The sequence below is a fragment of the Heloderma suspectum genome, chromosome 8, assembly GCF_057233095.1.
Source record: "Heloderma suspectum isolate Gila_16-S chromosome 8, 16-S_ref, whole genome shotgun sequence".
Classification (NCBI taxonomy): Eukaryota; Metazoa; Chordata; class Lepidosauria; order Squamata; family Helodermatidae; genus Heloderma; species Heloderma suspectum.
This window is the reverse complement of record NC_139465.1, coordinates 39,977,823-40,202,045: the sequence shown is the minus strand read 5'-3', so window position 1 is coordinate 40,202,045 and position 224,223 is coordinate 39,977,823. Positions and strand designations below refer to the sequence as shown.

The window sequence follows — 224,223 nt, the reverse complement described above, 5'->3', positions numbered from 1 at the left end:
TAACAAAATAACCAAACAAAAAATACAACAATAAAAGTATCACAATATTAAATCTTAAAAAATGTTAAGGACCCAGCAGTAACATTAATAATCGGAGCAACAAATTAAAGATTAAATGCTAGAAGAGGAAGGTCTTAGCCTGGCATCTAAATGAAGACGCCCAGTGGATCTCCCTGGGAAGAACATTCCACTGTGATGGGGGGCTACCACAGAGAAGGCCCTTTCCCCAATGGTCATCCGTTGCACCATTGTTGGCAGCAGCAGCACCCAGAGAAAAACCTCTGAAGACAATCTTCGCAATCGGGCAGGAACATATAGGAGAAGGCGCTCCTTCAGATAGACTGGTCCTAAGCTGTTTAGTGCTTTAAAGGTCAGCACTGACATTACGACTCGGACCTGGAAACTGACTGGCAACCAATGCCATTGACGCAGCACTGGAGTCATATTGTTCAAAACGGCCAGTCCCAGTAAGCACCCTCACTGCATGAACTGAAGTTCCCGGACCGTTTTCAGATGTAGCCCCACATAGAACACGTTGCAGTAATCCAGGCGAGAGGTTTCCAGTGCATGGACAACTAGCCAGGTTATTTCTGTCCAAGTGGGGTCATAGGTGGTATTTCAGCTGAAGCTGATAAAATGTACTTCATGCCACTGGGGCCTGAAGTGACAGAGTGCCCCCAGACCCCTTATCTGCGTTGAGAGGAAATTCCCCATTTGTGCTGCTATCTGCATTTTTAAGTGTGCGTGTTAAATGCAACGGTGCCGTTCGTGCAGGGCGGGGAAGCACTGGTGGGCTGCAGAGCTGCATGGGCTGTGGAATCCGCCGTGACCACACGCCCCCCTTCCGCCCTCCCGAGGGGCAATTCTGCAGGGAAGCAAGGCACGCACTCTCCATGCGCCTTGTGTCCCAGCGGGATCGCTGGGAATATGGTGACGGGCTGGCAGCAGGGGACTGGGGGGCAGCAACGGAAAGCCCCCCTGCGGGGTCATATTGCCCACCCCTGCTTGAACACCACATCTGGGTTGGCCCTTCCACCATCATCCGTCTTCTTCCTGCAATATGGAGATAATAATACGGACATACTTTGTAAAATAGGTTTAAGGACTGTTGAGGGCCAACCTGCAGCGCTGATGCCGCAGCCGACTCAGGCACGGCAAGGTTCACAGAGTTCCCGGACAGGAGGCGGACGAGCCACAGACCTGACTATGGTACAGGGCCAGCTCCACATTTCGGAGGGCCCTGGGTGAGACACCGTCAGTGGTCTCCTCCTTCAGCCCATCTGCCTTCTCGCCGCCATTGTCTCCAGCTGCTCTCGCATCCTCCTCTTTCTGTTCCTTGCTTCCATGTGCTTCCTTGACAAGCAGAGTGCCAGGGAGGAAGTAGGTTGCGGCATCTTCTGCTCTTCCTTCTCTCCACCACCGTTGTCTGGGCCAGAAAGAGGCAGGTGAACAAGCAGGTTCCAGTGGGGAATAAGAGGAGCAACTCCAGGGGGCTCTTGTCAGTGGGCCCCTTCTGGGGCGTGGGCCCTTGGCAAGTCCACAACCATGCCTGCCCTTGAGGCCAGCGCTGAAGTCACGTCAATATATATCTGCCTGCCTCTGATGCCAGCCTGCTCCGGGGCTTGGTAGACCACAGCCAAAACCATTCCAAGGCATAGGGGGTGGGGTGTTACATATATCCTGTAATGAACACCCTATGGAATGATCCTCATACTTGGGTGACGTCATGTTAAAGATGGGCCAGCACTAGTGAAAGTGAAGGTCTTTCAAAGCTCAAAAGTCCTGTATAAACCCAACCAACTTTGATGGCATTTCAGTGGCCACTAAAAACTCATCTGTTTGCCCAGACATTTGCCAATTTTAATACCTAGTTAAACAGAGGTTTTGTTTTTATTGTGGCTTTGTATTTTTTTTTACTTTTAATCGTTGTTTTAATGAACTTTGCACACCACCCTGTGATTTGGTCATGAAGGGTGGCCTGTAAATATTTTAAAGCTAGCAAGCAAAATCGTAAGTACTATTATAATGAAGAGGAACTTCCACGTATATGTGCCTGCCAGGATAACTTCCCAAAGTCAACCCATGAGTGCAAAATATCGCATGGGGCCATACATGAGTGCAAAATATTGCCTGCCATCATTTCTCCTGCTAGGATGGGAGTTGTTGTTGTTGTTGTTGTTGTTCAGTCGTTCAGTCGTGTCCGACTCTTCGTGACCCCATGGACCATAGCACGCCAAGCCTTCCTGTCCTGCGCTCTTTCCCGGAGCGTGCTCAAGTTCATATTCATTGCATCCGTGATGCTATCTAGCCATCTCATCCTCTGCCGTCCCCTTCTCCTTTTGCCTTCAGTCTTTCCCAGCATCAGGGTCTTTTCCAGGGAGTTTTCTCTTCGCATTAGGTGGCCAAAATATTGGAGCTTCAGCTTCATTATCTGTCCTTCCAATGAGCACTCAGGGTTGATTTCCTTTAGGATGGACTGATTTGACCTCCTTGCAGTCCAGGGGACTCGTAAGAGTCTTCTCCAGCACCACAGTTCAAAAGCATCAATTCTTCGGCGCTCAGCCTTCCTTATAGTCCAGCTCTCACAGCCATACATTACTACTGGGAAAACCATAGCTTTGATTAGGTGGACCTTTGTCGGCAAGGTGATGTCTCTGCTTCTTACTATGCTGTCTAGGTTTGCCATAGCTTTCCTAGGATGGGAGTAGCATGTGTTTAAATTAGCCTTATAGGTATGTTTGTACACATTGCTTGTGGTATTGTTGCAGTTATCACTTCATAATGTGGTTGTGTGAAGCCATTATCAGTTACCAGGATTCATTACTTGTTAATCTCCTTAGGCCAGCCTCACCCAACCTGGTGTCCTCCAGATGTGTTAGACTATAACACCCAGCATCCCCCATCCAGCTGAGACTTGTAGTCCAACACCTCTGGAGGGCCCAGGTTGGGGAAGGCTGCCTTAGACAATTATCCAATAATGGGAGTGAAGCTTGGGGAAGAATTAAGCCTCTTGTGTTCATCTATCACTTGGTGACCCATCCTTGGGACATTGTCTGCATGGGAAGGTAATTGCAGGTCATGCTTTGACAGTCATTGAAAATCAAAGCAGAATAAACAGTCCTTGCAGACATCCACTCGATGTGCAATGGGACAGTAATTCTGCCCCCGGAACCATCCCTGCCTGCAGTGCAGACCTGCAGCTGAGAACAGCGGATGGCAGCACTGTGTGTCCCAGAGCAGAAAATAATGTTAGAATGAACTGAAAATATCGTGAGATGACAAAAATCAGAGTTTGACTTTAAACACACACACACACACACACACACACACACTTACTTTTGCATTTTAAAACCTTTTTCAGATTCTGTGTTTGAAATGCAGTGTTTCGAAAACTCAAATCCTCACTCCCTGATGGTAAATTTTAAGGCAGTGGTGTTGTATCAGTGTGCTAAGTTCAATGCTTTTACACCTCTGTGTGTGTGTGTGTGTGTGTTCTAAGTTCCCTGCATCAAATGTGACAGAGAATGTTGAAATATTTGTTGTTTTAATTGAAAACTTTGGAAACAAAGCTCAGCGAGGTAAATTTGCTTGAGGATATCCCCCCCCAATTTGCTTCAGTTCTAACACATGCCTGAGCCCTTCCTGTAAAAAAACAATAACAACCCTGTGTCAGTGCATCCCAATTCTCCTTCTCCACCATGATTCCCTCTCCTGACTCTGGGTGGGTTCCGTCGTTGCTCCATTCACAGAAAAAAGAAGCCCTTCCATTCACAGAAGAACTGCACTCATGGAAAGACTCGTTCTGTGAGGCACGGCTGGCCCTACCATTAGACAGAGGGAGACAGCTGTCTCAGGCGGCAGATGATAGAGATGGCAGCAGCCCCCCCTTCTCCAAGTTAATCTGCCCTGCACTCCCTAATCAGCCCTCAAGTGGGGGATGTTGTCTCATCTCCAGTGTTGGAGGAAGATTCACCTGCTAGCCCAGTCAGATTCCGTATGTGGAACATGGGGGTGGGGTGGGGTGGGGTAGGGTGGCGGGAGCTATTTTGGCCTTTGCCTTGGCAGCAAGATGTCCTGGGGCCAGCCCTGCCATGAGGGCAACTCTCCTGCTGTGAACAGACCAGCTACATTGGGTCCTAGCCCATATATTGTCTACGCAGAACTGCAGTCCATAGCGCTAGTTCAGACAAGCCTGCCCATCACTTCATATTCCTGCTTGAAAACTATTGTGTCTTAGTTGACGCTGGGTGGTGTGTAAGCTCTATCTGTAGTGTTCGATCCGCGTGCTTCCCATGCCCACGTGACTCGAGTCATCGCTGAACAGCTGCACGTGTGTCGTAGGCTTCGTAACCTTTCGTGGCCCCTTTTGTGATCATTTTCCACTGAAAGGCCTTCTTCACTTGCTTCTTTTGGGTGCACAGAAGCCGTGAACTGTGCAGCAAGTTCCACATTAGCCAGATTTCAGCTACCTTCAGGCTGTGGACTACCATGAGGTCTTTGTAAAAACAGGGATCGAAAGTCTGCAAGTTTGGCGCGGCAGAGGGCTTGGTTATTCCAAAAGTCTTGAACCCTTCGTGCAAAACAGGCTTCAGGTTGATCCTTTGCAAGCACATGCCTAGGAAAACATCATCAATAGGGAAGAGTTCCACCTGAGCGCAGGCCTGGGAGAGTTTCTTCAGGGTACTGCTGGATAATAAGAATCCACCACCTCCAGCGTAGGTCGGATACGTGCCTAGCCCGTACATCGTCTCAGGGATGTAGTATTTGCTCTTGCGGGTTCGGATTGGATGCGCATTGTAGATGATATCCCCAACAAAGAGGTCCTCTGAGGGGTCGCGACTATCAAGGAAGTTGATGATGTTTTCCACGTTGACGAAAACATCGGCATCACCTTTGAATATGAACTTGGTACTGGAACAAAATTTGTCAGCCCAGCTTAGGAAATGTATCTCTTTCAAGGTCAGGTTGAAGAAAGTATCAAGGAAGTCCCACAACAGGATGTCCCGATACATCTGGCTTTCCTGACGAACAAGGGCCTCCCACATGGGCAATGCTGTCTTGTTCTTTGGGATTCCCAGGAGGAAAACTCTTTGCACCTGCGCCCCATTGACTGCTCCTTCTCTTCCCCAAGTTTTCCGTACTATCTCTCTACGGTCAAAGTCTTCCACCAGCGATTTGATGGCGATGAGCAAGAAGGGCCCCCCAGGGGTTCTCTTGCACTTCTTTGGCTGATTAATGAGAAGGTCAAACTTCCTGTTGTCTTTGTTTCTAAGGTAATGTCTGAAGTCAAAAGTGGAAGACATCAAGGGAGGAGGAGTGGAGAGCGGCTCCTCCGGACTTGCCTCCTCGACATGTCTCACAGCAGGAATCATTCTGGGCTCTGTGGCCACCGCCCGGGCATTCAACTGTTTCTGGAGGACAACGGGAACATGGAAGAGCCCACGAGTGGCTGCCGATGGCTTCTTCCGGCCTTCCACCTTTTCTTCTCTGTGGGACATGTGGCCCAGCTGGGAATAGAGCATGGTAAAAAGAGCTACCCCCAGGAAGAGTGTGCAGATGGCATCGCCCTTGAGTTGAACTCTCATTGTTTCTGCAAATTTCTAGGAAACATCCAATCTTGTATTAGGGGAATTGTCTCCTGGCTGTTTCCATCTGCAAACAAAGAAATGGTAGGTCAGGGTAGAGTTTGTAGCACCACTTGCACAGTCTATAAATGGCTCTCCATTAAATACATTTTAAAGGCTATGTAGATGTTAACAGCTGTGACTTGTGCTGAAAGTTACTGCCTTTTTTTTCTTCATTCACACTTTTGTTCAGTTTTTAGCCACACAGTTCCTCCATTTTCACTACATACCCACATACTCCACAATAGCTGTAACATGGATGGAGACAACAAAGAAGTATATGCAACTTATCTTCACCCTCTAGCATCTGTTTGGCCACTGTGCAAAGCAGGATGTTGTTCTAGATGCATTGCCTGGGTTGCATCTGCCTGATTTTGGGGGATCCCCCCTTCCCCCCAGCTCACCCCATTCTGCAGGGTCTCCTGACTTTCTGTGTTGAATTTTCAGGGGGCTGGAGGGGCTGCCATGGGAAGGGGGGGCGGGGAAGTCCACTTCCATCAGCAGAGTTGATCCAGTGTAAATCTGGATCCAATCCTTAGTTTACAGGGCCAGTCGAAGACATTTTGCTGCTTGAGGTGAAGGATAAAAGGACACCCTCCACCAGTCCACACACAGAAGTCGACCAGAATGACAGTTGAATCTCACTTCAACAGTGGTTGCGGGAGAATGACCTCCACCACCATAACAAGCAACAGCAAGCCAGTGTAGGGGTGCAGGGCAGGCTGCATGCGCACACGCACGCACACGCACGCACACGCGCACACAGCATCTTCTCCATCACCCAAGAGCTTCTCTCGCTTTGGCTACAAGGTGAGTTAACTCTGTGCCACAGAAACTCTGAATGGGAGAATGTTGAACACAGTTGAACAATTGTTGATTATTAGTCCTTCCTTTAGGCTCAGGTTTTAATGTTATGGTGTAGACTGGTTTCCCTGGCACAGATTTTGGGGCTGGCCCCTTTGGAGCAGTACTTCCTCCATTGGGGAATGACAATAGCTCAGTGGTAGAGCACCTGTGTTGCATGCAGAAGGTCCCAGGTTGCATCCCCAGCATCCCCTGGTAGAGCTGGGAAAACACCTCCCTGAAACCCTGGAAAGCCGCTGCCAGTCAGAGTCAATACTGGGCTAGACAGATCCAAGGATCTGACTCAGTATAAGGCAGCTTCTGATGTTTATAACAGATCTCTTGGGCTGTTGCTCAGTGCAAGAGCCCCTGCTTTGTACGCAGAAGGTTTCAGGTTCCATCCCTGGCATTTCCAGTGAAAAGGGCCAGGTAGCAAGTGCTGTGGAAACTTCTTCCTGAGATGTTAAAGAACTACTGCCAGTCAGTGCAGACAATGCTGAGTTAGATGGAACAATGGTCTTGCTCCACATATGGCAGCTTCTTATCAGATGTGTTGGGCCGACGCTCAGTGGTGCTTTCTATGTCCAAAAGGTCCCAGGTTCACTCTCTGGGATCTCCAGGTAGGGAAAGGGTCCCACCTGAAACCTGGACAGCCACTGCCAGTCAGTGCAGACCTGGAGTGCAGAACCCCCAGCCCATGGGTCTAATCCAGCCCGCTGGGCTCCCCAGTCCAGCCTGTGGAGCTTTTGAGGAATCCTGCCCCTCTGGGGAGGGAATTTCCAGTGTTATCTCCAGTGGAGTCTGGTGGCTCTGAAGTCAGATGGGTGGTGAATCCGCTCCAGGTTTCAATCAGAACTAGTCAGAACTCTAAAGGAGCTATCCAAGGTGCTCTGCGCTTATCCCCACTGACATCGGAGCCACCAGTCTTCACTGGTTATCTCTGATCTCAGATTGGAGATAACACTGGAAATGCAGGTGGCGGGGAACTCAGCTGCTCTTCCTGGTGGCCAAGTCATCTTGCACGGTGCCCCATGAAGCTAGGGACTCGACCACTGCTGGGAAGAGCCATCACTGACCAAGTCCCTTTCTCCATGCTGAGAAAGGCATAGAAGTCTGTGCCTCTCTCAGCATAGACAAATCCTTAAAGGGGGGGATGAGGTCATTGGGCAAGGCCACGCCCCCAACACCATCCAGCCTGTGAAGGGTAATCTGGCCGTTCACCTTCAAACTGTTCTGGTGAAGGACCAATAGCGGAAGGGCCAGTTTTCTCACTCAGCAGAAGGCAGCTTCCTCTGTGCTATTACTGCCTGTATGTCTCTGCTATAGTTGAGTCTTGTGTGCATGTATGTGGTGCCTGTAGTAGCAGTAGGTGGGATGGAATAAACAGGTTTTTAGGGCCAGAAACCAAAAGAGTTTGTTGTATCTGAGCAATTTGCCATTATACAGAGTTACGGGGTGGGGTATCATTATACAATTTAAAGCTGTACTAATAGACCCTCAAAAATTGAATGATTTCCTTCACAGTCTTCAAACTTTGCAACGTGCATCTGTGAAATGTTGTCAAGAAATTTAGATGTGCTGAAGGATACATATTTGTCAGCATTAGACAATAGAAAGCAAACCTTGATAAAAGATGACCTTCCCTTCAACAATTTTATCAGCGGATGAGTCTGTTTGGCTCTGAGATCATTATAGATGGAGCATTCTAGAAGGACATGAATAATACCTTCAGTTGATACAGAACTGCAGCCACAGATCTGTCCTTCTTAGGAACCCCTTTATGCCCACCCACCCAATCTGCCAATGGGAGAACATTTAATCTTGCCCAAGTAAAGAATCTTAGAATAGTATAGTAGAGTTGGAAGGGGCCTACAAGACCAACCCCCAGTTGGGGGTTACTCTCCCAAAGGCTACTCTCATTTTAACATTTGGCAGATCTACCAAGTATTTTGGGAGTGTTAGGTATGAAGGAATAAAGGAGGCATAAAAGTGGTTAGCTTGACAAGCCTTAATCCCAGAAATCACCATGTTGTGCCATTGACCTTCATGAGTGGCAGGCAACAAGAAGCCTTCGGACTGGCCAGGCCTGGTATAGATACTAGGAGCCTGTTTTTTGTAGTTATTATTTAACTAGCATAAACTGCATTCTAAGCTTGGGATGAAACAAGACAGATTGGGGAGGCTAGGTTTAGATCGACACTAGTCCTTTTTATCGGTATTGAAGAGCACTGATTACTGTTGGGGCACAGTACGCATTCCATATACTGCTTTTCTAGCGTTCCTTCCCATTTTTTATTCCATATCACCCACAATATTGCAACACATGTCACTGTGTGCACTACGTATAAATGCGCAAGAGGGAGATAGCATCACCATGACGGGATCATATTGATATGACATGAGGTGTCTATCTGACACAGGGGCGAGTTGCGAATACTGGCTACCTTTCAGTGAGATGTAAGAACTCTGCGTATCCAGTCAGAAAGATTCTTTCCACCCAGAGAAAAACATCCAAACAATGCAAAGCATGAGACTAGTTTTCTCGGACTTGACACAACCTTGTGAAAGTGACTCCTGGCCTCAGCAGTGTTGAGCGCTACCTCCAACTAAAGGCTGACTTTCTTTCATGAAGATTTGATCTGATTTTATTTCAGATGCAAGTGGCCGGATCTGCCTTCCCCAGTGTGATGTGTTGGTCTGCAATTCCCCTTGTTCCCAGACATGCATTAGAGGATAATGTGACATCCTTGGACAGTATTTATGTCCTTGGACTGCAATTGACCTTGGACTGCAATTGACCTTGAATTAATTGACTGCATTTCACCTTGATTGACTGCAATTGTCCTTGGACTGCAATTCCCATCATTCCCATCCATGCATTAGAAGCTAATGTGATGTCCCTGGAGAGTACTTCTGGCCCCTTTTCGTTGTTTAGTTTTAGAGGCGCGGGCCTCAGAATATAAACTTTGCGCAAGATGGAAATCCACATTTTCCAAGATTTACAGGCTTAGCCTGCCAATATCTCGGAGATGGTGGGAAAGCCAACGGAATCCTGGAACCACCAATGCTTGGGTCAGAGCCCAGATGCTCTTTTGTGGCAGGGAAGAAGGCCTACGAAGTATCATGCAACAGATCAAAAGTAAAGGGGGAAAAGCCAAACTAGGAATGTATAGTTGGCAACGTTCAGTAGAAATAGCAAATTCTATGTAAAATTATAGATACATTAAGGCTGCAATTCTGTGCACACTTTCCTGAGAAGAAGCCCCAATGGTCGCAGTGGGACTTCTGAGTAAATATGGAAAGGTTTGTTCTGTAATCTTCATTTCTTCTTGTAATGCTCTCCTTCACACCTTTCCTCCCATGTTAGTTCTTTTAGGTTTTGTTGTTGTTGCTGCAAGTGTGTTCACACAACCACTCTGTTTGTGGTCCAGCTGCCACCTACATTTATATCCAAGTTCAAGGTGATGCTCATGGTTCTCTCCACCGCACCCCACCCCACCCCATTTTATCTCACAACACCCCTAAGAGCTGCTTAGTCTGAGAGTTGGTGGCTTTATGGCCACCAGCAAGCTGGGTTTATGGCCAAGTGAAGACTTGAACATGGGTCTTTCCAGTGCTAGTCTGACATCCTTTCTCCCTCCCTCCAGGATGGTTTCAACATGAATGGGAGATGTTGCAGAAGGCACATAGCCCTGTAGGGCTTCCCATGGCTTAGGATCGCATGTAAAGAGTTCTTAATCTATGCAATGGCCTCTGTGCATGCAACATATGCACACTGGTGCATCTTCCTTCCTGATAATAGATCCTGGGCATATTTCCATGCATAGCAGTCAGCATTAAGATTAAGAACAGAGATGGCCTGGCCTCAGCTATCTTTGTTCTGGTAACCTTGAAGTTAGACTACTGCATTGCTCTCTCCATGGGACTGCTCTTGAAGATTGTTTGGAAACTACAGTGGGTGCAGAATCGAGCGGTTAGATTGGTAACTAGGACCAGGCATTATGCTCATATTACGCTTCATCAACTGCACTGGCTCATGGTCTGTTTCTGGGCTCCGTTCAAAGTGCTAGTTTTGACTCCTAAAGACCTTCATGGTTTGGGACCAGGGTATTGAAAAGATTGCCAATTTCCACATGTGCCAGCCCAGACCCTAAGATCTTCATCAGAGGCTCTTCTCTTGAGTGCCTCTGGTATCCAAGATGTGGCAGACAGTTACCGGTAAAAGGGCTTTTTTGGTGATGGTGTCCCAGTTACAGAACACTTTTCCCAGAGAGGCTTGCCTGGCATCTGCCTTAATGTCATGTTGGTAACAGGCAAATACCTTTTTATTTTCCTGAGCCTTTAAATGTTTTAAATCTTGTACTTCAGTTTGATCTGCTGTTTTCCCATTGAGTTATCTTATGTGCCTTTGATACGTTGTAGTTCATGTGCTTTCTGTTAAATTGTTCATTGTGCTTGGGCTATATAAGTCGCCCTGGGAATGAGTCGGAAGGGTGGGGTATAAATAAAATAAAATAGTGGGCCACAACAATTGTTGTCTCCTACCAATTGGCTCTGATTCCACAGCCTGGCTGAGAGATTATAACAAATGATATAAAACTGGAGCAAGATTGTGGATGTGGCTCCATGACAAACCCAAAAGAGAACTCCAGAGATTAAAGGCAAGCCAAGCAGAGGATCAAGCGTCGTTCTTGCCTCCGCCTGTGACTTGTCTTCACGTGCATCCCCCAGTTAACACAATTCCCCTCACACAGCAAAACAGGCCTTTGCAAAGACAAAGATGCAAGGCGACCGTTTCGGTTCTCCTGCGTGCAGCACGAAAAGCAAAAAAAAGCAGAAGAGAATTAAACGAAGCAGACGAACAAACAGTCTTCTCTGGAGCCAGATGTCCGGCTCTGCCATGACTCTGCATATCTGGCTCAGCGCAGAAGTGTAGCTTGGGGACCTGCCCAGATGTGGGAAGGGGGGCGAAGGGAGATCAGAAAACAACGGTGACTGTGAATTCCATGGTTTAAGAGAGGTTCTGGGGTGAGTCCCCATGGATGCCTGCTTCGTGCACTTGGGTTGGGCCTTTTGCCTCCTTCCGCTTTGAGATTCGCGTCGAAAGCTCCAGGCCTTAAGCCTCAAGCACACTTTTTTCCCTTTCTCTCTGCTAGTTTGGCTTGATGGAGCAGCAAATTCCTTCTGATGTGCCTCTTGAGTGGACACCAGGTTCTGTGAAATACGCATGCACAGGATGTGCCCTTGCGAGAGCAGGCCCCAGGGCAAAGTTCTCGTAGAAGTTCTCATAGAAAAGCTCTCTTGGTAATGCAAAAGAAAGAAGAAAAGAACGCCATCTTCTAGCATCTCCCTGCCCTTTTCTGACTGCCAAGCCAGAACTAAAAATAAGCCACATTGGAGAAGTACCTGGCTGTATATAGGAGTGTGAATATCCTGTTTCTCTTTCCACCTTTTCCTGGCACGGCCGCAGGAGCTGTTAGCGGCTGTATGGCAGGGATTAACCAGTGCAACACCTCCATATTATCACAGCCCCAGCAGGCTGGGTGGTGGGGGAAGCTTGCCTGTTTAAATCCTGCATGACAGGCAGATGTAGAGGGCACAAGAACCCTGCCAGAAAAAAAGTTGAGATAAACCCACACCCCACACCCCACCTCAGGGATTCCTTTCCCTATCTGAGGTCAGAAATCCCAAAGTTAGTGTGTGGGCTTATTCAGTGAGCACTCTGCACACACTCAGAGGGATAGCCTTATTGATTTTTGAACATGCTCCAGAGCCAAGCACAAGAAGTGAACATAGGTTCAAGGGCTGAGCACTGGCACAAATTAAACAGCTCGGGACCAGGCTACCTGAGAGAGCACCTTCTCCCTTTTCAACCTGCCCAATCACTGAGGTCATCGGAGGGCATGCTCCTGGTGGTTCCGCATGGACCCATGACCCAACTGGAGTCCACCCAGGAAAAGCCTTCAGTGCGGTGGCCCCCTTTCTGTGGAATTCCCTGCCCCTGGAGGTCAGGCAGGTGCCAACACTGTGGTGCTTCCAGTGCCTCCTAAAAACATATCTATTTCAGGAAGCCTTCCTTGACTGACCAGCCACAGTTTTTATTGGAATTCTGTTCTGTTTGTTTTTTACATGATTTTTAACATGGAGTTTTATTCTTTTATCTTATCGTTGTATCTTTTAATGTTTGTTGCTCCAGAATCTGTCTAGACGTGGAGTGGTATGTAACTGTTGTAAATAAATAATAAAATAAATGAGTGCTGCCAAATGCAGCAGTGACTCATCGTTCTATGGAACATTACAGCTCGACAAGGTGCCGTCAGCAAGGGGCACAACTCATGTGGGGTGGGGGGGTGGGGCAGGGGGAGAGAATACATCAGAGAGCTCTGACCTAGAGTGACTGTGGGAGTTTAAATGCTGCATGGGTCTAAAAAACGTTGGGTCTATTAAAGCTCTATATATCCACTTGCTAAATCAAAACCGGCTTTGGATAGTTCACTTTCCAGGCCATTTTCTGTGTGAATTTGCACATGCAGTGCTAATTTACCATCCCGATCATCAGATAAATTTGAGGGGGGCGGGGGGAGAACTGAAATGTAGACTGCAGTCTTTTGGAATCCACATAGCTGTTGGCTGTGAGAGCTCTGACTTCACTTGATGGAAATGAACCTTCCCAAGGCATTGGCTCAAATGCAGCGGCCTTATGGAATACCTGCAAACATCCCAACCATTCAGAAGTTCTCACCTGTATGTTTGCAATTTATATTGTTTTTATGTGTTTTTTTATTTTGCCCTTCCTCCAAGGTGCTCAAAATGGCCTGCATGGTTTTCTTCCCCCACCCCACCCTGCTCCATTTTATGTTCAGGATGTCCCTGTGAATTAGATTAGGCTGAGAGATCGTGACAGGCCCAAAGCCACACAGCAAACGCCAAAGCTGAGCAGGGATCTGAACCCAAGACTCCCTGGTCTTAGTCCAATGGTCTAACCACTCCCATCTGCTCCACGGGTTTTGGGGGACTGTGTGTGCTCAGTCCTTAGTCAACTTTTACACTGTGTGGACATGTATATGAATGATGTGCGCGGGTAGTGTGAATAGGAAGAACCAGGAAGTGGGTAGGAGGAATTGTGTGGAAGGACCCCAAAGGAAGCTGGAGGAAGCTGACCTATGCCAAGCCATGCCAAGCCAAGCCAAGCCCCATCTTAGCTCAGTGTCATCTACACTGGTTGGAAGCACCTCTCCAAGGTATCAGAGAAGAATTTTGCCCCATCCTACCTGGAGATGCCAGACTGAATTTTGCATACAAAACATATGCTCTACTGCTGAGCTATGGCTTTTCTCTTCCCGAGAGAGAAGGTGGTGGTGTGAGGGATGATGCCAGAGATGCTGTTTCACACACAAAACCCAAATCTGCACTTTTTCACACACAAAACCCAAATCTGCACTTTTTCACCACTCTCCTCTTGTATATGTTAATCAGAAGATGTGCAACATGTCGCGCACATGAGTCTCCAATGGAAGCTCTGATCCAGCAGGGCTCTGCTTATGTTCTTATCTCATGGGCTGAAATTACACCGAATATGTCGGGATCTCAGCCCAATCTAGATTGCACCCTCCCTAGGTCCAATCTGCCTAGGTTTTAGGCAGAACCTAGGTTCTGCATGTTTGGGTTTGGGGCATGTGTTTATTTTTAGGGTGTGTGAGTGTTGTGCATGCTGGCCTTCTCATGATTTGGAAGCGCTCCACAAATACACTGCCGTTCCTTTGCCCTGCTGGAAGGCCAGCTGATCCTTGCCACAGGGAAAGGACAACTCCTCAAGGGGGTGAGCAAGCGGTGCAAAGAGAGGCAGGGAGAAGGCAAGCATTAGCGTGTTCGCAAGTGGGTCGGCTGCTTGTTAGTGGCAGTGAGGCGAGCCGAAAGCGTGCAGAAAAATAGCACTTAGGGGAGACTTCCCCAACCTGGTGCCCTCCAGATGTACTGGATTACACCCCCCAGCCGGGGATGTAGTCCAACACATCTGGAGGGTGCCAGGTTGGGGAATGCTGGCATAGGGTAAAGCTGGCGTCAAGGCAGCCTCCTTCTTGCAACTGCATCCATATATAGCACAGTTCGCGATCAAGGAGAACGGCTTGGTACTTACATCCAATGCAATCGTGTCAGCACTGCATCCCTTCGGTAACGTTTAGACGAAAGATTGCCAAGTAGGCACATCTGGAGCCAGTTAGTTCTGGCATTCTGCAGCCCTTGAACATATAGCCCAGGAAATCCAAGCTGAGTCGAGCAATGCCGGCTCGCCTTCCTTTGAGTTAATTTTCATAAGGAGCGAGCGACCCTTCCGTGCAGAGGACCACATACGAACATAGCTTAGTCCTTCTTCTCCCCACCCACCCCCTGCGTGTCTTCTCTCCAAAATCTGCCTTTTTGTGTGTGCTGGTAAAAGAACTCCTCTACCCTGTGTTAAGCCAAGGAGCTGAGCTCTCCTCCAAGTCCTCGTCACATGACCCGAGCAGATGTTTCAGTCCAAGAGAGCTGGGAGAGCCGTGGAGCATTCCCGAAGCAGATGCTTGCCAGGAGCAGCAGCTCCTTTTTTTAAAAAGGAGCTGGCTGCGCAAGCACGCACATGTGACGGTCAGGATATGCGCATACATGCAACACTAGGTGGCCTAGTGGAATCTGGACAGATCACCATGCCATGTTTGGTTCCAAAAAAAAAGCAATAAAGTTAGCGCCTTGTAAAAGAGGAAATGGCGAGCGCGCTACAATTTAGCTCCAATAAAATGATTTCCTTTTAACAGATTAGCATAGCTTTAGGGAATGGTGGTTAGTCTGTTGTTCACAGACACATTTGCCACTTTTTGAAAATATATATCCATATTTTGAAAATATATATCCATATATTTTGTATTAATATATTATATTAATAATATATCCATTTATTTTAAATGACATGGACGTATAATTATAGTTTCGCTGAAGTGTCTGTCTCACTAAACCAGAGGTGCAGAACCTCAGATCCCAATTTGCGCCTCCGGCATTCCTGAGATGGCTCTGCCCCTTTCCCCTAGCCCTGACTCCTTTCCCCTAACCACCAGTTGCTTAGTGGTTTACTGGCTTTTGTGCAATCCCCCCCCCCATTCTAAGTGGCTGAAATGTCTCTCCTAAGGCTTAGTAATTGTGGCAGTAAGAGCTGTAAGCGAAAATAGGCCAGTTTTTGGCCCTGCCTCTTTTGCCTTCAGCCTACACTGAAATGCCCCCAGAGCTTCTCCAAAATGGCATTTGTCCCTCAGGCTGAAAGAGGTTCGCCACCCCTGCTCTATCTATCTATCTATCTATCTATCTATCTATCTATCTATCTATCTATCTATCTCATTTATATCCCACCTTTCTTCCTCCTTAAGGAACCCAAGGCGGCATACATACTCTTCCTCCATAGTCGTCGTCGTCCTCCTCCTCCTCACAACAACAACCCTGTGAGGTAGGCTGGGCTGAGAGTCTGTGACTGGCCCAAAGTCACCCAGTGAGCTTCCATGGCCGAGTGGGGACTAGAACCCGGATCTCCCGGCTCCCAGTCCAGCACTCTCGCCACTACACCACACTGGCTCGCACTAAACATTTTATGCTGGGGCTAGGTAGTCAATTATTTTTTAAAGTATTATTTATTACATTATACCTCACCTTCTTTCCATGGAACTCAAGGCAGCATACATGCCATATATATTACTTGAGGTTCCAGGTGATCTCCCATACTGGCACTGACCAGACCCAGGTCTACGTGGTTTCATAAGAGCCATGCTGGATCAAACCAAAAGCCCATCTGGTCCAGAAACCTGTTTCTTGCAGTGGTCAGCCAGGTGCTCCTGAGAAGACCACTAAAGGCCCGGCCCTACCATTAGGCAGGGCGAGGCAGTCACCTCAGGCGACTGATGCTGGGAGGCAGCAGCAGCAAGGTGTTGGTGGAGAGAGCACCTGCCATGCCCTTCTACCCCTAGCTTGCTGCCTTCAGGTGTGGTGGAGGAGGGTGCCCCATCATCAATGTTAAAAACAGATTCAACTGTCAGCCCAGTCAGCTTTTGTACACAGAACGGGAAGGGGGCCATCTTGCTCTTCACCTCAGATGTCTTGGGATGTCCAAGACCCACAAACAGGACTCGAAGGCAAAAGCCCTCTCTTGCTGTTGTTCAGAGACAGCCTGTCTCTGAACCTGCACTTACCCACTGACAGCCTTATTCTCCAGTAATTTATCTAATCCCCTTTTAAAGCCAAGGGCCTCATGTGGCACAGAGTGGTAGGTGGCAGTATTGCAACCGAAACTCTCCCCACTACCTGAGTTTGATCCCAGCGGAAGCTGGGTCTCAGGTAGCCGGCTCAGGTCGACTCAGCCCTCCATCCTTCCGAGGTCGGTAAAATGAGCACCCAGCTTGCTGGGGGAAAGGTAATCACAACTGGGGAAGGCAATGGCAAACCACCCCGCTACAGTCTGCCATGAAAATGCCTGCAGGCATTTTAAAATGCAGGCATTTTAAAGCCAGCCAGGTTGGTGGTCATCACCACAGTTTGTGGCAGCTTCAAAAATGCTGTACTACAACTCCCATCATCCATCACCATTGGCCATGCTGGCTGGGGCTGATGGTAGTTGGAATCCAATAACTTCTGGAGGGCGACACATTCCCCGCTCGCTTGGGACTGTAATCCTAAACAGGTCTATTCAGAAATAAGTCCTGTTCAGGTCTTAGGGACTTAAAGCCCTAATAGGTGCGTTTAAGATTGCAGCCTAACTGATGTATCATAAGCCAAGCTTCTGTCAGCAAGAGCTGCAAGTCTTAAACGGGGCCCCACAGAAAACTGGTGATCTGTGGAATTCATCCCTCAGGCTGAAAGAGGTTCACCACCCCTTGTATGTAACCACAATGAAAATAAGAGTGCCTTCCCAGGGCCAAAAATGTAGACAGCACATCAAAATCTTTCTCCTGCACATGTACCAATTCTGCAGGTTGAAGCATTATTCTGAGGTTCATAAAGGGAAAGCTTTGCAAGGTTCACACGTACACCACATGCCTGAAACATGTCAGTCAAGACACTAATTGCAGCTTGACAACCCCCTCCTGCCCTGTTTAGCTCAGCTCAGCTTTTCCACAGGAGCCAATCTGAAGCAGTTGCACTTACTAGAAAGGAAAGGAAAGGTCAAGTTCGGTCATGCAGGAGGGCCAGGCTTCTCAGGACCCTGGACAGATCTATGCTGGCCAGAACTCACTCAGGAAGAGCTGTTGTTTCAGCAACATGTAGAGGCCTTCTGAGGCTTTATGAAGGCTGTCTGACCTGGGCCTGCTGTTAAGCCAACCCTCTCTGAGGAGCTGTCTGGCTCTTAAAGGGCCATTGCCTGATTCTGCAGCATTCCTCCAGCATTGGGATGGTGAGGATTTCATGGAGGGGGGGGGCACTCTGAGTCCAGTAAAACCACATCCTCTGGCATGGAAGATCCCAGGGTAACAGGTGATGGCTCACTGGATGATGCCTTCTCCACCTCAGAATCCTTCAAGGGGGATCAAGGCCAGAGAAGATGTCTCCTCCCACCCACCAATCCAAGAAGGCTGCCTGTGGACACACATAAGGATTCTTATGGGCATAGTAAATCTCCATTGGATACTGTAACTTGCTGTAACTAGAGGACAGGCAACCTGAGGTTTTCTGACTATGGTCAAGGTGGACTAACATTAAAAATTAAAAACTCCATGCCAGTAAATCCTTTAGCTCAGTTTTGCTATAACAAATACCTTGGTTACAGCTTGGATTAATGTCTTCTTCCCATGGCCAACCCAAGACTGAGAACATTCTAAGCTTTGAATCCTGCTAAAACTATTAAAAACACAAAACAAAACTCCTCTGACAAACTCCTGAGAGGTATCTGCAGTACACACAGAATTCATTTCTTTTAAACATTGAGCATGTTTATTTGATTTTTGCCTTGTCTGGCGCATGTTTAAAAATGACAGCCTAATGAACCTTGAAAAAGGAAAAAAAGAGACGCAAATCAGTTCTAAGACTGCCGGTAAGTATGTTATGGTAAGTGTTATCATATAAAGCAAAACAATCAAAGGATGCAAATTATGGTATTAACAAATTAGTGCCTATTAGAAGGAAAGATCATGTAGTAATATATTGCTATTTCCATCAATATGGCACCTTAGAGAACATGTACAATGTAAACTCCCCAAACGCATATCACCGAATGGCTTTATCCAGCAGTTTGCAAAGTGTTTTCGTTTTGTTTTTAAAGAGGGCCTTTCCTAACTGCTGCATCCTCACCAGTTCTGGCAGAATCTGGCAGAATCTGGCAGAATCTTGGCTAGTTCTAAGCACTCCTGAGAAATTCTATTCTAAACTTCTCGGTCATTAGTAACTCAAATCCCATTGATTTCAACGGGCCTATTTGAAGCATGACTTATGTCTGGTTCCAACCCAGCATTAGTGATTATGCATAGTAAAATGGGGGCTGGATTCTGAATGAATGAACCCTGAGTACAAGGGTAGGATATTGTGTATGGCATGAAGGATGGAAAGCTGATCGAATGTTCATCCTTCCAGCCCCTAAGAAACTGTTGCAGGTTCTGAGGGAAACAGCTGTCATCAGGAAACCTGGACAGCTCCTTACCCAGCCATGCCACATTTTCTGAGGGAAAGAAAATGGGACACTGCCTTAGGGCTGAGGGCGAAGGGTGATCTAAGAGGGAACCATACTCGTGAGGAAACACTGCAGTAAAGGTCTCTGGTGCTGCCCCCAGACAGGTGGCTGCTAGCGGGGACGTACAGATTGCATAAAATCCATTCTGTCTGGGTTTCTTGGATTGTCAGGAGCCTTTCATTCCCTCCTCCACCCAGCTCCGGAATCAGATTTTTTTTGTTACCGAATTTGTGCAATTTCGCACATGCGGAAATGCACGAATTCCCCCCAAATTCGCTTTTTCATGCTTTAGCCGATGGGGGAAATGTGCATTTTTGGCCGTTTTTAAAAAAAAAAAACTACATTTTTTTTTACAACGAAATTTGCACAAAATTTGGGGAAGTTAGGAAACGAGTCTGCAAGTCCGTGGAATACACCCAACAGGAGAAAAGCCTGTCTGCTGGGGAATCCTCAGGTTGGAGTCATGAAGATCCGAACTCATTTGGTTCTGTTCCAGATTTCTCCGACACTCGTAGCTGCTAGAACTAGAAAATCACTGCTCTCCCATTGTAAGCTACAAGGAGGATTGCAACTTTTTTTCACACTACAGGGGATATTGCACTTTTCTTATATGTTTGTCCTACCACATTCCATCCATACCAGTGATGTGACACAGAAGCTAGAGGCAGGGAAGGAGAAGGTCCAGTTCACCTGAGTTGCCATTTGAAGCTCACCATACATTCACTTTGCAGTGCACGCCATTTTATCCCCCTTTTTTAAAACAAAAACCAATCAATTAGTGTAAAACAGTTCTCTGCCTATATTTTTAATTAATGTTTTAAAAATATAAAAACATTAGTGAAATACAACTTAAATGAGTATTATAGCACTTTAACACTCCAGATAAATAACAGTAATGATTTTAAACATGATTAAAACACTCTTTCCATTCATTGCCATTTTAGCAGTGACCAGAAAGTGGGTTGTTGTTGTTTTGTCCTAGCATTTAAAAACACACACAACTAGAACAAATTAAAGGTCAGATTGAGAGCACTATAATGCTCTAATGTGAATTGTTTTTTTTAAAGGTGGGGGCAAAAGGGGGTTGAAATCATGTAAAAATTATGGTCTCGCAGTATAGTGTTATAGCACTGTAACACTCATTTCACTAATGTTTAGGGCTAATTAAAAATGGATTAAATATCAGTTTAAAAACTCAGAGTGATCAAATGCTGCCACTACAAAGGTTGAATCTGGATTCACTTGTACTCTGAGGAGAGCCACTGAACTCAATGGGAGTTAAATTAGTCACAAGTAACACAAGTCCCACTGATCTCAATGGCTCTACGTTGAGGGTGTTGAACCTCTTTTGGCCAGAGGGCTGAATTAAGTTTTGAAGAAGCCCTAGGGAGCCTTCTACTAGTGTTGAGTGGTGGGGCAGGGGGGTGGGCAGATGCAAAAAGGACAAGGCCAAAACCCCAGCATATTTTAGTTTAAAGGTTCTTGCTTCCAGAAACTTAGAAACTCCTAATCCTTAGGAGATGCATTTCAACCATCTAGAATGAGAAAAAAGAGCCAGAGGGATGGATTTGTTTCTGCACGCTGGACCTCCCCTAATTATGGCTAAATCTAGATCCAGCCCATACGTACATGTGCTGAACTGTGATAGGTTTACCTTCAACAATACATCACTGCCCAAATCACACACCACCCTTTAAACAGAGATCGAAGCACACCTAAGAGCATACTAAGAGCACCTACAACAGCAGTACTTTTCTTTCTTCTGAAAAATTCGGATTTTCTGCGGTCTCAGAAAAGACAGAAGCATCACAGGGTGACAACGAGTGGGTGACCGAACCATATGAATGCCCCGTAAAAAGTGAATGGATGGATGGCAATTCCAGAATAAACGCCTAGCATGGAAGCACTCTGGAGTGCAGAAACAATATCACAAATCTCCTTTCTGCAAGGAGATGTGAGTGACATATTCCTTTAAGTAACCAGCACGTAAATGAAGATTAGGTATGACACTCCTGAATATCCCCATGAGAGGTGCAAAATGCCAATGCAGTCTGTTCATATGAATGCCACCTAGGGCTGGTAGACACATACGTTTTCAATTCTGATATCACAGCATCAGGTAAGGACTTGCAGGTAGGAATGAGCCATTGCAGATATAATATTATCCTCCACAAAATTCTTCCCAGCACCTCAAACATGACCTTTTCCAGTGGAGCCAGTTCACCCATTCAGCTGCAAGTCAGTTTAGGACATGCCGATCATTCAGTGACTCGCAACTGAATGTGTGAACTGGCTCCACTGGAAAGCGTTGTGTTTGAGGCTGAGTTAGTTGACACTGGATTATAGCCCTATGCAGCCATTACAAAACAGAAAACGTGGAGAGAACATGTGTGAGGGCACAGAGGACAGAAAAAGGCGACCGAAATGATCGAGGGGCTGGAGCAATTCCCCTATGTGGAAAAGTTACAATATCTGGGGCTATTTAGCTTAAAAAAAAAAAAAGGTGAGAAGGGGAACACACCTGACAGAGGTGTACAAAATTATACAATGATGAGGAGAAAGTAGAGAGCTAGAGATTTTTCTCCCCCTCTCATAATACTAGAACCAATGGGGTGATCCCATGAAGCTGACTGCTGGGAGATTCAGGACAGATAAAAGGAATTTTTCACGCAGTGCAGCGTTAACTATGGAATTCGCTATGTAGTGATGGCCACCAACTTAGATGGCTTTCAAAAGGGGTTAGACAAGTTCCTGGAGGAGAAGGCTATCAGTGGCTACTAGTCCTGATGGCTATATGCTACTTCCAGTATCAGAGGCAGTATGCCTACGTACACCAGTTGCTGGGGAACATGACTGGGAGGGTGCCACTGCACTGAAGTCCTACTTGTGGGTCTCCCACAGGGAGCTGTGCGAGCAGAATGCTGAACTAGGTAGACACTTGGTCTGATCCAGCATGGCTCCTCTTACGTTCTTGTGACTGTAAATTTGTTCAACCAAATGTGGTCACAGGCTCTTCAGACCTTCCTGGTCAAGATGGGGAAGTCTGAGTGGAGGGGTGAGTCCTGCGTGTGCGTCCCCACAAAACTGAAAATGCGTTCAATTTTGTAATGCCTGCGTAAGGCTAATATGAATGTCATCTAGGTGATTAATCCAAGGATGCCTCATTCCCACCCACATTATTAGTTGATGCGGCAGACAACGAGTGAAGAGAATGTATGTGTGAACAGGCCTTCATTAAGCAAGACTACCTTTACTTTATTGTCCACTCAGTTACTTGGATTATCCTGCAAATTCTGACATCAGCCTGTTCTTATACCCGCCATTTTGAGGGGCGGGGGGGGATTATGTTGCATTCTGAAACTGCTGTAGTCTGATTGGGCCATCTTCATCATGATCTTATTGGAAGATGAGGGATGCTTGAGAGCATCCACATTTCAGCACTGAAGTAGGATACAGTCTTTCGGTCCGCTTCTGCCATGGGTTCTTCTTGGGTGCCTGCCGCTGGTGAGGAAACATCGTTGATCTGGTCTGGAATTACGAAGGTGCAGCCAAGAGATGTGTAAGTGCATGGGAGCGCTCGATGGCATGTCCATGCAGCCAGTAGTCTCAGGTGAGGACTCCTTTGGTTGTCCCCTACAACTTGTTGTCACTTTGCTGGAGCCCCAGCAGTTCCTCAGCTAAGCTTATGAGGCCATTCTCCTCCAAGGCAGCGACGAGTCTCTGTATGGTAGCTCTCTTGCCCTCGGAGTCGATAAACCTGCGAAGCAGCTGGTACGCTTGCTCATAGAGGCCCTCCCGTTCATACTCGAGGGCCAAGTTGTCGATGACGGGATCTTTGAGGGCCCGGCAATTTGCCTGCAGGGACCGGCCCACCTGCTTCCATTTCTTCGAGACGAGTTTGGCAAACTTCTGATGGTCGTCCGGTGTGATCTTTCGGTTGGCTTGAAAAAGGTAAAGAGAAAACAAATCTAACTAATCGGGGCACCTTGTGCATTCATTTTATATGAATCAGAGGCGGCTCTATATTTGGGGAGAATGGGGCGGTGACCCTCCGTCTCCCCCCCACCCACTTGTGGCAGAGAAATCCCCACATGACAAGGTACATTTGCTCCAGTGCAATGCACACAGCTGCCAATTGCCACACATGATCTTCCCCTGCCCTCCTCCAACAATCTCGATAGAATGTTGAGTATCTGGCCTGCCCTTCGCCCCTCCAGTGCTAATGAGCACCAGCCGCCACTGATATGAGTATATCTTTGGGCTGCCATCTTATATACCAGCCTTCCCCTACGCGGTGTCCTCCAGATGTGTGGGACTGCAACTCCCATCATTCCTAGCAAGTATGGCCATGAGCCTTCCCTCCCACCTCCTATTCCCCACCACCAACAACTTGCTTTTGGTAACAACTTGCCTGATGAAGAGATATCATAGAATCATAGGGTTGGAAGGGGCCTACAAGACCATCGAGTCCAACCCCCTGCTCAGCGCAGGAAGCCTGATTCCCAGGCAGTCTCCCATCCAAGTACTAACCAGGGCTGACCCTGCTTAGCAGACGAGAACAGGCACATCCAGCCCTTTGCTGATATGGAGAGCTCAAAAGCTTGCACATTTTTTGGTGATCTTTGAGAGCCTAATAAAGGTATTATACTATATAGACTTCAGAATATTCAGTTGATGTGTCTCATTGGGATCCAAGATGTCCCAGGAAGGCATAGGTGATGGACTGAGATGGCCCATCCTTATTCCCTCCCACCCTCACTCTAGACAAGGGGAAGGGATGAGTCAGGTCTGTGTGCAAGCAGGAAATCCAGGAACAAGCCTCCAGTTTCTGGAGTGGGACTAGAAGAGACACACAGGATGTGAGTTGCTCTCTGCAAGAATCCTATGGCCCTGATGGTCCCCTGAGAAATCTGACAGGGGAACAGTATCCATTGGGGTGTCAATGCGGTGAACTCCCACCTTTGCTCAATCTCTATATTCATAAATAAATGCATATATTGCAAGCCTCCTGGGACCTCATTCAAAACCCAAGAGTAAGCACTGGATCCCTGAAATCTCATCACTCAGAGAATTGGGGTGAACGTAACTTTATATTATTATTATCAGCATCATTAGGAACTGATAGGGCAACAGCTCCCAAGCTAGCAAGATAATCATGTGAAAGTTGCTTCACATGTGTGTTTCCTAGTGCACACACTGAAACAGTGATGTGGGACATACACGTGCTGATTTTGGACATTGTGAACACGGATAGAAAAGGCGTGCAACTGATTGGCGCGCCTTCCTGTTTGTACGTATCATCTTTGTAAAACCTGTATTAATTCCCATAAACAATTTCATCTTTTTAAACTTTAATATATACTGCCCAACAGCTGAGCCTCCCTGGGCAGTTCACAACAATGAAAACCATGAAATACAACATGATTAAACATAATATAAAAGTTTAAAGTTTAAAAGTAGCATGTAAAACCAAAATAAAACCCAACAGCAGTTACAGCCCAGGGAAAGCCTGGGTGAGAAGGTGTGTTTTTAGGAGGCGTTTGAAAGATGCCACATTTTCTGCCTCCCGAACTGCATGAGGGAGGGTTTTCCAGAGGGTGGGTACCACTACAGAGAAGACCCGCCATTGAGGTTCTTCATGGTGACACTTCTTTCATTTTGGAATAACCAGCAAGGCCTCCTCTGATGATCTGAGATGTCACTGGGTATATATAAGGGAAGGCGGTCTGCTAGGTATCCTGATCCCAAGTTGTTTAGGGCTTTCTGTGATCATAGCATAACCTTGTATGTGGCTCGGTAGCCAATAGGCAGCCAGTGCAGTTCTTTTCACACAGGTGTTATGTGAACCTAGCTAGGTGTCCCAGAGAGGACCCTAGCTGCTGCATTCTGTGCAAGCTGCAGCTTCTGAACCACCACCACGGTAGCCCCTCATAGAACGCATTGCAGTAGTCTAATCGTGAGGTTTCCAGTGCATGGATCACCATGGCTAGGTTATCCCTATCCAGGAATGGGCATAGTTGGCATACCAACTGGAGTTGGTACTGGGTGCTCCAGGCCACTGAGGCCACTTGGGTCTCCAGTGACAAAGATGGATCCAGGAGCACCCCTAAACTATGGACCTGCTCCTTCAGAGGGAGTACAACCCCATCCAGAACAGGCAAACACCCCAATTCCCAGACCTAGGAACTGCCAACCCATAGTGTCTCTGTCTTATCAGGATTCAGCTTTAGTTTATTGGCCCTCATCCAGGCCATAACTGCATCCAGGCACCAGTTCAGAACATGCACAGCCTCTCCTGATTCAGATGTCACAGAGAAACAGAGCTGGGTGTCGTCAGCATGCTGGTGACACCCTGCCCCAAATCTCCTGATGACTGCTCCCAACGGCTTCATGTAAATATTAAATAACATTGGGGACAAGATGGTGCCCTGTGGTATGCCACAGTTCAGCTGCCATGGGGCTGATGTGCAGTCTCCCAATGCTATTCTCTGGAACTGAGCCCGCAAGTACAAGTTAAACCACTGTAGAACAGTGCTTCCAGCTCCCAGCACATGGAGGTGGTCCAGGAAGATACCTTGGTCAACAGTACCAAAAGCTGTTGAGAGATCAAGGAGAAGCAACCGGGTCGCACTCCCTGTCCCTCTCCTGAAGAAGGTGACCAAGGCCGATTCTGTCCCCAAACCAGGCCTGAACCCAGATGGGAATGGATCCAGATAATCAGTTTCATTCAAGGGCGTCTACAGCTGAGATGCCACCACTCTCTCGAGCACCTTACTCAAGAATGGGGTGTTTGTGACCGGACAATACTTAGCATAGATCTCTGGATCCAGGGAGGTTTTTTTCAGGAGAGGCCACACCACTGCCTCCTTCAAGGCAGTAGGGACCACCCCACCATGTAATGATGTGTTCCCCACTCCCCTGATTCATTTGGTCAGCCCTCCGCAGCTAGCTCGAATAAGCCATGATGGCATGTGGCGGGTCGAACAGATGCGAGCATCTTGTCCACATCCTCAGGCTTCAAAAACTGAAACTGATCCCACGAAACAGGTTAAGGCAATGCACTGGCACCTCGACAGACACTGCATCAATAGTGGTGTTCAAGTCATCATGAAGGTGAGCAATTTTATCCTCGAAGCATCTTGCAAACTCATCACAGCGGGCCTCCGAGAGTTCCAGTGCTGGATTCACTGGGTTTGATGTAAGCAACCCCCGAGCCACGCGGAAAAGCTCAGCTGGACAGCTACCTAAGGATGCAATGGAGGTGGCAACGTAAGCCTTCTTTGCTGCCTTCACCGCCACGCGGTAGGCGTGATTATACACCCTTACGTATTCAATCACCTTCATGACGAGTCTTATGCCACTTATGCTATAGCCGTCTTCTGACCTGCTTCATTTTCCAGAGCTCTCCAGTAAACCAGGGAGCCTTCCGAGCTCCACAAAGCCATTGTGTCAGTGGCCCTCCGCACTTCACCATTCCATAGTATGACAAGGGCCTCGAAAAATCCCCCACAGCATTCAGGAATCGCTTGGATTCCATAAGTCTCTGGAGGTGGATGATCTTAATGGTCCCCCACCCCTGCAGGGAGGGGCTGGCACCGTGAAGCCAAATTTCACCAGGAGGTGGCCTGACCATGACAAGGGGGTAATTTCCACCCCTCCACCCCAATATGCAGACCACCCCCTCAGACCTAGAGCAATGACCAAGTCAAGGGTATGCCCTGCCCTATGCGCTGGGCCGGTGACAACCTGAGACAGCCCCATGGTTGTCACGGAGGACACGACGTCCTAAGCTGGTCCTATTAAGGCAGCCTCAGCATGGAAGCTGAAATGTCCCAGGACCAAAGTCTAGAGTTTTCCAACATCACATCCAAGACCGCCTCAGCCAGCTTGGTTGGGGAATCCATCGGGTAGCAGGGTGGGAGGTACACCAACAGTATCCCCTATCTGTCTCTTTGGCCCAACACAAGGTACAGGCCCTCACAGCCTATCCCAACATGGAGGAGTTTCCTGGTGAGTGAGACTGAATTGTTATGGATCACAGAGACTCCCCCCAACCCCAGCCCTCCAGTCTGGGTTGGTGCTGCACCATGTAACCAGGTGGGCAAAGTTAGGTCATGTCTACACTGCCCAGCTCACCCACCCAGGACTCCATGACGCAAGCCAGGTCAGCTCCCTCATCCACAATCATATCATGGAAGAGTGAGGTCTTGTGGCAGACCAACCTGGCATTCACCAACACCACAACCAGGCCAGAGAATACAGTAGCCAGTCCACCAGGAACCTGCAGAATGGGGAGGGGATCAGAGAGGGGAATGGCTTGTGGCCATCTGAGTTCCCCATGACCTTGGTGACATTTCCCCCCCATTATACCATACCTTCCCCTGACAACAGTAATGGGGGCACCCTCTACCTCCATGTCACCCTCCCTTCCACCTTGGCACATCCTGGCTTGTAATCATTCCTTTCTTGCAAAATTAGCAAGCAGACAGAAAAGGAGAGAAAAGGAAGGGGGAAATGTTGTTGAGTTAGGGCAGAGAAATAAGACTGCATGGGTGGTTACATCCCACTCCCAGTTGGATGGAGTTTGTAACCTCTGTTATCTTTCTCCTCCCCTGACTCTCCGGGGGTGGGGGAATCCCAAATGCCACAACCTCCCCCACCCAGGCTCTCATCCTAGGTCAGGGTCACAGGCTTGTCTCTTGCACAAGAACCCGGCAACCCTCCTACTCCCAAACCAGCAGGGGGGAAGCCCCCACCCACAAGGCTCCCCCAAGTGGCAACCCAAAAGGGCAGCCTCCTTTGGTGTCAACCCTTTGAAGTCAAGCCCGCCTTGGTCAGCCCCACCACCCACAGCAGGGCTGGTTCTTTATGAGCCTCTTCCCAGTTCTGGTCCAATCACAGGTGAGGCTCTGGCCCAATCCAGCCACAACACAGTCCCCAGCTGCAAACACTTACTAGCAAGCTGCAGAGTAAAACAGCCCAGCAATGCCAGCAGGCAGAGCTTGGAAGGAAAGCAAGACGGCACTTGTAGTAGATGAGGCAGGGGGCGAGGTGCCTCTAGCGGCCCAGCCAGCCCCACTCTGGCAGCTGTTCCTCTGTGCTTATTATTTTATGTTGTTATACTCTGTAGTATATATGCATTTTAGTGTGAACTGCTTAGAGATTTCATTATATTAAATGGTATAGCAGTTTTCTAAATTAAATACAACAATAAGAATACATCGGGAGGATTATTGTAGGGCAAGGCATTTCTAGAACTTTGCCAAGTTGGCTTTATGTTTAAGCAAAAAATGCTTCCAGAGTGCCCCCTCGAGGTAACCTAGACAAATGCATTTGCCTAGCTATCTTCTTTTAGCACAGACAGATACCAGTAACACACACACACACACACACACACACACACACACACACACACACAGATTTTTGTCTTGCACCCAGTCCTCTTTTATCATAGAATCATAGAAGAGTAGGGTTGGAAGGGGCCTACAAGGCCATTGACTCCAACTCCCTGCTCAATGCAGGAATCCAAGTCAGAGCATCCCTGACAGATGGCTGCCCAGCCTCGCCTTGAATGCCTCCAGTGGGGGAGAGCCCACCACCTCCCTAGGTAAATGATAAAAAAGGTAAAGGTGTCCCTAGCCAGTCGTGTCCGACTCTAGGGGGTGGTGCTCATCTCCATTTCTAAGTCAAAGAGCCAGTGCTGTCCAAAGACGCTTCCGTGGCCATGTGGCCGGCATGACTGAACACCGAGGTGCATGGAACGCTGTTACCTTTGCCGCCAAAGCGGTACCTATTTATCTACTTGCAATTTCTTGCTTTCGGACTGCTAGGTTGGCAGGAGCTGGGACTGAAGACGGGAGCTCACTCCATCACCGGCACTCGGGTCTCGAACTGCTGTCCTGCCAACCTTCTGGTCTGCAGTTCAGCGTCTTAACCACTAAGCCACCGCGGTCCCTAGGTAAATGATGCCAACCCAAAATGATACCTATAGGATTCTTCCAGATCCTTCCTTGAAATACTCACCAAATTGCTGGTCTTGGAACGTGAACGTGTCTCCCTGTGGCAAAGACCTTGAAATCTCCAAAGAGCTGTAAGATGGAGGCGAAGAACCCAAAGACGGAGGCAAAGAGTCCAGAGATGAGTACCTGTTGCCAGTGTTGCTCTCTTGACGACAATACAGCCTCGCGAGAGATTCCTCCAGCTCTGCAATCTCTTCATCCCTGAGACGGTTAGGCTGGAATAATAATTTGAAAAGATACAAACCATCTTCTTCCAGTCTAATTTCCCCCTAAACTAGCTCTTTTCCTTTTCTGGTTCTCAGGGCCAAATTAAATGTTCTGCTAATTGGATTGGGACCATGGCAATTCGGGGGGGGGGGGGTTAAGCTTCCCCCACTTCTCTTTTTGTCCTGAAATTCAACCCCATCCTCTGGGGTGGGGATGTTAAAAAGAAAGAAAAATGTCTCCATTGGAATCCAATGCCTTCATCAACCAAATAATATCCAAAGGAGACATTTTTTCTAGTGGTGGGCATGGCTGAAGGCAAAAGGGGCAGGGCCAAAAATACCAGCATATTGTAGCTTAAAGCTCTTCCTGCCCGTAACTAAGTTTTAGAAGAGGCATTTCAACCTTTTACAATGGGGGAAAACTACACAAAAACAACTGATGATGAGTCCAGGAGGACCAGATTTGGTTTTGCATCTCAGTTTTAGATCATTTAAAAAAACAAAACAAAAAACCCTGTTGTTGTTCAGTCGTTCAGTCATGTTTGACTCTTCGTGACCCCATGGACCATAGCACGCCAGGCCTTCCTGTCCTGCGCTCTCTCCCGGAGCATGCTCAAGTCCATATTCATTGCATCGGTGATGCTATCTAGCCATCTCATCCTCTGCCGTCCCCTTCTCCTTTTGCCTTCAGTCTTTCCCAGCATCAGGGTCTTTTCCAGGGAGTTTTCTCTTCGCATTAGGTGGCCAAGATATTTGAGCTTCAGCTTCAGTATCTGTCCTTCCAATGAGCACTCAGGGTGGATTTCCTTTAGGATGGACTGATTTGACCTCCTTGCAGTCCAGGGGACTCGTAAGAGTCTTCTCCAGTACCACAGTTCGAAAGCATCAATTCTTCGGCGCTCAGCCTTCCTTATAGTCCAGCTCTCACAGCCATACGTTGCTACTGGGAAAACCATAGCTTTGATTAGACCGACCTTTGTCGGCAAGGTGATGTCTCTGCTTCTTACTATGCTGTCTAGGTTGGCCATAGCTTTCCTCCCAAGGAGCAAGCGTCTTTTAATTTCATGGCTACAGTCACCGTCTGCGGTGATCTTGGAGCCCAAGAAAGTAAAATCTGTCACTGCTTCCATTTCTTCCCCTTCTATATGCCAGTAAGTGATGAGGCCAGATGCCATGATCTTAGTTTTTTAATGCTGAGTTTCAAACCAGCTTTTGCACTCTCCACTTTCACCCTCAGCAAGAGGCTCTTGAGATCCTCTTCGCTTTCAGCCATTAGGGTGGTATTGTCTGCGTATCTGAGGTTGTTGATAATTCTCCTGGCAATCTTAATTCCGACCTGTGATTCATCCAACCCGGCGTTTCTCATGATGTACTCTGCATATAAATTAAATAAGCAGGGCGACAATATGCAGCCTTGTCGTACTCCTTTCCCAATTTTGAACCAATCGGTTGTTCCGTGTCTGGTTCTTACTGTTGCTTCTTGACCCTCAGACAGGTTTCTCAGGAGATAGGTAAGGTGGTCTGGTACTCCCATCTCTTTCAGAATTTGCCACAGTTTGTTGTGATCCACACAATCAAAGGCTTTAGCGAAGTCAATGAAGCAGAAATAAACGTTTTTCTGGAATTCTCTTGCTTTCTCCATGATCCAGCGAATGTTGGCGATTTCATCTCTAGTTCCTCTGCCTCTTCGAAACCCAGCTTGTACTTCAGTAGTTCTCGGTTCACATACTGCTGAAGCCTAGCTTGTAGGATTTTGAGCATAACCTTGCTGGCATGTGAAATGAGCGCAATTGTACGGTAGTTTGAACACTCTTTGGCGTTGCCCTTCTTTGGAATTGGAATGTAAACTGACCTTTTCCAGTCTTGTGGCCACTGTTGAGTGTTCCAAATTTGTTGGCATATTGAGTGCAGCACTTTAACAGCATCATCTTTTAGGATCTTAAATAGCTCAGCTGGAATACTGTAATCTCCGCTAGCTTTGTTGTTAGGAATGCTTCCTAAGGCCCACTTGACTTCACTCTCGAGGATGTCCGGCTCAAGTTCAGTGACTGCACTATCATGGCTATCAGGGACATTCAGTTCTTTCCTGTATAGTTCTTCTGTGTATTCTTGCCACCTCTTCTTAATCTCATCTGCTTCCGTTAGGTCCCTGCCTTCTTTGTCCTTTATCATGCCCGTCTTTGCACAAAACGTTCCCTTGAGATCTCCAATTTTCTTGAAGAGATCTCTAGTCTTTCCCATTCTATTGTTTTCCTTGATTTCTTTGCATTGTTCATTTAAGAAGGCCTTCTTGTCTCTCCTTGCTGTTCTCTGGAACTCTGCATTCAGTTGGATATATCTTCCCCTTTCTCCCTTGCTTTTCACTTCCCTTCTTTCCTCAGCTATTTGTAAAGCCTCATCAGCCAGCTACTTTGCTTTCTTGCCTTTCTTTTTCTTTGGGATGGATGTTGTTGCTGCCTCTTGAACAATGTGACGGACCTCCGTCCATAGTTCCTCAGGCACTCTGTCTGTCAGGTCTAATCCCTTAAACCTATTCATCACCTCCACTGTATATTCATAAGGGATATGATTTAGGTCCTACCTGAATGGTTTAGTGGTTTTCCCTAAGTTCTTCAATTTAAGCTGAAATTTTATGACAAGAAGGTCATGATCTGAGCCACAGTCAGCTCCAGGTCTTGTTTTTACTGACTGTATAGAGCTTCTCCATCTTTGGCTGCAAAGGACATAATCAATCTGATTTGTGTTTGCTATGATCAGCATGTTCTCTTGGCAAAACTCTATTAGCCTTTGTCCTGCTTCATTTTGTACACCAAGGCCATGCTTGCCTGTTATCCCGGTGATTTCTTGACTTCCTACTTTAGCATTCCAATCCCCTATGATGAAGAGGACATCTTTTTTTGGTGTTACTTCTAGAAGGTGTTGTAGGTCTTCATAGAACCGATCAACCTCAGCTTCTTAGGCATCAGTGGTTGGGGCGTAGACTTGAATTACTGTGATGTTGAATGGTTTGCCTTGGATTCGTACCGAGATCATTCTGTCATTTTTGAGATTGTACCCCAGTACTGCTTTTCCCACCCTTTTGTTGACTATGAGTGCTACTCCATTTCTTCTAAGGGATTCTTGCCCACAGTAGTAGATGTATCGGTCACCTGAATTAAATTCGCCCATGCTTGTCCATTTTAGTTCGCTGATTCCCAAGATGTCGATGTTCAATCTTGCCATCGCATGTTTGACCACCTCCAGCTTACATTTGATCTTACATTCCAGGTTCCTAAACAATATTGTTCTTTACAGCATCGGATGTTCTTTTCACCACCAGACACATCCACAGCTGAGTGTCCTTTCGGCTTTGGCCCAGCCGCTTCACTCTTTCTGGCGCTACTTGGAAATTCCCTCTGCTCTTCCCCAGTAGTATATTGGATACCTTCCGACCTGAGGGGCCCATCTTCTGGTGTCATATGTTTTAGCCTCGTGATACGTTCCATGGGGTTTTCTTGGCAAGAATACTGGAGTGGGTTGCCATTTCCTTCTCCAGTGGACCACATTTTGTCAGAACTCTCCGCCATGACCTGTCCATCTTGGGTGGCCCTGCATGGCATAGCTTATGGCTTCACTGAGTTACGCAAGCCCCTTCGCCTCAACAAGGCAGTCATCAAATACTTACAAATCCATGGCTAGCAGGCACCTTCTCAGAAGAGACATTCTTCCTTCCCTCTCACGCACAGCAGGGAATTCCTCGCACACAAGGGAGGGAATACCTCTTCTGAGATGGTGCATGAACCATTCAAAAACAAAGCGCTTTTTGTTAGGAATTTACTTTAATCATATGCAAATTTATGCAGATTTGATAGAAAAAACACATACAATTCATCAACTAAGATCTCTTTGTTCCTGTATAGAGAAGGAAAATGACTTCCAATGAAAATGTCAGCAAGCTTCTAGTCCTTATCATTGTAAAAACAGGCTTGGATGTTATGTGTGCTGAATATTAAGAAGGGTGCCTTCTTAGATTTCAGCGCTCCACATAGTTCCCTGAGAATGCAGTTTCAGTACTCAATGTAGTTCCCTGCCCTTCCCTAGAATGATGCAGAACCAGAACCAAGCAAAACACTAAAAGGCACAGAACAAATTATGCAAATTTTCTCTCAAGTTGCAGAATCCAGCTTTTCTGAATGGAGAAGTTGGATTGCATCAAATTTTAATGTTAATTCCCAAACTGGACTGTGTCCTGGATGCAAGAGTATCCCATCCCTCCCAAGTTTGGGTAGTTACCTTTTCATGGTAGATGCAGTCCAGGCACCGTTCTTCTTCCCGGATCATGGAGTCCAGCTTCTCAGCACCAGCTTTCAGCTCCATCTCGACAGGGACAGTGCTGCCCATGGAGACTTTGAGATGTCTCTGAAGAGAGTCCCGGAGCGCTCCTTCGCGGTAACTTTGCAGAAACTTCCTGCAGTTTTCTTCCTTGCAGAATTTGAGCTGGATGATCAAGTGAGGGTCGCTGCAGTGCACTTTCAGCATGTCCACCCCGTTTAGGCTCCCAGTGGAATCTGGGGAAAGAATGTGGAGAGAAACGGGGAGAGAGAAATCAGTGGCGATTAAGGCATGATTGTGAGGAAGTAGAACATTAGTTGGCTGGTTTCCAGCTGGATCACATTCTGACTCCTTGGCTGCTGATTCACGGGCAGGAGCGCAGTGGTGAAGTGCGGATCTCTGGTTCAATTCCCCAAACCTCCAGTTCAAATAAGCACAGGCAGAAGCACTGGGGAACACCTCGTTCAGCTTTAGGCCCTGTAGAGGAGCTGCCAGTCAAAGCAGACGATATCAGACTAGATGGACTGACTCCATATGAGACCACCACTGAGGGAGAGGCCATAACCCAGTGGTAAGGCATAGGCAGAAGGTCCTATCTTCAAGCCCTCTTGAGAGCCAGCGCGGTGCAGCGCTTAGAGCAACTCTTCCTGTCAGGAGGCGCCCTGGCGGCCTCTTTCAGTAGACTCCAATAGCCAACTCAAGACACAGACAGAAGGATTCTTTTCAAAGCTTTAATCCTTTTACAACTTAATGACTCTTTCAGATGCTAATCACCAGCGACTAAGCAAGGAACAGCAGAGTGGCCTATGCTCCGGGTAGGCAGTTGGTCCCCATTTGAAGGAGAGTCACTTGAAGACCCTGAACTTATGGGCTAGGGAGAGATCCTCCCTCTTTCCCTTGGGTCCATGGGAGGCAGCCGTTGCTTGCACGCCAAACGGACACTACACCCCCTTTCCGCGCCCTCCATCGCTCGTCGCTCCCTGCGTCTGCGCCGAGCGTCCAGCAAGCCCCCCTCCCACACTTGCTCACTGCCAGGGTCACTATCTATCTCAGGAATGCCAGCAGGTGGAATCTCTGCCAGCTGCTGTGCCTGTCAGGGATGAGCTGACTCCTCTCCCACGGATTGCTGTTCCTCCTCAGAATCAGAACTGCTCTGGGGTTCCATCGGCTCAGTTTCCACCCTGACATTTCCCATCCTAGTGCCTTCCAGATGTGCCAGCTCGCTCGGGCTGATGGCAATTGTAGTCCGACACAACTGGAGAGCACCAGGCTGCTGTATAATGTTAAGACGCACGCACGCACGCACGCACACACACAGTTAACAAATATAAACAATGAGAAAACACAAACAAGTCTGATTCCAAAGCACTTTTGATTATGTAAAAACTGGGGTCCATTATCAGCCACTAGTTGGATTGTGGTCAGGCAGTCCCTGCCATAAAAAGTCCCGCCCCCACTTCTTGTTTCCCGCGTCCACCCTGCCTCTTATATTTAACTGTGTTTAAATGCTACCTTTCTGCTAAAGTACTCAAGGCAGCTTACGATCTAAGAGACATGATGCTAAAGACAAAAGGAAAATGGGAGGAAAGAGGAGGGGGAAAGTAAATTCGGGTCCCTACCCTTTCGTACTGATTCATACTGACTAAAAGCAGCTTTCCAGAGTTTCAGGCAGGAGTCTTGCATGGCCCTACCTTGAGATGCCGGCTGTCAGAGTGGACACTAAGCCCATAGAATCCTAGAGTAGTTCTGATTCTGAGGAAGAGCAGCTGCTCCTGGGAGAGGAGCACGCTCTTCCTTCCCAGGGCCAAGAGCTGGCAGGGATTCCTCCCACTGGCATTCCTAGCATAGATAGCAGTCCCGGGAGTGAGAGAGCGCAAGAAGCAGACTTGCTGGACGCGCGACGCCGACGCAGGGAGCAGCGCCAAATGGAGGGCGCGGAAAGGAGGCGTAGTGCCTGTTTGGCGTGCAAACAACGGTTGCGCCCAGAGGATCCAAGGGAAAAGGGGAGGGACTCTCCCTAGCCCTTAAGTCTGCCAGTGATTCCCTTTCAAACGGGGACCAACTGTTCCAACTTAGGGCATAGGTACTCTGCTGCTCATATCTAGTTGCTAACGGTAGAGTTGTTAAGTTGTAAAAGAGGAATAAAGCTTTGAAAAGAATCCCTTTGTCTATGTCTGGACTTGGCTACTGGATTAGATTGAGAGAGGCCTCCAAGGAGCCCTTAACATCGGCAACTGAACCTGTGACTTTCCGTGTGCAAAACGTGTGCTTAACCACTGAACGGTGTCCTTTTCCCCATACCATGTAACATGAGGCACACAATGACCTGGTGAAATGGCCATCACGACAGAGGAGGAGCCAAATAGCCATCAGTCTCGGCTGAGTTTATGGAGGGGGCACTGCTGTCTCAAGTTGGCTTGGGACTGGACTACCTGAAAGACTGCCTTCCGTTATACGAGCCTGCCCGGTTCTTAAAACCTTCAGGAGAGGCCCTTCTTTTGAGAGCACCACCTTCAGAGGAACATTTAGTGGCAACACGAAAAAGGGCCTTCTTGGTGGCTTCTCCCTGGCTATTGAACTCCCTGCCAAAAAATCCCAACTTCAAATATAATCTGATGGGATCTGGGTGACTGACCAAGGAAGAGATCTTGGGGTTTGTGGTGGGCAGCTCAGTGAAAATGTCAACCCAGTGTGCAGCTGCTGGGGAAAAAAAAAGGCAAACTCCATGTTAGGCATAATTAGGAAAGGAATTAAGAATAAAATTGCCAATATCACGTTGCCCTTATACAAATCTATGGTGCAGCCACACTTGGAATACTGTGTACGGTTCTGGTCAATGCACCTTAAAAAAGATATTGTAGAGCTGGAAAAAATGCAGTAAAGGGCAACTAAAATGCTCAAGGGGCCGCTATGAGGGAAGATTGTAACGGCTGGGATTGTTTAGCTTGGAAAAAAGGCGAGTAAGGGGAGACATGACAGAGGTGTACAAAATTAATTATGCATGGTGTAGAGAATGTGGATAGGGAGACATTTTTCTCCCTCTCTCATAGTACTAGAATGCAGTGGAGTCATCCCATGAAGCTGACTGGGGGGAGATTCAGGACAGATAAAAGGAAGGACTTCTTCACCTAGCGCATAGTTAAACTCTGGAATTCGCTACCACAAGAACTAGTGATGGGCATCAATTTGGATGGCTTTAAAAGGGCATTAAGCAAATTCCTAGAGGAGAGGGCTACTAGTCCTGATGGCTGTACATTACCTTCAGTATCAGAGGGAGTATGCCTATGTACACCAGTTGCTGGGGAACATGGGTGGGAGGGTGCTCTTGCACTCGTGTCCTGCTTGTGGGTTTCAGATGGGCAGCTGGTTGGCCACTGTGTGAACAGAATGCTGGACTAGATGGACCCTTGGTCTGATCCAGCAGGGCTCTTCAGGGTTCTTATGCAGAGGAAGGTTAGATTCGCTCCCTGCTGTCCTGCTGCTGGCAGGCAAAGGCCACTTTATTCAAGCGGACCTTTGGTGTGTAAGTGGGACTCTTGAGCTGGATGCTGTTTTTACTCTGTTGCTGGTGTGCTTTTAATTGTTTTTAATTGTGTTTTAATGTATTTGCTTATTGTGTTTGTCAGTCATTATAAGCTGCCTTCAGTGCCATTTTGGGTAGAAAGGCGGGGTCCAAATAAAATCAAATAAATAAATAAACAAACAAACTCTCTCTGCTCCAGTCAGGTGCAATGGCCATGCCACTGACTGAAACAGTTCCAGGAGGGGAGGTCTTGTTTATCCATTTCCTTTTCTCCCATCATCAGTAGTCTCCTCATCAACTTTTCCCTACTTACATTGTCTCCCTTCATTTCCCCCCCAACAGCATTTGATGGCTCCCTCTTTGCTCACCCTGCATTCCAATATGTCCTGTTAACAGTGAAGCGATAGCATACTTTACCAAGAGCTCTTGACTGGTGCAGGAGAGGGCGGTTTTTGAACAGAGTTATCGTGTCAGTTCCATAAGGAGTTATAAAGTTAGGGATATCTGCTCTATGGGGAAAGAGCATTGCCGACAGCTTATTATCAACTGTGAAGGAAAAAGTGAATGTTTTGAAAGGATGTGGGATTGGCAGGGGGGTTCTTTTGCGAGGGAAGGGATGTAGTATTGGGAAAAGGGGTGCTTATTTGGTCACCCCTTAAGGAAGCAAAGATGGCGATTCAAGCTGTCAGGTAATGTCATAACCTCGACTATGAGAAAGTGACTATGACATCATGGGAGAGGCCAGATTAACTCTCCTGCAAGGAAAGGTTACAATGGGGGGGGGGGGAATTAGTTTAGAAAAAAGTTGAGTAAGCAGGGACTTGATAGAGGTGTACAAAATGATGCATGGTATGGAGAAGGGGCAGAATTGCATCTTGAGATCGATAGTCATATGGTCAAGGAACACCTAATTACTTTGAATGAGTTCAAATCTCCAGGGCCAGATGAACTGCATCCTAGAGTAATAAAGGAACTGGCAGAAGAACTCTCAGAACCGCTGTCTATTCTCTTTGAGAAATCATGGAGGACGGGGGAAGTGCCAGATGACTGGAGGAGGGCTAATGTTGTCCCTATCTTCAAAAAGGGGGAAAAGGAGGAACTTGGGAACTACAGACCAGTCAGTCTGACATCAATCCCTGGGAAAATTCTGGAGCAGATGATAAAGCAATCCATCTGGAAGCACCTTGAAAACAATGCAGTGATTACTCGAAGCCAACATGGATTTGTCAAGAACAAATCCTGCCAGATGAATCTGATCTCATTTTTTGATCAAGTAACCTCCCTTGTGGACTGTGGGAATGCTGTAGACATCATATACCTCGACTTCAGCAAAGCTTTCGACAAAGTGCCCCATGATCTCCTGATGAGCAAACTAGCTCAAAGTGGGCTAGATGAAACAACGATCCGATGGATCCACAGTTGGCTACAGAATCGGACTCAAAGAGTGCTTATCAATGGGGCCTTCTCAAGCTGGGGAGAGGGAACGAGCGGGGTACGGCAGGGCTCAGTCCTGGGCCCAGTGCTCTTCAACATTTGTATTAATGACTTGGAGGAGGAGGTGCAGGGAATGCTGATCAAATTTGCAGATGACACCAAATTGGGCGGGATAGCTAATACTTTGGAAGACAGAAACAAAATTCAAAGGGGTCTTGATAGAGTGGAGCACTGGGCAGAAAACCACAGAATGACGTTTAATAGGGATAAATGCCAAGTTCTGCACCTAGGAAAAAGAAACCAAATGCACAGTTACAAGATGGGGGATACGTGGCTCAACAACACTACAAGCGAGAAGGATCTTGGAATCGTTGTTGATCACAAGCTGAATATGAGCCAACAATATGATGTGGCTGCAAAAAAGGCCAATGCCATTTGGGGCTGCATTAATAGAAGCATAGCTTCCAAATCCCAGGAAGTACTAGTTCCCCTCTACTCAGCACTGGTTAGGCCTCCTCTGGAGTACTGTGTCCAGTTCTGTGCACCACACTTTAAGAAGGATGCAGACAAACTGGAGAGGGTTCAGAGGAGGGCAACAGAGATGATCAGGGGACTGGAAACAAAGCCCTATGAAGAGAGACTGAAAGAACTGGGCATGTTTAGCCTTGAGAAGAGAAGACTGAGGGGAGATATGATAGCGCTCTTCCAGTACTTGAAAGGTTGTCACAGAGAGGAAGGCCAGGATCTCTTCTCGATCATGCCAGAGCGCAGGACACAGAATAATGGGCTCAAGTGACAGGAAGCCAGATTCCGGCTGAACATCAGGAGAAACTTCCTGACTGTTAGAGCAATACGACAATGGAACCCATGACCTAGGGAGGTGGTGGGCTCTCCCATACTGGAGGCATTCAAAACAAGGCTGGACAGCCACCTGTCAGGGATGCTTTGACTTGGACTCCTGCACTGAGCAGGGGGTTGGACTCGATGGCCTTGTAGGCCCCTTCCAACCCTACTATTCTATGATAAGTGCATAGGGAAATGTTTTTCTCCCTCTCTCATAATACTAGAACCCAATGGGGCCATCCCATGAAGCTGAATGGTGGGCAATTCAGGACCGACAAAAGGAAGGACTCGTTTACACAGTGCATAAACTGTGGAATTCACATCCACAAGGTGTGTTGATGGTGACCAACTCGGACAGCTTTAAAACGGGGTTAGAAATATTCATGGGGGATACAGCTGTCAGTGGCTCTGTATTACCTCCAGGATCCACACCAGCATGCCTCCGGATATCAGGGGTAAGGGATTCATAAATGGGAGAGAGCTCTTGCCCTCATCTCCTGCTTGTGGGCTTCTGTATTGGATTTGGTTTTGGAAGAAAGGTGAGGAGTCAGGTGTGAACTAACACAGTGTCCTGTATGCTGTTTGTAGTGCACAGAGACCTGTTTGTAGTGCACAGAGACCTGTATAGCCCTGTATATTGGGCATTTTACTGTGGGCATGCTAGAAGTAGGTTTCTTCTTGCACACAGCATAGATTATGGCGGCAGGAAGAGAGTGAGATCTCACAGCTGCATGATCTCATTTTCGGAGATAAGGATGTTGTTTCACTCTCCTGTGAGAAACTGGAGCTGAGCCCCCCCCCGGCTTCTGAGGGAAGCTGTTTCCCAGGGCTTCTTCACAGGGAGCTTTTATCCTGCTATTGAGATTGCTCACTCACGGAAGTTTGTGGGCCCTTTAGATGACGCCGTGAACCTCCTGCATTAAATGCCCTTTATTCCATTTTTAAATAGATCAGAGATAATGAGGTATCAAATTACCCCACAAAATGACCTTTATTCCATTTTTAAATAGATGGGAGATAATGAGGTATCAAATCACCCCGCTTGTGTTCCGCTTGAGTTCCCTCCGTGAAAAAGGAAAAGCTGCAAGAACAGGAGCGAGATCAGTGAAACATACGGAAGACTCAGATAAGGGGGAGAAGGAGGGGGAAAGGGGAGAGGCGAAAGGAAGCATGTGTAAAGGGAGTCCGTCAGGATCCTGCATTTAAAACGGAAGCAGAAAGCCCCATTTAAAATGCGGGATTTTAGGCTGGTGATGCAATGAATATGAACTTGAGCACACTCTGGGAGAGAGTGGAGGAGAGGAAGGCCTGGTATGCTATGGTCCATGGGGTCACGAAGAGTCAGACACGACTTACCGACTGGACAACAGCAAGAGATGCTCCCAGCCTGTGTTTCTCATGACAGGCTGTGGAACTTAGGAGAGATAGCTATAAAATCCAGCCGCCTGGTTTGCTCTTTATTCTCGCTTTGGGAGGCAGAAGGGTGCCCACCTGCCCAGAGACTGTAGGCCCTTGGAACGCCAGAGTGTTGCATCCAGGGAACCGATGCAACACCCATTAAGGGGACTGTGATCTCCCATGGAGGGGCGTGCATAAGCTTTCTGTTGCATGTGTTGTTTATATTTTCATCCATATTACAACCGTTGTATTCCATAAACTGTATGTCATTCTTTTACACAAGCGGTCTTCTTTCATCTTGGTAACCCCAGAATCTGTTTTGACTGGGCCCTGAGTGGATCAGGCCTCCAGACTGATACAGCTTCCCATTTGGACATGGAAAACAGGATGCTAGACTAGAACAGAATGTTGGTCTGATCCTGCAGGGCTCTTCTTATGAGCCAGCTGGGTTGGAAGGGAGAGCAGCACAAGCTGCTGGACCTGCACCCGCCCCCCCCGAGTTGGAGCCCAGACCCAACAGCCAGGGGGTCCTCTCAAGCCAGAGTCCCTGAGCCAGGAGCCCAGAGACAGCCAGCTTGGGAACCCTGGAGCAAGATTTCCATGAGGGATTAGAAGCGTTGACACCAAGAGCCCCACAGATTCCGGTGGCCACTCGCCACTGGTGCAGGTAGACCCTGGACTTAATGGTCCTATGTGGTGTGTGTGTGTGTGTGTACGCTTTAGATGGCGGTGTGTATTATTTCCGTCATAGAGCACACAACTAACATTTCTCTGCTCTGCCCTGCCCTGCCCCATTGCCATTCCATGCTTTACCACTGCTTCTACATTCCTGAGAAGTTAGACGGGGGTCGGGGGGATGGGATAGAAAAAGAAAAACTCTTTTAAGTATTTAAATAGGAGAGCTTATAAACATAATTAACGTTTATTAAATGTTAATTAAAGCTTATAAACCCTGATGAAAAAGAAATACCCTGAGCGCGTGCACTTTAAACCCTTTTGCAGCGTGGCGTCGTAATGACTACAAAACTGACATGGTGTTTGCGTCCGTCGCCCTGATGCTAAATGCATTTACTCAGGAGTAAGCGCTGTTTTGCTGTTGAGAGAGATAATATATTTTTAAAGTGAAAATAATAAAATGAGCATGTGTGACCATGTACGTGCCCCAATCAGCTGCCCCATTTTCTGCTGTCCCTATCACCTGCAGCTCTCTGGTTCATCATGGGGAGGGGGGTGGATTATGGCCTAGAGGCCCTTGCTGCGCCACTGTGACACCAAAACAAGCAATGCACCTGGTGGGAATTAACAGAGAGGAGAGAGAGAGAGAGAGAGAGAGAACGCAAGCAAGCAAGCAAGCAAGCTCCAGCCGACCTCTTGGAAGCTCTTCACTCCTCAGGAAGGCAGCAGAACTAGGAAGGGGTAGCCAGGCCCAGGGAATATAAGGCAATTTCCTTCCTCCCTAAATGGCACCTCGGCCCTCCCAGCTCCCACAAGCTCCCTTCTGCTACGTACTGCTGGTTCAGGACATAAGAAGAGCCCTGCTGGACCAGACCAGGGGTCCATCTAGTCCAGCATTCTGTTGCACGCAGTGACACAGTGGCCAACCAGCTGTCGACCAGGAACCCACAAGCAGGGCATGAGCGCAACAGCACCCTCCCACCCACGTTCCCCAGCAACTAGTGTACATAGGCTCACCGCCTCTGACCCTGCAGGTAGAATATAGCCATCAGGATTAGTAGCTGTTGACAGCCTACTCCACCAGGAATTTGTCTAACCCCCTTTAAAAGCCATCCAAATTGGTGGCCATAATTACGCCTTGTGCTAGTGAATTCCATATTTTAACTATGTGCTGTGTGAAGAAGTACTTCCTTTTATCTGTCCTGAATTTCTCACCAATCAGCTTCATGGGATGACCCTCCCCTTGGGTTCTAGTATTTTGAGAGAGGGTGAAAAATGTCTCCCTATCCACATTCTCCACATGGTGCATAATTTTGTTGACCTCTATCATGTCTCCCCTTACCCTCTTTTTTCCAAGCTAAACAATCCCAGCTGTTGTAACCTCCTCTCACAGGGGAGATGCTCCAGCCCCTTGATCATTTTAGTTGCCCTTTTCTGCACCTTTTCCAGCTCTACAATATCTTTGTTTAGGTGTGGTGACCGGAACTGTACACAGTATTCCAAGGGTGGTCGCACCATAGGCAGTATCATATTGGCAGTTTTATTCTCAGTTCCTTTCCTGATTATACCTAACATGGAATTTGCCTTTTTCACAGCAGCCACACATTGGGTTGGCATTTTCACTGAATTGTCCACCACAACCCCAAGAACTCTTTCTGGGTCAGTGTGGGGAAACAGCCAGTTCCAAAAAGACTCAACGACTGACTTGAGCCAGAAAGCGTGATACAAATAAAGCCTTTTATGAGTCACCTACCACTGTCTTTATAATTATGGCACAGGAACGGACTTTGAGCTTATCAGTCTATAAATTCTCTGGAGAAAAGTTAAAGGAAACTGGTTCTGTGGGTTTAAGGCCTTTTCATGCAACAGAGAAACTGGCCCCACCCACACACGCATGAGCGGAGGCTTCCTGGCAAATGGTGGGGGAGATGAATGGCTACGTTTTAAACCTGCAGGGCGGTGGGAAGCATTTTGGGCTTGGAAGAAGCTGAAATTCCCAGGGCAGCTCTGTCATAACTTTGCTGAGTGACGACTGACAAGTGGTGGTGCATTTGCGGAGTTGCGCTAGGCAAGCTAACACCAGGTGCTCCCCGACACAGAATACGTACCCGCGAATGCCAACTTGAACGCCTTGAACACACTCTGCTTATTCTGGGGGTTTCCATAGAGCGCGGGCAGAAGGACCTTTTCCGATGTTGACTGCACAAACAGGTAGGCGCTCCCCACCCAGACGTTAGAGCTGTCTCCCATCATTCTGCGAGCCAAACAGAGAACAAAGAAAGAGAAAACAGACCAGACTTTTTAAAAACATACCCTACATTTACGTTGCCCCTAGCCATGTGGGAGCTATGTCTCAGTGAACGGCACCCTGCAACGGGCTGGGGCTGCTGTCATTTCTACTTTGGCCCTGACTCTTCTACTACTATCGCCTTCCTCTCCCTCCCGCATGTCCAGTGTGCATATCTGGGATCCAGCAATTACGCTCGCCATGGCGAGTGGGGCGCTGGCTTCTGGTGAGCATGATGAGCGCCCAGCCATCCTCCCAACTTAGACGCTGCAGAGGTGAGTGGAGATTGTCCTGGGTGTTGTGCAGCAACTGGTATCCCCTCACCAGGTCCAAGGCTGGGGGGAAGGTGGAGGGTGTGGAGAAAGTGGATAGGGAGAAAAGTGGATAGGGAGACATTTTTTCTCCCAGTACTAGAACCCAGTGGGGTCATCCCATGAAGCTGATTGGTCGGAGATTCAAAACAGATCAAAGGAAGTCCTTCTTTGCACAGTGCATAATGAAATTATGGAATTAGCTACTGTAAGATTTAAGGATGGCCACCAATTCGGATGGTTTTGAAAGGAGATTGGAGAAATTCATGGAGAATAAGGCTACAAATGGCCCCTAGTTCTGATGGCTATATTCCACCTCCAGCTGGAGAACATGAGCGGGAGTGTGCTATTACACTCATGTCCAAGTTGCGTGTTTCCCACAGGCAGCTGGTTGGCCACTGTGTCAACAGAATGCTGGAGGAGAGGGACCTTTGGTGGGATCCAGCAGGGCTCTTCTTATGTTCTCAGCTTTGCAGGGCCAAACTGGCAAAACAAACAAAAAAACTCCTTGCTGGTCTTTCCTGCTCTGGAGCAAAAGAGGCAGGCAGGGGAGAGCTGGACAGCTCTGCAAGAAGGTCCTGGGAAGGCCTCCCAGCTGCGGCACCCTCAGGAAAGGCCAGGAGGAGGGCTTTGGACACCGCGGTGCAAAGGCACCAGGGGCACCTTCAAGCAACCATGGTCCCTTTGTGTGGGGGAGGGGATCATCAGGAGAGAAGGGGATGGGCAAGGATGCTGATTGAAATTTTTGGCTTGGCCAGCAAGGCTGGACAAAAAATTGTAGGGTCCTTTGCGTAACATTCTTTCCATGTCACCCGAGGGCCAAAACAGACATTACTTTAAATCTGTGTCTCGAAGCAATGTCTTTTCTTCTTCTTCTTCATTTTTACTTTAGAGTAGGTTCAGGAGGCCCAAACCACCCCATCATGGGGGATGGGGCGGGGCTTTTAAGATCCAGATTGGGGGGCCTTGTGCCTACTCTAGAGTAAAAATGGGGTAGGGAGGAAGATGTAGCTGTTAGACGCAGATTTAAAGTAATGTCAGTTTTGGCCCTAACTCTCTCCTTATATATTGCAATAAGATTTACAACATGTTATATATATATGTATGTATGTACATATGTATGTATATGTGTGTGCGTGTGCATTTTCTTTCCTTATTCAAGGTGATTTCCCAGGGTTGATTCGATTTAAATAAAATTTATTTAAATCATGATTTAAATGGCTTTTCTGAAGGACTCAATTTTAATGATTTAAATCACAGTTTAAATCACTAGTGAGGAAGATGTTATTTAATCATCAAGTTTTGGTAGTAGTACATTATTGTTTAATTAATATAACCTTAATACATATTCAGAGATGTGGGTTTCATTAGAACGCAGGTATGCAGTGGATACATGCAGCAGACATTTCCTCAGGAGCCAGGACTGCATGAAAATGTTCGTTGCACATTTGGTTTCACTTTCTATTCCCCCTGTCCCGCATTGATATCCAAACTCCTCCTCCTCATTCAGATCTACGCCCTCTCCCCAAATTCTCTGTTCATGGACCTTCTCCCTCTTTGCACTTAGAGAGAGGCGAGGCCTTGAGAGAGTGAGAGAGCTGCACGTCCGTACCCCACGTGCAGTGCAGAAGAGAACTCATTAGGTTACCTCCCATCTCCATAAACTGCTGTTAACATATTCACAGAATATAATCAGATCTTGTAAAATTAGTATTCATGACGATATCTTTGCCCTAGGTTCTTTTTTAACTAATTATTTTAAGAAAACGTCAAAATCTGATTTAAATTTTAAAAATCCTATTTAAATTTTTAAAAATCTGATTTTGGGTTATTGTTTTTCTAAAAAAATCATTGATCAACCGTGTGATGTATTGCCACTACAACTACTGCTAGATTTCTACCCCACCTTTCCTGCACAGAGTTCAGGATGGCATACATGGTTCTCCTATTGCTTTTATCCTCACAACAGCAGGAAGGGCAGTGGAGGCTGGTGGGGCAGTGAATCCGCTCTGGGTTTCCGTCCGAACCAGTCAGAACTCTAAAGGAGCACCTTGGATAGCTCCTTTAGAGTTCTGACTGGCTTTTACTGAAACCCAGAGTGGATTCACTGCCCCACTGACTTAGGAGCCACCAGCCTCCACCAAGGAAGGGTTCCACTCAGAGAGAGAGAGAGAGGGGGGTGGGCATCCGGGCTCAGTGGCCATTCGAAGCAGAGTCTCCCTCATGCTAGCCCAACTTAGTCCTCTCCGGACGTGTTGGACTACATCTTCCATTATCCCCAACTACCATCATGCTAGCTGGGTTTATGGGAGTCGTAGTCCCATACACCTGGAAGGTGCCGCGTTAGGCCATGCTGACTGGGGATGATGGACACTGTAGTCCAATATAACTGGGGGGGGCGCCAGGTGGGAGGAAGGCTCTAAGCATTACGCTACACCGGCTCATGCACAGAATATTAAGAACATTAAAAAAGCCCCAATGCAGTACATTTTAACATTTTAAACTGGACGGGTTGTTTAAACAAGGGCGAAGGATTCAGCACACAGTTGTGTTTCACTGAAATCGATGACTTCCAGCATGACTCTGCTGGATTGTGGCCTACATGCAAAGAACTCTCCTGTAGCAAAGGCTGGTATGGCTGTGTTCCAGAACAGCAGAGTTTTTCCATGAGATGGAAAGGGAGTGTCCATGCTTTGGCTGGGACAGTCAAAAATATTTATTTGCCACAAAGAAATACCGTACATGGTCTATTGCACAATTTTATCATAAAAAGCAACTCATGCACCCAATTCTTTCTTAAAGCATTCTTAAAACTCAATGTGTTTGAGAGCAGGTAATGGACTGACTTTTAATAGGTTATAAGTGAAAACTTTAAAACTTTAGTTTGTATTACATTCAGATTTCATTTTAAACTTAGCTGGTTTTAGAAAGAGTGCAGTGCAATTGATTCCTAATAATCCTTCACTCCCCCGCCTCCACAAATGATTTCTAGAAATTATGGAATAAGAAGACTTTTATAGAAAGACTAGAGATGTAAAATGTCTGGAAATAATGAAGCCATGGGGGAAATTTTTTTTCATCCTCATGGCCTCCAGATGTGTTGGATATCAGGGTTGGCGCCACGGTTGGACACCTGCTGAGGACCCATATCCCAGCTGGGTCCCCCTGACAGGAGCCGAGTGGACCTGATCCTCCTCTTTACCATTGTAACCTGCTTGTTCACCTGCCTCTTGCTCTGGCCCAGACAGTGGTGGTGGTGAGAAGAAGCAGCAGCAGAAGATGCCACCGTCTGTCTACTTGCTCACTAGATCTCTGAAAGGAAGTGGGAGCAGTGAGCAGGAAGAGGAGCAGAAGTGGCTGGTGACAATGGTGGTGAGTAGGAGACTACAGAACCAACTACCTAGGGAGGTGGCAGGCTTTCTCACCCTGGAGGCATTCCAGACAAGGCTGGACAGCCACCTGTCAGGGATGCTCTGACTTGGATTCCTGCACTGAGCAGGGGGTTGGACTCGGTGGTGTTATAGGCCCCTTCCAACCGTACTACTTGTCAGGGATGTTTCTGAGTGCAGGGAGCGGGACAGCAGTTCAGATTCTGAAGGAGAACCGCCAGACATGGGGGCGGTGTTTTCCCAGGCTAGTCCAGACATAACTGGGCCGGCTTCTCAGGTTACAAACGCCCAGCTGGCTGAGGATGAGGGTCCCTCTTCACACACCCCTGTGAGAAACAGCGAACAGAAGGAGGTGGGGTTTGGGGAGTATGACCTAATAGATGCCAGGCGCAGGCGCAGAGCAAAGAGAGGGAAGGCAGGGGCGGAACTTAGACAGTCTACCCATTTGGCCTTGCATAATAAGCTGAGCTCAGAAGCCTCATGAGAGAGGGACCTCCCCCCCCTTAAGTTAGGCTAGTGAGACCGCCGCCCTCTTCAAATGGTGGGCAACTCTCTTAACTTCCTTTTGAATTCCCCTGAAGGCATTCCTTTGTAGACTGAGAGTCACTGAGAATTTGCATCTGTATGACCCTGTGAAGTAATGGAGTAAAAGCTGTAGGCTGAACCCTCTCCTCAGTGTTAGTTTTCAGTGTTGAAATAAAGTGGGAGCTAAAGGAATCCTGACACTATTCTATGATTCTATGAGTCACTGAAAGAGGGGGCCCATGGAGGAATCTTGTCAAAGGGCTCTCAGAAACCTGGAGCTGTGGGATTATAACTCCCAGATGACGGGAGCTGTAGTCCAACACATCTGGAGGGCACAAGGTTGGGGAAAGGCTACCATACGTTTACTCATAAATCAGTTCAACGGGACTTACTCTAAGGAAGTGTGTACAAGACTGCAGCCTTAATATATGTTTTCTAAAACTCATTTTTTCTTGAAAAACGACACATTTGCTTTAAGCACAACAACACATTTCTCTCCTTTTCATTCTCCTTCTTTTCCAGCAGCATGTACACTGCCATTACGTGACCTTCGGGATGAGGCTGCTATAGCAATGCTGCTCCCCTATGGCTGGTTCTCTGCCACACCTTTAACAGTGTCTTGTGAGTAGGCCGGATCATGTGCATTCTCCCCATCTACAGCTCTGATGGAGGGGAAACGCTGTGATCGGCAGCACGCCCCCCGTGTCCAAATGTCCACATCAGACCGCTGGCCATGCGGGAATAGATCTGTGGCAGCAAAGGGCCGCAAAGGTAACGAATCGATGGCTCTCCCAGTGTCTGCTGGCAGGGCCGGCCCTACCAATAGGGCAGCTGCGTATTTTAGCATTACCTTAGTAACCATAGGCAAGATGGGACTGCATACAAGTGAGTGAGTGGTGTGGTGAAAGAGGAGAGACTGGGATGTCCCTCACTCCTTCTTCCTCCTCCTATTATTATCAACATTTATATCCCACCTTTTTCATCTTGCAAGAAACCCAAGGTGGCTCACCTGGTCCTCTTCCTCTCCATTTTATCCTCACAACAACCTTGTGATGTAGGTTAGGTTGAGAGTCAGTGACTGGCTCAAGGTCACCCTGTGAGCTTCATGGCCGAGTGGGGACTAGAATCCAAGTCTCAGTCAAACACTCTAACCACTACACCATACCTGCTCAGACACAGAAATGCAGTGGGCTATTGGAGGAGGGACAGAACTCTGTCTTGCTTCTGAGCTTTCTGCCAGCCCCAAGAAGGCGGCACGTAAAAATGTGTGCGGGCCAGTAACTGCTGTGGATCCATTTTACACTGCTGCACAAGGCAGAGTGAGGCAACCACATCCGTTGTGATGAAAAGGGGGCAAACTGATAGTTATTTATTTATTGCATTTATACCCTGCCTTTTTTCCTCTTACAAGGAACCCAAGGCAGCTTACATTATCCCCCTCCTCTCCATTTTACCCTCACAACAACAACCCTGTGAGGTAGGTGGGGCTAAGAGTCTGTGACTGGTCCAAAGTCTCCCAGTGAGCTTCCATGGCCAAGTGGGGACTAGAACCCAGATCTCCAGGCTCCCAGTCCAATTTTCTGCCTCAGGTGCCAGTCTATACACTTTAACTTAGGGGGTCAGAGAGGAGCCCCATTTGCAGCTTTGCCTCAGGCAGCAAAATATCTTGGATTGGCTCTGGTCTGACAAATACAAAGGGGAGGGTCCCTCCAAAAGCAAGACAACCACAGAACAAGTCAAAAGAATCTGTAGGACATGAGCAAAGTGGTTATTATTAATAGAATATGACAGCATGTATTGCAGTGATACATTTAAAAACACGTGTTAAAATAGCACATGCTGTAGGCAGGAGATTTTGGGCCTATAGCTCCAGATTTTGGGGCCTACATTTTGGGCCTGATGTGGGTGCATCAGGTAGCGTGGAATTGGAAGGGTGGCAAATTGTGCTGCTGTCCCCACCCAAAGGGCCCGCCCCCACCTGCCTGGCCCCAAACTATGGGGTGCACTTCCTTAAGGAGGACGATTGGCCCCCTCTTGATTTTAGAAAGTGGGTGAAGATGCATCTTTTCAATTTAGGGCTCCGTCCTATGCATGTTTAGACAGAAAAAAGGCCAACAACTCCCAGTATTCCCCAGTCTGCATGGCTGGCTGGGGATGCTGGGTGTTGTAGGAGTTTTGTCTGTCTAAACACACATAGGATTGTGCTCTTGGCCTTTTAAAACGTGTAGTTTAATGTTATACCATTTTTAATGTTCTTGTTTTTATTGTTTTACAGTGTTATCGTTTTAAATTGTGGTATGCCGCCTTGATCGCTTTTTGGCAGATAAGGCAGAATATAAATACTAATAATAAATAATACAAGTGCAGTACGTAATTTTCAGCTTCAGCATGGTGTTATTTTACATGTGTGGGTTTTTAAAAATGTATCATAGAAGAATCATAGAATCATAGAATAGTAGGGTTGGAAGGGGCCTATAAGACTTTCAAGTCCAACCCCCTGCTCAAGGCAGGAATCTAGGTCAGACCATCCCTGACAGATGGCTGTCCAGCCTCATCTTGAATGCCTCCAGTGTGGGAGAGCCCACCACCTCCCTAGGTCATGGGTTCCATTGTTGTATTGCTGTAACAGTCAGGAAGTTTTTCCTGATGTTCAGTAGGCCTGATGGCTTCCTGTAACTTGAGCATATCTCCTCTCAGTCTTCTCTTCTCAAGGCTAAACATGCCCAGTTCTTTCAGTCTCTCTTCACAGGGCTTTATTTCCAGTCCCCTGATCATCTTTGTTGCCCTCCTCGGAACCCTCTCCAGTTTGTCTGCATCCTTCTTAAAATGTGGTGCCCAGAACTGGACACAGTACTCAAGATGAGGCTGAGTAGAGGGGAACTAGTACTTCCTGGGATTTGGTCCATTAAGGGGATGCTTCTATTAATGCAGCCCCAAAGAGCATTTGCCTTTTTTGCAGCCACAACACATTGTTGGCTCATATTCAGCTTGTGATCGACAAAAATTCCAAGATCCTTCTCGCTTGTAGTGTGGTTGAGCCACATATCCCCCATCTTGTAACTGTGCATTTGGTTTCTTTTTCCTAGGTGCAGAACTTGGCATTTATCCCTATTAAATGTCATTCTGTTGTTTTCTGCCCAGCGCTCCCGTCTATCAAGATCCCTCTGAATTTTGTTCCTGTCTTCCAAGTATTAGCTATCCCGCCCAATTTTGTGTCATCTGCAAATTTGATCAGCATTCCCTGCACCTCCTCATCCAAGTTATTAATTAAAATGTTGAAGAGCACTGGGCCCAGGACTGAGCCCTGAGGTACCCTGCTTGTCACCTCTCCCATTTGAGAAGATGCCATTGATATGCACTCTTTGAGTTCGATTCTGTAGCCAACTGTTGATCCACCTGATAGTTGTGTCATCTAGCCCACTTTTAGATAGTTTGCTAATCAGGATATCATGGGACATACCTCGTATTGTCATTTTCTAATAGGATGGAATAACTTTATTTGCTTGCTATAGGTTTCATCGATGTGGTTTTCTTACTGGCTACTAGTCCACATGACAGCATCAAGGCAGCATGGTTCACTGTTTACAAATGTGACACCAGGGAAGTAGAGGCCAACCGATCCATAAGTAGCTGCTCCACTACTAACTTCAACCCCTGTTCTCTCCATTCATCTAATGCAGATGTCAACTTTACACCAACCATTCAGGGATTTTTGTGCTTAAAACAGCCTTCCAGATGTTTTGACCTAAAACTCCCTTTATTCCTTACCCTGCTGCTTGGGGCTGATGGGAGCTGAAGTGCAACAACAACTGGAGGGCCACGAGTTCCTGACCACTGTTCTATATAAACACTAAATATTGTTTTGGAATAGTGACATTACTTTTTTCCCCCCTTTAGAAAGCTAAACACACAACCCGCTCCAGTTTCCCAGGTGTTGTTGTTTTCAATGACAGGAGACAAGCCTGCTCTGTTTCAGAGGATGCTTTTATTCCGGAGTGGAATACAATCCTGGCCATTTGCCCCGGATTTGTACACAGGCAGTCACCAACAGGGCTTAGAGTCCTCGCCGAATTAAGAAAATGTGCGCTGAAAGCACGGGGGTGCTCCCTAGTTTTACCACTCGTGAATACGCCCCCCTCCCAAAAAGCCCCACTCTGTGGCAAAAGCGTGGTTAAAGCGAGGTAAGGGTGCGCGCGCTTCCGCACGAGCCTTTTTCTCACGTCCGATCTTTCGCGCATCGCCACGGCAGCCGCGAAACAGACTTTCCCACATCTTCAAGATGGAGCAGCGACCGCCGCCGCTTCCCGGAACGCGCCGAGGCGGAACTTTTTCTCCCTCGCCTTGTTCATCAAAGCGGAGCCAGCGCAGCTTCCCCGCCGCCCCTTCCGATCTGGGTGTGGGGGGGGGAGATCTGTGCCCCCCCCCTAAAACAAATAAAACCCACCCCCTTCACGTCTGGTGCGAACTCCTTCCCACGGCGCTGGCGCTGCCTTTCGCCTCGCTCCGGTGCCAGCTTCCAAGGCCGGGGAGCGCGGACACGCTGCGCTCTGGGCCAACGCGGGGATCGGGATCTCTCTCCCCGCACCTCGGATTTCGCTCCCCCGCGCAAAAGCCTGCGCTCGCCCCCCGCCCGCCCCCCGCTCCTCCGGAAAGCAGAGCTCGCCCCTTACCTCCCTTCGCCGGGCTCTCTCCGGCCTTCACGCGCTTCCAGAGCGAGCACCGGAGGCGCCTTCCGCCTTTGCGCATTAGCAGCGGCGCGGGCCGCGGGGGCGTGGGGGGGACGCGCGCGCGGAGGCAGGCGCTGCACTTTCTCGCTCGTGCCAGTGCAGGCTGGTGGCTCCGATTTCGGTGGGGCTGAGACGCACTCTGGGTTTCAGTCCGAATCAGCCAGGACGCAAAGGGTTGGGGAACATATCCCCAAACTAGGTTCAGCACCGTAGAATCATAGAATAGTAGGGCTGGAAGGGGCCTTCAAGACCATCGAGTCCAACCCCTGCTCAATGCAGGAATCCAAGGCAGAGCATCCCTGCCAGGTGGCTGCCCAGCCTCGTCTTGGACGCCTCCAGTGTGGGAGAGCCCGCCACCGCCCCAGGTCATGGGTTCCATTGTCGTATTGCTCTAGCAGTCGGGAAGTTTTCCCTGGTGTTCAGCCGGAATCCGGCTTCCTGTCACTTGAGCCCATGATACCGTGTCCTGCACTCCGGGACGATCGAGAAGAGATCCTGGCCTTCCTCTCTGGGACAACCTTTCAGGTACTTGGATAGCTCCTTTAGAATTCTGGCTGGTTCCGACTGAAACCTGGAGTAGAGTCACTGCCCCGCCGAAATCGGAGCCACCAGCCTCCACTGGATCATGTGTCTGTTAGAGGAAGGTGGCCCGATCCACCAGGATCTGCCAGTCCCGGCTCCTCTCTGCCATGACTTTCAAGGTTGGGAAGGATTCACAGGGCTTGTTTTTTCCCCTCCCCATTAATGCCTCAAAATTGCTGGGGTCTACGTTTGTGTTATTCTGCTCCCCCCCCCCCCGCAAGACGAAATGGAATCTCCCGTCCATTCATAGTTTGCACGGGTAAATGATTACTGGCCGCGGGATCTGTCGATCCGATTGAAGCTCCTCGCTCCATTGGGTTGCTTCTTAGGACGGTGAGAAAATGGTCCCGCCCCGTTGAGGCAGCCAACCAGAGGAGGCCCAGAAACGTCCGCCTGGACCGGGGGAGAAGGGTGCGCGAGGTGTCTCCGATGTTCAGGTCTCAGGTAAGGGGGAGGGAGGTCGCGTGTCGGACAGCGCAGGTGTGGCTTGGCTCGCGCTCGGGGGTCCGGCTAATTCAAGCTTGACTTTTGGAAGGGGGAGAATAGGGAAGAGAGGAGGCCTTCTGAGCGCGAGCAGAGCGCCTGGCCGAGGGGTCCCGCTCCGGGGGCGACCAGAAGGCGAGACCTGCAGGCGAGCACGCCTGTCTTTGGACGACTGGCGCTCCGGTGGGAGAGGATGGCGAGTTTGTCGGCTGAAACGCGCCGCAAGAGCGGGGGGGGGGGGGAGACGCGACCGCCCTGTGACCCCCCCCTTCTCAGCACTCGATATGCACAGACACAGATGGGCTGGGGGTGCACCATCACGGAGGGGGCAAATAAGCCACCGTGGCTTATTTCGCCTGCCACACATACCGGTCGTTCGCCTGCGGTGAGCGGGTGGGTGGGATTTGCGTAATTACCTTTGTTGGCCTGGCTTACCGTGTTGTGCAAACCCGGCAAGGGGGCCTTGTTGCTGTGGTTAAGCCACCCAGAACCATGGATCTCAGCTGAGCACAGATGGCTGGAAAGGAGCCACACCTAGGAACACAGGCAGCTGCCTTATATTGACCAGGTTGGCACAGTCATCGCCGCCCATCGTGGCTTACTTAAGCCACAGTGGGTTGTGGTGCAGGCCGGGCAACTTCTGAGTATTCAAGCCACGACTGTGGCTTGCCGTGTCATCCGAAACCAGCAAGGGCGGGTTGTTGGGATGGTTAACAAACCAGCCAGAACCCATGGGTTGATTTAGGGGCGTGGGTGCTTTTTTTAACGGTTCCAGCAACCCATCCTCACCGGGTTCGGGCGACGCGACAAGCTGTGGTCGCAGCTTGAATATTCAAAATGGCCACCTGTGTTGGTTGCTTGATCGTGCGACCCGGGGCCCACTGAGTCAGACCTTAGGCCCACCTAGCCCAGTATCATTGACACTGCAGGGCTTCAGTGGCAATCCAGAGTTTGAGGCCGGAGTTTTTCCTGCCCTGTCTGGAGATGCCGGGGATCGAATCTGGGACCTTGTACATGCAAAGCAGGGGCTCTGCCACTGCTCTACCAGGGGCTCCATGTACCGAACAGTTGCGCTGACTCAGACTGATGAAAGCAAACAGAACGAAGAGGCCGGTGGCACCTTAAAAACTGCACAGCCTTCCCCAAGCTGGCACCGCCCAGATGCATTGGACTACAGTCCCCATCACCCCCAGCCAACATGGTCCAGTGAGGCTGATGGGGGTTGTAGTTCAGCACATCTAGAGGTGTGGACTATTCTGCTGGTTTTGCTGCAGCAGAGTAATATGGCTACCGCTACACCCATCCCACACTCTCACCAGCCACGCCATGCCCACTTGTGGCAGGCTGTGGGGGAGCAGTTTGGGTCATCATCAACTCCATTTTTCTCTTGAAAGCACAGCTGGGAAGCCTCAAGGCTGGCACAAGACTTGTTGCCATCTCAAACAGCTGCAGCGTGCAATCCGAGACCCCTGGCAACTATACAACAGATGCTGCAGCACCTCAACAGATCACACCTGTGGTCTGAGGCAGAGCATCTTCCGTCCTGTTGTAAGGGAGCTTGGAGCACAACTCTGGGGTCACCTGCTGCTTCTTGGTGGATAACAAAGGAGTCCTGTAGCATCTTACGAGACATCCTCTATCTTCTTTTTTATGCAACAGAGCTTTCCATGGGCATCTGGTTGGCCGCTGTAGAAACAGACTGCAGGACCAAGTAGGTCTTTGGTCTGGCCAGCATGGCTCTACTTATATTCTTAGTTAATCCTGCCCCTGGCCATGTACCATGGCCTCTGCCTGACAGAGAACCCCAGCAGCTGCTACTTCCAGTTGGTAAATGGCTGTTTCATGTTCCATGTAGTTTGGTTCTCAGTAATCCTCAAGAGGACGGGGTCAGCACGTGAACAGAAGTGCCTTTTATCAGCTTAGATTGATCTGCCAGCTGCAATGCTGTCTGGACAGAGATAGCCTGATTGCATCCACACTGTGAGAACCTCCCGGTTGGATTACTGCAATGCATTGTACGTGGGGTTACCCTTGAAGACTGCTCAGAAACTTCACGTAAGTTCAAAACAGAGCTACTTGGCTACTGACTGGGACTGGTTGATAGGATCATGTGATGCCAGCTGCACTGGCATCCATTCAAAGTGTTCGTGTTGACCATTAAAACCCTAAATGGCTTGGGACCAGATTAAGTAAAGGAACATCGCCCCCTGTATGTCCATGCTTGGAGCTCTTCATCTTAGGTCATATCCTTTAGGTCAGCTTCAGAGGCCCTCCTCTGGGTACTAAAGGATGTTAGGCGGGTAGCTACAAGAGAAAGGGTCTTCTCAGTTGTGGCACCCTGTTAACGGAATGCCTCCTAAAAGAGATCACCTGGTACCAAAGTGTCATCTTTTTGGTGCCACGTGTATGCCTTACCTTTCTCCCAGGAATTTCAGAATTTCATTTTTAATGTCTATTGCTGTCTTTAGATCTCTTATATGTATTTGCATGCTGTTTTTTTTTAAAATTGTTATTCTTTTAGCTTTTATGGCTTCATATTGTATTTTATAATTTTAGTTTTTGTAATCTGACCAGAGAACATCTGTTTTAAAAAGAAAGAAAGAAAGAAAGAAAGAAAGAAAATAAGACTCTTGCACTCTTCAAGAGTCACCATGAATTTTCTACCTTTCATGGTTGGGAAGGAAAAAACATCCCCCCCCCCTTCTTACTCTTATTCTAAGATTCTACCTTTCTGTTGGGAAGAAAAAACTTGCGGAGTCACTAACGTGGCTGAAATAGGCAATACAGTAATTTTAACCAATAATGTTAACAAGCTAAACAATAACCTTACAGGGGTAGTAGAGGGGAAGCCAAACTGCTCATATCTCAACAGTAGCATAATAAACCATCTGGGGATGTGGTGGGTGGGCGGGGAAAACAACGTAAATGTGTACTGAAAATTTCTGACTCATCTGTGTGTTTTTGGACAGGTTTTTTTCCCCCCCAGACTGGGCCATCTTGAATCCAGCTGAAGGCAGATCTATTTCTTTTCATATGCAAAGCATTCTATCTGCTTTTCGTTTTTAATTAACATCTCCTAACCCACCCACCCCCGCCCTCTGATGTTTTGAAGATGGGGAGCTAATTCAGCTTTCCATCCGGTGGATGTGTAATTGCCACTGCTGATGGGTACAGGACCTAGACTTGACAGTCTGATGATTTCAGACATGACCATTACTTACTACTCTAGACAGACGAACATAGGAAGCTGCCTTACATTGAGGCAGACCAGTGGTCCATCTAGCTCAGTGTTATCCTCAACTCTGCACTGTTTGGCAGTGGCTCTCCAGCGTTTCAGAGAGGGAGGTTTCCCAGCTTTACCCGGAGAGGGTAGGGATTGAACCTGGGACTTTCTGGATGTACCACCTGCTCTGCTCCTGAGTGATGGCCCTTCATCAGGCACATGATGCTCTGAAATTAACAGGGGTCTTCTGCCACAGTGCTTACTTTGGGGAACGGATGCTCTTGTGAATTCAGTTTGATCCCAGCCATTCACACATACTGGGGGACCTGCACTCACCACCCCGGGTGACATGGCAGAGCTGTCACTGTCTGTGTCTGGCACTGATAAGTGACCCGTCATTCTGACTGGCTGCTACATCGAGTTGGGTGAGCGTTCAAATTATACAGCCTCTGTATTAGGCGCCCTGCATTAGGCAGCCAGGAAGGTTTCTTGCCATGTGTTAAGAAGCTGTAGAGTGCACCAACATCCTTTTATAGGAGAGCTAAATGTCTTTTTCATGCCTCCTAAACAGCTTTCTTCATGCTTTAGCGATCTTTTTTGATTGCTGTCCAGCCTGAGGCAGAGTTCTGTGTAACTGAAAAATACAGCACATTGGCTGGTCCTTCTGGAATCACAAGTGGAACCTAACCTGCAATAAAATGTTGCATTGTGGAGTGCTGCTGTTCATGGTTCCAGCCCCCTGTGCCCTTTTCGAGGGTACTCCATTCCATCTCCCCTCCTTTCTCCCCGGTTTTCCGTCGTGCCCCGCAACAAACACTCAGCATTCTGTGACCACTGAGCATGCTCGGCCCTCATTGGGCTGTTCTGCTTCCCCTACGGTTTCCTTTTTGTACTTCTGCAAACCTTGGGGTTCCCCCAAGCCTGCTGATATCTCCCTTGCGTGTGTGGATGGGGCTGTTCTGACTACATAAGCCTGGGGATCTCCGGCATGGTGCCTGTGGGCAGTGAAGGCTGGTGGCTCCGATGTCAGTGGGGTGGTAAATTCGCTCCGGGTTTCAGTCACAACTCTAAAGGAACAATCCAGGGTGTGGAGCACCTTGGGTAGCTCCTTTAGAGTTCTGACCGGTTCCGATTGAAACCTGGAGCGGATTCACCACCCTACTGATACCACTGTGCCCACGAACATCTCTTGGTACCCGCCAGATGCCTGCCCCCCCCCCCCGATTTTTATTTGGTTTCTTACGATTTTTTTTAATGGGAAGCTGGCATGCTGCAAAGCGAAAGGCTGAGCTCCAGCACCATCGTTATTTGGATTTAAAACTGGCTTTGTGTCAGACCCCCACCTGCCCCTTGTCCTTAGGTTCTTTGGCAATTTAGGGCACAATGCTAGGTATGTTGAGACAGAAAAACGTCCTACAACTCCCACCATTCTTCCAGCATTCCCTATGCTGGTTGGGGAATGCTGGGAGTTGTAGGACTTTTCTCTATGTCAACATACCTAGGGTTGTGCCCTTACTTTTCTTTTTGCCTTACCAGTTTGCCTTCTGGGAAAGGAGTGTTTCATGACTGGCTGTGCCCACCATGGCAGCCATGTTATGAACAGGCAAGCCCCACTCCCACAGCAGCCATTTTGTGAGAGTGCCCACAGCACTCTCAAAATTCCAGATGTGCCCACCAACCCCCCAAAAGGTGCGGGACTGCTGATATAAGGACTGGCGCTTGGAGAATGAGTTTGCTGTTAGTATATAGGACAGAATCCTAGAATTGGAGGGGGTCTGGTAGGCCATCTAGTCCAGCCCTCTGCTCAATTCAGGATATCCAGAGCAACTGCATCCCCAACAGGTGGCAGTCAATCCTCTGCCTGAAGACCTCCAATGAAGGAGAACCCCGCACCCCCACATAATCTTCGGTTCCATTGCCGAACAGCTTTTACCATCAAGACGTTTCTCCTAATTTTCAGCCGAAATCTACCCTGTGGTGCACCTAGGTAATTTTAGACCCTGGACTTCATGGTCTTATAAGGGCCCCCTTCAGACTGCCATGTGTTCAGTGGCAATGCACATACCTAACGTTTCTTTTCTCCCTCTCACTAACTGCCCTTTCATTGTTTACAACTGCTTCTGCATTCCTGATATGTTAGAATGTGCATCACCATAGCAGTGTGGTGTAAGCAGTTAGAGTGCTGTGTGGTGGTTAGAGTATTGGACTGGGATTTGGGAGATCTGGGTTCTAGTCCCTACTCGGCCATGAAGCTCACTGGGCAACTGTGGGCCAGTCACTGATTCTCAGCCTAACCTACCTCACTGGGTTGTTGCGAGGATAAAATGGAGAGGAGGAGAATCATGCAAGCCGTCTTCAGTTCCTTTCAAGGATAAAAGGCAGGATATAAATGTAAAGATAAATGAATTTAAATTTAAAATTTGGGAGCAGGTGGTTTCTGAGGTAACCGAATCCAGGGCCATTTCATGTACCTGCTCCATTTCTTCCCCATCTCCATTTAGCTCACTTTTTTATTAGCCAGGCTTTTTTACTAGCCAGCCGCCATTATGTGACTGGCCAGATCCTCCATGGTAGCCATTTTGTGGTGGTGCCCACAGCTGTCTCTCAAATTCCCAGCTGTGCCCATGGGTCCAAAAAGGTTGGGGATGCCTGGTGTAATGGTTATCATCTTGGACTGAGACTCAGGAGATCTAGTCCCAACTCAGCCATGAAGCTCACTGGGTGACTTTGGGCCAGTCACTGACTCTCAGCCTCACCTACCTCACAGGGCTGTTGCGAGGATAAAATGGAGAGGAGGAGGAGCAGAGGAGCCACCTTCGGTTCATTGCAAGAGGGGAAAAGGCAGGATATAAATGTAATAATGAATAACTTATAAAAATAAAAAACGATATTAATAATAATACTCTGAGCATGTGCAATTTTGCGTTTTAAGCTCACTTAAATCACAGCACCATCATGAATACAGGGAGAAAATAGAGTTTGCTTCTGCTGCCCTGATGCCCTCCACCTCTCCTGCTCTTTGGGTGATCATTTCAGCCCTCCTCCCCTCCCCCGGTCTTTAACTGATCAGTTGGATCTAGCCCCGCTCTCTGTGGCAGCAGAGAGCAAGTCTTTGCCCTCTTGGACCCCTTGTGCAATCAGGTTGCACTTGCTGATAGTGACACAGAACACATCCTGCCTGAGTCAATATGTGTGTGTGTGTGTGTGTGTGTATATATATATATATGTATGTTTAATGATCTGAGGAGTGGCAAGAACAGTGGGTCAGGGCAAACAAAGCCGCTATTACTTCCTTTTGCGTAAGGCTTCTTTAAAAGACAAAGCAAAAACACACACCTAGTAGTAGCAAGTCCCAGGGAAGCATAGTTTTTGGAAAGCACACAGCAGTCACCAAGCCCTCCTGGCTACTGCAGTGTGATGGGAGAGGGGCTGCTCTCTCTGGGCCCCAGAGGAGATAAGAGCTGGTGGCTTAATAAGCAGAAGAGGAAGGATCCTGGGAGGTAGGATACAACATACCCTTACAGAGGGGTGCATCTGGTTAGAGAGGGACGGAGCTTCTATCCCCGAGGCAGCTAAAAATAACATTGGCACGCAGCGATGCTCTGTCTATGGCATTAGCTCGCTTTTCCGTTCTGCTAAGCAGGGCCAGGCAGTGAGAGGAACACAGGAAACTTGTCTTATGCAGAGTCAGACCATCGGCCCATCTAGCGCCGTACCGTCTCCATGGGCTGACAGGGGCTTTTCCAGGGGTCTTTCGCAGCCCTACCTGAAGGTGCCGGGGATTGAACCTGTGACCTTCTGCATGCAAAGCTGTATCACCAGGCTACAGATCAGATCTCCCCTGATCTGAGACGTGTCCCCTCACATCTCTTGCAGTGTCACAGAAGTTGCTGGGGTGTAGTTCTTGGATTGCACACTGCTTCAGCTTGTGTTGCTTGCACAGCCTTGGCAAAAACGTTCCGTGTGGCTCAAAAGCTTGCATATTTTTTATGCCAGCCAGCTCTGATCCAAAGAAGGACCCGGCCTTACCCGTGTGGTGTCTTTTTTGTCAGTTAGGAGCAGGGAAATGCTTGTATCCGTCGACAAAGCTTCCGCACTTTCTCTGTGTAACCTGACTAGTTGAGGCTGACAGGGTGGAAGAGATTCAAAGGGGTTCTTTTTGGTGATCTGTCCGCGTTTATGTCAGGCAAGCCTGATCAAACCTTCATTCAGAAATGTCAGCCCTGGGCTTGTGTGGGGGTAATCCCTAAGTAGGGATTTTACCTTAAATGCAAGAATGTTACCAGCTGTTTGCTTTGCACTGGAGGGCAGGAAATGGTTCTTAATCAGGGTGAGGCAGAATGGGTAAAGCTGCATGGATTTAGGAAGGATCCCCCAAACTGATTAGTTTTCTTATATCTGCTCTTTATATTTGCAATACATGCTTTCCCTGTTAGTATGGGCAGTGGGATTGTGTAATGACAGAATCTGTCTTTAACTAGCTGGATAACCTCCTTGTTCTTAGCAGTTTGGTGGAAAGAGGGCAGCTCAGAAGCCAGGGAAGGAAAATTACCACCTCCAAGTTTTGTTTTATCTTTACAAACAAGAGCAAATACAGCATACCATCCAGCGTTATCTAGTCAGTACACTTACAGTGCAATCCTATACATGTCTACTCAAAAGTAAGCCCCATTGAGTTTAAGGGGACCTACTCCCAAGAAACTGGGTATAGGATTGCAGCCTTACAGTGCAATCGTATTCGTGTTGACCTGGAATTAAGCCCTGCCAGGTAAGTGTGTATAGGATTTGCAGTTTAAAGCACAAGCCTGTGCATGTCTACTCAGAAGTAAGTACCACTGGACTGAATAGGATTTACTCCCAGGTAAGTGTATATAGACCCAGTTACCTGGAAGTAAGAGCCATTGAAGTCAACAGGACTTACTCCTGCATGCGAAGCTTCTCCTCCGCCAATGAGCTGTGCCCCATCTCTTGGAGCGTGCTCTTCGGTGTTTGAATGTTTATGTTTCTAATCTGGGAATTCAGTAGTTCTTCAGAATCTCATTTTGCCTCAATTTAGGACAGCGGCAGGTAAATCCCACAACAAAGAAAAACCCATTGGTGGTTTCCTTTTAAGGCGGCCTTCTGCAACCTGGTAACCTCCAATGTGTTGGGCTACAACTCCCATATCCCCCGGCCCGCATGGCAGGCTGGGGGATACTGGGAGTTGTAGTTCAACACATCTGGAGGGTGCCAGGTTGGAGAAGGCTTCTTTAAGATTCGGCAGGGACAGGAGAATTAAATATGGAACATGCACGTTCATATAGCTTCCCCCCCACTGTGACTTTTTCTTAATATCCATTGATGACCGCCTCCAAGGCTCAGTTCCCACAACTGTTTTGGAGACTGAAGAGGCCACGCCATGTTCCCTGCCTCAATATTCACAGGATAAAGTGGTCTTGTGAAAGGGTCCTCTCATGGTAATTTCGCAAGTTACCATGCTAGCATTTTTCGGGATGTGACAACTTGTGATTTTTTCGGCGGGTGTCCCCTTTACCCAAGGCTGCTTTGTCATGTGACTGTTTGCATGTGCGAATTGGCCATGTGGCCATCTCGGGAATGGCCATGTGCCGCATCCTTTGGAAGTTGATCTCTGGAGGTTTATTCTGGGCTTGGTTTGGTTATTTCATAGGCTGACATTTCATTTTGGGGAGCAAATTGTTTTTCAGGGAGGAAACGCTGCCCCAAGAAGATGCCTATGCCAACCGCAGATGTCTGGAACTACATCCCTGAAGAAATTCTGGCCCACATATTTTACTACTTGTCCCTGAAAGACAGGCACGTTGCCTACTGCGTCTGTCGGCACTGGGCTGCGGCAGTTTCTTCCAGTACCGTCTGGGGCTATACAGAGATCAGGTAAGGAGAGACAAAGGCTATCAATGGCTACCAGTCTTGATGGCTGTGCGCGATCTCCAGTATCAGAGACAGTGAGCCTATGCATACCAGTTGCTGGGGAACATGGGTGGGAGGGTGCTGTTGCGCTCATGCCCTGCTTGTGGGTTCCTGGTCGACAGCTGGTTGGGCCACTGTGTGAACAGAATGCTGGACTAGATGGACCCTTAGTCTCATCCAGCATGGCTCTTCTTATGTTCTTAAATTACGGAGTCAAACAGGTGTTATTAGTCCTTGAAAGGGACTTGCAGCCTACCCAGAAAGCTGAAGCTGACATGAGTGTACCACAAGACACCTTGGGCTGGTTCGGACATAATGTTAAACCATAGATTAGTGCAGGGGTGCAGAACTTCTTTCAGCCCGAGAGCCAAACCCCATTTTGGAGAAGCTGTCAGGGGCCACATTCCAGTGGTGGGCAGGGCCAAATGCCCCCAAATATCAGCTTATTGTATTTTAAAGCGATTCTTGCCAATGACTAAGCCTTAGGAAAGGCATTTCAGCCTTTTAGAATGGGGAAAAACTTCAGAAAAAGCCAGGAAACAACCAAACGATCAGTGGTTGGGGGGAAGGGGGTGCGGCCAGTGGAAGGGGTGTGGCCTTCTGGAGAACCCTGGTGGGCTGGATTGAGACCTCAGAGGGCCCTACGTGTGAGGTTCTGCGGCCAAGACCAAGCCTGGCCTCCCTGCAGCTGGGGGGAAGAGCTTGGAAGCTTGTCCTTTTGATTAACCACAGCTTGCTGCATCATCCAAACCCAGCCAAACTGTGGTTAATCTTAACTATGGTTAGTGAAAAAAAGCTAAGGTCAAACCACAGTTTATGAACCATAATGAAAATTAACCACAATTTGTCCCAGTTCAGACAACACAGAGCCCTATGGTTAATGTCAAATGAAAGTGGAACCTTCCTATCTCTTTGTGGGCAGGCCGGGGTAGCGGGGAGCATGCAAGCCCAGTGGGAGGATTGGGTCATTCCTGTAATGTTAAACAATGGTTTAGCCTGTGGAGGCCGGTGGCTCTGATATGAGTGGAGCTGTGGATCCACTTTGGGTTTCAGTCAGAACCAGTAAGAAGTCTAAAGGAGCTATCCAAGGTGTGAAGCACCTTGGATTGCTCCTTTAGAGTTCCAACTGAAACCCGGAGTGGATTCACCGCCTCACTGACATCAGAGCCACCAGCTTCCACTGTTCACGGGCACCATGTTGGAGAGTCCCCAATGGGTTTAGCATTATGCCTGAATGTAGCCACTGGCTACTAGTAAAGGGAGACATTTGTATGTCTTCCTAGAAAGGGTGGGGGCCAAGCATTATGCCCCCTAGACCACCCAAGCCACATATGGGGATGTTGGGTTGCGGGTCTTTCGTTGCCCCATCACACACTTGAGGCAGCCTTGATTTTGCAGGAGTGGGAGGGAACTTCAGAAGCAGCGAGGAACCCTATTTGCAGGATTCAATCTTAATTTGCTCATTTATAGGAGACATCTCCAGTTCAGTGCCCTCCATATGTTTTGGACTTCAACTCCCATCATCTCCAGCCAGCATAGCCAATGGTCAAGAATGCTGGGACTTGTGATCCAAAATATCTGAAGGGTGCCCAGTTGGAGAAGGCTGAAATGTAGAATTGCCATGTCAAAAATGCTTGCTGTCATCCTAGAACAGCTTTCCCCAACCCAGTGTCCTCCAGATTGGAGGCATGTGCTGGCTTGGAATTCTGGGAGTTGTAGTCCAACACATCTGGAGGGCACCAGGTTGGGGAAGGTTGTCCTAGAAAGACTGAAGACTGGTCCTTGCAGGTATGTTCATTAGCTCGAAGACTGTGAGCTCAAGTGATGACTTGCATGCATGAAATGGGCCATCGCTAATATGACATCCAGAACAGATTTAATTGCAGCAGACTGACCTGTTTCCAGTTTTATGTTGGTTGAACTAAAATCCTGGCAGAGAGTTGCCCTTGTCAAATTCCTTTCATAAATCTTTTAAGACAGGGGTTGGGGGAACGCTTTGCAATACCCGTGTGCTTCATTTAATCTTTTTTGGGAATATCAGCAGCACAAGTCTCCAATCTAATCACCATGCTGTAGAAGACACCAATAGATGTATGAGTCACTAGAGGGTGATGTTTCACTCTCTATGTTACAGGCTTCATCATGCTGGCTGATATTTTACCATTCATCCAAACAGCAAAATGCAACTAAAGCCAATTGCAAGCTAAAATACATCTTTAAAAGTTGACAGTAGGAGGTTTAGATTACAAGATGTCCCCCCCGCCCCCACCAGAGAGAACATTTTAACCATCTCTTGCAGTATTGCTCTACCTAGTGGGGAATCATTACAAGCTGCAATTTTATACACACCTACGTGGGAGTAACTGTCATTGAAGTCAATGGGACGTAGTTCCAACAAATAAGCTTGCGTAGGATCAAGTTGCATGAGGTTTTAAAAACATCTGTACATTTTTGTTGTTAGCAAGCCAAACTTGTTAGTACTAGAGTTTGTAATGGAACCTTTCTGCCAACATACAGTGTATAGGAAATACACGATTATGGAAGCATATAATAGGAAAATAGAAAGCCATCTTTTACTGAGTCGGATCATTGGTCTATCTACCCAGTACTGCCTTCCCCTGCCTGGTGCCCTCCAATTGAAGCTGCCACATGATGTGGTAATGGCCACCAACATGGTTGACTTTAAAGGGGATTAGACCAGTATAGGCCGGTGGCTCCAATTTCAGTGGGGCCATGCATCCATTCTGGGTTTCAGTCAGAACCAGCCAGAACTCTAAAATATATATCCATGGTGCTGAACCTTTATAGGGAATGGGGGTGAGCACCTTGGATAGCTCCTTTAGAGGTCTGGCTGGTTCTGAAATCCAAAGTGGATTCACAACCCCACCAAAATTGGAGCTACCAGTGTCCACTGGATTAGACAAGTTCACAGAGGTTAAGGTACTCAGTGGCTACTAGTCCTGATGGCTAAGTGCTACCTCCAATATCAGAGGCAGGACACCTACATACACCAGTGGCTGGGGAACATGGGTGGGAGGGTGCTGTCGCACTCATGTCCTACTTGGGGGTTTCCCATAGGAAGCTGGTTGGCCACTGTGTGAACAGAATGCTGGACTAGATGGACCTTGGTCTGATCCGGCATGGCTGTTCCCATGTTCTTCTATTCGTTTGCTGCAACTTTGGCAGTGCTACAGTGGTGATTTTTTTCTCCCCCTCCACGCTCTCCCAGTTGCGATGCTGAGGACGGTACATTGCAGAGTTTGCACCAGTTTCTGCATCACATCAAGCACCTGAAGATTGCGTTCGATCAGTCCGAGGAGGCCATTCGAAGGAAGGTCACCCAGATCTTGGACTTGCTGGCCAAGCAGAACCACAAGCTGCAGGCGCTGTGCATCGAATGCCGAGGAGAAAACCCTCTCTTCTATTCTGGCCAAGATATCCTGCAGAGCATCCAGAGAATCTGCCGGAGCGAGAACAAGATTGACCTCCAGCGCATCGATTTCCGGAAGATGCCTTTCACTCTGGATGACAGCATTGTCCGACTGGTCGCATCCAGCTCCCCCAACTTGCACACCTTGTTCATCAACAACGGCACCCTGGTTTGCAACGTCAAACCCGAGACGATTGTGGAGGTTCTGAGAGCTTGCCCTAAACTCTCTACCTTGGGTGTTTATTATGCCAGCCTGTCCGAGGATGTGTTTCAGGAGGTGGTGAAGCCAAACAGAGGGCCCTTCAAGTGCCTGCACATTTTCTGTGAGCGCTTGGACAAGTACATCCCTGTCATCCCTGAAGAGCTTTGGGCGGCGGTGAGTGAGAAATATCCACAGCTCCATGTCGAACTAGAGTTTGACCACACGGTCCCTGCGTGGAAGATCCCGCGGATCCTAAAGCCAAACATCCCTGTCACCACTTTGCAGCTTAATACATTTACATACATGGTGAACCAGATTAGGTTTGTCAGCAGCAACTATAGCAGGACTTTGGAGATACTGGTCCTTAACACCACTTCGTCTGATGACCTCAACTCCTCACTAATAGATCTGGCCAAAACCTGTGTGCGTTTGAAAGAGATCCATTGTTACTGTGTGGTTAGCCCAGCTGTGGTAGAGGCCTTCCTTTTACACTGCACAGATCTGAAACGTTACACTCTAAAGACCACTAAAGCACGCAGCCCTTGGCAAGCAATGACTATCCAGTGATGTGCAATGTGGTCGTTTATTTACCCTCAAACAGCAGGACTTCACTCCAGTAGTAACCCTGGCAGAATTCAGTTCTTACTATCTGTGCTACCAACTCAGTTTACTCCCCACTGAGCTGGCAGCGTTGTCATGGCTCGGCATGGTTGGGCACCTGCTGAGGGCCCAAACTCCAGCAGGGGCCCACTGACAAGAACCCCCTGGATTTGCTTCTCCTCTTCACCTTTGCAACTTACTTCTTCACTTGCCTCTCACTCTGGCCCAGGCAATGGTGGTGGTGAGAAGGAGGAGTAGGAGATGCCACGGCCTACTTGCTTACTGGCTCTCTGCCTGCCAAGCAGGCAGGTGGTAACAATGGTGATGAGGAGGAACAGCAACAGAAATTATCAACAATGCTGGAAGGAAAGTAATCCAAAGGTTACTGAGGAAGGGGGACTTGCTGAAGTTGTCTTGCCCAAGGGCCCTCCAAAACCTGGAACCGCATGACTAAGGGTGCAATCCTAACTAGATAGGTGGCCACCTTTGACCTTGGAGGCGACCGCCTATCCAAAGCAAGGCAGAAGAGGCACAGGGGGATCGTGCCCTCTGCACCTCTCCTGCCTTGCTATTTTTTGCTAGACAGCCATTTTCGGCTGTCTAGCAGCAGGGGGGCCAACCAGGAGAGGAAGCTGCCGTATGACACGTTGGATGTGTCATACGCGCAGCTCCGCTCTCCCCGCCCCGGAATGCCCCCAGCCCCGCCCCTTTACAGTTGCTCCGCGTTCCTCTTGCGAGCGCGGAGGATGGGCCTTCTCCGCACTGCCTCGGAGGCAGCGTGGATGAGGGGGGCAGTTCGTTTTCTGGGAACTGACCTCGGAGGAACTGACCGATCTGTGAGGTCGGTTCCCAGAAATAAGCATATCCTACGGCCCACTAGATGGTGTCTAGAGGGCCATAGGATTGCTCTCTAAAGTACTTTACTGTTCAGTGTTTTGCTGGAGTAAGCAACTGGTGTTTTGGAACATGCTAAAATCAGGGGTGGAATCAGATGTGTAGATAGGTTCTAGACACACAGTCCAAACCATGTTAAGCACACTTAATCCCATTATTTCACAACATTATTTCTCTCCCTCTTTGCTGTGGATACGGATTATTAAAAATATATAGTTAGACCTGCAGGTTTCTATTTTTTTTCCAAGTCTTGTACAATCATAGAAGTTCATAAATTGGTTCATAAATCATACTTTATGATCAGTCATGATTCACAATAAACATTTGTAGGTAAAAATACAATATTATGCATATGGGAGTAAAAATATATAGATTGCAATGGATATACTCAACTGTGGTGGTGAAGACAAAACATCAGAACCAACACTCAAACCACCCCACTTGTACTTCCAAAGATGTCTTCTTGTAGTTAATACTAGTGAGAAAAAAAATTCTCACCAACAATTAAGACTTAATTAAATTCCTAAAGGCAGGAATTATGTAGACATTTAGATTTCCCAGGCACTGACATATTTCCCTAAAAGCCTCAGGGTAAAATCCAAATAAGTCCTACTTAGAGTAGACCCATTGGAATGAAGGGGACTAACTTAAATCCCATTTATTTTAATTGATCTCCCCTAAGTAGGACTAAGTTGGGTTTTACCTCCTGAGTTGTCTGACTCCTTTTTCTATTCCTTTCTGTGGCATCCAGGGCAAGAATAGTAAACAGTGATCTCTGTGGTTCAGAATTGTTGTGTGGGATAGAAAGCAGAGCATCAGAAGCCCATCTTAAAAAGACAGGCAGGTTCCACTTCTCCCCTCTCCCCACCCACAATTCCTTTTTACTTTTGTGTTGTGAATCTGCGGGCAGGAACCCTCTTACAATTTAATATCTATACAGTGCTTAGAAAAATACAGGCATATTATAAGTGATTAATCATAATAATTATTATTGTGATGGACTGGTATAGTGCTTAGAGTTTTGGACTAGGACTCAGGAGATCTGGGTTCTAGTCCCCACTTGCCCATGAAGCTTGCTGGGTGACTTTGGGCCAGTCACTGACTCTTAGCCTCACCTACCTCACAGGGTTGTTGTGAGGATAAAATGGCGAGGAGAAGGACCATGTATGCTACCTTGGGTTCCTTTGAGTGGGAAAAGGTGGGATATAAATGTAAAAATAAAATAAAATAAAATTTAAAATTTGGGGGCAGATGGTTTCTGAGGTAATACAATCCAAGGCCGTTTTATGTACCTGGTTTCCTTTGTCTTATAATTCAATGGTGTAGGGTTTTTTTCCTCTTAAAAAGACAGAATATCTTATTTAAATAACCTTGCAATCCTATTCTCACTTACCTGGTATAGTAAGTCCCACTGGATTCAATCGGACCTACTTCTGAATAGACTTGTATAGAATTGCAGCTAGTAGTAAGTCCTATGCAGCGTAAATGGGACTTACATCTGAGTGAACCTATACGGGTCCCTGACCTTTTTGGACCCATGGGCACATTTGGGCATTTGAGAAACTGCTGTGGGCACAACCACAAAATGGATCCCACAGGGGATGTGGCTAGTCACATAATGGGTGCTGTGGGGGTCTGGCTGGTTAAAAGACAAGTAATTTATCTAAGTAACTGAGTAGAAATGAACTTGAGCGCGCTCTGGGAGAGAGCGGAGGACAGGAAGGCCTGGCGTGCTATGGTCCATGGGGTCACGAAGAGTCGGACATGACTGAATGAACAACAACAACTGAGTAGAAGCAGGGGAACGCCAAAGCTAATCCACATATTTGACCCCACAGAAGCACAACAAAATACTCATTTGAGGTTGCAGTCTCATGCAACCTTAAATGGGTATGAAACAAAATGAGAATTACTTCTGAGTAGACCTACATAAGACTGTTCTTCTCATTTTATCCACACACACACACACCTTTCTCCAGCTCCAAAGGAAAGGAAAATGCCCTCGGCACCAAAAGGAAACAAAAAGGTTTCCCAACCTCAAACCTAAGCTCACTTCATTCCCCATCTGATGCTCCCACTTCCTCCTCTGCCACCTAGCCTCCACCCTGGAAGATGCTGTGTGTGTGTGTGTGTGTACACACACATGAGAAGGGGCTGGGAAAGGAGAGAAAAAGAGCAAGGCTACAGGCTGGGAGGAACAAGAAACAGTGAGATAAAAGGGGTGAGGGAGAAAGAGCAAGGCTAGGGACTAAGGGGTTCATCACACGGAGCTTTTATCCTGCTATTGAGATGGCTCTCTCTTGGAAGTTTGCGGGCTCTTTAGATGACGCCGTTACCCTCCAAGGGTGTCTCCCGCTATTTCCCCCAGCCTATCTCGTGTTTTCCCCAAACACAAAAAAGGTGGTATTTTTTCCAGCCCACGGAACAGGACCACCGTGACCTCCCTGTGAAATTCTCCAATAGCGGAAGAAACCACTGTGTCTGCCTGCTGTGGGTGTTTGTTTTCAGTTGTTGGGGGCGCAGTCAGGATGAGATTTGACCAGCGCAAGGGCAAGAATCATCTGTGGTTTGCAACTCCTGCCTCTGCATTTCTCCACTGGAGAGAGAAGAGGGTAAAATGCCTCCCTGCAATGAAGGGAGACACATCTGATCCCCCACCCCACCAAGCTCAGAAGCAACGTCCTCTGTTGTTTCTAAGTATCCTATTAAGTTCAATGGGGCTTACTCCCAAGTAAGTGTGCCAAGGGCTGCAGACTTGCAGGGTGATCTTATGTCCACTCAGCAGTAAGTCCCATTGAGTTCAATGTGGCTTACTCCCATATAAGTGTGCCGGGGTTGCAGGCTTACAGCACAATCTTACATTTTATGTCTACTCAGAAGTCAGTCAGAGGTTTCCTGGGGCTGCGAGAAAACAATACAGCAGAAGTTAAGCCACGAAAACAAGACTCCCTCCCGCCCGCCATTTGTACACATACCAGGGAAGGAGGAAGGTGTGGAAAGAATCCTTTAACCCTCACCCCTAATGTGTTATGTGTACCCCAGGATGGCAACGCAGTTATAAGAGTGCCGTGACATCTGCTTAAGGTGTCCAACAGATGCGTGTGCTTGTGCTTAGTGTGAACCAGAGTTGCTCCATGTTTGTACGCTAGCCCACGTTGTTTTGGCAGCGCAGTTCGTGAGAAGCAGATTGCAGCCTGTCAGCAGTCTGTCCTGGGAATTGCTGGGGAGTGAAGACTCCTCCCCAGAGTTGCAGCTCACACACTGTGCTGCGGGCTGATAACATTGTACTTTGTGCAGTAACTGAGTGTCAGTAGTTGGCAAGCGTCCACTATGTCCAGGGAAAGAACATTCAGCCCCTTTTCAGATAACAGACTGTGAATGCCTCTAAGTAATGCGGCTGCTAGAGCACTTTCCTATATGTGACGTATTTCGCTGTATAAAAGCCCGCCCCACTGAACATTCAGGGCTCTCTTCCCCTTTGCTGACAGAGTGCCTGTGAGCCTCACAATAAACAGCTGTTCTGATCCAGAAGCCTTACCTGTGTCTAGTGTGATCCATTGTCCAGCTAGAAAACGAACATGCGAGCGTGTTCCGCTCTTACAACAAAGGCACTCGCTCAATTCAAACCACGTGGCTGCCGTGTAAAGGAGCCCTCCCTAATCCCACAAAGAAACCGAAAGCAGGAAGCTCTGGAAAGGATGTGGGTTTTTGCGGGTTTTTTGCTTAATGTAGAGACACCCTATAAGGGAAACAGAGAAACAGCAAGGCTAGGAGTGGGGAGAAACTGCAAGGTAAAGAGGTGGGGAGAGAGAAATAGTGAGGCAAAGTGGTAGAGGGGAGAGAAATGGCAAGGTGAGATGCTGGGAGTGGAAAAAGGAGGCGACTATCAGTGGCTACTAGTCCTGATGGCTATATGTTACCCCTCCAGTATCAGAGGCAGTATGCCTATGGACACCAGTTGCTGGGGAACATAGGCAGGAGGGTGCTGTTGCAGTCATGTCCTGCTTGTTGTTTTCCCGTGGGCAGCTGGTTAGGCACTGTGTGAACAGAATGCTGGACTAGGCGGACCCTTGGCCTGCCCCACCATGGCTCTTCTTAGGATCTAAAGAGCACAAGGGAATGGTCTGTGTGGATGGAAGACGTTTGGGCAAGACCAGGAAGCAACTCTTTCCTTCTCTTCCTGCCTGCCTCACTGTGATCAGCAGCAGGTTCAATAACAGGAAGCAGAACACCGTTTTTAATGTTGATAACTGAAAAAGGTGAGGACAAAGCATTAAACAAAGCCAGTAATAATTTCCAAAATCCATGTTGCTGTAATATCTTTATTAGGCCAAGCAAAAGATCACAAAAAATATGTGCAAGCTTTTGAGATCCGCAGATCTCTTCATCAGACAAGATATTGTAAAAGGCGGTGGGGGGAGTAATGGGGAGCAGGGGAAAGGTGTCTAGACAGTGAAGTCACATCCAGGGGTGTTGCTAGGCTCTTAGGAGCTCAAGCCTATGCATGTTTAGACATAAAAAAGCCCTACAACCCCCAGCAAGCTGTGCTGGCTGAGGCATGCTGGACTTTTTTTCTGTCTATGCATGCATAGGGTTGCGCCCCCAAAGATTGGGGGCCTAGCCAATCTGCATAAAAGCCAATCTGCATAAAAATGTGCATATGTCGATTCAGACCTATACATGCAAACGCAGAAGCAATTACTGGGATGTATTTATTTATATTTCATGGGCGGCGAAGCCAGCGAATTACTTTCCCATCCCAATACTCTCAGATCCATTGAGGGCGCAATCCTATGCATGTTTAGACGGAGAACAGGCTTACAACTCCCAGCAGCCCCCAGAGTGGGCTTCTCCGTCTAAGCATGCATAGGATCGCGCCCTAGACTGTCCCAATTAATTTGCGCCCTGACTCAGATCACCCCAATGGATTCCTCCCCTCCCCCCGAGCTTAATTGCCGTGCAGAGGGAGGTGGTGGTGGTGGTGGTGGTGATGAGGAGGGGGGTATTTGTTGCAGCCTGTGGAGAGGGGAGAGTTGCCCTGGAAATCCGCCTCGAAGGATGCTCCTTCTTCCTCCCCCTCGGGGCACAGAACTAATCACGTCGATCCGGCCGGAGCATTCCGTGCGCTCCCTTTCTCCTCTCCTTTTCCTGGACCCTCAAAGGTCCCCCGGGCGTGAAAGAGTTAACTCTCTCTTTTCCTCCCCCCCCCGGGGGGGGGCAGCAACGCAGCGCTTCCCCGGGCTCACGCCTGCGCAGCTCCGGCTGCCTGCGGAGCCGTCCGCGGCTCGCGGTTAATGGCAGGCAGCTGCCGCCCGAAAGCCACGTGGAGCGCGGGCGGAAAAGGAGCGCGGGGAGGCGCCGCTGGCGAGGCGCGTTTGCAGCGGAGGCGGCTGCCCCTGCCCTGCCCTGCCCTGCCCTGCCCTGCCGGCGCGGAGACCTGCCTGCGCCTCGCCGCGCGCGCCTGAGCCACAGAAGGGGCGCGCGCTGCAGCGGAGCGGTCCTGCTCCGGCGCCCTGCTTGCTTGGTTCCCGCTGGGGCCGCCAGCGGATCGCGGGGCGCGCTGCTCCTGTGCCTGCAGCGGAAGTCGGCCCCGCAGGGGTTAACAGGTGAAGGTGCTCGGGGCTGGTCTTTCCAGGAAGCTGGCCTCACCCGACTGGATGCCCTCGGGAGGCGTTGGCTTGCAGTTCCCAGCGTCCCCTGGGGGACGCTGGGAACTGCAGTCCCAACGCCTCCGGAGGGCACCAGTTTGGGGAAGGCTGTGGTTTAGGCAGGCGCAGGTGGCCGCCTCAGGGAACGGACTTTTAAGCGTCCGGAAAGGGAGAGTCATTGTTGATTAATTTGGTGCTGTCCAAGTGCGCCTGGCGCCCCTGCTTGCTTGGTTCCTGCTGGGGCTGCCAACGGATCGCGGGGCGCGCTGCTCCTGTGCCTGCAGCAGAAGTCGGCCCCGCAGGGGTTAACCGGTGAAGGTGCTCAGGGCTGGTCTTTCCATGAAGCTGCCCCCCCCCCCCCGGCCGACTGGATGCCCCCGAGAGGTGTTGGCCTATAGTTCCCAGCCTCCACTGGGGGATGCTGGGAACTGCAGTCCCAGTGCCTCTGGGGGGCACCAGTTTGGGGAAGGCCGTGATTAGGCAGGCGGCGATGGCTGCCGCAGGGAAGGAAAGGGTGAGTAATTGTGAATTAATTGGTTGTGACTGTGTTTTTGTTGCCTGCGTTCTTCTCGGCCCCCTTCCCATCCTCACCTTCTGCTTGGTTGTTTCCAAAGTCCTGCCTTCTGTGCGGAGTTCGTACTTCTACCTTTTCTTACACTTGTAGCCAGAGGGTTTACTTTAGGCCCGCAAGCGACAAGTGTGGACGGACCTCAGGTCTGCGGGATCTGCTTCTCTTTCTGTTTAAAATAATTAATATATCCTGCTTCACTCCCCCCCCCCCCCAGGCTCTCAAACTGGCTTGCAAAAGATTCTCAAGGGAACATCGCACTTAACTCTAGTACAGCGGGGGTGGACGGAAAGTAGATCTCTGGGTGATCTTCTGTAGCTTGCCAAGAGTTTCCAACTTCCAATTGTTTAACAATAGCAACAAATGAAAAATGGTTCCTCCACCCCAAATTAAGCCACTGAAATGAAAAATGCTTGTGGGGGGAAACCAGGAGCAAGTTTGTGGCTGAAAAAAAACGAGTGTTCAGTTCTGTGGCTGAAAACAAATTCCTGGGCTGAGCACGTGCCCGTAGGTTGCCTGTTCCTTAATTCTAGTTGCATGTCTAGCTCCTGAATCACTGTTTTTCAATTAGAGCTGGTTGGTAGATATTATTACTACTACATTTATATCCCGTCTTTTTTCCTCTTGCAATAAACCCAAAGCAGCTCACCTGGTCCCCCCCTCTCCATTTTATCCTCGCAGCAACAACCCTGTGAGGTAGGTCAGGCTGATAGTGACTGTCCCAAAGTCACCCAGTGAGCTTCATGGCTGAGTCAGGACTAGAACTTGGATCTTCTGAGTCCCAGTCCAACACGCTAACCATTACACCAGGGGTTCCCAACCTTTTTGGACCCATAGGCACATTTAAGAATTTGAGAAACTGCTGTGGGCACCAGTGCAAAATGGCTACCACAGAGTATGTGGCTATTCACATAATGGCTGCTGTTGGGGCCTGGCTAGTAAAAAGTGAGCTAAAGAGAGATGGGGAGAAACAGTGAGGGTAGAGGCTGGGAAGGGGAGAAACAGTGAGCTAAAGATTGGGTGGGGGGAAAGAAATTGTGAGGCTAGAGGCAGGGAGGGACGAACAGCAAGGTGGGGAGAGAAAGAGCAAGTCTAGGAGGGGGGAAACAGTGAGCTAAAGATGGGAGAGAAATAGCAAGGCTGGAGGGAGGGGAAAAGAGCAAGCTAAAGGAGAAAGAAAGAGCAAGGCTAGAGACAGGGAAGGGGGAGAAAGAAGTAGGCTAGAGACAGGGAAGAAAGAGCAAGGGAAGGGGTTGAGGGGGAGAAATAGTGAGGTTAGAGACAAAATGGGAAGAGAGCAAAGGTTTGTGTAGGTAGGAGACTGGGTGGGGCTAGGAAGCAACTCCTTCCTTCTCCGCCTGCCTGCCGACAACTGATCTGTGGCAAGTCCAGGACCAGGAAGGGGAAAACCATTTTTCAAGGTTTTGATGAAAACAATTTTTTTGAAGGGGGCAGGGAGTGGAGAGCTTTGTGGGTGCCACTTTGGCGACCCCTGCACTACACCATACTGGGTCTCAGGGTTTTAGCAAAAGCCAAATTTGATCTTTTAAGCCTGAATGGAGCCCACCCCTATAAACCAGGAACAGAAATTACATGGTGCCTGTATGGAACCAGGATTGTTCAGGAAGTACTTGCTGCCGGTGTTCTTTTACAAGAAACCTGAAGTCCACCAACCAGAGCTTGGGCGAATGAGTGGCTTGGAGGTGGGGCTACTCCAGAACAGTGGCTTGGGGCGTGTTGACCCACCTGTTGAACCCCATAAGCCACATACTGACATGTTGGCATTCACAGTTACAAATCTACTTCTGAGTTACTGTAGATCAAGGATTTTAACAGTATAATGTAATGAGTCTTCAAACAAATAAAAGCTGCCTTATAGGCCATAAGTAAAATTCAAAAATCCATATAGTTTAATACCTGGAGGGAGCAGTCCTATGACCGCTAGTAAGCGGCTTGACGGCCATAGGATATCTCGTTTTCCGGGAACTGACCTCGGAACCTGCGCTCTGAGGTCGGTTCCCTGACAATTGACCCCCCCCCTTCCATGCGGCATCCGCACTTGCAAGAGGAGCACGGAGCGGCTGAAAAGGGGCATGTCTGGGGGTGTTCCGGGATGGGCAGGGCAGAAATGCCTGTATGACACATCCAATACGTCATACAGCAGCCTCCTCCCCCGCTTGCCCCCCCCCCACGGCTAGACAGCCGAAATCAGCTGTCTAGCAGAAAAGGCAGGGCAGGAGGAGCGCGGAGGGAACGATCCCCCTGTGCCTCTCCGAGTTTGGAGGCGGCCACCTATCTGAATAGGATTGCGCCCTTATTAGGCCAACTCAAAGATATTCCCCAAATGTGCAAGCTTTTAAAACTTTGCACATTTTTTTCATCGTCTTCGAGCTGGCCTAACAAAGATACTATGCTATGTGAATGGTGGAGTCTTCTTGTCCTTGCTAGTATTAAAACCTTTGGGAGCCGGAAAACCATTGCTGATGTACTACAAATCGGCAATTGACCCGTAGGTCCCAGTCTACCTTCCTGACACTTGGGGATACTGGAGCGGGTGTGCAGGAATCAATACGGAATGGCCAGAACCTAAATCGAGGTGGTACCCTAAAATGCATGAAACGATTCAGTTATAATGGAATTAAAAAATATATTGCTTATGGGCCAGTGTTTTTGCATGGACTGGCCAGACACAGGCTGGCAGGTGGGAGCAGGTTTGTGACTGACTGAGAAAGCCTGTCTGCTCAGTTTTTCCTTTGGCTCCTTCAAGTAAATGGACTAGAAACTTCCTTGGATACAAGTTGAACACCCGAGAGGGGCCTGGAATATCCTCGAGGGAGGCCCAGACCTCTTGCAGTCATGTACTTGGGTGAAAGCCCATTTCTTCACTCAATGCAGTACCTGTATTTGAGTTCTGTGTAGAAATGTCACTGTACTTCTTCCATTTAGGTTTCATATTATTTCATTTATTACATTTCTGTACTGCCCAATAGCTAAAGTGCTCTCAGCGGTTCATGGTACGATAAAACATAATATACAAACTTTAACACTCAAACATTTGTTGACTGGGAGTTGGGAGATCTGGGTTCTAGTCTCCGCTCGGTCATGTTGAAAACAACAGAATGGCATTTAATAGGGACAAATGCCAAGTTCTGCACCTAGGAAAAAGAAACCAAATGCACAGTTACAAGATGGGGGATACGTGGCTCAACCACACTACGAGCGAGAAGGATCTTGGAATTGTTGTCGATCACAAGCTGAATATGAGCCAACAATGTGATGTGGCTGCAAAAAAGGCAAATGCTATTTTGGGCTGCATTCATAGAAGCATCGCTTCCAAATCCCAGGAAGTACTAGTTCCCCTCTACTCAGCACTGGTTAGGCCTCCTCTGGAGTACTGTGTCCAGTTCTGGGCACCACACTTTAAGAAGGATGCAGACAAACTGGAGAGGGTTCAGAGGAGGGCAACAAAGATGATCAGGGGACTGGAAACAAAGCCCTATGAAGAGAGACTGAAAGAACTGGGCATGTTTAGCCTTGAGAAGAGAAGACTGAGGGGAGATATGATAGCACTCTTCAAGTACTTGAATGGTTGTCACAGAGAAGAAGGCCAGGATCTCTTCTCGATCATGCCAGAGTGCAGGACACGGAATAATGGGCTCAAGTTACAGGAAGCCAGATTCTGGCTGAACATCAGGAAAAACTTCCTGAGTGTCAGAGCAATACGACAATGGAACCAATTACCTGGGGAGGTGGTGGGCTCTCCCATACTGGAGGCCTTCAAGACGAGGCTGGACAGCCCTTTGTCAGGGATGCTCTGACTTGGATTCCTGCATTGAGCAGGGGGTTGGACTCGATGGCCTTGTAGGCCCCTTCCAACTCTACTATTCTGTGATTCTATGATTCTATAATTCTATGTACACCGCCTTGGGTTCCTTGAGTAGGAAAATAGGCAGGATATAAATGTAATAAATGAATAAATATTTAGAGCAGTTTTAAAAAGCCAAAAAAATTAAAAGTAGAACTACCAGGATCTGATAAAAACTAAAACACCCCATGTACTGTGAAATGCTTGTGAGAAGAGGAAAGTCTGAGCCTGGCGCAGAGAAGATGACAATGTTGGTGCCAGGCAGACCTCACTGGGAAGAGCATTCCACTATTGGGGGCCAACACTAAGAAGGTCCTCTCTCTTGCTGCCATCCTCCAAATGTCCCTCAGAGAGCACCTAGAAGAGCGCCTCAGGTGTTGGTTGTAGCGTATGGGTAGGTTTGGTGGGTTTTTTTGCTATAACCATGTCTGGGCATCTCCTAGGAAGAGGCTAGCACCTCAGTCATCTGATGACATGGGCTCTGATCCTCTGTGCCACAGTAAATCTGTTCTAGTGTTTAAGGGGCCACACTGTGTGTGTGTGTGTGTGTGTGTGTGTGTCTGTGTCTTAACTGGTCCATCAGTGCCTCTTCCTCATTACGAAGCAGCCATTTAGATCCTGTCCCCTAAAATGTCTTTCTCCGGTGTTGAACCTCTTTTAGCCCGAAGTCCGCATTCAGTTTCAGAGATGCTCTGGGGGGCGGGGGGGGGGGGCAGTGGCATTCCGGTTGTGCACAGGGCCAAAGCGGTGGACCAAAAGTACCCACATATTTCAATGTGAAGCTCTTATCGCCAATCACTAAGCCTTAGGAGAGGCATTTCAACATTTTAGAATAGGGGAGAAAACCCACGTAAAAGCCAGGAAACCACCAAATGATTGTGGGTGAAAGGCTGAACTGGTACTTCATTCAGGTGGGTCAGGTTTGGCCTGAGGCTCAGCACCGGTCTATTTCATGGGCCTGCCCTCACTCCACCCACAGTACTACTGTCTACTCCTCTGTCCTGCAAATTCTCTCTTCTTGCACCTTTCAGCTGTTCCTTCTCCCCTCTCTGTGCCCTTCTTTGCACTGCAACCAGAAGACCTAGAAAACAGACCTCCAGCCTTTGAGCTGGAAACTCAGAACATCAGGAGGTGTTAAACTCAGATACTTCCTCTCCTCATCACATGATAAAAGTGGTCTTGGGAAATTGTCTCCTTGTGGTAAACTCACATTTCCTCATTCCTGTGTGTCAAGACGTTTGACTTGCCCTCTGTGTGGTCCCTTACCAGCGGTGGCCCAAGACATTTTGCTGCCTGAGGTGAAGGGCAAGATGGCGCCCCTCCCATTCCAAGTACAAGAGCCTATTGGCCTGGCAGCTGAATCTTGCTTCAGCACCGACAATCGGACAGCATCTTCCACTGCACCTTAAGGCAGCAGGCTTGCTTAGGGTGCATAGAGCAGGGCGCATGTCACTCAGGTCTCTCCAGGACCTTGCTGCCATCTCCCAGCATCTGTCACCTGAGGCTGTCACTGCTTCACTCTGCCTAATGGTAGGGCTGGCCCGGTCCTTTACAGGAGACCACTTCAACTATTGAGAGAATTTCCTGCTTTTTGCTGTTGGAATGTGATCTTTGGCATTTATTTCATAGGCTGACGGTCTTTCATCTCTGATTGCAATGTTTCAGTGAGGAGAGAGTTGCAGCTGATCACCCCGGAAGATGCCTAACCCTACCGGGGGCATTTGGAACTATATCCCAGAAGAAATCCTGGCTCACATATTTTCTTTCCTGCCTGTCAGAGACCGGCAAACCATCTCACATGTGTGCAAGAACTGGGCTGCTGTGGTTTCTACTGGTTCTGTCTGGAATTTTACAGAGATCAGGTAAGGAGAGGCAGCTTCTTGGGCTGGCTGGTTGTGGAGTTGAACAGGAACTTGTCAATCATTCACTTAGCTTGCTAACTATCCCCTTTATGTTGTGTGTCCCTGTTTCCATGCCTTATGCCTGTAGTCTCCAATGTAGCGGCTGTGGACACCTCCCTTGGTGCACACCAGACTTCCTACCCTTCCTGGTTTTTATTTTGTTAAGATTTTAAAAAATACTAGAACTGGTAGGTTGATATGCTTCAAAGTGAAGTGCTCCCCTCTAGGGCCACCAGTATTTGGGTTCGAAAGAGTGGGTTTGTGTTTTGGAGCTCACACCCCATCTTTGTCTTGTAACTAGGTTCTTGGGCAAGTTACTTCCCTTTTAGTCTCACCAGTTTGCCTTTGGGGAATGGAGAGTTTGGCAGCCATTTTGTGAGCGGACCCACAACATTCTCTCAAAATTCCAAATTTGCCAACCAACCCAAATGCGCCAACCAACCCAAAAGGGCTGGGAGCCCTTGCCTTATGCTATGTCTGGAATAACCTCTCCTTTCAGTCACAGAGGGAGCAATCCTACCAGGATAGACAGCCGCCTCTGAACTTGGAGGTGACCGCCTATCCAATGCAGGGCAGGAGAAGCGCAGGGGGGATCGTCCCCTCCGTGCTTCCGCCACCCTGCATTTGCAGCTATTCGGCTGTCTAACTGTGGGAGGTCAGAGCATGGGAAGTGGCAGCCGGACAACATGTTGGATGTGTCATGCTGGATTTCTGACTTCCCTGCCCCAGCACACCCCCAGGTATGCCCCATTTTCGCCGCTCCATACTCCTCTTCCAAGGAACACGGGGGCTGTTCCGCACTGGAACAGCTCGGGGCTGTTCCGCACTGCCTACAAGGCAGTGCAGGAAGGGGTGAAGGTCGGTTCACTGGGAACTGACCTATCCTATGGCTGTCTAGCCGCTGACTAGCGGCCATAGGATTGCGCCCTAAGTTGCTTCTCTCTGTCTAGTCTCGCTTCTAGATCCAATTTTGGAGTACGAACCACACCTCTAGGATCCTGTTGGCCTGGTTTTGACCATATTTTATATAAATTAACCAGAGTTCCTTGTGTCTGAACTTGGGAAATTAGGGTTAGTATAAACTCTGGTTTCAGAACAAGCCAAGATCTTAAACCATGGTTTGATCCTGGTTTAAGTCATTGTTACATTAATCAAGAGTTCCCCTGTGCGCGAATATAACAAAGAATCATGGTTAGTTTAAAAGCAGAAGGGAACGGAGGCGTGCCGTTCCTGGTGCAGGCAATGGTAAAAAAAAAAAAAAATGGTTTTAGTGTTGTGAATGGAAAGGTTTATTACTTACCATCTCTAGGGTCCTCTGACTTTCTCAGCCTCACTTCCCAATGGCCTTATTCTCACCTTCAAATCTACATTGACTGAAGATGGGGAGCAGGAAGCCAGACTGCACAAGCTGGCCCTCACCCCAAATCTTGATGTATCTGGTCGGCGTGAGGCCTCTGCAGTGGTTATTGCATTGTCTCTTCCTTCAGGACCCACACATGATCGGTGTTCTTAAGTCTATGCACTGAGCGCTGAACCAAAGTGCTTAAGGGTGCAATCTTATGCATGTTTTTTAGATTGGTGCAATCCTATGCATGTGCTGTCTAAACATGCACAGGAATGCACCCTTAAGGGCTCAGTCTTATAGATTGTGCCCTTGCTGCTTGGAAGCCTCCGAACTCGGAGGCTTCCAAGATTCCTGTGCCCTGCCAGGCTGAAGACAACAGGGCAGAAGGAGCAGTGGAGGTGATTTTTGCCTCCCCATCTTCCGCCTTTGGTGATTTTCCCTAGACTGCCTTTTTGATGGCTGTGAGGATGCAGTCTGACTCCCCTTTTGAAGGTCAGAGCGCTGTCTCCGACCTTGGAAGGTTTTTCTGAGCAAGCCTGGGATGCTTTCCCAGGGACCATAGGATTGTATCCTAATGTTTTGTTCTTGTTTCCCGCTGCATGTGCCAAGGCAGAGCCCACAGATGTGTACTTTACACGTCTCCTCACATTCACTTTAAGGGTGGACTGAAAGGTGAGAATGGGGTGATTATCATGCACACCCTTCCTTCTTTGTTCGGTTGTTTGCTATTACTGTATTAGACGGGCAACAGAAACTAGGAAATAGTTAATAACGTATGAGTGTAATACATCTGAACAGCTTGGTTACGGAGGTTAATTCTAGAACCCTGAAATTTAACATTGGCTAAAGGTTTGCCTGAAAAGAGTAAAAATTGGATGGATTTTTAAAAATTTATTTGTTATTACAGTTATATCGTGCCTTTTTTCCTGCTGCAAACCCGGATGGTGTATATGGTTCTCCTCTCCCTTTTATCCTCACAAAAACCCTGTGAGGTAGGCTAGGCTCAGAGTCAGTGACTGGCCCAAAGTCACCCAGTGAGATTCATGGCAGAGTAGGGACTTGAACCCCGATCTCCCGAATACCAGTCCAGCACGGTAACCACTACACCACAGGGGCACTTGCATTTAACAGGCATAACCTGGTGCATGAAGTTTGGCTTATAATAGAAAGCCCCTCATGCTTTATTTCTGAGCAGACACCCCCCCTTTAAAAAAAGCGGCCATATTTCCTGTTTGGGGGTTGGGGAAGGCTTACAGGTGCTCTGCATGTGTGAAACGGGCCACAAATGGCAGCAGGTCAGGCGGAAGTATTTTTTTTTAGCTTTTCCCTCATTGCTCTTTGCCTTGGAAGAAAGGCTTCCCTTGGCAGCTTTTGCACAATTCAAATACTAGGGTCTCAATCCAGTTTAGGACAGCTTTGAGAGGAGGGGCAAATGGTTAAAGCCCCTGGCTAGCGTCCCAACCTGGATTGGCATCCCAATCCCCACTATTTTTTAAGCTTATTTTTAAAGCAGTTTGCTTGGTTGCTGATCCTGTGGATGGGAAGTCACCTTGTCTAGTTTGGCCCTTTCTGTTATTGAAGAGAAGCAATGAGTCTTTGGATGCTCTTGGCCTCCCTGTCTTCTTTGGGTTCTGGAAAGATTGAAGATTGCTGCAATCTTGCCTTTTGGGGGACCTTTTGTGAAGCACATCCATATGTCTGCCTTGTACAATCCATGATGGCTGTGTTCTTTGAGTCAGTGATGCTCTTCCTGCTAGTTATGAGAACCAACGTTGTGTAGTGGTTAGAGTGTTGGATTGGGACTTGGGAGACCCGGGTTCCAGTCCCCGCTCGGCCATGAAGCCCATTGGGTGACTTTGGGCCAGTCGCTGACTCTCAGCCTGACCTATCTCACTAGGTTTTTGTGATAAAATGGAAAGGAGGGGGATCATGTATGCCATCTTGCACTCCTTGGAAGAAGGGCAGGAAAGAAATGCAATAAATAAATAGTTCTACCAACTTTATTTTAGAGATTGGACCATTGTGATGGGGTTGGTCTGTTCCAGCTTCAGACCGTGGATCTGAAAATGCAAAAGTTGGCCGTCCCTGGTCAAAATACTGGCCATGGATATAGGCCCGGAAATGTTACAATTGCCATAAGCGGCAGCAAAGCTTGGTTTTGTTTGCATCACCTCAAAGGGGCGCCTCCCACTCAGGCAAAGTTGACATCAGGGCTGCAGAACCTCAGTCTTGGAGGACCCCAGATGCCAGGCCCCTTCTCCTGCCTCCCCTCCCTTTTCCCCGGATCACCGGTCATTTGGTGGTTTCCCAGCGATTGCACAGTTTTTTCCTACGTTGTCAAAGGTTGAGCTGTCTGTCCTGACACTTCGGTAGTGGCGGTAAGAGCCTTGAGCTAAAATAGGGTGGTATGTTTGGCATTTTTGATCCCACCCCTTTTGCCCCGCCCACCACTGGAACGCAACCCCCAAGAGTTCTCCAAAATGGAGCTCAGCCCTCGGGCTGAAAGAAGTACAAGGCGCCTCATCTGCATGAATGGAGATGGCCCAGCTGCGGGGTCTTCTGGTTCACGTTTGTTTCCAGAATGAGTGAGTTGTAGCATCGCAGGGGACATGTTGAAAGCTTTCATTTGCTGAAACTCTATCAGTGCTGTAGTCATGACTTCTCCCCCCCCATCCCCTCCCTATCCTCTTTCAGTTGTGATGCTGAGGATGGCGAAGAGGACCACGACAGCATGTTGCTAAGGTTGCAGCCGTTCCTGGGCCACATCAAGCACCTGAAGGTTGTACTTGATCAGTCCCTGGAGTTAAACCGGAGATACATCACCAACATCCTAGATATGATGGCTTGGAAGAGCTGCAAACTGCGGGCTCTGAGTATTGTGTGCTTTGGGAAAAGTCCTTTTTTCTATTCAGGCCAAGATATCCTGCAGAGTGTGTGGAGGCTCTGCCAGGGCACGGACAGGATCGACCTTCAGTATATTGACTTCCGGCAAATGCCGTTTACTCTTGACAACAGGCTTGTTGCCATGATAGCACGCAGTAGCCCGAACCTGTGCACCTTGTTCATCAACAACCGCGCGCCCGGGGTCATCATCCTCAGGCCAGAGACAATTGTTGAGGTACTGAGGGCCTGTCCAAAGCTCTCTACCTTGGGGATATATCATGCCAGCCTGTCCAAGGGTATGTTTCAGGAACTGGGGAAACCAAACAGGGGACCCTTCAAGCGCCTGGACATCTTCTACGAAGGCCTGGACAATGACATCCCGGAAGAGCTTTGGGCCGGGCTCAGCAAGAGACATCCGCAGCTTCGTGTAGAGCTGGAGTTTGCTCCTACGGTCACTACGAGAAAGATGCCAGAGATCCTAAAGCCCAGCATCCCCATCCTTGCTCTGCAGTTTAACACCTTTACGCACACGGGAGATCTGGTGAGGCTCGTTAGCAACATCTACAGCCGGAGCTTAGAGAAGTTGGTCCTTTACACGGCCCCGTCTGCTGAGCTCAACTCTTCACTAATAGAAATGGCCAAAACGTGTGTGCGTCTGAAGGAGATCCACTGTAGCTGTGTGGTCAGCCAAGACGTGATCGACGCTTTCCTCCTGCACTGCCCGGGCTTAAAAAGGTATGCCCTGTCATCCATGATGTACTTCTGTGATGCGCCGATGACAGAGGTCATGTGACTTGACCTCTCAATGTGGGTGCCTTCCGTCATTTTGGAGCCCAAGTGCAAAGCGTTCTTTGGAGTAAGTGGCCTAGAAGTACTCTACTGCTATTTACTCCTTACTGAGTATAAGGAAGTAAAGGAAATTTATCTACAGATGGGGTAATTTACTACTGCTGGAAGAGGCACTACTGTTTTGGAGCTGTGCTACAGACATATCTTAAAATAGCCAGGGCAGGGGGCAGCGGTAATGGCCGACTAAATTCTAAATCCATAATCCCACATGGTGAGGGCACAGGCCTATTACTTGAAATCAGTGTCTTTCCCCCCCCCGGATGCTGGTTGTTTTAAAACATTTTATATGCTGCAGATGTTAATATTCTCCAGCTTTTATATAGTTATCATAATTCAGAGATCATGGTAACTTATCACAATAAAGATTTGCATGTAATATACAAATTATGTCGCAGTTTTGCTGATTATGGAGGTAAAAAGCTTATACAAAGAAACCCCCAAACTTACTTTGCAACATATTCTCAACTGTAGTAGCAAGTCAAAGTTGCGGGGAGAAGAGGCTGAAGGTTTGTTTCTAATCACTGTTGATGCCAGCTTATTTGTAAGTTCCCCTTTTAGAGTTTTTGCAGCCCCACCAGCCTAAAGCTATTGTACTTTTAAAGCTCTTGCCAAGAAGGAAACTTTCTGTACTCCCAATTTGGTGCTACAGCAGGTACATTAGGATATGACAGAAGTTGGCAGGGAAAGATTGCTTTTTTTCTTTGCCTTGGTCATTGGGTAGTTTCCTGACTTTTATGCACTCCCCCCACCCCCATTCTGCAAAGCTGAAATGCCTCTGCTAAGGCTTAGTTACTGGCAGTGAGAGCTTTAAGTTAAAATAGGCTGGTATTTTTGCCCTCCCGCTTTTGCCTTTGGCCCCACCCACAACTGGAAGGCGGCCCCTGAGAGTTTCTCTGAAATGGAATTCAAACCCTTGGACCGAAAGAGGTTCAACACCCCTGTTCTATATGTTCAGACCTAGTAGTCTACTGACTGGAGCTGACGCATATAGCCACCATCCAGAGACGATATTCAGTGCGTGGATGTCAGCTGCTTTGAGGGGCGGGGAAGGAGACACAATTGTGGCATTCCCCTCCCTTTTGCCTATAATTAGGATGTCTACTTGGAGAAAGTGGACCGGGAGACATTTTTCTCCCTCTCTCAAACTACTAGAACTCGGGGTCATCCCGTGAAGCTGGTTGGCGGGAGATTCAAGACAGATAAAAGGAAGGACTTCTTGACACAGTGCATGAACTATGGAATTTGCTACCACAGGATGTAGTGATGGCCACCAATTTGGATGGATTTAAAAGGGGGCTGGACAAAGTCCTGGAGGAAAAAGCTGTCAGTGTCCTGATGGTTATGTGCTACTGCCAGTACCAGAGGCAGCAAGCCTATGCACACCAGTTGTTGGGGAGCATGGGTGGGAGGGTGCTGTTGTGCTCATGCCCTGCTTATCATAGAAATCATAGAATCATAGGGTTGGAAGGCGCCTACAAGACCATCGAGTCCAATCCCCTGCTCATTGCAGGAAGCCTGATTCCCAGGCAGTCTCCCATCCACATACTAACCAGGGCTGACCCTGCTTAGCAGACGAGATCAGGTGCATCCAGCCCTTTGCTCGATTCCTGGCCAACAGCTAGTTGTCCACTGGATGAACAGAATGCTGGACAAGATGGACCTTTGGTCTGATCCAGCAGGGCTCGTCGTGTGTTCTTACTTTATAAGCAATCTTGCTGTTGCAGTCATCAGCTAGTTAACGGCTGGCTGGTGAGGAACTGTTGTAGCCTCTAGGCAGGGCCACTGGAGGGAGAGGGTGCCCTCTGAGGTATGCACAAGTCCTGGGATGATGCTTGCTGCCCTTGCACAGCACCACTAGGCAACAGATGGCACACTTTTAACTCTGCTGCTGGGTATTATATCTATTGTAATGCTTATTTTTAATGGCTTGAATTCTTCATGCTGCATTGCTTCTGCTGGAAACCACCCTGATCTGGGTGAAAGGCATCCCAGAAGCTGAATGAATGAACCAACTGGAGACTGAAGGGCTTGGAGCAGATGTGCTTCTCTCCACTTCCTTCAGGTTGTGTATGCAGAAGACAAGTTAACAGGTGCCCCCCCACTTGCCTCTTTCCAGTGGTTTGCTGACCTCCCGGCCTACCGTGTTTGTGCAAGCAAGTGTATTCTCTTTGCATGATGCTGCATCTTTATTCAAGGCATTGTGTGATCAAATACGGTGTGCTTTCACTCTGTGCATTGTCCCCTGTGGTTGCCCATGCCTGCACATTGTGCTGAGCTTGGAAAGGAGCCAACGGCGCTGCTGATGTGACTTGTTGGGGGAAGTGGGAGGATGTTTTCTCAGCTCTGCCCAGACCACTGAATGGCTCTTTTTCCCTCTGACACATGCAGAGAGAGAAAGAGAGAGGATTGTTATGGCAAAGTTATGGTACTAGTGTATTTGGCACATTGCAAAAACTATGCAGGATTCGTCCACTTCCCTGGCTATAGATGGCTACTCCAGTAATGTACCAGCGTTTCTCACCAAGCTGTGGACACTGGTAGAAGATCCTGACACCAACCATCTTATCTGCTGGAGTATTGTGAGTACAGCTAATGTTAGCTGCTGTTTTGAAGTTGAAAAGGATGACAAAATTAACTCGAAGGCACATAGGAGGGCATTGGGTATCGTGACGTCCATTGTCAAAGCAACTTTCAAGGGCTATGTTAGAAATCGAACTTCAGTCTTTTAGGATAGTGAGAGAGAATGGTTTTACAGATACATACTAGACTAATGCTGTGCATGTTTACTTAGAAGAACTAAGTTCCACCACATTCCACGGGGCTTACTCCCTGGTAAGATGCCATCTACAGATTATGGAGTGAGATGTTGAAATTCTGGACGGCGCCCTTCGGAGCGCAGGTGTGTGAGGGCTCATCTGTTCAGTCTGGAGAAGAGAGCATGAAAAGGCAAAAAGATACCTACCTTCAAATATATGAAGATCTCTTACGTAGATGATGGAGCTAATTTGTTTCCTGTTGCTCCACGTAGTAGCGGCCACACCATTTGGTTCAAATTATAAGAAAGGGATTTTCTTCTAAACCTTAGGAAGAACCCCCAGTGGTATGAGCTATTTAACCGTGGAACAGGCTGCCCTGAAAGGTGGTGAACGCTCCATTGGAGGTTTTTATGCAGAGGCTGGATTGTTGGGGATGGTTAAGAATTTCGTTTTGGTTCAGGTTTGATGAGAATTTACCAAAATTTGGAAAGTTCTCCACAGTTGGGATGAAAACATCTTGAGATTTTAGAAAAAACCAATTGTCCAAAAAACCTGACTTGATAGATTTGTCCATCAAGGCCCAGGGCTTTGAGTGCTTTGCCCTGGCTTTGAATCCCTATGTATTCAACCATGTTAGTGCTTAATGGGGGTTTCCATCTCTCTTTTTTCTGACTGGCTACTCATGTTTAACACCTACATGGCAGGCAGGTTCATTATGGTCCTCTCCCTGCTGGGAATAGCTGTACCTATTGAATTTGACTGGTGCAGATGGGAGGGAACTTGGGTTTTTTTTTTTTTTTAGAAAACTTAGGAAGATTCACAAAGTTCTTCATATTCAGGAGAAAAAAGAACTTGAGATTTAAAATATTCAAATGCCGGAAAAAGCAAAACTGGCAAATTCTCCCATCCCTGTGGATGGCCAGCCATAAAAGATGCTGTACCTATGGCTTTCACTGCAGTGGCAGGAGGTTGGACAATGCTTGAGCCCCTTCCAACGCTCATGATTCTATAAAAAGCTTGCTGTATGTAGTTGAATAGTACACTGCGGAGGGAGGATCTTGCTAAACCATTGGGGGAAGAGGGCTGTGCTAAATCTAATGTAGTAAACTAGCACATGTGGGGAACTTTTTATGTTGGGGAGTACATGGCAGTGTAACTTCTGCAGTCCACAGTTGAGGCTCCCACCACTTATTGCATATTACTGTTATTAATTTATATCCCACCTTTTTCCACTTGCAAGAAACCCAAGAGAGCTCACATGGCCCTCCTCCTCTTCATTTTATCGTCACAACAACCCTTTGAGGTAGGTTAAGCTCAGAGTCAGTGACTGGCCCAAAGTCATCCAGTGAGCCTCATGGCCTGAGTTAGGACTAGAACCCAGATCCCCTGAGTCCAACACTCTAACCACTACACCATACTGGCTCTCATAATGTTTCAGTTGGTTTTCATGCGTAGAGAATTGCAGCTTTATTTTCCTAAAGAATTGCTCCTGGAGTTGTTTGACCCATGCAGTTATCTCAAGAAAATCTTTACATAGCCACCTTCTTGAGAGAAGGAAATCCACTGCCCCGCCCTACCCCTTCCCTCTGTAGACTCTACAGGAAACACGGACCCAAAACACAAACATGATTTTTTCTTCTATATTGATTTAATTACAGATCATAGGATGCTTTCAGTTGCCTGCTGTATCCTTTTAGATAGCCTATGAACTGCTTCTTGATGGCTTTGCAAATTAGTATTTGGTTTAAACCATAAATTAACTACTTCAGAAGAAACAGATACAACTGGGCATTGTTATATCTACCTGGTAGCGTACAAATTGTAGTACCTGTTTCATCACAGGAGAATTGATTTGTGGGTGTTAAGCACACCATGGACATCTGGAGAAAATATCTGTGAATGCTTCAGAGTTTGCTGTTAGAAGCAGAAATCAATAAGATGCGATTCTTTTTAGCTGTCTTCTGGGTTTATTTTTTATTTAATGCATTCCTTAGCTGCCTTTCAAGAGTCCTTCCAAGGCTTTCCAATATAAAACATTTTAAAACCTCATTTACTTTATTTGGCTTTCAACCAGAAGTTTTTTATTTAAGTTTTTGGGTTTGGCTTGTTTTGATTGGTTCATTCTTAAATTCATTTAAAATAGATTTGTGATTATATAAATCTATTTTAAATGAATGTAAGAATGAACCAGCTAAAATGAGACAAATCTAAAGACGTAACTAAAGCCGTTTTAGTGAAAAGTCAAATAAAAGTTTTAAAAAGTTTTAAAATGTATTGTTTTGTACATTGCTTAGAGATTCATTTTAATGTAAGTGGTTCATAAACATTTAGCATTGAAATTGTGATGCCAGAGAAACTGAACTCTCAGAATTTTCTCCTATATTTCTCATTTTCTCACACGAGTGTAAGAATGGACTTCATGAGTTACTGCCATGTTTGGCCTTCATACATGCTATGGCATAGTTCACTGTTAGCTCTTTTCTGCTCACCCACATCCACCAACCCATCTACCTAACAAAAGTTTATTCCAGGAGCTAAGCCCACTTTCCCGCGGGCTTAGTTTGTTCTAGGCTTCATCGTGCGTTTACCCATTGAGACTCTGTGCACATGCACGTCTGTACGCGCATGTGTGTACATGGACACGTCTTCGCAGACAATTTCCCCTGACAAGTATCAAGGCAGTCTTTGTGAATGGAAGACAGATGCAGCCTCTCATAGATCACTAGCTACAGCTGGAAGTAATATAAGCAGTATGCAGATACAGCATTAAAAAGATAAAATTCAATTCATAAAAAAACAAGAAGGCAATGTATGAATAAAAACTGTATGCCAAGTTTCCTGCTTACTGGAACAAAAAAATATTATTTGCATGGTTGGCTCAGGTAGGTCTCCTTTGACAAGGTGTTCCAAAGTAGGAGGGGCTGTCCTACCAACCAGACTCCCAAACCTTTCTGGGGAAAGGCCCTATTTAAGAGGTTTTCTGCTAACCACGGTGAGTGGGAGAGCTCCTTTTGGTTCCCTTACATCAGGGGTGGGCAACTTGTGTTTCGGCCTACAACTCCTGTCAGCCTTAGCCAGCATACCCAGTGGGTAAGACATGATGGGAGTTGTAGGCCAAAACATCTGGCAGGCCACAAGTTGCCCACCCCTGCCTTACATGAATCTGCCTAGTTACTGAGACTGAGCATGGAAACCCTTGTTTGATGGTGACCTATCTGACGACCTGACTAGATGCTCTCCATAGGTACGTTGCCTGGCACCACTTTTCATCCTCCATTCTCCCAGATATTTTAGATGCGGAGTTCTTACATAATGTGCTAATCTGCCTCATCTTTCGTCTGTTTTTATGGATGCATTCAAAGAGCAGTGTAGGCATCTCGTGAAATATGTATAAAAATGAAATATATGCATTTTAATAAGCTGCTTTTCAAGGTGCCTGCTAAAATCATCAATGGAGAAGGGCCGTAGCTTAGTGGTATTGCATATGCTTTGTGAGCAGAGCATCCCAGGTTCAATCCTGAGCATCTCCAGGTAGGGCTGGGAATGACTTCTGCCGGAAACCCTGAAGACTTGCTGCTCGTCAGTGTAGGTAATACAGAACTAGACGGACCAATGGTTTGACTTTGTATAAGGCAGCTTCCTATATACCTGAGTATATCACTCAGATCCTAGCAAAACAGGAAGCTCTTTTACAATGTCCTTTTCTCCATCATGGAATAAATATGGCATTTTCCCCCTCTAGAAGCAACATGGAACAACTTCCATAGCTAGGTTTGCCATGTTTCAGGCTATGAGCTGCCTTCTCCAGGTTTCCAAGTCAAGGAGTAAAATATCAGGGTAAGAAGCGGGAAGCCAAAGTTGCAGGCTTGTTTCCCTCATCCTTTATCCTAAAGTTTTAAAATAACTTTTCTTCCAGGATGTTCTTCTAGTTTTGGTATCCTCTCTTTGTGGGAGAGAGCAATCATTTACCAAAGGAGTATTAATAAATACATTTTGTAAACATATGGAGGAGTAATACTGTACTGGAGAGCAGCTGGAAGGAACATCTCTTAAATATTGCTCCCACGATGAGCAGCTTTCACCCTCTGCCTCTCAAGGTCTGAATCTCAGGAGATCCATAATTATACCTGTGGCAATCTCCAGTATATATGATGGTGCTGGAAAAGGGTGTGCGTCTGTAATCAACTGAATTTGGAGATACTGTTTTTTTAAAAATCCGGAATACTCCCCATGCAGTGCAAACACTGGTTCCTCTTATAATTGAGCAGTCCAAAGCGGAAACATGCAAAGGCCAGGCAAGAACTGTAATCCAATATGTAGCAAATCTAAACTGCTGCTCATCTTTGCCTTGTAATAGGTAGCTCCACTCAGGGCATTTGAACCCAGGACTTCCTTGTGTAAGTCCATCACACTGCTCACTGCAACACACACATCTTGTTTGATTTAAATTTTGCTTAAGGCCATTTGGTCAACAGTGGGCCACCATTTTCCCAAGCGCTGACGAACCACGCCTTAATGTTGTGTTTGGTAACACCATGTTCTTCTCCCACTACTGGATTATGAATAGCAGCAATTTACTGGTAGACTGCCAGCTTCTGCCTGGTGCCCTTATCTGAGGCCATGTGAACATAGGGACCTGCCTTATACAGAGGCAGACCCTTGGTCCATCTAGCCCAGTATTGCTGACACTGACTGGCAGCAGGTTGCTGTGGTTTCAGGTAGCAGTTCTTCCAGCCCTATCTGATTACTCTGGGAAGTGAACCTGAGACTTCTACATGCAGAGCAGGTGCTCTACCACTGAACTATGTTCCATCCATCCATCCATCCATCCATCACTATGGGGGCTGTAGTTGCTGCTGAATGGATCCAGTGCCTGGTGTGATCATGACATTAGGGGCCTGCTCTGGGCACCGCTATCCCCTTAGCAGCCGTGCATATGCATTGTGCTGAAGAAGTCGCAACCCTGCTGCTTCTCCTTGGGCCTCCTCTCTCGAGCAAGAGTGCCTGGTTCCTCTTCAGTGAAGCTGGTAGTTCTCCAGTAAACAGACCCTACATAAGCTGCGGCTGGCTCTGAAACTCCAATAAGCGTTTGTTATTATTTGCCTTATTCGATTTGGTTCCACCTATAATCGACCCAGTTTTGTCAATATTCTGTTCTTGATTTTCCCCAGCTTGTACATCAGCCCCTGCAGCTTCTGCTTATGTTGGCTCCACTGCCCAAGTGGCAATTTTTTTTTTTACACCAACAAAAGCTGGCAACTATTCACTGGTGAAAGATTTCACTAATAGCCCAGCCTCGATGTCATTCCTTCCCATTGTCTCATAGCAGTCTTACACAATCTGATGCCCTCCTGATGTGCTGGGCTACAACTCCCAGGATTCCCCAGCCAGCTGTCCTGACTGAGGGATTCTGGGAGGAGTTGCCCAACACATCTGGAGATTGCATGGTTGGGGGAGGTTGTCTGGGGCTGATGGGAGTTGAAGTCCAAAACATGTGGAGGGTCACCAGGTTGGGGAAGGGTGGTGTAAACTTTCAAGATGGGGGCAAGTCTAAGAATTATGTTATGGCTGGGTGTGTGTGTGCGGGGGGAGAGAGAGAGTGTCCATGTTGAAAGTCTCTTGAGTTGTTGCCTAGCAGCAGGAGAGATAGGCCTGCCTAGCTCTCTTCTAGGAGTGAGTGATGGGAGGTCTGGGGGAGGCAGCTGAATTTCCCCCCAGAGTGTGTGGGAGAGAGTGTGTCTCCTGGGGTGCTGGTGTCCGGGCAACGTCCCAGGAGCGCTGTCAAGATACCACCTGCATGAAGGACTTTGACCATAACGTCTCCAAAATGAAGTACAGACTGAAACATAAAAGTATAATGAAAAAAGCAACACAAATATTCTGCTATGACTCAAAAGAGGCCACGAAACAAGGGTCCGCATTAATGTAACAAAGTTAATAACGCAAAATGCCACTAAAGGCTGGGGGGGGGGCAGGTGGTGGAAGCAAAGTTTTAACCTGACACCTAGACATGAATAGTGCTGGCACCTAACAAAATCTTCTAGGGAGGAGGTCTGGCAGCCAGAAGAGACAGGCCACTGCCAGAGGTAGGACTATTTCACCTCACTTCTCAAGATATTGGTATCCTGACAGTACCCAACACTTAGCATGGCCTCATAGGCATCACCTGAAAAGAGGAAATGCACCACCAAAAAAGAGGGGACCAATTTGCATATGCAAATTTATAGGTATGGGCACAAATTTAGAAATAACTATAATTTAAATAGAAATGCAATACGTCTCACCATAGTGGAGAAGAGAGCCTAGGTGATCTATGTGCCTGCTTGGCGTACTATTCAGGTGCAGGCTCTTGACAGGCAACTTTGAGGCCCTTGCAGGCGGTGTGGGTGTGTCACTATAAACCACACTTGGACTGGACAGCCCATCAAATAAAGGACACCTTCAAATAGGGGACTGTCCCCTGCTAGCTCTAAAACAGAGAATTCCCCTCTGTAAAGTAAGAGACCTGGCCACCCTACAGCACCTGGCTGAAAACACCATTGCCAGGAAAAGTGACTGGCAATTAAGAGAAAGGCCTAGATCCACAGTTGCCCTTTGAGACATTTTCTGCTCAGCGTGCCCTCTCAAAGAGTAAGTGTCCTGGTGGAATGGCTAGTAGGACCTAGTGACGCATCCCCTCCTGCACACATGCGTGCGCACGCACACGCTTTGACTCTAGGAAGGGCTTTGGACTCTTAGTCTAGCCTTTAACCCTCTGCATCGCTATGAGCCAGTTTGCACATCATGCGGCATGGTGCTTTCTTTAGCATGGTGTGAATGAGCTGTAATGAGTCTCAGGCTCGTGTGCTTCCTTCCTCCTGCGTGGCTGCTTCTGGATTTGATTAACTAAAGCTTGCTGTATTGTCTGGACCCAGAACTGGTTAACCTTAACTATGGTTTAAACAAGCCAGCTTCAGATACCATGGCTTGAAGTTGGGTTGTTTGAAACTAACCATAGTTAACACTAGCCACAGTTTGCCAGTCTGGGCGACACAACAAACTGCAGTTAAGCAAAAGTGGAAGCGAAAGCTTCCAAATGTCCTTTCCTGCCCTTGTGGGAGGATGGGTTAGCGTGATATGCAAAAACTCCCTATTTCCCTCCTAATATCAGCTGTTGAAATCCAAGCAATTACTTTTCCCACTTTTAAATAGAAGCACTGTTTGGAAACCGCAGTTCAGGGTTGTGGGTGGGAAAAGCAAGTACTTTGTCACCACCAAGAGACAACAAAACCTGCCCTTTTTTTCCTGTCACAGGTCAAGCAAAAAGGCTAAGGTTACAAATAGAAATAATTTCATCAGCAACCATGTCCGTTCATCCATTTTTCTCCCTGATAACCCAAAGCTTTAAAAACTTGTTAGAAATATTTTTTTATTGTTAAATTTCAACAAAACAAAAAAGGGGAAAAGAGAAAGAAGTGCAGCTACATATATTTTAAGATATCAGTTTCAATGCACGCATATGAAGTGTATGTGTGTATATGTAAGAAAGATCAAAAGACTTAACAGATAATTAAAAATATATATTAAGCTAAATGTTTTGGCTTCCGCCCTCATCAGTAGCTGTGCTGTTAACTGGGTACCCAGAGTGGCAGTTTGGAAAGTTTAGCTTAGAATATATTTTAATACTCTGTTTTTAGTCTTCCTATCTTTCTTATACATTTTACCTTAAAACTGATTGCATCCACAGTGGATCTAGGGCCTCCTCGTTCTTTTGCTGTTGTGCTGCTTTACACCAACTTCTATAGATCACAGATATAGATGAAAATACAGCTTTCTAAGAATTATACATAAGCTTCGACAAAAGCAGACCAAATATCCCTATAAGTATCCATTCACAAATGGTGGCTATATACCGCCCGGTCAACTGCTGAAAGCATCGTCAGGTCTTAAATCCATTGCATTATAGGAGCAGAGTGTTTATCCTTCCAATGTTGTCGTAGTTATTTATTTATTTACAATATTTGTATACCGCTCCATATCTGGAACAGATTTCGGAGTGGTGAACACAAGAGATAAACTAGTAAAAGGATAAAAAGAGTAAAACACCAGATTAAAATTATGCTATTTTAAAAATCAGAACACTAATAAGAACCATGACTGGTCAAATAAGGAATGCCTCCTGGAACAGTGCTGTTTTTTTCAGAAGGCTCCAGAAACAGCACAGTGTTCGTGCCTGCCTGACTTCCAGAGGCAGGGAGTTCCAAAGAAAGGGGGCCACCACACTGAAGGCTCTTCTCCTGGTGGACTCCACCAGGAGCATAATATCAGTCTTTTAGTTGTCAAAAGAGTGTGGTAAATCCATTTGCACTGACCTTGCACTAACCCCCAGAAAGCAGGGAGATAATTGAAAAGGACATGTACATCAGTAAGTATTAAAGAGTGTTCCAATGCAAGGAATTTTGCGAGATCTTGGGTGGATTTCAGTTTCTGATTAATTGTATGTGGCAGTAATAAACCTGTGTACCCATTTCAGACAGTAGTTTGTTTGAAAAAAACAGTTTGTAATTACTCTGGTTTCATATTTTGGAAGAATCTCAGTGTAGCTGTAGAGTCTTGTAATAATGTGCAGGAAGAGGTAACCTAATCCTGTTCAACTCCTTTTCTTTTAGAATGGCACCAGCTTCCATGTTTTTGATCAGGGTCGATTTGCAAAGGAGGTACTACCCAAGTATTTCAAACACAACAATATGGCCAGTTTTGTCCGGCAGTTGAATATGTGTAAGTAACTCTCCAGATGTAGGGGTGGAGAACCTCTGCCCACTGGATGATGTTGGATTAGAACTCCCATTATCTCTGACCACTGGCTATGCTGGCTGGGACTGATGGGAGTTGGACTCCAACAATATCTGGGCAGGTGCCCCATTCTTTATGTAGACTGGGGGGAAGAGGACAAGAATGTCTGAGAAAATGATGTTTGTGTGCGCAAAAACTGCGGGTACGGTGGCATCGTTTATGATGGTAGCCGGATTATGCACAGCCCTGAAGATAGGTCTGTTAGTGTCTCTCAGTCATGATAGCTGGAGAAGCACAGCGTCTGTGTGCCCAGATAATGGAAATTAACCACAACAGATTTCATTAGAACGTAAATGAATATTTGCAAATATTTGAGGAACTTAACAAATTTTCCCATGTCTCCTTTCAAATGCCGAACGTGACATTCGGAACTATTGCTTGATGTTATGTGTATGAGGCTTGAGCTCGTTGCTTTGCCTCCCCGTCTTCTTCTTTAGCGTGGCCATGAAGAAGAGATTGGATGCTTCACTTCAATTTTCATTTAACGACAGTTTAGTATTACATCCAAAACCCTAAACTGTGCTTAGTCTTAACTATGGTTTATCGAAACAAGCCACCTTCAGAAACCACAGTTTGAAGTTGGGTTGTTTCAGTAAACCATAGTTAAGACTCACCACAGTACGTCAAAGTTTGGACATTATCGCAAACTGTGGTTAGTTAAGAACATCAGCAAAAGCTTCTAATCTCTTCCTCACGGCTCCATCAGAAGAGAAAGAAGGGGGAAGCCTCATTCATGCAACGCTAAACCATAGTTCAGTGTTGCATTTGAATGCAGTCATTATCTATGAAATGCAGTCTAATACTGAATATGACTGCAAATTGACTGTCAGATAAAAATGCAATTACTAAATTATGAAATACCATCAAATATTAAATACTGTTGCATGCTAACCATCAAATATTGTCAACTGTGTTATATTAGTGGTTTTTCCTGGTGAACCCTGAGGTTTTGTGTGTGTGTGTGTGTGTTTCTGGAAGCTTAGCAGATGTTTCTTAGTGAGAAGAGCTGCTAAAAGACATCTTGGCCACACCTATTGTTTTTCCCTTGCAATATGCAGCCACAAAGAAATGTTAGGATTATTTCAAGGCACAGTCTTTGTTCACGATGGGTGATTGCGAGGCCCAGCAGTGCCCTGCATGAACTGAGTATATGCCCTACAACATGCGTCCTCAACCTGGTGCCTTCCAGATGTGTTGTGCTACAACTTCCATCATCCCCAGCCAGCATGGCAGAGTATAGGAAATATTTGAATGTTGGCCTACATCCAAGGTCACACGAGCAGGCTGGAGGATCCCCCTAACCCTGTGGAGCAGATTTGTGGGGTGCATGGGGCTTCACGGGGGACGGGGCAATGAATTTCGCCAGCAAATGGACACTATTGGATGCAGTCCATTATCAGGAGAATACACAACATCAACCTGCAAAAGAAGTGTTTGAGAGGACAGACCTGCTTCGGCTCTTGATTTTATTATACCCCGATCATGCCCTCTTCATCATCTCCGTCTCTGAAGTATCTGAGGGCCCGTTTAAACGATCAATGGGATCAGTAAATAAATCTTTTCCCAGACTGTTCCCAGAATGTACCCCACCCTTTGGGCCGTGCAGCCTGAAGAAGTATAGTCCAAGACAAAGCTTACATCTTGATTTTGCTGATTCTATAAACTGGTTCCGATTCACCATTGTTGGTGAAGAGATTGTTGAGCTAGATGGATTCTTAGGGGTTCGTCACATGGAGCTTTTATCTTGCTGTTGAGGAGGCTCTGTCACGGATGTTTACGGGCTCTTTAGATGATGGCGTTACCCTCCAGGGTGTCTCCCACATTTCCCTCCAGCCTGTCCCGTGTTTTCCCCAAACGCAATAAATGTAGTATTTTTTCCAGCCCACGGAACAGGAGCGCCATGATCTCCCCGTGAAATTCTCCAATAGCGGGATAGGAGCCGGGCGTGCAGAAGCGGATTTGACAGGCACAAGGGCAAGAATCGCCTGCCAATTGCAATTCTTGCCTCCGCTCAAGTCTTGCTGAGGAAGGACTTTCCTCGATCCCCAGGTGTCTGCCATGTAAATGCTTGAACACATTTCTCAGTTGGAGGGAGAAGAGGGTAAAATGCCTCCCTGCAACAAAGGGAGACAGATCTTATCCCCCACCCCACCAAGCTCAGAAGCAACCTCCTCTGTTGTTACAGAGCACCCTATTAAGTTCAGTGGGGCTTACTCCCAAGTAAGTGTGCTGAGGGTTGCAGACTTACAGGGCGGTCGTATGTCTACTCAGAAGTAAGTCCCATTGAGTTCAGTGGGGTTTAGTCCCACGTAAGTATGCCAAGGGTTGCAGTTTTACGGCACAATCTTATATTGAGAGAAGGTTACAACAGCTGCGATTGTTTAGCTTGGAAAAAAGGAGGTTCAGGGGAGACATGATAGAGGTCTACAAAATTATGCATGGTGTGGAGAACGTGGATAGGGAGACATTTTTTTCCCTCTCTCAAACTACTAGAACCCGGGATCATCCTATGAAGCTGATTGGTGGGAGATTCAGGAAGGACTTCTTCACACAGCGCATAAACTATGGAACTCACTACTGCAGGATGTAGTGATGGCCACCAATTTGGGTGGCTTTAAAAGGGGGTTAGGCAAATTCCTGGAGGAGAAGGCTATCAATGGCTACTAGTCCTATGTGCTACCTCCAGTACCAGAGGCAGTAAGCGTATGTACACCAGTTGCTGGGGAACATGGGCAGCAGGATGTCCTGCTTGTGGGTTCCTGGTCGACAGCTGTTTGGCCACTGTGTGAACAGAATGCTGGACTAGATGGACCCTTGGTCTGATCCAGCAGGGCTCTTCTTATGTTCTTAAGCAAAGTGGGAATAATGATGAGGTTGAAGAGGTAGAACAACTGCTCGTCTTGGGTCCTGGCAAATGCCTGGCCTTACTGCCTTCAAGAGCTGGCCCTGGTTTGCCAACGCATGTTTGTCACATTCACACATTTCACATGCTTAGGTGTATAGCTAATGTGTGAATTGGCCCCCAGTTTTCTCACCAGTTTTCTGTTTGTCCATTTAGATGGCTTTAGGAAAGTGGTGAATATTGAGCAAGGCGGCCTTGTCAAGCCTGAACGTGATGACACGGAGTTCCAGCATCTTTATTTCCTACAAGGCCATGAACACCTCTTGGAACACATCAAGAGGAAGGTAGGAAATGCAAGTAATTGAAATCACGAGCTGCTGGGAAATCTACATATGGATGAACACACACACACACACATACAGCTGCCCTTATACTGACAGATCACTTGTTCATTAGTTCATCTACTGAGATCTTGCTGCTGCCAGTCAGATTTCAGAAGTGTTTCCCAAACGTGCTCACTGAGACCCCTTTTTAAACAGAGGTGCTGGGAACTGAACTTGCAACCTTCTGCATACAAGCCGATGCTCTACAAAGCCTATATTTCAGGCTCCCCATTTCCCTGTGCAGTGGCATGTGTATTGCCCCGGCCGTGGGCTTCAGACTCTTAGGTTAGAGGTGCCAAGATAGTGATAAATCAGTCCCAGGTTTACTTACAAGGAGATACTTTATTCAGTACTATCAGCACGCAGGCGTACCCAATGGTTGGATCAGACAGCTTCTCTGAATCCAGAGCCATGGGGTACAATGGGTTTTATACCATACATGTCAGCAGTGAGGCAGCATGACAGAAGCAAGCGCCATCTAGCATTCATTCCCAGCATAGACTAGCAGCACTTGGTTCTCAGCACAGCCACCTGTAAACAAACTTCGCTTCCCAGGCAGAGTGCTTGATAACACTCTCACTCATTAGTATGGAATGTGCTGGGCCCTTTGACCCATCTTCACATGCTCAGAGGCTTACTAGCAAGGGAATTGCACTAATAACTTAAGCAAGGCATTAAGGATCTCTAGGCCCTCTAACACTACAGGTGACTTGGTTATGCTCCTGGGGCCAATACAGCATGTTACTCAAACATGAACTACAAAGCTTTACAAGTTTGGTTTCCTTGTAAGGAATATACCTTGAACAACAGTTTTTGGCTAAACATTAGGAGAAACTTCCCAATAGTGAGAGCTCTGCCCCTTCCACTGCGTATATCATCCTTCTCTTTCAGCTTCTTTCTTCCGTTGTTTCTTTCAGGTATCAGTTGTGAAAAGCGAAGAAACCAAGATGCGCCAGGAAGACCTTAGCAGGTTATTGTATGAGATCCAGGTCCTCAGGAGCCAGCAAGAGACAATGGAATGTCAAATGCAGGACATGAAACAGTAAGTGAATCATACGTCACGTTTCTTGGGGAAATCTCGTATACCTGCAACAGGGGTGTTGCTTTGGGCTTGTTTGGATGAGACTCCTTTCCATAGAAGGCAATGCCCGAACCAGAAGATCCTGTAGCTACCTGATCATCCATGCTCCATGCTTTATCGCCCGTACTCTGCATATCAGACCTGTGATTTCAGTGTCCAGGCTAAAGGAGATTGGGCATTCAAATAATTGTAGGCTCTCCCCTGTTTGGGTGTTAAATTCTACACTCATTGAGGGAGGACAGAAGCATATGGGCTCTAGGCCTGTTCCCAATCTTACTGTGTGTTAGAGGTAGTGGCAGTCCATATGTCCAAACGGCCTAGAGAGTTTTGGCTATTGGGTGGCATAGAAATGTAATAAATAATAATAATAATAATAATAATAATAATAATAATAATAATAATAATAATAATAGAAGGAAGACATGCAACAACATTTTTACTTAAGGTGCAATCTTACACATGTTTAGACAGAAAACAGTCCTACAACTCTCAGCATTCCCCAGCCAGCATGGCTGGCTGAGGAATGCTGGGAGTTGTAGGACTTTTTTCTGTCTAAACAAATGCATAGAATTGCATCCTTAAGCTGTGATTGGTTATGCAACCTCATGGAAATACTTCTGTATTGCCAATACTTCTCGAAGTCCCAAGTACTATAAAAGGGTAATGAGTCCAACTTTTCCTGTACTTCACTGGGTAATTCCACCTCTTTGCCAAAGTTACTGGCTCTTATGATTTTTGAATGGTCAGTGCAATCCTATAAATCAGGGGTATGGAACCTTTGGCCTATGGGCAAGGTGTAGACCATGGGGCTTCTCTGTCTGGCCCATAGCCTCCCCTCAACTGAGGAGAGGAGGCAGCTTGGGAGAGAAGGGGGGAAGAGAGAAAGAGTGGGTAGGAGAGAGCGAGAAAGAATGGAACACACAGGAAGGGGTGGGGTAAAATGGAACACACTGTGTGTGTGTCTGCGTATGGGAGGGAGGGACGGAGGGAGGGAGGGTGAGTGTATGGGGTGGTTCTGCCCAGTTTAAGTACTGGTCCCACCCACTTTTGCCTCTGGCCCTGCCCACCAGGGGCACGTGGAACCCAGAAGGTCTCCCATGAGGGAATGCAGCCCTCTGTTACAAATGTTAACTCAGAAATAAGGCTCACTATGCCCTATGGGGCTTACTGCCTAGTTCAGGGGCGGGCAACTTGTGGCCCTCCAAATGTTTTGACCTACAACTTCCGTGATCCCTTCCCATGGGCTATGCTGGCTAGGGCTGGTGGGAGTTGTAGGCCAACACATCTGGAGGGCCGCAAGTTGCCCACCCCCTGCCCTAGTAAGTGTGTTTAGGTCAGATTGCAGTCCGTATTGCTGAAGCCCACAAGTGCGTAAGTCGGTGCTTCTTGGGAATCGTTAAAAGATGGTGCACTCAGCACGGGGTTCTTCATTCCTTTCAGGCAGAACGAAGTTTTGTGGAGGGAAGTTGTGTGTCTCAGGCAGAATCATTCACAACACCAGAAAGTGATCAATAAGGTAATGTGTAATTATTGGTGCCAACGAAGAAATCTGAGGGAGCCTTTGCTGCTTTGGCTGTCCTCTATTGGATGGAGATGGTGTTATGTGGGATAGTCTGCTGCAGTTGTCACACTAAAGAGTTTCACTGTCAAGGTCATCTCAAGGAACTCTGGAAAATGCAGTTCTGTGCCAGGGTGAGGGGTGGGAATAATTTAAAATGTTTTCATATGTGAAGTTAAATGGCCCACAAACCCCTCTTGTGCTACTCATGTGAATGTCTGATTGCGGTGAATGCAGAAAAGAAAGCAAAAGACAGGCACTTATTTCATGCCTGTTTCTTTTTCATTTTTCAAGAATTTTGTCTATACAAAAAGCTTTTGTAAGATGAATGAGCGTTCTGGACCATGAGCTGCTTTAAGCTTAATGTCTGAATGTTCCCAGAGTTTCAGCACCCTCACAAAACCACAGTTTGTAAAGTTCGTCTGGGAAAAGCCATAATGCTTAAAATAGCTGTTGTTGATTCCTATAGCTGGGTTCTAGAATCCAGACTCACCTCAGACCAAGCATAAGTGCTCCAGCAGCCATGAAGTGCCATTATGCAGTTGCCAGGATGGCAACTAGGGATGTGTGAGATATTAGCTCTGTTGAATGGTGGTTATTTTTTTTTTTACAGATTTACCAAATTTGCAGCTCCAGAATCCAAATATGGACCAAAATGCAATTTGTGGTCAGAAATCCATGCATTTCCAACTTTGTGATGTATTCTGCAAAATCCAGGAGCTGCAAATTGAGTAAAAAAATTTTTTGACAACATACGCACATTTCCAAAATGCATGCAAACACTCTATAGTCAATGGGTGCGTACGTACAAGTATGTACGTACAAAAACGCGTACATGAGTGCTCAAATTGCAGAATATTCATTCGAAAGTTCATATAGATTTTTTAAAGAACTCGCACGCTTGTGTGGAAACAGATCAAAATGGGACTGACCTCAGTAAACCAATAATTTCAGCAAGACAGAGATTGACAGATCTGTCCATCCATACCTGAAACCTTGAAGAGCTGCTGCCCAATTGTGTAGACCAACCTTCCCCAATCTGGCATGCTCCGGGTGTATTGGAATACAAGCCCCATCATCTCCAGCCAACTCCATGCTGGGTGGGGATCATGTGAGATGTAGTCCAACACACCTGGACATTACCATTTTGGGGCAGGTTGGTGTACACAGCTCTGGGCTAGAAGGACCAAACGACGGACTCGGTTTAAGGCAGCTTCATTCACACTGAGGGAGAGAGCATGACTCAGTGGCAGAGCGCATGTTTGGAATACAGAGAGGTTCCAAGGCTCAGTCCCTGGTATCTCTGTGAAAAGGATCTCAGAGCTGAGAAAGATGTCCCTGTGTCTGTCTGTCTATCTGTCTGTCTATGTGCTTGCGTGCACACATGCACACACGGGATAGATGAAACTGTCCATTTCAATTTTTCTTAGTTTCTCATTTTTCCAATCTTCTGTTCAGTTTGTCTCAAACACTGAGAACTTTTCCAGTCTTAATTTCAGTTCATCCCCAACTTTGAGATTTTTTAAAAGTTCACAAGACAATTCACAAGCACTTTTGTGCACATCTCTCCTACTACGTACATTTGTGTCTGAATTGTTGCCTAATATACGCATTTTTGCAAGCGATTTCCCTAACACATTTTTGAACATCATTTTTATGCATTTTTGACTGGAGAACGCCATTGCAAAATTCAGAGAAGTGCAAATTTTGAAGGATAACTGAGTTTCAGTTCACATAGTGGTTCGAAAGTATGAAAATAGGTATGTTCATATTAAAATGCAAATTAAAATGAGAACTGAACAGATTTCTCCCCCATCCCTAACATGCACATTCTATGCATTTGTATGAGAGAGAGAGAGAGGGAGAGAGAACATGCTTTTGGTGTGAGCTTATGTTCATGTTCAGAAAGATGGTCTTCCCCCATCCTCTCCTCCCACTGCCACTGGGGAAAGCTCAGTGGTAGAGCAGCTGCTTTGCATGAAGAAGATCCCAGCTTCAGTTCCCAGTTTCTCCTGGTAGGGCTGGAAAAATTCCTGCTTGAAACCATGGAGAAGCATTGCGGCCAGTCAGTGTCGACAATACTGGGCTAGATAAACCAATGTTCTCAGTATAAGGCAGCTTCCTATGTTCCTGTGTTCTACTTTGTCAAAATGGGAGCTCCTTGCGTGAACAGAAAGGGGAGAGTGGATTGCTGAATCACTGTGCTGACTGACACATGGCCCTCCTTGATTTCCCCTAACAGCTGATTGAGTTTCTGTTCGGCCAGTTCCAGTCAAGCCCCAGCACTGCTGGAATCAAGAGAAAACTGTGAGTGACCTCATGTGATGCACGCGTGGGTGAGGAGGGCATTGGGGCTCACTCGCCCTTCATTGAAAAATGCCAGAGCTGGGCTCCAAGTGGCGTGGTGGATCACCGGACCTGGGTACCATGGTGATAGTAAAATGAATGGGGATGAACTGATGAGTCAGAGCTGCTGACATGGCCCGTTTAGTGGCCTTGGAGAACCACCCTGTCAGCTTGCTGGGACCTTTGTTTTAGTAGCATACAGGGGATTGAAAGAAGAAAATCTGAAGAGAAAGGGGATGTGAGAGGGAGGCTCCCTCATGACAACCACAGAGGGATCATGGGGTGGGGGGCGTGGAAGGTGTTGTGAACAGGGACTGCGCTACTCTAACAGAAGTCCTAAGCGTCATAGTTGAAAATGGCTTGCGTTTGGTCATTTTCTTCATCAAGTTTTCTTCCACAGGACTACATTTCCATTTCTTGAACAGCGTTTCTCTCAGATAATTTGAACAGGGATAAAAATGGGCACAATGACAGCCAACACAACTCTTGCTGCAGCTCAGCAACTAAGCACATATGCTTGGCCCTCCAGTAGAAATCTCAGTCGGAGGTGATGAGTACACAGGAATGAAGTATGTATGTGTGAGAGAGTGTAACAATATTCAAACAGGTATACATAATCAAACATTTGATTTGATTTGTAAGAGAGAGAGAGAGAGTGTGTGTGTGTGTGTGTGAGAGGGTGAGGTGGGGAGAGAGAAGGGAAGGAGAATACATTGGATGGCCTTTGCTCAAATTTTGGAGCCACTACATTGTAGTCATTAATGAGAGAAACAAGAAGAGGAAGTTCGGCTGTTCTAAAATGGGCAAAACTGCTTGCTTGGCAAAAATCTCTTCTCATTAAAATCCCCTACACCAAATAACATTTTCCTCCGTCTGGGAATGTGTATGCCCTGGCCATGGGCTTCCAAGATTTAGAGATGCTGAGAAAGTGATAAGTCAGATCCAGGTTTGCTTACAAGGAGATTTTTATTGAGTACTTACAGCGCACAGGCATACCCAATGGTTGGATCAGACAATACTCTGAACAAAGAGCTGTGCTGCAAGATGACTTTTATATCATACATGTTATTCAGGCATACCAGTGAGGTAATATGACAGGTGGAAACATTAGAGTTCATCTACAACTTTCCCAGCATAGCTTAGCAGCTCTTGGTAACATATTTGGCAGAAGCAAGACTATCGGAATTTTCTCAGCATAGACACTAGTGGCTTAGCTTTGCTCTCAGGCACATCCTAGGCTCTGATAAGATAAACGGTACCAGAGCTCGTTAACTCTGGAATGTGCTGAGGGGGCGCTACACCGGCCTTTGACTCATCTTATGAGCTGAGAGGTCCAGCTGCAAGGAATTGCAACTAATAACGAAACAAAGCAGAGAGCATTATGGATCGCTAAACGTCTCTAGAACTACTGTAAATTTGCTTACAGGCCCGAGGGCCTACATTATGTTAACTTGGCCTTCTGGTTTCTCTCTCACTCTTGGCTGCTTCCGCTCCCTAGTGGCAACCTCTTGTCCTCTCTTCCCTGTTTAAAAAAATTAGAAATATAGCCCATGCAGATAATGGGAAACTCTGCATGGCAAAGTGCCACTTGGGGTCTCCACGACCTGGAACAATAGTTAGATTACTCCAACTTGTGTTTTTGACCATTTGTGCTTCCTGCAGCCTTGGCAAACCGCCAACGTTGAGCTGAGCACAGGTTTTCTCATCCTTGTCAGAATGCCACCTGCCATTGGATGGCCTTGTGGGCCCCTTCCAACCCTACTATTCTATGATTCTACTATTCTGTTCTATGATTTTGAGACTGATCTCAGTCCTGCTGCTTTCAGATCTGTTCTCCAGACTCTGCTTTTGTTCTGGGCTGCTTGTGTCCTGCTTGTGGCTTTCCCGCGGGCGGTTGGCTGGCACGGTGTGAACAGAATGCTGGACTAGATGGACCGTGGTCTGATGTAGCATGGCACTAAAACACTTTGCTGGCTATATTTTGAAAATAAAGTATTAAAATAGTAGTGCTATAGTGCTCTACCCCTGTAATATTATAATGCAATATATATAGTTTTAAAATGTCTGTACGGGGTGAGGGGACCCTTTTCATTCACCGCCATTTTAGCAAGATAGCGTCATATCATTTTCTTTTTTAAAAAATAGCAATATGCTGTTATGCTATAATGCTACTGTAAAGAAAAGTTATTATAGAATGATAGGGCTATAGCATCATACTCCTATAACGCAAATGTAAAAACATTAAAAAAAAACTTCTGCATTTATGCTGGCTGAATATATTTGACGTATGTTTTTAACTTTGTTTATTGTGTTGTATTGCATTGTGATTTTCATGCTTAGGTTTGTAAGCTGCCTTGGGAGGACTTTGTCTACAGTAGCCTGCTGCAACCCCAAAGGCCATGCTTGGCTGGGGGATGATGGGAGTTGTAGTCAAACTTATCAGTAGGAAGCCAGGCTGTCCTACAGGATATAAATACCTTAATATATAGTGTGAGATGAAAGAATCACACAGGCTACAAAGCTTGCTCTGTTAACACCCACCCTGCTTGCTCAGCTCAGCTGAGCCTGGGTTATTGGCTTTGAGGAAACGTGTGCACGCATTCTGCAGTAATATGTGAGTAGGGAGCTGAGGCTGAGCTCAACAACCTGGTTTTTTAGTGCACATGTACGACTTACCAAGTTCAAGCACAGGCATGAGTCTTTTATTTTCACAAAATGCACGAAAAGACTCCAGTTGCACCTTTAAGATGATGTGGAATGATTTACGTGATTTTAATTCAAGTCTGTACATTAAATTAGGGGTGGGCAGAAGTTGATAAAGAACTACTCATCGATCTCTGGGTGCTTTACAGTAGATCAGCAAGGAGTTCTGACTCCCAATAGCTGAACAATAAGGGGGAGAAGAAGCCTTTTTCCTCTCCTAAGTTAGGCTCCCAAGATCAAGAAACCTTAGGGGGAAATAGGAGGAGATTTGTGTCAAAGCTCCAGTTCTGGTGCTAAAAGCAATTTCCTGGGCTGAGCATATGCTCAGAGGCACTCTTATTCCACAGTTCTATGTCTGCCCTTCTGAACCACTGTTTTTCACCTGACTGTAGTTGGTGGGCCTTGGGGGTCTAGTGAAAGACAAAGTAGATCCCCAAGCCTAAAGTCTGCTTATCCTTAAATAAAAATTATAATGCTGACATCTACTTAAAAAATCTGGTAATACGTTCAAAATTCTGGGAGCTGTCCAATCGATCAAAACACAAGCAGGGCCCGTTCTTTTTTCCCCCTCCTTCCCTGGTTGGCAACCATGCTCCAGAAAGATTCACAGAAACATTGGGCTGGTAATAATAATGTTCTTGTGACTCCTGCGGCAGAATGATTGGGATGAAGTATTTTATCTTCCTTCCCTCAACAGACCTCTCATGCTGGGTGATGGGAACTCTGCTCCACAAATGTCTAAGTTCAGGAGGCATTTGTCTCTGGATCCTCTTCATGATTCCTATTTCATTCAGTCAGTAAGTTTGGATTCGAATTGGCAATCTTATTTATTCTTCCAGCTTGCTCTGAGTAGGGATGTGTGAGAATTTCATTTCAGTTCACAAATCACTCAAAAATGCCCTGTTTGCAACCCCGAACGTGAGCTCATGTTCTCAGAAAATGTTTGCAAATTCCTGAACTTGAAGTCATGTTTGAAAAATGTGCACTTTAAAAAATATGCACTTTAAAGATGTGCACTTTTTTAAAAGTGCACTTTCACACTTTAGTGAATGGAGGAAAAGTACACACTTGTGAAAATTGTGCACAGAAATGCACGCTTTTCCATTCGAAATGCGTACCTTCCCCATTCAACCGAACAACCTGCCCCCCAAAACCAGGTCACAAATGAGAAAGGGAATGAGCTGAACTGAGCTTTGAAATGATGTTTGGAGAATTGCAGCGAGCTCAATTGAGCATCCGTGGTTCCCCCATCACGAGCTCTAAGCTGCTGCAGAAAAGTGAAAGTTTAGCATTTCCATAGGGCTGCAAAATTTAGTAGGTTAAAAACATTTTGATCAATATAAAAGCTGCCACCAATTAATTACAATTTTTCAAAATATATTTTTTTAATATGCATATGAAGCTTCCTTATACTGAGTCACTGTTTGGCAATGGCTCCCAGGATTTCAAAACAGAAGAGAAAATATTCTCAGGTACCTGAAAAAACCTGATGCCCAATGCGTTTCAGTAAGGACTTTCCTTCCTCAGGGGCCACTTATCTTTTTCTAAATGTGTCACAAAGAATCCTTCCAGTGCTGCTTCTGTCTTAAAAAAAACTTTTTTGAGGAGCATTTTAAGGCACCTGAGAATATTTTCTCTTCTCTTTTGGGACACATACGTGCCTTCCCCCCTTCCTGTTCCCCAGGGCTTCAGACAGGAGTCTTTTCCTAGCTCAGTCTGGAGACGGGGCGGGCCCTACCATTAGGCAGAGTGAGGCAGCTGCCTCAGGCAGCAGATTTTGAGTGACATGAAAAGGCAGCAAATTGTTAATGACTTAATTTATTATTATTGCGTTCTTACTCCTAGGGAGAGGCACTTATGGGATTTTCAGCCTCAGGTACCAAAATAACTTGGCCAGACCTGGATACTAAACACCTTGACTTGGGGAGGGGGGCACCACTTCCTGCTTTGCCTCAGGCAGCAAAATATCTTGGACCGGCCCCACCTGGACATGCCAGGGATTGAACTAGGGGTGGGAAGATCTGTCAAGTCCGTTTCCACCAGTGTCCTCCTTTTCCCACCTCCAAGTCTATTCCTTAGGCAGCAGGAGTTAGCTGTCACGAAAAGGCAGCAGAGTGTTTGTTACTTAAGGACACAATCCTTTCGCATCCGCGCTTTATACTTGTAGGCCTCCAAACTCGTATCCAGTGCAGAGAAGGAGGCCTCCTGCTCTGCGTGTGAGCTAAAGGGACGTTTTCACCCATCTAGCTGAGGCGCCAGGGAAGGAAGGAGGCTGGGGAGTCTCATACAGCGGCCTCTCTAGTCTCCTCCCCTCCCCGCCCATGGAACACCCCTTTCCTTTCCCCCCAAGGTTGCTTTTGCGACCTCAGATTGGCAGCTGGCGGGGCTCTCTCCACAGCAGCTGTGCAGGGGAGGGGGCAGGAAGGTCGGACTCCTGGGTCTGAGGTTGGTACACTAACTCCAGCCTTGGATCTAGGAATCCGAGCTATTCTATGGCCCCCCATACGCTGTCTAGGGCTCATGGGATTGCTCTCTAAGTTGTTCTTGTTGTTGTATGTTTACTGCCAGGCAGGGACAAGCGTGCTTGTGGGATTTCTGCCTTGTGTGAAAAGAATAACCTGCCTGGCCTTGTTTACTTCATACCTTGATGTGCGTGGGTGGGGCTGGATTTGCTCCTCCCCCTTGGGCCAGCCCTGTGCTGCACATGCTTGTCCCCACTTAGGCTGTTTCCACCATTTGGGGTTATTTCATGGCTTGAAGCCTGGTGTCAGGGTGGGGGGAGTTTAAAATGGCTAGAGGGAGCAGGGGAAGTGTTAGGCACTCTTTCCTACCTACTGATTCTCCCTTCCAAATGTCCCGGCATTAGCGTTACGAGGCGATCCCGTGGTTGGGAACTTGCCACATGTCAGGGTCCTGGCTGACCCAAGCCCAGGGAAGACCTCAGAGGAGGAGGATTGGGATTCCCCAGCAAGCCCCAATCCCACAGCAGGCATGGGGCAGCCTGAGGAGTTCTGTCAGTGGGATGCCTTGCCTGAAGTCCCAAAGAACTCCTTGACTCCATGCTGAGCCAATTTTCCTCTCTCCTCCCATCCAGAGCACTAGTGGGTGACTCAGAGTTGTTGCCAGAGGGCCTTCCTGATCACCAGAAGACTCTTTCACCCAGGGTCTGCTTAGGAGTAAGGGCCTACCAATGAGGTGGGGAAGGCACAGCTGCAGACAATGAGAAAGCAGACCCATCTGCAGCTGCTGGGCCAAGAAGCACAGCATCTAAGCCCTCAGTCTCCTCTCAGACCTTTGCTGGGTTAACGGCTTCCTTTGAGCCATTGCTCCGTGTTCGGGACACCACATGATGTGCAAACCCACCTGAAGTAGGACTTCCTTCCAAGACAACATCTATAGCAGGCTTTCCCAAGCCGGTGCCCTCTAGCCATGCTGGCTAGGGATGATGGGAGTTGTCGTCCAACACCTCCAGAGGGTGCTGGCTTGGGAAGGTTAGATGCCTAGATTTAAGGGGGCGGTGGTATTAACATGATAACAATATGTCTCTTCCCCCACCTTTGCCTCTAGTCATCTGCAGAACCTGCCTCATGCTTAAGCAACAGCCCTGCTGTCGCCGGAGGGCCGATCATATCGGATGTCACTGAAGCATTGCAGTCTAATGCCGTGGCGATGCAGCCTTCTCCCAGTGGTGGCAGGTAAACGAACAAACAAGCAAACATTGTGTTTGGAAGTATGGATGGATGCAGAAGCCGGAGAGAAAGAAATACCGTAGAAGACTGAGGTACTGGGGCTGGCCCTGCTGGAGCATCTTGAAGAGCTCCTTTAGAGTTCTGACTGGTTCTGACTGAAATCTGGAGCAGACTCATCAGGCCACTGACGTTGGAGCCACCAGCCTCCACTGCTTCATGTTGCACCCTCCCTTGACACGTTTTTGATGTTTGCTGGGAGAGGGGAAAGCAGGGGAGAAGCGGTGGCAGAAGGAAGGGTCAAGCCCGCCTCTTACCCAGTTCTTCTTGTCTCCACGTAGCTCCTCTCCCTGCCATGTTTCAGATGTCCCATGGAGGCTTGACTGTCAGGAGGCCCTAGCCGGCCTCTTTCAGTCTACTCCAGTAGCCAACTCCAGATACAGACAAAGGATTCTTTTCAAGGCTTTATTCCTTTTACAACTTAATAACTCTGTCACCAGCGACTAAGCTATGAACAGCAGAGTAATCTATGCCCCAGGTTGGAAACAGTTGGTCCCCGTTTGAACGAGTATCACTTGCAGACCCTGAACTTATGGGCTAGGGAGAGTCCCTCCCCTTTTCCCTTGGGTCCTCTGGACACGACCGTTGCTTGTGCGCCAAACGGGTGCTACGCCTCCTTTCCGCGCCCTCCATCACTCGTCGCTCTCTGCGTCGAGCATCCAGCAAGCCCTCCTCCCGCGCTCTTTCACTCCTAGGACTGCTATCTATGTCTGGAATGCCGGCAGGAGGAATCTCTGCCAGCTGCAGGGCCTGGGAGGGAAGAGCGCGCTCCTCTCCCACGGATGGCTGTTCCTCCTCAGAATCAGACCTGCTCTGAGGTTCTATGGGCTCAGTGTCCACCCTGACATTGACTTCCTGGATGTGGGTCTCCACTCTGTGCCTAGTTTTGGCCCCAAAGCGAGCTGAAAGTCGAGAAAAAAGAGGCAGTGTGGTGCTGAAACTTTTCTTTGGTCCAGGGAGACATGCCTCCTGCGGATCAAGGATGAACCGATTAGCCCCAGGATGAAAGTCGTCCCCACCGATCCGGCTGTCCCCTGGATTGGCAGTACTGCCTGTTCAGACCCTCCCGTGCTTCCCGTTGCCATGGTGCAGTCTGTGTTAGACGGCAGAGGGAGCTGCGAGGAGCCACAGCCTGCCACGTCACAGCCCCAGGAACGAAGAAGCGGAAGGGCAGCTCTAGACAGGTGAGGGGAGGAGTGCCACTATGCGCCCCAGCATCGTCCTGCTCCCTGTCTGGCGGATGGAGCATGTTGCAAAAAGACCTTAGCAGCTGTAGCTGTGCAAGTAACGGCTGGTGCTTTGGGGGGCTCCAACTAGCAAAAGGTTGATTAGGACGTGCTTGTCAAATGGGAGGTCTGTGGCTTTTGTGCGGTGGTCTGGAGAAGGTCATGGAGTGGATTCTTCTGCTGTTGCGATAGTCAGATTTGGGACTTATTCTAGTCCATAGCAGCAACAGCTGGGAAGAAGCTGGGTTTTCCACCATAATCTCTGGGCTGTGTGGAGTCATTGGTGAAGGCGAGAGCTGCTCAAGCGTGCTCAGGAGGAGTTTATTCATTTGCAGACAGAGAGAGATGGATTCCTTCTTCAGTTGCTGGACTTTGTATTGCTAGCTGAGGTGTAGCCAACACCTTCCTCACCTCCTGCCCCCATGGCCATGGCTGAAAGATGATACTGAGGTTGAAGATCAAAGGCTTCAGTACCGTCCCCCAGTCTTCCTAGAAATCTGCAAGAATACAAGCTCACGGAGGTCTGGTTCTCTCACTGAGGTGGTAAACCTTAGTCAGGGCTGTACCACTTCAGACTGAAGGTGGGAGCTCATACAACTGAATGCAAACACCCCCCCCCCCGACACACACACAAAATCACGTGGCAGCTAGAAAGCCAGGATGCTAGGGAGAAGGCTCCAGGATGCGCTACATTTGTGACTTTAAAAAAGAAAATCTGTGTGCAATCCATCAGAGTTTGGGGGACTGACAGATGTGGGAACTGTGCACATCAGTACAGGGAATGGATTTAGTATACAAGAGTTTGTCTCAATCAAAGCAACTCATGGTCAGATTATGAATGGTCAGTGTCATGTGATAATGTGGAACATCTGACGTTTTGCAAGTAAATCATGAATATCAAAACAGTAAGGGAAAATCCAAAGGACATAACAGGGAATATTGCAGCAGTATTAGAAGATCACGAAGCATTTTTTAGAAACTCGGTTTATGAGTTTTGATCTGCAATACATTTAATGAAACCAAGAAGAATTTAGAAAGTTAATAACAATATTTAAAAACATCCATTAGACTTTGAGGAGACTGAAGAAATATTGGCCCAACACTTTACATTGTTAGCATTTTAGAAGAAGATCAAGAAGTATTGAATATTGAATAAGTAAGATCTTCTATAAAGTAATCAGAAGCCTCTAATATAAGAAGTTAAATTAAGGGCGCAGTCCTATGCATGTTTAGACAAAGTTTAGACTTCTCTCTGTCTAAGCATGTATAGGATTGCTCCCTAAAGTTCAGACTCTTGAACATAAGATGAAGAGTATCAGGGCCAACCTTACCTTTAGGCAAAGCAAGGTGGCTGATTTTGAGCTACTCCCAGGGGGAGGCACTTGTGGGATTTTCTGTCTCGGGTGTCAAAATAACTTGGCCAGTCTTGCTACAATGCATCCTGACTTGGTGGCTGTCAGGATTTATTCTGAGCGCGGGGGGATAGGTAGCAGCTCAGATTCAGAAGAGGAACAGCCAGAACCGGGGGATGCATTTTCCCAAGCCAGTTCAGATGTGGGTAGGCGTCCTTCTCAGGTTACTAACTCTCAGATAGCTGGGCCTGAAGCCCCCCCTTGCCCCCCTTTGCGAGAAGCCAGGAGGAAGACGAGGAGGAGGAGAGTAGGGGCTGTGACCTAAGAGATGCTAGACTGCGGCGCAGAGCTAAGAGGGAAACGTCAGGGGCGGAGCGCAGACGGCCGGCTGTCAAGGGCTCCTTGGAGGGCTCTCTCAGTCTAACCCAGTAGCCAAGTCCAGACACAGACAAAGGGATTCTTTTCAAATCTTTATTCTTCTTTTACAACTTAACAGCTCTACCGGTAGCAACTAGATCTGAGCAGCAGCATCCCTATGCCCTAAGTTAGAACAGTTGGTCCCCGTTTGAAAGGCAATTACTGGCAGACCCCTGAATATATGGACTAGGGAGAATCCCTCCCCTTTTCCCTTTGATCCTCTGGGCGTAACTGTTCTTTGAGCGCCAACCGGGCGCTACGCCTCCTTTCCGCGCTCTCCATTTGGCGCCGCTCTCTGCGTCTGCACCATGCATCCACCAAGTCTGCTATCCCTGCTCGGTCACTCCCTGGACTGCTTTCAAGTCTAGGAATGCTGGTGGGAGGAATCTCCGCCAGCTGTGGGCCCTGGGAAAGCGGAGCGCGCTCCTCTCCCAGGAGTGACTGCACTTCCTCAGAATCAGAACTACTCTGGGATTCTATGGGCTCAGCGTCCACCCTGACACCAACCCGGTTAGCGATGCGTGAGAGGCGACGTAGGGAAGCATCCTTGGAAGGGCAGGACGTCCCTCCCTAAGTTAGCCTAGCCAGAAAGCCTCCCTTTCAAACTGCGGGCAACTTTCGGTGATCCCCTTTGAATGCCCTGGAGGCACTCCTTTGTAGCCTGAGAGCCTTCGAGGATTTGCATCTGTAATGAACCTGTTGATAAGGAATTAAAGGCCTGAGACTGAAGCCTCTCTGCATGTGTGTGTGTGTGTGTGTGTGAGTGTGTGTGAGTGTGTGAGAGAGTGCATCGGGAAAGAGGGGGCCCAAGGGAAACGTGACAGTGGCAGGGGATGGGGGGAGAACATTCGCTGCTCTGCCCCAGGCAGCAAAACGTCTTGGGCCGGCCCTGGTCACCCTGGCTGCAGAACTGAAACGTCTCTGGAAGGAAGGCGGGCCTTCATCTGCATAGCCCCATCTTGGGATTTGGGTCTTTGGCCGCTTCCACACTAGGTGTTTAGTGTCCGGGGCTCCATGCCCTCCCGCTGAGTAGTGAGGCAACAGAGACTGGCTGTGCAATCCACAAACTCTCTTATTCAGTTAATGGCACCTCTTCGTACTTGGAGCAGCTACAAAGGCTGGCAGCTGTCCTCGGGGCCAAATTAGCTTCATAGCACTTTTGTTAAGAGAGCTGCTGAAAACAGGGCAGTGGCCTTCCTGCCATGTCTGGCAGGCTCTTTCTGGGCTCCTCCCTTCAGGGAGTAGCCTCCGACCCAACTTCCGACGGGCAGCTAATCTGGTGGGACGCCTCCCACCTCCTCTCGGCTCCGCCCGCTTAACCCGGCGGCGAGCTCTGGCATTTGTTAGTTCCGCTGCTCCCTCCCCCTCCGACAGAGGCCAGGTTCCCACGGGAGCAGGGAAGAGGGTCTCTGAGCCTGGCCCTCCTGCTTGATAAGCCCCTGGGAAGGTTCTTCGTTGGCTCCTGAGGAGTCTTGGGGTATTTCCTCCCCTGCTCCCTGTCTCAGATGGGCTTCTTCTAGCTCTGTTTCCGAATCTGAATCAGAGTCAGAAACCAAACTGGGGAGCTTGGGCCCAGTCCTGACATTTAGCATGAAATGATGATGCTTTGCTCACTCACACGTGACATCCATTTGTAATCCTCCTGGGTTTTCCCAGTGCTGCTTCAGTCTTTCTTTTAAAGACTTTTTTTGAGAAGGAATGAAGAGTAGCTCAGTCTTCACAGATGCTCCTTAGTGCCACTCTTTGTCTTGTCTTTTTTAAGACATGAGGTTCCCTGTTTGGTGTGAGCAGTGGCACAGCTAGGTGATTTATGACCATGAACTTAATAATCCGGGGGGTGGGGGGTAGATGGCCATGTGTATTGCTTCAGTTGTGAAATGCACAACAAGCGTTTCTCCCACCCACCCACACCTCCTGACTGCCTTTCCATGCTTTACAACTACTTCTATATGTTAGAATGTTAGAATAATAAAAATATTATTTTTAGAATTAAAAAATAATAATCTGAGCATGTCCATCAGTTGAAGACTGATGATGTAATGGACAGAATGCAGGACTTAAGTGACGGGTTCAAATATTGGCCCAGCCATGAAGCAGATTCATGATTGTCTTCCCTCAGCCTAGCCTACCTCACAGGGTCATTGTGAGGATAAAATGAGGGGTTGGGCAAAACACGATGTACTTGCCTTTTGCTTCTTGGAGAACTGATGGGAGAGAGAGAGTTGATCCACATACTGTCTCTATGAACTTGTATACTGAATCCTTGTGGGCAACTGTTTCCCTTGTATTTTCTCAGAGCAGAAATGTCTGATCCTCTGGATGGTGCTGATTTGAATCTGGAAGGCCTTCAGATCCTGCTGAGAAACCAGCAGTACAATCTGGAAGCTGGCAACGCTCTGGATGTAAGGGTTTTTTTTTTTAAAAATCTATGTTTACCCATCACCATTCTTATTCCTAAACCTTGTGAAGGCCACTGTCAGAGCAGAGTTCATTCTTTGAGTTCATCAGCTCGCATATCTTTAATTAAAAGATCTGTGAAGTGGAAACTTCAAAAGACAAGCTTTGAGAATCTCAAGTTGTGCTGGAAAAAATCACGAGTCCTGGCTGATTTGGCGTTCAGCAGCCACCTTACCCTAACTTGGGGCAGTATCCAATGGCGTCATTCTGTTAGCGCAAATGATATTGCACTAGCAGAAACTATGTTCTGAACTGGGCGCAAAAGAAGAATCCAAATAAAGTTACATTTGTGTAAGCACAGCTGTGCAATTGGTTGTGCATTATGCTGGTGCAACCCGTTGCACATAATTCTTGCGCAACCCGTTGCGCAACCGCTTGCCCAAGCCGTTGCACAAACATAATGGGCAGCTGCTTGCGCAGTGGAAAGATTCAGTGGCGCTCTGCTAGTGCTGTTTGAGTTTGCAGGATTACACCGTTGGATGCGGCTCATCGTGTTTGCTTTCCTATTTATTTGGCTGCTTTCATTGCCGCAAAGAAAACTCGAGATTTTTTTTTAAAAAAAGAATGGCTAAAAACGGTTTCCTGCAGTCTGATTAACAGAAACCACAATGGCTGGGATCCTACTGTAGAATTTTAAAATAATTTTTGGTTGAGAATCGGGCAAAACCTACCATCTCGCTTGTTTGTTAGCTGCTGTTCATTTTCTAAGAAAGTCTGCCTTGTTTCGGTCAGGTCTTCAACCCTGCTATAGCTGCAAGTGAATGGAATTTGAATGACGTGGAGGCCAATTTGTCCTCGGTAAGAGATCTGTGTGCAGGATGGGAAGGGGACACATCTAAACACACATGCACTCATCTGCTGCGTTGACCTGGGAGGAAATGGCTGGACCCTGACCAAACTAGGGTTGCTTCCACACTGTTTTATGCATTTATTACATTTCTAATCTGCCCAATAACTAATGTTCTCTAGCCATTTCCTGCCACAATTAGCATGCTTAACAGCACAATCCTATATGTGTCTACACAGACGTAAGCCCTCCCTATTGAACTCAATAGGTGTAGGCAAGTGGATATAAAACTGCACCCTAATTCATTCAGGGTGCAATCTTATGCTTGCTTAGATAGAAAACAAGCTCTACAATTCTATGTAGAGTTGTACATATGCATGGCTGGCTGGGGAATGCGGGGAGATGTAGGACTTTTTTCTGTAAATGTGCATAGGATTGCACACGCAATTACGGTAAATCCAAATGTTACTGCCAAAGCCATTTCTTGGCAACTCTTGGCCATAGTTGGCCCTTTAATTAGCTGTCTGCTATTTACAGTAAATCCCTCTGCTTGTTAATTATTTTATTTTTTCATCATCACAATTGTGCAAATGATAGTGGGGAAAAGGAGACCTTTACTGAATGGAACTTACTTCTGAGTAAACTTGTATCAGGATTTTGTCTGTGGGCATGTCCCTTGCTGGGATTATTATGGGGGAATGCTGCACTATATTTAAACGCCTTGTGGAACCACCATTTCAGTTATGCTTCCAGCTGACTGAGGAAGACAAATGCCTCCGCAGCAAAGTCACCTTAGGAGATACGCTGGGAAGGGCGAGGGCAGGATCAGCTTGTACAGCAGCCTACTCCAATCTGACACCATCAGATGTGTTGGCCCAGGAATGCAGATGATGGTAGCTGTAATCCAATGCATCTGGCAGGCATGAGGTTGGGGAAGGCTGCTGAATGGAATGCAGTCAGAACATATGTAAGTATTACGGGTGAAATCCAATATAAGGCCTACTTAGAGTAGACGCATTGAAATGAAAGGTTTGCATTGGTCATTTAAGTCCTATTTATTTCAGTAAGTCTACTCTAAAGATGGCATATGTTGGATTTTACCCTATGATACCCCCCAGAGGAATAATTGTACCTTCTCTGACAACTTGATAGGGAAATCCCACCACATGGTTTGTGCATAACTGGCTCAAGCCAGATGCAGAAATCAAAATCCGCTGCATAGGCTGATAGTTCTGGAAGGCAAAAACAGGCCGTTTAGTCTCACCCTTTGCCAGCTCCTGAGCAACGATATGCAGATAGAGCAGAGAGCAACTGCATGGCACAATGCGGCACGGTGTGATCATAGCCTGTCCTTTTTTCTTCCATGCGTGACCCATTGTACTATCACTGCTGCTATTATTGTTGCTGTTCTTGTTATTTCTTGTTATTATTTTTAACCTAGGTAGTACAGTGGCTAACATACTGTGGTTGGTGAAGCAGAAAGGCCTGGCGTCAATGACGAACGTGAACCAGACCTGGAGGAAAATGTTTAAAAGCAGCAAGGAGTGTAGCAAGGAAGGACAGGGGAGACATTTCCTTTCCTCGGTGCTTTCCTTTTTGTGTAAAAAGCAGAACCCTTAAACCAGGGGTGGGGAACCTCAGCCCGGGGTGCCAAATCTGCGCCAAGGTCAAGGGTAGGCCTGGTCGGGCGCCAGGCGAGGAGGGCCCGCAGCTTAGCAGGGGCCCTCTTCACCGTTGCAACACGCTTGTTCACCTTCCTCTCGCTCTGATCCAGACAACGGCGGCGATGGTGGTGGTGAGGAAGAGGAGTAGATGCCCCTGCCTCCTTGCGCAGCGGCTCCCTGCAGCGGGTGGTGGTGAGGAGGAGGAGGAGCAGCGGGTGACAGTGGCAGTGAGAAGAGGGAGGGGGCCCATGGAGGGTGTCTTGCCCAAGGGCACTCAAAAACCTGGAGCAAACCCTGCCTCCTGGGGTCCCACTCCAGCCCTCTGGGGTTCACCAGATGGCCACGACCCCCTCCCGGGCCCCTTTCCCCCGACCACCAATCATTTGATGGTTTCCTGGGGGCTGACTCCACGGGCGATTTGCTGCGAGCTGGCTGCGTTTGGAGGTTGTCTGGGGCACTTGCGGGCTGCCATCCCACAGCCACCCCAGAGCTTTTCACAGAAAAACCGGATTTCCTGAGACTTCTTAAAGTCCGATTCTTTTCCTCAAGTCAGGTTCTCCGCACTATAGTTGCCGTGTGCCCCAACCCCCGCATTTACCTCAGGTACGCTAGCCCTGCCCAGGGGTGTGCCTTTCACCATGACCCAGGTCAAGGGGTGTTTCCTGTCCCTGTCTTTCCCAGCACAAATATATGTCTGTCTACTCAGAAGTAACTCCCCTTGTGGTCAGTGTTCCCAAAATGCACACTCCCAGAGTTACCGAGATTCCCATGAATCGAAATAACGCATTTAGGAGGCTTAAAGCTGTGTCAAAGCTGCGAGTCTTTGATGTTCGCTTCCTTGCTTTTTGGAAGTAATTAATTCGCAGCTTTGCTCCTTCGCAGCATTGGGAGCTTCAGGAGAAAGGGGATTAGAAAGGGTGCTGGTTGGAGCCACGGTGCTACAAGTATTCAGAGGGTTAACTCTCCGAAAGGCTGTGAAGTGCTATGTCAAAGCTGCGAGCCTTTGATGTCTGTTTCCTCACTTCTCGGAAGTAATTAATTTGCAGCTTCGCTCCTTCACGGTATCGGGAGCTCCAAGGGAGGGAGAAGGCTGCAGCTGTGTTTTCCTAACATTTGCTTAGCTGTAAGGAAGGACAGGGCACGGGGAAGCCTCTTGCATTGGTTGATTGGCCCCTGGCAGTCCGATGACATTCACTCCAAACCCCCCACTCCACCCAAAAGTATGCTACTGTGAAGCAACTTAGAATGGTACGGTGCACTTGTTCGTGGAGCCTTGCACGATTCCCTGAAAAATCCGGGTAATCCTCCATTCACTTCTCCTCCCATTGTTGTAGAGATCCCCCTCTGGTGTTTGTGCAGTTCTTTTGCCATTCTAAAAGGTTGAAATGCCTCCCCAGAGGCTGAGTTACTGGCAGTAAGAACTTAGGCTGGTATTTTTGGCTCTGCCCCTTTTGCCCTTGGCCATGCCCCTTTTGACTTCAGCCCTGCCCACCACTGGAATGCGGCCCCTGAAAGCTTCTCTGAAACTGTATCCAGCTCTCGGGCTGAAAGAGGTTCAACACCCCCGCTGTACACATGATTGGACAGGCACATACATAAAATACACATGGGAGCTAACTCATGTCTCGTTTGACCCTTAGAGAAGCCACTTTTGCCTCAGTCCCCATCTCCCATCTACATTTGGTGAAAATAGTGATCTGCTTTGCAGGGTCGTTGCCAGCATAACTGAGGTCATGTTAATGCTTGACCAGTATTCTAACCATTACCACCCCTCCTATTTCTCTCTGTCTTTGTATAATCATGCCTTGTTTGTATTTTGTAGTTTGTATTTTTGCATCAAGAAGCAGAAGCTCACTGTGGATCTGGTGAAGATTGCAAATAAGATGTCCTTCTGAGTGTTATCCTCAGTTTAATGCCTCTTGCCCAGGTACAGCCTGAAGCTGACTTTTCACACATAGAAAATATGGATTATGAAGTGACTGTTTACCATTCAGAGGCTGGTTTTGCTGACACAAGTGTCCCTAGAAGTATATGGCATGGGTCTCCTCTAATGGCACCTACAAAGCTCTTCACTCCCTATCCCCTTAAAAAAAAGTTTTTAATTTTAAAAAATGGAAAAACCTTAGAGCTCCAGGTTCTCTTTCCCATTCCTTAACCTGCCGCTGATCTGCAAGGCCAAGGGGTAAAAGGAGAGAGAAAGCACAAGGCAAAGGGCTAGAGGAGAGAGAAAGTGCAAGGCTAGAAGCTAGGAGGGGGAAGAAACAGTAAGGTAAATAGGTTAGGGGAGAGAGATAGTGAAGGTAGAGGCTGGGAGTGGAGAGAAACAGTAAGACAAAGTTGTGAGTGGGAGAAAAGGAGCAAGGCTAGGGGCAAGGAGTGGGAGATACTGATCTGAAGATGGTAGAAAAATAGTGAGGCTAGAGGCTGGGTGGGAAGAAGAAATAGCAAGGTAGAGGGGAGAGAAAGAGGAAGCCTAGGGGCTAGGAAGGGAGAGAAAGACAGGTAGGGATGGAAGGAAAAGAAAGAGTGAGGAAAGAGATTTGGGGAGAGAAATAGTGAGGCTAGAGGCTGGGAGTGGGCGGGGAGAGAGAGCGAGAGAAAGAGAGCAAAGAGAAAAGGTCTGTGTGGCAGAAGAAGATTGGGCAGGCCAGGAAGCAACACTTTCCATTTCCCCCTCCCAACCTCTAGCCTCACTATTTCTCTCCCCCACGACCACTTCTTGACTAGCCAGGGCCCCACAGCAGCCATTGTGTGACTAGCCACATCCCCCGTGGGAGCCATTTTGTGGTGGTGCCTGCAGCAGTTTCTGAAATTCCCAAATGTGCCCAGAGGTCCAAAAATGTTGGGGACTCCGATGTATGTATCCCAGAGATCAGTACGCCAATTTCATGAAGAACTTAGATACTTTTCCTTTTTACCTTTTGTCTCCTGTGCTCTGCAGTCTCTGTGACTGTGTGTTGGGATGGATGGTAGAGTATAGTGGTCTTGAATACTATGCGTCCAGTGATTCTATCTGCAGTTCCCTACAGCAGGGTTGGGTAAGGTGTAGCCCATGTGGCCCTCACCACTGCCATCCCACTGAAATCCATGGTGGCAACAGCCAAAACATCGGCAGTTTGCCAAATGCTACGAAAGGCTAAAATGGACAAATTTGCCTTGATAGTAAACTAAACCATTTAGCCTTCTGAAGCCAGAATTGTTCAGGCACAATCTTCCTTCGCCAGGACAAAATGATTGATGGAAGGCTCAAACCAAATCAGCTCTTGGCTTTGAGACAATTTAGGGCATGTCACATGCCTACAGAGGAAACTCTCATATTGTGCTGTGACCACCTCGTGGGAATTTCTAAGAGTTATGGCTTGAGAGGGCTAATGGTGAATTCTCTGGTCCTGCCCAGCTAAGTTCTCTGGATTTTCTGGTGGGCAGCCATGACAGACCACCTTCTGTTCTTAATGTAGATTTTTAGAGACCTAGTTCTAGATTATTATGGCTATTTTATCCATTCCTGGGCTGTTTATTGTTTTGCTTTATATTGTATTTTATTCTTTTAAATATATTGTATTTTATGTATTTTTAATTGTCATGTGGCATTTTAGTTTTCTAACTGATTGTAATCTGCCTGGTGAATATAGTTACTGAGTGGATTAGAAATATACTATATTAATATAATCAGGGCTGCGGTGGCTTAGTGGTTAAGACGCTGAACTGCAGACTGGAAGGTCGGCAGGTCAGCAGTTCGAGACCCGAGTGCTGCGTGACGGAGTGAGCTCCCGTCTTCAGTCCCAGCTTCTGCCAACCTAGCAGTTCGAAAGCAAGAAATTGCAAGTAGATAAATAGGTACCGCCTTGGCGGGGAAGGTAACAGCATTCCGTGCACCTCGGTGTTCAGTCATGCTGGCCACATGACCACGGAAGCATCTTCGGACAGCGCTGGCTCTTCGGCTTAGAAACGGGGATGAGCACCGCACCCTAGAGTCGGACACGACTGGTTGGGGACACCTTTACCTTAAATTAATATTATAACAACAACGACGACCAGCCTTTCCCAACCTGGTGCCCTCCAGATGTTTGGATGTCAAGTCATATCAGTCCCAGTCAGCATGACCAATGGTCAGGAATGCTGGAAGTTGTGGTCCAAAACATCTGGAGGACACCAGGTTGGGAAAGCTGCTATAGATGTATCTTTAGTGCTGTTGACAGTGAAATGGTTAAATTTGGTTAAATCTCAAACACTGGTTACTGTACCCAGAGGTTGTTTGGGAGATACAAAGGGAGACTGGCTGATTGCCAGTCTGTTATTTCCATCCCACAGTCCTCCCTGTGACAAAATGGTCACATGTGGTGACATGAGAGGGATGTGTCAGAGAGCTGTGTGGAGGACGTGGGAGCCTGAGTGGAGCTCCAAATAGCAAATCAAGGGTAACAAATAGCCATGTCTTTGTAATTTGTCAGTTCTGTTTTTGGCCTGGAATTATTTATTTACAGGAGGGGAAAGTCAAATGCTTGAGGTGAGAGGCTGTAAAAATGCTCCAGAGCCCCTGGGTAATGCTCATGGACCCCAAGGATTCCACAGAAACCTGGATGAAAAACACTGCGTTAAGAATCTATTATTATTATTATTATTATTATTATTATTATTATTATTATTATATATTGTAGCAACTTTTTAGGATTGGGTAGTCTAAAAGGACAAAAATAAATACATTGGCTGATTTGCTTGGTATCGGATGCCCACCAAAATGGACCACTCCCTTATTTTATGAAACCAAAATTCCACTTCTCCTGTGAGGGAGTTGATGATAATCCACATTTTATTTGGAACCCTGACAATTCATGTTAGCATCTTCGTCCAGCCCGTGTGCTCATAGAAACGCCCTTCACTTTCTGTGTTCCTAGGGAGAGATGTCATTCTGGAAAGCATCTGTCAGCACCTCGTCAGCCACCAAAACCTTTGGGGAGCAACCTTATGAATGTACCTGAAAGTTCAACTCTTTACACTCAGTCTGGAACTGCAGCTTCCTTCTTGTCCCTTGTGTTCTTAAAAAGCCACAATCTTGCGGTATTAAACCTGACATCTCCACATGCGAATGACGAGTGATCTTTTGCTTGGCCTGATGAGACTATATGTGCCACCTTGTTTCTCCTGTGGGAACATCTCCCTGTCTGAATGTAAAAAAGTGGAGTCAGTCACTCACAACTGATGCACAAATGTGTATTGTTGTTTCTCTGTCAAAAGTCATCACAATTAGCCACCATCCTTGTTTTCACTGCCCAACTTCTCCAGTGATAAAAGGGGATTACCTGGTTTTCTGGAATTCCCACCATATTACAAAGGAGACATCTTTTTCCCCCTCTCCCTCTCTTTTTCCCTCCTGCTACTGACAATGTGAGGAGACGGCGCAATCATTAAAGAGATTCAAAACTTCCCATGATGGATCTGGAGAGGTATCCCACACTGCCCTTATTCCTGTCCATTATCCTATACCTCCTGCCTCATTATCAGAACTCAAAAGAGCATCTCTTACATGGGCCAGATGTTCCATCATTATATAAGTTCTGTTTTGACACTGTGCCAAAACGTGACATTAGCCAGATCAGCTTGGCAAATAAATCAAGCTTGGAGATGGCTGAGTGTATTACTTGTTCACGCAAAACAATTGTGCTAGATCCAAAATGAATGGGGGGGGGGGAATCTAACACAAACTTGGTTATGCTTTGCAAATATTTTAATGTATATTCTTTGAATTATAGTATTATTTCAGAGCTAAAAAAATGTATAGATCATTGATGTCTATATCCTGCAACGTTGAACTTCAAAACGCAAAATTTGAAAATTTGCCAAATTTTGAATGTAAGTGAATTTTTTGTTTCAACTCCAATTTGCACCAATCTTTGAAGACCTGGGGTCTGGAGTGACTTTTAGGGAGTTATCACATGCCTTTAAATTGCAGTATGAGAAGCAACCTGCAGAAATCTGTAGGCTTTGTGTATTGCAGATGCAACACTGGCTTCCTGTATACTACACACAACACCCTCCTTCTCCCCGTTTCCTTCTCCCCCCCCCTTTCCCTTATCACCTTTCCCTGAGCCATTAACTACTAGGTTACCCCAAGATAACACACTCCCCTTACTCTCTCCTTCCCTTGTTGGTCTGCACTGACACCATGGTTAATGCTAATAACAGTTCCCTTCAACTAACATTTGAAACCAGGGTTCATCATTAGTTTGCAACTTCTGATGTAAAGGGATTCTGGTCAGTATTAACCTTGTTTAATGTTGGTGTAGAAGATATGTGCTGAACCCTGGTTAAGGCAAACAAAGGGAGGGAGGGATGTATTTGCATCAGAAAGGAGAGGTGGGGAGTGAGCACATGTTGCTAAGGTTCCTGATTTCCAAACCATGGTTTGCTGGTCCTAGCTTTTATTTTTATAGTCATAGTCTAATTGTACTCTGTAGAGTGTTCCAAACTATATCTGTTTAGGGATATTTACATACAAGGTTACCCCAACCGAGGGCCACTGGGGGGCTGCACCTCCTGCCTCCCAGGATGAACATCATCACACGGGGGGAGACCAAGCTGGTCCTATACATCCATCATTGGTGTATTTGCTTTCCTTCCCCTCCTTCCTCCCACTCCCTTTTCCTTTTGTGTTGTGTCTTTTAGATTGTAGGCCCAAGGGCAGGGACTTTCTTAACATTCATCTTTGTAAGCCACTTTTGAGAGCCTTTTTTGGCTGAAGAGTAGGGTAAAAACACCCTAAATAAATAAATAAACATGTTGGTTGATTGACCCAATGTAACATGATCATGGTAGATTCAAGGGTGAGGATTTTTCCAGACAGCAGCTCCCCTGATAGGGGGTTACACTGACCGAGCACTGAAACAAAAGCACAGGAATTAGCAACTGCCAAGAAGTGGTATGAAAATTCCTGGACAATCTTTGCATTGGACTGTCATCCATTCAGTCCTCGCTGGTTCCTTTGTGTGCCATTTGGACCACTCGTGGCTATCAGCACAGTTCCTGGTTGGCATGGAAGGATTTGGGCCACTATCTGAAAAGATCTTCCTGGTCCCAGAAGCACCCATAAATGGGGTTCTGCTACTTCAGGGACAGTGTGTTCCTATAAAATGCTCCTACTGAGGCAGCTGTGGAGTAGACGTAATTCCAGAATTACTCTAGTAACGAGATTGGTGCATACGCCATTTCCACACAAAGTCCCTCTGGGGAATTTCAAATTGCATGTAAATGAAGTTCTAGGAAAAAAAGGTAACGGGTGTTTCAGATCCTGCAGAATGAGAATGTATTACTTGGCTTTCTTAGTATTTACAAAATTTGGCAGAGTCATGTTTTTATTTACTGCGATACTTCGACATCAAAACTATATCAGGCTTTATACCAATTTGTCATGGCTTCTGGGACTTGTAGTTTGGTGAATGTACTAAGAATTCTCATTTAAGAGATCTCTTAACGCCACCCTCCCAGGTGGAGCAGGAATGACTGTTAAAGTAGTTCAGGTCAGTAGCGTGTTAAATCTATAGGGACAGAGAAAGCAAGGACTTGGGAAAGGGTTAATTTGAGACAAGGTCCATCAATGCTAAATCCTGAAATACTGTATTCAATGCAAGGGCTTGGACCTAGAACATGGTACCTCATAACAGTACCTCTGAGCATCTGCAGAGTGCCTTCATTACTGAATAAGCACACCAGCAGACCCCTGCCACATGTGTATTATGAAGGCATAGACTTCTGAGGAGACTTTACTCCTGGCAACTCGTTTAGAAATTAAGCACAGTTTAAATGGTTGTGGTAATACATGTGTGGAAGGCGGTGGGGGAAAAGGGTTGTTTGAGTGCTTTGCTTTTGTTACAATGTTCCTGCATCTGAAATAATTATCTGGAGTTTATGATGCCTCTGCCATCTTTTCTTGTGGCAGAAGGTTGAATTTCTTAGCAAAGTAGAGCTTTGCTTGCAATAAGGGTAGTTCTTATAGCTGCGATCCTATCCATACTTACTAGGGAATATGTTCCATTGGACACAGTGTTAATCAGGGATATTATTCTATAGGATTATAGGCTAGTTGTTTATTAGCTCTATCAGTATTTTGTAAATCACTGTTGTGTATTGAAACTACTGACCTATCCATCCATAGTTACAAAAGGAAGGGGCAGAACAATAAAAATGGTGACTGTAAAGGGTATATGACTAGTTTTATTGTAGTTCACGCCCTGACTAATAATATGTATTTTTCTTTTAATCTTACACATTTTTCTAGATTGGGTAGACGTTGCTTCCAATGATACAGTTGCACAATTTTCTTTTTACAATATAGATTAAGAAAAAGTTAGCTTTGTGATTATGAAAGTCATTTACTAGAAAACACACTCCTATTTCTGTAGTTTTATTTGAAAAAGTAGAAATCAAGGGGAAGTGAAAAGCCTCTGGTTCAATGCATTTTTCTTGAAAGGCAGTGCATGATTGTATTTCTTGGCTGTTTTATGCTTTGATACTTGATGTTGATGTGAGCCTGCAATTTTGCACGTTGTACATTTGTAAAGTTTTACAAGGTATGCTAATTAAAAGGTTTTATTCTGTCCTAATTTAGTTTTGCTTCAGCAAGCTGTTATTTTCCTTTGATTTATTTCTCTCTGTGTAAATATTAATGATACCCAGTGTCAGAGAAATAGGCTTATCTATCTGTTCACACTGTAATCCTGCCTTTCCTCTAAGGAGGTTGGCGTGGGTTGCTGGTGGTATATACAGCCAGGGCCAGAAATATTGGAACAAGGATAACTGTTTTGGCAGTTGGCCTCTACACCACCACATTGAAGTTGAAAGGAAACACACCCAGATGGGAGCGAAGTCAGGATTTGCAGCTGTAATTCAAGGGGTTTGACAAAAGTGGGGCACTAACCATTCAGGAAGGACAGCCAGTGGCATACACACACACCCATCGTTGGTGCCTCATAAGTAATGGAACAAACCAACATCATGTCAAACTTAAGGATCGCCTTTAATACCTGGAGGAAAATCCTTTGCAGTCAATGACTGCCTGAAGTCTGGAACCCATGGGCATGACCCAATGCTGACTTTCCTCCCTCGAGATGCTTTGCCAGGCCTTTACTGCAGCTGCCTTCACCTGCTGCTTGTTTGTGGGTCTTTCTGCCTTCAGTCTTGTCTTCAGTAAGTGAAAAACATGCTCTATTAGGTTGAGATCAGGTGACTGACTTGGCCATTGAAGAACATCCCACTTCTTTGCCTTGAGAAACTCTTGGGTAGCTTTTGCTGTATGTTTTGGGTCATTATCCATCTGCAATATGAAGCGGCATCCTATCAGTTTGGCAGCATTCAGCTGAATCTGAGCAGAAAGTATGGCCCTATACACTTCAGAATTCATCCTGCTGCTTTTGTCAGCAGTCAGGTCATCAATAAACACCAGTGACCCGGTTCCATTGGCAGCCATACATGCCCATGCCATAACACTGCCTCCACCATGTTTGACAGAGGATGTGGTATGCTTTGGATCATGAGCTGTTCCTTTCTCCATACTTTTCCCATCATTCGGGTACAAGTTAATCTTGGTTTCATCAGTCCAAAGAATCTTATTCCAGAACTGGGCAGGCCTCTTTAGGTGTTTGCTGGCAAAGGCTATTCTGGCCTTTCTGTTCTTGAGCGTTACCAGTCGTTTGCACCTTGTGAAGCCTCTTTATTTACATTCCTAAAGCCGTCTCTTGACTATAGATGTTGACAATGCCATGCCGACCTCCGCAAGAGCGTTCTTGACCTGGCTAGATGCTGTGAAAGGGTTCCTCTTCATCATGAGCAGAATTCTGCAGTCATCCACTTTAGTTGTCTTCCGTGGTCTGCCAGGCCTTTTGCTGTTGCTGAGCTTGCCAGTTAATGCTTTCTTTTTCAGGATGTTCCAAACTGTTGTATTGGCCACTCTCACTGTTTTTGCTATCTCTCTGATGGGTTTGTTTCCTTAGCCTAATGATGGCCTCCTTCACTCGCATGGACACCTCTTTGGGCCTCACGTTGGGAGTTCCAGTGAACAGCTGCCAAATGCAAATGTAACACGCAGAACCACCTCCAGGCCTTTTATCTGCTTGATTGGTCATGGGGCACCCAGGAAACAGGCCACACCTGGCCATGCAGCTGCTTGTCAGCCATTCATTCCATTCCTTATGAGCCACCAACGATGGGTGTGTGTGTGTATGCCACTGGCTGTCCTTCCTGAATGGTTAGTGCCCCACTTTTGTCAAACCCCTTGAATTACAGCTGGAAGTCCTGACTTCGCTCCCATCTGGGTGTGTTTCCTTTCAAATTCAGTGTGGTGGTGTACAGAGGCCAACAGCCAAAACAGTTATCCTTGTTCCAATATTTCTGGCCCTGACTGTATTATCCACTTTCATCTTAAGAACCCTTTGAGGTAGTTTACACCATTTTGATAGGAGCTAGGCCACCGAGGTTGGGGATGGCGGGCTGACATTATTCCATTCCCCATCAACATTGTCCCTAAAAGTGTAGCACTTTAGACATTCACTTGTATGGATGTGTGCGTGCGTGCTTCACCTGCCTTGTGCAAGAAGCCATTCTAGCAGCATCCAGGCCATCACTTTGCATGCTTTTGCAATTATATACACCTGTAAGATCAGGGTGGTGGTGGACACCCTTCTAGAAATAATACTTTTTCTAGAAATAATATTTTTGGGGTCTGCAAAGATGCACACTGCAGAAACAACTGAGATATAAAGTCTTCCATTAAGCATTTGCCAAATTATAGTTTACAGGCAATGTGCAGCCAGATAGTTCCCTGCCCTGTTTTCATGTAACATAGCTGGCCTATGGCCCAAAATACCTCCTTGCAACACATCCCATCTTCAAGATAATACATTGGGAATGGTATTGTGGCCTGAGCAGGGCCAGGAGCCCCAGAATGCAGATATGATTACTTGTGGGGTAATCAGTCGTTGGCAACCTGGCCATGAGGCTGCAGCTTCCTAGCTGCTTTCCTGGGCTGGGGCTTTGGGCAGTCCATATAAAAGCATTTGAAGAGCTGGGTAAAGAGAAAAGTGGACTCTGCCCAAAGGCTCTGCAAGGCTGTTGCATGGTAGCTGTAAAAGGACCAGATGAAAGCCTCTGCTCCTGCTCTATGAAGCCATTTCCCTGCTGGTCTTGCAGAGCAAATGAGGCTGGAGGGGGACCAGTAATTCTCATGCCACCCTGGAGAATGAAAGGCTGAAATAGTGGACGTCTCTACCTAGCTGATGATGGATGAGGATTCAATATGCCCCATAACAAGCAAAATAACAAACAGATGATGCAAGAAGCTGAGAACAAAAAAAACTTTACTTGGGCTGAATTACAAATTAAAACAAACATGTAATAAGCAAAGTAAATGCAGTGACTTGCTACAGACCTTGGGCACGATCCAGCAAAATTGAAGCACGTTTGATTTTAGTGGGCGAAAGTTAAGCACATGGTCAATTCTCTCACTGAAAACAAAGACTCAAATATGCTTCACTTTGGATGGATTATGCTAAAATTAACTATATTTCTGCAAAGATGCAAGAAACTGACATATTTTAAGGGTTGGTCACCTGGCTTCACAGTAATGTGCCTTCATACCTGCATGTCATGTGAGAATTTTTTATGCTTAGTACTTGCAGAAATGAAATGTTTACACCATGGGACTACCTGTTCGGCTCTTGGTCACAGTAACCTTCTAAAGGAAATGCACAGCTGCTGGAAACTGAACTGCTTCACTAGCAGAGCTGGTTGACATGCAAGTCCCATTTGAGAGAGCATTTGCAACTAATTTTTCAAATAACATTACTGTGGAGATAGCATTACAAAATCACACTGAGCTCAATCGATTGCAGGTATCTTGGTCTGTGCTTTATTCATTCCTCAGCCCAATTTATACTTGTTCTCTTCACTTCTTTTCTGGCACATGCTGCTCTGTATCTGCCTTAGAGCTATTACCTGTTAAGAGGTGAAATTTCAGTTAGTTACCATTTGAAAGAGAAGCTACTGTCTCCAAATACCTGTGTGAGTAAGAGGACCAGTTACCAGGCCAGAACTTGCTCCAAAGGCAGGAAGGGTGGTTGAGATTGTTCAGTCTTAACTGGACTGTCTACCACCCGTGGCAGTTTGTTCCCTGAGTGGTTCTCAGGGGAGAAGGCAAGGGCACAGGCTTTTCAGCAGTACCAGGTTTCATGTCACTGCACTGAGCCTTTAATTTCCCTGTATCTTTGGTTAAGGGGAAGGGCTTTGGCAGTTGTGGGGCCTGCTGGGATACAAGGGCTCTGTTAAGCTTTAGAATCAGTTAACGCTCTCAGAGCTTCAGTAGGTCTTGAAGAGCAAGGGTGGGCAACTTGTGGCCCACCAGATGTTGTGCCCTACAACTCTCATGGATCCTTAGCCATTGGCAGTGCTGGCTTAGGGATGATGGCAGTTGTAGGCCAAAACATTTGAAAGGCCACAAGTTGTCTCCCCTGCTGTAGAGCCTGAATTTGGCCATTTCTTATCCCCAGAATCTGGAATCCACTACTGAGTCTCCAGTGCAGATGGGGAATTGTGTCCCCCATCTATCCACTGGACATGCCTGTTCCCTTTTCAGACCCACCAATACCCACCCACTGGCCTTAATGTTGTATGGGGCCTATACAGTACATGACTTTGTGGCCATTGTGTGATTTTATGTGGATAAGCATTATGAGGTTCTGGCCTAGATACACTGGACTCTACGTGCCTAGGTCCTATGTAATGGCTAGGTACACATATGGATGTCTGACTGGCTCTTAGCAGGGAAAGTTGCACCAAGCAGGTGGGCGCAGTCCCGCTCCCCCACCTCAACACACAAGCTTATCTAAACTGGGTCCTCACTGGAAGTGCACACATGACATGAAGTACGTGCCGCTGAAATCAGTGAGACTTACTTCCAAAATGAAGATGGTTAGGCTTCAGATTTTCATATACTGTGATTATGAGTCAGCCACATTTCAATGTGTAGTCCTGGAAAGAGGTGAAGCTACTACAACTGACTTCTTTTAATAATATTTGGATTGCAACAGGGTTGTGAAGATGTAGTGCCCACAAACTGACGAGGCTATGCCCTTATGTTGTTAAAAAACCAAACAGGTGGATCCCGTATCAGGTCTTTGCCTTCTATGTGTGAATTTACCTAGGCAAGGAGAAACACTATCTCAATTTCCCACAACATCAAGGTTTAGTTCATCTGCCTCATTGTGTGGTGATGACTTCAGCAATGAATCCAAAGGTTCTAGAGTAATCTCTTCGATCAAGGGTCTCGGAGGTTTTGCTGGGTGTACTTTGGTTTCCAAGACTTCCTCTTCTTGGGCTAGAAGATCTGCCACAATGGGTCTTAGGGCTTCCTTTGTACCAACTTCAGGTGCCTTACACCCATTTGAGAAGATGGAGGTTGGGATATCTTCTGTTACTATGTTCCCAGAAGTGGCTGTGTTTCCCCCAACTACGTAGTCTCCATCATCACTTACTTCAGCAATCACTTCAATCTTTGGAGGAGACATTTGCTATAAAGGCAAAATAAACAGCTTGAAAGTGTTTTCATCAGTGTAGCCTTGATGCTCTGCCCTCGCATCATTCAAAGGCATTTTGCTTCCCGAAGTACACACACAGTTTAACTACAGTAACCAGGATGTTTGGATTTGCCTAGCACAGAATACCTACAATTCAAACTTGTATTATGCTGATAGCAGTTTAACTGCCAAGGCTTTCCCAAAATAATCCTGGGGAGTGTAGTTTGGTGATGGTGCTCAGATCACCTTACTAGAGATTCCACCCCTCCTAGAACTCCAGTACCCTGTAGAGAGGGAACGACTGTTAAGTCAGTTTGTATGCAGTGTAGATATTCTCCTGCCCCCACAAAATTAGGTTGTTGGTGTGTTTTTTTTAAAGTTTCAGATCTTGCAATCTAGCCTTCTATGAAAATCCTGTGTGTGTGAATCCTATGCACACTTATGCTGGAGCAGGTCCCACTGAATTCAACACCACTTACTCCTGAACAGACATGCAGAGGATTATGCTGTAAGCCAGGAAAAATCAGGATTGTTCAATTTTGCCTGTTCTGCAGCTGTTAATAGGCACAGGAAGAAACTGTTACTGTTGAAAATGGTGTGCAGAAAATGGAGAGGACCTTTTTTCACATTCTTCTCCTGTTTGGCTTAAGGGAAAATATTTATATTTCAGTGCTTGTTGTGGCATATCAAAAGTAAGTTGCATGTATCTACTCCCATGCACAAGGTGTAGCTTAGAACAGACTGCAAGCCAATATGCTCAAGCTTCTCCAGCCTTTGTCCTGAAAGCATCACATGTGCGGTGGCTGTATGAACACTCTTGTACATACAGGGTATATCAGGCACATATACGCATAGGCATGCACAGTCAGCCAATTCAAACGTGCCAATAAAGCACGTGGTAAAATCTTTTCAAGACTGTACCACCAGAATGTAGGTGGGGAATGCAGGGAGTAGACTTCAAGCCTAATTGCACGTTCCTGCCTATCACTGACCTGGTTTGCATGACACATTGGGCGCACCTAGGCTTGTTTAACACCCAATGAACTGCGGTGTGTGCCAGGCACCATTCTGAATACGCAGCCCCTTATCAGGGCGTTGCTGTGTGTCGTCTGAACCTAGCCACCGTGGGTTATTCAAGAATGAAACAACCCTTGCATAACCCACAGTTTGTAGTAGGATTATGTGAGGGTTTAACCCTCAAATAAACCATGGTGGCCAGGTTCAGACGACACGGCAACCCCCTGATCGGGGGTTGTATATTCAAAATGATGCTTGGCATGCAACTCACAGGGAGCCTGGCATATCGTGTGAATCAGGCCACTTTGTCAGAATTGGCCACCCTCCCCTTCTCTAGGATACAACAGACAGGAACAAAGGAAAAACTTTTATTTTTCTGTCCAGAGTGATGGAGGTACACAACCAGCTATAGGCTGGCAACCAACATGAATGGCTTTTCTTATGCCTATTAGATGCCCAGATTCTCATGTACACAATCCTTCTAAAAGCAGGTGTAAATGTGTATGGTAGATATTGAGGGAGGGCAGGGGGGAATATCTGCAAAGCATATGTGGAACATATGCAACTTTAGTGTGACCTGCAGGCCAATATCAAAATGTCTCAAGAGGCTCCTGACATAAACAAATAAAATAAAATAAGATTTTAAAATCCATTGTCCTGTTAGGAACATACCCAAGTTCACTATATAAACCTAGGACCAGGAAAGCAACCTTTTGTGAAAATAACTTTAAAAAAATCACCTTTCTGCTGAAGATCTCCTCCCCTAGTGAGTCTTCGCTGATATCTACATCTTCCAAATCAGGCAGTTCCTAAAAATGGAAGTTATTCTGGGGTTAACTGAAGAAAGTGGTTTTCAAAAACTAAGAGAGTTTGTGGAAATGTGATATAACCTAATGCTGGTATTCTTCACCCAAGCCACATCCCAGCCTCTCTCCCTCCTCAGCCAATACATACATCAAGGAAAAGCTTCTCTGGTATATCCAGCTTAATTTGTTCCATATCTGTTGGGTCAGCAGGTTCAGTAAGCAGTGGCCCCGGTGTAGCCATCTTATCTACTGGCATCTCTAAAGAAAGAAACAAACTGCTTAGTAGCTCCAGATTCAATTACATGAGAGGCCTATACTGTATGATATTCTTGGTCTTGACACCTCTTGGGTCATCAAGTATCACTCTGTTTTGCTGCACTGCTATATTCAACTATGTAGAAGGGAGTCTGCAAACATGTGGAATGCTACCAAATGGAAGCTTGTTTGCACCCTGCCACAAGCGTGGATGTATTGTTAGGAATGTACTGTTAGGCTCACGAATACACCATGCCCACCCATTCTCCCATACAAATGCTGCTCCTAAGTTTCCTTGGCAAACTTGCGTTTGTTGAGTTAACTTGTAGTTTGCCATCACTTCTAGCAAAACCAGGATTATGTTTGGCAAAGAATCACCACTGCTCTTCCGTTTGTCTGCAGATGCCATTACCTTCTTCAATAAGACTCAAGTTTGAACACATGTCAAAGCCTGTTTCTTGTGCTCCCTGTTGGCGATTATCTGGATGACTACTCTCTGGTCTATCCAACAGATCTCCTGAGCTTCCTGTTGCAGACAGAACCTCCTCATGGGCATTCATGGTTTCCTTCACAAATTTCTCAATCTTTTGCTTTGTTTCCAATTCTTCCAAAGTATTAAAAGCCTGTACTGTATTGTCTGTCACAATGTTGTTGCTTGAAGATGGGATTTCCCCTAGAACAGGCCAATGACCAATAAAAGCCAATTACCTGCAAGTAGCTTTAATTCCTCTGTTTATGTTGAGCACCATTTCATCGAAAAGTACACAAAATGGGAAAGCGTCACCTCTCCTGATCCATGCTTTGAGGTTAGGGAAGCTCTTAAAGACTGTCTCCTGGCTTCCCCAACCTGAGCAAGAAGGTGGAACAATCTCTCATTCCAAATCTGCAAACAAACTGAGCCCAGACTTCTGCTTTTAAAGTCACTCCAAGGTGATCTTCCCCTTTATTTCCTATAGTAAGTTGGGCTACTATGGCACAATATACAGTTAATGCAAAGCAGAGGTTAAAATATTCCTCAAAGCAAGCTGGAAACAGACAACAGTTTTTCAAAAAGAAGCAAAGGTGGCCATGCTGGCCGTAAGAAGTCCAACATTCGTATTTGTGTAATACCTTTATTATGCCTACTGAAAGGAAACAAATGGTGTGCTAAAAACTGGGCAGTTCTCCAGATCTCTTAATCAGGCAAGGTGTTACAAAAAGCAGGTTGGAGGAGAGGGAGGGAAAAGAGCCGACTTATTGTTGAAGTCACTGTGTCTGCATGATCACAGTCTTGAGATGGAATTGGGGAGGAAGGATCTGCGGACATTCAAGTGAGGCTCTTGCAGGTGATGCAATGGTTTTGGTTTGCACCTGGAGCTGCCCCTAGGACTGCTAAAAGCAAGGAAGCTGGAAAATGTTGACCTCCCCCTTTTAAGTATAAAATCCAGCTGTTGCTCATTCCATCTCAAGACTGTGATCATGTACACACCATGACTTCAACATCAAGTCAGAGTTTTTTTTCTCCTTGCCTCTGTTTTTTCTAACATCTTGTCTTATGAAGAGACTTGGAGATCTTGAAAATTTGCACACATTTTTGTATCCCAGAGTGTCTGTCCCAAATATGCTTCCTTGCACTTCTAGGGATGCCCTATTCTGCAGGCCATCACTTTTGGAGCTTAGGTTGGCAGCTACAAAGATGTGGTGTCCCAGCTGTGGAACTCCCTCCCCCTGGAGGTTTATTTGATCTAATAATTAGTTTCTTTCCAAAAGGTTGTGATGATTTTCCTTTTTTGGAAGGTATTTAGAATGTTCTCATTTTTAGTTTTACACTGTTCTGTTTTATTGTGATTATTAAGAAATTTATATCCTGCTTTTCTCCTCCAAAAATGGAGTTGCTCAAAGCAGCGTACAGAATATAAAAAGCATAAAAACAATAATCAGTCATTAAAACATGATTATAACAAACTAAGAGCAGCAGAAGACAAAAACACAAAGAACCCAAACTAGCAACAACACTATAGTAATGTATGATTGCATTATTGGTACTGTTTTTGGTTTATTAACTGATAACTTGCTAGATGTTAGAACAAGGTAGACAAGAAATGTTAATAACTTTTTTTAAAACTTAAATCACCAAAGCTTTACTTAGTTACGTTCTGAATTGGCATTGTGGCACAGTACTATTGCTCAAATGCTTAACCACAAACCTTCTTGTTGGCCAGTTAATGTTCCAGCTCTTCCTTCCATTTCCCACTGTCTTCTCTTTTCTTCAGCTCTTTGCCGGACTGCAGCAAGAGCATCAAAACTTTCTTGAATCTTCTTTCTTTCTTTGGAGTCCCATGTTTCCCTTTCATTTTTTTCAGCTTCACGGCCACCTGTAGCCCAGGCTTCTGCACAGGCTCTGATGAGAACAGGAAACATTTCCATCAGACGCTTGGAACCATGTTCCCCTGATTTTTGTGGAACTTATTTCCACATAGTGGGCTGGTTCATACATTTGACTGCTTTCATATCTGAGAGCATGCAGAGCTGCTGTTGGGCTTGCCATCTGGCTAGACTTGCAGGGAAGTGCTATTGGCGTGAACAGTGCCTCCATGTGGGTGGGTAAAAATGCTACAAGATTTCAGGATAAGCTACCTCAGTGGATGTAAACAGTGCCTCTATGGAAGTCTAACCATAAGCTCACTCTCCTGAGGTGATTGCTTGGGGGCTGTCACATGTATAAACTGGCCCTATTTGTTTAGGATCAGCGTTTTAGTGCTTTGCAGACCATTCTGTTTTTTTATCTTTGTTTTAATCGTGTAACAATTCCACCAGGTTAGTTGTCAATATTCCCATTTTACAGATAAATTAGCCAGAAATGATGAGATTATTAATATTCTATTAGACTGGCCAAGAAAGGACAGCTCTTTCCCCTCTCTATCCCTATTTTACCTGTCCTTTGGAAAAACTGGCCTGTCATCCAAATATGTCAGATGTTTCAATCGGATGGTAAGTGTCCTCCTATAGTTAGCAATTTTCTTAATTACTTCATTTCCCATTAAGTTCAATACACGCTGCAAACAAAAGAGCAAAATAATTTTGATGTAAAACGAAGATAGTAGGAATCATGTTTGTATGTTATGTGAATCCAAGGTAAAACTAAAGGTAAATACATTAATAAAATCTTATTTTCAGAGGAAACAGTGGAGTAATGTCAATCCTTTAATCCCCAATACCTTACTGTATGGAAAATAATTGGCCATGCTCCCCCTCCTTACCTCTGCCTCTGTTGGCTCCTTTGTGAGATTTTCCAGACTGTAAGCCCCATGAGACAGGGACTTGTTTTCTCATTTTTTGAAAAGTGCCACATACATAGATGGTGATATTATACATAAATAATAATAGTAGTAATATCCAAAGAAAGAAAGTTTCTAGAAACATAAGATTGTTAGCTCCTTGGAGGAGGAACCTGATTTCTTTTGCTTATGTTACTCTATGATATGCCACATACGTTGATGGCTCAAGTCTTTTTGAGGAACCTGATGGAGGGCAAGAATTTCTACACTTTGAGATAAATTACAATTTAAAAAACAAGTTAAAGGAAAGATCATCTCTTTTTCATCTGCTGTCCAGAATAGTGATTTCCCTTCAAATGTCTAACCGTGTTGGTTGTTCTCAGCCCCATTCATCAGGCAGATGCTAAATTTCACTCTCTGATTAGTGAATGAGGGGTGAAATCCTATGCATATTCAGACAGAATATTTAGACATTTATAGATAATATGAATTACCATATAATCAGTAGATTAAATATTTAGGGCGCAATCCTATGCACGTTTAAACAGAAAAAAGTCCTACAACTCCTAGCATTCCCCATATAAACCCCATATAAAGTCCTACAACTCCTAGTGTTCCCTATGTAATTCCCTGTGTCTGTAAATGCTAACAATAAGCATTGTCAATAACTATTGACAATAATTCAGATACTACAAGAGCAAGTCAAATTACACTATGTGCTCCTGTCCTATGACTGATAGCTCAGTCACAGAATGTGAGTTTTCTCCATGGGAGCGGATGAAAGGCAGGACTGGATTGACCACTACAGAGATTTACTATTTATATACAAGCAAAATGAATATCACTATGTTGTGTGTCCTGTTCAGCAGGATGGGTATGTTTGTGGAGGGAGAGCTTTTACATTGCAAATGCAGGGGAAGAATCCTCTCTGTCCCTTCATTGAAACCTACCTAATGTTCACACAGAGAAAATTCTGAGGCAAAAGCAGGTTTCTTGGATACATGAACCCGTTATCTATTTTTCTTTTTTGCTGTGGTTTGCAGCATCATTCCCCCCTCCCCCTTCTGTTCAGGTGTCACTTTTCTCTCTGGGCTTCTTCACTGAATGATCCTCACCAATCAGGAATCACCCAAGGAATGCAATGATATCACAGCATTATTTCACCAATTAGATCTGGCTATGTGATAACATCACTAAGGACAAACAAGGTCTACATTTTGGCCTTAGTTTGAATCTTCTCAGATTACATTTTTGCACACTTTTGAGCTGCCACTTAACTGCCAAAAGGTGAGGCAGGGGATGCAAAGATATTTACACACACACACCTCAGATATATTTCTGTTCACTCTACATATAAAGATTTGCTGCATCCCACTAAAGGATCCCTGTAAATGAGCATTCCTGTAAGTGACACATAGTCTACCATGTGTCAGAGAGAGAGAGGACAAGGTTTGCTGTTGCTGTTAAAGGGCAGTTTTCCCCACAGACATGGATGGCATCCATTCCCTCATATGGAAGCAAGTGAAAGGGTGCACTCAGGCTCTGAGCAAGGATCTAAATCTAGGCAAGGATCTAAATCTACTATCTGCCCTGTGTGGCCCCATTAAGTCTGTTTGATTCACCCCACAAATGTGCTCATATCTGCATAAGCCCCATCTGGGATTCTGTTCTTTGATCATGCTAGAGTGTTGTAGTACTTTCTTTCCCTGAGGTACCAGATACAGCGCAAGTCCTCCCCCTGTGCAATAAGTTAAGAATGGAAGAGGGTCACTGTATGCCTAAGGAATAGTGGATCAGATGATATAACCTCAGAGCTATATTCTGCTTACCAAATCAGGCATGGTCTCCAGGACATCTAAAATATTTGGATCATCTAGCCTGTTGTGAGAGAGATCAAGAACACTAATACTTGGGCATTCCTGTAAGTGCTGTATGTCTTCGACTGTTTGTAACATATTGTGAGCAATCTGCAGAGTGTGCAGATCTTTCAAACAAGCTGTTGAAGAATAATGATAGTTAGAGAAAATAAATTCAGACAATCTTCTTTGCAAAATCATCAAATGGCAACTCTCACTGGGCTCTAACAGGTCCTAATATTATAGTCCTATGGTCCTTGTGACACACTGCAATCCTACATTTCTTCAGGACTTCCACTCATGTCATAGCAGGACAATAAGATTATACTATGAGGACCAGTGAGAGCCAAGTCAGGGTTGCCAATTTCAGGCATGTGAGCAAGGTTCTCAACAAATTTAGGATTCTGATTGTGGATATTCAAGATTAAAATGCAAAAAAGAAAATATTGCAGCTTAAGAATATCTGTGTGGCTATCTTCACATTTTAATACTTGATAGTGATTACAGCAGCAAAGACATTTCTCTTTAAATGCAGGCTGCATGACTATAAAGCTGAAATATGAAACACTTGTTAGAAATGCAAGTATAGAGGTTATGCCTGTTAACAACAGTGCAAGAGACAATGGGTTTAAATTTCAGGAAGGGGAATATAGATTAGGTGTCAGTGAAACAGAATAGTTTGCATAAAGAAAGGTTCTCCAGCATTGCTTTTCTTGGACACTTAAAAGCATATGGCTGTAGAGATTAGCTCAGCCTTAGTGCTGGTGAGGAGACTAAATTATCCTCTCTGATCCTTGTAGACCAAATTATCCGTCCAATATCGATTCAGAAGGCCTACAGAGGCCATCCAGAAATTGCGATGGAAATGTCTTGCTCTGTATTGTAACACAGAGGCGCCGCTACACATGGCTGACAATAACAACATGAAATCATGAAGCATTTAGATGAAAGATCGTATTTCAGTGAGGGTGGAGATTCTTACAGAGGTTTTCAATGGTCTTGACGTAGTTGTTGCTGAGGTTGAGAGAGTCTAGCTTTTTCAAAGGTTCAAGGTTCTCAATTTTATGAATCAAATTGAGCTGCAGATAAAGGCAACGCAAGTCTGTCTGTGCAGTCAGGTTCTCAATCTTTGTCAGGCCATTGCATTCCAGCCACAGGCATTTCAATCCTGTGTATTCTTCCAGGTTCTCCAGTCGATCAAATCCTACAGGGAGAAAAATTGAGGAGTGGATTCAGAGAGGGGCCCTCAGTAAACATAATGGAAGCATGACCCATATCTTAGAATGGGGTTGTGTTGTACTGTAAAATGAGAGTGGGGTGTGATTTTAAAATGGAGGACTGGTAGACATGAGGGTGCTGAACCCCTTCTCTCCCTACCACAATTCTCCTCCAGCAGCCAGATTTCTCCTGGCTGGGATTATTTCTGCTTTTGGAGCCTGGTTGGTTGGGAGGTAACTTGGGGGGCAAACGGGGCAGGTGAGGGAAGAGTTTGGAACTCCCCCCTTGACTGCTGCTCCTCCACACTCCCTTTTACCTCGGTGCGTCACAAGATACCTTCTAATGCATGACCTATCATTGGTGCATCTCGTTAGGGCCAGAGAGCGTTAAACAGAGACTACTGTACTCCTACCAACGTTCAGGCAAAACTCTTTGGTGCCTAACAAAAGTTTTAATGTGGGTAAACAGAAAGAAATATCAAGTTGTACATGATGCAACCATTTTTAAAGACAGAAGAATGTCTAAGAGCAATAACAGATGGCAGCTAGGCTTGCCAGGGCCTTACCCAGAAGGAGTACATATACCTTTGTATCAGGTCTGGGCAACTTGTGGCCCTCTAGATGTTTTGGCCCACAAATCCCATCATCCTTACTATTGGCTATGCTGGTTAGAGCTGATGGGAGTTGTGGGCCAAAATATCTGGAGGGTACTTTGGTCCACCCCCGCTTTAAATGCACCAAGGCATGGAGAAAGGCTGCAGTTGATACTCCACCTGCTCTTTTCCTTTACTAGTCCTCTTAAGGCACAACCCTATGCATGTTTAGAGAAAAAAGGCTTACAACTTAATAGGTAAAGTAGGTGGAACATGAGATGAAATCATACTTCAGAAAATACTGAACTACTCCAGCTTTGAAAGAGCAGTTGAGAATTGCTCTTGAATGCCCACAATGGAGGCATTCAAGATGAAGCTGGACAGCCATCTGTCAGGGATGCTTTGACTAAGATTCCATGCACTGAACAGGGGGTTGGACTCGATGGCCTTGTAGACCCCTTCCAACCCTAATATTCTTTCATTAACTCCCAGCTTTCCCTAGCCAGCTGTGCTGGCTGGGGCATGCTGGGAACTGTAGGCCTTTTCTCTCTCCAAACATGCATAGGATTGCACCCGGACTCACCCTTTCCCCCCCACATTGGGGACAGCAGGATCCTAGTTTTGTCTCACAGCATGTGGGGAAGGTGGAGGAATGGGGTGAGAGGTGCAGCAACTGCAACCTCCTGCAGCACATTTCAAGGTACTTGATTCTGAAACATTTATTCATATATTTATATACACCAACCCAGATCCATTCTGTACGCTATTTCAACAAATTACATTTCTACACTCTCATGGGTTTTTTGTAAATGTCCATTGACTTAGCTGAATTATAACTTGCAGCAATTGGCCCTTACCTTTGTAATGGAGATAGAGGGTGTCGTTCAAACATGGGGTCATATATAATTTATGCTGTTTGCAGAGGTCCCTCAGTAGCTTTTTGGTCATCCTAAAACATTAACAAGTGTGAGTCTCTGAAAAAGACCTTAGTTATAAAGCACATACTCCACAAGTTCCATCTAGTCCTAGGACCATTCAAGAACTGGTTACCAGACACTGATCTAGCTTCAACCTTTGGTTAAAAGTTAACCTAGGTTGACCATGGTCAGGGCCAGTGTAGACAACACTTGTTGTTGTTCAGTCGTTCAGTCGTGTCCGACTCTTTGTGACCCCACGGACCATAGCACGCCAAGCCTTCCTGTCCTCCGCTCTCTCCCGGAGCGTGCTCAAATTCATATTCATTGCATCGGTGATGCTATCCAGCCATCTCATCCTCTGCCACCCCCTTCTCCTTTTGCCTTCCATCTTTCCCAGCATCAGGGTCTTTTCCAGGGAGCAGACATAACACTACACCACGGTTAACAGATTTTGTCCTACTCAGAGTACAGCAATTGAAATTAATGGGTTTTATACAAGTCATGACTAATTTAAGTCCCACTGATTTCAATGGGTCTACTTTAAGTAGGAATACATCTGGATCAACCCTCCAGCAAAGGAAAGACTGGAGAACTCACATGGGGGGAGAGTCTATTTTTGATCTCTCAACTGTGGTTAAGAGAATGGCAATTCTAGTTTTATAATAATATTGTTTTGTCTGTTAAAAGAGTATTAATAGAAAGTAAATTACCTCATACCACCTCGGTTTAATTCTGACTTTTTGCAGGATGAGTCACTCGCTGGCATATCATTACCACTTGCATTCTTCTCATTCTGTTGATGTCTGTCAGTCACAGAGTTGTCTCTCTTCTGTGGTGCTTGAGCATCATATATGAAAATTAAACATTTGGATTCTTAGGGATCCAAGAAATTCAGTTTAACAACAGAAACTTAAATTCAGTCTGGAATCCAGTGCATAAGCCAATTGTTATATGACATCTGGTATACAACTGCAGTGTAACTGATAAATACATGCCATCCTTCCTTGGAGGAAAAGTTCTCCTGGAATTTTAGGAAATAGTTGATTTTGCTTTATTGGACTTGCAGGTAAGGCTACTGAGAAATTGCTAACCCACTCTCTTATATGAAATGCAAATGCCAAATATTAATGATAAATAGCTAAGAATTTTGAAATGTAAATAAGTAAAAAGCAATCATTATATTAAAGGGAAAACACACAAACACAAGCAGGTTCACAATGAATTCTGGGTAGCTGGTATAAAAAAATAGTTGTCAAGATGACCTGGATGCTGAGTTAAGCCCTGAGTTAAAGCCCAAGGTTATTTGCATAATGAACAGATGTGAGACTGTATTATTCCAGGTCAACATGTACTTGAAGTTTTTGCTTATCAATTAATGAGTAAAAAAAATGTGTAAGGTATACACACCAAAAATCATAATATACAGATGCATAGAAAAAAATTAGACTTAGATTAAGTAGGCAAAGTTTGAGTAAGGAGTTATCTTTTTAAAGGTATGACACAGAATTGATCTTATCTAGCCTGAAAGGTATATGTGTAAGCCTTTTTTTTGGTACGTTCTATTTTTTTTAGGAATGTTCAGTAACAATAAGATAATTAAGATTTTGAGCCCTAATTTATGGGATAGTAGATAATGTTAGCTATGAGGTAATTTCTGCACAAAAAGGTATAAATATGTGCTGATTTTAGGATGTGGGAGCGTCTTATTAAAAGCTCACCAGGCCTGTGTACCTGAATAGCCTATTCAGAATTAAATGGAGAACTTGGTTCTTAAAATGAAATCTCTCCTTTTTAAGCTATTAGGACTATAAATTTAAGACCAAGAAATGTTTAGGAAATTCTGTTTTTTGCCTTCTACAGCAGCCTCACATGTAGAAACTGAGCAGGAAACCCCCCCGCCATTACCTCCCCTCCCTTATCTCTATGCCAAAAAAATCCGAAGCCTCCCATGATCACAAAGTGTATACTGCTAGAAACTGAGGACAAATAGCAGGGGGTGGCCGCTGCATCATACCCTGCCTTTGAACTTCCAAGTTATCTAGCTTGCCACTGTTGGAGTCAGAACACTGGACTAAATGGATCTTTCATCCAATCCAGAAAAGCAGTTCTTATGCTCTTAAAAGCATGTGCTAAATTTCTGCATAGCAAACTGCTCTTGAAGGCACAGGAACAAGGCCAATAAAAAAGGTGGCAATAGTATGTGGCCCTAATGGAAACTTAATGTACTAAGTTAGTTCATAGCTCTGAAACTTACTTATTTGTCCATGTAATTACCTGGTTCTCCATTGCTGTAATCATTCCCAAGCATTTCCAAGTTTAGTTGCTTATTATTAATACCCTTTTCTGTCCCTTGTTCTACTTCTGGCAGTTTAGGCTGTAGTTCTAGAATTTAGAGATGGGAATAATTAAACATTAAACAGTGTTGAATTATGCTATCTCCAACAAAAAAAAATGGGCATTCCGGAAAGGGGCTTCTAGATTCATATTGCTGCATGCATCTAAGGCTTTTCTACATGAGGCTTTTAGCCCATTGCTTTACCAAGGCTTCTGCTTCCAGATTCTTTGTGGGATTAAGACCAGATCCTTTACACGTTTTTTCCCAAAGGGGTTTCTTTCTCTGCCTTGCTATATGTTCCATTGAACAACCACTAGGTGGCACTATGGCATAGTAGAACTGCACAACTACACTAGGGTTTCATTCTGCCATTTCCAGATAATGCCAGACTTTCCTTGATCATCCCCCCGCCCGGGAGAAATGCTTGAAGAGAATGGGCGAGGCCCTGGAGGATGACGATGTCATGCAGAGCTCCAGCAAACTACAGTGAGAAATCATGAGCATGCAATAAATGCCTCATATAGAAAGGCTCCTAGTGGCCACAGATGGGGATATCTACCATTATCCCCTCAAATGAATCAGTTTCTACAGGGATTCACAATGTAATGTGTATCTGCATATGTGACTCCCCCTTGATGGAGAGCGTATAGCCCACAAAGAACTATTTCAAAAACACCCACAAAGGAAAATGACAGGGCACTCTTGTGGTTGGAGTGGGGAACAAGGAATGTGTAACTTTGCTGGCGTTTGTCACATTTTGTTCTGTTACATTTTTAAAGGATTAGACGAGTGCTCCTATGATTGAGAGGGACAGAAAGGCAGCGCTCAGCCTAATTAAATTTTTAAAACCCTTAAAATGATTAGAGCACAGGGATGGGAATGGAGTTATGGCACTTGTCATCGGAGTTAATCTACATGTGCTCTTGGTACTTGCACAACCACAGTCGACACAGCACTGAAAGGATAATATATATGTTGGCTGAGGAGAAGAAAGCATTTTCTCAGGAACAGGATTCTGTGATTTAAATGCTAGAAAAATGCCAGGATCACTCAGTACTACACTGAGGAAAGCCACCTGGATCACCAGCAGCAAAGAAGTAATGACTGAGCATTTATTCCACTAAAACAGTTTGTCTGGATAAGCTCTATGTGATCGGGATAGGCTTTATGTAGAAGAAAAGACTTGGGCTTGAAAAAGGAAATAGGAAGGGAGGCTGAGGTGAAGTTCAACTAGCAGTAGACAGTAAAGAGCATGTATGGGGGAGACAGGCAGTGGGGCAGTGATAGGAGATCAAACCAAGGCAGATATTTCCCAAGGGAGGTATTTCAGATGAACTTCCAAACAAACTTTTTGCTGGGAGGCAAAACATCTCAAAAACCAATAGATGCATTGGCTATCTGGGAATGATTCCTAAACACCACTGCATAAGCAACCAGTCACCCTTCCTTTAATGCATTCCAATTGCCATGGAGAAATGTAGTCTCTAGAAGTAACCAATGAATTCCAAGAGACATTCGGTGTCATTCATTTTAGTACCTCTGCTAGTACAGGGGTCCCCAACCCCAGGGCCATGGACCGTTACCAGTCCGTGGCCTGTTAGGAACTGGGCTGTACAGCAGGAGGTGAGTGTAGGGGTGTGCGAAACCCCCTTACCTTGGGTCCATGGGGGTCCGTGGGGGGAGGAGGCGATCTGTCCCCCCCCCCCCCCCGGAATCCTCGCTGGCCCCGGCCGGCTCCGCTCCGTGTATGCGGAGCTGCCGGCCGGCTCCGGCCACTGGCGGACTTCCGGACACTGGGATGCAAATGGCATCTGCTACGCAGATGCCATTTGTGTCCCAGCGGCAGGAAGTCCGCCAGCAAAACCATCCCCCCCGGTCCATAGAAAAATGGTCTTCCACAAAACCAATCCCTGGTGCCAAAAAGGTTGGGGACCGCTGTGCTAGTACATTGGTGGCTTGGGAGCTTGAAGGTGACAAGATCTCAAGATGTGATATAACAGTAGCAAGGAGTAAACACTCATTTTAGTGGACATGTTCCAGCAAAATTGGAGCCCAATCCTATTGACTGTGCTCTTGATGATCGTAAGCCCCTGAACTTGGAGGCTTACAATCATCCTATGAAGGGTGGGAGGAGTGGCGGAGGTGATCTTTGCCTCCCCATCCTCCCACCCTGCATTTTTTGCTAGATGGGCTTTTTTGACAGAGGAGGGAAGGAGGGTAGAAGAGACTCAGGGCAACTCATATCCTGGCCTCTCCAATCTCCACGCCTCCCAGCCCACCAAAATGCTCCGTTTGACTTCCTGACCTTGGAGGCCAGCTGGTGCAGTTCTTTCCATGCCAGCTACGGGGGAGAGCAGGTTGTATTTCCGACTTCCCCCTCTGAGGCTGGGGCACTGTCTTCGATCTCAGATCGGGGAATCTGAAGTATCCTATGGCCCCTCAGACGCTGTCTAGGTGCCATACGATTGCTCCCTTACTTCATGTTCAAAGCTCACATGTATATGCCACCTTTCCAGGCAACAACTACCTGCTTTTATTACGTTGTCCTCAGTGTTGGAGGGAGCATCTGCCTGTCCACAGTCTTTCATCTCTTGGTCATTCCCAACCTCAGCAACAGCCTCGCCTGATGTGGATTCCTCATTGGGTGGACGCATTCTGACGTGCTCCTACTGAAAGAGAGAACAAGAAATTTGCAGTACAACCTGTTTACCCAGAAGGGCCCCATCGAAGTTACGTAACTTCACGAACTGATACCTAAATGTGCTTGCTTCCCTTTCCCCTCCCCTTTCCTGTTGTATCGTGTCTATTTGAGCAGGGACTGTCTTAGATAATCTCTGTGGAGCGCTTAGAAATTTTTAGGCACTTTTATACGTGAGTAATAGCAACAATATTTATTTATTTCATTTCATTTCTATACCGCCCAATAGCCGAAGCTCTCTCTGCTGGGGCTTGCTTTTAAGTAAACAGGCAGTGACTGCTCTGTTAATCTGCTGGTTTTTAAGGTGCGACAAGACCACCGTGGTTGCTTTTGCTGCAAGGGACTAAAACGGCTTAGGCCACGGAAAGTAGTGGAAAGGTGCCTCTGGGCATGTGCAGAGCTTATTTCCTTCCCGCGACGAGCAGCCCCAGCCTGATGCCCCCCAACTAAGCGGGGCTTCCAAGCAAGCTCCAGCGCCCCCCTCCTCCCAGGATGTCACCACTTAACACCCACAGCCTCGTTGCCCCCCTCAACGTCCCTTCTTCGCCCCAAGGCCGCCTCGCGCCCCACTCAACGCTTCCTTCCAACGGCTTCTCCCCGTTACTATGGCGACGGCGCGCCGACGCACGAGCAGGCGCACAGAGGCAGGCCCGGGGACGTCCCTTGGCCCCGCCTCCTATGTCCGCCGCGTCGTCGTCTTCTCCCGCGCCACCCGCCCTTCCTCCAAATCGAGGCTAAGCTGCAGAGATATGAAAAAATGAAGAGGCGTCTCACTGCCTCTCTATATAGAAGGTTTCCGGGTTCCAATCTCAGAACAGATGTCTAGAGTAAACACTGGAACACTGTTATGCCACGTGGTACCTTCTTTGGTATCTTGATAAAATAGCTAAGAGCAGAGACATCGCACTGGCAACAAAGGTCCGCGTAGTTCAAGCAGTGGTATTCCCCGTAGTCACCTATGGCTGCGAGAGCTGGACCATAAGGAAGGCTGAGCGAAGGAAGATCGATGCTTTTGAACTGTGGTGCTGAAAGAAAATTCTGAGAGTGCCTTGGACTGCAAGAAGATCAAACCAGTCCATGCTCCAGGAAATAAAGCCAGACTGCTCACTTGAGGGAAGGATATTAAAGGCAAAACTGAAGTACTTTGGCCACATCATGAGAAGACAGGATACCCCGGAGAAGATGCTGATGCTAGAGAAAGTGGAAGGCCAAAGGAAGAGGGACCGACCAAGGGCAAGACGGATGGATGATATTCTGGAGGTGACGGACTCGACCTTGGGGGAGCTGGGGGTGGCGACGGCCGACAGGAAGCTCTGTCGTGGGCTGGTCCATGAAGTCACGAAGAGTCGGAGGCGACTGACCGAATAAACAGCAACCATTTTTGGGGGGGCGGTATCATAGAAGAGTAGGGTTGGAAGGGGCCTACAAGGCCATCGAGTCCAACCCCCTGCTCAACGCAGGAAGCCTGATTCCCAGGCAGTCTCCCGTCCAAGTACTAGCCAGGGCTGACTCTGCTTAGCTTCTGAGATCAGACAAGGTCAAATGTCTCAGTGTGTAGGGCTTAGTTATCGTAGAGTCATAGAATAGTAGGGTTGGAAGGGGCCTATGAGACCATCGAGTCCAACCCCTGCTCAATGCAGGAGTCCAAGTCAGAGCATCCCTGACAGATGGCTGTCCAGCCTCGCCTTGAATGCCTCCAGTGAGGGAGAGCCCACCACCTCCCTAGGTCATGGGTTCCACTGTCGTATTGCCCCGATCCTCAGTTTATTATTACAGTCGTCGTCGTCATCATCATCATCTTCATTTCTATACTGCCCAATAGACACCATTTTCTGGGTGGTTCACCAAAACTGCACATCACAATACAAGATAATAAAAACACAATATAAAGTCTCTAACCTACAAAATTTGAAAAAAGTTAAACAGCTAAAACAGTTACCATAAAATGCTGAACCTGATAGGAAATAACTGACATAAAGGCCTCATCATATCCCACTAAATGCCTGGGAGCAGAGGACAGTCTTACCCTGGCTGGTGCAGAAAAGGTGACAGTATTGGCACCAGGCAGGCTTCAGTGGGGAGATTGTTCCGTAATCGGGGCCACCACCGAGAAGGCCCTCTCCCTTATTGCCACCTTCTGAGCCTCACTCAGAGGAAGTACTCAGAGGAAGGCCTCAGATGTAGCGTCTGGGTAGGTTCAGGTTGGGAGAGGTGCTCTGTCAGGTATTGCAGTCCTGAGCCATGTAAAGCTTTATAGGTTAAAACCAGCATCTAAATTGGACTTGGAATCATAAAGGCAGCCAGTGCAGGTGGGCCAGTTTAGTTCTTCGGGTTTGGTTTTATATATGTGTTGGGTTTTCAGATCTTTCCTTGTTTTTCTACTCTGATTTTATTTTGTTTTGAACTTTTAAAGGTTTTATATTACGTTTTATCATGTATTTCAGGGTTTTAATTTTTGTGAATGGCCCAGAGATTTGGCTGTTGGGTGGTACAGAAATGTAATGAATTTAAACAATAATAACAGTAATAAAAATAAACACATCCCAGACCCAAGCACCTTCAGATCAGTATAAGGTTTTGCACATTTCAAGACAGCAGTGCTATTTATAGAGACTCACTCCATAATGTATCCTGAGAGATATTTCATGAAAAGAACGGAAGGGAGAGAGGGATTTTTCTGTTTCCTTTTCCTTTCAATAAAGGGAACGTATACTATGATCCTCATCAGAAACACTTCTTCAGTTAAGGGCACAACCCTATGCATGTTTAGCCTGGCTGGGGGATGCTGGGAATTTAGGACTTTTTTTCTGTCTAACCATGCATAGGATTGCACCCTAAGATCCCTGAGCAGTTTTTGCATTGGCTAGTGTGCATAATGTGCTGGAGGAAAATTCTGAGAGTGCCTTGGACTGCAAGAAGATCAAACCAGTCCATACTCCAGGAAATAAAGCCAGACTGCTCACTTGAGGGAATGATATTAAAGGCAAAACTGAAGTACTTTGGCCACATCATGAGAAGACAGGACACCCTGGAGAAGATGCTAATGCTGGGGAAAGTGGAAGGCAAAAGGAAGAGGGGCCGACCAAGGGCAAGGTGGATGGATGATATTCTGGAGGTGACAGACTCGACCTCGGGGGAGCTGGGGGTGGCGATGGCCGACAGGAAGCTCTGGCGTGGGCCAGTCCATGAAGTCACGAAAAGTCGGAAGCGACTGACCGAATAAACAACATGTGCATAATGACAATTATTGCTGCGCATAGGTAACCCTTTCAAGTCATATGTTTGGAATCCAGAAATGTACCTCTAATAACACTGGATGGTGTCTCCTTCTCTCTTCAATATTGGCATCTTTGGATTGTATTTAAGTCCTCGAGGGTACAATCCTATGCACGTTTAGACAGAAAAAAAGTCCTACAACTCCCAGCATCCCCCAGCCAGCCATGCTGGCTGGGGGATGCTGGGAGCTGTAGGGCTTTTTAAATAGAAATATAATTTATATTAATATAATATAAAATATATTATATATACAATATATTACTATAAAAACGTAGATTCTCTTGCCCCAATATATTTGGGGACACATACTGAGTGCTGTTGACATGATAGACAAACGGTGTGCCCATGTGAAGAATAGAAGCGACACAAATATTTGATTCTGCTTTTTTTACAGCATGTTCAAGGCCTGCTGTCTTGTGCAGAGGAGCTGCTGGTCCGCTGCAGCTGGCAACATAAAAATCCGGACCTCGGATTTCCATGACTTGGGCCGTTCAGCTGTTAATACGTTTGCCAGGCAATTTGGAGAATCCACTTTCCACATTTTCTGCAGAGCTGGAGGGAAGGGTTAGAGAACGGAGAGGTTTTCCTTCCCGGCTTAACCAATGAGAACGTGAGGCTATGGCCATGCACACGCGCGCTCCCGTGCACACAGAAACGTTGCAGGCTTCATCGCTTGGGTTCTGATGCAAAGCCTGCCTTCATAAGAGAAGAAAACCAGGTAAAAGAAATAAGGCAAAATAGGCCTGTGTATTTTATTGGCTTGCTTTTTTATTTAAAGAATTAAGCACTTGCCTTTATTTGCTTTTTTCTTTTTTGCTTGCTTGCTTGCTTTTTTAATTTAAAGAATGGTTGATGAGCTGCTTCTTTTTAAATCATTTATAAAGCTGCACAGCAGCACTAATCAAGGATCATAAAAAGAAAAAAAAATCCATGTTTGCATCATTTTCTCCCCCCCCCCCCGTTCTAAAGTTTAGAACGTATGCATGGATTTATTACGAATTTAAAGTTGACAGATTATTTCTAGAAGAGCGGTGGAGAACATCTTCAGTATGCCTTTTTTTTCCTTTCCATCCAAGGATGCAAAGTGTATGCTCGGTTTCTTGGAAGTAAATCTTCACTGGACTCCTTTCTTTCTGGGTAAATACGCATAAGATCAGGCAGTAAGCCCACCTTTATTCCTCCCCATGCAGCATGGCTGGCAATTCAGGTTTTGTGAAAAATTGGTTAAGAGGCGTGCAATAGGCACTGGGACAAATGAATAAAGGATACAGTGAAATGGTACCACTTACATTTAGGCTTTGTGACCAGCTTTGAATATGGACTCCTGTTGAATCAGGCGAAATGCGTAGATGGACAACATGAGCCTATGTATGCTTACTCAGAGGTGTCAGTGGGATTTCTTTCCTGGTAAGTGTGGCTAAGATAGCAGCCTTAAACTTGAATTGATTGATTGGTGGGAGCAGGTTTTAATTGGTGCAGCAGAAACCAAGGTTGCTTGTCTTTAAAGTCGTTTTGGCTTTGGTGGGTTACAAAAGAACATTAGAAAAGCTCGACCCGATCAGACCAAAGGCCTGTCTAGTCCAGAGTTCTGCTCCCACAATGCCAGACCAACGAGAAGGTGAAGGCCTTTTTATTCTCCCAGTATTTTAGCAATTTAGATTCCTAGTCTTCTAGCTCTGGTGTTTTAAATCCGTATTTTAAATCTCTGCATTGCTGCAAGGTTTTATTCTGGTTGTACTGTTACATGGTGGTTTTAAGCTTTCATATTTTATATTGTTTTATGCTGCGCTTTGTGGTTTTATTTTTTTGCTAACTGCCCAGAGAGCTTCAGCTATTGCGTGGTATAGAAATAATAAATAAATACATAATAATAATAAAAATAAAGAAAAGGGTTGCAATGGTGAAGAGGAGAGGGAAGTCCAGGGAACTCTTGGGGTGTGAGCTCTTGGCAGGTGTCCAACTGAGCATGCTCAGTGGCCAAGGAATGCTGATTTACTGTTGCATGGGCGGGGGGCGGCAGGGCGGCAGAAAGAAAACTGTGTGGGAGGAAGACTGGAATGGAGTATCTTGGAGCGGGGCCTTGACGGGGAGCATTCCACACTGCAAAATTTTGTTGCAGGTCCCGCTTATTTATCGATGGATTGTTTGGGGGTTCTTTGAATGTTATCTGTCTTGAGCACTACTGTGGTAAGTGGAAAGGTGGAATATAAATTATTCTAATAAAGTCATAAAAAGGAGAAGAAATATGTGTAGTGGATACTATTAGGTCCCCCCGAAAGAAATGGAATGGTTGTTATTTGTAGCACTTTAGCACATCGGACAGCATTTAGCATGTTAAACCCAAGTCATTGGTTTGACCCACTAATTCTTGGGATTGCAAGCTGTGCACACACCCCTTTTAAAGCTCATTACTTAAGCTGCCATCCTATGCATGTTAAGACAGAAAGAATTCCTACAATTCATAGTATTACCCAACCTAGCTGGGGAACGCTGAGAATTGCAGGACTTTTTTCTGTCTAAACATGGATAGGATGGCACCCTTAGTGTAGGAAGTAGGGTGAAGTTCCCGAGGCCTATGACTAAAAGTCACTTGTGAGAGAGTCCCTCTTTGAGGAGAGAGAGGCCCAGTGACTGTTTGTGACACCGCACATGTGTGTTGCAAAGCAAATAGAGCTGCTTTGAGAACTGGTAAATAATATTAATTTTAAATAATTTTGTGCTGAAAGCTAAATTGAGGGCAGGGTCAGCATCAAAGGTAAGCATGGTCAGGCACCTGTTGAGGGCCCACACCCCAGCCATGAATGCTACCCTGAGATGCTTGGAGGAAAGAAGGGGTGCAAATGCAAAGGCTGGAAGTTCCGGGGAGGCAGCAAAAAGGCCTGGGATTGGGGCAGGATGGATGCAGGAGTGATGAACAGGATGGATGCAGGTGGATGGCCAGCAGGGCTGGCGTCAAGGGTAGGCATGGTTGTGCATCTGCCAAGGGCCCAAAACCCAGCAACGGCCCATAGACAAGAGCCCACTAGACCTCCTGCTCCTCCTCTTCACCACTGCAGCCTACATGTTCCCCTGCCCATCACTCCGGCCCAGGCAACAGTGGTGGTGAGAAGGAGTAGATGCCACGGCCTGCTTGTTCACTGGATCGCTGCCTGTTGAGGAAGCCAGCGGTCGCAACAGTGAGAAGGAGGAGGAGGAGCAATAGCAACTGCTGACAATGGCGGTGAGAATGTAGACTCGTTAAGGGAGGGGCATGTTGAAGACGTCTTGGCCCCGGGCCCTCAAAACGTGACCAAGGGCATAACATGCCAACAGTTTTTCAGCTGTGCTGTCAATTTAGGGCGTGTCAAGCCAAAGTTTAAATAAAAAAAACTTTGAAACAGGTCTCCCAAGTCAACTTGCCTCTGTAGCAGTGTCTTTAACATGTTGACGTGTAGCATAATGCAGGGGGTTATCCCGGTTTGGGATTGTGTCCCATTTGACTGACTGCTGGACAGAAGTTGGGCATATGTGGTCAATGCTCCTGCTTCTCAGGAAATGGGTTGCTGCCGTGGAAAATGGTGTGACCCTTAGGGACGTAGTGGGAGAGGCCTCGATCCCACACTGAGAAATCGTGGAGAATGAGGGTCACTGTGTCAGGAATGGCATCCTACTCTCAAAGTGTGGAGAAATTACTCAGAAGGCCCTCAACGCTCATTTGGTTATCTGTTATCCTCTCGTGTGTTTTTAATGTATTCTTTTATTTATTTCTTACATTTCTGTACCGCCCAATATCCGAAGCTCTCTGGGCGGTTCACAACAGTTTGAGGGTACATCTCCAAGAATCATTGGTGGGGAAGTCTTTGCGGTGGGAGATTCAGCTTGTGATGAGCATGGTGACTTGCCTGTCTCCACGGTATGAAGGTTGGAAGGTCATGAACCAAACAGGCATGGGAGGGAGAAATTGGGGGATATGTGTAGGAATCCATGATCTCTGGAAATGGAGTGGAGGGGTCCTGGAAACTGAACCTGGATCTAGGTAGTAGATGGCATTCCAGGGCCTCCAATGGAACATTTTGTAAACGTAGCCTCTTCTCCATGAAGGACTGGGGGAAGGGCTTAGACCAGTGGTCTCCAAACTTTTTTGATTGTGCACCTCTATCAGTAAAAATTTTTGAGCGTGCACCCCCTATATATATTTATTTATTTATAAATTGTATACGTGTACTACTATACTAATACATTATGTACATTATAAAACATACACAAATAGAAATTAAAAAAGGATGAGATAAATATGAAATAAACAGTACTTTAAAAAAAAATTGTTTTATTTTATTAATGGTACAAAACCCTTTTTGCTCTCACTAAAAACAAATTATGAATATAACATTTTGTTAGTGAGAGCAGTGTGATTGAGTATGCTTCGTTATTTTTGAAAATCATGGTTTAACACTTTGTGACACGGCAGTTCGAAGGTCTGGTTCTAGGTTCAGTTTATTCGATACTTGGTTTTAATGGCTGTTGTAGCTGACGTAGCTGTCATAGCGTGTCATTCTGCCAAAGGAGAGTGGGAAGGGTTAATCTCCGATGGTGCAGTTGCTCTTGGTGGCTGCAGCAGAGGCAGGATAGGACTGGAGTCCAGAGAGAAATGCCATGGAACTTCCCTCTCAGCTCCTGTCCCATTCTCCTGCCTCCGCCACCACCACCACTGAACACAATGGCAGCTCATCGGGGCAGCGGGAGGCTGTTCAGTTGTCAGGCGGCTTGCACACCCCAGTGGATCGTCTTGTGCATCCCGTGGGGTGCACTCACCCCACTTTGGAGACCACTGGTTTAGACCACGCTTCCCCATACTGATGGGGGATACTGGGAGATGTAGTCCAACACATCAACAAGGCACTAGGTTGGGGAAGGCTGGTTTAGACTTTTTAGCTTGTAAAAAAGAAGATGGACTCTGCTTGACCTTTAGTTTAGGAATCATGGGCACTTCTACCCTCGCTGGTTATGAATGGGCAAGCCCTTCCCCCATGGCAGCCATTTTGTGAGAGCACCCACAACATTCTCTCAAAATTCCACATATGCCAACAAAAGGTTGGGGACCCCTGATAGCAGTTTTAGTTTTGTACAAGCAACAATTCAAATATACCCAATACTAAAGACGGACTATTGCGAACTGCACCCTGTGCCACTTAAGCACAATTATTTTAGTTATTGCCATCTGACTAGGGAAAATAAAAGTTGAAAATAGAAACCATACATTTTATAGTAAACAAAAAAGAATGTATTGTTTAGTTAGAAACACCCTCATACAGTCACAGTATTAAGGCCTAGTAGCATATTTTGGTATCAAATTAAACTTTATAACAACACTGAACTGTATAGTACACTCAGGTATTCTCAATTGTCTTGCATAAAAATCTTCACGCTATATATTTTGAGTGAGAAAACCTTGCCTTAAAAAGCATGCCATTCATTCCAGAACGGAAAACATCAGAGGTGTTTTTTTTTTTTTTAGTGTTCCTCCAAATTTTCACATTTTCTATTGGAAAAATGGGAAAAGATAGGCTTTTTCTATTCTCAAAATTTTCCAGGTTTTTTTCCGGGCCTTTGCATCCCTCGTCAGTTATTATGTCTTTTATTGGTTCCCTTCCAGCCATGCTATTTCTTGTATCATGGCTAACCACACTGAGTGGGGATCCTAATTTAACATCACCCTACCAGCCATATGGAAACATAGATACTGTTGTAAGGTTGGGGTTTGGAGATGGAGGAGCTGTAGCTTAGAGGTAGAGCCCCTGCTTTGCATTCAAAAGTTCCCAGGTTCAATTCCTGGCATCTCCAGGGAGAGGGGCTGAGAAAGACTCCTTCCTGAAACCCCGGAGAGCCACTGCCAGTCATTGTATACAATACTGGGCAAGAGGGACCAAGGGTCTGACCCAGTGACCTGGTTCACATGACACGACGGCCCACCATGGTTTAATTTATTTGCAGGGACTGTTGCATCATGCTGGGTGCCCATGGGCGCCATTTGTGCATGGTTCCCTGGCTTGCTGAGGCTTGTGTTGTGCAAACCCAGGCGGCAGGGGTTGTTTGAGGATTAGACAGCTATCAAATAACCCTAAAACAACTCATGAGTTATTTGAGGCTTGTCTAACCCTCAAACAACCCCTGCCGTCTGGGTTCGCATGGCCAGCTATGGTAAGCCAGGTGCTCACGGGGGCCATGCAAAAACAGTGTCTGTGACAGCCCCTGTGGGTAAATTGAGCATGGTGGGCTGTCATGACGTGCAAATGGACCCAGTATAAGGCAGCTTCCTATATTCTATAACAGGAGATTATTAATGGGGACAGAATAACTGTTCTTTAATCATGCCTCCAGTGTGGGAGAGCCCACCACCTCCCTGGGTAATTGGTGCCATTGTTGTATTGCTCTAACAGTCAGGAAGTTTTTCCTGATGTTCAGCTGGAATCTGGCTTCCTGTCATTTGAGCCCAATCGTCAGTGGCAAGGTTACCATGTGCTGAGGAGATCATTGGCTAAAAGGTCAGTGGATGCTCTTTGAATAGGTAGGAAATGCCTTGGAAAGTCCTGAAAGGGGGCATGCCTTTTTCTCCCCCCCACCCCCAAGGATGATGCTTTCTACTTCCATCAGGTTCCTCCTTCCATCAACATTTACCTGGCCATTCCATCAGGCTTAAACAGAGGGAGAGAAGGGAAGCAAAACTCTTACCTCGGCTCTGCTAAAAGATCAGCACCGTTTGACTCCTTCTCCATGAGCCATTTCTATTCCAGCTGGTTGTTTATACGAATTTTGTAACTAATTCCTGAGTTTGCTTTCCCCCCCTTCTCCCTCCCAATCCCTTTTCCTTTTGCATTGTGCTTTTTTTTTTTTTTTAAGATTGTGAACCCAAGGGCAGGGACTGTTTTGCTGATACGTATAAGCCACTCTGAGAGCCTTTTTCAGCTCTAAATAAAACATTAGCTAGGTCTGTCTGTCCCTCTGTGAAAGGGATCAAATTAAACAGGGATCCCTCTGTGACAGGGATCAAGTGAGACGCCCAAAATTTTGTGGGAGCTGTAAGCGAACAGCACTGGGGATGGAGGGTTGCTTTTCTCTGTAGATGTGGGAACAGTGGACTTTGGCTGTCCTTTGGAGTGCTTTCCACCTATCCGTCTGCAAATAATCTCAAATATTACAAAATGCCATAAACCTCCAGTGACTTCCTTTCAAAGGAAACTGAACCCGGGTAAGCACTGCGCCCCTGGAACTTCTCACCACTTGGGTCAGTCACTCGTTTTTCACCCTAACCTACCCCACTGGGCTGTTGTGAGGATAAAATATTGGGAGAGAACCTTGAGCTCCTTGGAAGAAGGGCAGGATAAAATGGGGCTGATTGACTGTTTGTTTGATTAATATTTTCTTCCATACCTCTGGCTCTTGCATTTTCTCTTTCAGACATCTGGTTGCCATGGCTGCAGTGGACAGCTTCTCTCTCTTGCTCAGGGAGATTGGACGGTCCTGCAATTGTTACATAGAGACGCTGGCTTTTATCGGAGCCTTCTATACAGTCAAGGCATGCTTTACTGTTCTGAATGACACTTACACCCTGGTCAGACTGCATTTCATTCCCAGGCTGGTCAGCAGGGCTGATCTAGTCAAGCTGTATGGAAAATGGGCGATTGTCACAGGTGAGAGACTGAAACTATAGCATTTAATGGCCTCCCCCAACACATTGCAACTAGGATCTTGTGTTCTGAAAGGGCCCATGTTGCCCTCCGAGCAAGAATCTACATTTGGATTTTGCATTTTACATAGGCAACAGGTTAACAATTGGCTGTTGCCTATAGGTTATTAGCCGCCCATAGTCATTGGCTGAGCTGCTCTGATGTCACGTAATGTTCCCAAACATCCAAACTACTGAAATTTAGAATGTTAGAAAAGACTGGATCTTTGGTGAATGAAGTGGAAGGAGGTAGAAACCTGAAGGAAAGAGGGATGAAAGGGGAGACCAAGGAAAGGAGACACGTAGGAGGAAAAGGACAAGACCGTCTCTGTGCTGTTGTAAGGAGAGAGCAGACAGGAAAATAAGGTTAGAGGCTGGCTGTGATGGGGCTGACAGTCATGAAGGCAGGAAGCCTGATGTGGAGGGATGGTAGTGGGCTACATTTTTATACACTGATTGGACCTTATTGGACTTCAGTTGCTGGATTTGTAATTTTATGCAGTGTACACGTTTGTGGCAGTTTTTTAAAAGTTGTATTTGAACAGAAGACAGGATCTGGTGCTGTTGTAAATGGTGATGCTAACAAAAATGGGAACTCTCCAGCAATAAGCATTTTGCAGGTAGTTCTTTCCTGAGCTGTTCTGTGTTCCGGTGTGCTCCACATCCTCTGTTGCTGGGGGTATTTGAGTTTCTGCCTCTGGCCTCTTGAATTGATTCCTGAACTCTTGGCCTCACCTCTCCCTGGATTCTGCTTCTGCGCTTTCCTTTAGCTGCACCTTTGCCTGTTACCTCTGGGTCAGCCTTGTGTTTGCCTTCAACGTCAGCCAGAAGCCTCACAACAATTCTGTGAGGTTGGTTAGGCTGAGAGTCGGTGACTGCTCCAAAGTCACCCAGTGAGCTCCATGGTCGAGTGAGGACTAGAACCCGGATCTCTTGCATCCTAGTCCAACTCTAACCACTACACCACACTGGCTCTCAGAAGCTTAACAGGCAGCCAGTGTAAATGATACAAAATAGGAGTAACATTATACGATTGCCTCGCTCCCACAAGCATTCTAGTTGCTGCATTCTGTACCAGTTGTAGTTTCAGAATTGTCTTCAACGGCGGCCCCAGATAGAGCACGTTACAGTATTAGTGTGTAACCCTGTGAAAGAGGCGGGCCTCATAAAGAGCCAACTGGATGGCCAAGTCTGCATTCCTGGATTTCGTAACTCCTGCAATGCCTTGTGGCATGATTTTTAAAATGGCAATAAATGAAACCAGCAGCAACCCTGAAATGAATATGCATAAAATCAGGGCTGAAACTTTTTTTTTTGGTAGTGGTCCGCTAACTGTAGGTCTGCTAACCACGGAAAGGCCCAAAATAATATCTGAGGGGTGGAGCCAGATGCAAAATGGGCGACTCGGGAGCAGAGCCAGTTACCAGCTGCACGCCTTCTGCGAGCAGAGCCCTTCCTCTCTGGGAAAGGAGATCTTGGATCAAACCGTAAAATTGGACAATACTGCTGCACGAAACCTGTTCAAAGACAGCCAACTGATTTCTTATTTTGCAGATGAGGAACACTGAGGCTGGGAGAGTTGTGATTAGTACAAGGTCACCTATGGCAGAGATCCTTTTTTGTTTACTTCCAGTTTTACTTACATTTTTTAAACTGTTGGTGGTTGGAAACCCTTGGAGATCTACTGCAAATCACTCATAGATCTACCAGCAAATCCTGATCTACCTTCTGTCCCCTGCCTCCCTCCCGTCTGTACTGAAATCTGCTGGATTGACTTCCTAGTAAGTGTGTTTACGACTGGAGTAATCTGGCTTCCATTGCTCTCTTGGTTTGTTGCAGGTTGCACCTCCGGCATTGGCGAGTCCTATGCTAAAGAGCTAGCAAGTCGTGGGGTGAACATCGTCTTAATTAGCCAGACCAAAGAGAAGCTGGAAGCTCTCGCCAAAGAGATAGTGGATTCCTACAAGGTTGAAACGGCAGTCATTGTGGCAGACTTCCGCAAAGGCCGTGAGACGTATCCTGCCATCGAGAAGGCCCTGGAGGGCAAAGAGATTGGCATCTTAGTGAATAATGCTGGTGTGTTCTACACTCACCCGGATTGCTTCTCCAATGTGACAGAGGATAAAATTTGGGATCTCATCAATGTGAATATTGGGGCAGCTAACATGATGGTGCATATGGTGTTGCCAGGAATGGTACAGAGAAAGACAGGCGCTATCGTAAATGTTTCTTCTATGTCCTGCTGCCATCCCACCCCACAGATGACGGCATATTCAGCCTCCAAGGTAAATGACAAAATATAAATGACAAAATATAAATGTGGTGTTATTATTGTTATTCCTAAAAGATGGGTATCCTTTTCCCATGGAAATGTATTTTCTGTTTCTATGGATAAGAACTTTGTGAACTAGTACGTTATAAAGGCTTTAGTCGGATCATATAATGAGAACAGAAGACAGGCTGCAGAGAGAAAATTCAAAGCTTGCCCAAGCCGTAACAGCTGCCTGTCAACAGGTCAGGAATGTGTTGAGTTCACTGTTCTAATCACATTTCAGTTGTTGTCATGAAGGCAGCCCTGGTGTATATGGCCACAATACGGCTGAGGAACCTGTGGCCTTCTATGCCCCGGCCGTGGGCTGCTAAAGTCTGGAGGTGCCGAGATAATAAGCCAGATCCAGGTTTGGTTGCAAGGAGACTTTACTGAGTGCTTACAGCACACAGGCATACCCAATGGTTGGATCAGACAGCTTCTCTGAACCCAGAGCCAAGGGGTACAATGGGTCTTATACCATACATGTTAACAGTGAGGCAGCATGACAGCAGCAAGCGTTAATTAGCATTCATCTGCAACTTTCCCAGCATAGACTAACAGTGCTTGTTCAGAAGGAAAACAATCAGAACCTTCCCAGTACAGACACCTGTAAACAGAGCCTCACTTCTCAGGCGCATCCTAGGCCTGATAAGATTCAGAGCCCGTTAGCATGGAATGTGCAGAGGTGGCGATATTGACCTTTGACTCATCTTACCAGCCAAGAGGCCCACTAGCAAGGGAATTGAACCAATGCAGAAAGCATTATGGATCTCTAGCCCCCTCTAAAACTACTGTTGACTTGGTTACAGGCCTGGGGCCATTATAGACCTTCGAGGTGATGTTGGACTCCCAGTTCCCATCATCCCCAGCCAGCATGGCCAGTGGTCAGGGATAATGGTGGTTGTAGTCCAAGAACATCTAAGCACCGTTGAAGTTAATGGGACTTCTGAGCAGACGTGTAGGATTTCACTGTTGGCTGAACTGTAAAGGATTAGTGCACTCTTGTAAAGGAGACTAAGCATACTAGAGAAATTATTATTAAGAGCTAGCAAATGACCAGTCAGTTTGACTGACAGAACTAGGGGTGGGTATTAGTTTGGCGGGACCTGGTTCCTTACCTGCCCATCAGCAACCTGTATGCGTCTCAGTTGAGAGGTGTGATTTAAGCTGCTAAACTCTGTTCTTTCCCCATGTAAAAACCAGAGAATCTGAATTGTCTGCCCTTAACCTTGATAGGCTTACCTGGACCATTTCAGCAGAGCGCTTCATTATGAATATGCTCCCCAAGGCATCTTTGTTCAGAGCTTGATTCCATTCTTCATCTCCACCGACATGACGAAATTTAGTGACACGCTCTCCAAAAGGAGTTTTTTTGTGCCTTCTGCTGATGAGTTTGCACATCATGCCGTCACCACCCTTGGAATATCCAGAAGGACGACAGGATACTGGCCACATTCGATCGTGGTAATATGATTGATTCTATTATTATTATTTTATTTTATTTATTACATTTCTATATTGCCCCATAGCCAAAGCTCTCTGGGCGGGTTACAAAGATTAAAAACCATTAAAGATATGGTATACAAAGTTTTAAAAAGCCATGTACATAAAAATACACGATCAGACAGTACACACAGAGATGACATATATCTAAAAATAACTTCAAGCAATCAACCATAAGACAAATCCAGGACCTGATTAAAAGTCATCCTATGCTGCTAAATGTCTGAGAAAAGAGAACGGTCTTAACCTGGCGCTGAAAAGATAACAATGGTGGCGCCAGGTGAGCCTTGTTGGGGAGATCATTCCATAATTGCGGGGCGGGGGGGGCACCACTGAGAAGGCCCTCTCCCTCATTGCCATCTTCCGGGCCTCCCTCGGAGGAGGCTCCAGGAGGAGAACCTTACATGTTGAGCATAGAGTACGGGTAGGTTTATGTCAGGACAGGTGCTCTGTCAGATATTGTGGTCCCGAGCCATGTAAGGCTTTATAGGTTAAAACCAGCACCTTGAATCGGGCTTCTGTATTAAATTTTCTCTTGACTTTTTCAGGAGGGCTGTTGAACCAGCCAGAGTCGGGGGTGGGGGCTCTAATGGGGCTTATGAAGGAAAAGCTAATGCACGATCTTGAATATATGCACTGAGTATAAGCCTGTGTTCTCAGTCAGTGTTGCCTGGCTATTTCTTTATTGTATTACGATATGGCTCAAAATATTTATTTTAAAAAAGAATAAAGGTGCAGGAAGCAAAGTGCTGATCTTACATTGCCACACAATTGTTCAAAAGCACTGTGTTCAAACTGTTCAAAGAATTATTCAGAATAACTTTTTGCATAGTATGAGCCTACATACTTCTCCTTTCTGAAGCTTACGTGACTTGGGGCCCAGGGGACTGGGGCTTTTGTGTAACATATGGTTGGTGAGAAAATGGAGAGAGAGAGCCAGTGTGGTGCAGTGGTGAGAGTGTTTGACTGGGAGCCAGGAGATCCGGGTTCTAGTCCCCACTTGGCCATGGAAACTCATTGGGCGACTTTGGGCCAGTTGGAGACTCTCAGCCCAACCTACCTCACAGGGTGGTTGTTCTGTGGATAAAAGGGAGAGGAGGAGGACCATGTAAGCCACCTTGGGTTCCTTAAAGAGGAAAAAGGTGGCATATAAATGCAATGCAATGCAATGCAATGCAATAATGAATAAATAAATAAAATGCAGTTCTTCCCTCAGTGCATCTAATGCTATGATTAGCGCTGTGTTGCATCCAGTTGTCATAAGCTGCCTTTGAAGACAGTTCAGAAGCTGCAGTTCCTGCAAAATGTGGTGGCCAGATTGATAACAGGGACAAGAGGATCCGAACGTACAACACTGATTCTGGCCCGCTTGCATTTCCTGTATGTTTCTGAGCCAGATTCAAGGTGCTGGTTTTGACCCATAAAGCCTTATGTGGCTTGGGACTGCAATACGTGACGGAGCGCCTCTCCCGGCATGAACCTACCAGTACACTATGCTCATTATCTAAGGCCTTCCTCCGAGAGAGGCTTGGAAGGTGGCAGCAAGAGAGAATACCTTCTCAGTGGTGGCCTCCCAATTATGGAATGATCTCCTCAACAAGGCCTGCCTGGTGCCAACATTGTTACCTTTTCAGTGCCAGGTTAAGATTTTCCTGTACTCTCAGGCGTGTGGCAGCATATGATGGGGTTTTAATCAGGACCTGGTTTTTCTTATTGTTGATTGTTTAGAATTGCTTTTTATAGATAGACAGACAGACAGATAAAATGTGTGTGTGTGCTGTCTGTTTATGTGTTTGTATGTAAATGGTTTTTGTACTATGTATAATATTGTATTTTTTAAGGTTTTTAGTATTTGTAAACCGCCTAGAGAGCTTCAGCTATTGGGCGGAATAGAAATGTAATAAAAGAAAGGAAATAAGTGAGTGGCATAAGCACTATCGGCTAGCGCCAAGTGATGCTTGCACGGTTTTGTCACCTTTATTCCGTTTTACATTTTTGCAGGTGCATAAATGTCGCTCCATCTTCTGCCTGGGCATACCTCCGATACCCCCTCTCCCACCCCGATAGAATTGTCCAGCCCATTTGTTTTTGTTTTGTTCTTTCGCTCAGGTATTTTTATCCTCTTCCTCAGCCAAAAAAAGGTTCCCGGAGGATCTTATAATCAGTCAGTAAAACAAGACTGTCCCTGCCCGCAGGCTTGCAATCTAAAAAAGACATGACATATAAGGAAAGAAGATGGGGAGGGAAGAGGAAAATGTAGTGGACTTTCAGCCTTGGGGGTGAAGTAGTAGACTTTTCAGTAGACTAGGGAGGGTAGTGGACTTTTCAGCCTTGGGGCAGTCCACCTGGAGCAGGCCCTGGTGTTCCCTATGCTTGCTCCTGGTGTTCCCTATGCTTGCTCCTGTCTCTCTTGTTCTTCTTACTCTTTTGAAAGGTGTGTGTTCTGCTGATGGAATGCCTCTTTTTTTTAAAGCAGCAAACAGAGGGTTGGTGGAGAGTGGCAGAAGGAGTGAGAGATGAGACAAACGTTTAATTCAGATCGCTCTTGGGTTTTATTTGATGTTGATAATGTTTAATGTTGTTATTGCTGACGGCCAAATAAATACATTGTCTTCCTCCTGGGGACCTGAAAGGTGGGGCGATTTTAAAAAACGTTACAATAAATCTAATTTGTGTTTCATCCTCTTGTCTTCTAGTTTCTCTGTGGACAGTACCTACCAGATTGGCTCTGGGCTAGGGGATGGAATAGAATCTTTGCCTGTTTTCACGAAAAGAGGCTACTTTGAAAAAAAACATGAAAAGAATTGCGAAGAATACCTGCTGGAGGACTGACAACACCTGGCAAACATTCTTTGGATGCATTTTCTTCTCATTTGCTAAAAAGAAAAAGATGATCTGTGTACCTAAACCTTGTATAGAGCCTTGGGTCATGCTTCTACCCTGCAAGATAGGCAAATCTGTTTAGGTAGCTGCCTTTCTGTGTATGATACCTGGGGCAGACTGAGTTCTATGAAGTACTAAGGGTGCAATCCTATGCATATTTGGACAAAAAAAATGTCCAGCAACTCCCAGCATGCCCCAGCCAGCTATGGGAGTGTGGTATGCTGGCTAGAGGATGCTGGGAGCTGTAGTCAAACATGTCTGGAGGCCACCAGGTTGGAGGAAGCTGTACTAAGTGATTCTTGCCACAGTGCTTTTGACTCAGACAAGAGTGGAGAATGTGCAGGGCTAATAATATGAAACATGGGGTGCTTAGGGGACTGAACCCCATGACAGCAGAAGGCGCAGAGACATCCTGCTATGAATATACCAGCATTGGGCACTGCTTTTCAAGTGGAAGGTTCTAGGTTTCTTCCTTACCAATGTTCTTACTGCAGTACTAATATTTTAAGTGGAAGCTATATGTTGAGTGAAATATCTCAAGCCATTTTCAGAACTGGAAACAAATACTTCTCTTCAGTAGTACACTGGCTTGCTTCAGTGGCCTCTGTTGTACAGCCCTGCCTGTGTGTTTGTAGTACTCAGATTTTAAAGCCATGAGATTACAGATGAAAACCATTTAGTTCTATATCAAGAAAGCACTGATTGGTCTAGAAATACTCAAATAATAGGTGACGTATCTGCAGAATGTTGCTCTATAGAGTGTCTAATAGTTAAGGCCCTTTAAAGTGTCTGAATTATAGTGTATCTCCAAGTATCTTTGACCGCCTGAATTTGAGGTGTTGGGGAAATGTATTTGTGATTTTAAAATATATATTAATTGTACTAATAGGATTTCTTTGCCCTGTTTCATTAAATTATATATATTAGTCATGTTTATATCCTGCCCGGGTGGTGTTGGAGGTTCCTCACACACACACCCCAAGGGGAAAAAATGAAGGTGTCCAACATGCTATAAAATAGCATTGATCATGAGAGGATAGTGAAAGGAGACTTACATTGCCCTGGTTCACACATAATGGCAATTAATAGGTTGTTTAACCTATGAATTATTGGGTTAATTGGGGCTGTATGCAAATGAGCACGCTTCCTCTGGCCCACTCTCCACTTCCTGGGTTGTTTGAGAAATTGGATGCAAATGTCTGAACCTACAACCATGGGTTGTTGATAGACAAACAACCTAGAGTTTTAATCCAACAACAAACCATGGATTCAAACTCTGGGTTGTTTGTCCCCCAATACCTCAGAGTTCTAGGTTCAGATGTCACATCAAACATCCCATGAACAAGGCATTCCTGGGTGGTTTGAGAAACCGGCTGCAAAATGGATGTGGCACACTTGCTTGTTCCCTTGCGGCCTCAATAACCCATGGTTTAAGCGACCCACTGTTTAAACAACCCTTGGATTGCTGTTATGTACAAACTGGGCCTTCTCTGTTTGCCCTCCTGCCAGCTGCAGGCTTGTCGGCCACAGGTTGGCTTTGCTTCAGAAGAGGAGCAGAAGAACCCAAATGGTCATTAGTCCCAGAGGCAAGTGGAATTAACCTCATTACGTCTCCTATGATTTTTCTTTTCCTTTTCCTGGGTAGCAATCTCTTTGCTACATTCCATACATTCCACTCCAATGCTATGACATTAAGACGATTTACTCATTTACTGTATTTTTATCCCGCTCTTCAGAAAATTATTGGCTTCTTACAGCTGCAACGATAAGCCAGAATCGCTGAGAATTCTAGCTGCAAATTTATAAACAGCATGCTCATGCATGCTGCCTGAACACCCCTGCTTGGGTCCTCCCACCAACAGGAGTGGCTAAACCAGGGGTGCATAATGCCCAGCCTGCAGGCCTAATCTGGACCTCTTTGGAATCCCTTTGTGTTTTAAACACCCTAAAGAATTTGGCATCATCATCATCAACATCAAACTTGACCACCTCACTGTTCACTCCTATTTCCAGATCATTTATGAACAAGTTAAAAAGCACTGGTCCCAATACAGATCCCTCTGGGTCCCTACTATTTACATCCCTCCATTGTGAGAATTGATCATTTATTCCTATTTTCTGTTCTATAACCAGTTACTGATCCATAAAAGGACTTCTCCTCTTATCCCATGACTGCTAAATTTACTTAAGGTGCAATTGTACGATCACCCCAGTCCACATGTTTATAACACTCTCAAAGGGATTTAAAAAGCGGGTGTAACGATGTCCATTCTCCAGACCTCTGGAACAGAGCATGAAGATCTTAGGGACATGTTACATGTTTTTGTTAGAAGATCAGCAATTTCACATTTGAGTCCTTTAACAACTGTAGGATGTATAACATCAGGGCCCAGTGATTTGCTAACTTTCCATTTGTCAATAAGGTCAAGAACTTCGTCTCTTGTCATCAATCACCGTGCCTCAGTCCCTTAGACTCCCTTCTTGAAAACGTCAGTTCAGGCACAGGTATTTGCCCTACATCTTTTGCAGTAAAGACATGAAAATAATTCATTCAGCTTCTCTGCAATCGCCTTATTTTCTTTAGTACTCCTTTTAGTCAATTGTTATCCAATGGTCTCCTTATCTGGTTTCCTGCTTCTGATTTATTTAAATAATTCTTTATTGTTAGTGTAATGTTACTAGTGATATGCTGGGGAGTGCTGGGACACGTAGGGCTTTTTTCTGTCTAAACAGGCATAGGATTGGATGCTAAGGGTACCATCCTATGGAGGATTAGACGGGGAAAAAAATCCTACAGCTCCCAGCATGCGATTTTTTCTGTCTAAACATCCATTGGATTGTGCCCTTTGATTTATTCATGTTAGAAGCATCACAATTAAAAACATACTATAACATATAACATTTAAAATATAAGATGTAGAAGTTAAAATATATAAAAGTTAGACAAATCTTGCCCCCAAACTAGCAACATTAATTGCGTTCTGTTGCGCTTTCGTAAGGTCCTAATGCGTGCGGTGGTCAGGGCACAAAGGGCAAGTACACATATGTGTTGTTGTCAGTAAGTCTCTGCAGTCACATAGGGCAGATATCACCGGATAGCCCCATTTATTCAGTGTATCTCTAGATCTTGTTGCACCCGTGCATGGTCTATTCAATGATTTCCAAACTTCCCAGCTTTCATCAGAACCGGGTGCCCGCTCCTCTGCTGGTTCCTTCCAGTGTTGATTCTTTGTAGCTTTCCATAGGTCCGTTCTACTTTTGAATTCATCAAAGTCTTCCGTCAATCCGAGGAAGCTTTTCCTGGATTTTAATCTCTTGAGGAGCTGGTTGTAGGCCATAAAGAGGGTGTTGTTTGGATATTGAGGATTTAAGCCTCTCTTTGTATGCTGCTGCTTCTCTGTGAACAGCCGGCGGGGCAGTGCCAGCTATATGGTAGATCTTATCTAGAGAAGTAGGTTTTAGACATCCAGTAATGATTCTACTTAGGGCCGCGGTGGCTTAGTGGTTAAGACGCTGAATTGCAGACCGGAAGGTTCAAGACCTGAGTGCTGCGTGATGGAGTGAGCTCCCGTCTTCAGTCCCAGCTTCTGCCAACCTAGCAGTTCGAAAGCAAGAAATTGCAAGTAGATAAATAGGTACCGCTTTGGAGGAAAAGGTAACAGTGTTCCGTGCACCTCGGTGTTCAGTCAAGCCGGCCACATGACCACGGAAGCGTCTTCGGACAGCGCTGGCTCTTCGGCTTAGAAATGGAGAGGAGCACCACACCATAGAGTCGGACACGACTGGGTGGGGACACCTTTTTTTTTAATAATTCTACTTGGGTGGCGACGGCCGACAGGAAGCTCTGGCGTGGGCTGGTCCATGAAGTCACGAAGAGTCGAATAAACAATGAACAAATGATTCTACTTGCTTCATTCAAAGCAACATCAACTTGCCCAGCGTGTGCTGATTTATACCAAACTGGGCAGGCATACTCGCCGGCCGAGCGGCAGAGGGCTAATGCTGTAGTCTTAAGAACCCTTGGGTTAACACCCCAAGTAGTGCTCGTTAATTTCCTAATGATGCTTCTGCTTCCCTACGGACAGCAGGCGGGGCAATGCCAGCTATATGGCAGATCTTATCTAGGTCGAGCCCTTAAAAACCTACAAAACCTGTAGTTGTAACGAGAACCAAGAAACCATATGGCCAAATTAGCCGTGACGTTAAATGCGTCTTTGCATGAATTATAAAAACGAATGAGCGCTAATAAAAATCACGGTCATGCATATGGAAGCCTCACTGCGTGCAATGGGACACTGCCTGCACAGGAGCCCATCTGCTCGCCTTCCCCGTTTTGTTTGGGCTGGTGGCCAATAGTTTCCCTTCCAGACTACACACCCCACAATGCACTGCGAGCACCGTAAAGCGAAAAAGAAAAACAACTTCTGCCCAAGGTCCCCAGCAGCCTTCTCCGACCTGGGCGGCCTCTAGCTATCGTTGGACTACAGCTCCCGCGGTCCCCAGCCAGCACGGCCCGTGGCCATGCCGGCCGGTGCTCATGGGAGTTGCAGTCCAACCCCTCTTAGCGGGCGCGAGGTGGGTCGGCGGTGACATGAGGCGCCTTCGATGGGCCCAGCGTGGCCACCGTCGGGCTCGGCTCGCTCAGGCCGTTGGCGGCGCAAAGGTTCCCGGGAAATGTCGTTCTTCCCGTATGCCGGTTCTCCGACGGCCGTCCCGGCAAAGACTACGTGTCCCAGCACGCACCGGGCTCGGCCGTCGCCAGTCGCTCATGGAAGGAGGCTTCTCCTCAGCAGCCCGGGCCAGCTGCTCGGTGCGGGTTACGGGGCGGCAGGGCGCGAGCCGCGCGCGCGCCTGACCCGGAGCGTCGGACCCGGCCGCTCGCCCCGGGGCCCCGAGGCGGGCCCGAGGGTCCAGCAGCCGGTGGGTCGGGTCGGGTCGGACGGGGGAGCGGCTCGAGGGGGGCTTCGCCGCTGGCCGGGCCGCTGGTCTCTGCTTCGTGCCTCGCGCTGTACCGCTCCCCGCGCTGGGGGGGACGATGGGGGGCCTGAGGGGATGGGAGGCCCCCCTTTTGGGAGCGTTCCCTGCGCGTAGAAAGTTAGCCTGCCAGGGAGAAGGCTTGTGGGGGGGGGCCGCCTCGCCCCCCGCCCTTGGCCAGCTTCCCTGATGTGGGGGATTTGAACGTGCCACAAATAAATCTGGCAGCCTGTGGGAGGGGGCATAGCTGAGCGTGATAGAAGACGTGCTCTGCGTGCAGAAGGCCCCGGGTTCGATCTCCGACGTCTCCAGGCAGGGCAGGAACAACCCCTGCCTGAAACCCTGGACAGCCGCTGCCAGCCCGTGTTGACGATTCTGGGCGAGATGGACCAAGGGCCTCACTCCGTATAAGGCTCCGTTCCCCGTTCCTAACATAGACAGCTTGTATGTCAGGCAGCGTGGTGTAGCAGCTTGACTAGGGATGGGGAGCTGTTGTTGTTCAGTCGTTCAGTCGTGTCCGACTCTTCGTGACCCCATGGACCACAGCACGCCAGGCCTTCCTGTCCCGCGCTCTCTCCCGGAGCGTGCTCAAGTCCATATTCATTGCATCGGTGATGCCATCGGGGATGGGAAGACCTGGGTTCAAATCCCCACCCAGACAGGAAGCTTAGTGGGTGATGATGTGACTGCCACTACCAGCTTACCCTACCTTACAGGGCTGTTGTGAGGATAACATGAGCAAGTGTGGTGTAGTGGTGAGAGTATTGGACTGGGAGCTGGGAGATCCGGGTTCTAGTCTCCACTCAGCCATGGAAGCTCACTAGGTGACTCTGGGCCAGCCACAGACTCTCAGTCCAACCCACCTCACAGGGTTGTTGTTGTGAGGATAAAAGGGAGAGGAGGAGGATTATGTAAGCTGCCTTGGGTTCCTTGCAAGAGGAAAAAAGGCGAGAGATAAATGCAATTAAATAAATAAATAACATGGGGATGGGAAGAGAACCATGTATTTCCCTTTGTGCTCCTTGGAGGAAGGGTGGATTATGAATGTAATTAATTAGTGTAGCATTGCTTCTGGCCTGCTGATTTTCAACATGCAGAGATTTTTATTTTTCGCAAAGGAGACCTTTCAGTGATATTTAACCCCCACCACCTGTCTAAAGCCACGCAGCCTGTACATGGAATCAAGACTGCAGTGAGAAATAGGATCCTGTTAGTCAGCATCTATAAGATTTCTTTGATCACTTGGAGTGGGAAGATATGGGGGAAATGATGGTCAAGTTATTGAAACAGGTTTATATGTGCAGCAAATGCTAAATGCTACCCCCCCCCCCCCAATAACAGGTGAAAATCTCCCAGTACTGGTCATCTTCGCTTTCTAGAAGGGTGTGATGTAGAAAGCAGAGGATGCTGATGCTGCTCATTTTGCAATCAGAGATGCTAAACATCACATCATGCAGACATAGAATGTGTGTTTATGATGGTGTGTTTGAGGGAGAGTTTGAAGGAAATCACAACACAACACATTTTGACTGGGAAACAGCTTTCACTAGAGTATATTTTGGAGCCACTCTGAGATAAGTGTACAGTTAGCAGCCTCTCTCAATCTTGGGTCCCCAGATGTTGCTGGACTAGAGCATCATCCCAGAGATGATAAGAATGGTTGTCCAACAACATTTAGGACCTCAGATTGGAAAAGGCTGCTTTAAAACATATAATGCATAAAGTAGCTCTTAAGAGGGGTCAAAAGGCAAGGAAATAGGAGGAAGAAAAATAATATATCCTCTTCTCACCCCTTTCCACTTCACCCTTTTCCACTTATCAGATCTTAATGGGATCCCTGTGGCCTTGTTTTCACTGTAATTGTAAGCATGTGTAGACTGCGCTATTTCAGATTGCAAGTGGAGGCTCGCATGACTAAATACTTCTCTGTACAAATCTTCTGCAACTGGCAAACTGGCATGTTGTGGAGAAAGCTAGATTGGGATCTTTCTCTCTTACATTTATTTTTCTGTATGGAGGATTTAGTCTTGTTGTTGTTCTTTTCTTTTTACAATCCAGACACATGTTTATTGCTTCCATGAGACCTGGACTTTGCTCATAAACTTCTTACAGCTGACAGTTCTTCCTGGTGGTTGAATGCAATTCCTACGTTCTGTCTGTGTCCTACAAGCCCCCCCCCCCCACTGAAGAGTCCTGCAGTTTCTATAGTTAAAAAAAAAGTTTTCCATTTTCTTTGTTATGTACACATGCATGTGCACACACACTTTCCAGTCTTCCCTTGCACTACATGCGGTCAGATCATACTCTGGTTTTATATTTCCAAATGTTCGCAAGTGTTAGAACTTCCCATGATGATCAGAAGGATGCATTGAAGGGTCTGGGGGATATATTGTTTTGTTGCTGATTATCCACCCTGATTGGGAATCTGACAACAAGGTTAAACTGTGTGTTAAAGAGAAACGAGCTAGTGTTCCTGAGATATGGCCCCTTAATTGTCAGTGTTCCCCGTTTCCCTGCACTCGATGTTGTGTGATTAGCCTTTTTCTTGTTTAGTGCAGGCTTGCAAACCTGTATGCTGTTACCTTCACTTGCAGAATGTGATTTGGTTCATTTGCTTTGTACCATTTGGATTGTGCTAAGAGCATCCCTTACCCAGTGTTTTCTTGTATGTGCTTGATTTGAATTAGTTTATGTGATATGGATTTTTAAATCAGGTTGAATTACATAGTATTTAAAAACTTTTTATATGTATATCAGGGTTCAGGGAGCTAACTTGCCTCTTTATTGTTTCCAGGTTTTACTATTGGGGTGCTGTGACAAGCAAAGAGGTCCGTGCTTTAAATATAAATGAGTTGGATATCTGCAACTTGTTGACATATTTACGGCCTGATTTTATGTAGGGAGCTAAACATAATAGAAAACAACAACAAAAATAGACTTCCAGAAGTCTTTTTCAGTGAACGGGAACTGAAACTGAGTCTAAAATCTTTTGCTTTTCATGAACCGGAACCTAAACAAATAGTCTGTAAATGAATTCAAAAGAAGAATCTCAGTAAGCAGAAGCTGAGAAAGCTCTTCTGGGGTTGGTTAGAAAGGGCCTCTGTCTGTCTGTCTGTCTGTCTGTCTCTGTCTTCCAACCATAGAGAGGCAGGCAAAAGAGAGAGAGATAACTATTGGAAAAGAGACAGGAGCCAAAGAAAGGGCCCTGAGATCGTTAGTTCTCCTTTCTCCTACATTTACTTTGACCATAAGTACAAATTGCTTCTCTCAGATGAAGATGAAGAAAAAGTGCCTCTAGCTAAATTGTGGACTAGCTTGAAATTTCTAGAGGTATTTCAGAAGTTGTGACTTATTCTTTTCAGTCCAAAATGTGTGGCATATTCAGATTTTATTCTTTCTCAGAGTGTTTAGAATTGAAGGAAGCAAGAGACATTTGGTCAAAGAAAGGCCCAGAAACATATTGATCCCTGGCTGGATTCCTTTATCAGTGAGCCTTCTCTCTATACAAGTGAAAATAAGAACACAAATTACCATGCTAGATAAGGTCAAGGTCTGCCAATTTCAGGTTTCTGTTTTCTTCACCTGCAAGGCAAATCCCCCTGGAAGCTCACCAGCAGGGCATGGTGGAATAGCTTGTATCTCCAACATCTGATATGTAGACCACACTGAGAATACTGTGTACTGTTCTGGTCACGACACCTAAGAAAAGATATTGTAGAGCTGGAAAAAGTGCAGAAAAGGGCAACTAATATGATCGCGTCAACTAATTTAATCTTGCCTGATTAAAGGCAGCCGCCGGCGAGATCACATCACTCCAGTGCTGAAGGAGTTGCACTGGTTACCAGTTGTTTTCCGGGCCAAATTCAAGGTGTTGGTTTTGACCTTTAAAACCCTATATGGTTCCGGCCCAGCCTATCTTAAGGAGCGCCTCCAGCAGCACCAGACAGGCCGCTTAAGATCAGCCTCGGATGGCCTTCTCTCTGTCCCATCAGCCAGGACAGCTAGACTGGTGGGGACGAGGGAGAGGGCCTTTTCTGTGGTGGCCCCCACTCTGTGGAACTCCCTCCCTAGGGAACTCCGTCATGCCCCCTCTTTAATGAGCTTCCGTCGTGCATTAAAAACATTGTTGTTCAGGCAGGCATTTGGGGTGTGTTAGGGTATTTTAGAAAATGTTTTTATTGTAGAATTTTATTGTTTTAAACTGTTTTTATTGTATGTTGTACATCGCCCAGAGTGGCTGGGTGACCAGCCAGATGGGCGATTAATAAATTTAATAATAAATAAATAAATAAATCAAGGGGCTGGAGCATCTGCCTTATGAGGGAAGGTTACAACAGCTGGGATTGCTTAGCTTGGAAAAAAGGATAAGGGGAGACATGATAGAGGTGTACAAAATTATGCATGGAGTGGAGAATGTGGATAGGGAGACATTTTTCTCCCTCTCTCACAATACTAGAAGCCAAAGGGGTCATCCCATGAAGCTGATTCGTGGGAGATTCAGGGCAGATAAAAGGCAGGACTTCTTCACACAGCACATAGTAAAACTATGGAATTTGCTACCACAAGATGTAGCGATGGCCACCGATTTGGATGGCTTTAAGAGGGGGTTAGACAAATTCCTGGAGGGGAAGGCTATCCATGGCTCCTAGTCCTGATGGCGATATGCTATTTCCAGTATCAGAGGCGGTATGCCTATGTACACCAGTTGCAGGGGAACATTGGTGGAGGGGGCTGTTGCGCTTGTGTCCTGCTTGTGAGTTCCAAGTCATCAGCTGGTTGGCCACTGTGTGAATGGAATGCTGGACTAGATGGACCCCTGGTCTGATCCAGCATGACTCCTCTTATCTAAGAACATAAGAGGACATATTGCCTCTGGACTTGAAGGCTCAGTTTAGCTGCTATGACTACTAGCTTTTGATAGACCTATACTTCATGAATTTGTCTAATCCTTTTTAAAAAGCCTGTCATATATACCAGTAGTGAACTCTGTGGTTGAGCTATGGGGGCTTTGTAGCCAAAGCAGGTCTATGAGAGGGAGATACCAGCATGTTCAGGGCAACCACGAGTTTTGCAGAAGTAGAAAAAAACATTTTAGCCATAAACCATCTTCCCCTGAAAATAGCTCCATGGGGAGTGAGCATGCTTGGTGGCCACAGGATGTGGGGGTGTATGTTGGGCGAGAGGGGAGAAAGGAAAACTGGAAGGGGAATGGAATGAAATATACTGGAAAAAGGCATGGTGGCTAGAACACAGAATAGGAACATCGTATGCTACAACATTTTGTTGCGGGTCCCACTTGTCTTATCTACTGATAGCTAACCCATTTTCCCAGTGCTGCTCTTTAGGTAGCCCAAACAGCACCATCCATGTGCAAGAGGGAGGCATTGGCAAGCTCTGGCAAACCCCACAGTTTGCAGAAATACCCCCGCCCCCCAAAAAACCCTAAGGGGAGGGGAGTTCTCAAAACAGCCCAAGAAGAACTGAGCTTCTCAGTGGTCACAGAATATTGAGTGGCTGTTGGGGCGGGGCGGGGGGGGGGGTAGGGAAAATTAAATGGGATATCCTGGGCAAAAGGGCATTGCTGGGTGACTAGAACCCTGCACAGGAGCACTGTACTCTGCAGCCTTTTGTTTTGAGTCCCACTTGTATTAGCTGATGTTTATCACCGCATCTTATAGAACCCTAAGCACTGTGTGAAGAAGTGCTTCTTTCTAAAGTAATGAACCTGCTGCCAATTTAATTTTATTTGGTGTTCTAAGGTCTAGGATTGGGGGATGGGGTGGCAAAAGTCTCTAGACCTGTGCACCTGTCTGATGTCACTGCAGCAACAGAGTCCTTGCACTGCAGCAGTACACATTGCAGTGACATCAAAGTATGACATGGGCAGGGACTGAGGCAAAAAGCTACAAGCAGCTGTTGCAGTTCTCCTCATGGCTTCATCAATCTGGCTAGGACCAAGTGCTCTTTGGCTCCTCTCCTCCAGCAAGCTGCCTACATCAGCGGCCATTTGACCTGGCTGCATCAGAGGACGAGGCGAGACAGCAGTGGCTTGGCTCAACTGGGGCTGGCTGTTATTTGACTACTTCTCCCCTCCCAAAACTGTCGCATGCAGGAGTCATGGTATTTTCCTCCCATTTTCTCTTGTGCCATGTCTATTACATTGGAAGCCATTATTTTAAACTTAGAACCTTCTTGAGGCCATTGGCAGATAGGAGGCATACCCATGTAATAAATACATAATAAGCTCAGCTTTTTACTTGCTCCTGTGTGTGCTGGAACCTCACATTTCTTGATTATCTTTTACCAGTTTAATTTCCTTTAGCCTATCCTTGCTATGTTTTGATCAAGCTCTCTTTCACTTCACATTTCTCCCATCCCTTTTATTTGAGTTGCACATTTTATGGGCAAGGACTATGTAGCAACCTTGCAAATAACCCCATGAAAGTTACTAGTCTATCTATCTGCACTAAACACATGGTGATACCTTGTCAGACTGGAATGAAGAAAAGAGACAGCTCCTTTACAACAACTTCTTTGTCTGATTGCCTAGAGGCAGTTCTATAGGTACTCTGTTGAGTGGTATTTATCACCGTGTTATACAGGTCCTAATGCACCAGGGATGGCCAATTTTAATTGTAATAAGAAAAACAAAACCTGCATTGCTGAAGGTGAAGCATGTTTTATGTCTGCATTATTTATATGAATTCATTTATTTACTACACTTACATACCACCTTTCTGTCAGTGCACTCCTTATAGTTCACAAGTTTAAAATTACAATTTAATAGGCATGATACAAAAGGAACAGGAAGGGAAGAGTAAAACAAACAAATTCAAGGATCCAACTGTTTCATGATGTTATGATAGAATTGCAAGAGCTGGTTGATCCCAGCGGAGTCAATGGAGGGGGAATCTCACTGTCTTTCCTCTGTCTCAGATACAGCCTGTAGAATAGCTGCTGTTGTGACACCATTTTTTAGTGTGCAGGATGGTGGTGATGCAGTATGCAGTTCTGGTAGTGGTTATATAGGAATAAGTTCCACTAACTGTCATGAGACTTTTACTTGAGTAACTACAAGCAGGATTATAACCCAGATTTTCATCCCCTTGCAGTTTGTCAGTATGTTAACTTAGAAAATATTTGTTTTATATAATCATTGTATGTTTATTTTTACAGGCTTTGTTGGTTCTTTTTTTGTCTTTTTTAACCAGCAACAAAATGAATCTTGGCTAATTCAGCTTTGGCCTTACGTTGTCTATCCAAAATGGAGTACACGACTCAGCTGTTGAATCCTGAGTGACGGCATCCTTTACTCAAAGATGGAGAAAAAACGTAGAAAGAAATGAGCCTGTTTACTAGGCTTCGTTGGAAAAGACCATGAAGGCAAGACTTTTGCTTATCTTGGACAAAACCTTAAGACTGTCCACTTAAAAAGGCACCATTTTCTGAAACCAAAAAAAGCGTGCGAGAGAGAGAGAACTGATTCATGGAGAGGCAACATAGAAATTGAATCCATGGAATTTTGGGGATGAAATCATATTCTTTCATGACCATGAGGCTTGCAAACATCTGGTTCTTTCTGACTGCAATCTTACTCTGTGGCAAACAACACCTGGGGACCAGACTCGGGAATTCTTCTCACGAAAGCCACCTTTGTCCTGAATGTTCTCGTCTCACATTGAAAGTGGAATTCTCTTCAACGGTAGTGGAACACGGTAATGGATTTATAATTCATGACAGATTTTACTGTAGTCCTTAGAAAGCGCTGAAGTCTTCCGTTCTGCCTTTAAACAATAAATACAATAGAAGGCTGTCTGAAAAGGCTGGCCCTTACCATTATTTATTTATTTGATTTGTATCCTGCCGTTCCTTGTAAGGAGCTCAGGGCAGCAGGGTGAGGAAGCCAACTTTGCTATTCGTGAAAGCACAGCAAATTGTTAACTAATTTATTTTTGTTGTGTTTTTACTCCCAGGCTGAAGTGCTTGCGGGATTTTATACCTCAGGAGACAAAATAACTTGGCTAGCCTTTGGAGCTATGACCTTGACATGTGTTGGGTGCTACTTGCTGTTCTACCTCAGACAGCAACATGTCTTGGGCCAACCTTGGCTGTATTGTAGTACATCGGAAGGCCCAGCTGCAAGCCATTGTGACGAGCTGTGAACTAGAGTGGTTGTTTTCAGACTTCCTAACCAGGGGGAACATTCCATACTGGTGTCTCTGCTGACACTCTTGAGTATTGGCCACAGAACCTTGTGTGTCACAGAGCAGCATACCTGAGGGCGCACACTCTGTTCATGTCAGGTGCTGATCACTCTTGGGCCTCATCATCATACCATGTGAACTGAGAGCATGGCCTAGAACACACCCAGTACTCTCCTGCATCAGCACATTGTAGCAAAGTTATTAGTAGCAGTGGTTGTAGTATTGTCTTCATTTCTGTAAGCTGCTTTGTGTGTATTAGCTGAACAGTGGGGTAAAAATTATAAATAAAAAGAATTAGTTGGATTGCTGTCCTCTCTTTTCTCCAAGGAACCGAGGGTAGTGTATAAGATTCTTCCCTTCCCCTTCATTTTTATAGTCACAACAACCCTGTGAGGTAGGTTAAGCTGAAATATAGTGATGGCCAGGATCATCCAGTAAGCTTCTTGGCTGAGCAAGGATTTGAACCTGGGTCTCTCCAGTCTACTAACCACTACACCTTACTGAACTCTCCAGCCTCAAATACACTGAGGTAGAGGAGCAGATTCAGAATTTGAGTTGATGATAATAAGTTAATATGGTCTTGATCAGCAATAGTTTATTGATTTATCTGCATATAGTAATAGCAAACTCATTCTCTGATTGCCTATCCTTATGTAGCCAAACAACATCAGCCACAAACAAAAGGCAGGTATCCTCATGCTTGAAGGATCCCAAAGGTATGTAGAAGTACAAAACATATTTAGAAAAAACACCTCATGGGGCAAAGAAAACCCCAAACAAACAGCCCAAAGAGGACTGCACATGACTAGGGGGAACAGTAGGCTGACTGGGGGGACGGACCCCAGAAAACTGAGTGGGAGGTGGAATGGAATGGAGTATCCTGGAAGAAGGCAGGGCTGATTGGCTACATTTCTCTTTCTCCAAGGTTCTCTGCCACCAAATGTCAGTCAGGCCAGCTTGTATGCAGTGGTGATAGTGCTTCATCTTTGTTCCTAAATGGCTAGAGATGTGGTAGGCAGTTGGGTAATGCTCTTGTGACACCCAAATTGTGAGACACATTATTTCTACATATATCTGAACCTGTTATAGCCGGGCAAAATTTTGTGAGACTGTTTCCAAAGCATGGTAGAACTGGAAATATATTTTGATGCTTGGTTAGTTTGCTTTTTATGAATTTATATGTTGCCTTCTTGAAAGCTTGAGTCAATTTACATCCCTTTGGCCTGGTGCACTAGGGTTTAGGGTTGTTAGCAGTCTGTGGAATTCCATCATCTGTGAATTCTCCCTGTCCCCTCTGCTCACGGCCTGTGTTACATACCATGATCTGTGTTTCATCACCCAAAGCTACCATGCGTTCTCATCTTTTAAATCTATTTTGCATTTTCTTTTCTTTATTATTTTGTTATATATTTCTTTTGTGTTTGCCTTCTCTAATGCATGGTGGTCCTCCTTGCAGAATATATTGTAGCTTTCAGTGGCTACTTTTCAGCCAAAGCAAGAAGCAAATTTATTTCAAGGGCACTGAAGAGTAGTGACATCGAGAACTGGAGGATTGTACCCCGTAACAACGCAGCCAGTGACTACCCCAGCGATTTTGAGGTGATCCAAATCAATGAGAAACAGAAAGATGGAGTGCAGACACTTGAAGATCATCCCAATATCAAACGAGTTACCCCCCAAAGAAAAGTCTTTCGCTCACTCAAGTACACCGAAAGTAAGTTCATTCATTCCTGCATTAAATTGTTCCTGCCAAGGCTTGGACAATCATTATATTACTGAAACTTTCAGGTATTCCGCTGCTTTCAACTGACTCTGATAATTTTAAGGGGAAAAAATTAATAATCTTAGTCTGGATTTATCATTCTTTGGCTCAGCTCACACATGGTGGTAACCCAGGGTAAAGAACCAGTGTGCGAGTGCATTTGGCTCAGTTGCTCCCATTTGGTTCCTACTGCCAGTGGAACCAGCTAAACAAGCCAGAGACACTGCATCTCTGGCTTGGTTAGCATTACGTCTGAACCCAAGCTTCTGCTTGCTCCCCTCTGCACCCCCCCCCCCCCACACACACACACACACTGACAAGCCAGACGTGGAACCCAGGGTTTGTTCTTGGGTCCCAACTCTGGCGTGTCTCTCCCTGGTGCTGGCTTGCTCACAGTAACCCAGTGCAAACCAGGCCTTTGTCCCTTCGTTATGCTCTGAGCATGCCAAAGAATCAAAGGCACACATCCAGTGTGGGTTAGGGAACAATGCACCTTTGGTTCATGGCTTTCCCCCAGTATCCCAGGACCTTCCTTTGGGAGGGAAGCGGGTGTAGTATTTCTGATGGTTCACCCTCTCCCCCAACTTGTGAGCTGGCATTGCCATGTTTGGGGGGGTTGGATGGGCTGAGCAATCCTTGGTTGGGAGAGGGACAAAAGCACCAGTAATGTTTTCGCTATCCCAACCCATGAACTACTTCGAAGGGTGGGGGAGAAGGCACATGGCCTCCTTCCCTGACTCAACAGCCAACAGTAAGGCATTCAACCACTGCATTTCCAGCAGACTGCAGCCATCACTTCAGTGACTTTAGGACAGGAACATGTCAGGAAAATCAGGCCTGGCCCCTCTTGCTCCATATGTGGCAGCATCCTCAGTGATGAACGGGAGGGTGAGGATGTCAGGGACTTTGATCCCACCTCTTCGTCTTCTCATCCATTATGGAGGACACTGCCATGGGTGGAGGAAGGAATCAGGCCTTGCTTGTTTTTCTAGAGTGTCCCTGTCAGGGTTCTCCTTATGACCTGGACCCCCTGAGCAACTCCGTAAGGATCTCTTGCCTCCTTAAGAGTCCCACCTTCCTTCTTTTACCTTCCCCTTTCCAATAATGTCAGGTTTAGGCTGTAGACGTGCGGTGATTGACACTTCGGACACCTGGGTGTTAACCACAACAGTTTACTGGTAAATTAAAGCAAGCAAATCACAACTAAAGGTATTTACGCAATAGAGCTGAGTGATACAAAAGGCATTAAAAGAAATTAAATTTTTTACAATGCAAGTTCCTTTACCCTAGCTGTACTTTAGACTTCTCCAGGCTGCTTCTTCCTGCTCCCTCTTCAGGCTCTGATCTCCTTGACTGCTTTTACTGCTCCGGCCTTTCTGATGCTCTCTTTTTATACTCTCCTCCCACAAAACCGAAAGTACTGCTTCAGACCTGAAGAAATGAAACTTAACTGGTGAAATGAAACTGAAACTTAAGGGGAGAAATGAAACTACTCCTCTCAGGGATACCCCCTCCCAAGAACACCCCCCCCCCCCAGGGCCTGACCTTTTTCCTTGCCTCTGTAACCCTCAAACCTTCACAGTCCCTATAATCCATGCTTCCTGTTCCCCCACACCAGCCATAATGGGCACTTTCCTAGTGCCTGGTAACAGTTCATTTCTTCTCCTACATTAACCATAGGAGCCCACAAATTCTCTTGCTTGGGGCTGCCATCTCTTTTAGTCTAGCGAGCACATCTTTTAATCTCATTAGAGATTAGGGAGCATGTTGGGCTCTTATCTTTGACTTCATTCTGGGCTTTGGAGGCCCTTGGCCCAACATCTGGAAGGCGATGGTGCCCTCCAGGCTCTGGAGAAGGGTAGAGCTTGTTGCTGATGTTGTGTGGAGCTCTGGGGCTTGTCTTCCGCATGCCTCTGAAGCGCAACACAACTTCAGGGTCAAGACACCATTCCTTCCTTGAATCAAGGGATGGGCAGGGTTGGTGGCAATCAAAGGTTTTTGCTGATTACCAAGGCTAATTATGATAAGGCAATGTAGATATGATTGATGGATTATCACTAAAGGTATAAGCCTTGTTTTAATATTTTGTTTAAGGAAGATGATTACGCTTCAGATTACCACTTTTAGAAAACAATTTTGGATAATTGTGCCCATGAATGGAGTGTGTCATTCTTTTAAAGCCCAGTTATCCAGTTACAAATTCTCATTAATTTCCTTAATATTGTAAAAGGTGGCTTCCTTTCATCTAAAGGGCTTGCACATAGTGGATTATTGAGCTTTCCTGTGCTGATCATGGCCCCAGCTCATCAGAACCTTAAGCTGGAAAATAGACCCATAGATTTGGAGAGAACATTTAAATCATAAGGAAACCTATGTAGATGTTGGTTTTAACCTAAATTTTGAATGTCTGAAAACTGGGTGGGATGGATGGGAGGAGAAAGTGGATCAAGTTATTCTGCCCTATAATGGCTGTCTGAAATTTAGAAATTATGTTATTCTAACAAATAACTGTTGTAGTGGCGGGTGTGTGTGTGTGTATTTGTGCAGGGAGGACCTGTGTATTACAGGGACCCACCTGGAGGTACAATGCATCCCATTGGACTGTCAATAGAACCTGGCACATCCAGTGTTAGGGGCAGTAGGCACATTTTATTTCCATCACCAAGTTGCCTCTGAATGCAATGTTTTATTTCACCCCTCAAAAATGAATGGGAGAAAGGGGGCTAAACTGCTCCTGGCCTCTGGTAACTCCATTGGGAACCACAGAGAACTGAATCTGGCCCTATCTGCATTGCCCATCCTGGTTCTATTTCTTGATCACACTGGAGTGCAGCAGAATGTTGATTATATATTTATTATTCTACATGTATATACATATATGTATATACCAATATGTATATATGTGTGTGTGTACACTCAAGATGTTGCTTAGTATATTAATAACATGATTTGCTAACATTTCAAAATATTTCCAAATATCTAGCTGATCCAGCATTTCCCTGCAATGATACCAGATGGACACAAAAATGGCAGTCATCTCGTCCCCTGAGAAGGGCAAGTTTGTCGTTGGGTTCTGGATTTTGGCATGCGACGGGCAGGCACTCAAGCAGGCGTTTGCTGAGAGCTATACCCCGGCAGGTTGCTCAAACACTTCAGGCGGATGTGCTCTGGCAAATGGGTTTTACAGGTATTCTTGTATTTGTGGAAATTATGAATTGTATCTATAATCATGGAGAGAATATGGCTGATCACTTGAGTAGATCACCGCACAGCTTGGCACAAGTTGTTTTCCAACATGATGATTTGGTTATGGGAATGACAATCCTATGAGCAGGAAGTATACCCTTGGAAGTTGCCTTCAGAGGTTCTGTATTCTTTAAGTTAGCATATACCATAGACTTAAACTGGTTGAATAGTTATTATCTCTCCATAGAGAACCCAAGGACCTGCAGGTCTTTTAAAATGGTGGGGGGAGGTTAGGCATCTCTAGCATCCTCACCAGATTACAGTTTCCAAGATTCTGTGCGAAAACTATGACGGTTGATATAAAACCACTATATTACAGCCTTCTCCAACCTGGTGTCCCCCAAATGGGTTGGACTGCAACTCCTATAATTACCAGTCAGCAAGGTTGGAGAAGGCTGTGCCTCCAGAGGTCAATTCTTGTGACTTTCGCCCTGGTAATATTTTGATCTCTGAGGGAGCTAATTGTAAAGTTGTTCAAATATTTAAGTTGTAATGCACACATGGGAAAGCAAAGTCAAAGTATTACATGAAAGCTTATTTGTCATGACATGACATTTGACTGTTTATCCTGTATAGATACTCTTTTCAAGAATGCTAGCACTTAACAAGGATAGAGATTTTAATATTTCATTATGTTAACAATATAAAACAGTAACAGTCCCTCAAATTAGAACCTATTGAACTGTTCATAATACAGTTGTTTTTATAGACTCAGTGAAATTATGTATATTTATTATTCCTTTGCATTAGTAAGTTTTATGCTACTTGCTCGACTGTTGGGAAGAAAAAATATTTTAATGAGCATTATGCAACTCCTGTTATCCATGTGTATGCAGGAATAAGTCTTAAGAAATATATCTCTACTGCTTGTCTATAATTTTATAGACCACCTTTTGTGCAAATAGGTGCTGGGGTAAGAGTGGCTGTTTTTGACACTGGACTGAGCGAGAAGCATCCACACTTCAAAAATGTAAAAGAGAGGACAAACTGGACTAATGAGAGAACCTTGGATGATGGTGATTTTCATTATTTCATTAATAGGGCTTGCTTTGCTCAAAATGAAATCTCAGTTTTGTGCTGCAGTGGCATATAGGGGAAGCTAGAATGCCATGTCTGTTCCTCTAGTTAATTGATCTAATCCTGCAAGGCCTTGAGATCAATCAAGTTTCCTTCAGCCCAATGAGTGTGATTAGGACCTGGTGTTTTAAATTAAGAGTTTGTATCATAACCTATTTGTCTGTGCAATTAATTTTGTATCTCAGTTTTCGGTGTGGGTGTGTATGCGTATGCATTTATTTATTTGTAAATGTTTAAGTCATTATCCAGCCATCAGTAGAATCTTAGTTGCATGTAAATCGAGTAGCTTATCGCAACATAAGGAATATTGAGAAGTGACAACTGCAAATGCAGTTTAGTGGGGGGTGGGATGGAATGGTGAATTTACTCCAGCATATGTGCATTTCATGTGGTCCGTGCACATGCTAATTTTCTGCTAATTTTTTGCTCTTCAGTTTTCCATTGATGTCAGTTGAACTTGCTCGCAGTTCTGTACATTTAGGACTGGGGTGCAAACATGCTTTCTTGGAGGTCCTGTTTAAATGTGCCACTTCAAAGTCAGTCACCCTGATACAGAAGGTCCTTACACACATTGTGCTTTGATGTCCATGTGCAGCCCCCACACATACCCCTTTGACAGTAGTATTGGGGAGTATTCTGAAAACACATCCCCATTCCATGAATCCAAGTGCATACTGCTGTGGCTTGGGATCACGATACTCTTGACTGGAGCTCTAGCCAGTCTTGTGGCATACAGAAGGTGCTTCCTTGTCACGTTTTTAAATGGTAAAATGGCCGTGGCCGGATTATTGTTTATAGTGCCATCAGTGTATGAAGTGTTTTGTGCAATAACATAAACAAGAGATGTGTCCCTGCTCTGAGGAACTTTATAATATAAATGAGTAGGCCATTGGCCATTTGACTGGGGCTGATGGGAGTTGGAGTCCAGCATCAGAGGGGAAAGGCTGGTGAGCATCCAAGGTAGGCCCAGAAAAGGAGAGAAACGTCTCAGGATGAAAAGACTTTATTAATGGATAGACTGGTGCGTTGTGAATGTTTGCTCATAGGTAGTAAATAATTTGTGCAAATTGCAGCCATAGATATGCCTAACTCGCACAACTTGCAGCTGCAGTTTGTGCAAGTTATGCATATTTACAGCCACAGTTTGCATAATTTACGCAAATTGTAGCCGCAACTGGCATAAATTACATTTTTACAAGAAAAAAATGCAAAAGTTCATGGATATTGGGAATGCAACCCAGGCTCAGCTTGCAAATGCAAGCTGAGCCAGGAGCTAAAGGAAATCCAGCGAGGCAAAAAAGGGCCAGATTTTCCCGCGATGGCCATCCCTAGGCTTAGTTCAAATCTTCGTTTGGCACTATGGAACAAGCATGGAATGACTTTGGTCCTCATGCTTTATCCTCTTCTCACTCTTCTCATGTGCTGCTCTTTCTTCCCTCCTTGGTTTGGGCTACGGAAAGGTTTGCCTTTACAGCTTAAATTGAAAACTATGGTTTGTGGTTGCCCTGCAAAGCAGGATTACAAACCACGGTTTAATCCTGGTTTGCAGAACAAGTACAAACCATAGTTTGCTGGTTCAGATGTAATGGCAACTTAGTGCTTGCTGCAAACCAGAAAGAGAGAAAGTTGCAGTACGTGAGAGGAGGTTTGAGCACCAAACCTTGGCTTGGATTTGCAGCTGTAACAGCTGTATTCTGGCCTTTTATCAGTAGGAGTCTTTCTGGTTGAGACCAGTATGGTAAGATGTATTTGAAACATCTGAAACAACCTTGGAATTTAAAAAGTGGGAGATGACAATCAGCCCCTTCACTGGCTCAAGTCACTTGTGTTTTATATATCTGTAAAAAACGATGTGTTGAGCTTGCTTTTAACCTACTGCTTATGTTCAATAGGCCTGGGTCATGGGACTTTTGTAGCAGGTGTGATAGCTAGCATGAGAGAATGCCAAGGCTTTGCTCCAGACTCAGAACTGCACATATTTAGAGTCTTCACTAACAACCAGGTATGCTACCTAAGTTAATGTCAGTGCAAGTTTTATGGAACAAGACACTATAATATGCATGCTTTTAAACTGGATAACCATTGAGGACTTTCATTCTGGAACATCTGGATTATTTTATTTTGAAATCTCTTGCTGCAGTTCCCAAATGGCATTCTTTTTTAAAAACGTTTGTCTCCAAGTAGCGGCATGAAATCTTGTTTTTTAAAGGTAAAATTGTGGTTTTAAAATTTAATCATTGAAGAGAAAATTTCATTTTTCTTTTGCCATAGTTGAGCATTGTGTTTGAGGATGTAACTGGGGAGAAGCAGGGGGCAGGTGTCTGTTTCTTAAAGTGTTTTCTTTCCTTGCATTGCTTAGTGTTAAAACAAATTTCTCTTATAAATAGGTCTCGTATACATCTTGGTTTCTGGATGCCTTTAACTATGCCATCTTAAAGAAGATTGATGTATTAAACCTTAGTATTGGAGGCCCAGACTTCATGGATCACCCTTTTGTCGACAAGGTTTGTATGAGTAGGAAAAGGATACATGTTCCAGATGGTGGCTATTCTAGGTTTATTCTTTTGCCTTTGAAACATTTAGTTTAATTTGAGAGAGCCTCCTCCTTTACAAAATCAGGTCATTAAGGAATAATGGCTTCGATCTTGAGTTGCCTTCCTGTGAGCTGAAGTGCTCCTTCCAGTCATAGATGAGAGGCTGATTCAGCAGTGACTCCTGCTGGTAAAGGTAGGGAGGGATTTTTTTTCCATTTTTCCCTGCAGCCTCCCATGCCGTCTCTTGTGCTGTTCCAGAAGCTCCCACAACCCACCTGGAGTAGTTTTTTTGGAGGTAGAGGAGGCTGCAGGGGGAAGACGGAATTGAACAGAGATCCTGTGAGTGGAATTCCACGCATGGGAATTTAGGATCCAAACCAATATCTTTGTCGGCATGCTTTCTTCTAAGGAATAGTTCTGAGTTGGGTTCTAGGTACCACTTCGGAACTGAGGTTGGGGTTTATGTGATCAAATGCTCCTCAGTACCACCTCCCATAACAATAAATCATTCTACATAGAAAACAATCGTGTCAAGGAGAAGGCTCTGACATCTAGCTTTCTCTGTGAAGGATTTTTTTTTGTTTAGAAGAGACTTCAGTCACGTGACCACTCACCTTCTGTTTAAAGTGATACAGCAGAAATAGGTTTATTACACCAATGGGAACCATATCTAAAAGGCTACATGTTTGCAGAAATTGCAGAATTTCTGAAGTCTTAGGTGAAAATAGAGATTTTATGTACCTATGCATTTATTTCTTTACTCAGTTTCTGTCCCACCTTTCTGCCAAAAGTGGTGCTTAAGGTGGCTAACAATAAAATCCAGATTAAAAACAAAATCTTAATTAAAATGTAACATAAAAACACAAGAAAATAAATAAACCACCATCTAATTAAAAAAACGTTTAGCAACAGACCAGCTTATATGCCAAAGGCCTGCTTGAATAAAAACGTTGTGAAACTTGGCAACATTTGGGGCTATTTAGTTTAGGAAAAAAAGGCATGTAAGGAGAGACATGATAGAGGTGTATCAAATTATGCGTGGTGCCGACAAAATGGACAGGGAAAAGTTATCGTACTATTATTTATTTAATAGAAGTATATACTGGTGAACATGTTTAAAAAATATCTCTAAGCGGTCATTCAGCCCAGGTCATTCAGTGAAGCTGAATGGTGGGAGACAGAAAAAGGAAGTACTTCTTCACACAATGCATGGTTAAACTGTGGAATTCACTTCCATAGGATGTGTCAGTGGCGGCTGGTGACTCCATTTCTAGAGGGGTGGTGATTCTATTTAGGGATTTACTTACAACCAGCCAAACCAATAAAGGTGCTATTCAAAGTTCTGAACCCATTTGGGGGTTAAGGTTCAGCACCTTGAATAGCCCTGTAGAGGTTTGGCTGGTTGTAACTAAAACCTTAAATAGAATCACTGCCCCTTCAGAACTGAAGTCACCAGCCACCACAGGAATGTGTCAATGGCCACCAAGCGGTAAACAGTTTGAAAGTGGAATTAGACAAATTCATGGAGAATAAGACTAGGCGTGGCTACTAGCCCCAATGGCTATATGCAACCATTCTGGCAGCACGCCTCTCAATACCAGTTGCTGGGGAACAACCATGGGAGAGGTCTATTTGGCTCATGTCCTGCTTGTGGACTTTCCATCGGGGCCTCTGGCTGGATGCTAGGCTGGGTGGTCCTTTGGTCTGATCCAGCTTCAGGGCAATTCTGATGTTCACCTCCCAAGGGCAGCCTTCCTCATTCCCCGGGGGTGAAAGCAGACCAGCTGTTGAGCACTGTAGTGGTTATAAGAGGCTGAACCTGGAAGCTGCCAGTTCAAATTCGGGCTCTGCCCTGAATTTAGTCGGTGGCTTTAGGCAAACTCCTGTGTCTCAGCCTCAGTGCCTCCCCCCATTTGCATTATGGGGATAACAAATCTGACCTACCTTACAGTGGTGGTCTGGCTTATCTGTGTGAAGCCCTTGGGATGCTTTAAAGCATTCTTTGAATGTTATGAATTATTATTCACTGACTTCTATACTTCTGATGGTGGCTTGTCACCAGATTTCCAAAATCCAAATTTCTTAATTTTCTAGGTATGGGAGCTGACAGCCAACAATGTGATCATGGTCTCTGCTATTGGAAATGATGGTCCTTTATATGGGTAAGCGCTTTTACGATATTTGGCCAATGCTGTGTTCATTCAAAATAAGTTCCAGCAATTAATAATAATTTTTCCTCCAGAAGTAATGTAAAAGACTGTTTTGCCAGCTTTCCTTTTTAAAGAATAATCTCGGCAAGGGTGTCCCCTCTCCTAAAGTAAATTGGCTTTCTCACTGTTCCATTCAGGAATATAATCCTGCAAGTTAATGCTCATGTAGAAGTAGGAATGTGATAACTGGTTTTACAGAATGTTTGCCAGTAGAAACAGTGTTCTGAATTTGGAGAAATTTAGTTGTGCTTGAGTCCCATTGAAATAGGTGGCACAAATTAGTCCTGACTGATTAAAGTCCCATTTCTTTCAACAGCACTTAAACATGATTATGGCTCCAATCCTGAACACACTTATTAGGGAATGAGCCCCATTGAAGACAGTGGGACTGACTTTGAGTAAACATGCATAAAACTGCACTGTATATTTTGCTCGATTCAACCCATTTAATTTTGTGGGAAATGCAAAACCAGTCCGTCTTCATTCTTCTACTAGTTTATTTTATAAGCTTTCTTGTTTTTAAAATACTCAGATAGATGTTTTTCTCTTTTTTGAGAGCCAGTTTGTTGTTGTCTAGAGTATTCAACAAGGGCTGGGAAGACCCAGGTTCAAATCCTTACCAAGCTGTGAAGCTCAGTGGATGATTCTGGGCCAGTCACACACATTCAGTCTAACTTACCTCACAGGATTGTTGTGAGGATTAAAAAACACACTATCGAGGTGGTGAGAACTATGTATACTGACCTAATCTCCTTGGAGAAACGTGGGACAGAAATGTAATAAATAAATAACAAATATAAATACTCCTTTCAGCACACTCAACAACCCTGCTGATCAAATGGATGTCATTGGAGTAGGTGGCATCGACTTTGAAGATAACATTGCTCGGTTCTCATCCAGGGGGATGACCACATGGGTAAGCACCTTTACAAAGCTTCTTTGCTCTGAATGGTGCAAATGCATTGGAAAGGTGGGATATAAATATTCCTAATAAATTACATGTTGTTTTTTAAATATACATCTCCACCACTTCCAAGCACAACAAACATTTATTACTGATTTATGCAATGAATGTGAGGTTTAATTTTTGTTCATTGAATTAATGAACAGAAACCCTATTCTTCAGTGCAAACTCCAAGTGTGAGCCATCTTCGTTTGTTTTCTTGTTGGTTTTTTACATTTATATCCTGCCTTTCCTCCACAGAGCCCAAGTCAGTGTACATGATCCTCCTCTCCAGAAGTGATAGAAATCTTTTCAGAATGTTTACAAATGTGACAAATGCTGAGTCAATTAAAGGACAAGGAGTATTTGTGTATTGTGTTAGAAGTCATTATGTGGGTATAAATAAAATAGAGATCATTCTCTTCTGTTGTTTTCCTCCCAAGGAACTGCCTGGAGGTTACGGTAGGGTCAAGCCCGACATAGTTACGTACGGCTCTGGAGTGAGAGGTTCTGGCATGAAGGGTGGGTGCCGCTCTCTCTCTGGGACCAGCGTGGCCTCCCCTGTCGTGGCAGGTGCTGTCACTCTGCTAGTAAGGTAAGTGTTCGGTGAAACTGCAAGTGCCAGAAGAGTTTGGTTAAGTAATGGCATATTGGTTTTATGATCAGTAAGCTTCAAATTAGGGAAGTGTTATCTGTACCCTGCCTGGGGAAGCTGTTCTGGAAAAAGAGCAAGCTTCAGAATTTCAAAGGAAACTGATGCAAAATCCACGGTTGGGCAATACCTTAGCAAACTGCCACAAAAGAGCATGCAAGCTTTAGAGGTCTCCAGAAGTCTTCATCAGGCTTGGTGGTACAAAAAAGCAGGGGATGGGTGGAGAAACAGAGAAGTCAAAAAATTAAGCCAGATGTTGTGGCCATGAGGTCTGTCACTGAGACTCAGTCTCAAGATGGAGATTGCAGACGGAATGAATTTGACACTGGTAAGTGTTGCAGGTATCAGATTCCATGTAGCATTCTGGGACAAAGTGTCTGAGCCCCATTTCTGAAAATATGGTTTACAAGCAGCCTTGATGGCTTTTTAGCAAATATGGTGGTCTAATATACTGGATATATAAATGTTAATAATGTGACACCTAATATAAGTAAGACATGCTAGTTATTTTGAGTGCTGAAAGCATTTCACATATGTTATTGCAGTAATCCTTAAACATTCCTGTAAGTTAGGTCAGTATCATCCTTATAATGCAGATTGGAGGGAAGGGGAGGCTGAAACAGAGAGATTGTGACTTGCTGAATGACACTGAGAGCTTGTGGCTGAAGTGAGGTTTGAACTGGGGACATCATGGCTGATAGCCATAGCTCATGCTCTGAGCTTCTGCACTACAGTGTACAAATGCAAAGGGCTTCTGGGGTAGCTTTGTCTAAGGCGTCTTGCTTATTCAGTACCTAGTTCAAGGGAGGCTTGCTCTCTGAATTAATTGCCTCTTTCATGCTTTGCCTTATGCATATGTAATTGGGTTTTTGAATGCATGTTCATTGCTTTGACCATTTTATATTACCTTATGTTCTTTCAGAATTACAATTTTTAATACGAAGTAGCTAACATAAGCCTTATGTGATTTACATAGAGAGGTTTTGATGTTTTAGGGACAAAATATATCCAAATCTAGAACACTTGAAAAGAGTTTGAATATTGAACCTTTGAACTCATTCAGGCTTATTTCTGAGTAAATATGCACACGATCAGATGGTAAGGAAAAATTGTCTGTCCCCATCTAGAAGCTGTATTACGTATTTATATTTCTTTATTCTAAAATTAATACACTGATTTTCTGTGCATATGCACAGTCAAATTAGATGGTACCATTTGGGGAAGGCTGACTTATAACTTTAGCACTATCAGCTAAGTACAGTGCCTGCTCAGTAATATAACATCACAACTATTTCTCATTTTTAGCACAGTTCAGAAGCGTGAAATGGTGAATCCAGCGAGTATGAAACAGGCTCTGATCGCATCAGCACGCCGGCTTCCCGGAGTCAACATGTTTGAGCAAGGGCATGGCAAACTGGATCTCCTCAGAGCCTACCAGATTCTCAACAGCTATAAACCACAGGCCAGGTGAGGTTGCTTAAAAACCAACAACAATCTCAAAATGGACCTTCATGTTGAAAGATGAATTCAGCCAAGAAGATAACTGAAGCTTTGCACAGCGAAGATAACGTAACTTAAATTGGCACCTGCTTTTTCCAGCTCTTACCTGCTTTTGTGATTAAGAGAGCTTTTTGCTAATGCTAATGTATCTGAGAGCTTTAAGGCAGACACAGAGTGATTTGATTTTTAATCAAGTTTGTAAGATTGCATGCAAGGGCCTGTGATTTTTAATCGTTGCTTAGTATTTTTAAGTACTTTAAGTATACTAGTGATGATAAAGTCAACTTGGCAAAACCCTTTTAAAATAGGGCTAGGAAGGGTTGATGCTGTCTTGATACAGTTTCCCATCCCCTCTGAACCAGAGATGGCCAGTATCTGTATTCTTGGGGTTTACCTTATTCTGTACAAACTGACCCTCTGGCAAGTGGTGAGGCTCAATGACAATCCTGCTGCCACATAGCTGGTATTCTTTGGCAGCTGCTGGGGCCCACTGCCAATGGGGACACTGACCCTAGAGGGCACAGTTGTGGCTGCCATCTTAGTTTCCTCAAAATGCAGTGCCTGGGAAGTTCTGTCATTCTGTGGCATTGTAGGGTAAAAGACATGGCCGTTGTGTGTTTTTACCCACCATGCCCTGGAACGATGGAACTTCTGAGACTGACCTGGTTTGGATGAAACAGCGCAGCTCTTCATGGGTTATTTAACCCATGACAGATGACACAGCATGGCTCAATGTGGGTTATTAAACCTACAACGACCCGTGTTGCCCGCAGGTGCCACTTTGCATATCCAACCCCTGCTCAGGGATTGTCATGTATTTAACATTTGCATAACCCCCGCTCGCCAGGTTTGCATGACAAAAACTTCTGAGCGGGGGTTAGATATGCAAAATGGCAGCAGCATGCACCCCACAGGTGCTGAAGCCTCACCATGGGTTAAATAATCCACAGTGGGCTGCAGTGTTGTGTGAACCAGTCCATTGCATTTTCAAGATGAAAATCAAGATGGTGAATGCAACCATGGTTTCTAGGAGCCCATTGGATGGCATCCTACCAAGGCCCCCCTCAACCTGTTAGCAGTAAGGCTTCACAAGCATGTGAAAATCTAAAAGAGAGAAGTTACTATTATTTCGGCACCAGATTAAAACATACTTTGCCCAAGTATTGTAACATTTCAAGGTGGGTTATGCTTAGTCTGCCCTGCTGCTTTTATGTGTTATTGTTTTGTAGTTTTGTTGTAGTGTATTTGTCATATATTTTAGAGTTTATGCCTCTTGTATACTGCTGTGGTATCTGTTAGAATGACGCTTAGTCTAAAAATGCTTTTAAGAAATCAACAGTTATCTCACATTTAGAGTGTGAAAACCATATCTTTTTCTTTTGAGTGAAACCGTGGACAAACTTTGTACCACACTTTTATTAAGGTTAGTTCAGGCAGCTGGGTGGTGGTTGAGTGGGTGGAAATATGAAATTGTCTCTGTGTGTATGTGTGTTTCCAAGACTGTATTGATTCAAAATAATAAGAACAGCTTTGATTCTGCCTGGTTTGTTTTCAAACTTAATTTCAATTTCAAATCCCAAGGTTTATTGCAGAGGAAGAACAGTATTCTTTTATGCATACTTTAGCTTTCATAACATATTTATGCATGCATCTGGTGTGTTTTTTCCCCCTGTTTAGCTTGAGTCCCAGCTACATCGACTTAACGGAATGCCCTTACATGTGGCCATATTGCTCCCAACCTATCTACTATGGAGGCATGCCAACGATTGTGAATGTTACTATTCTTAATGGAATGGGAGTCACTGGAAGAATCGTAGACAAGGTAGGATTTGAAAGGGCTGAGCCCTAGGCAAACTGAAAGGCTGAGCCCTAGCCCTTGCTCTCCAATAGGCATGATGATTGAGAAGGCCTCACAGTCTGATCCTAAATGTGTTTACGCAGAAGAAAAGCTAGTCCCATTCATCTCCCACAGAGATTTAAGTTCATTTGAGCCACTGAGGTTAATGCCAACAACGTTCCCTCTAGTCATAACCTGAGTTTGCAGACAGCTTTGAAACACTAGTTAAGATGTGAACCTGATTAGCATTCACCATGTTTAGCATCTGTGGAGATATTAACACTAAATCTTGGCTAAGGAAGGAATTTGTGTCAGAGTGGGAGGGAGTGCCCATTTCCAAGCTGGGTTCCTGATTCACAAACCACAGTTATAACCGCTGGGTTATATGCATAAAAGGCATTAAAAAAGCCTCTAGAATCTGCAACAGTATTTGTCCCCCCCCCCCTTCTTAAATATATGTCTATCAGTGTTTTGACTAATCCACTTTCTGCTTTTTGCTGTTCAGCCTGACTGGCAACCCTACTTACCACAGAATGGAGATTACATCGAGGTGGCTTTCTCCTATTCCCCCGTGTTATGGCCTTGGTCAGGCTACCTAGCCATTTCTATCTCTGTAGCGAAGAAAGCAGCCTCTTGGGAGGGCATTGCGCAAGGACACGTCATGATCACCATCTCCTCCCCTGCAGAAAATGAGGTACGTTTGACTCATTTTGCTGCTGTTTAATAAACCCCTGCCTGATGCCGAGAACCCTTTTTAAGGGAACTGCTTCAACATTAGCTGGCTTTGGTATGCGCAGTCATTGGTATTGTGGGAAAAAACTACTGTTGAAAGACAAGCATATTCCAGTAATGTAGCCTAGCATCTTTTATCGCTGTGGGCACCAAGGAATGTACCGGAACGACTGAACCGAGGAATTTGGCAGTTTAAAGATCAAAAGTTCTGATCTCTCCAATTCTGAAAACATGCAGACTTTTGGTTGCTGCTGCACTGCTTCAGCAAGTGCTACTCCTGTTAGACTTGCAAAAACTTAAATATCTTCAGTAAGAACTGTATGATCTATTTGTTGGGCTTCCACTATGGATTTGCATAAATGTGTTTCTTAATTGTTAACTGGCAGGGCTAGACTTGAAATCTAAATATAGTGCCCTCTCTGTATCAGACATATTGGCGTAGATGGTGTATTTGACTAGCGGTGGATCATGACCAAATTAGTATTGAGAGAGCTTTTTTTCCTCAGTCATTACTTCTTTAGGAACCCTTTAAGAAACATTGAGGATTCTGTTGCACATCAAGCTGCTGTTACCTGTTCAGCGCTCTTAGGGTACAGTGGGCTTTAAATCAAAATAAATAAGCAATCTAAAGTGCAGAGCGATGCAGTCTTCAAAATTGCTGTGCAGCAACATAATGCTGTTCATGCCAGGAGTGGGCAGCTTCTGAGATTCCAGGGGCTGCACCACGGCCACGTTACCCAGAAAGAACGGCAGTTTGCCGCTAAAATTCACCGGCAAACCTGCTGCTGCAGCAAATTCGGCAGCAGCATGGGACATTGGGGGCTACACAAAAGGCCAGGTGGGCTGCATATTTCCCACCCCTGGTTTATACCATAGTATAAGGCTTTTAGTTCTCTCAGGGTGCTTTGAATTTGCCTTGTTATTTGAGTTATAATGAAAGCAGCTCTTTGCAAATACAGAGAGCCTTTATATTAAGTTGGCATACAAAGCCTTTTGTCTGTCATTTAGAAAAAATTGTACTTATTTATTTCCCATTTGTTTCATTTATAGCATTTTATATGTCACAATTCTGTTCTAATGAGATCTCAGTTCTACTTAGAACAATAAAAGACAAGCTGTATAAACCCATATTAAATAAATACCAGAGGTACAAAAATGCATCATCTTGCTTTAAAATATGTGGTCCAGGATCCAAAGACCTACTTTAGATGTGCCCAGGTATTTGGGTGCATTTAAGTTTGACGTTTAGATGTTTTTTCTTTGGGCAGCTGATGACCCCCCACTCTCATTACTCTCATTGCTTCTGAAAGTCCCCTGAGTTTTTAATTGCAATATGCTATGCAGAGTTGGAGTTGAGGGTGGCATAAATATTGTTTGACAAATGTGAATACAAAAGCTCAGTGACATGCAGAAGTACTTGTCTGGTAGCGTAGATCCCAGCCATAGTTCAGCCACTTGTATCCTGCCATTTGTCCAAGGAATGTGGAGTGGCACGTTAGAACAACCCTGTGAGATTGAGAGGTAGTGACTTGGAAATCACCACCCTGTGGGCTTCATAGTTAAGTGAGGATCTGAAGCCGGGTTTCCCATATCTAAGCCATTGCACCATGAGTAACATTGGGGACAGTGTGGGTGGGGTGCTGGGTGCAATGTATTTGATTGGTTACTGTAATCGAAATCATTATCAGTAGAGTGTGTAGTAAAATGTGTTCTATTTGAGGGCAGAATTTTAAGCTGCTCAGGTTCTTTTTGGCTTCCATTTCTTTCAGTCAAAAGCTGGCACTGAACAGACTTCAACCGTGAAATTGCCAATAAAAGTGAAAGTTATTCCGACACCCCCTCGTAGTAAGCGAGTCCTGTGGGATCAGTATCACAATCTCCGCTATCCACCAGGATATTTTCCAAGGGATAATTTGAGGATGAAGAATGATCCCTTAGATTGGTGGGTTTATTTTTATGCAAAGCTGTGACCATTAATGAAATGAACCTTGACTACGCAGAAAACACGATTGTGTTCTCAACGTAACTTGGGATTGTGCCTATTTTTCCTGTAGTTTTGCGGGAAATGATAAACTTGTGGCTGTGGCTCATAAATATCTGGGCTCATGCATGCTTTGTGATATTACAGCCTGACTAAGAAAAAAAATAGGCCTGTATCATTATCAGTAGACTATTCCTTAGGTGAATGCTTAAATAAATTACTTGCAGAATTTATATTTTCCCTTTTTATGTTTTTCATCATTCCCAATTATGGATACTGTTGGGATTTAGTCTCCAGCCCCTTCCTTAAAGAAATTATACAACTATGAAATGGAGCAATTTGATTGCTAAACATCATTGTCTTAAAATTAATCAGTAGACTAAAGATGTCGTTCCTGAGAAACTTCTTAATGTTGAATTTCAGAAGTGCAATTTATTGTCAATAATTGCATATCTTAACATAACAGTTCACTTGAAAATAAGTTAACAGTGGAGTTCTACACATGTCTACCCAGAAATAAGTCCCGTTGAGTTCAGCGCTTCTTACTCCCAGGCAACATTTTAAACAAGAAAATAAATATACCTTGGTCCTTCTTTGCATGCAGTTTCCCCCCAAATAGACATCTTTCTATGCAATTTTTCCAAAAATATGCAGCTCCGTATGCGTTTCCCTCTGTAATATGCATTGTGCACGTTTTTTGAGCTGGGAACTGCACCACAAAATTCTGAGAACTGTGCAGTCCAAGGGATAGCTGTGTTCTGATCCACATAGTAGTCCAGGAAGTGCGGATTAAATTGGTTCGCTTAAAAATGCGGGCCGAACAAAATCCTTCCCCAACCCTACTCTCAGTATTGTTCCTTTACTCCCCTGTATCCAGCTTTTGTAGTGGGCTTGGGGTAAGAAGGCGTGAATATGAGAGTCAGGTAGGGCACTGTGAGGATCACAAGGCCTGAGTTTTGTTCCTTGCCTTGAAGCTTGTTCCTTCCGGAACCAACAGATACCCTTCATACTTCGCTTCTGTATAGCATAATTCAGGTTTTCAAACATTCCACATCAATTTATCTTACTATCCTAACGAGGCCTAATGGTAGGCTAGGATTATTACTGCCACACTGGAGCTGGCTGAGAGAGTCGTGGCTGGCCAAAGACACCTGCTCAGTTGTTTGAGCTAGGACTGCTCACACCTTGCGGGCTCGATGCTACACCAGCACTTGGATGTAATCATTTAGGATGTAGCTTCTTGCTGTTGTGGTAACTCAGTGTTGCAAATCATGCTTTTTGAAGGTATTCGAGGCATCTATCCAAAGTGTCAAGGGCTCCTTGGAGGTCTCTCTCTGTCTAAACCAGTAGCCAAGTCCAGACACAGACAAAGGGATTCCTTTCAAAGCTTTATTCTTCTTTTACAACTTACAACTCTACAGGTAGCAACTAGATCTGAGCAGCAGAGTACCTATGCCCTAAGTTGGAACAGTTGGTCCCCGTTTGAAAGGGAATTACTGGCAGACCCCTGAATTTAAGGACTAGGGAGAGTCCCTCCCCTTTTCCCTTGGAGCCTCTGGGCGCAGCCGTTGTTTGCGCCGCCAGCCTGGCACTTCGCCTCCTTTCCGCGCCCTCCATCTGGCGCCGCTCTCTGCGTCTGCGTCGCGCATCCACCAAGTCTGCTATCTGTGCTTGGTCACTCCCTGGACTGCTAACTAAACTAGGAATGCTGGTGGGAGGAATCTCCGTCAGCTGTTGGTCCTGGGAAAGAGGAGCGCGCTCCTCTCCCAGGAGCGACTGCTCTTCCTCAGAATCAGAACTACTCTGGGATTCTATGGGCTCAGTGTCCACCCTGACACAAAGTTGTGTCTTCTCTTATCTTTTTTCAGGGAGGAATATAAACCAGGGATGGTGTGCCACATTGGTGTGATAGGACGTGAAAGTTTGTAGTTTGTAGGACGTGAAAAAAAAATTGTATTGTTTTTTCAACATTTGAAAATCAATTCAGGGGGACAAACGGGAATATGAGATGGTGGAACAGAAACTCATACTACAAGAATAGAGATTTTATGCACATTACACAGGCACATAGTTTGAAATTATCCCCATTTTGATTTTTGCGTGCTGTGCTCAATACCACTAATATCCCTTTAAATTAAAATGGCATGTTCGCACTCTACCTGGCTATAACTGACTATCCATCCCACTTTCCTTCTGTCTGTTTCTGCATCCGATGAAGCTCATGTTTCGGTGTTCTATGAAAACTCATTCAGAAAACTGAAATTAAACTATCAGTCTAAAACAGGGGTTGGCAAAGTTTGCCCCTCCAGATGTGTTGGACTGCAACTCCTGTTACCTGTGACCATTGGCCATGCTGACTAGGACTGATGGGAGTTGCAGCCCAGCAACATCTGGAGGACCACACATTGCCCACCCTCGGTCTAAAAGGCACTACTTTGTTCTGCTAAACTCTTAGAGAGCAATCCTATAGCCACTAGACACTGTCTAGACGGCCATAGGATTTTTCAGTTTCCAGAAACCACTCTTCCTGCCCCCCCTTAGGTGGCACAGTTCTTTCTGTGCTGCCGTCATCCTCTCTGTGTTCGGAAACACAGCACAGAGACAGGGTAAAGGGGGCAGTCCTGGGGGCAGGGAGGGGCAGAGACCGCAGAAGCTACTTTAGACAGCTTCCTATTGGGTCTCCAGGCCCGTTCCCTCTCCTTCCTCGAAGCTGCGGCTAGCCGCACATCTAGCCGCAAATGCAGGGTGGGCGCGGCACAGAAGAGAGTATCTCCTCCATGCTCTATCTACCCTGCATTGGATAGTTGGTAGCCTCCAATTTCGGAGGCTACCGACTTATCAATAGGATTTCACCCTGAAAGATTTGATGTGGCATATCATTTAGATATAAATATTTGTATTTATATTACAAGCACACAGCAATTGAAACTCTTTTCCTCCAGATCTGCCACTGGGCTTAATGGCACAGAAGTGATAGGATTTGTGCATAACTGTTCACAGAGATAATTAGATATGGAAAACCAGAGAGATTTTGAACACATGGCCTTTACATGATAAAAGCAGTCTGACAGAAAATCGGGTTACATATTTCACTTTCTCTCTCTTCTTAGGAATGGCGACCACATCCACACAAACTTCAGGGATATGTACCAACATCTGAGAAGTATGGGATATTTTGTTGAAGTTCTTGGTTCACCATTTACATGCTTTGATGCCAGTCAGTATGGTAAGTAATTGTGAGCTTGCTTGTTTGTGTAGTCTGACTTCACGTAGCTTAATGTACAGCCTCTTTGTTTAGGTCTGCAACGCTTTGGCAACTGCCAGAGTGTAAAATAGATCATGATTTTATTTGAGTTCATCATGATGGAGCAATATGTGTAAGCCTGTGTGGCTGAAATAACAGCATATCATAGAAATAAGAGCATATCATACAGCATACGTTGTACTTCTTCCAGCACCAAGTGAAGACCATTTTATTCTCCTGGTATTTTAGCAACTTAGCTTCCTAGTCTTTTAGCTTTGGTGTTTTAAATCTGTATTTTAAATCTCTGCATTGCTGCTAGGTTTTATTCTGGTTGTACATTTATATTGGTGTTTTAAGCTTTCATATTTTATATTGTTTTATGCTGCACATTGTGGTTTTAATTTCTGTGAACTGCCCAGAGAGCTGCGGCTATTGGGTAGTATAGAAATGAAATAAATGAAAAATAAATAAAAATATTCTTCCCCCCTTTATCTCTTCCCCTCCATTTCTTTCCTCTTCTCTCTTGTCTATTTTACATGGTAAAGATATGAAAATGTATTAGGGAATTATTGTGTATAGTACAGGGACGTAATTGTATTGTTTTTTAAATACGTTTTATTGTTTTGATCTATTTTAAATTGTTTTGTAGTCCGCCTTGAGTGCCATTTTTTTGGTAGAAAGGTGGAGTATAAATAAATAAATATAATAATTGTACAACAGAAGTGTTGAACCACTTTCAGCCCAAGGGATGAATTCCATTTTGGAGACGCTCTCAGGCGGTGGGCGGGGCCAAAGGCAAAGAGGCAGGGAAAGGGGGCGGGGCCAAAATGCCAGCCTATTGTAGCATAAACCTCTTGCTGCAAGTACTGAAGCCTTAGGAGAGGCATTTCAACCTTTCAGAATGGGGAAAAAACTACACAAAATCCAGGAAACCACCAAATGATCAGAGGTTGGAAGAAAGGGCGTAGAGCTAGTGGAAGGGGGTGTGGCGTTTGCAAAAGTCTGGAATTTCCTTCTTTGTCTTTTAGGACATGGTCATTTTCAGCATTTGAGATCTAAAATGTTGTGCTGTCACCTCCATTTCTCATTCCCCCCCCCCCCCCAATCAAGCTTTCTGTTTGATAAGCACTCTGTTACACATTAATTCGGGGGATTTTTTTTTCTCCTCCTCTGTTTCTGACATTTCTTAAGAGTTGGCAAAAGTCACTATAAAGAGAATGAAGGCCTGAGGTGACTTGATAAGTAATGCTCAATTAAAAGCTGAGGTTTTTAATTCCAGAAAACAGAAATTGTGCGTGTAGTGAGAATTCGTAATTGCATTGCTTAAAGGACAAATAAGTAGAGAATTTTGTTTTGTTTTCTAGTGGTCCTAGGGCAACATACCCTAAGGACATGTGAAAATAAATTAAGAGACTTCTGCTAATTTAATGCTGGGTCAAAAAAAAAAAGGGATTAATTCCTCATGCCCAAGTGAGCTCTGTGCTTTAATTTCTCAAACAGCAGCTCCCAGTGCTGCATGGCAAACCCTTTTTAAAAAATCAAGGAAACCCTGTAAAGTAGTTTGTGATATGGCATTGGGTGTGGGGAACGGAGTTACTTAAATGTAAAAAAAGTAAAAAAATCCCACCGGAAATGTTCAAACCTTAGGCCACATGCAGCTGTAGTCACTCTAGGTTAAGTTTAGCAATACATTTGAATGCTAAAAGAACACTTAACCAGGCTTTACGCCAACTTCTGACCCTCCAGTTGTTTTGGCCTACAACTCCCATCAGCTCAGCCAATGATGAGGTGCTAAATTATCTTCCCTCTGTCTGGGCATGGCCTTTAGCGATGGGCTATATAAAAAGGATTTTACCATGGCCAGCATTCATGACAGGGGTGACAGAAAAAGTTGGAAGGCCAAATAGGGAGGGGAGCCACATTGAAAACCACAGCCCGGCCATGGAGGCTGCTGGTTCCCTTATAATGTCTCCTTATAAATGAAAGTCAGCTTGGGAGTAAGAGAGTCTGGAAGCAGGTGTAGCTGGAAAGCTGCAAATAAAGGGCAGAGGAAGGCGGAGGCCAAAGAGGAAGGAGCTCTGTGGCTCTCTCTGGTCAAAGAGGGGACCAGGTGCTACAGCAGAGAAGGAACAGGATGTGAGTAACTCCTTTTTCACCAGCTGAGGCTAAAGGGGCGCCCAGGCATTGTCTCACCTCCCTTCCTCACTTTATCAAAGTGCATGGTACTTTGTGGAAGCTGGGTGAGGGACAAAGCAATATTGACCAGTGCTCAATGATTCTGACTGGTCTGCTCTTATTGATGCAGGGACCTTATTGATGGTGGACAGTGAGGAAGAGTATTTTCCAGAAGAAATCACTAAGCTGAGGAGGGATGTCGACAATGGACTATCACTCGTAGTCTTCAGTGACTGGTACAACACCTCAGTGATGAGGAAAGTCAAGTTTTACGATGAAAACACAAGGTATGAGTATTTGAGCACCACTGCAAGCTCTTGGCATTTATAGAGTGGGAGGGTTCTGCCCTGACAGGTGTCCAAAAATCATTTCTTTAAAAGTAAAATAAAGTTAAAGGCTATACAAATTGCTGATTGAATTATTTTGTGGGTCATCCAAAGCATTAAAAACGTATTGGGAAGTGGATTTGGGGAGACAAGTAGACAATTCACTTTGGGACATGTTTTTTATTTCTGACTTCATGAAGACAATAAATACAAGGGCAAAGGAATGAACTTTCGAAGTGCTTTCTTGGTGGCACTTAATCCCTATCAAGACACAGAAGATTTTCAAAACAACTTCAAATAAATGTTGGAGGGGGTATTACAGGACTGGTACATTTATCCACATGTGGTGGAGGCATCTGAGGACAAAGTCTTCAAAGGACTTAACGATATGACCAAACAAAGCATCATCAAGACTCCAGTACTGGCAATTCTGGGTATCTTTCCAATTTTCAGTCTACCCTGCATAAAGACTTTATTTTACATTGTTTAGCAGCAGCAAGAGCAACAATTCCAAGCCAGTCGAAAAGTTCGGTGGACTTTTTTCTCCAGTCTTGGTTTCAGATCATTTATTAATGGACAAGCTTGCTCATCATATAAAAGTTATTAAGGGCGCAATCCTGTGGGGATAGGCGGCCACCTCCGAACTTGGAGGCGACCACCTATCCAATGCAGAGCAGGAGAAGCACGGAGGAGATCGTTCCCTCTGTGCTTCTCCTGCCCTCCATTTACGGGTAGACAGCCAATTTTGGCTGTCTAGCTGCAGGAAGGCAGAGCAGGGCAGGGGGCTGCTGGACAACACATAGATATGTCTTACCGGCATTTCCACCTTCCCTACCCCAGAACGCCCCCTGGAATGCCCCATTTTGGCCACTCCATGCTCCTCTTCTGAATGCGGAGCACGAGGTCATTCCGCACTGCCTGCAAGGTCGGTTCTCCAAGAACCGACCTCGGAGCGCGGGCTCTGTGTTCGGTTCCCGGAAACCCGCATATCCTATGGCCATCTAGCCAGTGACTAGCGGCTGTAGGATTACTCCCTAAAAGTCATGCAAAACCTGAAACATTTTATGCAGCATGGTACCCATTTTTATGATATGTTTATTACACATCCCAGATCCATGCCCCTCCAGATCATTATAAGATTTCGCTAACCTACTAAGAGAAAATAATTTCAGGTTGAATGTTTTGCAGTTCTGTACTCTGTGCATCGTAACTGAATTGGAATGTGTTTGATTATTTTCTTTAACTTTTTCAGGCTATGTTTAGCCCACATTCATTATACTGAATAAAATGATATAAAATAAAGTAAAAAGTAAAATAAATAAATAGGGTGATTATCTTCTGGTAGTTCCTAGGTTAGTAAATCAAGAGGGAATACTGGGAAAGTAAATGCCTATAGATCTATCTACACTTTTAGGTAGGGTTGCAACATTGATTGCATAGAGTAATCAGTTAAAAACACTTTGATCAACTAAATTTTTGCCTCTGAGCAGCAGATTTTAAATATTACTATTTGTATTTTTAATTTGTATTACCTGTATTATTTTTAATACAAGAACGTATGAAAATTGAAGATGGCAAGTGCCATCCCAGAAGAGGCATTCTTTCATGTGTGCGAGAGAAGGTGGAATGCCTCTTCTAAAGTGCATGCATCATCTAAAACCATGCTTTTTTCTTTAGGACTGTGTGTGTTTTTCTCATTTGCATGTTCATGCAGATTTACAGGTAACCCTTTGCATGTTGATTCAAAATAGGGCCCACTGTGTTCAGTTAAATGTGCATAAAATAACAACCTTAGTTGATTAATTAAATCGATTAATCAACTAAAACACATATGATTAAACAATGAAGAATGTCTTTATGCCAGTGGGAGCCCTGTTTTTAAGAATGGCCACAAGAAATGTGTAGAAAGCTTCCCTAAACAATAAAGATAGATCAAATTTTGTGCTTCCATAGACTATGCAAATGTTTAACCCAGTTACCAAAAAAAAGTATTCTGGCCGTTATGAGTAGCAGAATAGTGGCTTTTTACCTAGAAGTAACCAGTTGCCCTTAGGAAGAGTAGGAAGGGCAATGGACTGATTCACATGTCACACTAAGCCAGGATTTAGTGTTACATGCATGAGCTGCAACAAGCCAAAGTCAAGCCTCAGCCTTGTGCACTCCCCGCTCTGCTCCCGCTTCTCCAGGAAGATGATTCCTGCTGAGTTTCATTTGCCTTTCCACCACAGATATGGGGCGGAAATTTTTCCAGTTTTTTGTTTTTCTATGGGGGATTTTCCACTTCCTAAGTTAATTAGTGACAATGAGTGGAGGGCAATTGCAAATAATTAATTTGCAGAGGGTCATTTACAGTGGAAAATATTCCAATGCAAACTGAAAATTTTCCAATGCAAATTAGCTTAATTTGCAACGGAATTTTTTTCCAGAAAACCCAATTCACTGCTTTCCACAAAAGTTGGCTTGTCATTATGTTTGAAGCAGAGATTGTGGTTTAAAACAAATTCTGGTCAGTTTCCAAACAAACCAGTTTCAAACTCTGGTTTATTTTGCTGGTTTGCTTAACCAGAGTTTGCTTTAAACCATGATGTCTGGTTCAAAAATTATGACAAGCCACCTTTTGTGGAGTGAAAGACTTGGCAGTAGTCCTTCTCTCAGTTGCATAGGAGGAGGGAAAGGAGGGGGGCGCCCATGAGCCCGAGGTGTCCCTTGGGCTCATTCCAGCTTGTGCACATAGTGCTAAATCCTGGCTTAGTACTATGTGTGAACCAGCCTAGACTTTTCTGTATTCAGTGTGTCAGAAATACCCAACTATGAACTCCTAGAGTCTCTCCGTTCCTTGCCAAGCCATATATATCAAAGTGCTCTGTTGTGTCTTCTGGTGATCTTAATGTTTTTAAGGACTAAAAAGTGAATGCAAAAATAGAAAACATAAAGCATTCTAAACCTTCAATTAACTTAAGCTGGGATTTTGAAAACTGCCAAAAGGAGCTAGGCATTTATTCAATCAATGGTTAGGTGTGCATAGAATTTTTTTTAAGCCTCTGAAAATCTGAAGATTGAAGAGGCTTCTTTGGTAAGATAAACATGAATGCTGTGGCCTCGATGACTTCTGACTCAGCATGGATGTTGGGCCTGGGACATTGCTATTTCCCACAAAAGAAATGGCAGGGCTTTCTGAGTTGTAATAACCTGTGTTGTGCTGCTCTTTTTGTAGGCAATGGTGGATGCCTGATACCGGAGGAGCTAATATTCCAGCTCTGAACGATCTTCTCTCCGTCTGGGGCATGGCCTTCAGCGATGGGCTATACGAAGGGGATTTTACCATGGCAAGCCATGAAAGTAAGTAAACAGTACTCATCAGTATCTGACAGTTAAGGCCTGGTCTACAGAAACAGCTGCTCACTTGATAAAACTGCTGATCCTGGACTGTGCTTCTTCAGACTGCGGGTGGAGCAGGTGCACAGTCGAGTGCTTTTTCATATAAATCACTCCTCGCACATAGAAAAGTAGCTGTCAGGGAGAGAGGTTCTACAGCAGGGATGAGCAGCTTACGGGCCTCCAGATGTTTTGGCCTACAACTCCCATGATCCCTCACTATTGGGCTATGCTGGCTGGGGCTAATGGGAGTTATAGGCCAAAACATCTGGCAGGCTACAAGTTGCCACCCCTGTTCTAGAGCAATCTTTCCCAGCCTTGGGTCCCTAGATGTTGGATTACAACTCCCATCATCCCTGACCATTGGTCATGCAGTCTATCAAAGGTTGGGAAAGGCTGCTCTAGATTATTTCTGACCTGCTAGGCTTCTAGCTATATGGAGTTCCCCTTTTGCCCCCATAGGAGAGTCCCCGACCTGCCATCTGAAGGGGTCCTTGGACACCTTTATGATGTGATCAGATGTTTGTTTAGACTGGGCCTGATATTGGGCAGCATAATCTCTGGGGGAACAGATGACAACAAGCGTTGTTGCCATCATCCTATTTTATTGAGAAAGTATCATGCAGCCCAATCCAATGCATGTTTACTCAGAAGTAAATCCCACTGTGTTCAGTTGGGCTTACTCCCAAGTAAGTTCACATAGGGTTGCAGCCGAAGCATACCAGGCAATGTACAAAACTGTCACACTGGAACATGACACATTTTCCCATTCAAAGAGTAGATTCAAATTGTCACTTTTTCTGATATCACTGTAACTTTTCTGTTACCATGCCATTTGTATAAAAGAGGGCTATCTGCAGGGGTCTAATATGTGAAGGACTAGTTAAATTCTTGTTGTTCACTGAAATCATGATGGCACATATAGGAAGCTCATGGAACCCAGTTCCATGAGGATCCCCCCTGCCTCCCGGGTTATTCACTGCAAACATATCTGCTTGATGGGAACCAGGAGCTGTAATTGCTCAATAGCCCTCCCCATTTCTCCCAATATTTCTAGACGTCAGGGTGGATGACAGATAATTTTTGAGGCACTGATCAGCGTGCTATAGTTGTGACACTTCTGTGTTCATACTAAGTCATTGTTGGGTAAATAAAATATTGCATACTTGTTTTTTATGCAGCACTGTTAGTATACATTGTGCTGCCTTTTCTCACCCATCTACTCCAACACCTCTGTGATGCAGGTCACTATTTTATTTTATTTTATTTCATTTCATTTCATTTCATTTCATTTCATTTCATTTCATTTCATTTCTATACCACCCAATAGCTGAAGCTCTCTGGGCGGTTCACAGAAATTAAAACCACAAAGCACAACATAAAACAGTATAAAATATGAAAGCTTAAAACTACAATATAAAAGTACAACCAGAATAAAACTTAGCAGGAATGCAGAGATTTAAAATCGTCACCATTTTATACATGGGAAGCCATGTCGTGGGTGGGGGGGGAGAGAGAGAGAGAGAGAGAGAGAGAGATTTCTCCGTGGCTAAATTGGGCATGAGATCCCAGGAGGCAGGCTAGCTAAAAGAAATACAACCTTTAAGAAGGAGGGTATTGCTGGGGGGAGGAGGGTGAAGGAATCACAAAGGCCAGGCTGAGGAGAGAGTAGGAGGAATCCCTCACACAGGGCCCGTGGACAGGGGAACCATTTGCTATTGGCAGGAACGGAACGGGACAAAGGAAGGAGCCTGGCTGCCAGGTGGGGGCTTGGGTTGCAGATACAAGAAAGAGTTGTGCCTGATGCCGAGTCCACCATTGCTGCAGCCCTGTGATAGGGAAAGCCGCATCTACCAAAATAGCCGTTATGGGAGTCAGTGCCATTGACCTGAATGAGATTTCTGAGTGAACATGCATAGGATCAAATGGTTCAGGGTGCTCAGAGCCTTCTCCACATTGGGGCCTCAAGAGGGCTGGGGTGGGGGCAGCTGATTTGAATCAATTCTTTGGCTGCAGGTTTCTAGTTAAACTGTAACTAGAATGGGTGAACTTGTATCTTTTTCACATTTATTTTCAGTGAACTATGCCTCGGGATGTAGTATTGCAAAGTTTCCAGAAGATGGCACTGTAATTGCACAGGCTTTTAAGGATCAAGGTACCGAGTTGCATTTCATTTTATATTCCCCTGAGTAGTCCTGGATCTGCCCCTGATCTCTGTAAAAAAACCCAGAATAGATGTGCAGAAAATCTTGATGTCTGCATGTGTTTGAGGCCCATATAGGTGCACACGTAACTTGGGTGGACCTTCCCATTCTGTGCTATTAATTCTGTAGCTGTTGTTTACAGACTCCTCTGGGGCCCATGTAGGCTTCCCATGTAAGTCTTCCACCCTAGAACAAATGAACAGACTCCCTCACTGTACGCCTGACATCTACTCAGATCCGGCTGTCTTAAATTTGGCAGTGGGGCAAAGAACAACCCCACCCCAGGAGCACCCCCTCCTCTGACCACATCTGGGAACAGAGCAGATAACAGATGTGCATGGGTTTTACTGCCTCCAAACCTGCATCAGAAACTGCTTTGCAAACTCACAGGAATTTAAAAAGCAACTTGCAATGGCCTGATTTGCACATAATGCTAACTCATGGTTTATTTAACCATAACATAATGGTTAACCCATGGTATGTTGCCCTACCCAGGGTTTGACTGGCAGACGAAATTGCTTTATTTTCTCAATCCCTGGCTTTGTATTTTATTTAAAATATTTCTAGATGGTTCATTTTGCTCCTCCTTCTCCCTCTCTGGCCCTGTATCCCATATGCCTTACTGCTCTTGCCTGCCACCGCTGTAGCCTAGTGAAAGAACTCATGAACAACCCTCAATTCTGGGTTCACATATAACAACCCATAGTTTAAACAACCCAGAGTTAACAACCCAGCAACAAACCATAGCTTTTTGGAGGGGGGTTGTTTGTGATGAACAAACCATGGTCTCTAAGCATGGCCACATTCACACATCATGACAACCCAGAATTCAACAAACCATGCATTAGTGTCCTGTGTCTCATGAGTAGGGATGGACAAATCCATCAGTTTCAGTTGTTTTTGTCTTTTTCCAGTCTTAAGTTCATTCCATCCTGTTTCTGCATCACTTTTCAAAATGTTTGCAAATGCCTGGAGGAACATATGTGCTTGTTTTCCTGCACATTTCTCCTATAATATCTGTGTTTGTGTATGCAGTTTTACCCAATAGAAGCATTTTTGCAATCAGTTTTCCCTACTGTGAAGAGGGGTGCTGGAGAATTGCAATAGGCCTGCATTTTTACACAAGCCAATCTAATTCATACTTCCCAGACTTGTGCGTGGATTGGAACATGGTTACCCTTTGGATTCCCCACCTCTGAATTTTGCAGTGGATTTCTTGTCTCAACAGGCATATACATCTGGGAAAGCTTCATACAAAAGGCATATGTTAGGGAAAGTTGTGCAGAAATTTGGCAGAACAGACAGGATTGAGTATATACAAAAATGACACAGAACAGATATAGACTGATTCGTACATCCTTAATTAGGTATACGTTATTTTGTGAACACCTTCCACTAATATATGCATTCTTGTACGAAATTTTTGATTGGTTTAAGTGCGAATATGAAAGGACAACAGCATTTTGGTTCGCATACTGGTTCAGGAGGTGCATATTAGGTAGGCCCAGATTAAAATGAAAACCAAATGCATTTCTCCCCCATCTCTAGTTATGAGAAAAGAAAGGAGCTGCTATTCTGTTAAGAACACTTGCTCCCTTCCCCAGTACACTTTGGAGCAGGGCCTTTGTTAGAATTCTCCTGATGTCGGTTTGCCCTCTTTAATGTTTCCCCGAAATGAGCCGACCAATCTACTTTCATTTATGCTGAACCATTAACACGACTGTTGATAAACCAGGAAGTTGTGGTCATAATGAACAGTACTTGCTAGTGGAAAAATACATTTTCCCTCCTTTCTTTCACTCACTCGCTGCCCATTATTTGACCTTATCATCCAGTGCAACAAAAAGAAGAATGCTGGCAATTTGGTGGCATTGTATTCAGCCTTCCAGTCTTATTGTGGCCTATTTAAATCCTGATGAACCATTTACAAACTTTTGTTTCAAAATATGCAAGCAAAGGATTTGTGCCATGTTTTGCACAACTTACAGGCACACAACTTGTACACTGGTGGATGTTCTCCATCCTGCAGAGAAGGGAAGCGCACTCTGGCTTTCGCCATCAGCCAGGACCTGGGGCCACTGGGAGGCTGCCCCCTCTCTGCCCCCAGGAATACCATCAAGCCAAGGGGGAGACAAGCCTGGCCCATCCATTGGCTGGGGAAGGAGCAGTTGGCGGGAGCTCGCTTCCCCCTCCCTGCCAGAAAGAGCATTCAGCCCCAGCTGACAATTGCCCTGGGGCTGCAGAAGGAAGGGGAATGAACACTCTGACCCTATCCATTGGCCCAGGGAACAAGAGCCACCAACTGCTATTAAAGCAAGAGCAAGGGAAAATCACCCTGGCCTGGTGCATTTCCATGCTCGCTTATAGCTCACCACCTTGATCTCCCTCCTTTTCCCCTCCACTCCCCTTCCCTCATCACTCTTGTCTTTTTAATTCACAAACCTGAGGGCAGGGCCTGTCTCTCTTTTTGACTGATGTCAGCCACTCTGGGGGACGACAGTAGTCTGAAAAGCAGGGTAACAATACAGATCTATCCATCCATCCATCTATATCACAATGCCGTGGCTGGTGTCAGGTTAGCATCATCAGGGACTTGTTGAGGACCACAACCCAGCAGGGGCCCCCTGCCAACCCTCAGAGCCCACTGGACTAGCCAGTGCTCCTCTTTGTTGTCACTGGTGGTGTTTTGTTGTTCAGTCGTTCAGTCGTGTCCGACTCTTCGTGACCCCATGGACCATAGCACGCCAGGCCTTCCTGTCCTGCACTCTCTCCCGGAGCGTGCTCAAGTTCATATTCATTGCATCCGTGATGCTATCTAGCCATCTCATCCTCTGCCGTCCCCTTCTCCTTTTGCCTTCAGTCTTTCCCAGCATCAGGGTCTTTTCCAGGGAGTTTTCTCTTCGCATTAGGTGGCCAAAATATTGGAGCTTCAGCTTCATTATCTGTCCTTCCAATGAGCACTCAGGGTTGATTTCCTTTAGGATGGACTGATTTGACCTCCTTGCAGTCCAGGGGACTCGTAAGAGTCTTCTCCAGCACCACAGTTCGAAAGCATCAATTCTTCGGCGCTCAGCCTTCCTTATAGTCCAGCTCTCACAGCCATACATTACTACTGGGAAAACCATAGCTTTGATTAGACGGACCTTTGTCGGCAAGGTGATGTCTCTGCTTCTTACTATGCTGTCTAGGTTTGCCATAGCTTTCCTCCCAAGGAGCAAGCGTCTTTTAATTTCATGGCTACAGTCACCGTCTGCGGTGATCTTGGAGCCCAAGAAAGTAAAATCTGTCACTGCTTCCATTTCTTCCCCTTCTATATGCCAGGAAGTGATGGGGCCAGATGCCATGATCTTAGTTTTTTTAATGTTGAGTTTCAAACCAGCTTTTGCACTCTCCTCTTTCACCCTCAACAAGAGGCTCTTGAGATCCTCTTCGCTTTCTGCCATTAGGGTGGTATCGTCTGCATATCGGAGGTTGTTGATAATTCTCCCGGCAATCTTAATTCCGACCTCTGATTCATCCAACCCGGCATTTCTCATGATGTACTCTGCATATAAGTTAAATAAGCAGGGTGACAATATGCAGCCTTGTCGTACTCCTTTCCCAATTTTGAACCACTCGGTTGTTCCATGTCTGGTTCTTACTGTTGCTTCTTGACCCTCGTACAGGTTTCTCAGGAGACAGGTAAGGTGGTCTGGTACTCCCATCACTTTCAGAATTTGCCACAGTTTGTTGTGATCCACACAATCAAAGGCTTTAGCGTAGTCAATGAAGCAGAAATAGACGTTTTTCTGGAATTCTCTTGCTTTCTCCATGATGCAGCGAATGTTGGCGATTTGATCTCTAGTTCCTCTGCCTCTTCGAAACCCAGCTTGTACTTCCGGTAGTTCTCGGTTCGCATACTGCTGAAGCCTAGCTTGTAGGATTTTGAGCATCACCTTGCTGGCATGTGAAATGAGCGCAATTGTGCGGTAGTTTGAACACTCTTTGGCGTTGCCCTTCTTTGGAATTGGAATGTAAACTGACCTTTTCCAGTCTTGTGGCCACTGTTGAGTGTTCCAGATTTGTTGGCATATTGAATGCAGCACTTTAACAGCATCATCTTTTAGGATTTTAAATAGCTCGGCTGGAATACTGTCATCTCCGCTAGCTTTGTTGTTACTAATGCTTCCTAAGGCCCACTTGACTTCACTCTCTAGGATGTCCGGCTCAAGTTCAGTGACCGCACTATCATGGCTATCAGGGACATTCAGATCTTTCCTGTATAGTTCTTCTGTGTATTCTTGCCACCTCTTCTTAATCTCATCTGCTTCTGTTAGGTCCCTGCCTTCTTTGTCCTTTATCATGCCCGTCTTTGCACAAAACGTTCCCTTGAGATCTCCAATTTTCTTGAAGAGATCTCTAGTCTTTCCCATTCTGTTGTTTTCCTCGATTTCTTTGCATTGTTCATTTAAGAAGGCCTTCTTGTCTCTCCTTGCTATTCTCTGGAACTCTGCATTCAGTTGGGTATATCTTCCCCTTTCTCCTTTGCTTTTCGCTTCCCTTCTTTCCTCAGCTACTTGTAAAGCCTCATCAGACAGCCACTTGGCTTTCTTGCATTTCTTTTCCTTTGGGATGGATTTCGTTGCTGCCTCCTGAACAATGTTACGGACCTCCGTCCATAGTTCCTCAGGCACTCTGTCTATCAGGTCTAATCCCTGAAATCTATTCCTCACCTCCACTGTATATTCATCAGGGATATGATTTAGGTCATACCTGAACGGTTTAGTGGTTTTCCCGACGTTCTTCAATTTAAGCCGAAATTTTGCAAGAAGCAGCTCATGATCTGAGCCACAGTCAGCTCCAGGTCTTGTTTTGACTGACTGTATGGAGCTTCTCCATCTTTGGCTGCAAAGGACATAATCAATCTGATTTCGATATTGACCATCTGGTGACGTCCATGTGTAGAGTCGCCTCTTGTGCTGTTGGAAAAGAGTGTTTGCTATGATCAGCATGTTCTCTTGGCAAAACTCTATTAGCTTTTGTCCTGCTTCATTTTGTACACCAAGGCCATGCCTGCCTGTTATCCCGGTGATTTCTTGACTTCCTACTTTAGCATTCCAATCCCCTATGATGAAGAGGACATCTTTTTTTGGTGTTAGTTCTAGAAGGTGTTGTAGGTCTTCATAGAACCGATCAACCTCAGCTTCTTCGGCCTCAGTGGTTGGGGCATAGACTTGAATTACTGTGATGTTGAATGGTTTGCCTTGGATTCGTACTGAGATCATTCTATCATTTTTAAGATTGTACCCCAGTACTGCTTTTCCCACCCTTTTGTTGACTATGAGTGCTACTCCATTTCTTCTAAGGGATTCTTGCCCACAATAGTAGATATGATGGTCACCTGAATTAAATTCGCCCATGCCTGTCCATTTTAGTTCGCTGATTCCCAAGATGTCGATGTTCAATCTTGCCATCTCATGTTTGACCACCTCCAGCTTACCTTGATTCATTGATCTGACATTCCAGGTTCCTAAACAATATTGTTCTTTACAGCATCGGATTTTCTTTTCACCGCCAGACACATCCACAGCTGAGTGTCCTTTCGGGTTTGGCCCAGCCGCTTCACTCTTTCTGACGCTACTTGGAAATACCCTCTGCTCTTCCCCAGTAGCATATTGGACACCTTCCGACCTGAGGGGCTCATCTTCCGGCGTCATATCTTTTAGCCTTGTGACACGTTCCATGGGGTTTTCTTGGCAAGAATACTGGAGTGGGTTGCCATTTCCTTCTCCAGTGGACCACATTTTGTCAGAACTCTCTGCCATGACCTGTCCGTCTTGGGTGGCCCTGCACGGCATAGCTTATGGCTTCACTGAGTTACGCAAGCCCCTTCGCCACAACAAGGCAGTGATCCATGAAGGGGGGTGGTGTTTTAGCACAATGTAAATGAGCCTAGAGAGTCCTCCTAGGCTCATTCACTCCCCCCGCCCGCATGCAATCAGGAGGAGGATTTTGGAACCTTTATCTTTCAGTTGCCTTTACTTACAGTAGCCTTTAAACTTGGCTTGTTGTCATGTCTGAACTCAACCTCATGGATTTACATTAACTAGGAAGAGTTTCAACAAGCTAGCTTTGTAACCCATGGTTTGCAGTTGCCTTGGTTTGAAACTGATCATCTGCAGTCCCATGCAGATAACAAGCCAAGTTTAAAGGAAAGCAGAAGTGAGCACTTACTTCTGAAATCCCTCCTCCTGGCCCTGTGGGGGGTGGGTAGGGGAGGACGGGAGGAGGCCAGGCTCATTCACGTTATGCTAAACGATGGTTTAAAGTGACATGTGAATGTAGCCATTCTTTACCCAACTTCTCACAATAAGTGGGCAGTGACAGGTGCAAGGAGAAGAAGTGGCAGCCTTTGCTCATCTTGTCCTCTTAGTGGCTGGATGGATTGGGCTCAGAGAAAGAGGGCAAGTGAACGGACAGTGGTGAGGAGGAGATGAACCCACTCAAGGAATTTTCCCCAAGGAGTTCCTAAAACTTGGAGCCACCACATAAAAAAACTGATTTGACAGACATCTACATTTTCAGTATAAGCTCATTGCATTACACGTACATTCTTCACAGTCAAATGAAACAAATGGCCTATTAATAATTACATCCCTCTGTTCTTTGGGAGGCATGATAAATTGTTGTTTAAAGCAGGGTAAGCAGACTTCCAGTTTGCAAGATCTACTTTGTTTTCTCCTAGAGCTCTGAGATCCACCAACCAGAGCCTGGTGCAAAAGACATACACTTAAAATTAAAGAATTCTGAGTCCAGGATTTTATTTTGAACAGAGCTCACAGTCCTTCCAGTCCTGGTTGCCCCAGGCTTTCTTCATTTCAACATACAATTTAGGGAGGGGTGTGTGTGTGATTTTGTTGTTGTTATTGGTGAACAAATGGGAGGCAGGAATCCTTGCCAATCTACACCAAATCACCCAGGGACCTACCGATAGATCCTGATCTACCGTCTGCCCACCGCTGGTTTAAAGTGGAAATGCCCAGCATTCTACAGGCAAAGGTATATGGGGTTAGGCAGATGGGTTTTTCCATCTTGTTAACAACAACCTGCCCCTTAGAAATATAATGCATTTTACATTCTGTTTGAGAGCCAGTGGTTTTTGTCCCCCAGTACTTAAGTCATGTGAGATTATTGGGATGCTGCTGACTGATCGATGTGCTCTCTGACTTTTTTTCTAGGTCTTGAGGTTTTAAAGCAGGAGACAGCGATAGTAGAAAATGTCCCCATTTTGGGCCTCTTCCAAGTTCCTTCCGAAGGTGGAGGCAGGATCGTTTTGTACGGTGACTCAAATTGCTTGGATGATAGCCACAGGCAAAAAGGTGTGTAAACAGTGCTGAGCGAAACCCCATGACTTGTGTAAGTTAACTTTAGCCACCACAATGCTAATGCACAACCACAGGTTTAAAAAATGTATGTATGCAAACATGTTTGGGTGTGTCTCTGTATAGATACAAATAAATGAAAATAATTAGGGATACACAGTAGGATCTGGAATTTACAGAAATGCAGTCTATTTTAAAGTTTTAAGGTGCAACCCTATCGGGGTTGACATCCGCTAGACAGAAGCCTCTGGTATACATGGTCCCCCCACCCCTTCATCCTCACAATAACGCTGTGAGATAGGATTTGGTATTTGTGTAGGGAAAAAAGTTTGAGTCAACTTGACCGAAGAGTGCTAAAGTATTTCTAAAGCATTAACTTCATAAAAAGATACTCCGATCATCAACAGGTTTGATACTTACACTTATTAAACACATTTATTAACTATTGTGAAACAATGACATCCATGTAAAACAATCTAATGAGTCATCAGAGCTCTTAACAATGGGTTGAATCCAGACCTAGACATGCTTAAAGTAGACCCATTGAGATCCGTGGAAGTTCAGTTAGTCGTGACTAATGTGTTCCATTGATCTGAAAGAGTGTACTCTAACCATGACTAAGTTTGGGCCCAACCTAATGTTAGGTCAAGTTTCTGTAACTGTGAATGATTCATTCAGTGGTTCTTCTTTTTGTTTTTTTTATCCTGGAACACCAGGATCAGCCTACAGTTGCATTTTTTTTAAAAAAGGAAGAAATGAAAACTAAAAGCAAAATGCTAGCAACTACTGAACACAAACACAGTTTTTATAAGGCAATTGTGCTAAGTAGGCAGCAGGCCAGTTCTTTAAGCATCATGTCTCCAAGGATATTTGACTGCAGTCGAATAATGGGTGGCCAGTTAATACTATTTAACTGTTCAGTTGACCGTCGTGCCAATCCTGAGAGGTCGGTAGGTTAGGCTGAGAGAGTGATTGGGCCAAGGTCACCTAGTGACCTTTTTAGGCGAAATGGGGATTTGCGCTCTTCTCTCCTTGGTCCTATTCCAACACTCTAGCCACTACACCACACTGGCTTTTTAATTTAGGGCGCAATCCTATGCATGTTTAGACAGAAAGAAGTCCAGGAAGTCCATGCTGGCTGGCGGGTGCTGGGAGATGCAGGACTTTTTTCTGTCTAAAGTTGCATAGGATTGCATCCTTAGTTCATAGGGTTTAATGGACTATAAGCTTTAATTACTCACTGGAAAAGACCCTGATGCTGGGAAAGACTGAAGGCAAAAGGAGAAGGGGACGGCAGAGGATGAGATGGCTAGATAGCATCACCGATGCAATGAATATGGATGGACTTGAGCACACTCCGGGAGAAAGTGAAGGACAGGAAGGCCTGGCGTGCTACGGTCCACGGGGTCACAGAGAGTCGGACACGACTTAATGACTGAACAGCAACAACAAGCTTTAATTGAATAATTGGTGAGGGCTAATTTGAATAGGTGGTGCTGATGCTGAAGTTCACACATCTAAATTTGGAGGCTCTTTTGATTCTTGTGCCTGATTGTAATAGGGAACTGAAAACAAAGACATTACAGTTGGCCTTTGTGTCTAACAAATAGTGATAACATTTTTGTTATTGTTATGCCATCTATGTACACTGTGACTTACAAAATAAGAGGCTTGCCAAGTCCCTCCCCGCAAAAATCCAAGGATAGAAACATGGGAAACAGAGGAAGGGAAATGGAGGCGGGGGAAACAGGGTAAGAAGCTGTGATTATTTTAATTACACACGCTTCGGCTTAGTTACAGTAGTGTATTTGGGAGCAGGGGGGTGTTCCACAGCCCAGGGCCAGCGTCAAAGGTAGGTACGGTCAGGGCCCACACACCCCAACAGGATCCACTGATGAGAGCTGCTCCTCCTCTTCCCCTTTGCAAGCTGTTTGTTTGCCTGCCTCTCGCTCCGGCCTAGGCAACGGTGGTGCTGAGGAGGGGGCGCAGGAGACGCCATGGCCTCCTTGCTCCCTGCCTGTCAAGCAAGCAAGGGGTAGCTGTGATGAGGAAGAGGAGGAGGTGCAAGAGCAGCCAGTGACAACGTCAGCGAGAACGGAGACTCCCTGAGGGAGGGGGGCCCTTGAAAGTGTCTTGCCCAGAGCCCTCAAGAACCAGGAGCCAGCACTGCCACAGGCTTCACAGAAAGGTCTTATTACAATTTGATAATAGTAAAAATTGCATCTGAGCAGATGTTGTTCCTATCTATGGGATATGTCCTAAAATAATAGATTATTGAAATCTGTTCTTGGGCCACATAGGCGAAATGACAGGTTGCATGCTTCCTCCGGATCCCTTAATTGTACCGTTTTGTCGTGTTAGATTATTGATTCCACCAGAGGATTTGGAAAGGGTTGTTCACCTTCTCCAGGAGACAAGAACAATTGCTAGCTAACACTGGGGGGTGGGGGATGGGGAAGGAAGAGACTCCATCAATAATGGAATGGTTAGTCAAGATTTGGGACATGGTGCATATGGTTAAATTAATGAAATTTGTTAGGGTTAGAGAGGATCAACAATTATACAATATGTTTATTGAAAATAGGAGTATTATTATACTATATTGGAATATGACAGTGTAAGATTCAGCACCACCATTTTAATTGCTTCTAAAATTGTAAAACTTGTACGCTATGGTACAATGGATTATTTATAGTTAGAATGGATCAAGTTGACTTCTGTTGCTTTGTTAATATGTTATGAGAGTCTGTTAAATAAATACATAATAAAAAAGCCACCTGCATTGAGGTTTTGGCAGTATGCAGAATAGTTAAATTTAATCAACGAATCCAAATTCTTTAATTGGTTGATAACACAGATAAGTAGAGAGTTGTGTAGACACAGCCCCATCCATTGTATGAGTAGCAAGGTGCCTTTTACCTCCGGAGGATGCTGTTTAATCCAGTGTAGGTTCTTCAAAGCAGTCAAGCAATCAGACTGGCTTTCATGTAATGAATTGGAAGCAGAGCCTCCTGCTGTGACATCAGTGAGCTTAGCTGTGTTTAAAATTCCTCACCTATGTGATTTATAAATCCTAAAAATGTGTCTGACCTCTGTACGAAAAATCAAAGGTGAACATTTCAGTGACATTGGGATTATGAAGATTAGCTCCCATTCCCACCAAACAGCCATGCCGGGTGGGGATTGTAAGAAAGTTTCTTTGAACTGTGTTTAAATGGTTTGAGAAGACCAAACTTATGCTACCAACTCAGATTTCAGAGAGATGGAGGGCCGCAAACCTTGGCTCTTAGAACAGTTTTCCCAGTTCTTATCTTATCAAGCGCAGTAATCAGGATCATCTATGCCCTTTCCCAATTTAAAGGCTGAAAACAAGGATCATTCCTCTCTAGGCAGCCTTCTGCTGCCTTGTAAGTTAACAATCCTCTTTTAAGTACAAGCTTTCTTTGTAACTTAGCTTAGGCTGGCTTTAATGTGAATTGACATACTACAGTAGGGAGACCAAACATGTTAAGTTCACTGGGTGGGCATGGAGAAGGCTCCTCCTTTCATAGGGCTAAATTAGTGAAGGTAGAAGAGATGGACACTGTGTTCCATTCAGACTTGGCATCAGATCGTGGTTATGGCAGTGCAATGTCTGAATTGACAAACCATCATTTGCGATCAGCTGGCAAACCAGAATTGGAAAAAAATGGTTTGGAGTGGGTTTGCAAACCATGGTTTGTGCTAACTATGGTTTGCTGAGCAGATCAAAGGCACAAGCAGACATGAGCTCTAAACCACAATTTGTTCATTATTAATTTTTATTGTTACTATTTTACACATATTCAGTTGAAAATTCTTGTATGTTTGGAAGCTCATACTATTCTATACCAAGGTTATTACAAACCATGGTTTTGGCGTAGTGTTTGAGTTGAGTCAGAGGAACACTTTGTGTGAGTTGAAATATAGCTAGCTTGGCTCACCATGGCTTCCATTGAGTTCTGTGGGACAAAGTAGCAAACGGCCTAAGAAAAGGGAAAGCACGCGCCTCTGTCTTCAGGCTCTGGAATTACCAGGGACAGGTTTGCTTCTCATCCCGGTGGTGCTCCTGGGCACACATTACTTTCTCCTATTGAACTGAATGGATGCAGTTCATTCCTATGCAGAGGCAGAAAAACCACCCCCTGATGCTGGATGGCCTGCCCACCGCTAACAGTGGCAGTGGTCTCAATGGGTGTGGTGGCAGGGAGAGAAAAAATGAGGGAGTGGGGTGGGGAAAAGGGGTGGAACTTTCCATCCTTTGCCTGTCAGATTTGGTTAGACCTTTGCCTAGTTCCTGTTCCTTGGCTTTGTCATGCCTTTGAAGCCAGCGTCTGCATAGTAGTCCAGTGATCAGGATCCTCTCCACCAACCCAGTGCCTCTCCTTCAAAGGTCTTCCTGCTGTTGAAGTGCATCGTGGCTATTTCCTCAGGAGAAGATGGATGAGCACACAGCGCTTGTCATCCTTCTGCTCTCTCTTAAACCTTGCGAAACATTTGGCCTGAGCTTCAGCAGTGGAGGGCCTTAGAGACAGCAACAGTGCAGTGTAGCAGGGGAAGCAGATGGCAGCAAAGTATTTTTAGAAACCTGGTTTAAGAAACATAGTTAACATTCAGAACTGACTTGTTTGACTGGAGGGAAATAGCAAAGCACCCAATAATTTTTAAAATCATTCTTAAATCCCAGATTGCTTTTGGCTGCTTGATTCTCTTCTTCAATACACATCTTACGGAGTGATGCCACCCAGCCTCAGTCATTCAGAAAACAGACAGCGGCCTCCAACAGGCGTGGGCTACACTCTTCCAGAGCGAATGGAAGGTGATTTTGGTTTGATTTGTACAGCCAGTGATGAGCTGATGGTATTTGGCTTGGTGGGGGGTGGAGGGACAACCCCTTTATTGATGTTATCTGCCTTGGTCTCCTAGGCTGGATTGGTAATGGGATAAAAAGGGAGTGGGGAGAAGGAGGGATGGATGAGGGTGAACATAGGTGCAGCAGAATAATCCCAATATCTCCTCCCTCCCCCATTTCAAATTGACTGCTTTGGTGGGAGTCATTAGATGTAGGCATACCCATCTGTCCTTTCAACCAGGTCATGCATCTTTCCTGTGCCGCCTCCTATCATTGAATTTGTGGGAAGGGGCTAGATTCAGGTGGGGCAAGAGCTTTTACCGTTCATGCTTTGAAAAGGGCATGAACAACAGGCAGGCAAGTACCTGGTGGTGTAATCCTTTTACTGTGGAATTGCAGGTAACCATCTTCATCGATACTCAAAAGTGCTCGAGGCTCACCTGCGTGACCCCAAGCCCCGCTCTCTGCCAGCATGTCCTCATCTGTCCTGGGCAAAGCCACAGCCACTGAATGAAACGGCACCCAGGTTGTGATTTTTGAGTTTGCTAAATAGCTTAGTAAGCTTTCAGTTTTGAATTTGATCAGTATGTCACTTGAGTAACATGGTATTGCAACTGAACAACTATGCATGTTTATGAATGAATTAGGGTGTAGTTAATGATAAAAAGCACTAACAAATAATAATGTATAATTTCGGAGTTTATCCATTTGGTGTTTGGCTTTCCTTTGTACTATATTAAACATTGGGAATTTACAGACCATTTCATAGAAAAGCAGCAGTTAGTTGAATTTACCTAGCTAAAAGAGAGAACAAAAAGCTGCAAGATAATTTTAATTGTGTCCTGTGGGAACTCCTCCATACACCCTCAAGGGTCCTGAGAATTCAGTGTCTCTTCATTTCAGGGGTGGCAAACTTTGGGTGGTTCATGGGCCAATCCCACCCCCACAGTGACAAAAACTATATTTTCTAGCAGTTCAGATTACTAGTAGCTTAATGTACAAACCGTTTTGAATGCCTTATTTTCTTCCAGCAACCTTTGGAAACACCAGAAGTTACTATCCATCGACCTGGATAAAGTGGCTTTGCCAAGTTTCCGTCAAAGTCGACCCCAAGTAAGGCCTTTGTCACCTGGAGAAAGTGGAGCATGGGATATTCCAGGAGGTAGGTACTAGAAAGTTGGGACTGCTGTTCCCTGCAGACTGGCACTCTGCCCTTAATTAGACTTAGGTGTACACAACTGCGTAGAAGAAGCATACAGACCTCTGGAATAATCTAGATCTGGCATTTTGGGCATCTGGATTGTTGCTTATTTAGGCCTATTTCATATGCTTTTGTTGACATAATTAATACTAACACACCTGGCTAAATTTGCAAATGCCTGAAATATTCCAGCCATACCAGTTTCTAAATAAGTGGTTTTAAAACTTCCTGGCTTTACATAACCCCTTTCTACACAGACTAGTTGGATGAGGAGCCCGTGTATGAGTATGTGTGTGTGTGTGTGTGTGATTGATCTCCTTTGTGTTGCAGAAGACATCGGGAAATGTTCTAAAATGCATAGTCAGCTTATTTTATTTATTTTATTTGTACCCTGCCTTTCTACCAAAAAATGGCACTCAAGGCAGCTTATTCCAGCTGCTTGCATGTTGGACATGACCATTATCCCAGAGAGGAAGGCCAGGAGGACACGGAATAATAGACTCAAGTTACAGAAAGCCAAATTCCGGATGAACATCAGGAAAAAACTCCTGACTGTTAGAGTAGTACGACAATGGAACGAATTACCTAGGGATGTAGTGGGCTCTCCCACACTGGTGGCATTCAAGATGAAGCTGGACAGCTACTTGTCAGGGATGCTTTGACTTGGATTCCTGCATTGAGCAGGGGGTTGAACTCGATGGTCTTGTAGGCCCCTTCCAACCCTTCTATTCTGTGATTAAGGCTCCACATGAACTGAGAGAGCACCTTAGAGCATACCCATCATGCCCCTGCAGTTGCATATTTAGGAGAGAATTGGTAGCCAGTGGGCAAGCTGTTAAAAACGGAAGCTTTTCTGCCATTACTTGTCTTCTCCCTGAGGCACCACAGGGCTCTCCGGTGCACAGGTTGATATTCTAACACTAGTTTTCAAACTGATGCACCCTCACAATGAAAGCCTAGGCCACTCAAGGCTTTCTGTGCTTTTGAGGACCAAGTTTAAGAACACTGCATAGAAAAGTCCCCAAATTGAAATCAGTAGCTGTGTGGCAGCTTCTATAGCTGGCTGTGAATCTATTTGTGGATGGTTAAACATGCGCAATCAGCTTGTGTACATTCCTTTCCTCCCTTTCCCATACAGGAATAATGCCTGGACGCTACAACCAGGATGTGGGAGGGACAATACCAGTCTTTGCGTTCCTTGGTGCCATGGTGGTCCTGGCATTCTTTGTGGTACAGATCAAATCGAAGAGCAGGCCAAAGAGACGGAAACCCAGAGTGAAACGGCCGCAAATTATACAACAGAGCCACCCACCAAAGACACCATCTGTTTGACCACAGTTGCCAAAGATGACCTCCTCTTGTTGGCTGCTCATGGAATTGTGATCACTGCTAATGAAGATTGATCATGCTTGGCATTTGGCAACTGATGCACACAACTTCCTCATGTTGTCTTTGGTTACTGATCAGCGGATCGTCATCTCGAGATCATAACTTCTTGTCGGTAGCTGAACTCACCAAAGGCTCGAACACTATTAAAAGAAACTGATTACTTGCTCCATGAAAAGGGAAAGGGCCTCTTCTTCTTTTCTTGAAAATTGACCAAACCTTTTCATTAGAGGCTATTTTCTATATTTATTTTGGGAGGGACTGGGAGAAGATCCTCTTCAAGGCCCTTGACTCTGGGATGGCAGAACCATTTTTCTGGATGGAATGCAATTTTCTAATGCTATCTATTTCAAAGAGAGACTGAACTCCCACCATCCTCCTGTAAGGATGAGAGAGAAACTGACACTTTGAGGGAACCAGGAACAAATCATGTTGGTGTAACCCTTCTGTTTATTTTTATAAAGCAACTTACCATGATGTTTTGTAATTTTTCAGCATGATTTCACCATTGCTGGTGGAGAAAAATTTTCAATAAATATGTTATCTATATTGAAGCTGAAACAAAAATACATAGTAGTGTTTCCTTGCCTTGAAAGTTTGAGCAGAAACTATATAGCAATTCCGCGACCCTTTCTTTTTCTGCAATGCTTTCTTTTTCTGCAACCCCCTTTTCTGCAGCACCAATTCTGCAACCCTTTCTTTATCTACAACCCCTTTCTTTCTTTGAATAGAAAGGTAAATCATCTATGTAGCAATTTTGCAACTCTTTCTTTTTCATTCTTGCCCAAACATTTTCTTTCATGAACACCAACACTAAGCTCAGTTTTTGACTGCCTTATTATTTCTAGGAACAATCCAGCAGAAATTAGTCATACCTGTCTTCTATTAACATTAGTTTCTGG

The 224,223-nt window shown here is 45.8% G+C and overlaps 8 protein-coding genes across 22 annotated transcripts; 5 read left to right on the top strand and 3 right to left on the bottom strand.

The window, feature by feature from the left end:
* Nucleotides 1-1,921: 1,921 nt before the first annotated feature.
* B3GNT9 (UDP-GlcNAc:betaGal beta-1,3-N-acetylglucosaminyltransferase 9) lies at nt 1,922-14,963 on the bottom strand. Its single transcript, XM_084812072.1, has 2 exons — nt 14,605-14,963; nt 1,922-5,652 (listed from the first exon to the last, which is right to left on the bottom strand). Exon 2 carries the CDS (start codon nt 5,583-5,585, stop codon nt 4,311-4,313), a length of 1,275 nt encoding a protein of 424 aa, XP_084668198.1. The 5' UTR covers nt 5,586-5,652; nt 14,605-14,963; the 3' UTR covers nt 1,922-4,310.
* A 6,360-nt stretch (nt 14,964-21,323) lies between these two features.
* On the bottom strand, nt 21,324-52,992 carry TRADD (TNFRSF1A associated via death domain). The gene is made up of 5 exons (XM_084812055.1): nt 52,735-52,992; nt 43,661-43,806; nt 33,641-33,915; nt 29,167-29,377; nt 21,324-23,084 (listed from the first exon to the last, which is right to left on the bottom strand). The coding sequence occupies exons 2-5, from the start codon at nt 43,803-43,805 to the stop codon at nt 22,777-22,779; spliced, it is 939 nt and encodes a 312-aa protein (XP_084668181.1). The 5' UTR covers nt 43,806; nt 52,735-52,992; the 3' UTR covers nt 21,324-22,776.
* Nucleotides 51,286-69,470, top strand: LOC146339060 (F-box/LRR-repeat protein 8-like). 3 transcript variants are annotated; one of them, XM_084812052.1, is made up of 5 exons: nt 51,286-51,373; nt 53,703-53,817; nt 55,712-55,911; nt 62,785-62,971; nt 66,237-69,470. In XM_084812052.1, exons 4-5 carry the CDS (start codon nt 62,808-62,810, stop codon nt 67,204-67,206), a joined length of 1,134 nt encoding a protein of 377 aa, XP_084668178.1. In that variant the 5' UTR covers nt 51,286-51,373; nt 53,703-53,817; nt 55,712-55,911; nt 62,785-62,807; the 3' UTR covers nt 67,207-69,470. The 3 variants fall into 3 exon arrangements, with proteins under 3 accessions (XP_084668178.1, XP_084668180.1, XP_084668179.1); XM_084812053.1 differs by lacking the exon at nt 51,286-51,373 and having other exon boundaries at nt 53,774-53,817; nt 55,775-55,911; XM_084812054.1 differs by lacking the exons at nt 51,286-51,373; nt 55,712-55,911 and having other exon boundaries at nt 53,751-53,817.
* Nucleotides 69,471-73,454: 3,984 nt separating this feature from the next.
* LOC146339059 (F-box/LRR-repeat protein 8-like) lies at nt 73,455-85,574 on the top strand. The gene is made up of 3 exons (XM_084812451.1): nt 73,455-73,739; nt 79,880-80,076; nt 84,155-85,574. Exons 2-3 carry the CDS (start codon nt 79,913-79,915, stop codon nt 85,134-85,136), a joined length of 1,146 nt encoding a protein of 381 aa, XP_084668577.1. The 5' UTR covers nt 73,455-73,739; nt 79,880-79,912; the 3' UTR covers nt 85,137-85,574.
* Nucleotides 85,575-87,621: 2,047 nt separating this feature from the next.
* HSF4 (heat shock transcription factor 4) lies at nt 87,622-122,104 on the top strand. The gene is made up of 11 exons (XM_084812051.1): nt 87,622-87,771; nt 96,597-96,705; nt 99,839-99,966; nt 100,923-101,047; nt 102,527-102,602; nt 104,887-104,951; nt 108,391-108,490; nt 111,261-111,388; nt 116,731-116,836; nt 117,624-117,689; nt 121,165-122,104. The coding sequence occupies exons 1-11, from the start codon at nt 87,649-87,651 to the stop codon at nt 121,222-121,224; spliced, it is 1,086 nt and encodes a 361-aa protein (XP_084668177.1). The 5' UTR covers nt 87,622-87,648; the 3' UTR covers nt 121,225-122,104.
* An 8,563-nt stretch (nt 122,105-130,667) lies between these two features.
* On the bottom strand, nt 130,668-148,566 carry DNAAF1 (dynein axonemal assembly factor 1). 7 transcript variants are annotated; one of them, XM_084812048.1, is made up of 14 exons: nt 148,366-148,459; nt 147,682-147,823; nt 145,094-145,201; nt 143,530-143,656; nt 142,760-142,851; nt 141,075-141,296; nt 140,066-140,232; nt 137,893-138,014; nt 137,166-137,359; nt 135,392-135,652; nt 134,873-134,982; nt 134,659-134,727; nt 132,526-132,895; nt 130,668-131,324 (listed from the first exon to the last, which is right to left on the bottom strand). In XM_084812048.1, exons 2-13 carry the CDS (start codon nt 147,806-147,808, stop codon nt 132,548-132,550), a joined length of 1,947 nt encoding a protein of 648 aa, XP_084668174.1. In that variant the 5' UTR covers nt 147,809-147,823; nt 148,366-148,459; the 3' UTR covers nt 130,668-131,324; nt 132,526-132,547. The 7 variants fall into 7 exon arrangements, 6 of the variants coding, with proteins under 6 accessions (XP_084668174.1, XP_084668176.1, XP_084668173.1 ...); XM_084812050.1 differs by lacking the exon at nt 148,366-148,459 and adding an exon at nt 148,481-148,566 and having other exon boundaries at nt 130,669-131,324; XM_084812047.1 differs by lacking the exon at nt 148,366-148,459 and adding an exon at nt 148,481-148,555 and having other exon boundaries at nt 130,669-131,324; nt 147,679-147,823.
* Nucleotides 148,567-151,774: 3,208 nt separating this feature from the next.
* HSDL1 (hydroxysteroid dehydrogenase like 1) lies at nt 151,775-166,463 on the top strand. 4 transcript variants are annotated; one of them, XM_084812039.1, is made up of 7 exons: nt 151,775-151,846; nt 152,424-152,535; nt 157,545-157,649; nt 158,563-158,795; nt 160,670-161,115; nt 162,378-162,605; nt 165,341-166,463. In XM_084812039.1, the coding sequence occupies exons 2-7, from the start codon at nt 152,495-152,497 to the stop codon at nt 165,428-165,430; spliced, it is 1,143 nt and encodes a 380-aa protein (XP_084668165.1). In that variant the 5' UTR covers nt 151,775-151,846; nt 152,424-152,494; the 3' UTR covers nt 165,431-166,463. The 4 variants fall into 4 exon arrangements, with proteins under 4 accessions (XP_084668165.1, XP_084668168.1, XP_084668169.1 ...); XM_084812042.1 differs by lacking the exon at nt 152,424-152,535; XM_084812043.1 differs by lacking the exon at nt 157,545-157,649.
* A 3,808-nt stretch (nt 166,464-170,271) lies between these two features.
* Nucleotides 170,272-223,883, top strand: MBTPS1 (membrane bound transcription factor peptidase, site 1). 4 transcript variants are annotated; one of them, XM_084812037.1, is made up of 23 exons: nt 170,272-170,337; nt 177,713-178,216; nt 180,162-180,419; nt 183,451-183,654; nt 184,619-184,729; nt 186,683-186,792; nt 187,178-187,294; nt 189,419-189,486; nt 190,348-190,450; nt 190,921-191,072; nt 192,435-192,596; nt 194,307-194,451; nt 194,972-195,160; nt 196,968-197,140; nt 200,290-200,405; nt 202,729-202,885; nt 206,139-206,263; nt 208,377-208,454; nt 215,721-215,861; nt 220,570-220,701; nt 221,134-221,260; nt 221,766-221,896; nt 223,074-223,883. In XM_084812037.1, exons 2-23 carry the CDS (start codon nt 178,030-178,032, stop codon nt 223,265-223,267), a joined length of 3,180 nt encoding a protein of 1,059 aa, XP_084668163.1. In that variant the 5' UTR covers nt 170,272-170,337; nt 177,713-178,029; the 3' UTR covers nt 223,268-223,883. The 4 variants fall into 4 exon arrangements, with proteins under 4 accessions (XP_084668163.1, XP_084668162.1, XP_084668160.1 ...); XM_084812036.1 differs by having other exon boundaries at nt 170,272-170,447; XM_084812034.1 differs by having other exon boundaries at nt 170,272-170,447; nt 177,678-178,216.
* The last annotated feature ends 340 nt before the right edge of the window (nt 223,884-224,223 follow it).

Bases quoted from the DNA above. Each gene is read 5' to 3' on its own strand.
- HSDL1 (XM_084812039.1), top strand. From the start codon at position 152,495: ATGTATGCTTACTCAGAGGTGTCAGTGGGATTTCTTTCCTG. The intron at 157,650-158,562 runs GTCAGTGGATGC...TTTCTCTTTCAG, and splicing joins AGGAGATCATTGGCTAAAAG to ACATCTGGTTGCCATGGCTG. The intron at 161,116-162,377 runs GTAAATGACAAA...TAACCTTGATAG, and splicing joins CGGCATATTCAGCCTCCAAG to GCTTACCTGGACCATTTCAG.
- LOC146339060 (XM_084812052.1), top strand. From the start codon at position 62,808: ATGCCTATGCCAACCGCAGATGTCTGGAACTACATCCCTGAAGAAATT. The intron at 62,972-66,236 runs GTAAGGAGAGAC...ACGCTCTCCCAG, and splicing joins TGGGGCTATACAGAGATCAG to TTGCGATGCTGAGGACGGTA.
- DNAAF1 (XM_084812047.1), bottom strand. From the start codon at position 147,808: ATGCGTCCACCCAATGAGGAATCCACATCAGGCGAGGCTGTTGCTGAG. The intron at 141,297-142,759 runs GTAAGGGCCAAT...TTCTCCCTGTAG, and splicing joins CCTCTATCTCCATTACAAAG to GATTTGATCGACTGGAGAAC. The intron at 137,360-137,892 runs GTAAAATAGGGA...TGTTCTCATCAG, and splicing joins CCAGTTTTTCCAAAGGACAG to AGCCTGTGCAGAAGCCTGGG.
- HSF4 (XM_084812051.1), top strand. From the start codon at position 87,649: ATGCAGGATTCGTCCACTTCCCTGGCTATAGATGGCTACTCCAGTAAT. The intron at 101,048-102,526 runs GTAAGTGAATCA...CATTCCTTTCAG, and splicing joins CAAATGCAGGACATGAAACA to GCAGAACGAAGTTTTGTGGA. The intron at 117,690-121,164 runs GTAAGAGATCTG...TGTATTTTGTAG, and splicing joins TGGAGGCCAATTTGTCCTCG to TTTGTATTTTTGCATCAAGA.
- B3GNT9 (XM_084812072.1), bottom strand. From the start codon at position 5,585: ATGAGAGTTCAACTCAAGGGCGATGCCATCTGCACACTCTTCCTGGGG.
- LOC146339059 (XM_084812451.1), top strand. From the start codon at position 79,913: ATGCCTAACCCTACCGGGGGCATTTGGAACTATATCCCAGAAGAAATC. The intron at 80,077-84,154 runs GTAAGGAGAGGC...ATCCTCTTTCAG, and splicing joins TGGAATTTTACAGAGATCAG to TTGTGATGCTGAGGATGGCG.
- MBTPS1 (XM_084812037.1), top strand. From the start codon at position 178,030: ATGAAATCATATTCTTTCATGACCATGAGGCTTGCAAACATCTGGTTC. The intron at 183,655-184,618 runs GTATTCTTGTAT...TTGTGCAAATAG, and splicing joins CTGGCAAATGGGTTTTACAG to GTGCTGGGGTAAGAGTGGCT. The intron at 208,455-215,720 runs GTACCGAGTTGC...CTTTTTTTCTAG, and splicing joins ACAGGCTTTTAAGGATCAAG to GTCTTGAGGTTTTAAAGCAG.
- TRADD (XM_084812055.1), bottom strand. From the start codon at position 43,805: ATGATGGGAGACAGCTCTAACGTCTGGGTGGGGAGCGCCTACCTGTTT. The intron at 33,916-43,660 runs GTACGTATTCTG...TTCTTTCCCCAG, and splicing joins GTTCAAGTTGGCATTCGCGG to ATTCCACTGGGAGCCTAAAC. The intron at 23,085-29,166 runs GTGAGTATTTCA...ACCTTTTTCAAG, and splicing joins GTTCCAAGACCAGCAATTTG to CCAACCGAAAGATCACACCG.